Raw genomic sequence first — 277993 nt, 5'->3', positions numbered from 1 at the left:
AGCCTGGGCAACAGAACAAGACTCTGTCTCAAAAAAAAAAAAAAAAGCAAGGCGTGGTGGCACACACCTGTGGTCCCAACTACTAGGGAGGCTGAGGTGGGAGGGTCAGTTGAGCCCGTGAGGTTGAGGCGGCAGTGAGCTGTGATCACACCATTGCACTCCAGCATGGGTGACAGAGTGAAACCCTGTCTCAAAACAAAGCAAAACACTTACGAGTAGCAGTAGCATTAGTAAAACATGGTCTTAATATATTTTGAAGCATTTTTGCAAGAGTTTTTTTTAGCCTCACTATTGTATTTTAGTACCAGATAATAGTATGAATACTTTTAATGGTGTTATTTCTCCAAAGCCTCTATAAAGAATTCTCTTTCTTCTGTTTCCTTGCTTAAAAATGCGTCTAACTGGGCACAGTGATACATGCCTTTAACCCCAGCTACTCTGGAGGCTGGGGTGGAATGACTTGAGCCCAGGAGTTTTCAACTAGCCTGGGCAACATTGCAAGACCCCATTTTATTTTTAAAAAATTTTTTGTCTCATGTCATAATGCAACATATTGATCCAAATTTTGTAACAGTTCTGTGACCTTAACTGAACTTTTTTTTCCATTATTTACAAGAAAAATGTGGCACTAAGTATATACAATAGAGGCAGTCCTCATTAACATTAAACATTTAAAAATGTTTCATTCCCCCCGAATTTTGAATGAAACCTATTTTAAAAGGTCATTTGTAAGTCAATTGTTAGGTACTCTACACCTAGTTTTTCATCCAAATAAATAAATAACAGATGGTAGTAAGGGCCCAGGTTATGTAAATGTTTAATACTACAGTCACCAAAGTAAAATTCTCATATGTACTTTTTCTCGTATGTAGTTTACCTGCTAAAATGGGTCCCAGATTTCAACTAGCAATTTAGAAAGAACACTTCCTCTCCTCTCTCCTCTTCTGTACTACTCAGCCTCTCTCTGCTTTCTTCTTTCTCACTCTACCCCCTCCTCTGCATAAATGAATCTGCCTCTTTCCTACACGTGGTACAGATATTAGGAAGGATTTTTTTCATCTTTCTACCTCCCCCTTCATGTTCAAACTAGCAGTGTCATAAGGAAACATACTAGTTCAGGTCAGGTGCAGTGGCTCATGCCTGTAATCCCAGCATTTTGGGAGGCCAAGGCGGGTAGATCACTGGAAGTCAGGAGTTCGAGACCAGCCTGGCCAACATGGTGAAACCCAGTCTCTACTAAAAACACAAAAAAATTAGCCAGGCGTAGCAGCAGGCACCTGTAATCCCAGCAACTTGGGAGGCAGAGGCAGGAGAATCGCTTGAACCCAGGAGGCAGAGGCTGCAGAGAGCCAAGATCGGGCCACTACACTCCAGCCTGAGCGACAGCACGAGACTCCATCTAAAAAAACAGAAACATATTGGTTCAAGTTTTGTACCAGGCCACAAATGGAGACAAGCAACTTGACATGGGCTGGAGGAAGTTGGGGTATGAGAATCAGGAAGTGGGGAGAAGGGCCCTGATGGTTGGTTTCTAGAGATTAGAGGCTGACGTATTTCAGGGAGGCTGAGGTGGGGATATTTATGATAGGGGCTCTGGAACGTGCCACGCTTGTTCCTATTACAGAGCTTTCCCTGTTCTGTTTACCTTTGACCGCTGCTTTCACTCTAGCCTCTTTCTCTACTTTGTTTTCATAGTGGCACTTACCACTACCTGAAATTATGTGTATTATGTATTTGCCTATTTTGTTGTTGTTGTTGTTGTTAAATTGTCTTTCCTATGAGAATGTAACTTCCCATAAATTCGGGAACTTGATCTACTCATTCATCACCTGTAACAGTACCTGGCACATAACAATCACTCACTCAATTTTTATTGAATGACAGAATGAATTAATGGGGACAGCATCATGGCTGGAAAGTGGCAGGATGGGTGGAAGCTAATGAAAAGGTAGCCTGTGAGCCAGGATGAAGGAGCTATCTAGACCTGAGCTTTGGGATTGTAGGGCTAGGGCATGCCCTCTATAACAGTATTAGTCAATGGATTATTTCTCCAGATATGTGTAGTAGTCTGGGATTACCTTTGCTATAACCAAATTAGAAAAGAAATAGATACCTATTTTGTTTGGGGATTTTTTTTGTTGTTATTAGAGACAGGATCTCGCTGTGTTGCCCAGACGGGTCTTGAACTTCTGGACTCAAGTGATCCTCCCACTTCAGCCTCCCAAAGTACTGGGATTACAGGTGTGAGCCACCATGGCTGGCCTATTTGCCTATTTTAAGATAAAAATTTTAATGTATTTTAGAGCTACTATTTACATATGGACTGTGTAATGTTATTTAAATAAATGCTGTAATTAAAGTACAAATAATTTTTATTGTTATAGGAGAACATTTCACTAATGATGGGTTAACCTAATTTTATTTTATTTTTATTTTTTATTTTTTTATTTTTTTTGAGACGGAGTCTCGTCGCCCAGGCTGGAGTGCAGTGGCTGGATCTCCGCTCACTGCAAGCTCCGCCTCCCGGGTTTGCGCCATTCTCCTGCCTCAGCCTCCCGAGTAGCTGGGACTACAGGCGCCCGCCACCTCTCCCGGCTATTTTTTTGTATTTTTTAGTAGAGATGGGGTTTCACTGTGTTAGCCAGGATGGTCTCGATCTCCTGACCTCGTGATCCACCTGTCTCGGCCTCCCAAAGTGCTGGGATTACAGGCTTGAGCCACCGCACCTGGCCTAACCTAATTTTAAATATAATACATACATGAAAGCAGAAAATAAGATTTTAAGAGTGCTAAAAAAATTTCAAGAATTTATAATTCAGAGGCCTTCTACCACCCACCCTTTCCATTCATCTACGATCCTCTCCCTCTACTCATTGGTCAAAAATACGGAGATGTTTTTCTTTCTATGTTGAAATGCTGGCTAGAAAAAATTATATTAAATATTTGAAAATACCTGTTTTGTGTAAAGACACCAGTTACTTTTATTGGATCTGGTTAGTAAGAAACTTAAGAAGCTTCTACATGGAGAAGATGCACATGCCATATCAGGTATGGATTCCAGCTTGTTCCTCCTTTATCATTAAGTGACTGTTGTGGCCAAATGAGTTGGGAAGGCATCAAAGATGAGTATGTAATAAATGTATGTAAAATGTTGTAAAAAGTGGTTATAGTAAGGTTATTTTTTAGTATCTCCTGGGCAAGTTCTTCTCTAGTCCTTTTTTGAAGCCCTTTATTTACCTTTTCTACTAACAAGGCAAGAACTTTCTGTCTCTCACGGCTGCTCCAAGTTCTCACCTCCCCTTCAATTATCACCCACGTGCCTGCTTCTTTGCTCCTGTGCTCTCTGTTGTGTCTTTTTCTGACTCTCTCAGATTCTTTTTCTTGTTTTTCATCCTCTCTCCCTTGCTCCCTTCTTTTCTAGGGGAAGGATCAAATTTTATAGAGGAGTAACCTGACTCCCAGTTGAATAGAGTCCATGATTTCATTCAGTGTCTTTAGGCTATTGGTCTTATTTTTTTTTTTTTTTTGAGACGGAGTTTTGCTCTGGTTGCCCAGGCTGGAGTGCAGTGGCGCAATCTCAGCTCACTGCAACCTCCGCATTCCGGTTTCAAGCGATTCTCCTGCCTCAGCCTCCCAAGTAGCTGGGATTACAGGCTTCTGCCACCACGCCCAGCTACTTTTTGTATTTTTAGTAGAGACAGGGTTTCACCATGTTGGTCAGGCTGCTCTTGAACTGCTGACTTTGTGATCCACCTGCCTCGGCCTCCCAAAGTGCTGGGATTATGGGCGTGAGCCACCGCGCTTGGCCGTAATTGGTCTGATTCTTTAACTTATAATTGTTTAAAACTATAACATATTTTTAATCCAAGTTTATTAAGATTGTCATGCAGGAAACAAAATAGCTTAATAGATATATCTGTGAGTGCCCACACCAAATTGTCTGGGCACCTTTTTGCCTCAGTTTCCTCAACTACCAAATGGGAATGATAATAGCTATTTCATTGTGCAGTTAAATATTTAATATTTATGCTATTAATGGGATATTAAATGTTTATTAATATATAATGCTGGTTGTAATTATGATTAATATATATGAATTAATGTGACATTAGCTGACACATATACTGAGCCCTACTATGTGTCAGAAACTGTGTTGAAGATTAACATAGACTTATGGAATTATTTAATCTTCACAATAATCTACTATGTAGGCATATTAATATTATTACTATTATTTGATTTTATAGGGGAGGTAACAAGCTTAGAGAGGTTATGTAACTTGGTGAACTAGAAAGATAGGTGACTTTTTTTCTTTAAAAAAATGTTTCAAGGGTTGTGGCAGGGGAAAAAATGATTCAAAGGCATTATTAATTGTTGGAAAGAACATTTACAGAGGAGGGCATAAGTGTACTTGCTTGAATTACTTGGAATTTCTTAGGTAATAGATGCCATTTTATCTCATTCCCTTCTTTAAATACAGAGTATATGGCAACAAGTATGTTGCCACATGAATCCTATTTGATGTAAGTAAACATCGATACTAATGAAGTATTCTGAAACTAGTACTTAGAATCTTTTGGATTAATTTAATCTTCTCTGGCTAATTTCAAAACAAACATTAATTGGCTGCCATTACTGCATTATCTTTTCACATTCAACTTTTCATTACTTTTGAGGAAAATAGAAGAATTGTCAACATTTTACTCTTTATTTCTATTCAACAATATATGCTAGGCTGGGCGCAGCAGCTTCTGCCTGTAATCCCAGCACTTTGCGAGACTGAGGCGGGCAGATCACCTGAGGTTAGGACTTCGAGACCAGTCTGGCCAACATAGTAAAACCCCGTCTCTACTAAAACTATAAAAAGTAGCCAGGTGTGGTGGTGCGTACCTGTAATCCATACTTCTTGGGAGGCTGAGGCAAAAGAATCACTTGAACCCGGGAGGCGGAGTTTGCAGTGAGCCAAGATCATGCCACTGCACTCCAGCCTAGGCGACAGAGCAAGACTCTGTCTCAAAAACAAAAACAAAAACAAAAATGAATACACTAAGGGGGGATTATATAAGTGTTTTGCACAATGCCATGTACTACAAGTACTTGGAAAGTGAAGAGTTTTCTGATAATATTTTTCCCTAAATAACTTGCCTATTTTATCTCTTCTTGAAGCTTATCTCTTACTCAGTAAAACTGTCAGAGTATATCAGTAAACAACTTTAAATTTTTAAATTGCCTCCATGCTTTGTATTGTATGCTTTTTTCTCCGTAGATGGCTTGAAATTTATTTTCTTTTGTTTTCTTTTTTTTGAGACAGAGTCTCGCTCTGTCACGCAGGCTGGAGTGCAATGGTACATCTCTGCTCACTGTAACCTCTGCCTCCTGGGTTCAGGTAATTCTCCTGACTCAGCCTCCCAAGTAGTGGGAATACAGGTAAGTGCCACCACGCCCAGCTAATTTTTGTATTTTTAGGTAGAGGCAGGGTTTCCTCATGTTGGCCAGACTGGTCTCGAACTCTCAACTTCAAGTGATCCGCCCACCTCGGCCTTCCAAAGTGCTGGGATTACAGGTGTGAGCCACCGTGCCTGGCCTGAGTACTTGAAATTCATGAGTATTGATTTAAAATGCTTCTGACAGCCAGGATTTGTCTATCTATTCATTCAGTTATTCACTTAACATTTTTTGAATATCTACAGTTGTGCCAGAACTTGTATAAGCACCACAAAACACAAAGATGTGTAAGATAATGCCACTGCTTGCAATAAGCTCACATTCTAACATTCAAAATAACTAGCACATAGTAGATGTTCAGTAAACATTTGTTGACTAAATTCAGTGAAAGAGTTGATGAATGAGAGACAGCCATATCAATGAATCATAAAAATCTGACAGGGATATGTTCAAGCCAGAGGAGATTATGGAAGCTTGGAGGAGGATTACCTGACCACCTAGTCTGAGGGAATCAAAGTTCGTAGAAGAGATAATGCATAACAGGAGTCTTGATGAATAGGAGCTTAAAGAATTAGAACAGTGTGAGCAAAAATAGGTAAGCACTAGAAACAGCAGTCAGGCATAAGGCAAAACAAAATGAAACAAAAATGACAAAAAAAAAAAAAAAGCCAGGCCTGGTGGCATATGCCTGTGGTCCTAGCTGCTTGGGAGGCAGATGTGGGAGGATTGCTTGAGCTCAGTAGGTCAAGGCTGCAGTGAGCGTTGATCATGCCATTGCACTCCAGCCTGGGTGACAGAGTGAGATTCTGTCTCAGAAAACCAAAAAATTTAAAAATAAAAATAACTAAATAAAAAGAAACTGCTGCCAGGGAGACAGCAGAAATTGAAACTAGAGAGATTGATAGGTATCATCTTATGAAGGGCCATGTCATCATCTTATGAACATGTTCATCATCTTATGAACATGTCTCTAACTTACTGGCCATGTCACTTAAATTTTTTATGTATTTCTCTTGAAACTGGGATACTAGTTTCTTGCTTCTCTTGCTTCTAGTTATTTTGGAGATGAAATAATGTGTGTAAAATAACATCATGTATGTTTTGCTAAAGTAAAAGCACTTTTGAAAGAAACTGGAATGAAGAAAGCCTAGGTATAGGTAATGTACCATAAGACCAGTTTGGGTAAGTACAGTTTAGTTGGTTTTTTAACTTGCTTTTCCAGTGGTACTTTTTCTTTTTTTTTTTTTTTTTCAGGCTTTACATTTTGCCAACCCTTGATGTACAAGGAGTTTGAAAAGTGAAAGGGAAGGACAATTCAATATCTACATCAGTTGGCTCTTGAGATTAATAGTAACCCCAGCATCTCTCTGAAACAAAAAAAGAAATTAATTAAGGAATTTCAAAAACACCATCCAGAAGCTTTGAATTAACATTTCTGGTACAAGAAACTACAATTTGTAAATATAAACATTTCTCTGGTGGTTTTCTCAAATTGCCATACTTATACTTCAAAGAAAGCATAACCTCAAAAGATTTTAAGTGTTTTATTTTTTATTTTTATTTTGTAGAGACAGGGGTCCCACTATGTTGCCCAAGCTGGTCTCAAATTCCTGGCATCAAGTCATCCTCCTGCCTTGGCCTCTTAAAGTGCTGGGATTATAGGCATCAGTCACTGTACTTGGCCATTATTTTATTTTTATAAAATATTAATTTTAATTTAATCATGCTTAAAATATGTTAAGGAAGTTTTTAACTTCAAGAAGGAATACAAGTTAGCCTTCATGTTTGCTGATTCACTTAACTATTATGCTGCTAAAATCACTTAATAAATGTGCTGCTATTATTAGGGAACTAGTACAGTTAATTTCCTTTTTTTCCCACAGGAAAGGAACTTTTCATACATGAGCTCCCTGAAGAAAGCATGCACTTTCCTTAGTATATGATTATTTTCAAGCAACCCCCTTAAGCTGCTGTAACTTAAATGACTATGAATCATTGAAATAGGGAAAGATGCATGAAGTAGTATTTTTTCTTTTTGAGGTGGAGTCGTGCTCTGTCCCAGGCTGGAATGCAGTGACACCATCTTCTCAGCTCACTGCAACCTCTGCCTCCCCGGTTCAAGCAATTCTCCCTGTCTCAGCCTCCCGAGTAGCTGGGATTACAGGTGCCTGCCACTAGGCCCGGCTAATTTTTGTAGTTTTAGTAGAGATGGGGTTTCACCATGTTGGCCAGGCTGGTCTTGAACTCCTGACCTCAGGTGATCTGCCCGCCTCAGCCTCCAAAGGTGCTGGGATTACAGGCATGAGCCACCACACCCGGCCGCATGAAGTAGATTTGAAAGGCCACAAATTAAAAATTCGTAAACATCGAAACTGTGATTTCTGTCTCTAATTATTCTTCAGTCCATATTTTATGGTTATCGTCTTTCCTTCTCATTCTTTCTCTGCTCCTTCCTTTTCTTTCCTCTTTCTCTCTCTCTTTCCAGCTTTTTCACTTTTTTCTTGCCTGCTTCTCTCTGTCTCTTTGTTTTAAATTGGTTAGTTCACTCTATGGCATCATTCCTTAATGTAGCAGGGATTCAATACCTATGGAAAGTTTTACACAGAAAAATTCTTTTGGGGCCGGGCGCGGTGGCTCAAGCCTGTAATCCCAGCACTTTGGGAGGCCGAGACGGGCGGATCACGAGGTCAGGAGATCGAGACCATCCTGGCTAACACGGTGAAACCCCGTCTCTACTAAAAAATACAAAAAACTAGCCGGGCGAGGTGGCGGGCGCCTGTAGTCCCAGCTACTCGGGAGGCTGAGGCAGGAGAATGGCGTAAACCCGGGAGGCGGAGCTTGCAGTGAGCTGAGATCCGGCCACTGCACTCCAACCTGGGTGACAGAGCGAGACTCCGTCTCAAAAAAAAAAAAAAAAAAAAAAAAAAGAAAAGAAAAATTATTTTGGGCCAAGCATAGTGGCCCATGCCTGTAGTCCCAGAACTTTGAGAGGCCAAGGAGGGGGGATTGCTTAAGGCCAGGAGTTCAAGACCAGCCTGAGTAATAGTGAAACCCTGCCCCTATCTCTACAAAAATTACAAAAAAAATTTAGCCAGGTGTGGCAGCTCACACCTATAGTCCCAGCCACTCAGGAGGCTGAGGTGGGAGGGTCTCTTGAGCCCAGGAGTTTTAGGCTGCAGTGAGCTGTGATTGCACCACTGTACTACAGCCTGGGCAATAAAGCAAGACCCTGTCTCAAAAAAAAAAAAAAAAAGAAGAAGGGAAAAAGTATTTTGTGGTAATCTTAATTTATATCATTGATCACAGGGAAAGAGAAGCATGATTAATTAAGTTCTTGAAAAAAAAACTGTATTAGACAGATGTCATCAGTTTTATCTTTTTGTATAAAACCTGTATCAGTCATCTTGAATTAGAACACTTAGTTTCTAAGTTCTCAACCAAGAAGCCAGACATGGTGGCATGTACCTATAGTCCCAACTATTTGAGAGGCTGAAGCGGGAGGATCCCTTGAGCCCAGGATGTTTAGTTTGTTTGTATGTTTGTTTTTGTAGAGATGGGGTCTCACTGTATAGCCCCGGCTGGTCTCAAACTCCTGGCCTCAAGTGATCCTCCTGCCTCTGCCTCCCAAAGTGCTGGAATTACAGTTGTGAGCCACTGTGTCTGGCTGACCACAGGAGTTAGAGGCCAGCCTGGGCAGCATAGCAAGACCCTGTCTCAGGGGGAAAAAAATTCTCAGCTAAGGCTTGGCCTGGTGGCTCACACCTGTAATTCCAGCACATTGGGATGCCAATGCAGGAGGATTGCTTGAGACTGGGAGTTCAAGGCCAGCCTGGGCAATGTAGTTTGACCCTGTCTTTACAAAAAATATAAAAACTTTAATTGCTGGGCAGACTGTGGTGTACCTTGTAGTTCTGACTACTCAGGAGACTGAAGTGGGAGGATCACGTGAGCCAGAGTTTGAGGTTTCAATGAGCCATGAGTGTACCACTGCACTCCAGCCTGGGCAACAGAGCAAAACACTGTCTCAAAAAAAAAAAAAAAGAAAGAAAAAAAAATTATTGGCCAGGTGTGGTGGCTCACACCTGTAATCCTAGCACTTTGGGAGGCCAAGACAGGTGGATAACTTGAGGTCAGGAGTTCGAGAGCAGCCTGTCCAACATGGTGAAACCCCATCCCTACCAAAAATACAAAAATTAGCCATGTGTGGTGGTGGGCGCCTGTAATCCCAGCTACTTGAGAGGCTGAGGCAGGAGAATCGCTTGAACCCAGGAGGTGGAGGTTGCAGTGAACTGAGATCACGCCACTGCACTCCAGCCTCAGCAACAGGGAGAGACTCTGTCTCAAAACAAACAAACAAAAATTCTCAACTAAGAGTTTGTGAAAAGGTTTCAAAGGGCCAAAGTACAAGACACTTTATGAAACTATAGGCAGTTTTTTGTCTATCTGTGCTTATGGCATGTTTCTAGGAAGACAATCCATGGCTATCAGCAAATTTTCACGAGGACTGTGGTGCAAGCACAGTAAGAACCACTGGGTTCAAGAATCTAAAAGTCCTTCTTGATGTATATTTATATATTTCCCAAATTTTGCTTTTACCTTATGGATAAACTATTAAATATCCCAATGTTATATTAACATAAGAGCATTGGCCGGATGTGGTGGCTCATGCCTATAATCCCAGCACTTTGGCAGGCTGAAGTGGGTAGATTGCTTGAGCCAAGGAGTTCCAAGACCAGTCTGCACGACATGGCGAAACCCCATCTCTACTAAAAATGCAAAAATTAGCCAGGCAAAATGGTGGGTACCTATAGTCTCAGCTGCTCAGGAGGCTGAGGTGGGAGGATCACTTGAGCCCAGGAGCAGAGGTTGCTGTGAGCTGAGATTATGCCACTGCATGCCAGCCTGGGCAAAAAAAAAAAAAAAAAAGGCACTAAGCTAGATGACTTCTAAGTTCTTCCTACTTAAAAAAAAAAAAAAAAGAAAGAAAGAAAGGCTGGGCGTGGTGGCTCACACCTGTAATCCCAGCACTTTGGGAGGCCAAGGCAGGTGGATCACCTGAGATCAGGAGTTCGAGACTAGCCTGGCCAACATGGTGAAACCCTGTCTCTACTAAAAATACAAAAAAATTAGCTGGGAGTGGTGGTGCATGCCTGTAATCCCATCTACTTGGGAGGCTGGGGCAGGAGAATTGCTTGAACCCAGGAGGCAGAGGTTGCCGAGATGGCGCCATTGCACTCCAGCCTGAGTGACAGAGCAAGACTCTGTCAAAAAAAAAAAAAAAAATAGCAACCCAATTATATGACACTAGAAGATAAAACTGCCCTAATCTGCGTATGGCTTTTTTAAAGTTGGGGAGGAAGTTAATATACTTCCAGTGGAAGACCTGAGAGGGTACCTGAAGAGACACCAGGAAAATACTGGAAACATGCCACCAAGCCCTCTTCAATAGAAGAGTCTCCTTATTCGGAAAATTGCCATTTTAATGTTCGGTGTGAATCAGGTAGGGATTTGCTAGTCATCACTATGAATGGTGGATACTTTGACAAATGCTTTAAGGTTATTACTATGTCCTTGCATCTGCTGTTCAGAAAATTATAACCTTACATCTTTGCACTGAGCCTCAGTTTTTTAAAAATCTCTAAAATAAAAATACACATGCACAGATTTATATTTTTAAGATTGAGATATTCCTTTAATAGTTTAAGATTGAAACAAAGAAATAAAAAATGAAATAAATTTTTAAAAAAATTTTTAAGAATCCACCAGATAATACCAAAGGTACCTTCCAACTCTTTGATGGATAACAGTCATCTCTCCATCTGTAAATAGTGGGTTTGTGAGGGAGAATGTGTGGTAACAAGAATATGGGCTCTGCAGTCTACAATTCAATGCAGTTTCCATCAAAATACTACCATCATTCTTTACAGAACTAGAAAAAAAAAAATCCTAGGCCAGGCACAGTGGCTCACACCTGTAATCCCAGCACTTTGGGAGGCCAAGGGCAGGTGGATCACCTGAGGTCAGCAGTTCGAGTCCAGCCTGGCCAACATGGTGAAAACCCATCTCTACTAAAAATACAAAAATTAGCTGGGTGTGGTGGCACATGCCTGTAGTCCCAGCTACTCAGGAGGCTGAGGCAGGAGAATCGCTTGAACTCGGGAGGTGGAGGTTGTGGTGAGCCAAAATCATGCCACTGCACTCCAGCCTGGCTGGTGACAGAGCAAGACTCCATTTCAAAAAAAAAAAGAAAATCCTAAAATTCATATGGAAACAAAAAAGAGCCTGCATAGCCAAGGCAAGACTAAGCAGAAAGAACAAATCTGGAGCCATCACATTACCTGATTTTAAACTATACTATAAGGCCATAGTCACCAAAACAGCATGGCACTAGTATAAAAATAGGCACATAGACCAATGGAACAGAATAGAGAACCCAGAAATAAACCCAAACATGTATAGCCAACTGATCTTCGACAAAGCAAACAAAAACAAAGTGGGGAAAGGACACCCTCTTCAACAAATGGTGCTGGAGTAATTGGGAAGCCACATATAGCCACCTTACTCCCACAGAATGGCCATAATTAAAAAATCAAAAAATAATAGATGTTGGCATGGATGTGGTGAACAAGGAACACTTCTACATTGGTGGTGGGAATGTGAACTAGTACAGCCACTATGGAAAACGGTGTGGAGATTCCTTAAAGAACTATAAGTAGAACTATCATTTGATTCAGCAATCCCACTACTGGGTATCTACCCAGAGGAAAGGAAGTCATTATACAAAAAAGATACTTGCACAAACATGTTTATAGTACCACAATTCACAATTGCAAAAATATGAATGAATGAAACTGGATCCTCATCTCTCACCTTATACAAAAATCAGCTCAAGATGGATCAAGGACTTAAATCTAAGAACTGAAACTATGAAAATCCTAGAAGATAACATGGGGAAAACTCTTCTAGACATTGGCTTAGGCAAAAATTTCATGACCAAGAACCCAAAAGCAAATACAACAGAAACAAAGATAAACAGGTGGGACTTAAACGAAAGTGCTTTTGCACAGCAAAAGGAACAGTATGCACAGTAAACAGAGAACCCACAAAGTGGAAGAAAATCTTTATATATCCAACAAAGAACTAATATCCAGAATCTACAAGGAACCCAAATCAGTAAGAAAAAAACAATCCCATCAAAAAGTGGGCTAAGGACATGGATAGACAGTCCTCAAAAGAAGATATACAAATAACCAACAAACATATGAAAAAATGCTCAGCATCACTAGTGATTAGGGAAATGCAAATCAAAACCACAGTGCGATACCACCTTACTCCCATAGAATGGCCATAATTTAAAAATCAAAAAATAATAGATGTTGGCATGGATGTGGTGAACAAGGAATATTTCTGCATTGCTGGTGGGAATGTAAACTGGTACAGCCACTATGGAAAATGGTGTGGAGATTCCTTAAAGAACTAAAAGTAGAACTATCATTTGATTCAGCAATCCCACTACTGGGTATCTACCGAGAGGAAAAGAAGTCATTATACGAAAAAGATACTTGCACACACATGTTTAAAGCACCACAATTCACAATTGCAAAAATATGAAACCAGCCCAAATGCCCATCAATCAACAAGTGGATAAAGAAAATGTGGTATATATATATACAATGGAATACTATGCAGCCATAAAAAGGAATGAATTAATGGCATTTGCAGCAACCTGGGTGGGATTGGAGACTATTAGTCTATGTGAAGTAACTGAGAAATGGAAAACCAAACATTGTATGTTCTCCCTCAGAAGTGGGAGCTAAGCTATGAGAATGCAAAGGCCTTTGATACAGTGGGCCGGGCATGGTGTCTCACGCCTGTAATCCCAACACTCTGGGAGGCTGAGGCCGGTGGATCACCTAAGGTCAGGAGTTCAAGACCAGCCTGGCCAACATGGTGAAACCTGTCTCTACTAAAAATACAAAAATAAGCCGGGCGCGGTGGCGGGCACCTGTAATCCCGGCTACTTGGGAGGCTGAGATAGGAGAATTGCCTGAACCCAGGAGACGGAGGCTGCAGTGAGCCAAAATCATGCCACTGCATTCCAGCCTGGGTGACAGAGCAAGACTCCATCTTGAGGGGGGGAAGAATGACACAGTGGAGTTTGGGGACTTCGGGGTGAAAGGGTGGGAAGGGGGTAAGGGATAAAAGGCTACAAATTGGATTCAGTGTATACTGCTGGGGGGATGGGTACACAAAGATCTCACAAATCACCAGTAAAAAGCTTATTAATGTAACCAAATACCACCTGTTCCCCAAAAACCTATGGAAATAAAGAACTTTAAAAAATAAAATATGAGAATAAAAAAAAAAACTTAAATAAAAAGAACATGGGCTCTGGAATCATAGACCTGGATTTATGATTTGACCTGTTTGTGTTAAAAGGTAAAATACCATCGCATGAGTATTCTAGATTAGGATAAAATATAGTTTAGAAATAGAATTACCAGAAGTCAGAGTTGTTAAGCATACTTTAAATGTCTTATTTTGTTATTATTTAAATTGAGTATTTCCTACCACATTCGCTAATGGAGCTTATTTTTATCAACACATGCATACCTTTACTCCATGAAACTTGTAAACAATGAAACTTGTTTACAAAGAAACATTGACATCTACTCAACAGTTTTTGGAGGTTCTGAGGCATTAATTTCTAAAGAGAAATTTCTAACTGAGCATTGTCATGCCACCTAGTGACAGCTTCATAAAGCACAGTTATTAGGCTTAAAAAGAATTAAGTTCCCAAGGGTATCGTCATTCAATGTTAGGCTAAGCATTTTGGGGGGATTTATGTGTAAAGCACTTTTTTCTCTGTATAAATAAATACAGCTTCAATTACTGGAAAACTTTCCTCCTGATAGAATATTCAGTAAATTTTCATGACCATTAACGGTCTGATTCATAACACTTAAGACTGTTTAAACTTCTTAGATTATTCAGTCTCTACGAGATGACAAAGATTGTTTGCTTGACCAAACTTTAGTCAGGTTCCTGAATCTTCCTCTAGTCCCATCTGTGCTTTTCCTCGTAAAATCCTATTTTAGAAAAGAACCCTGCTGTGTCAGTTTAGGAAGAAGCCCCCACCGTCAATATCTGATCATACTCAATATCCAATCAGGTTCCTCATCCTTCATTATCCCCCAGAGGTTATGTGTCATCATCCTGGCCAGTCTTCAGCTAGTATCTCGTTAGGTCAGTTAGCCAGAATCTCCCTTACCCTTGAGGTTTTTCTCTCAGTAATTTTCCATTCATTGACCCCTGACCTGCTTCTTGGCTATAAATTCCGACTACTTGGCCATGCAGTACTCAGATTTGAGGCTAGTATCTCTCCCTGACCGCAGGATCCCATAGCAGTGGTCCCTATACCTATTTTGATGGTCCTGAATAAAATCATCTTTTAACAAGTTTCATTGAATAATTTTTTGTTGACAGGTACTATCCACATAAATAAAAGTTTGGTTGGTTGGTTTGTTTGTTTCTGGAGACAGGGTCTAACTCTGCTACCCAGGCTGAAGTGCAGTGGTGTGATCATGGCTCACCACAGCCTCAACCTCCTGGGTTCAAGCGATTCTCCCACCTCAGCCTCCTAAGTAGCTGGGACTACAGGCACATGCCACCAAGCCCAGCTAGTTTTTTTTTTAGAGACAGGGTTTCACTATGTAGCCCAAGCTAATAAAAGATTTTCTAACTCCAAAAAAAATTTTTTTTGAGACAAAACGTTTTTCTTCTTATGTAACTTTTATACATAAAGAATTCAAGACTGAAGTCTGTTATTGAGATCTTTTTCCTGGAAATCTTTCCTTCCTGTACACTCTACAAGTAGATTGGAAGTGCTTCTATTTGCTAATTCCTTGCATGCTAAAAAGATTTTTGGAGCACAAAAACCAAAAAAGTTGGGGTTGAAGCCTTATCTCTGATGCTTAGCAACCCTATAAGCAATGATGCTACCTAATCATTCATTCATGGGTATAATCATTCAACTTTTCATCTGTGCCAGGTGTGATGTAGGAGACGTAAAGTGGATGTCCGTCCCACCCTTGGAAAAGTAACTCTAATACAAGGAACATGAGTATGACATTAACAATGTAGTAAACGTATAGAGGTATGAATACAGAACTCTATACAACTAATTTATTATGGTATCTGAAAGGCTTCAGGGAGAAGCAGTATTTAAACTCGGTCGTGAAATCTGAATGGGAGTTAAAATTTGTGACAGCATCTCTGGAAGAGGGACGAGGACGTTCAAAGGGACTGGGTTGCCAAGAACATTTTATACATATTTCCGTCTTTCAGGGGGGTGCATGCATATGCATACATGAAAGTTATATATATGTATGTATATAAGAATGGCAGATTGGGTTGGAAAGATTAGGAGTTGAGAGTAAATTTAACTTTGATATGTTTAGGGTGAGGTACTTGTGAACATCTAAATTGAAGGTGTGGTAAAGCATAAACTTCAAAATTAGACCCACCTGTATTTGACTCACAAGTCCACTACCTAATGTGACCTTGAACAGTTTACTCATTCTTTTGAACCTAGGTTTTCTCATTTGCAAAATGGAGCTAGTATACAATTGTTGCAGGTAGGATTAAATTATATAAATTATAATATATATAATATATATAATTTATATTATTATATATAAAATTTATATTATATAAATGTGTGTGTATATATATACATACACACACACACACATTGCCTGTCACAGGTTAGGCTATTTTAATAAGTGCTATCCTCTCACCCTCTAGGCCTGTGTTTCTCTTTTTGTGTTTGTTTTTTTTTTTGTTTTTCTTTGAGACGGAGTTTCGCTCTTATTGCCCAGGCTGGAGTGCAATGGCGCGATCTTGGCTCACCGCAACTTCCTGCCTCCCGGGTTCAAGAGATTCTTCTGCTTCAGACTCTCAAGTAGCTGGGATTACAGGCATGCGCCACCACGCCTGGCTAATTTTGTATTTTCAGTAGAGACGGGGTTTCTCCAAGTTGGTCAGGCTGGTCTCTAACTCCCGACCTCAGGTGATCCTCCCGCCTCAGCCTCCCAAAGTGCTGGGATTACAGGCATGAGCTACCGTGCCCAGCCTTAGGCCAGTGTTTCTCAGAGTGGCTACGTGCACCAGAATTACCTGGAGTGCTTGTTACACAATGACGCCTTTCCATACCTAAATTAATTTACTGAGATGGAGCTTGAAACTATGAAATTTAACCATCATGTTGGAGTTGTGAGGCATATAAATTATGTTAATTAACGTGTATACAAAGACTTTTTTTTTTTTTTTGAAACGGAGTCTCGCTCTGTCGCCCAGGCTGGAGTGCAGTGGTGCGATCTTGGCTCACTGCAACCTCCACCTCCCAAGTTCAAGTGATTCTCCAGTCTCAGCCTCCCGAGTAGCTGGGATGACAGGTAACTGCCACCACACCTGGCTAATTTTTGTGATTTCAAGCGATTCTCCCGCTCAGCCTCCTGAGTAGCTGGTACTACAGGCGTGAGCCACCACACCCGCCTAATTTTTGTATTTTTAGTAGAGATGGAGTTTCACGGTGTTGGCCAGGCTGGTCTCAAACTCCTGACCTCAGGTGATCTGCCCGCCTCGGCCTCCCAGAGTGCTGGGATTACAGGCGTGAGCAACTGCACCTGGCAAAGACTTCTAATTACACAACTGTTTACTGACTGAAGTTTCTATTAGCATTTTCCCTTAGGCTAAAAATATGAAACCACTTACCTTTTTTCAGAAAGAATATGATACTTCGAAAGTATCGATGGATATATGAGACACTTTCCTAATTCTGTTTTTCTTTTTCTGAGGCAGGATCTCTGTCTGTCACCGAGGCTGGAGTGCAGTTGTGTGATCTTGGCTGACTGCAACCTCTGCCTCTCAGGTTCAAGCGATTCTCCCGCCTCAGCGTCCTGAGTAGCTGGTACTACAGGCATGAGCCACCACACCTGCCTAATTTTTGTATTTTTAGTAGAGACAGGGTTTCACCATTTTCCTAATTCTTAAAGTCCAAGTTGAGAGTAAAACTAGGTGCTTTAAATATGGCTCAAGGATGCTAAATATTAACCATTAAATTAGCAACAAAAAGTTAATAAAATGCTAAAATTGACAAAGATATTTTGATAAGGTTATTCCTTTTTTTTTCTTTTTTGAGACGGAGTCTCGCTCTGTCGCCCAGGCTGGAGTGCAGTGGCCTGATCTCAGCTCGCTGCAAGCTCCGCCTCCCGGATTTACGCCATTCTCCTGTCTCAGCCTCCTGAGTAGCTGAGACTACAGGCGCCCGCCACCTCGCCCAGCTAGTTTTTTGTATTTTTTAGTAGAGACGGGGTTTCACTGTGTTAGCCAGGATGGTCTCGATCTCCTGACCTCGTGATCCGCCCGCCTCGGCCTCCCAAAGTGCTGAGATTACAGGCTTGAGCCACCGTGCCCGGCCTATTTCTTTGTTTTATTTGTTGTGTGTTTTATTGTAAGATTGTCACTAGGAGGCCACACTTGGTGGCTCATGCCTGTAATACCAGCACTTTGGGAGTCTGAGGCAGGCAAATTGCTCGAGCCCACGAGTTGGAGACCAGCCTGGGCAACATGGCAAAAACCCATCTCTACAAAAAATTAGCCAGGCGTGGTGGTGGACACCTGTAATCCCAGCTACCCAGAAGGCTAAGGTGGGAGGATCACTTGCTGTGAGGAGTGATCAAGCCACTGCACTCTAGCCTGGATGACAGAATGTGACCCTGTTGCACACACACACACACACACACACACAAAATTAAAAATTTGCCGGGCACGGTGGCTCACACCTGTAATGGCAGCACTTTGGGAGGCCAAGGTGGGTGGATCACTTGAGGTCAGGAATTCAAGACCAGCCTGGCTAACATGGTGAAACCCTGACTCTTCCAAAAATACAAAAAAATTAGCCAGGCATGGTGGCAGGCACCTGTAATCCCAGCTACTGGGGAGGCTGAGGCAGGCAGGCAGAATTGCTTGAACCCGGGAGGCAGAGGTTCCAGTGAGCGGAGATTGCATTACTGCACTCCACTCTGGGCAACAGAGCAAGACTCAGTCTCCAAAAAAAAAAAAAAAAGATTGTCACTAGAAACTATCTTAAGTTAGTTTAGGGCTTATACTTCAGAATAAAAGGGGCATAATTAGCAATTCAACTGTTCACAAAAAATCGAAGGCCGGGTGCCGTGGCTCACACCTGTAATCCCAGCACTTTGGGAAGCCGAGGTGGGCAGATCACCTGAGGTTGGGAGTTCGAGACCAGCCAGACCAACATGGTGAAAACCTGTCTCTACTAAAAATACAAAAATTAGCCGGGCGTGGTGGCGCGTGCCTGTGATCTCAGTTACTCAGGAGGCTGAGGCAAGAGAATCACTTGAACCCAGGAGGCGGAGGTTGCAGTGAGCCAAGTTCATGCCATTGCCCTCCAGCCTGGGCAGCAAGAGCGAAACTCCATCTCAAAAAAAAAAAAAATTGAATAAATATATATTTAAATATATATATTGAAAATGTGAGTGAACACAATTTGAAAAATATTTTGTGTTAATAAGACATACAAATTATAAAATTACACAATTCAGTATTTCAACTGCTAACTCTTTAGTGCTTCTATAATTATTCAAATTAATTTTCCTGATTTATTTTTTCCCTACTGTGTGTTTTTGTTTGTTTGTTTTTTAGAGACAAGCTCTTGTTCTGTCACACACACTGGAGTGCAGTGGTACGATCATAGCTCACTACAGCCTCTAACTCCTGGGCTCAAGTGCTCCTCCTGCCTCTGCCTCCCAAAGTGGTGGGATCACAGGCGAGAGCCATCTTGCTGGGCCCCTACTGTTTTCTTGAATCCTTACCCTCCTTTCTTAGATTCATTGTCATCTTACTACAGTACTGTATCGTTAGGCAGTTCTTTCAGAAATGGTCTCAAGAATGGTACTTTGAGACCTTGTTTATCCAAAAGTTTGTATTTTGCCCCCAGGCTTTGAATACTGGTTTGACCAGGGACTGCGGCTCCTGTTACTCAGTATTTAGTCTAACTTCCTTATAGCGTGTCTTCCTAAACTTTGGAGAGTAGAAAGCTAAAAACCTCATTTTCCAGCTCCTTTGTAGCCAGTGTTCTGAATATGATTTACATAAAACTTTTTGTTTTTTAAATTATTACTATTTTTTGAGACAGGGTTTCTCTCTTGTCACCCAGGCTGGAGTGCAATGGTGCAATCTTGGCTCACTTTGTCTCTAAACAACAGACAAACAAAAACATACAGTAGGGAAAAAATAAATCGGGAAAATTAATTTGAATAATTATAGAAGCACTAAAGAGTTAGCAATTGAAATACTGAATTGTGTAATTTTATAATTTGTATATCTTATTTGTATATCCCCCTCTGCCGGGATTACAAGCATGTGCCACCACACCTGGCTAATTTTTTGTGTTTTTAGTAGAGATGGGGTTTCACCCTGTGGGCCAGGCTGGTCTCGAACTCCTGGCCTCAAGTGATCCACCTGCCTCAGCCTCCCAAAGTGCTGGGATTACAGGCATGAGCCACCGTGCCCAGCCTACATAAAACTGTTTATATGGCTTTGTATGAAACTTACTTGGAGGTAAATTCAGTGAACAGAGAGAGAGAGAGAGAGAGACCCATTTTACTGATGTGGATTATAGTATTGGCTTCCTGCTGTAGTCAGTGGTTGCGTGGTAGCAGCAGCTTCCTGTTTTGACCAGCAACTTTGTCTTGTTAGCAGAGGTCGTCTAGTTCCAGAGCCAGTAGCTACAGAAGTGGCCTATAAATTCATCAAGCACCAGACCTGATCATGCAGGACCTCCTTGGAGAGCTGGTCCTGCAGGGAAATGGTTCCTGGAAGCTCAAGTCTATGGTCTGCCTTTTGGCCAGTTCAGTAATTCTTTAATCCATTTAATTTTTGTACCAGCTTTAGTAAGTAGCCTATTCTCTGCAACAGAATTCTAGTTTTAGATTGTCCCTTGTTATTGCTAAGAATGAAATGCTTTCTGAAGGTAAGGCTATGGCAGCCTTAGTGGCTGCCATGATAAATCATTTTGGCAAAAGTGAAGAATAACAAAAGGATTGTGTAGTAGCCTGCCTCCAAGATGGTCCTCAATGATCCCTGCTGCACACTGTTTTGTAGCTCCCCTAACCCCCACACCATATTGTACCAGAGTTAATTTGTTATGGAAGAAGCAATGGCATGTCACTTCTAAGATGAGGATATAAAAGCGTGCAGCTTCCATCTTGCATGTGTGCTTGGGCACACACACATACTCTTTCTCTCTCTCCCTCTGCTTTTCCCTGCCCCAACCTGTCAGATCCACTTTAGGGGAAATCGTGTCTTAAACAGTCCTATGGAGGACTTACATGATGAGGAACTGCAGAATCCTCTTGCCAGCAGCCATGCGAATGAGTTTGAAGTGAATCCTCCAACCCAAGTCAAGTCTTCAGAGGTTGCATTCTCAGCTGTCACGTTGATTGCAAGCTCATAGGAGATTCTGAGTTTACCCAGTAAAGCTACTCTTGGATTTCTGACCCTCATAAATTATATGAGATGATAATTAAAAATAAAAAATTTAAGAGACGGTATCTCACTCTGTTGCCCAGGTTGGAGTACAGTGGTGTGATCTTAGCTCACTGCAGCCTCGAACTTCTGGGCTCAAGCAATCCTCCTGCATCAGCCTCCTGAGAAGCTGGGAGTAGCTCATAAAATTGACTCATGTCCTTAAGACCAGTCTGAATCCAGTCTTGTATGTGCCACTTCCACTTGATGGCAGCACATGCTGCTGAGCACACCTAACCTCCAGTGGGGAGGAGAAATTATCTCAGGGAGAAATCAGAGCAATATTTCTGGTGGTTCAACTTACATGAAGACATGGGTGGAGATGACAGTTAATGGTTTGACCAGAGGGTCAGAGATTTGACAACTACAAGATAAGAAACCTAGGCCAGGAACAGTGGCTTAGGCCCACAATCTCGACACTTTGGGAGGCCAAGGCAGGAGGATTGCTTGAGGCTAGGAGTCCAAGGCCAGCATGGGCAACATAGTGAGATTCCCTCTCTCTAAAAATAAAAATAAAAAAATTAGCCAGGCGTGGTGGTGCAAGCTTGTAGTCCCAGCTACTCTGGAGGCTGAGGTGAGAAGACCACTTGAGCCCAGGAGTTCTAGGCTGCAGTGAACTAGGATCATGCCAGTGCACTCCAGCCTAAGCAAAAGAGCAAGACCCCATCTCAAAAAGAAATAAAAATAAATTTTAAAGAAGAAAGAAAAAAGAAACTTGGAAAGTAGAAGCTTTGGGGAAGTATGTGGACAAACACAGAATAGGCCCCAAATGAGAGGATATTTGTTTCCTGTGTGAAAGCTTATCAAAAGCTTTCTTATCAAAAGCCGTCTTCTGTAGGTAAGGCTCTTAATATTTAGATGGACAGCGTAGCCTACACTGTGGACATCGGTTAGCCTCTTTCCCCAGCCATCCCAGTGCTTGCTCAGTTATGCTACATTCTGGGAAAATTCCCTCAGCTTCTTTCCAACTCAGATTTTCAGTCTTTTTTCTTTTTCTTTCTTTTTTTTTTTTTTCAGACAGAGTCTCTCTCTGTCACCCAGGCTGGAGTACAGTGGTGTGATCTTGGCTCACTGCAACTTCCACCTCCTGGGTTTAAGCAATTCTTGTGCCTCAGCCTCCCGAGTAGCTGGGACTGCAGGCGTGCACTGCCCTGCCCAGCTAATTTTTGTATTTTTAGTAAGGATGGGGTTTTACCATGTTGCCCAGGCTGGTCTTGAACTCCTGGGCTCAAGCCATCCACCAGCCTCAGTCTCCCAAAGTGCTGGGATTACATGGGTGAGCCTCTGCACGCAGTGTCCATTCTGCTGTTCAATCCATCTATTAAGCAAAAGTTTTTTGTCTTTTTTTTTTTTTTTTTTTGGACACAGGGTCTCACTCTGTTACCCAGGCTGGAGTGCAGTGGCACAATCTCAGCTCCCTGCCACCTCTGCTTCCTGGGTTGAAGCAATCCTCCTGTCTCAGCCTCCCAAGTAGCAGGGATTACAGGTGTGCACCACCACACCCAGCTAGTTTTTGTATTTTTAGTAGAGATGGGGTTTCACCATGTTGGCCAGGCTGGTCTCGAACTCCTGATGTCAGGTGATCCACCCACCTCGGCCTCCCAAAGTGCTAGGATTACAGGTGTGAGCCACCACGCCTGGCCAATGCAAGTTCTAATTTGGTGTTTTGTCTCTCGTTGTTGTGGAGGGGGGGTGAGAGGGAAACAGGAGGGAGATGTGCTTAGTTCCCTAGGGCCCTGCCCTGTCAGCATTCTTTCTAATGAGGTCCAAGCTCTTGGCTTTAATCAGAGTTCAGTGACACAACCCACCGCCCCGTTAAAATTTTCTTCTTACTTTGATGCCCTTAGGGGATATGAAATTTCAGGTTCTAGTGTTTCCTTTCCAACCTTTACACTTTAACCCCTTTTCCTGCTCAGCCTCAATAACAAGACAGGAAGTAGGGCACAGCTGTAGGTTTCAATCTTTTAATGGCTAACCCATGATCTCCTTCTACTCTTTTTTTTTTTTTTTTTAAGACAAGATCTCACTATGTTGCCCAGGCTGAAATATAGGGGCTATTCACAGGTGCAGCTGTAGCACACTGCAGCCTCAAACTCCTAGGCTCAAGCAATCCTCCTACGTCAGCCTCTTGAGTAGCTGGGACTGCTGACACATGCCACCATGCCCAGACTTCTCCTACTCTCTGTATTTGTCCTAAGATTAAAATATCTCTGGAATTGTTCTTACGTATTTGGTAGTTTTCTCCTGCCCTGATTTGGGATATGGCTTTTCTTGTTTCTCTAACAATCTAATCGTATTTGTTTTCCATATGTTGGACACTTCTCCACATCAGTTGTACTCTTTTTGTTTACTAGAATTACAGATTTAATCTTACAAAGGATAACAGAATTTTGTCATGCACATAATAATATGGACTCTAATAAAATGAATACCCAGTGCTCAATATCTAGCTTGAGAAACGCTGTATCACAAATAGCATTGAAATGTACCCTGTGTATTTCTCCCTCATGTACTTCCCTCCCCTCCCCAGCAGACGTTTAATGGGATTTGGAACAGGTAGAGAAATAGGTGAACATGATCAGTTTGCTATGTTGAGGCAATCATCACTGAATTCAAAAATTCAAAAATGTTTTTCCACAACACAATCTTTAAAGTGTCACTCCAGATACTACTAGTTAGAGCAAATTTTATTTTATTTTATTTTATTTATTTATTTTAGATGGAGTCTTGCTCTGTCGCCCCGGCTGGAGTGCAGTGGCACCATCTCCACTCACTGCAAGCTCTGCCTCCTGGGCAGTTCAGCCATTCTCTTGCCTCAGCCTCCTGAGCAGCTGGGACTGTGGCCGGCTAATTTTTTATATTTTTAGTAGAGATGGAGTTTCACTGTGTTAGCCATGATGATCTCGATCTCCTGACCTTGTGATCCATCCACCTCGGCCTCCCAAAGTGCTGGGATTACAGGCGTGAGCCACCGCGCCTGGCCTAGAGCCATTTTTTATGACCAATACCGTCTCCAGATAGAGCTAATGTTAAAAGTGTTCTTTGAAATAAAATATGTTAAAACAACATCTATATTTAGCAATAAAGTTTCAAAATTAGATAGGTGTTGAAATGGATGAAAGCTTTGATCCTAGTGATAAAAGGATTAGGGTTTATGTTCTTTAATTTCAAAAATCAATTTGTAGGACTAGGTGCGGTGGCTCACGCCTGTCATCCCAGCACTTTTGGAGGCCGAGGCGAGTGTATCACGAGGTCAGGAGTTCGAGACCAGCCTGGCCAATATGGTGAAACTCCGTCTCTACTAAAAATACAAAAACTAGCCAGGCGTGGCGGCGGGCACCTGTAGTTCTAGCTACTCAAGAGGCTGAGGCAGGAGAGTTGCTTGAACCCAGGAGGCGTAGGTTGCAGTGAGCCAAGATCGCGCCACTGCACTCCAGCCTGAGCAATGGAGCGATACTCCATCTCAAAACAAAACAAAACAAAACACCAATTTGCAGTGGTTCAAAAATGAGCACTATGAGACCTAATTTATATAAAAATTAGTTTACTGTAATAAGCATGTGAAAACACACATACACACTATTCTCAGACAAATGTAAACATCAGGCTGGGGCATGTTTAGGAAAGGCAGCTTTGAGGAATAACCCAGTTTCTCAAAGGAAAAACACCTGGTTGGTGTTTCTGCTCTCCAGGATGAGGTCCAGACAGGTAATGCACTTTAAATGAGGACTTACCTTTTTACCTCCAGTGACATCACCTTGAACTTCTAGAACAGTTATATTGTTTGGTTGCAAGAATTTCTCTTGTACCACCAGCATCTTCTTGCTACACTCTCCACAGATTATACGCCAGTAACCATGTATCACATAAACATGGTCACTTTGTAACTCTGCAATGATAACCAGTCTAGGTCTAGGAAGGAATTCCAGGCCCTAAAGCAATATAATCTATGACTGTAACTGGACAGCTTTCACCCTGACCAGCATTCATCTTTTCACTTGTTTTCCTTTGGGAGACTACTTTCTTTCACTCTAGGCCATCAGAGTAGGATTGTCAATCAAAGCCCCTAGAGCCATAGGATAGGAACATAATCCTAGTTAGGGTGAAAAGAGTGCTAGAAATTTGATTCCTGAGTACAATGACATAAGATAGAAAATATAGGAGCTATTTTGATGGCAGAGCTCTAGGACTGTCCCTGTTTCTGTAACTTAAGATTTCTAAAGTTACCCTGGTTTTTATCTTTCTTAAGGCTGTGGACCCAGCTTTTCTTAGACTTTATATACTATCCTTTGTCCTGCTGATAAATTTTGTTTTGCTGAAGATATAGCCCAAATGAGTTTCTACTGCTTGCAATCAGAAAAGCCTACCTGATCTATTCATTGATGTCACTGTCAGCTGTTACCTAAAATTGGAAAGCTGGAATCTTGACCACTTTAATGTTTATTGTGGATCATTGTTTTGGTTTAAAGGAGTTTTAAAAACAAAATGCTAACATTTGTATCAAGAGTTCTTGAACAGGCCAGGCGCAGTGGCTCACGCCTGTAACCCCATCATCTCAGGAGGCTGAGGCGGGCAGATACTTGAGCTCAGGAGTTCAAGACCAGCCTGGCCAACATGGCGAAACCCTGTCTCTACTAAAAATACAAAAATTAGCCAGGTGTGGTGGTGGTGGCACACACCTGTAATCCCAGCTACTCGGGAGGCTGAGGTAGGAGAATCGCTTGAACCTGGGAAGCGGAGGTTGCAGTGAGCCAAGATTACGCCACTGCACTCCGGCCTGGGTGAGAGAGCAAGGCTCTGTCTCAAAATAAATAAATAAATAAATAAATAAATAAATAAATAAATAAAAGTTCTTGCACAACCCTGAGTTAACTTCAAATCTCTTTTCATACATCCTAAAAAAAATAGTACTTTTATGAGTGAAATAAGATATTCTGCCAACACAGTAGTGACCAAAAAAACTTTATTAGCTTAGTCTCCACCCTTTTAAATGTACTCTAGGTACAAAATAAACATTATACACATAAAGATCAGTCTTTCCAACTCTAGAATGTATAAATAAGAATGACAGTTTTTAAATAAAATACTTTAGTCACAGTCACACAAAACTACCTTCTAAGGAAAACTGTCCAGTGAAGCAGTTAAATTTGTGTTTTCACCTATGAAGAATTAAACTTAAAATGCTTCATTCTTTCTTCTTTTAATGAAAAATAACCTACCCTTGGAAACAGCATAAGCATTGTTATGGTAGTCTAGCTCCTAAATGAAAATGTGGACTGAGTTACAGTTTACTATAATAACCTACATAAAAAGCCTTTGAAAATTAGCAATCAATCAAAGTATTTATAAATTCAAGCCTTTTTCTTAGGATGAAAGGTAACACAGTTCCTTAACCTCTTTTAAAAGGAACTTTGAATTTAAACCTTACGGTCACAACTAGTCAAGACTTTCATTCAAAAATGTTGCTTAAATATCAAATTTCTCTTCACAGACACTATGTCCATTTTCTTCATAATCTTCTCTTGTTACCACCATATCTTCAAAATCATCGTTCTCTGATATCAATTTTCCACCTTCCCAGGCATAAGTAATAGGGCTGAAAATAAAGGTATAAATGAACCCAGATGATTTTACAGTAAAACTGAAATGCCTGAAACATAATTACTTATTAGGTTGGTGCAAAAGTAATTTGTGGGTTTTTTTTTTGCCATTAAAATGTGGCAAGCTCTACCCAACCTAACAGAAAATCATTTAAGGTACAGAAATAAGCATACATTTCATATGAGTAAAGCAACCCAAAAAGGAAAGGAACCTTGTTCACTGCTACAAAATAGTAAATGTTCCTTTTTCCCTATGTCCTGAATTTATGGACCCTCTAATTCTAAGGAAAAAACAAGAATATAAGCAAAAGATCAAAAGATGCCTAAAAAGAAAAACTGTCATACTGAGTCTAAATTCTGAATGTGGCAAAGATATGTCATCTCAGTAATTCTCATAGCAACCCATAAAATAGCTACTTTCTTTCTTTTTGAGATGGAGCCTCACTCCATCTCAACCTCACTGCCCAGGTTGGAGTGCAGTGGTGCAATCTCAGCTCACTGCAACCTCCACCCCCTAGGTTCAAGCAATTCTCCTGCTTTAGCCTCCCAAGTAGCTGGGACTACAGGCACATGCCACCACACATGGCTAATTTTTTTGTATTTTTAGTAGAGGTGGGGTTTTGCCATGTTGGCCAGGGTGGTCTCGAACTCCTGACCTCAGGTGATCCACACACCTCGGCCTCTCGAAGTGCTGGGATTATAGTCGTGAGCCCCCTTTATAGATTTGAAAAATGAGGCTCAGAGAAGTTAAGTCTGGAACTAGAATTTAGGCTGGAACTAGGATTTAACTGAGAACTGTTTTCACAGTCTGTGCTTTTGCTGCTACACTTTGTTGCCTCTAATAAACGAAACAGAAAACACAGTGTATGATAAACAATTATGTGGGAAGACACAGACAATAGGTAAAATTAGAGCAAGTAAAACATCTAGTTTGGTTTTGCTATCTACAACCAAGGTTATACTTTATGTTATGACTCAATTCTATTTCTACTCTTCTTTTTCCCCAGTTTAGAGTTTCAAATCTGAAAAAGGTAAAGAAAAAAGTTAAATCAATGTTTTCTAGTCAAGTGTAGTGGCATATACCTGTAGTCCTAGCTACTTAGGAGGCTGAGGCAGAAGGACTGCTTGGACCCAGGAGTTCAAGGTTGCAGTGAGCTGTGATCACACAAGTAACAGAGGGAGACTTTGTCTCTATTAAATAAACAAAGGTCGGTTATGGTGGCTCACACCTGTAATCCCAGCACTTTGGTAGGTTGAGGTGGGAGGACTGCTTGAGCCTAGGAGTTCAAGACCAGCCTGAGCAACACAGCGAGATCCCATCTCTACCAAAAATTTTAAAAATTAGCCAGGCATGGTGGCACATGCATGCAGTCCCAGCTACATGGAAGGCTGTGGTGAGAGGATCACCTGAGTCCAGAGGTCAAGGGTGCAGTGAGCCGTGATCACACCACTGCATTCCAGCCTGGTGACAGAGTGAGACTCTGTCTCAAAAAAAAAAAAAAAGAAAAAGAAACCCCAAAGCCAGGCGCAGTAGCTCATACCGGTAATCCCAGCACTTTGAGAGGCCAAGACAGGCGGATCACATGGTCAGGAGTTTGAGACAAGCGTGGCCAACATAGTGAAACCCCATCTCTACCAAAAGTACAAAAATTAGCCAAGTATGATGGCGTGTACCTGTAGTCCCAGCTATTCGGGAGGCTGAGGCAGAAGAATCACTTGAACCCGGGAAGCGGAGGTTGTGGTGAGCCGAGATTGCACCACTGCACTCCAGCCTGGGCAACAGAGTGAGACTCCATCTCAAAAAATAAAAAAAAAAGTAAAAAAACCCCAAAACCCAACTTGGCTGGGCTTAGGCAGAAGATTACTGAGCCCAGGAGTTGGAGGCAAGCTTGTGTGAAACAGTGAGACTGTCTCTGCAGAAAAAAAAAAAAAAGAAGGTTTTCTTTTCTTTCTTTTTTCCTTCTTTTTTTTCTTTTTGTTTTTTTTAGAGACATGGTCACACACTGTTGCCCAGGCTGCAGTGCACTGATGCAATCCTAACTCACTGTAACCTCCAACTCCTGGACTCAAGTGATCTCCCTACCTTGGCCACCCAAACTGGTACAATTACAGGTGTGAGCCACCAAACCTGGCCAATAAATGTTTTCTTTATTGTATTTATTATATTTGCATTAAGCTTTTATAAAAATGGATTTATATGTAAGTATACACATATATTTATACAAAAGCAGTGGATACACAATAAAAATTTATTTAATAAAATAATAAGACTTATTTCTGTGGATCCTTTGGCCTGTAACCTGTGCATACAAGATAAAAAGCCAATATGCTTTATACTCTTAAGAATATATGAACATGGCCGGGCGCGGTGGCTCAAGCCTGTAATCCCAGCACTTTGGGAGGCCGAGACGGGCGGATCACGAGGTCAGGAGATCGAGACCATCCTGGCTAACACGGTGAAACCCCGTCTCTACTAAAAAATACAAAAAAACTAGCCGGGTGAGGTGGCGGGCGCCTGTAGTCCCAGCTACTCAGGAGGCTGAGACAGGAGAATGGCGTGAACCCGGGAGGCGGAGCTTGCAGTGAGCTGAGATCCGGCCACAGCACTCCAGCCTGGGCGACAGAGCGAGACTCCGTCTCAAAAAAAAAAAAAAAAAAAAAAAGAATATATGAACATTAGTGGTGAGAAAAATCATTCCAATATTTTTAAATTGTTTATTCATTTATCTCATAGCTATAAAAGAAAGGGATACCAATGAGGGCCTTCTATGAACTTCTATTGATTTGGAAAATTCTACTTTAGCTTTAAAGCAAAACTCGAGAATTAAGAGTCAGGTATGTGGGGTCTTGTTTGCAACTCTGCCACTAACACTAGGGGTGAGTTTTTTAGACATATATTTTGGTAAGAAGTCCTCACTCAAGGTAAGAAAACTGGGTTTTAATCTGATCATTGCTATTAACTCACTATAAGGCATTTGCCAACTCATGAGCCCTTGTTTCTTTATTTACAAAATACGAATATTGAATAGGATGATATATAAGCCCTTAGAGCTGTAAAATTCTACCTTTGTTTTTTTTGTTTTTTTGCAGCGGGTCTAGGGGAGTTGTTAGTTTGTTTTTGAGACAGAGTCTCGCTCTGTCACCCAGGCTAGCATACAGTGGTGCAATCTTAGCTCACACCAACCTCCACCTCCTGGGCTCAAATGATCCTCCTTCCTCAGCCTCCTGACTAGCTTGGACTACAGGTGCACACCAGCACATCCGACTAATTTTTTATAGAGACGGGGCTTCACCATGTTGCCCAGGCTGTTCTCAAACTCCTGAGCTCAAGTGACCTGCCTGCCACAGCCTCCCAAAGTGCTGGGATTACAGGCGAGAGCCACTGCGCCTGGCCCTACCTTAGTTTATTTTAACCACTAAAGTGGAAGTGATGATATGCACTTTTTCTCATATAACAGGGTACAGGGTAGACATAAAACAGTTTTGAATTTTAAAAACCTCATTAGAAAAATCATTTAAAGGAGAATTTTTAAAATTCTAAAATAATTTATGAATTGATAAAACTTATCACAATGGTTCAATTATTCAATTTCTATTCCTGACAGAAACTGTCAAGAAATAATACATCTCAAATAAACCATATAGATAATAGCCTGATTGCTTTGCCTATAAAAATCTTTTAGGACCAAGGCTGATTTACTACATGGGAGTAATCACCCCATATACTTAATTGAGCACCCATTGTGTACGAAACATTATGGTTGGCACTTTACATACTTCCATTTAATTTAGTGAAATGTAAGATTTATCATTTCAATTTTTGAAAGAAGAGAAATTATTCAGCAGGTGAAATAAACCTGCCACCGTGGGACAGCCAGGCTTTAAACTCAAGTCAACAGACCACCTTTTCTATAGGCAGACTTCCATGTTTCATTTCTATATAAAACAACACTTACTTTTCAGGCAGCACAACAGAAACATCATAATCTGTTGGAGTAAGACATCGAACTTCTGAGTAAACCCGATCCCTAAATCCTGGGAAAAGGGAATTTCCTCCTGTCAAGACAATGTTCTTAAAAAAATGTGGCTGCATTTCTTTAAAAGAAAAAAGAGAAGGAAAGGAAAAAAGGCATTAGAAAATCTGTTTACTTTTCTGGAAAGATGTGGATGAGGGATCAGATAAGAAGCAATGAGGGATTAGAGTTACTGGTGGGAAATCAAATAAATTTTCAAGTCCATTCTAAGATTCGTAATGAGGTTACAGTTTATACAAATAAAGACATTAAAGAGTGAAATATGACCTCATAGATCTTTAAAAGAAAAACCTAAGGTGAGGGGGGTAAACTAATGGCTACTTACTGTACACTCATGTAAGCCATATAAAAATGAGTGACACTGTAGTTAAAAAAAAAAAGTTGATAATTATAATTATTATTCTCTAAAATGGGGGGGAGGGGTCTTGCTGTAGGCTGAGACTGTGAGCTATCATAAGGATGAAAAGGTCTTTCATGACATTTGAACTTACAAGCCCAAATCTCCACATTATCTCACTGAGGCAAACATATATGCTGTGCAATACTTACCTTTGATAGTTAAAAACACTCATAATCTATGTTTAAAGAGGGGATCTAAGTATGAACACGCATTAAAGTTACATGATAGCAAATGTTAAGTATTAAAAGCCTTCAAAACACCACTGGAAAATCCATCAGGAATTAAGAGGTACAGACTGTCCCACCTAATGTTTCTGTTCAGTAAAACAAGGGCAGAGTTTCCTTATATTGACCTTGAGTCTCACTCTGCCATGACATTAAAGCAGTGTAGTACAAAATGTTGTACACATCGTGACTGCAACCTTATATAAAATGGGAAATATGAAAATAGCTGTGAAATAATTATGTACAGATAGCATTATTATTATTATTATTATTATTTTATGAGAAGAAAGTACATGGCCTGTGCTAGATTTTCTCCAATGCCTACTTCTTGTGAACCAGGGAGATATTAAAGTATCCTAAAACTCTAGAACATTATTTACTTAAGGCATGTTTCAGGAGAATCCAGAAATCACTATGAAACACCATATTCCAATCCCTTTAAAATTAATCCTGTATGTTACTCTAAATATAACAGAAAGAATAAGTCAGTCCACCAATAGCTGAAAACCATTAAATTGTTAAGTTATAAATTTTTATTCTGTACAGACCTGGGTTAAATGAAAAATTTTCTAAAATGGATATGGCAATTTAATACTCATGGAGAGATACATTTCTTCAAGTTTAAATGGACCATAATGATTTCTCCTCTATCAAATTTATAATTACAAGAAAAGATAAAAAAAAAAAAAAAACTTAAGATGAATCAAGAATTATTTAAGTGCATTATGAGATCTAGAAATCTCTGCAAATAAAACAGACTCACCAATTTCCCTGAAATTATTTAGAAGAAACAGCGTTCATAGGGCTTATGATTGTTTTTAAACAATTATAATTCTTTAGTATTTTACTCTATTTATGTACCTTCAGGTAGATTCTGAATTGAATAGACAATAGCTTCTGGAATTCCCATTTCTTGAATGCCTATATCAGAAGGATTAAAGAGTATTTCTGGAACAGCAAATCTCTCATTGGCCAAACGAAGAATTTGTTCCCCAGATTTGTATTTTCCACTCAATACCATCTCTTCCCTTGGCTTAAAGAAAAAGAAGATTAAAAGTTTAAGTTACATTAATAATATGCAATACTAATATATTAACCATGTTCTTGGAAGTTTCAGGATTCTCAAAATTGAGAAAAATGTGGCTGCCTTTACTGTTGCCAAAATCATACAAAACACAACTAAATAATTACTGACGCCAATATGGCTGTTCCTTCAAAGATAATTTGGCAGCTTTATTCCACACACTTTAAAATACAAAGAGGGCCAGGTGCCCTGGCTCACGCCTGTAATCCCAGCACTTTAGGAGGTCAAGGCGGGTGGATCACTTGAGCCCAGGAGTTCAAGACAGCCTGGGAAACACAGCAAGACACCTGTCTCTTAAGAAAAATAAAATAAAATAAAATACAAAGGAAAAAAAGAGAACAGACAAGAGAGAACTTGATAATCTATCTCTAATGGTACAATGATTCTAGTTCCTAGGGAACAAAGAACACACTCTAAATAAAAAAAAATTTACTATGTCTTGTGTTTCTACTGTCTGCTTTCACTCCCCTAATTTAGGTGTTTACTGGATATGTGCCTCTATTCTACTAGGATTTCCCCATTCCCTTCTGGAAACAGCCTACATCTCTACATTTCTTTACTATGTATTCAATCTCTATTCTAAATTAGTTTACAAATGATTTAAGCAAGTCCATGGTCCTTATCCTTGAAATTACCTTATAATTATAAGGCCTATGTATAACAAACAACTTTAAACAACCATGACTCATATTTTCTTGTTATTTATTTTCTGCTACCCCACCCATTCTGTGAGCTGTAGTGCTGAGGGGGCTAGAAAAAATAATCTCCTCTCACAATATTCTAAATCATTAAAAATAATGGTCCCTCTCAATTTTACAACCATCAGCTTTCCTAGATTCAGGTAAAGACACTCATTTCATTTGACTTATTAATGCAGTTGTCCTCCCATGAAAGGATAGGTCCCAGTCCTTTATGTAAGTATAAAAATACTTAAAATATATTAAAATACTAGCAATTTATTAAAAAGTAACATATATAAATAACATTATAGATTCCTTAATATGATCAGCCATCTACTCTCTATTCAGATTTCAGCTTCCTGAGAGGTTTTTTTCTGCTTCCCAAATAAAAAGATCCTTCACTATTCTCTATCACCCTGTATTATCCTTCATAGCTTATATTGTTCACCATCACATATCCACGAACTAGCGTAAAAAAGTACCTGGCACACAGTACTCAATAAATTTTTGAATAACAGTATGCAAGACAACAGCATATCATTCATTAAACATATTACATACATTATCCCACTGAACTCTCATATAACCCTGTAACACGGGCATATTTTCCTTTTAAAGTAATGATGCAATTGGGCTCTGCAAGAGCATATTACTTGTTCAAGGTCGTTCATATCATAACCCAAAGCACATATAAAATGTTCCTTCCACGAAACTACCACTCATAACCTGGATATAAATGCTTAGATTTTGATCATTTGGGAATTCCATGCTCAAAACATTATTCTAGAATAAAAAAATAATAATAATATTCACAAATACTCCAGGAAGAACAGAAAACTATAAATCACTTTTAACCTAGAAAACTATAAATCACTTTTAACCCAAAATACAGTTCTATGTAACAAAGAGAAGAATATTATGCCTCACAGAAGTATTCTTCCTTCTCAAGCAGAATGGAAAATATTTTCTATGAATTTACACATTCATTAAATTCCAGCCATTCACTGACTTGAGTTTAAGGGATATAAGTCATTTTGTCAACATTCAAAATAACCTGAGATAGTTGCAGACTTAGAGAATTTCAGTTGATAAAACATTAGAGGTTATCTAGTTCATAGACCTGATTGACAGAAGAGGATCATGGGACTTATTCTGGATAAAATGACTAACTAGGGGAGAGAGCCAGTCTAGATATCCTTGTTAAATGTTAGCACTAAAGCCATTAACCATTAACATGTAATCTGGAGGCTGGGCACACTGGTTCACACCTATAATCCCAGCACTTTGGAGGCCAAAGTGGGAGGATCACTTGAGCCCAGGAGTTGAGGCTAGCCTGGGCAACACATATGAGCATGGTAGCTCGTCTCTACAAGTAACTTTTTAAAAACTTAGGCGTGGTGGCAAACATCTGTGGTTCCAGCTACTTGGGAGGCTAAGGTGGGAGGATCACTTGAGCCTGAGAGGCCAAAGCTGCAGTGAGCCGTGATTGCACTCCAGCCTGGGCTACAGAACAAGACCCCGTCTCAAAACAAACAAACAAAAAATGTAATCTGGTACTACAAGTAGTTTCTGTTTTATTACAGTATAATTACAAAAGAGTATCATTACAAAAAGACTTTTATTTTAGACATAGACAAATGAAATTTTTAAGTGTCACTGGGAGCTGCTACTTTAGGTCATGTGTCAATGTAGGTGGTCATGGTTACTACACAGCCCTCATAAAGTTAGTTCCAGTACAATTAAAGAAATGACCAGTGTAAGTTATGCTGGCTCTGCAGAAAGTGCTAATCAACGTTGAGGACGATTTTCTCAATTTAGGTCAGTCAAATTCATTATACATTAGCAGGCTTCCTCTTTCTGATAAGAAATAAAACTGGAATTTCTATTGGTTGTTATCTGTAAGGATATTACAGGCCTATTTTTATTGCTATTGTTACTACCGTTAGTGCTAGAAAATCAAGTATGTAACTTCCCCCAACTACTTAAAAATATTCTTGAAACTATCAAAGTTCAAGTGTTAACAAAATCCTAGGAATAAAGGCTCTCAAATGTTTATTTTAATCAAGTATTAAAATCAAAACAATATACAAAATCCCAATATGTAAAATATAACTGTTTCTAAATCTTTAAAAAATTAAGATGATTTAACACAGAATCTGAATAAGGTATACATTTTAACAAAATTGACAAAGATTAAACCATTCTTTCTATAATAAACATTTGCTGTAACACTGTATCATCTGCCAAAAGCCCGGTTCCAACTGACTGTGTCTACTCATCTGATATTAAAATATACATTAGATATGAGAATCAGCAACAGTGTATCCTGAGTCAATTAAGTGCAGTCTATAACCAGATTCTGTTCACAAGGTCAAAGGCCAATAAGAAACCTTATACGGCTTCTGCCTTTTCTAAACATGAGGAAACTAATGGTCAACTAGGAGAATAACCACACCTCTACTGGCTTATTGCATAAGGTACTCACTTGAGAAAACACGGCTTATGATTTGGCAAGGAAGAAGCCGGCAGAGTTTAGAAGAAAATGTCCAATAAACAAATAGGTTGTCATTTGCAGGGAAGGAGAGTTGTTCTAAAAAGAAAGATTTCCTAGTTGACTATCCAATCATCTGGAAGAGGTTTTAAGTTTTCAAACTTATGAAGTAAATAATTCTAGGAAGAGGAACTGAGAACATGGATACAGGTTTTGTTTTGAAGTGCCCCAAGACATTCCAGTGACCAGTCAGGTTTAAGACTAGAAGTCACTGAGACTTTATTCAGATCCATCCCTGTAGAAATCAGGATTACTTTACCCCTGTTAACCCTACAGAGTACCATAAATTTTCCACAAGGTATGAGCTATAAAATATGACGATGATCAAATATTCCTAGTTAGAAAGAGGTTTGGTATTTAAATGTTTGGGGCAGTTTTCCTCGTCTTGTAAAGAAGAAAAAAATCACACCTTCCGTATCCTAGCTAGGACTTGGGCTTCCAGTTTCTCTCCACCTGATGCATGCCCAGGCAACCTTTTCCCATCATGTATCTTAATTCCCATTTCTGAAAGCCAGCCTAGGTCCTTTCAAAAGGATCTGTTTCATTCTTTGTTTTTTGTTTCTTCTGTTTTTAAAGAGACAGGGTCTGGCTCTGTTGCCCAGTTCTGGAGTACAGTGAAATGATCATAGTTCACTGTAAAATCGAATTCATGGGCACAAGCAATCCTCCTACCTTGGCCTCCTGAGTAGCTAGAACTACAGGTGTGTGACACCATGCCCAGCTGATTTTAATTAATTAATTTATTTTTTCCGTAGAGACAAGGTCTCACTTTGTTGCTGAGACTGGTCTCAAACTCCTGGCCTCAAACAATCCTCCCACTTCAGCCTCCCAAAATGCTGGGATTATAGGTAGGTGTGTGCCACCACAACCAGTCACAAGGATCTGTTTCTAAGAACATAAAAGGATGACTTCAGTTTTTATAGGGCCCCAAGTGGTCTCTGAACTCTGATTCATATTTCACCTCAATAATCTGGCCAAACAAAATTCATTTTTGTTTTCAGGCATACTAAGTATAAATAACTACATAAAACCCACGTATTCACCAACCAGCTTAATGTAACTTTACAGATAAGCTGACACTCCCCTAATTTGGTGTTTTATCGTTCACACACATAGTGTTTTATACTTTTACTTCATATTTAAGTATACCTTAATAACATATTATTATTCTCACCAAAAAAAGAGAACATATATTATTCTGCATAGACTAAAAGTATACATAGCTTTCTAAATGTGCTTTCCTATGAAAATCAGATTTCTGAGATTTATTCATGCTGTTTATATAGGCTCTACTTGATTTCACTACTGCTTATTATTTTATTATATGAACATATTCAAAAATTATTCTCCTTCCATTAGTGGATATTTAGGCAGGACTCAATTTTTCACTATTTTAAAGTACACTGCAATGAATATTATAAATGTCTCCTTGTACAAATGTGCTTATGTTTCTAACCAAAGATTTTTAACTTCCCAACAGTCCTCATCAAGTTGGTAACCAGAAATGCAAACTTCACATTTACCTAAACACAGAAGTCATTTTATCTGAGCTGATCAAAGATAAATAGAAATTATTTTGACATCCATGATAAACTGCTTCTCAACACTTTGAAACTCCATTGGATTTTGCCCTTTTCTAATCTAATCATACCAGACCAAACAGAAGTAAAATTTGGCCCTGGGTCAACCATGTCAATAATTTTCACAATAGGAAAATAACCAATTTCTAACTCAATTTAAACTAGTAAACAAAAATGGGTTAGCCATAATATACATAATGATACTGTTTATCTCCAGATTTGCCCTATGTGCTATCTTTTGGCTGATAGTTCTTTTTCTAAATAAATTTACTAAGAAATTTATCAATCAAATTTCACTTTCGCCTGGTGAAATGGCCAGCAGGAAGGTAGTAATCAACAACTCTCTAAGGGCCAGGAGCTGTGGCTCATGCCTGTAATCCCAACACCTAGAAGCCAAGGCAGGAGGATCATTTGAGTCCAGGAGTTTGAGGTCAGCCTAGGCAACACTGTAGGACCCCGTCTCTACAAAAAATACAAATATGAGCCAGGCGTGGTGGCACATGCCTGCAGTCACAGCAACTCTGGAGGCTGAAACAGGAGGATCACTTGGGCCTGGGAGGTCAAGGTTATAGTGAGTGCTGTGATCGCACCATTGCACTCTAGCCTGGGTCACAGAGTGAGATGCTGTCTCAAAACAAAAAACAAAAAACAGACAGACAAAAGAAAAGCAACTCTCTAAGGCCCTGCCAATCCCAGCTGGATGTGAAATTATTATATTATTATTATTATTTTTGAGACAGAGTCTAGCTGTGTCACCTAGGCTGGAGCGCAGTGGTGTGATCTCAGCTCACTGCAACCTCCACCTCCTGGGTTCAAGTGATTCTCCTGCCTCAGCCTCCCAAGTAGCTGGAACTACAGGCACCCGCCACCACACCCAGCTAATTTTTTTAATATTTTTAGTAGAGACAGGGTTTCACTATGTTGGCCAGGCTGGTCTCGAACTCCAGACCTCGTGATCCACCTGACTCAGCCTCGCAAAGTGCTGGGATTACATGTGTGAGCCATTGCGCCTGGCCTAAATGAAATTCTTTTCAAATCTAACTGAGGTGATCACTTGAAATATCACTGATTTTTTTTTTTTTTTAATTTTATAATAAGAGACAGGGGCTTGCTTTGTTGCCCAGGCCAGTGTCTTAACTCCCATCTTGGCCTCCCCAAGTGTTGGGATTATAGACATGCATAGCAACCATCCATTGATGGTTTTTAAAAATTACCTTACAAAAGCCCTTTTTAATTGTACTGAAGTCAGGCAAGACATAGTCTATCATTACTGTATTTTCTTCTCCTTTCAACCTGGAAAACAAAATTGAGATTTATGAAATATCCTAATTATGTGTAACATCCCCCAACAATCTACTTTCCAATTCTTAGACTGTCATTATACATACTTTGCAATATCCATGTCTCTATAAAAATCCTGAGACACATAGCATACATCTTCTTTCACTTGATTAATCACATGTGTTTCATCCATAACATGTAGCTGCCTAACAGAAATAAAAGTTGTAAAATTTGACACAGAAACAAATATAATTTACAATTATCTGACATTTTTTCTGGAATTAAATTTTCAGGCAACTGATTTTTTGAAATTTGAAATTCTTGAATGTGTAAAATAATTTTAACTTTATGGAATACTGTCACTTCTATTAATTTCCATACTATTCCTCTGAGGGTAGATATTAGTCAGTTTATAGGTAAGGAAATGGAAAACAAAGATATTAAGCGGGGTTTATCTAACTAAAAAGCAAACATCCCCCCACAAACCGTTCTGAATAGAATCTGGCTACAATGCCTTAACTCCATGCACTTTCTCTTCTGATTATATTAAGCATTGTTGAGTCAGCACACAGTACCAAGCACATACAAGCTGTTTAATAATAAATATTTGACTGAGGGTGAAGCTTAAACATTGGCTTACTATAGAAATAAAGATGTTTAACAATAAACAAAAACTTTTCCACCTCCCAAAGTGCTGGGACTACAGATGTGAGCCACTGTACCTGGCCATAATTATTTTTAATGAAAAAATTGGAAAATGTATGGCATGACTGGGTGTGGCCATCCCAGTATTCATTCTCCCACCAGTATCTTTAAAATATATATGTGTATACTTTAAGTTGACATGTAATAATTGTACATATTTCTCAGGTACACAGTGATGGTTTGCTGGGAGCTGTGGCTACACCTGTAATCCCAGCACTTTGGAAGGCTGAGGCAGGAGGACAGCTTAAACCCACGAGTTTCAGACCAGCCTGGGCAACACAGTGAGAACCTGTTTACAAAAATTAGCCAGGTGTGGTAGCACATGCCTGTGGTCCCAGCTACTTGGGAGGCTGAGGCAGGATAATTTCTTGAGCCTAGGAGTTGAGGATGCAGTGAACCATGAACACACCACTGCACTCCAGCCTGGGTGACAAAGTAAGACCCTGTCTCAAAATAAAAAAGAAACTCACACAGTGCATCAGATCAGGATAACTAGAATATCCATCATCTTAAACACTTATCCATTTTTTTGTGTTGGTAACACTCAATATCCTCCTTCTAGTTATCTGAGACTGTAACATTCTTGCCAAGCTCAGGGGTGCGAAGTGCAGGTCAGTAATCCCAGCTACTAAGGGAGGCTGAGATGGGAGATCTCCTGAGCCCAGGAGTTTGAGACCAGCCTGGGCAACATTGTGAGAACTTGCCTCAAATAACAATAATAGTAATAATAAAATTATAAAAAGAAAACAAACAAAAAGCAACTAACATTCTTCAAATAATAAACATATAGCGATGGAAAGCCAATCAGTGCTTGCCAGGGGTCAGTGACACAGTGGGGGAGCAAATATAAAGGAGTAGGGCACTTAGGGGAGCAAAGGGATACTGATGGTATGATACCATCCAAAGTTAATGTAACAAGAAATTGAGATTTAAGAAATCTACTTACGTGTTAAACACAATAAAATTAAAAATAGCAGCATAAGTTAATGTACAACATTTACTATTTTTTTTTCCTTTTTTTTTTGGAGAGAGAGGGTCTCACTCTGTCACCCAGGCTGGAGTGAAGTGGTGCGATTTTGGCTCACTGCAACCTCCACCTCCTGGTTCAAGTGATTCTCATGCCCCAGCCTCCCAAGTAGCTGGGATTACAGGTGTGCACCACCACACCTGGCTAATTTTTGTATTTTTAGTAGAGGTGGGGTTTTGCCATGTTGCCCAGGCTGGTCTTGAACCCCTGGCCTCAAGTGATGCACCCACCTCGGCCTCCCAATGTGCTGGGATTACAGGCATGAGTCACCATGCCTGGCATTAAAAGTTAAGAATAATCTTAAATTACTTTAAGAAGTTCCTCCCCAGAGCCCCATCCTCCCAAAGAATCAAAGCTAAGCATCACCTGTAAGATATGATCTCCTTTAGATGATTGGTTAAGAGTTTTCCTCCCACATTTATCCTGAAAGAGGAGAACTCAAATTTAATTATTGCACATATCATTCTGTTTAATCTTTAGAAACAACATGAAAATTAAATGCAACTCACCGAATAATTGCTTCTTTTTTCTTTTTACTTCTACAATAAGGAACTATATGTGTAAAGGAATATCCGCTATCAACAATGATACAGCATAATTCGGAAGGATTATCTCGGAAATACCTATGTGCACTGAGAGCCCCAGCTATTTAAAAAAAAGATAAAGAAAAAAGTGAACAAAAATATAACACTACTTTAAAGCAATTAAAAAGGAAGAAAACGAAGACAAGCAGCAAGACAGAAATGTTCCCTTTAATTACAAGAAAAATGTTAATTTATAATACTATTCAGAACTGTCAAAAGATCTTTATAGTGTTTATACTTTAAAATACCACACTTACATGGTAAACATAATAAAAATCTGGTATCCATTTTTAAAGGTAAATATTCACTCCATAGTTTAAAATAATTACTACAACAGCAGCTCATTTTTACTGATCATTTATTACATGCCAGACTCTATTCTAAAATCTGTATAACGAGTGTGTGTGTTAATACTCAAAACAATTCCATTTTACAGATGAGGAACCTGAAGCTCAGAGAAGTTAAGTAATGTGCTCAAAGTCACACAGTTAGGAAGTACCAGAGCCAGGATTCAAACCTAGGCTGTGTGTCTGTACAGCAGGGTTCTCAACCTCAGAACTACTGACATTGGGGGTTGGATAACTCCTTGTTGTATAGGGCTTTCCTGTGTGTTGTAGGATCTTGGCCTCTACCCATGAGATGCCAGTAGCACCTTCCCAGTGATAACGATCATGGTTCAATGCAACCTCCACCTCCTGGGCTCAAGTGATCCTCTTGCCTCAGCCTCTCCAGTAGCTGGGACTATACACATGCACCACCAAGCCTGGTTAATTTTTTAATTTTTCTTTTGTAGAGATGGAGTCTCATTATGTTGACCAGGCTGATTTCAAACTCCTAGCCTAAAGTGGTCCTGCTACCTTGGCCTCCCAAAGTTCTGGGATTATAGGCATGAGCCACTGCACCTGGTTGAGATTGTGCCCTTAACCACTGCACATACTGCTGCTTATATGGACTTAAATTCTGAAAATTAAATATTTAAATACTTTCATTGTACCCAACCATGTCACATAATCTAAGCCTGTAATAAACTTGCTTCTAGATGATATTTACAGATTGTTCTCCCTCACACTGGCAGCCTGAGCTACTAACATAATTTCAAACAATAAGAATTGGGCCTGGAGCCATGGCTTACGCCTATAATCCCAGCACTCTGGGAGGCTGAGGCAGGAAGATCTCTTGAGCCCAGGAGTTCAAGACCAGCCTGGGCAAGAAAATGAGAACCTGTCTCTACAAAAAATAAATAAATCAGCCAGATGTGGCAGCACACACCAGTGGTGCCAGCTACTTGGGAAGCTAAGGCGGGAGGATACCTTGAGCCCAGGAGGTGGAGGCTGCAGTGAGCCATGTTCGTGCCAACACACTCTAGCCTGGGCAACAGAGCCAGACCCTGACTTAACAAAAACAAACAATAATAATTGCAAACACATAAATGACAGAAAAGATAACTACCTCAGAATCTTTCAGAAATGAGAAATATGTGGCTAATAACTTCTTCAGAAAGAAATATTAGTAAAAAGATAAAATGAGAGATGTCTGACTATATAATCTCTGAGGGTTCGTCTAGTTTTAAAATTCCAAGACTTGCCAGGTGCAATGCCTCATGCCTGTAATCCCAGCACTTTGGGAGGGCAAGGCAGGTGGATCACTTGAGATCAGGAGTTCAAGACCAGCCTGACCAACATGGTGAAACTCCATCTCTACTAAAAATACAAAATTAGCCAGGCATGGTGGTGCACGCCTGTAATCCCAGCTACTTGGGAGGCTGAGGCAGGAGAATTGCTTGAATCCAGGAGGCGGAGGGTGCAGTGAGCAGAGATCGCTCCATTGCACACCAGCCTGGGCAACAAGACCAAAACCCGGTCTCAAAAAAAAAAAAAAAAAGTCCAAATCTAAAAAATGCCACATAGTATTCTGGAACTTTAAGAGTTTATTTACTCGGTTCATATCCATATTCACATTTCACATAACTCAATTTCTTTTTTTTTGAGACAGGATCTCACTCTGTCACCCAGGCTGGCACGATCACAGCTCACTGCGGCTTCAACCTCCCGGGCTCAAATGATCCTCCTGTCTCAGCTTCCTAAGTAGCTGGGACTACAGGTGTGTGTCACTACGCCCAACTAACTTTTCTATTTTTTTGTAGAGACAGGGTTTCACCATGTTGCCCAGGCTGATCTCAAACTCCTAAACTCAAGTGATCTACCCACCTCAGCCTCCCCAAATGATGGGATTACAGGTGTTAGCCACTGCGCCAGCCAAGAATGCCACTTAATATTTTGGGACTTTATAAATATTACCCTATTCATATCCATAGTCATGTAACTCAATTCCAGTGAAAACTTGAACTCACCATTTACTCTTAATACTGCTTGGAACTGGTATTCTTCAAATAGAATTTCATTCATTGATTCTTGAATTGAAGTGAAGTTAAAGTACGGTTCAGTGATAATAATATTAGTATCTAAAAAATCAACCTATAGGAGAAAATATTCCAAAATGTTTTATAATTTGTAGTGATAATTAACACTTGTTTTACATATACAAATTTATTTAATCCTCACAATAATCATGATAAGTCTTATTACTATCCTCATTTAATAGATGAGCAAACTGAGGCACAGAAAAGTTAAATAAGTGACCAAGGTTCATAGAGCTATTTAATGACATAGGTAAGATTTGAATCCAGGGAGTCTACTTACAGAATCCATGTACTTAACTATTACGCAGTTTTACTTCTCTTGGAGGTAGCACTAATAAAATGTTACCAGCCTGGCATAGTGGCTCATACCTGTAATCCCAGAACTTTGGGAGGCTGATGTGGGAGGATTGCTTGAGGCTAGGAATTTATGAGACCAGCCTGGGCAACATAGCAAGACCCCATCTCTACTAAAAAATAATAATAATAAACAAAAATTAGCGAGGCAATAAAAATTAGTGCATGCCTGTAGACCCGGCTACTTAGAAGGATGAGGTAGGAAAATTGCTTCAGCCTGGGAAATTGAGGCTGCAGTGAGCCATGATTGTGCAACAGAGCAAGACTCTGCCTCTAAAAAATGAAAGAAAATAAAATGTTACTATAAAATTGTTTAAAGACAATTATGGAAACATTAATGAGTGATATAACAAATATTGGGGCTGTTGTTATGTTTCTAAATAAAACGAAAACAAGGTCAGGCAAGATGGCTCAGCTTATAATCCCAGCACTTTGGGAGGCCGAGGCAGGCAGATCACCTGAGGTAAGGAGTTCCAAACCAGTCTGGCCAACATGGTGAAACCCCATCTCTACTAAAAATACAAAAAAAAAAAAAGAGCCGGGTGTGGCGGTGCGTGCCTGTAGTCCCAGCCACTCAGGTGGCCAAGGCAGGAGAATCACTTGAAGCCAGGAGGCGGAGGTTGTAGTGAGCCGAGATTGTGCCACTGCACTCCAGTCTGGGTGACAGAGCAAGACTCTACCTCAAAAAAAAAAAAAAAAAAAAGGCCGGACAGGACAAGACAAAAACAAAACAAGAGAAAATTGGGCTGGGTGCGGTGGTTCACGCCTGGGCAGATTGGTTAAGCCCAGGAGTTTGAGATCAGCCTGGGCATCTCTATTAAAAAGAAAAGAAAATCATATTAAAAAAAATACTTGCAGATGTTTTATTTATGTATTTATTTATTTATTGAGACATAGTCTCACCCAGGCTGGAATGCAGTAGCGCAATCTCAGCTCACTGCAACCTCCACCTTCTGGGTTCAAGCAATTCTCCTGCCTCAGCCTCCCGAGTAGCTGGGACTACAGGTGTGTGCCACCATGCCTGGCTAATTTTTGTATTTTTAGTAGAGACGGGATTTCACCATGTTGGCCAGGCTCGTCTCAAACTCCCAACCTCAAGTGATCCACTCGCCTCACCCTCCCGAAGTACTGGGATTACAGGCGTGAGCCACCATGCTTGGCCTGTGGATGTTTGAAATAAAAAAATAAAAAAAAAAAAGCTTAAGATATTCAAGTTTATGTAATTCTCTCACACACATTCTTCAGAAGTATTAAAGCTTGAACATTTTCTCTGTATACCTATAATCACGTTACAGACGTTAAAAACAACAAAATCTTCCTATAATATTCACGTATTTAGATATGTAAGCAAAGACGTCTTATTGTGAAAATTAAGATGATACAGTGAATTGATCTAGTAATAGAAACCTGAAGTAAAATTTGGAGTTTCATACAGACTATCTTTACTCAACCTCTACTTCAACATGGAAATTTTATTCACTTGCATTTATTATTTATTTTAAAAGTGACTTAAATATGTACTGAGAATATATTCATAAGTTTATAAATCTTAAAATGTAAGTTATAATTTTTCATTACAATTAAACATGGAAATAGAATTTGAATACATACTCTAATTTGTTACCTGATACATTTCTTTTCCAAAAAGGTAATCCCAAACTTGTCTTTGAACATCCCAATTCACCAAGTAGCCCTAAAAAATATTTTTATAAATTTAAGTATCAAGACTATTTGAATAATTTTTAAAATCAGATTATAAATATTTGAATAATATTTAAAAATCAGATTCTAAATCACTGATTTCTATCTATGGTTATCATTTCCAGTGTAATGCTGTTTGAATTTCTTTTTTTTAATTAAAAAAAATTTTTTTTATTATACTTTAAGTTTTGGGATACATGTGCAGAACGTGCAGGTGTTTGCTACATGGGTATACTGCTGTATGAATTTCAAACCAATTATGTTAGTATGTTTTTCTCCTTTAAAAAGTTAAAAAAAAACCTCACAAATAAGCAATAACTAAAATGTCAGAGGTTCAAAAGACACACCAATATATATATACAGTCGCCTCCCTATACTTATTTTCTTACATTAATGTGTGCATACCACTTAAGAGTTAATTAAGTAAAAATCAATACTCACAATAAGTAACTAAATCATGGTCATTTATTTTTACCCAAACAATTAAATTTTAACTTGGGTTTAATTAGGTTGTAGTTAAAATTTAAGTTACACACAGCCTTCTACATACAATTAAAATTATCTTTAAATTTAGGTCTACAATGCTAGAAATGAAACATAATTAATTGGATTACCTTTTGAAAAGGAAGGATGTAAAACAGTCCAGAAGGGTCTTTTATTTCATCTATCTGGTTGGCAGTAAAAGTTTTAAGACGTGCTGTTTTTGACCGGAACTGACAATTAGGAATAACCCTAGAAACAAGGAAACAAATAATTATCCCCTAAATATTTAGCTCCTAAAAACATTTTTACTTAACCACTACTCTTGATGCCAAAAGACTAGTGTATCCTAAGATTGGTATATCCAGTGTTTCTCATTCTGTCTTAATACAAAAGGCTGGGAGTGGGGGGTCATGCCTATAATCCCAGCACTTTGGGAGCAAGATGATCACTTGAGACCAGGAGTTAAGACCAGCCTAGACAACACAGCCAGAACCTATCTCTACAAAAAATAAAACATAAGGCCGGGCGTGGTGGCTCATGTCTGTAATCCCAGCACTTTGGGAGGCAAAGGTGGGCAGATCACTTGAGGTCAGGAGTTCGGGACCAGCCTGGCCAAGAGGGTGAAACCCCGTCTCTACAAAAAAAAAATACAGAAATTAGCCAGGCATGGTGGCACATGCCTGTAGTACCAGCCACTAGGAAGGCTGAGGCATGAGAATCGCTTGAACCTGGGAGGCGGAGGTTGCAGTGGTCCGAGATTGCACCCCTGCACTCCAGCTTTGGCAATGGGGCAAGACTCAGTCTCAAAAATAATAATAAAATAAAATAAAAAAGAAAAATACAAATCAGGCAGGCATAGTGATGAGCATCTATATTCCTATCTTCTAGAGGAAAGCTAAGGCAGGAGGACTGCTTGAACGCAGGAGTTTGCAGCTGAAATGAACTGTGATCCCACTACTGCATTCCAGCCTGGGTGGACAGAGCAAGGCCCTGTCTCTATTTCACAATAATAATAACATTAAAATGCCCCCCTCCCCCATTTTTTTTTTAAGTTCAGTATGTAACAAGTTCTATACGGATCCTTTCTCTAATAATCCTCAAGAAAAAACCCTTACAGGTCAGTATTGCTTCTGCCACTGCAGAGATGAGAGCCAGTATTTTGGTAAAGGTCTTAGTCTTTCTGGCTTTAACACAGAAAGTCTTAATACTGTTTGGATTAAAGATTCACAAGTTAGGCCAGGCGTGGTGGCTCATGCCTGTAATCCCAGCTACTCGGAAGGCCGAGGTAGGAGAATGGCGTGAACCCAGGAGGCAGAGCTTGCAGTGAGCCAAGATCACACCACTGTACTCCAGCCTGGGCAACTGAGTGAGACTCTGTCTCCAAAAAAAAAAAAAAAAAAAAGAAAGAGATTCACAAGTTAAAAATTATGGCCATAAAAATTAAGGTTCTAGCTGGGCACGGTGGCTCACGAATGTGATCCCAGCACTTTGGAAGGCTGAGGCGGGCAGATCATGAGATCAGGAGTTCAAGACCAGCCTGGCCAACATGGTGAAACCCCATCTCTACTAAAAAATACAAAAATTAGCTGGGCATAGTGGTGCGTGCCTGTAATCCCAGTTACTGGGGAGGCTGAGGCAGGAGAACTGCTTGAACCCAGGAGGCGGAGATTGCAGTGAGCAGAGATCACGCCACTGCACTCCAGCCTGGGCAACAGAGCAAGACTGTTTCAAAAGAAAAAAAAAAAAAAAAAAAAGAAAAAGAAAAAATTAAGTTTCCATGAAGCCAAAGACCTTCAATCAGCAAGATGCTATAGGGCAGGGGTCCCCAGCTGCAGGGCTTGTGGTCCGTTACCTGTCTGTGGTCTGTTGGGAATCAAGCCTTCATAGCAAGAGGTGAGCACCAGGGTGGGGAAAGCGGGTGGGGCCATGAGCATTAACATCTAAATTGCATCTCCTGTCAGATCATCCATAGCGTTAGATTCTTACAGGAGGACGAACCCTATTTTGAACTGTGCATGCAAGGGATCTAGTTTGCACACTTTTCTTTGTGGGAATCTAATACCTGAGAACAGTTTCATTTCAAAACCGTCACCCAAACCCATACACCCAACCACATGTTAAAATTGTCTTCCATGAAACCAGTCCCTGGTGCAAAAAAGATTGGAGACTGCTGCTGCTACGGGGTACAGAAATAGCAACTACGTTTTTTTTTTTTTTTTTTTTTGAGACGTAGTCTCTCTCTGTCGCCCCAGGCTGGAGTGCAGTGGCCCAATCTCAGCTCACTACAAGCTCCGCCTTCTGGGCTCAGGCCATTCTCCTGCCTCGGCCTCCCAAGTAGCTGGGACTACAGGCGCCCGCCACCACACCTGGCTAATTTTTGTATTTTTAGTAGAGACAGGGTTTCATCGTGTTAGCCAGGATGGTCTCCATCTCCTGACCTCGTGATCCACCCCCCTCGGCCTCTTGCTGTTTGCCATGAGCTTACAATCTGGTTTGGAAGCCAAACTAGAGCCATTATCAATTATACACATACAACACGACACTGGGATAATACTGTAAAAAATGTTTTATACCTGCTTATTTCACTTATAATACTGTCAACATTTTCTCTACATGTTTAAATATTCTTTGAAGACATAATTTTAAGAAGCTGAATTTGTTAACAATCTCATGGTTGTATTTTGATGTATTTAGCCAATATGCTATTCCTGATTATTTAGCTTGCTTCCCATTTTTTGGCTGCCTGTATACGATGTCTATGAATAATACAAAGCACTTCTAATTAATTCTCTAAGTAATAATAGAATTACTGTGTCGTGGCCAGGCGTGGTGGCTCACGCCTGTAATCCCAGCACTTTAGGAGGCCGACACAGGCAGATCACGAGGTCAGGAATTCAGACCAGCCTGGTCAATATGGTGAAACCCCCATCTCTACTAAAAATACAAAACTTAGCTGGGCACGGTGGCGCGCGCCTGTAGTCCCAGCTACTTGGGAGGCTGAGGCATGAGAATGGCTTGAACCCGGGAGGCAGATGTTGCAGCAAGCCGAGATGGTGCCACTGCACTCCAGCCTGGACGACAGAGCGAGACTCCCTCTCCAAAATAAAAAAAAAAAAAAAAAAAAGAATTGCTGTGTCAGCTAGGTGTGGTGGCTCACACCCGTAATATCAGCACTTTGGGAGGCCAACGCAGGTAGATTGCTTGAGGCCAGGGACTGAACACCAGCCTGGCCAACACCGTGAAACCCCGTCTCTACTAAAAATACAAAAAATTTGCCGGGCGTGGTGGCGCACGCCTATAATCCCAGCTACTCCGGAGGCTGAGGCGGGAAGATCACTTGAATTCAGGCTGCAGTGAGCTGAGATCGCACCACTGCACTCCAGCCTCTGCGACAATGATAACGATACACATTGCCAAAACGTTTTCCAGAACGGCTGTAACAATTTACATTCCTACTCAGTTTGATTTCCCTCTTTTTCAAAATAAATGAAAAAGAAGGAAAGGAGGAAGGAAGATAAGAATTTTTTTTAATGCTCTGTTAATTTGATAAAGGGAAGGCGTGACTTTAAGTTTACTTATTTATTCAAACATATATTTTATGACTATACATGTTATGAATGCCATTGTATTAATAGTACTTCTGTTTAACTGACCTTACCAACTAGGTCGGCCAGTAGGCCAGTCTTCAAAGCCTCTAGATCCTAAAACCGTGATTTTTAGACTTTTAGGGGGTCATAGAACCCTTTGAGAATCTAATGAAACCTATAATCTTGTACCCAGGAAAATCCACATACACCCAAACACGCTGCCCAGTTTCCAAAGGCTGATGAATTTTACGGACCCTTCTGTTAGGAATGCATCTCTAAAAGTCTATTTTCCTTGGCTATTTCCTCTTAAGAAATAAAACAGACATCCCACTTCCGGGGCCTCGCAGCCCAAAACTAAAACCAAAATCAATTTCAATTCAAAGCATCACAACCACCCACCCAGCTCCAACCAGGGAATCCCTCTGGCTAAGTCAGGGCCGCGCGGGGGCGTCTGCAGTTCATTGATGTCCGGAGATGAAACGTAGCACATGAAACCACTAGGCATATATATCTTGTCCCTCGGAGAAAGAAAGCACTTACGACACATTTTCATGGCTGTAACCGATTTTGGCGTTGTAAGCTCCGTTATCCAGCACCAAGGTCGTCATTTCACCACCAACCACACCGCAGCCGCCGTTGTTTTCCCTTTCCGACCCCTCTGCTCGAGCCTTTTCCGGTACTCTATGGTTTGTTGGGCGGAGCATTAGGACGCGCCTCTGGTCACCCTAGCAACGGTGAACGCCGGAAGTCGGAGATGCTAAGCCCCACAAACTGTTAGGGAGTGTCCGCTGTGCTTCCAAACTTAACCTGTTTATGTGGTGGCGAGATTTGACTGCTAAGTGCTTTCTCGCTCATTTCGTATTTGTTTTTAACTGCGCAGATTGATTTGCGCAACTTTTTTCTAATCCTGTAGAGAACCGGCTGCGTGCTGTGTGTGTGTGCTTGTGTGTGTATATGTGTGTGTCTTCCGATAGCATTCTTCAGACGGTGACATTCTTTGAAGAAAAAAGTGCAAAACCATACGCAGTAAGAAGGTCTATCGACTGCCTTGCTCTTGGACTCACATTCATACCGTCCTCTTCCCCATTCCACTTGCTCTTCAGGACGCAGCTGAGTCTTTCTCATCCAAAAATGGCTTTTGGACCGGACGCGGTGGCTCACGCCTGTAATCCCAGCACTTTAGGAGACCGAGGCAAGCAGATCACTTGAGGTCAGGAGCTCGAGACCAGCCTGACCAACACGGCGAAACCCCGTCTCTATTAAAAATACAAAAAGTAGCCGGGAGAGGTGGCAGGTGCCTGTAATCCAAGTACTCGGGAGGCTGAGGCAGGAGAATTGCTTGAACCCGGGAGGCGGAGGTTGCAGTGAGCCGAGATGGCTCCACTACATTCCAGCCTGGGCGACAGAGCGAGACTCCTGCAGTGCGGGGACTTGGCAGGTGCGGGAGGCAGGACCTGGCCTCCGGGGCGCCGCGGGGGCAACGGCCAGCGGGCGGGGGCAACGGCCAGCGGGCGAGGACAACTGCCAGCGGGCTTGGAGGGGCCGGGAGGCGACTGCAAGTCCCAGGCCACTTTGAGCGCCTGCAGGAGGAGCGGGGCGGCGGGGAGGGGGCGCCTCGGGGGCAGGGAGCGCAGCAGTGGCAGCGCGAAGGCGCGGGGGCCCGGGCACCTATGGTTGGCGCGCAGGCAGCGATACCGGGGCCGGAGCCCGGCCAGAGGAGGTCAGCGACGGCAAGGGGGAGGCCGAAGAGCCCGGGGCGGGTCCCGCGCGGGAACCAGCGCGACTGCGCGGCTACCGCAGCCGCAGGTTCGTGTTGGACGCGCGCCGCTGCTGCCTCTGCTACTTCAAGAACCCCCACCACCCGCTGCCCCTCGGCCACCTGGACATAGCGGAAGCCTGCTTCAGCTACCAGGGCGCCGACGAGGCGGTGGAGCAGCCTGCGCACTTCCAGTTGCACAGCGCGGGAGTTGCCAAGGTGCTTGAGGTAGGACCGCGCGCCCTGCAACTGCCTGGGCGCTTCTGTCGGCGCCCCCTGCCTCGCCTGCGGGCCTGCCCCATCCACCCTCGTTTCTCCAAGGCCTCCTCGCACCCTGCCCACGTCGGCCTGCCTTTCCCCACTTCTCCACATCCCGTCCATGGTCCTATCTCCTCCCCTCTACCTGGGTTTAGGCCAGTGTGGCTGGGGCTACCCAGCCCTGTCTCCTTCTTCAGACACTTTGACCCATTTTCTCCCTCTGCGCCTTCCCTCTGGCCCCTCTCTAGTGTCCTCTCACCCCCAGCATCCCATGGATGTCCAGTGCAGCCCGCCCAAGCATTCATAACCGTAGGTTTCTGCCCCCGGGGCCTCCTTTAGAACTCTGCTAGGACCTTGATACATCAGTTAACCGCTCTGCGCTTCAGCCTCCTCTAAAATGGGGTAGCAGTAGTATCTATATCATGGGGTGTTGAGATTAAACTAATTATACTCTAAACTGCTCAGTAAATATTAGTACATTTATTTTATTTTTATTTATTTGTTCTTTTTGCGATAGGATCTCGCTCTGTTGCCCAGACTGGAGTGCAGTGGTGTGATCTCAGCTAACTGCAGCCTCGATGCCTGAGCTCAAGTGATCCTCCCACCTCAGCCTCCCAAGTAGTTGGGACCACAGGTGCGGGCCCATGCCTGGCTAATTAAAAAAAAAAATTTTGTGTGTGTGGAGATGGGGGGGGTCTTGCTATGTTGCTCAGGCTAGTTTCGAACTCCTGAACTCAAACCATCCTCCCCACCCAGCTTCCCAGGATTCCAGACGTGAGCCACAGTGCATTTAGCACTATAGACAAAAAGAGTCAGAAATGGCAGGGCCCTTAGAGATATTCCACTACATTTCCTCCCAGAGTGTGCAGGGCTGCTCCAGCTAAGGTCACACAGCCAGTAAGTGGCAGAGCCTTTTTTCTTGCTCCTTTTTTTGTCCAGAAGAGGTGGGAGGAGGTCACTTCAGCCAGTTAGGCCTTGCTCCTTTGAGGTTCTTTTAATCCTCCAGCGAAGAGACATAATGGGAAAAATAATGTAGAAGCGAGAGAGTAGAGTCAGGAGTCCTGGTGCTGAGAGGCCTCCCCTTTCCTTGGGAGTCCTTAGTGGGCCAGACTCTGTCACCTCCTAGGGGTCCACCTGCTTCGAGCACCTGGAGGGATCTGGGCCCAGGTCTGGAGCCCAGTATCCTTTCTCCAGGCTGTGCTCCCTGCCTGGTTCCGGTGAACCTCTATCTTCACTCTCACTCTTCTGCATGGCAGGCTCGGCTTTCTCTAGGGCAGCAGGTTTGGGCTGGGATGTGTGAAAGCACTCACTCTCAAAGCTGGCCATGTGGAGAGCAGAGTAGGCAGGCTCTTGGCCTTGTGAGCACAGGACTGTTCCTCCGACCTCCAGAGCTGCTAACAGCTGGAGCTGCCCCCGGAGATGTTCTCAGAGCTTTGTCGACTCAGCTTTTGCCAATTCAAGCAGGATCTGATTCCCATGTTCTCTCGGGCTCCTCTGTCCTGTCTGTAAGTGGGCGCAGACAGCCTATTTCCCTGAAGGAAGCCAACTAGGTTTGCAGTCCTACTCAGGCTTACTTTGCGCCTGTATAAACTTGGGAATGACCCCAGTGGAGGACCTTTGCCAAAGGTAGAGGCTCTTCCTCAGTGTATACATGGACTGTTCCCATGTCAGGTGAATTTCCTATGGGATGTTTGTTAACAAAGAAAATAGAGTGTCATGTTTCAGATTTTTCTCAGATGACTGTAGAGCCCTATATCAATTTTTTCTTTAAAAAGAAAATCTGAATCTACATAAATGGGGTTACAAGGCATATTGTCAAGAGGATGGCTTTAGACTTGGATGGACTTGAACTTGAAGCAGGAGTCCGCTGCTCACACGTATTGGACAAGTTTCACCACGTCCCAGTTCGTCTTTGGTCTAATGGGAATCTCACCTTCCTCATTAGTGGTAGTGAGGATTCTGGAGAATGTTATGGAAATGGCTGGCACATTTTCCATAGTGGTATGGAAAATAGTAGGCACTACATGGCATATAAAACATCAAGTGGTGTCTTTGGCCAAATATGTGGTATATTCATATAATGGAATATTCTGTGGTAGTAAACAGGAACTAGAGCTATAGGTGTCAATGTGGATTACTCTCACAAACATAAAATAGAGCAAGAAATAAGTTACAGACTGATTCTGTTCAGAATGATACCATTTATAGAGAGGTTAAGAAGATCATGTAAAATAGTGCTACAGATCATATTATATACTGTGTCAGGAGGGGAAGAGATGCAAGGGGGTGATGAGCTCTGCTTTCTAGGTGGTGGTTGCCTCTGATGGGAAGAGGAGGGATGTGATTGGGAATGGCTGCCTTGGGGCTGGTGCCTTGTGGCTTCCACTGTTGTTTTGCAGTGTTTTATTTCTTGGACTGGGTGGTAGGTGTATCAGTGTTGGTTGTATTATGCTATCCATCTTTTTTTTTTTTTTTTTTTTTTTTGAGACAGGGTTTTGCTCTTGCTGCCTAGACTGGAGTGTAATGGCATGATCTCGGCTCACTGCAACCTCCGCCTCCTGGGTTCAAATGATTCTCCTGCCTCAGCTTCCCAAGTAGCTGGGATTACAGGCGTGCGCCATCATGCCTGGCTAATGTATCTTTAGTAGACACAGGGTTTCACCATGGTGATCAGGCTGGTCTCAAACTGCTGACCTTTGGTGATCCACCCGCCTCGGCCTCCCAAAGTGCTCGGATTACAGGCATGAGCCACTGTGCCTGGCCGCTATCCATCTTTTTATAGGTTCAGAATGTTTCTTTTTTTTTAAGAAAAGGAAATGTTTTCCTTTGGGTTGCTGACAATGGAGGAATATTTGACATGTAAAATTAAATTGGTCACAGAATAAGATAGTACCTAAGGCCTCGAGTGTTGGCTATATACAACAGTGGAAATGGAAACACAGGCAAGGCTTTCCAAAAGAAGGGAGCAGGGCTTTAGAGTAGAGGTGTTTTTTGTTTGTTTGTTTGTTTTGAGACATTGTTTCGCTCTTGTTGCCCAGAGCTAGAGTGCAATGGTGTGATCTCAGTTCACCGCAACCTCCGTCTCCCAGGTTCAAGCAATTCTCCTGCCTCAGCCTCCCGAGTAGCTGGGATTACAGGTGTGCGCCACCATGCCCCGCTAATTTTTGTACATTTAGTAGAGATGGGGTTTCTCTATGTTGGTAAGGCTGGTCTCAAACTCCCAACCTCAGGTGATCTGCATGCCTTGGCCTCCCAAAGTGCTGGGATTACAGACATAAGCCATTGTGCCCGGCCAGGGGTCTGTTTTAAGAAAGATAAATTTCGTTGTACCATTACTTCTTTTGAGCTCTAGGAGTAAAAACTTCATGGTGGTAAATACCACCATAAAGTGGAAATTACTGATTTATCTTCCTTTTCATCTTTCAGATCCAAGAACAGATTCCCATAAGCCTTAATGTTTCACTTTAGGGCTGCCCAGCCATAGAGGAGACCCTGATTTCTAAGGATTTTTAAGTTAGGATTTTAAGTTAGGATTTAGCCCTGCTTAGACTTCAGCTGAGCTGAAGTCTTTTCAAATACCATTTGAATTTTTTTTACAAATACCATTTTTTTTTTTTTTTTTTGAGACGGAGTCTCGCTCTGTCACCCAGGCGGGAGTGCAGTGGCCGGATCTCAGCTCACTGCAAGCTCCGCCTCCCGGGTTCACGCCATTCTCTGGCCTCAGCCTCCCGAGTAGCTGGGACTACAGGCGCCCGCCACCTCGCCCGCCTAGTTTTTTGTATTTCTTAATAGAGACGGGGTTTCACCGTGTTAGCCAGGATGGTCTTGATCTCCTGACCTCGTGATCCACCCGTCTCGGCCTCCCAAAGTGCTGGGATTACAGGCTTGAGCCACCGCGCCCGGCCAGAAATACCGTTTTTACAAATACCATTTATTTTCACATAGGGTTAAAAAGTAAAGAAAAATCAGCAGTTTTCTTATTCTATTATTATACATTTTTCTCATTTTGAAGCATCTTTGAGCCTTCTCTGGAGAAGCTGTGGTTTTGTTGGGCTTTTCCAAAATGTTTTACTATGTGAGTCTTAATGAAAGCTGATACAAGAATTTCTTGGTAAACTCCTCTATTCTGAAACTTAGGGATCTGATCTGGTGTCTTCTTTTACAGATGAGGTAATAGAGGCTAGAAAGGGTATGTAATTTTGCTGATGTCATGAAGCTAGACTCACACCCTCCAGGAACAGTGAATGTCCAAATCATGGAGTATCTAGTTGTATTGTCTGGTCTGACAAATCTACTTTTTTTGACTTTGGATATTAATTGTCTTGGATCAGATAAGGTATAGTAGTCTTTCCTTTTACTGTGTTTGATAGCTGTCCGTTTTGGACAGTGAGTATCACCAGGAACATTTTACTGCCCAGTTCTTAACCAGCATGCATAGTACCTTTTACTGGATGTATCTGGAAACTGTTGTAAGGGCCTAGCAGAGACTGATGCTTCCTGTATGTGTCTCTCTCTCTGTGTAAGGGTACTGGAGGCTTCTCGTGGAGCTTTACTGGAATCTGAGGCACTTAGGGGAAGGACAACCAGCATGTGATTGACTGAGAGTGAAGCTTAAACAGCCTTGCTCTTCCAGATGTCTGCAGTCTTTGGAGCAAGAGAGTGTCATCAGTCAGCCAGCAAATGATTTCTTCCCTCTGCTCCCTTCTTGTAGGTGCTTGGTGCTCAAATGGACATGTGTGTTGGTTTCCGAGCCACATGTAACTGAATAGTTATGTACACCTATTCTTAACCCAATTTTGTGGGAATGCACATTCCCTGTTGTTGAAATTGCTGTTAATGACAAACATTTATTGGCTTGTTAATCAGAGTGTGTTCAGTACAAAATAGATGTGGTGAACCAGCCTTCTTTGCTGTATGGTTCTCTTAAGCTGTTCTACCCTGGGGCATCTGCTCAGTCTTGAAGCATTATTTAACTCTTTAAGTTATGGGGACTTAACTCTTCAAGGCTTTCCCATTAGGAAGTTCCTTCAAGGCAAGTCCAGTATTGTGCTTGTGATACCACAATGGCATTCCATCTTCCACTGCCTCTCACACAGTCCTCATTGCAGGGGAGTCCCCATCCTATTTCCTACCCGCCAGAGGGTGAGCTCCCTAAGGACTATTTGTATCCTCAGTTCATGCAACAGTATCTGGCACAAAGGAGGCTTGCTATAGACTAGTGTCTGTGTTTGTATTACTGAAAAAATGCATATGTTGAAGCTCCAACTCCCAATGTGATGATATTTAGAGGTGGGGCCTTTGGGAGGTAATTAGGTCATGAGGGTGGAGCCTTCATGAATGGTATTAGTGCCCTTACAAAAGTGACCCTGGAGAGATGATCTCCCTTCTCCACCTATGCGGATACAGCAAAAAGGCATTCCTTTGCAAACCAGGAAGAGGGCCCTTGCCAGGAACCAAATTGACCAGCACCTTGATTTTGGACATTCTAGTCTTCAGAACTGAGGAATAAATTTGTGTTTTTTAAGCCACTCAGTCTGTGGTGTTTTTGTTATAGTAGCCTAAACTGACTAAGGTATGGTGCCCAGGGAGACACTTGTCAAATGAATGAATAGAAAATGCTTACCCAGTAAGCACTGGTTTTGGTGACCCTTTAGAACTGATCAGCCAGAACTCCCAAATGTACAGATGTATTATATGCCATTCTTGCCTCATGTCATAGAGGTGGTGGCCATTCAGTAAATACCCACTGAATAGAACAGATATTAGGAATCCAAAAGGGGGTTATGACTCACCCTTCCCCAGAGGAGAGAGTTTACTTACAGTCAGTTCTGTATTTTCAGGTCTCTTGTATTTCATGCCCATAGTCAGGACTTCGAGGACACTGTTACAGCAGGAGCAAACTATTTATATAAATGGCCACATAGTATTTTGGTTTTGCACACTCTGCCATCTCTGTCACTATTCTGCTGTAGTAGTACAGAAACAACCATAGAATGAGTATATCTGCATTCTGATTTTTTAGTTATGTACCCTGAAATTTGGATCTCATATAATTTTCACATTTCACAAAACATTCTTTTAATTGTTTTCAGCCACTTGAAATTGTTAGCTGGGCACAGATCCTCACTCTTATAACCCCAGCACTTTGGGAGGCCAAAGTGGGAGGATCACTTGAGCCCAAGAGATCAAGACCAACCTGGGCAACAAAGTGAGACCCCATCTCTGCAAAAATGTAAAAACTGGCCAGATGTGGGAGCAAATGTCTGTAGTCCCAGCTACTTGGGAGGCTGAGGCAGGAGTTTTGCTTGATCCCAAGAGGTAGAGATTGCAGTGAGCTGTGTTCGTACCACTGTACTCCAGCCTGGGTGACAGGCTGTTTTTTGTTTGTTTTCTGTTTCAAAAAAACAAAATAGCAAAATAACAATGTTGAAACGATTCTTGGCTTGTAGATTATACAGAAATAGGCAGAGGCTGGAAATGACCCCAGGCTGTAGTTCATTGACTTGCGTTCTAGGAAGGCCTTGGGAGCTTCCCACTCACTCACTCACTCACTCACTGTGTGTGCTTAGGCACTGGGGACATGACTGGACAAGACAGTCCCTGTCCTTGTGGAACTGTCAGTATCCAGGGGACAGATATTAATAAAATATAGCAAACACCAACCAGTGCTAGGAAGTTTGAAAGGAAACAGATGCAGTGCATGTATAGTTCAGGATCTTGATCTGGTTTAGGGGTTGGGGAGGGCTAGGAAAAACTTTCCTGAAGAAGCAACATTCGAGCTGAGACACAAAGGATGAATTGGTGTTGACTGGGGGGCGTGGAGAGGGGGAGTAAAGTGTTCTAGGGAGAGGAAGTGGCATAAGCAGAGGCCTTTAGGTGGGGGTGCTGGTTGCATGTGGGACTCAAGGAATGCCTGGTGGCAGCTAGGGGTGAAGGGGACATAGCCTTTGGAAGAGGCAGGCCTTGGGCCAGGGCAGGATTTTGGTCTTTGCCCTAAGAGCTATAGAGTCAGTGAAGAGTTTTAAGCAGAGTTTGACAAATAGTTTTTTTTTCTTTCTTCTCCCAAATTGATCGTCTTTGTTTATTTGGGCTGCTGTGATAAAATACCATAGACAAGGTAGCTTATGAAAAACATAAATTTATTTCTCATAGTCCTGGAGGCTGGGAAGTCCAAGATGAAGGCACCAGCAGATTTGGTGTCTGATGGGGGCTCACTCTCTGTTTTAGAGATGATGCCTTCTAGTGGTGTTCTCATAGCAGAAGCGACAGACAAGTTCCCTCTGAGGCCTCCATCGATGTATATATGTATGTATGTATCTAGCTACCTAGCTAGCTAAGTGTATTTTTCTCCCGAAATCCCTTTTACCACTCTGGCCTCTTTTATAAGGACCCTGATCTCGTTCCAGAGGGCTCTGCCCTCATGACTTAATCACTTCCCACAAGGCTTCACTCTTAATACAGTTATCTTGGGGACTGGGTCTCAACATAGGAATTTTGCAGGGACACAGACATTCAGACGGTGGCACTGATGGTTTCGTCATGCCTAGTATTTTTATTTAACTAGGTGGGAGGATTATCTTGTTTGTGTATGAAGGGTTGAAGTATTTATATGTTATGTACTGGCAAACAGAATTAAAAGTAGACAAATGCAAAACTGAACCTATTTGGAGCTGTTGCTCCTTAATTATTTCTGAGTCGGGGGTGCTGTGATGGATGAAGCTCGCTTTGGCAGGTGTGTGTGGCTGGGGCCAGCCCCGCCCTGGTGGACTTCCTTTCCTGAAGCATTCCTAACGGCCCCAGCATTGACTTCTCTCCTGCTGCACTTGCTTTGCTCGTATGTACATTGCCAGTTTCCTTCCCCCATGGAGATAATGAATTCTTGAGAAATGGAAGGAGGGGTCAGATGCATTCGGGGTGGAGGTGTACCAGCTCCCACCTCACTGAGGCATCTGATGGGAGTAGACAGGTCTCCTTGGTCAGACGCTTTTACCTTTGAGTCTCTGGGGTGCAGACTTCCCACCTCCAGTCAGAACAAAATACAAATAGTAACACCCCCTTCCTCTAAAGAAAGAAAAGGACCCTGCCATTGTATCTCAGATTGGGAGAGGGAAAGGCATTTTCATTAGCAATTTTTGGTTCTGGTATTTATGTAGTGGGGTCTTAATGACATTTGATTGAGTGTATAGTATCAGGCCAGCCCTCAGGTGGGTTTCCTTTGCTTTCACAGAGTGAATGCATTGTGGAAATGGTAAAGTAAGTAGTCATGACTAGTTAGTGGCTTCTAACTAGTGTTCTGTGAAATACTCTGCCCGGAGTGCTCAGTTCAGTAAACATCCTGAGCACTTGGATGTGTGACACCATGTGAGGGGCAAGAAGCTGAGAGGATCTCTAGGGAGACTGTGGCTTTCATGATTGTCCAGTAGGCAGTAGCTCACCAGCCAGCACAGGAGGCCCTCAGTCAGCTAGAGATTCAGGATGGTTTTGCTCCCTGATCTAGTCTTTGAGCATCTGCTGTTGTGTCCTACTACAGCATCACTTCCCAGGAGGAGATTTTGTCAGTGTAGTTCACTACTGTGCCTTTCATGCTTAGAGGATGCCAGATGCTTGTTGCCTAATGCATGCTTGAAGCCCTCATATCCTCTTGGAGTGTGTGTGTCTGTGTGTCTGTGTGTGCGTGCATGTGTGTGTGTGTCTGTGTGTGTGTGCGTGTGTGTGTGTGTGTAAGTAAGCCTTTCTCCCTCTGGATTGGTGACAGTGTTGTTAAGGTTATAAATCAGAAATGCCTAGCACACTGCTTGACTCATTGTAAGTACTCAGTACATGGTGGCTACACAATCCAGGCCTGCTGGCATTGTTGCCACTGTCACCACTCTGACTCTTTTGAGCCAATAGGTGAAGTGGGTCTCCACTCCCTTGAGTCAGGTGGACAGGGTGCCTTTCTCAAGGACAGGTGCGAGGGCTGAGATGGCCGGGAAGGTGTGCTCGTCCTTCCAGGCCTGCCTCCCATAGGTCTTCTGTGGGCCCTGCAGTTGGCCTGCTCTGACTCTTAGTTTTTGCTTCCCTCTTGACCCATTCAGGCCTGGTAGAAAGAGTTATCTGTGAGCATGGCGGTGGGTCCCGATAATCTATTATGGTTTTAGTGTCTAGGACTGTCATGACAGTGACTCATCTCTTTAGCCCCCGTTTGCAGCGAGGGCCCAGCCCAGCCCAAAGCAGGCACCCAGATGTTTGGTGAATTGGGGCAAGTTTTTCCTGTCCAGGAGCCATAATGTACTATTTGTAGTTTTCCTCATTGGAAGGCATGGCTCTGTCTGCCAAGAAAGACAAGGCATGTAGTCACCATGCTGCTGCCTCACATTGATATTTATAAGCCAGGTCTTCTGGAGAAGGAAGCAGGAAGGAAGGCGACTTGCTTTTGGGCCCATAGAGTTTCAGTAGTTGTGGGAAGTTGGCTGGGCTGTGTGTGTGTTGCTGCACTGGTGCCTGGTCTTCTTTGATAGCTCTCAGGAGCATGAGGTTGTGCTTAGCAGTTATGTCCCATCAGTCCTCTTGGTCTCAATCAGTTCACATGCTCCCAGGGGCCCATGTATCAGAAGGGCTGCTGTTGCATGATGCTGTCCATGGAAATCACTGCGGTCATGAGAGGAGCAGTGGCTTAGGCCTGTAGACTCAGAGACCTTTCACTATGACTCAGCATGGGAAGCTGAAGCTCAGAGAACTTCAGCCTGTCTCATCCAGGGCCACCAAGGGAACAATTGGGCCATGTCTCCTGTTGTATTTAGAGTTGGAGGCTGAGGAGAGGTGCCTGGATGCCTTCTCTGCTGGTCCTGGGTCTACCTGTTGCAGGGACCCAGTTCTAAGGGACCTGAATCAATTCAATCTACTGCCTCAGCCTTTCAGAGGCTTCTCATTGCTTTAGGCCAAAGGCTGTGCTGCTGAACATGGCCTTCAGGGTCACATGGGGTCTGACCCCTGTCATTTCCTCTGTTGCAGGCCCACTTGACTTCTTTCACTTCTTCAGATATATCATCTTCCCATCAGGCCCTGCCTCAGTCCCTTTGCAGGGAAGGCTCTCTCTTCTCTGGTTACTTCTGTTCATTCTTCAGAGAAGCCTTCCCTGTACCTCCCACTCCTCACTGCCGTGCTTCTCCTTCACAGCCCTTACCGCTGCCTGTAGTTACTGTATTTCTTTGTGTACTCATCTGTGGTCCAGCTGCCTTGCAAGACTGGGAGCTCCATGGGGCAGGGACTCTGTCTGTCTTGTCTCTGGTTTACCCCAGCGCCTCATGCAGCCTGGCACATGGTGGGTGTCCAGCATCGACTTGAGGAAGAGTGATGAGAGAAGGCTCCAGACCCTTCCAGGAGCAGAGTTGCTCTACTGCTCCTGCTCCTGCTGCCTGGGGCTCATCGTCCTCTGCCCTGCACACCCGTGGCACGGGGGGTCTGCCCACACCCACCTGCCTTTGTGCCACACTCCCTTCCCTAGCAAGATGATGGTTCCTCTCAGCACTGTCTTTTTTGTTTGGCCTCCTGATGAGAGGTGAAGCCAGCTGGACTTCCTGGGTCAAGTGGGGACTTGGAGAACTTTTCTGTCTAGCTAGAGGATTGTAAATGCACCAATCAGTGCTCTGTGTCTAGCTACAGTATTGTAAATGCACCAATCAGCACTCTGTAAAAATGCACCAATCAGTGCTCTGTGTCTAGCTAAAGGATTGTAAAGGCACCAATCAGCACTCTGCAAAATGGATCAATCAGCACTCTGTAAAATGGACCAATCAGCAGGACGTGGGTGGGGACGAATAAGGGAATAAAAGCTGGCCACCCCAGCCAGCAGTGGCAACCTGCTCGGGTCCCCTTCCATGCTATGGAAGCTTTGTTCTTTCACTCTTCACAATAAATCTTGCTGTTGCTCACTGTTTGGGTCCGTGCCACCTTTAAGAGCTGTAACACGCACTGCAAAGGTTTGTGGCTTCCTTCTTGAAGTCAGCGAGACTAAGAACCCAGCGAAAGGAACCAATTCTGGACATACTGGGAAAGACGTTACCTTCGGACACAGTGTTGTTCACTTTTTTGACTGGGATCAGACAGCAGATAATACACATGTTTGTATGTAAATGTATACTGTCAGTGTGTACATAAAACCGAAAGAAAAATGTCACTACCACGTATAGTAAAGCTAAGTACTATTTTCTCTTTTAATACTAAAGAAAATGCTTGTCCCCTCAAAATTGATTTCATATCTTCTTAATTTGATATCCCTGGCTACCAGTGGGTTACCACTCAAGTTTAGAGAAGCCCATTCTGCAGGACTGCTTGGCTGTGCAGCTGGTGCTGCCTCCCTCCCTGCTGCATCTTCCTCTCCCTGCCACTGTGGGATGGGGCTGAGGTTGTTCCCTTGGGTAAGAGGCTGTCCCTCCCTGCCTTCAGCAGTTTGAAGGATTCTCAGGAAGACAGGCAGGCAAGGCCTGTGAGTCCTCTGCCTCAGGTGCCATAGGGTGCAGTTCAAGGCTGCACCCAGCATGTCACAGCCTCCCTGGGTGCACCAGGAAGAAATCACTTATTCTTTGTGGTGTGGGTTTTGGAAGAGGCTAGTGATGGTTTTGCTGTGAAGATGAGTTTTGACTTAAAGGGCTTGAGAGATGGAGAGGGACTGGCCAAAGGGAAATGCAAGTTCAAAGACACCCGTGCAGAGGCAAGGAAGTCAGAACAGGGTGTGTCTCACAAGTGGCGTGGGTTCTCCTGCTGGGTGCATAGGGTGCTTAAGGGGGTGAGGATAGAAGAGGAGCTGAGGAGGCCAGGGAGTCCAGGGTGAAGGGATAGGGGTGTCTGCCCTTTGGGCAGTAGGGAACCAGTGGAGCTGTACCTGTCTGAAAGTTCTACAACAAGAGTATTGTTTCTTAGATGTTTGGTTTATTTGAGGCCGTGCATGTTTTATTAGGTGTTTGCTCCAATGTGTTAGAATTGGAAGGATGATGTACTCATCTGTCCAGGTAAATGTCTAGAGTATTTTGGAAAGGATCTTTCTGATGACACCCTCCCAGATCCTCAGGATCAAAAGACATCATATCAGAAGTAAATATAATCTAACTTTGGACATTAATGCTCCAAACTTGAATGCCAACTGAAGCCTGGACCACAGCAGAAAGCAGCCTCTCAAAGTCCTTGGTTTGAAGGGCAATAGCGTATTAGAGAGTGGTTGTATTAATTTGCTCTGACTGCTGTAACAAGTTACCATAAACTTGATGGCTTAAAACAACACATATTTATTCTCTGATAGTTTGGGAGTCCAGAAGTTCAAAATCAGCTTCACTAGGCCTAAGTTCAAGTGTCGACAGGACTGGTTTCTTTGGAGGCTCCAAGGCAGAGTCGGTTCCCGGCCTCTTCCAGCTTCTGGTGGCTGCTGGCATTCCTTGGCCTATGGCTGGCTTGCTGTAATCTCTGCTTCCCTGGCCACATCGCTGTCTCCTCTTCTGCAGTTGAATCTAGGCCCACTCCTGAGATAACAGCGTTAATCTATTCATGAGGACTGAGCCTTCATGGGCTAATCACCTCTTAATGGTTCCACCTCTTAATACCGTCACAATGACAATTACATTTCAACATGAGCTTTGGAGGGGATGTTCAAACGTCCATAGCAAGTGACCTCTGGCTTGCAGGCCTGCCACCTGACAGGTTCCCTATTTGGCCTGCCTTCTTAGTTGTGTCTTTATATTTCATTGTAAAAGGCATGCATGTGTATAAAAAGAAAAATCAACCATTGCTGAGGGGTGCACAATTAAAAGTGAAAGTCCTTCTAAGTCCACTTCCCAGAAGTCACCACTAGAGCTGAAACTGGTTATGTATGTGCCCTGAAATTTGCTCAGTGTATATGTGATCTACACAGAGGGATCATACAGTATCCACTGTTTTAGTGTGTAGCTATTTCAGTGACTTAGAATTCCACTCACTCTTCCCTCAAACATGGTTTCTCTATATTTACCATGTCATGAGGCCCACTTGCACCAAAGCTGTGCTCTTACCTGCAGGTGAGTCAGGAGGGGTTAGCAATGGTGGGGAGTGTAGGGTTCCTTGCCATGCCCCTTTGAGCTGGGACATTTTATTAGGCACTGATCTGGAATGTCTTAACTTGTTAGTCTTTATTAGAGCTCTTGTTCTAACAGAGTTCAGTTATATGAATGTGCCCTAATTTAACCAGTTTCCTAGCCATGGACATCTGCTTGTTTCTACTTTTTTGTCATTTCAAATAGCATTTTTCTGGTATCCTTGTGTGTATATATATCTCTCTGCGTTCTTGTGAGAGTGTATTTGAGGAATTAATTTGTGGAGGAGGAAATACTGAGTCAACTTTATTGGGATGGCTACAGAGGAAACCCCCCCAACCACCTCCTCCCTGCACCCCCAACCTTTGTTTCCCTCAACAGGGCTTGTAGTCTGGAGGAAGGAAGGGAGCTGGCAGCAGTGGTAGCCTGCCTCCCTCCTATGCACAAAGTCCCGGCAAGTGCAAACCCTCTGCTTCGGCCGTGGCATCCCACTGCTGAAGAGGTTGTGGTGTTGCCTAAAACATGGCTGTGCACGCAGTTTGTGGAGGGGTTAACTCGGAAGAGATTTGATGGAACATTTCCCAACAATTCTGTCAACTCATAAATTCTAGCTGGTTAACAGAATTCAAACGCGTGTCAAAAAAATGCATGTCAAAAAAATGATAACTGTTTTAGTTAAGACATTTTTAAACTGTTCCAACTTCCATCTGAAATATGTAAGCTTAGAAAGTGGTTTTCTTTTTAGGCCGGGCGCGGTGGCTCAAGCCTGTAATCCCAGCACTTTGGGAGGCCGAGACAGGCGGATCACAAGGTCAGGAGATCGAGACCATCCTGGCTAACATGGTGAAACCCCGTCTCTACTAAAAATACAAAAAACTAGCCGGGCGAGGTGGCGGGCGCCTGTAGTCCCAGCTACTCGGGAGGCTGAGGCAGGAGAATGGTGTAAACCCGGGAGGCGGAGCTTGCAGTGAGCTGAGATCCGGCCACTGCACTCCAGCCTGGGCGACAGAGCGAGACTCCGTCTCAAAAAAAAAAAAAAAAAAAGAAAGTGGTTTTCTTAATGATGACACAGATCGCTGGTATTTGTTTAAAAAAAGCTCCGGCTGAACACAGCCTCTACCAAGGTGCTCTTTTGCTGGTTGGCGGCACTTTCCACTTCAGAGCAGCTGAGTGTTTATAGGTGGGCACCTGGCACAATGCCTGGGAGAACACAGAAGGCCTCTCAAAGATCTGTCAAATGAGATTGGGATCTTTCACCAGCAGGTACTGCCATAGAACAGACTCTAACACCAGCTTCAAAACACCCTCCATTTAAACCAGCTGTGAGCTCCTCAGTACAGTGCACAGGCAGGACACATGTTTACCACCGAGGCCTCTGTGGGCCAGAGCAGACAGGGGGAGTGTGTCTGAAAAGTCTGCCCCCTAATGACCTCCCTGTTGCACAGTCCCAGAATTGGGTTTCGCCACATAAGAGCAAAAACAGGAATTGGCTATATAGTGTTTCAGCTTTAGGAGGCTTTCACTTTGAGCCTGATTCCATTTCTCTGTTACCCAGGGCTTGGCAAGTGGCACCGCACCCCGAGCAAGGCTGTCCCTCAGCTGCAGGTTAGAGCACAGCTTTGTGTGAGTCGGCTTGTGACAGGCTGGAAACACAGAGCCATGGTGGGAGGAAGGAGTGTGTGTGGCAGTTCTAAGTCATTGAAATTGCTGTTCTTTCTCCACAGGCCATGTGGGGTGTCCCTGCTCTTACTCCTCTTTCCTGCATTCATCCTTTAGGAACCAGAGCTAAGGAGCACAGTTTGATGGCTAGGGCAAATGGCAAGGAGAATTGAATTCCTAAAATTGATGGTGGTAGTAGTGGCATACCACCTAAGAGAAGGCTGTTGTGAGATCCTTGCCATAGGCAGGGCCACTGAAACGTCATGGTACACTGAGTCCAGTGGTGTGTCAAAAAAAAACGAGGAAAAGTATAGCAAGCATTTGTGAGAGTTTTCTTCCTGAGCAGCTGTTTTGAAATAGCTTTCTCTAAACTTTTATAATTTTTAAATAATTTTTATAAAATCAGACTTTATACAGTATCTTGCTCATTGGGTTACATGGGAATTGACTAGAATCCTTTTATGCAGTTTTCTATGAAAATGTGTGGCACAATGCCAGGCTCTGGAAGAGACTTAGGAAATAAATAGCACGTGCAAGATGCTTTACGTTGTTGACCAGCTCCCTCTTGGTCCTAAGTAAATAAGCTATGAGAAAGTGAATATGAGTTCTAAACAGTGACTCTTTGTTAAAGCGGTTAGCAAAAGGTTATACATTCACATGTTGTAACAGTGTGATGAGAACATAAGTGTGTTACATAACTTCTCTGCATTCTTCTGAGTGTTTAAAGTACAAGTAAAAAGGAAAAACGATATGCTTTAAAAAACACATTGAGGGGTGCGGCGCAGTGGCTCATGCCTATAATCCCAGCACTTTGGGAGGCCAAGGCAGGAGGATCATGAGGTCAGGAGTTTGAGACCAGCCTGGCCAACATGGCGAAACCCTGTCTCTACTAGAAATACAAAAATTAGCTGGGCGTGGTGGCAGGCGCCTGTAATCCCAGCTACTGGGGAGGCTGAGGCTGGAGAATCACTTGAACCTAGGAGGTGGAGGTTGCAGTGAGCCAAGATCGCACCATTTCACTCCAACCTGGGCAACAAGCCTGAAACTCCATCTCAAAAAGAAAAAAAAAAATTGAGAAATTACTATTTTACATGAGAATATCATCTGCCTGATTCAAACTAGGGATGAAACTACCTTTTCCCTCCTTACCTTTAATCTTCCTCAGAAAACACCATATTATACATTTCTTCCTCTTCCATATTTATTTGCATGTTTATTTTAATAACTTCATTGAGGTATAATTTACCTCCAGTAAGTTCACTTATTTTAGGTGAATAGGTTGATGAATTTTAGAAATTATACAGAGTGATGTAAACACCTCCATAATCAAGATAAGTAGAACATTTCCATCACCTTTAAAAATGCCTTCACGCTCTTTTGCAGTTGATCCCTTCCCTTAATCCCCGGCCCTGGGCAACCTCTGATCTGCTTTCTGTCACTATAGCTTTGTGTCACTACAAAAAATTTTATATAAATGGAATCCTACTCTGTGTAGTCTCCTGTGTGTTTTCTTTCACTTAACCTTTTGGAGACTTCTTTATATTGTTTGGTGTTTTCGTATTTCATCTCTTTTATTGCTGAGTAGTATTCAATAAGTATGGCTCTATGAAGTAAGAGAATATAAGCATATGTGTATGTGTAGGTGGTTCATGTGAGCATGTTCTCTTCCTCACCACTCCACTTACTGACTGCTCAAATGAATTAATTTAAGATGACTCTTCATCTTTTGACAGTTTAACTTTTAAAATTTGACTATTCCTTTATTTCTTTTGCAAGTTAAGGTTATACTTACAACTTTAAATATTATTTATATTAAGCAATTTAGTTATCATGTGCCTTGATACCGTTTTCTTCATGATTCTTGTGCTTGAAGTTTGTTGAGCTTCTTTGATCTGTGAGTTTCTAGTTTTCATCAAATTTGGAAAATTTTTTGGTCATTATTTCTTCACATACTTTTATTCCATTTCCTCCCTTTCTCCTCTCCTTCAGTGACTGGCTCGTTGGTCCATCCTTCCTTCCTTCCTTCCCTTGTTTCTTTTGTCTTTTTTCTGTTTCATTTTAGGTCATTTCTATTGCAGGGTCATCAAATTCACTAGTCTTTCCTTCTACAATGTCTAGTCTGCTCTTATTCCCATTTAGCATATTTTTCACCACAGGCATTATAGTTTTATCTTTGGAAATTTGATTTAAATCTGTTGTTTAAAAAATATCTTCCATGTCTCTTAAGATGTTCATTCTTTATTTCTAGCTCCGAGAACATGAAGAATACAGTTAGAACTTTTAGAGTCCCTGTCTGCTAATGTTATCATTTGTTGTTTCTGGCCTGTTTCTGTTGACTGATTTTTCTCCTCATTATGTGATGTACTTCTCACTTCTCACATGCCTGGTCATTTTTAAAACTGGATACCAGCTATTGTGAATTTTACCTTTTTGTGTGCTGGATTTTTTGGTATTGCTATAAATATCCTTGAGCTTTGTTCTTGGATGTATTAAGTTACTCAGAAACAGTTTGATCCTTTTGAAGTTTGCTTTTAAGCTTTACTAGGTAAGATGAGAGCAGGCGTTAGGGATGCTGTCGGTAGCTTTTCTGAGTACTCTTTCTGATGCCTTGTGAATTATGAGGTTTTCCACTCTGACTGGTGAGATTAGGTACTATGTCCGGTCCTGTGTGAGGCTCTGGGATTGTTTCCTTTGCTTCTCTCATGGGGTTCTTTCCCTGTTCTCAGTTTTCTCACATGCAAGCCCTGATCCGTACTCAGTTGAAGATTTGGGGTACCATCTAAGATCTCTGCAACACTACCTCTGTGCAGCCCCTGTCTCTTTATTACCCTGCTCTGTGAGCTGCAACTGCCTTGAGACTCCTCAGTCTATCTTCTCAGCTCAAAGAGATGCTGGGCTCCTCCTGGGTGCCCCTTGCCTGCACCCTGGCCTGGAAACTGTCCCCGGACAGTAAGGTGGGCTTACCTCGTTGGCTTTCCCTCTCTCAGGATCACTGTCCTTTGCTGCCTGACGGCCAATGACCGAAAACCACAGTTTCTATACTTTTTTCAGTTCTTTTGTTTTCATGGCGGAAGGTAAATGTAGTTCCTGTTATTCCATCTTCACTGGAAACGGAAATCCCAACCTAGTTTTTAAAACTTTTAATGAAATATTTTTAGCACTCAGGCAAATGTATTGATTATGCAGATAGCCATGACTCATTTTTATAGTTTTGTCATTTTTCCACTGCATTTTTAAAAACAAAGTATTACAGATAAAATTAAAATCCTCTTTTTTTTTTTCCAGACAGAGTCTCACCCTGTTGCCCAGGCTGGAGTGCATTGGTGCAATCTCGGCTCACTGCAGTCTCCATCTCCCGGGTTCAAGCAATTCTCCCGTCTCAGCCTCCCTAGTAGCTGGGATTATAGGCATGTGCCACCACACATGGTTAATTTTTGTATTTTCAGTAGAGATGGGATTTCACCATGTTGGCCAGGCTGGTCTCAAATTCCTGATCTCAAGTGATCTTCCCACCTCAGCCTCCCAAAGTGATGGGATTACAGACGTGAGCCACCATGCCCAGCCAAATCCTCTCTTCTTAATCCTATTCTTCTTTCCCTTTACAGAGGTAGCCAATATTCTGTATTTGATTATTGTCATTCATGTGTGGATTTAAAAAAATAGTTTTACTACATATGTATGTATCTATAAATAGTCTCTATTAACAGTATTATCTGAAGACATAAAACAGTATTATGCTGTACCTATAATTCTTCCATTTTCTTTCACTTTTCATTCAGCATTTAAAAAATATTTATCCCTATGACACGGATAGCTTTAGCTGAAATGTACATTCCACAAGAATAAGAATCTTGCTGTGTTTTGTTCACTAGGATATTCCAAGCATCTAGATATTGTCTGGCGTATTATAGGGTCAATCAACATTTGTTGAATGAATGAGTGCTGTATCGTACTTGACTATATGAGTATGCCACAGTGTATTCTCCTGTTGATGAATGCTTAGGTTGTTGTACCATTTTTTTGTTTTTTTGTTTTTTTTGTAATATGAACAGTGCTACGGTGAATGTTCTGGTTTGTGTCTCCTTGTGCACGTATGTAAGGATTTCTTTTTGGAAATACTGGGTGTTAGGGGCAGGCACCTCTCCAACTTAGCAGTACTTTGCTGAGTTACCCTACATGGTAATATTATCAATTTATACTCCCACCAGCAGTGTATAAGAATCCCAGTTTCTCCATATTCTCACCAACATTTGATACTATCAGATATTTTGATTTTTGCCAATCCTATATACATAAGATTATGTTTTGTTTTACTTTTTGTTAATAACACATATCATTTTTCTTAATAGAAATTTGATGTATTCTTTCCGTCCTAGGAATGGACATAATGATAGTCGGAGGACTGTGTTTTATACCAATGAAGAGTGGGAATTTTTAGACCCAACCCCTAAGGACCTAGAGGAGTCCATAGTACAGGAAGAAAAGAAGAAGCCGACCCCTGAAGGAAACAAAGGTATCTATGCACTTCCTGTTGTCTGTCATTCTCTCTACTGCCATCTGTTAACCACCAGTGATGTGGGAGACACTTTATTAGCAGGTATTTCTGGAAGCAGAAGGCCTAATTGGGGCTTGCATTTTCTTTGTGGGACTTAAAACATAAAGGCTTGGCAAATTATTTAATAAATGTTACAAGAAGGGGGGAGGGAGGAGGGGGGAGGGATTGCATTGGGAGTTATACCTGATGTAAATGACGAGTTGATGGGTGCAGCACACCAACATGGCACAAGTATACATATGTAACAAACCTGCACGTTATGCACATGTACCCTACAACTTAAAGTAAATTTTAAAAAAAATAAAATAAATGTTACAAGAAATAAATGGCTGTCTAGTCCAATGGCTCAAAATTTTTTGGGAAATAGAACACTTAGAAGTCATGATCCTCTTTATGGAAATATTGATTTTTTTTTAAACTTTTTAGTTAATATAAATGATCAAAGCCAGGTGCAGTGGCTCATGCCTATAATACCAGCACTTTGGGAGGCCAAGGTGGGTGGATCACGAGGTCATGAGTTCGAGACCAGCCTGGCCAACATGGTGAGACCCTGTCTCTACTAAAAATACAAAACTTAGCCAGGCGGGAGAATTGCTTCAACCCAGGAGGCAGAGGTTGCAGTGAGCTGAGACTGCGCCACTGCACTCCAGCCTGGGCAACAGAGCGAGACTCTATCTCAAAAAAAAAAATTGTCTTTAGAAAACTCGTAAAATTAAGATTGATAATTCAGAATAACACTGGATTTTTGTTATTTGCATAATATTATATGACTGTGGCATTTTGGGAAAATCATTTATTTCATTCTTTCTGTATCAGGCAAATTTACAGTTTATGACCTGGTTCGGTGTGTAATCTTATTCTTCAGATTCCCAATGCAGTTTTTGCTTGTCTGTAGATGCTATTATTATTACGACGCACATAAAACTTGAGGGATAAATAGGTTGGGTCCATTGCAGTCACCGTAGCTATGAATTCAAATAGGATCTTTCCAGAAGCATTTATTATAGATAGTATTTGATATTGAATCTTTATTAAAAATTGTTTTAATGGTTAACAGATATTGTGAACTGTCACTGTATGTTCAGTTGGTTACCTTTTGCCCTCATTTATTCCACTCCAACAACCGACCTAGGTTCTGTTCTTCAAACCTACAAGGCATGCTCCTATCTCAGTAACCTTTACAATGGGTGTTCCTTCCATCTGGAATGCTTTCTCCACATATGTGCATAACTGATTTCCTATCTTCCTTCAGATATTTGTGCAAGTGTCATCTTAGGGAAATCTCTTCTGATTGCCCTAGTTATAATTGCAACTTAAATCTCCTACTTCTTGTCCCTCTTTTCTACTTAATTTTCTCCTTAGCAACTATCACTATCTGGCAGGCCCTCTATTTCACTGCCTCATTGTCTTTCTCCCCTTTCCTAGAATATTAGTTTCATGAGAGTAGGAACTGTATCCACCTAGTTGCCTACTGAATACATTATACCTAAAACAGTACCTGGGTAAAGCAGATACTAAACTATTTGAGTGAATGAAAAAACAAAAAACAGGAATGAGTGAGTGAGTGAATGAATAAAAATATAAATGGTTGGAAACATATATATGAATAAATATGTAGATGAAAAATACTCTAAGGCCAGATGCTTGGCTCACACCTGTAATCCCAGCACTTTAGGGGACCAAGGCAGGCAGATCAAGAGGTCAGGTGTTCGAGGCCAGCCTGGCCAATATGGTGAAACCCCGTCTCTACTAAAACTACAAAAATTAGCCAGGTGTGGTGGCATGTGCCTGTAGTCCCAGCTACTCAGGAGGCTGAGGCAGGAGAATTGCTTGAACTCAGGAGGTAGAGGTTGCAGTGAGCTGAGATTATGCCACTGCACTCCAGCCTGGACAACAAAGTGAGATTCTGTCTTAAAAAAAAAAAAAAAATACCGATAGTAACCTGTATTTTTGTGCAACAGAAATAAGATAACCCATTATAAAATTGAGTTTTTAGATATGGATAAATTTTTGCTTGTCTGCCTGGCAATATTTAAGTTGGTATCTAATGTTATTTAGCTACAGTAATGTTTAGAGTGCTATAAAATTTGTAATCAAACACATTTGTTACTTTTTTTAAAAGTTTATTATCTGTGAGAAAAGAATAGTTTTCAAGTTTTGATAGAGTTAAGCAGTACAGGGGACAGAATTTTTTTTTTTTTTTTAAAAGACAGAGCCTTGTTCTGTTGACCGTGCTGGATGGAGTGCAGTGATGCAATCATGGCTCACTACAGCCTCCTGGGCTCAAGCACTTTTCCCACCTCAGCCTCCTGAGTAGATGGGGGACCACAGGCACACCACCATACCTGGCTTATTTTTTAATTTTAATTTTAATTTTTTTGTGGAGACAGAGTCTCCCTTTGTTGCCCAGGATAGTCTCTAACTCCTGGGCTCAAATGAATCCCCCTGCCTTGGCCTCCCAAAGGCCTGTAAGTGCTGGGATTATAGTCGTGAGCCACCACACCTGGCTGAGAAATCGTAATTCTTTCTGATAATGTCAGGTATCCCTTTATCACCCCAATAATGTTTATGCAGTTTGGCTAGATTTATAGCAATGAGAGCTCTTTTTTTGCACATAAATCCTAGAGGTATATGAAGTCTGACTTTCAAATCAGTACAGTAACTAAAATATTTTAGAGCCACTTAAATAGATGACTACACTGGTAGGTGTGAGACTCATCAGTCCGTCAGAGCCATAGTAACTGTATATTGGAGAAATTGGAACTGCTTTATCTCTGGATGGCCCTGGGCTGCTGCTTACCTGCTAATTTTGAGTTTCAGTGCAGTTAATACATTGGGAGTTTGGAAGAAAGCTTAGCTTTCTTCATTGAAAACTTTAAAAGGCAGATGGTCTGACTCCTCCAAACCCCTCAACCCACACCAACATTACGTACAACCCTCCACCTACATACATATGTGCACAGCCTAGATAAAAAATTAGTTGTACGCTACAAGATACCGAACATAGTGAAGCCACTAGATTGTAACTTTCTGAGGGCCTGCTTGGTTCTGAGTTTTCTTCTCCTTTTCGAATAGTTTGGAGATTATGGTTTCATATTAGGGTAATTCATCTAACAATAACTGCTTTGCCAAAATCTGCTTTTATGCATTGGACAAGTGCTGCACTTACTTTATTCTATACTGTGTGCTGTATAGTTTATTCTATACTTTTATCTTTGTTTTCTTTGCATCTATAGCATGTTTGCTGGTGGTTTGTTTTCTCTTTGCTATTTTGACCAATGACACATTGGAGATTTTCTCATCTATAAGAAACTATTTTTAAAAGCTTATGTTCCATCCCCTTTTCTTTCCACCTTAATGCACTAAGCATCACTTTTTTGTTTCTTTTTGACTTTTTTTTTTCCCTTTTTGTGGAGAATGGGGTCTCTTGCTTCTAGGATTCTAACATATTTGCACCTTATGGTTTCCACTCTGATAAATTTTCAAGTTTGTATCAGAAGCCATAGCCTTTATGTTGTACTTACAGGCAAATATTACAATTCCTTATTTTTCAACAGTTTCACAAAGGCTGAAAAATTTGCCTCATACTTCCCTCAAAGCCAAACAGTTGCTTCAAACTTCATCTACAAATAGAGGTAAGTACTAAGTTTAAAGTTCAGCAGATGATCTAGTTCAATCTTAAGCCTTTTGACATACTGAGTGACCGGTGTCTGTAATATAATATAATATAATATAATATGTTTTAGTCTTTTTAAAAAAAATAACAATAGGCCGGGCGCGGTGGCTCATGCCTGTAATCCCAACACTTTGGGAGGCTGAGGTGGGTGGATCACGAGGTCAGGAGATCAAGACCATCCTCACTAACACAGTGAGACCCCGTCTCTACTAAAAGTAGAAAAAAATTAGCCAGGCATGGTGGCACGCACCTGTAATCCCATCTACTCAGGTGGCTGAGGTAGGAGAATTGCTTGAACCCCGGAGGCGGAGGTTTCATTGAGCCAAGATTGCGCCACTGCATTCCGGCCTGGGTGACAGAGTGAGACTTTGTCTCTAAATAAATAAGCAAATAAATAATTTTTAAAAAGCAATAAAATAATGAGAATTTATCATGTTATTTGGGTAAATCCAGAAGAAACATTTTCTACAGAGGTATGTATTGGGTTGTTTTGCTGAAAGGAGTAAGTGATATATAGAGAATTTATTTTTGTTACCAACTTAAAACTAAAAGTCATTGTTTCAACTTTATGCCAACTGAAATTCATAAGTGCTTTAAAATGAGCTTTATATATACATTTTAATGGACTCGGGAAAGCATTTCTAGACTGATTTCATAGAAGTAGAATTTCTGGAGGAAAATAATATAAAACAGTTTTAGGGATTTTAGTAGAAATTTTCAAATTATCCTGCAGGAAAATTGGTTCAGTTTATACTCCCACCAACAGCGACAGAGCTCCAGTTTCCTCCTTCCATTTGGCATCTTTGCTGGTCTTTAAGCAGAAAATATTGTTTTCATTACATTTCTTTGGTTTTAGTGCTTTTGAATCTTTTTTATGTGCTTACTGGCCGTTTTTATTTTTGTAGTAAGTGCCTGTTTCTCCATTGCCCACTTTATGTTAGAAATCATTTGGTTTTTTCTGAGTAATTTTATAAAATTATAAAATATTTTATCTTTTTTAAATCATTTGTCTTTTTCTGAGTAATTTAAAGATTTCTTTATAAGCTAAGGATACAAACCTTTTATCTGTCATCGAAGTTTCAAAAACTTTCTCCCAGTAAGTAATTTGTCATTTTGCTTTATTTTTTCTTTCTTTGTTTTTTGCTAGCCAAACTCCAAAGTCACATTTTACTTAATTTTTATCCTGCTGAATGAAAGCATTTGAACTTAGTGATATTAGTGTAAACAGGAGCAGGACAGAATGTAATTATCTAGGTCTTGCTCTGTCACCCAAACTGGAGTGTAGTGGCATGATCATAGCTACTGCAGCCTCAAACTCTGGGACTCAAGTGATTTTCCTGCCTCAGCCTCCCAAGTAGCTAGGACTACAGGTGTGTACCACCACGCCCTGCTGATTTTTAAAATTTTCTGTAGAGATACGAATTCGCTGTGCTGCCCAGGCTGGTCTTGAACTCCTGAGTTCAAGTAATCCTCCCACCTTGGCTTGCCAAAGTGCTGGGATTACAGGTGTGAACTACTGTTTCTGGTTGAGAGTTTACTTTTGTTTGCTAGTGGTGTTCTTGGTATCTTTTCACATTTGAGGCTTTGGTCCTAGTGCTGAAGTATTACACTTACCATCTGAGGTTTACAGGACTTGTGTTTTAATATTGAACAGATGGAACTGTTCTGCATCTTTGCAGGTATACAAAATGTGCCTACCAGGACTCCCTTTTGTATCCATTGAAAGCAAGAAGTAATAGAGTAAAATTTTGCCTGGCTAGAGGCTTTGAAAGAATGGAGTATTCTGGTTTAATTCTATTAACTTAGAATTATGAAGGTGAAAATTTTTCAAAACTTTAATTTCGTATTGAATGCAATTTGAAAATATAACCAATGATTCCATTTTTTTTCTCTAATAAGTTTAGACATTCAGATCTACGTGATCTTTTATTATAGAACTCCTAGTGTGCCTGAGACTTACATTGTGAAGATCCTTTTCTGAAACTTTAGATGTAAGAGGATGTAAATGGTATTGTGTGAGATCAGGCTGGATGAGAACTGTTACCTGTAAATATACTTTTTAGACTAAATCTCTGATTGCCACTTGTTTTCTAATTTAACTTATAAAAATAAAACACACTGGGCCAGGCTCGGTGGCTCAAGCCTGTAATCCCAGCACTTTGGGAGGCCGAGACGGGAAGATCACGAGGTCAGGAGATCGAGACCATCCTGGCTAACACGGTGAAACCCCGTCTCTACTAAAAAATACAAAAAACTAGCCGGGTGAGGTGGCAGGCGCCTGTAGTCCCAGCTACTCAGGAGGCTGAGGCAGGAGAATGGCATGAACCCGGGAGGCGGAGCTTGCAGTGAGCTGAGATCCGGCCACTGCACTCCAGCCTGGGCGACAGAGCAAGACTCCATCTCAAAAAATAAATAAATAAAATAAATAAAACACATTGGATGGAGGGTGGAAGTAGGAAGGAGATTTATTCCTTTTAATTGCATGTCATTGTTTCATATCAAGACAGAACATATAGCATCCCTGGCTTTGGACTTACAGAAGGAAACACATTTTTCTACCTGCTGTATGCCAGATGTTCTTGAGCACCTGGAGGGTTTATTGAAGCACAGATTGCTGGGCCCTACTCCAGAGTTTCTGATTCATCAGGTCTAGGGTGGGGTCTGATAATTAGAATTTGTAAAAAGTTCTTAGGTGCTACTGGTCCAGAGACTACATTTTTGAGAACCACTCTTGTATACTAATTATAAATTGTAGAACTCCAGAAAAAAGCTTAGTTTGGTCTGGGATAAGCAGCACACAGGTTATGGAGCAAATCATGAGAGATTCAACCATTGATCCCTGTCTAGTGTGGAATTTGGATAATAAGCAATACACAATGACATAACACAGTTCTTGGTTTTCATGATTGTAAGTCGTAGCCAAGTATTTTTTAGTGAGAAATTCAGATTCGTTTGCAAGGTTTAGAGATTCCAGGTGATTCTAGAAAAATAGGATTTAGTGATTAACCCCATGAGAGTAGGAGTTATTTATGTCCTTTTTCTCTCCCCCATCACTTAGCATTTAGCCTTACTTTAGAAGGGCCCTGTATTTGCTTTAGACTGGTAAAGAGCTTTGAGTGCTTATTAAATTGAAAGCTTTGTGTTTTCATTTATTTATTTATTTATTTATTTATTTATTCTTGTGAGATGGAGTCTTGCTCTGTCACCCAGGCTGAAGTGCAGTGGCGTGATCTCGGTTCACTGCAACCTCTGCCTCCTGGGTTCAAGCGATTCTCCTGCCTCAGCCTCCTGTGTAGCTGGAATTACAGGTGCCTATCACCACGCCTGGCTAGTTTTTGTATTTTTAGTAGAGACGGGGTTTCACCATGTCAGCCAGTCTGATCTCAAACTCCTGACCTCAGGTGATCCACCTGTCTCAGTGTCCCAAAGTACTGGGATTACAGGCATGAGCCACCATGCCCGGCCCAAAAGCTTTGTGTTTTTAAAGATATTAGACATGTTTCTTGTTTAAAAAAAATCTTAACAGTAATGTAGGAGAATAAGAGAAACTTTTTCCAAAAAAGAGAAATCATTATGATTATTTTTTTCATTGGAATGTTGGATAATGTAGTCTGCTTCATTAATCATCAAGTGTGCTATGGATTTTTCCATTTTTACAGGATTTGTACCTCAATTGATGGAATACTGGTAATTCTTCTATTCCATTTGAAGATGAAAAAGGCCAAAATCGTAGGCTTGGCATAGAAGTTGGATAATGAAGACAGCTCTGGAAGAACATATAGATACACACACATATAGACACACACATATATAAAATACACAGACATATTATTTTTAAAGTTTATTTTTTAAAGTTTTAAAGTTTTCAAAATGAAAACTGGCCCTGCCCCTCTCCCAGAGTGAGCGGAGAACAGTGGTTACATGAGCAGCTTTCCTTGTGAGGCCACAGGTCCCTCTGGACATGCTGCTGCCTGGCCATGGCTCCTTTCCCTTTCATCTTTCTCATAGACCAAGGGGCTTCGAGCATTAAGGCCACACCCCTATTATGCATTCTAGTGCGACCCTGGTTACACCTCCTCTGGCTCAGTCACACAGCTGTGTGGTAGGCTACTAGTAGTGTTTAGCAGTTGTCACTGGGATCACACTGATGTGGCCCCATCCCCGCCTCTCCCTGCCCAGTGATATCGGAAGAAACCTGACAGAGAAAATTGTCCACGGCCAAGAAAAAGGTAAAATGCACCAGGTTATGGCCCCCTGACCCAGGCCCAGTCCCCCTCCGATGGTAGGACTGCTGCCAGAGTCTGTGCCACTCCTGAGGCACACCAGGCTGGGCCCCACCCAATGCCTCTGGGCTCCCCCAACCAAAATCTTATAGCCAGCCCCTCCCCCTCAGCAGCCCAGCCTCTGCCCTCACCAGTTGCCCCAGGGTGACTTTGGGTGGGTGACTCCTGGGGCTCCCTGCTCCATACTCAGTCTTTACCTTCTGCTGCCCCAAGTGTAACCTCCCTTGGGTCTTTGGGCTGACATCTCCAAGGACCTGGGTCCTGGCCCTGCACCTCCTTCCCACATCTCAAAGTGGTGACTCAGGCGTCATGCTGATAGGCACCCCCACCCCAGGGAGGAGTGGAATATAGTGACATCATAGTTCCCCTAGGAACTGTCATTACTGCCACGAAACTGATCTTTGATCTTAGGACCCAGTCCACTAAGTGTTCTCACCCTGCTTCTGGTTCCTCTGGTCACAGCACAGGTTTCCAGCTGGAAGGGGAATGAGGACTATGGGACCTAGGAGTGAGAGGTTTCAGGCTGCCTTACTCCATTAGCAGAGACATTGACAATGTGAAAAGCCCACACTTTCCCCATGAGCTCAAAATGTTGACAGTGTCTCTGGGTGGCAATAGGAGAATGGGTTTGGTTTGATTTTCTCCCAGGCTTCTACTCTCCAGAGAGTTTAACATTTTTTTCTGAGTTTTCCACCTCATATTCAAATTCTCTGTGGTTCCGGGACCAGAATGCCCTTCAATCAGTGGTTTCTAAAGTAAGATCTGCTTATCTTCTGTGGAACAGATCTTGGGAAACTGAATTTGACAGCTTGAATCTTCCTCGTATCATCTCAACCTAGGGTACTTTGAGTGCCTGGGGTTGTTGCCTCTTGGGAAAGTGCTAGCCTGACTAGTTGTCAGAAGCCCTATATTTTTATCCTGACTGAGTCCCTAATTTGCTCTTTGATTCTGGACAAGCCACCTCTCCTCCTTGGGCTTGCATTTCCTGAGGAGGTAGAGTTAGAGAATATCAAAGGGCTCTGTTAGCTCTGAGAGTCCAAGGTTTAAAGGCTCACTAGAGCTGGGCATGGTGGCTCCTGCCTGTAATCCCAGCACTTTGGGAGACCGAGGTGGGTGGATCAGGAGGTCAGGAGTTCGAGACCAGCCTGACCAACATAGTGGAACCCCATCTCTACTAAAAATACAAAAATTAGCCAGGCATGGTGGCACACACCTGTAGTCCCAGCTATTCAACTCAAGAAGCTGAGGCAGGAGAATCGCTTGAACTTGGGAGGCAGAGGTTGCAGTGAGTCGAGATGGTGCCACTGCATTCAACGCTGGGCAACAGAGCAAGACTCCATCCCCCCGCAAAAAAAAAAGGCCCACTAGAATGAAAACCTCAGGGCCAAGGGCTCCTGTTTGTCTTTTTCTGCGTTATATCTCTGCTATTACTCCTGTTTGTCTTTTTCTGGCTTATATCCCTGTATTAAGAACCATACCTGAGGCCAGGTGCAGTGGCTCAAGCCTGTAATCCCAGCACTTTGGGAGGCCGAGACGGGCGGATCACGAGGTCAGGAGATCAAGACCATCCTGGCTAACATGGTGAAACCCCATTTCTACTAAAAAAAAAAAAAATACAAAAAACTAGCCGGGCAAGGTGGCAGGCGCCTGTAGTCCCAGCTACTCAGGAGGCTGAGGCAGGAGAGTGGCGTAAACCCGGGAGGCGGAGCTTGCAGTGAGCTGAGACCCGGCCACTACACTCCAGCCTGGGCGACAGAGCGAGACTCCGTCTCAAAAAAAAAAAAAAAAAAGAACCATACCTGGCCCATATGTGCTCAGTAAATGTTTGTTGAATGAATATACCTTTCTACATCACAAGCTGGCAGAACGGGGAGCTTTTCTCAAACTTCATCTCTAGAGGTTTATGTTACTATCCCTTTGAGAGAATTCGGATTCAGACTTTCAGTTCTATGACTGTGGGCCAAAACCAACAAAGATCCAAATCCTCTTTCCTTGGGAGCTTGAGGAGAGTTTACCAGTTCATGTTTCCGTTAAGTCTGAGAACTTTGCCTTTAAAATCTATTCCTGGCTGCTGCCTACCCCTTCCTGGTCTGGGGAATAGAGTCGAGGGGGCCATCCTTAGTCACCATCCTTTAACTGTCTCCACAGAAACAACAGAACCAAGAAATGGTGGATCAGTTGGAAGAAGTAACTGTTTGCTCACAACATGACTGCTGGATTTGGGGGGCACTCAGATGTAGAGGCTTCAGTCTCGTCTCACCCACTCCCAGCCTGGGGAAGGCTCACCCCCCAGATTCCACCCCATCCCCAAAAGGTCCCTGATAACTTGGTCCCATGGGTGGAACTGTCCTGGGGCATTGGTGCCATTCTGGGGGCATGTCCCTTGCTGTACCATCTCTGCTTCCCCCTAGTAAGAGCTCTGTATTCCTTTTCCTATAGGAAGAGAAAGAGTGCCACCAAAAGCAGGGAGCTCTAAGGGAGCAGTTACAGGTGAGTAGAGAGTGTGAAGTTCCCTCCTGTCCTCTGGAGAATGTTTCTTTCCTTCTCTTTCAGCTTTTGGCTTTTCTACCAAAGGTTCACATTCAGAATGTAGAAATCCTTGTATCAGAGAAAGCCGAGTTACAGACAGCCCTGGCTCACACTCAGCATGCTGCCAGGCAGAAAGAAAGTGGGAATCTGGGCACCCCATCATCCTTCAACTTGGCACTTTGACAGGCCATTGGGGGAGTCCTTTGGGCCCCATCTGAACCTCTCTCATTCCAGGAGAGTCCAAAGATCTGGCCAGCTGCCTGTAGTATTCCTGGCGGTGTATGGGAGAGTTGGAGCAGGCTCTTTGCTGTCTCCATACAGCAGAAGAAAGCAGACAGGGTGAGTCCAACCACCTGCCCCATCCCCTGGCAGCCTGGCTTCCCAGATGGCGGAGTGAGCCTAAAGGTCCCTTCTGCAGGATGGAATGTCCTGCCCAGAAAGCAGCATGGACTATTTCTCACTGCTTGTGTGTGTGGTTGTTAGAGGTAGCCTGGGGCTGAGTCAGCTGCTGTGGGTGAGTTAGGGGTCCTATGGAGAGCGAGCACTGGATGCAGAGTTCGGAGGCCAAGTCCTCGCCCTAGCCTTAACTGGCTTTGGCCTTTGCCAAGTGCTAGGTGGGGGATATGGTACTTGTACTGTGAAGGTACAGAAGAGTATCTTCAGTATGTTACCATTTGTGTAGAGAGAGGGAATATGTGTGTGTGTGTGTGTGTGTGTCTACATACATACTATGATCATATACATAAAATGTGTCTACAAGGATTCATCAACTCAGGAAGGGGTTAGGGGGAAAGGGGAAGGAGAGCATTAGGACAAACACCTAATGCATGTGGGGCATAAAATCTAGATGACGGGTTGATAGGTGCAGCAAACCACCGTGGCACACGTATACCTATGTAACAAACCTGCACATTCAGCACATGTGTCCCAGAACTTAAAGTAAAATAATAAATAAATAAAATAAAACACAAAAAACTCAGGAGAGAGGAACAGGGTGGCTGGGAGATATTTCCCTTCTGTACCTTCTGAGCTTTGGACTATGTGAATGGATCATCCTTTCAAAAAGTGAACAAGAGATTGATTTCCCCCTTCCTATCTGTGCCCCCACCCCCAGTGAACAAATGGGCTTAGAGAATCAGATACACCTGAGGGTTCAAATCCCAGCTCTGAGTGATCTTAGGCAAGCACTTAATCTCTAATACCCCATGTTTTTTATCGACACAATAGAGGTAATAATAGTAGTTGTCTCATATGGTGGTTGTGAGGATTAAATGGGATTGTTAGCATGGTGGCTAGTGAAGCACTCAATAAGGGTTCAAACAGTGGTAGTAATAACAGTAAAATAATAACAATATTGTTTTATCCCTCTGGGCCTCTGTTAGCCAGCTATAAATTCAATCTCTTTCCCTGTCCCTTCACCCTTACTAAGTTCTTTTAAAAACAAATGAGACTGACCAGGCGCTCAGACTCATGCTTGTAATCCCAGCACTTTGGGAGGCCTAGGCTGGCGGATCATGAGGTCAGGAGTTTGAGACCAGCCTGGCCAGCACAGTGAAACCCTGTCTCTACTAAAAATACAAAAATTAGCTGGGTGTGGTGGTCGGCACCTGTAAATTCCAGCTACTCAGGAGGCTGAGGCAGGAGAATTGCTTGAACCTGGGAAGCCGAGGTTGCAGTGAGCCGAGATAATGCCACTGCATTTCAGCCTAGGCAACAGAGCTAGACTCCGTCTCAAAAACAAAACAAAAAACAAACAAACAAACAAACAAAAAGCAAATGAGATCATGGACTTAGAAATGCCTTGAAAAAATGTCAGGTGTGATTCAGAGTGAGGAAGTGTTACTGTGGAATAGTTACTGAGCTGTTGGTACTGGTCGGCCAGCTGCTCCTCTGCCTGCTATATCCTGACTTAACCTTGGCCTGTATTTTCAGTACAACAAGGAGTTAACCAAAGAGAGAAACACCCTCAGGCTGGAGTTACACAAGAACAGGTAGCATGGGGGAAGGTGGGATGGGAGGTCTGGGGGCCCTTAGCATGGGTGATGTGCTGGGAGGTTGAGGGGGTACAGGTAAGCATGGTGAGGTGGTCATACAGGTTTGTACATGTGCACAGTTAAGCTGTAGTGCTGGTGACTCATGGTGTAGCCTTGAACAACTCACACCTTCTCTCAGGCCTGCCATCTGTAACTTTGGATTCCTGGGGTTCCTTCCAGTGCTACGGTTCTGTGGTTGTGAGGCAAGGGTGGAGGGTTGATCACCAAAGCAGTCCTTTCTGTTCTTAGTTCATTCCTTTCTCTACTGCCTCTGGCCATAACCGAATCAATGAGGACTGAAGCAGGAGAAATCAGAATTGGAAGAGAAGCTTTGAGTCCTAGTGACTGAGAAGGCTGGCATACTGCTTAACTTAGAAGAGCTGCAAAAGATATTACAAATGACTGAACTGCTTCAACAAGCTAAGGACTGCAGCCGCGGAGGTGGTTGGAGCCCCATCCAGCTGGGGCCATGGTCTAGGGATCATGCCAAGAGTTGGAAAATTTCGGTCCTTGTTCTGATGCTGCCATAGAATCCTCTAGAGAGTGCTAAAAAATCTACAAATTGGGGCCCTACCATAGACCTGGGGAATCAGAATCTCAGGGTTAGGGCTTAAAAAAAATGTTTTTAACACATCATAGATGAAAACCATTATTTGATAAATTACATTTATATGGCTAGCTAATGAGTCTGTTTATTTCCATCTGAGGTTCACGCCAACACTTCCACTATTCCATGGGTAATAATAGAGAGTAGAGGTTTTTTGTTTTTTGTTTGTTTGTTTGTTTGTTTGAGATGGGGTCTCTCTCTATCACCCAGGCTGGAGTGCAGTGGTGTGATCTTGGCTCACTGCAGCCTCTACCTCCCAGGCTCAAGCGATCCTCCTGCCTCAGCTTCTCAAGTAGCTGGGACTATAGGTGCACACCACCACACCTGGCTAATTTTTGTATTTGTAGAGATGGGGCTTTGCCATGTTGCCCAGGCTGGTTTTGAACTCCTGAGCTCAAGTGATCCGCCTCCCTCAGTCTCCCAAAGTGTTGGGATTCAGACATGAGCCACCATGCCCAGCCTGAGATCTTTTTAAAATTATTTAATTTTTTATTTCTAAAACAAAGAAACTTGACAGCAGAGTTGTATTGACTGAGTTGTACACTGAGCCTAGCCCTAGCCCTTTTAAGGGGCACTGTTGGAACGGCCCAGGCTCCCGGAATCTAAACTTCTCACTCTTCACTATCTGGTTTTCAAGGCACTGTGAAGGCCCTGATACTAAACAGCAGTTACTGCAGGCCATGGAGGAGCGGGCATAGCTGGAAGCACACCTGGGGCAGGTGAGGCTTTGCAGGGGAGGGATATGGAAGGAAGATGACCCCAGGTGGCCAGGAGCAGGTGAGGACCAGTGACAGCCCTTCGTAACTTCTGTCCCCATTCTTGAAGGTAATGGAGTCAGTTGGACAACTACAAACGGAGAGAGAGACGTATGCTGAAAATCTGAAAGGAGGGAGTGCCATGTGGCAGCAGAGGATGCAGTAGATGTCAGAGCAGGTGAGACCTGACCCTTCAGCCCCCCACCTTATATAGATCACTTGATCTTTCTAGGCATCTGTAAAATGGGAAGACTATAGCCAGAGGTGATCATGGGTCTAGGCTATGTGGAGGCAGGGTCAGAGATGGAGATGGTAGCCCATCCAGCCACCAGCCCCTCTCTTCAGGGCCCTTTCCTGCTGTATTTTGGGCAGGTGCGCACATTGAGAGAGGAGAAGGAGCATAGCATGAGTTGGGTATAAGAACTGGAAATGAGCTTGGCTGAACTGAGTAACCAAATGGGTAAGCTGGGACTGTGGTGACCTGGGAGCAGGACTGGTATCAGAGCGCTGTGGGGGTGGCTTAGAATGCCCCAGGGAGATGGGTGGATGGAGGGCTTTGGGGCAGAAGGAAAGAGGTCTGTGCCAGGAGTTGGCAAGTCTCATAATCTCCATGAGCCTCAGTGTTCCCATCAGCAAAGAGGGAAGTGTGCCCATTGTCAGCCATCCACAGTTGTCTCTATCAGAAAGTGGCGGGAAGACTGGCTAATATCCGGGTGCAAGGAATCATTAGCAGGGAGGCCAAGTTTGGGGAGCCTGAGAGGAGCTGTGGACCAAGAGGAGGGTTTTTTTTTTTTTTTTTGAGAATCCAGAGGCCCTTACTGTCGCTTCCTTTCTTACCTGAGCCGTGCCCCTGGAACTCCAAGCAGGGCCCTCCAGGTTGGAGCAGCAGCTACAAGCAGAGGCTGGCCACCTGCAGAAGGAACTGGAGAGCCTGGCAGCTCCAAGCCCAGGAGCAAGACACTGAGGGCTTCAGTCACCCGAACCAGGAGTGGGAGGAGAGGCTGCTGGAGCTGCAGCAGGTGGCCAAGCTCTTGGGGGAGCAGGCAGAGTCGCACAGACAAATCTTGGAGACCATGCAGAATGACTGCACCACCATCAACCGCGTGCTCACCCAGAACCACGAGCTCAAGGAGCAGCTGTCTGAGCTGCAGAATGGATTCATAAAGCTGGTGCGTGACCCCATCAGGAGAGCCTGCCCTCCTCCCTAGCCCTCCCGACCTTTGTTTTCCCGCCCATAAAATAAGGCAGTGTACCCCTAATGTGAGATGGTACTTCTGAAGGTACCTGTGAACCAGAGCCCTGCTCTGATGGCTGTGGGGAAGAGGGAATGATTTTTCTAACCTGCCTCCACCCTTCCTGGTGCCATGGGAGGCAGACACCAAGTTCTAGGGTCTCCAGCTGCAGTGGATGGCTGCCGATTGCTTCTCTCTGTCCAGACTAACGAGAACATGGAGATCACCAGTGCAATGCAGTTGGAATAGAACGTAAAGAGGGAGCTGGGAAAGAAGCTGGGCAAGCTAAAGGAGACGGTAACACTGCCCCATCCAAGAAGAGCTAGAAGGCGGGCACCAGCCTCTGGGGAGGGGAGGTGTGAGGCCAGAGGCAGCTCCAGCCTGGGGGACAGGTGACCCCAGCACCCTCCAGGGCAGTCCTGTGACTGTTTCTTGCTTCCTGCCCTCTGACTTTTAGTGGTGGGCTCCTCCCAGGTCTGAACATCATCATCCCGGCTAGAGTCATGGAGCCCCCCAAACATAGGGAAAGAGACGGTGGTATAAGAGGCTCCTCAGAGTCAAACTGGATTCTGGCCTTGGCTCCCCTCATCACCATTCAACTACTTTGCATCTCTAAGTCTCAGTTTCTTTACCTTAAAAGGGAAGTTAGCACCTTCCTCGCAGAGGTGCTGAGGATTAAATGAGATAATACGTGGAAAGCATTAGGCATGTGGCACAGTTAGCAGATGGAGGTTGGCTCCCTCTGCTTTTCCATCAGTCTGTGGCCTAGTTTAAATGGTGGGAGGAAGGGTGTGAGATTTAAGTCTGGGTGTAGGGGATCAGTCAGTGTGGTTGGAAAAATTGTAAGATGAAGTTATAGGATATAGACACAAACCTTCTTGGAAGGCCAGAAGGTCTGCATAGCTTCAGTAAAGGATTTGGCTGAAAGCAGCCTAATCCCCTTTACCTTGAGTTGATAGCAGTAGAGCAAATAACATGGGAATGTGGCGTAGTTTATCTGAATAGCTTGTTTACTCATGTGGTCCTAAGACCAACCTTTGATTATCCGCGAGTGCATGATTGCTCTCTACTCGGTGGTCGGCAAAGTTAATTACTCACAGGTGTGTTGACTCAAAGCCTTTGTCATTAAGTCTGTGCTGAATAAATGCCCTCAGGGCCAGCTAGTCAAGGCACACAACTCTTTTTGTGTGTGGCCTGGCCCCTTAGCTGCTCTGTCACTGAATATCGGTGTCTGAGTATGTTATTCATCCGCCATGCAGCTGGGGTCTGCAGGATAGACCCTTGCAAGTGGTGCCCTGCGGGAGGCACACTGTGAAGGATCACAACGGACCCCTCAACGAAGATGAAAAGAACTGTGCAAACAGTAAGTTAGTAAGTCATTGATGCCCACTCGGAATTTCCAAGTTTGGGGGGATTGTTCAGGCTAGGGTTTCATCATGGGACAACAGTTATCAGCTTAACAGAAACAGTATATAAAAGTATTGAAACAGCTGCTTAAAGCTAGTGGAGCCTTGGTTTCACAGGCTCAATTAAGGGACCTAATGCAAACTGTTGTCTCACAAAACTCATGGTTCCCAGAAAAAGGAACACTAGACGTAGAGCTCTGGGAACAAGTGGGGAGAGATCTTAATCAACATCATGCGCAAGGGCAACAGATCCCAGTATTATCTTTAATGCTATGGGCCTTAGGGTGACCCTGGCTCTGTTATACACAGAAGAACCTAAAAAGGGGAAGGAGGAGGAACCGTCACCTGCCTTACCACCTCCTTTTCACTCAGCCCTGATATCAGCAGACCAAAATAACAAAGAGGAAATGGAGGTTTTGCCTGAGCCCCCTCCTGCAATAAATAGGAAAAAAGACAAGAGCTACGCTACAGCTATGGGACCCTTTCTTAGGCAAGAGGCATTAAAAGGGGAGCTCTTAGCCTGCCTGGTAATGCAAGGTTGACAAGGCAATTGGGTATATAAACCTATTTCTTTTAACGTTTATAAAAAGTTAAGAAAAAGCATTAGAGGTTGAAGCCGTGTGGCCAAGCTGGTGGTAGGCAGAAGGAAATGCTTGGCAGCAAAGGAAGCTCGTACACCTGGAGCCAGCGAGTGCTTCCAGGAACTCGGCCTGCACAGAGGTAGCAGTGACAAGGAGCCAGGCCCAGCACACCAGAGCTTGTCTGCTAGGGAGAGGCAGGAGGCGTGCACGAAGGTCCACTCGGCTGGCAGCAGCTGCCCAGCGGCAGCAGGTTGAGGGAGCAGCACAGACAAAAGGCAGTGCAAGTGCAACATGGCCGCCGCCCTGGGACCCACCTGCTAGACGCCCAGCTCCGCAGGTGGCCCACGGCAAAATTTCACGTGTTCCTTGTATACAAGTGACATCCCGGATTATAATTCTCTGCTAAAATTTAAGTACAATTTAAGAATTTAAAACACCTCTTTCTAATAATGGCCACTGTTGCTTTTACACTGTTTCCCTGGAAAAGCAAGACAGAGAAAAATTTGTGTTTACAATACCAGCTATCAATAATGAAAGGCCAGCTTTCCCGATTTAATTGGAAAGTGCTTCCTCAAGGAATGCTAAACAGTGCTGCCATGTGTCAGTATCATGTAAATCAAGCTTTGTTCCCCAGCAGAAAAGAATTTCCTGATTGCAAGGTTATTCATTTTATGGATGATATTCTACTAGCAGCCCCAACGGAGCCAATGCTTTTAAGTTTGTATACCTCTGTCACAAAGAATGCACAGCTGAGTGGTTTAATCATTGCACCTGAAAAAGCACAAATGTCCTCTCCTTGGAAATATCTTGGGTACATACTTACTTCCTGGTCAGTAAAACCTCAAAAGATTAAATACTAGCAACTTACACACCTTAAATGATTATCAGAAATTACTAGGCAATTTTAATTGGCTTCACCCCACCTTGGGCATTCCTACTTATAAGCTGCAAAACATGTTTTCTATCTTAAAGGGCAACACAGTCCTGGATTCTCTCAGATATTTAATCCCAGCAGCAAAAAAAAAAAAAAAAAAAAAAAAAAAAAAAAAAAAAAAAAAAAAGATGGAAGAAATAGAACAGGCTATTTCTCAAAGACAAGTAAATCTCATAGATCCAAAATATTCTGTTCAATTGTTTATTTTTCCCAGTAAACACTCCCCTACAGGGTTAATAGGACAAATGGCTCCAGAGCTATGTTTTTTAGCGTGGGTTTTTTTGCTCACATACCGAGACTAAAACACTATCTCCCTATATCCAGTTAATCAGTAAAGTCATATATTCAGGCTGCAGATGATGCAGTCACTTGCTAGGTTGTGATCCTGATATCATCAGGATTTCTTTAAATAAAAAGCAATTCAAAGCAGTATTGCCCTTATCGATGGACTTCCAAATAGCACTCTCTGATTACACAGGTCAAATAGAGCATGTCATTCCTGCTAACTCCTTCAGTTTATCATACTCCTATGATTTTCCCTACAAAAAGAGTTCACTTCCCCATAAATGCTTTAACACTGTTTACTGATGGTTCTAGTAAACATGGAAAAGCAGCAGTCTGGTAGAGACCACATAATTCCATCACTCGATCTGGATTTACTAGCACTCAGAGAGCTGAGTTTGGGGTCTTGATATTGGCTTTGGAAACTTTTTCCACTCAGCCCCTCAATATTGTTAATGACTCTGCTTACTCTGTTTTTTTACTGCAGAACCTTGAGACAGCCGTAATTAAGTCCACTCTGGAGTCCACCCTGTGTGCTCTTTGACTTCAGCAATTGCTAGATCAGTGTACACATCCTATTTTTATTACACGCATTCAGGGCCACAGCTCACTGCCTGGCCCATTGATTTATGGCAATGATCAAGCATACCTTCAGGTTGTAACATCACTGCTTGACCAAGCCACCCAATCACATCAATTTTTCCGGCAAAACTAGAGAAACTTGTCTAAACAATTTCAATTTACCCAGAGGCTGGCTAAATAAATTATCCTGCAATGCTGAGATTGCCAGCTCACAGGCATGTCCCCTCCTTCAACAAGTGTTAACCCTAGAGGATTGGCACTTTATCAGTTATGGCAAACAGATGTTACACACATCCCTGAATTTGGAAAACTTAGATATGTACATGTCTCCATTGATACCAATTCTCATTTAATTAGTGTACACGCCCTTCCTGGAGAGTCTACTCGATATGTCATTAAACATCTTCTTTTAACTTTTGCATTTATGGGGCAACCCATAAAAATTAAAACTAATAATGGTCTAGCTTGCGCCAGCTCACAATTTCAACAATTTTGTCACACGTGGAACATCCAACATTCCACAGGCATCCCATATAATCCCCACGGACAGGCCATAATAGAACGTGCCCACTCCACCCTTAAAAATATGCTCAAAAAACAAAACAGGGGAGTATGGATAAGGACCTTGCAACACTATTGGCACAAGCCTTATTTACCCTTAATTTTTTAAATTTAGATGATAAATTTCAATCCACTGTAGAAAAGCACTTTGCTAAAACCTCTCAAGACATAAAACTGCAGTTTTATGGAAAGATGTAAACAGTAATGTATGGTGTAATCCAAGTGAATTGTTAACTTGGGGAAGAAGGTATGCTTGTGTTCACACCCCCTCAGGTCCTCTTTGGATTCCAGCACAATGCATCAAACCATACCATTACGTGGCTAGGACCCAACCTGGTACCAGAAATGAAGGAAGTGACCCTACAGGACTCGCTGCCCTGGATGATGCGGCTTCCTCGGACGACACAAGCCCTGGACATTACCTGGGGGATGCTGAAGAAGGCAACTCAGGAGGCGGAATGAATCCTGCTCTGGACACAGACACCATTCACTCCAGATAATCTGTTCCTTGCTATGCTCTCTGTTGTACGTTGCAACTCATATAGGGTATTGATCCTTCATATGCTCTTGCTTTGTCTGCAACCTATACCTGCTACACTCTATTGGGCTCATATCTTAGATCCACCTTTCTTTCACCCTGTCACCTGGGCAGACACCTCCTTCTCAGCCTTTAATAACGTAACTGCTTGGCTAGGAGGGATAGATTTACCCCCAGTGGGGTCCATCATTAATGGCACACATTAGACTAAGGTGCCAGGTATCACTACATATCATCCCACTATCCTCCCACTGTGTGTAAGTTATAAAGGGTCTAACCCTTACTACGTACCTGCCCAAACACACTTATGGCTACATCATGACAAAGGAAATGTCTTAACATTCCTAGCTGCAGGTAGCCTCAAACCGGGCGATGCAATCAATGCCACTTTCCCAAACATTCCTTCCTGTGCTAAAGAACAAAGCTGGGAAAGTAATGGATTCCACTTTAGCTGGGAGGTCTGTCATGGGGAACAAGCCTATACCCTCCAGTTAGGCAATTGTAACATCTTAGACTGGAGGTCCCACAGCCATTTGCAGGGAAGCCTTACTGATGTCCTCATCCATCATGGCATCAATCACAGTTTTGTAGCCACATCCCATTCCCCTATGATTTGGGCCGATGTGGGGGTGGATATTTCCGACCCCAAGTAAAATCCATGCCACCCCAAGACACTCTGTGGTGCCTGGGACATCTTAGCACCTCCTTTGACACCTGGCATGGGACATACCATAATTCCAGTCACAACTATACTATAACCTTTATTCATAATCACACTGATCAGTGCCTGATTTGCACTACCCATCCATATGTTTTCTTTATAGGAACTAATATTTCTGTTATACCCCGAAACTCCACGTTTGTGACCCAGGTGCAGGGACAGACTTGGTTTGCCTCATGTATTACTAATTACAATATATAATTTAAATATTACTAGAGTCATGGTATTAAGGAGACAATCTGAGGCATTCCCACCAGTCAATTTGACATGCGATTGGCAAGGTTCCTCTGCCCTTGCCACCTTAGAACGTGCCCTGTCCCAGATCAGACCCAAAAGATTCATAGGCACATGTGTAGCCTTTATAGTCTCAGTCATAGTCATCCTAGTAACTGCTAGTGTGGCTGTAGCATCTATTACTGAATCAGGAAAAACAGCTGCTTTTGTAGATAATTTGGCCAGAAATGTTTCTAATGTACTTCTCTTACAGCAAGGTATAGATCAAAAGATTCTTGCACATCTGCAAGCCCTTGAGGCTGCCCTTGGAATATGTGGGGGAGCGACAAGATGCACTGGCATTCCAACAGCAGTTAAACTGTGACTGGGAGCATAAACATATCTGTGTCACTTCTCTACCGTGGAATCAATCAATACATAGTTGGGATGAGGTGAAACAACACCTCTGGGGAACCTTTCATGACAATTTAACAGCAGACATAAGGCAACTTAAAAATACAATTTTAGAATCCCTTCATACTGTAGATCTATCTACACACCCAACAAACAGCTATATGGAAGGGTGTGCAAGATCGTCTCTCCTGGATAGACCACTGCTCCTGGGCATCACTCCTTGAGTGGAAAAGAATGTTGCTAATTATATTCATGTTTGTCTTATGTTATTTACTAATTTTAGGATGCAAAGCCGGAATAAGAGCAATGACCACCATTGCTGACAGACCAGTTGTTGCACACACATGTACTCTCCAGCTAACAAGACTGAATGCAAAAAACAGAAAAGGGGGAGCTATAGGGGATCAGTCAGTGTGGTTGGAAAAATTGTAAGATGAAGTTATAGGATATAGACACAAACCTTCCTGGAAGGCCAGAAGGTCTGCACAGCTTCAGTAAAGGATTTTCTGAAATCCTTTTTACCCCTAATCCCCTTTACCTTGAGTTGATAACAATAGAGCAGATAACATGGGAATGTGGGGGAGTTTATCTGAATACCTTGTTTACTCATGTGGTTCTAAGACCAACCTTTGATTATCCGCAGGTGCATGATTGCGCTCTACTTGGGGGCGGGTCGGCAAAGTTAATTACCCACAGGTGTGTGGACTCAAAGCCTTTGTCATTAAGCCTGTGCTGAATAAATGCTGTCAGGGCCAGCTAGTCAAGGCCTGCAGTTGTCACAACTCTTTCTGTGCATGGCCTGGCCCCTTAGCTGCTCTGTTACTGAATATCAGTGTGAGTATGTTATTCATCCGCCATGCAGCTGGGGTCTGCAGGACAGATCCCTGCAGCTGGGGAAGGAGGCATGGGACTCTGAGAAAGGGAGGCAGCCACTTAGGCCTGGAACCAAGGGGCCAGGGGCCTGGGAAAGCAACAGAGCCACACAGTGACCTTGCTACCCCATTTATGGGCCAGCCACCACCTGCCCTCACGCCCAGGGTCTTTCTGCAGATGGAGCTGAAGAGCCAGAAGGCTCGGTCTGCAGCAGCAGCAAGACCAGTACCTGAGTCACCTGCAGCAGTATGTGGCCACCTATCAGCAGCTGACCTCTGAGAAGGAGGGGCTGCGCAACCAGTTACTGCTGTAGACCCAGTTCGTGGACCAGCTGCAGCAGCAGGAAGCTCAAAGCAAAGCAGTGGTCAAGATGGCCTGCCAAGAGTTGCGGGAGACCCAGGTGAGGGAGTTGCTCAGGGCAGGGCCCTGAGGGGAATGACCTGGCAACCTCTGTGCCTTCTCACTCTCTTTCTTGGCCCCTTAGGAGTGCCTGGAAGCTTTCAGCCAGCAGAATCAGCAGCCTCAGGCCCAGTTGAGCCTCATGGCTCTACCTGGGGAAGGTAGCGGAGACTGCTCACAGAAAGAGAGCCCCAGGAGGAAGGGATAACTGTTAGCAGCATAGGATTGAGGAGTTGAACAGACTTTTAGAACAGCTGGTCATTATGCCAACCAGGTGTCCACACTAAGTTAGGCACCACTATGGTGACCTCCTGGGAGCAGGGGACCACCAGGTTGCCTAAGGATGGTGAACTGGTCCAGCTCAGAAATGCAGCAGGTCAGAACTCCCGTGCCTATTGGTAGTGGGACTGCACCTGGGCAACACGGCAAGATCTTGGCTCTTTAAAAAATAATGAGGCCGGGCACGGTGGCTCATGCCTGCAATCCCAGCACTTTGGGAGGCTGAGGCGGGTGGATCACGAGGTCAGGAGTTAAATCAAGACCAACCTGGCCAAGATGGTGAAACCCCGTCTCTACTAAAAATACAAAAATTAGCCGAGTGTGGTGGCAGGTGCCTGTAATCCCAGCCACTTGGGAGGCTGAGGCAGAGAATTGCTTGAACCCAGGAGGTGGAAGTTGCAGTGAACGGAGATTGCGCCACTGCACTCCAGCCTGGACAACAGAACGAGACTCCATTTCAAAATAAAGAGCTGCTCATTCCCCGCTAGGGAGGGACTGGCCCAGGGTTACACAGTGAGAGTGGGGGCAGAGGTGGGCCCACTCTACCCTTGTTGGGTTGTCTGAGGACCTCTCTGGCCACCCCCAATAGGAGATGGACTGGACAGTGAGGAGGAGGTGGAGGTGCCTCAGCCCATGCCGAGCATCCTGGAGGACCTAGAGAGCCAGAAGGCCATGGTGAGCCTGACTCCCCCTGCCCCACCTTTGCTGCCTCCCTCCGTGGTCCCTCCCACACCCCCTTCTGCTCTTGGGTTCCTGGCCTTCTGATTTCTCTGGACCCTCACCCCTTCCCTGGGAGCCAGTGGTCAGACACCATTTCACCTGTGACTAACAGGTGCGCCGTCTGAGGCCCCCCAAGGCAAAGACTGCTCTCCACCTCCCTGCCCTGTTTGTCCTGTGTGTCCCCCTATAAGAATGCGTACCTCTTGCCTGCAGGGGGCATTTTTCAACTCAGCTGTAGCTAGTGCCCAGGAGGAGCAGGCACGGCTACGTGGGCAGCTGAAGGAGTGCACTGCCAGCGCATGGTTCATCTGCTGGCCTCGGCCCAGAAGGAACCTGAGGTGGCAGCCCCAGCCCCAGGAACTGGGGGCAATTCCATGTGTGGGGAGACCCACTGGGCCCTGCAGGCGGCCATGGAGAGGCTGTAGGTGAGTCCAGGCATGGGCCAAAAAGGGTTGGGGGCAGGCAGGTCGCTGCCTTAATGTGACCCCATTATTTTGGCTCCAGAGCCGCTTTATGGAGCTCATGCAGGAGAAGGTGGACTTGAAGGAGATGGTGGAGGAACTGGAACATCGCTTCATCTAGCTGTCTGGAGAGACAGACATCATCGGGGAGTGGGAAGCCAGGGCACAGCAAGGAGAGCTGCACATCGGTCAGAGGGGCCCCAGCGTCTGAGCCCTGTCCTCCTGTAGGAGAGTACATCGCAGTGTACCAGAACCAGAGGGCAGTGCTGAAGGAGCAGCACCAGGAGAAGGAGTGCATCAGCAGGCTGGCCCAGGACAAGGGAAGAGATGAAGGTAGGGCGTGGAACATCTCTGCAGGGGTGGGGGTGGGGATGGGCTCAGGCACAGGCAGAGCAGCTGAGTACCCCTCCCTCCAGGTGAAGCTGCTAGAGCTTTTTGCGGCTTGTGAGCGACTGCAACGAGTAGCATGGAAGATCCCTGGCAGCTGCCCAGAACCCTGCTGATGAGCCCACTCCAGAGGTCCCAGCCCCCCAGCAGCTTGGGGCTGCTGACAAGCAGGGTAGTGAGTAGGGCCCTCAGGCAGGGTGGGCACACAGGAGGGCTCGCACAGCGCCCTGCCTCCCTCTCTCCAAAGATCTTTGCGAGGTGAGCCTTGCCAGCAGCAGGGAGCCTGTGCAAGGAGAGGCAGGGAAGGGTTCTCCCTGCGGTAACCCCACTGCGCAGCAGATCATACGCTGCTTTATGGAGATGCAGAACCTCCAGGAGCACCCAAGCTTGGGCAGCAGCCCTTGCATTCCTTTTTTGTACCAGACTGCCGAGAACGATGAGGTGAAGATCACCATCATCTAAAAGCCGGCCACTGTCAGCAAAATCTGGAGAAGTGGGGCTGGAGGCTCTGCCTCTACTGTGTCCCTACCACCCCTTCCCAGTCAACCCTTTACCCTTACAGTAGCAAGCATAAGACCCCTGTCTAATGTGGAGAGACGGGTGGAGATGAGGTGAAGATCACCATAATCTAAAAGGCCACTAAATAAAATAAATTTTAAAAAGGTATGGGATTTTTAAAACATGTATGGGATTAAAGAAGTTATGGGATTTAAAATGTTATGGGATAAAAGTTATGAAAGTTATGAAAAGTTATGAAGCCGGACACGGTGGCTCATGCCTGTAATCCCAGCACTTTTGGAGGCTGAGATGGGCGGATCACTTGAGGTCGGGGAGTTCGAGACCAGTCTGACCAACATGGAGACACCCTGTCTCTACTAAAAATACAAAATTAGCCGGACGTGTTGGTGCATGCCTGTAATCCCAGCTACTGGGGAGGCTGAGGCAGGAGAATCGCTTGAACCAGGGAGGCGGAGGTTGCAGTGAGCCAAGATTGTGCTGTTGCACTCCAGCCTGGTCAACAAGAGTGAAACTCCATCTCAAAAAAAAAAAAAAGGTATGAAAAAGGGCATAAAAAAGGATAAAAATGTTTTAAAAAAAAAACAAAAAAAAACCAGGCCACTGTCAGCAAAGCCTGGAGAAGTATGGGGCCAGAGGCTCCGTCCCCATCATGTCCCAGCCACCCATTCCCAGTCACCCCTGTACCCTTACAGTAGCAAAGTAAGACCCGTGTCTAATCAAGGGGAGGCAAACATGCAGACCCTTTCCCTCCTTGGCCAGAGCAGACTCCTTAAATTTCTGGATGATTATTGTTTTCAGAGTCAGGCTCATAGAATTGGCTTGTTTGGAGGAGGCCTGATGGCCTCCTTAACTCTCACCAAAGGAAATTTTTCCTTAGGGGGGCTCCCATCTTCTTACTCAGAAAGGCAGCTGAGGCAGGACAATGGGGCTTAATGAAGACCAGGTGAGGGCACAGGCTCTGGGGTGGCCCCCCTTCCTCAGTGTACATACTGTAGCTGTGTAACATTTTGTATATTCCAGTGATAGGGCCACCTCCTGTATCATACATAGCAGAGGTTGGGGCTAGCATATGGGGAGGAGGTTCTAATAGTTATTTGGGGCTGGAAAACTTATTTATTGATAGCATAGGGGAAGGAGACAGATGGGGTTGCGGCACCGTGGTGATGTGACTCCTGTTTATTTTGCTTTTTATTTTGGAATGTATTTAGCCACATACTGCTTGACCTGGTGTATTCCTGTTTCCCTCACTGGGTCATGAAATTTGTGCCACAGAACGGGGAGCCCCAAAGTGTCTGAGCATGTCCAGCTGGGGTACTGGGGACTTTCCAGGCCTGTTACCTGTATGCTGCCTGGTAACACCTGGGGAATTCCACAGGGACTGCCATAGTATGGGGGACCGTGGGGCCCTGACGGCCAACAGCCTCAGAAGCCTGATTTAGCAGTGGCAGGGAAGGCAGGTGCCAGCATCCAAGGGCACTGACTTCCATCTAGCCCAGGTGTCTTCCATTTTGTTCCCCTGGCTCCCTCGCCTGTCTGTGCCTGGATGACCCGTAGTGTCTCTCCAGGTTGCCAGCTGCCCTGCAGGCGCCCTCCAATCTGAGTTCATGGCTCTGCCCCCTAGTGGCCAGAGCCGGCTTCACAGGATGAGAGCCTGCTAAGCTCCAGAGGCTTTCCAGGACATGTGTCCCTTGGAAAGGATGTGGTCTTTTCACCGCTCCCAATAGCACCCTCGTAGTGGGTTGGCCCTTCCCTCCCCTGAGCTCCACAGAGAACACAACCAACAGAGGACACATTCTCCGTCACCTAGCAATGGGTTTTATTCCCAGCCAAGGGACAGCAGGACTGGTAGAGACTGTCAGGCCACACAGCTGTCTGCACAGCACCCCCATGCTTGTCGGGGGGCAGGAGGGATGGTGGGGGCTGGCTGTCCACAGGCCAGGCATGACAGGGAGGCTCACTGGAGGTGGTGGACTTTGGATGGTGATTGTTGGGGGACAGTGTTCTCTTGTAGTTGGACCACAAGACTCCACAAGGACAGTACAGTGACTGATTCCCAGCGCTAGAGGCGAGGCAGTCAGCCACGTGTAGGGGTGTATACATATATATGAGTATTCAGAGAACAGGGCAGGGGCATATGACAGAGGGGGCACAAGTTTTCCCCAACAGTCATGCCTGGATGTGTCAACTCACCACTACAGATGAAGGGGGCTGGTTTTGGGGCTAGGGGAGCCACTGTCAAGTCACAGATCAGTCGTCCAGGCAGTCTTGGAAAGGAAGGTCTCAGAGAAGAGGAGGGATCTGTTTAGAGGTGGAAGAGGGCCCTGGGGCTCTCAGGGTGGGATGGACTTACCTGACCCCATTGGCTGGCAGTTGGAGAGAGAGAGTAAACGGAAGAGAGAAAAGCGAGGTGAGAGCTGGTAAGGCAAGCGCAGCGTGCTGCAGCAGTGGTGGGAGGGCCAGGGAGGGGAGGACACAAGTGCTGATGTGGCAAGATTCCTGGAAAAGAGGGGCTAGAAGGGAAAGGGGAGGAAGATAGAGGGAGGAGCCGCAGCTTCACAGGTAATGCTTGGCGGCTGCGGCAGCCCTCCCCACCCACACATGCTGGCCTCTCACACGGCACCTAGGCTAATGCACCCACAGTTCAAACTGATACTCAGCCCCCTCAGGCTTCCCACTTGTCACCCTGTCTTTCAACCCACTGGCCCAGGGCCACTCCTGGCTTTGGGGAGCCCTACACAACAGCCAGCAGGCCTGACAAAGAACATTGCTTGAACCAGGAGGATGAAGCTAAAAGGGATGCATGGCTGGAGGGAGTGCCCGAGTCCCCTCTAGGCGGTCAGAAAGCCCAGGACCCTGTGAAGGGACCCTGGGGGAAGTGGGGAGGGCAGGCAGCCGGATGCCAGTGGCCATAGATTTACAAGTCTAAGAGGGGAGCCTCAGCTGGTTGGGGGGCTACAAGTCGCATAGGTGAGGCTGGGCCCTTCCTGCTGGAAAAAGAAGAGCGAGAGCAGCAGGGGAAGCCTGGCTAGAGCTCAGCCAGACCAGTAGGCACTGTCGTCCCCTTGGCTAAATAGCATAGGCGACCCCTAAGAGCAACAGGCCAAGGTGCCTGAGCCCACTGGCTGGCTATGGTCCTTCAGCTGGGGCCAGGGACACTGCCGTCAGTCACACGCTAGGAGGTATGAAGGTACCTGGGAGGGAGGCAAGACCCTACACTAGCAGGTATGACGGTACCCAGGAGGGAGGCAAGAGAAGAAAAAAGACCCGGCTCGGTGGCTCACGCCTGCAATCCCAACACTTCGGGAGGCTTAGGCGGGTGGATCACCTGAGGTCAGGAGTTCAAGACCAGCCTGGGCAACATGGTGAAACTCCGTCTCTACTAAAAACACAAAAATTAGCTGGGCACGGTGGCACATGCCTGTAATCCCAGCTACTTGGGAAGCTGAGGCAGGATAATCACTTGAACCTGGGAGGCAGAGGTTGCAGTGAGCCGAGATCGTGCCATTGCACTCCAGCCTGGGCGACAAGGGTGAAACTCTGTCTCAAAATAAAAAATTAATAAATCTTAAAAAATTAGCCAGGTGTGGTGGTGCACACCTGGGGTTCCAGCTATTTAGAAGGCTGAGGTGGGAGGATTGCTTGAGCCCAGGAGGTTGAGGCTGCAGTGAGCCATGATTGTGCCACTGCGCTCCAGCCTGGGCAACAGAGCAAGAGCCTGCCTAAAAATAAATTTAAAAATTTTTTTAAAATGAGAAAGATGGGAGGAGGGCGATTGCATTTGATTTTTTCTAAACTTTAATTGAAATTTAGCTTTTCCTTCCATGGTGAATGTTGCTAGGAACAAACCCCATTAGTGTTAGCAGCACCTGTTACTTTGTTACCAACAGAAATCACAGATATTCTCATATTACACTGCAGCTGTTGCAGACATCTTGAGATAGCATTTTTGCTCATCATTACCTCAAAATTATAGTAATTAGACCCAACTTTGGATCTTGTTCTTTAATGTGCCAATAAAGCATATCATGTAATATCACAAATATTTTCATAAACTTTATTTTGATATAATTTATTTCCATTGCTCTCTGTATTTTGTACACTTAAAAAAAAAATCTATTCCGAGCAGTCCATAGGCTTCCTCAGATACCAAAGAAGTTCATGGCACAAAAAGGCTAATGATGCTGGGGTCTAACCCAGAGTAGGTTTGCTGCCAAAGTGAGGTCCTGGAAGCATTCAAATGCAAAGAAATGTGTTTCTGTGATTTTCCATGAGACACTCACTCTCCACCTCCCTTTCGGGTAGGATACTTTTATGGGCAGAACCTGGTCATTTTCCTAAGAAGATGAAGGCTTTGTGTACAAAAGGGGGTAGAGCCCAGGATGGCTATGGCCCAGAGGTGAAGATTCCAAAGTCAGACAAATAAAGGGGGTATCTCTTTATACTCAGTAGAAATGTGGGGCTGAGGAGGGGCAAGGCCCAGGTGAGCTCCATGAAGAAGGGTTGGGGTAGGAAGGTAGAGGGACAACTCTGGGAATTGGAGGTTGCAATGAGAAGAGATCGTGCCACAAAACTCCAGCCTGGGTGACAGAGCGAGACCCTGTCTCAAACAAACAAACAAACAAAGAGGCTTCCCGAGAGTCGTTCTGTTATTTACAACATTTTACAAAACAATGTAGGTAAAGAATAAGGCTAATCTATATCAGAGAAACAAAGGCTACAGCTGCCTAGGTTGTAACTGCCTGTTTTTTGTTTTGTTTTGTTTTGTTTTTGATTCAGGTGCTACAATCACATTCCTTTAAGGCTGAGAATATTTTAAAGTTCCAACAATTCATATTTGGAGTTATTTTCTTTTTCTTTTTTAAAAAATTGAGACAGGGTCTTTCTCTGATGCCCAGGCTGAACTGCAGTGGCATGATCTCAACTCACTGAGGCCTGTGAGATCAAGTGATCCTCCTGCCTCAGCCTCCCCAGTCATTGGGACCTCAGGTGTGAGCCACCACACCTAACTAATTTTTTTTATTGTTTGTAGAGACTAGGTTTCACCATGTTGCCCAGGCTGGTCTTCAACTCCTGAGCTCAAGCAATCCTCCCACCTCAGCCTCTCAAAGAGGTGGGATTACAGGCATGAGCCACCATGTACAGCCAGAGTTAATTATTTTCACAGTGGAAAGTTTCTTTGAGCCAAGTTTGAGAATTGCAACCCTGAAGACATAGATTTAAGTTTCCTTGAATATATGCTCCAACTAGCAGCAGTTACAGTTGGTTTGTTTTGTTGGTTTTTGGGGTTTTTATTGAGACAGTGTCTTGCTGTCGCCCAAGCTGGAGTGCAGTGGCATGATCATTGCTCACTGCAGCCTTGACCTGCTAGGCTCAAGCAATCCTCCCTCCTCAGCCTCCTAAATAGCTGGGGCTACAGGCTCAAACCACCACTCCTGGCTAATTTTTATATTTTTTTTGTAGAGTCAGGCAGGGTTTTACCATATTGCCCAAGCTGGTCTTGAACCCCTGGGCTCAAGAAATCCACCCACCTCAGCCTCCCAAAGGGCTGGGATTACAGGGAGGAGCCAACAAACCTGGCCTGGCCACAAGTAGGTTTTTAAAGGAAAAGAGGGCCGGGCATGGTGGCTCACACCTGTAATTCCAGCACTTTGGGAGGCCGAGGCGGATGGATCACTTGAGGTCAAGAGTTCGAGACCAGCCTGGTCAACACAGTGAAACACCCTCTCTACTAAAAATACAAAAAAAGTTTTAGCTAGACGTGGTGGGGGGCGCCTGTAATCCCTGCTACTCAGGAGGCTGAGGCAGGAGAATTGCTGGAACCCAGAAGGCAGAGGTTGCGGTGAGCCAAGATCGCACCATTGCACTCCAGCCTGGGCAACAAGAGTGAAACTCCATCTCACAAAAGTTCTTAAATTGCTTACCAAGACTTTAAATTGGTTCATTAAAATAACATAAGCTATTTATTGGCTATATGTTGTTCTTTGTAACAGAAAATCCAGGAACATGAAGATAGTGAATGAGGGTATACTGTGCAACTTGTGGTAACATTTTAAGTCATTTGGGCTAGGCTGGGTGGCTCACACCTGTAATCCCAGCACTTGGGGAGGCTGAGGCGGGTGGATCACTTGAGATCAAGAGTTCGAGACCAGCCTGGGCAACATGGTGAAACTCCGCCTCTACTAAAAATACAAAAATTAGCCAGGTGTGGTGGCATGTGCCTGTAGTCTCATCTACTTGGGAGGCTGAGGCAGGAGAATCACTTGAACCTGGGAAACGGAGGTTGCAGTGAGCCGAAATCACGCCATTGCATTCCAGCCTGGGCATCACAGCAAGACTCTGTCTCAAAACAACAAAAAAAACCAAAACAAAAATAAACATTTTAAGTAATTTGTTAGCTAGTCTGGAAACTACAGGGTAAGAGATAAAAAACCAAAATGCCTTTAAACAACCCTAGACATGGGTGGGAGAATGTGACTTATGTCTTATTCTCATGTCTCTCTGGGTCTAATACATTTTATATACCTCACATTTTCCAGACTACTCTGAGCTACTTTTCTTTCTCATAGTCATTCTGTTTTCTCCAGTTAAGTTATAAAATCTAAAAACCCTTCCCAAAACAAAACAAAAGTTATAAGATCTCTTACGCCAATCAAGTAAAGAATATTTTATAAATCTTACATCATAGAGCAGCCATCGTTTCTATTTATCTTTCATCCTTTAAAATATGCTATTTTCAGACCAGGCATGCTGGCTCACGCCTGTAATCCCAGCACTTTGGGAGGCCAAGGCAGACGGATCACCTGAGGTCAGGAGTTTGACACCAGCCTAGCCAACATAGTGAGACCCTGTCTCTACTAAAAATACAAAAAATTAGCTGGGCGTGGTGGGACTCTCTTGTTGTCCCAGCTACTCAGGAGGCTGAGGCAGGAGAATTGCCCAGGAGGCAGAGGTTGCTGTGAGCCTAGATTGCGCCACTGCACTCCAGCCTGGGCAACAGAGCCAGACTCCATCTCAAAAAAAAAAAAAAAAAAGATTTAAGTTTCTTTTTCCTTTCCTCATGACTTACATACCCTTTGATCAAGATTATTCTTGTTCTTGGCTTCAGCTACCATTATTTGTAAACCGGAATTTCCACCCAAAACTATAACTTTACAAAATTTCCACTGAGAAATCCTCAGAAAGCCTTAACAGCAAGAAATTCAGCAGGATCTTATCTCCAAAACTGCCTGTCCAACTATATTACTTAACTAGTAGTGTGCCCCAAGCAAAAACCTCAATTACCCTCAGTGTTTATCCTTGATTTAATCTCTAGCATATGTCCTTTACCTTCTTTCACCTCTGATGATACTGTCTTACCTCTCACCTGAAATAATGCCACCACCTTCTCAATGCCCTTTCTGCCTCCATTCTATTCTCCATCCTCTGAACTGACAGCATAATTGTCTGTAAATATTTTTCTAACTCAGAAATATGAACATCTTCCCCAATTTACCCATCATAGAGGTCTTCAGGACTCACTATTTCCTATAAAATGATGTCTATGTATTTACATTTACAAACTCATCTCCCTCCAACCCTTTTTTGTTTTTTTTTTTTGAGATGGCGTTCTGCTCTTGTTGCCCAGGCTAGAGTGTAGTGGCGCAATCTTGGCTCACTACAACCTCCACCTCCTGGGTTCAAGCAATTCTTCTGACTCGGCCTCCCAAGTAGCTGGGATTACAGGCACCCGCCACCATGCCCAGCTAATTTTTGTATTTTTAGTAGAGACGGAGTTTCACCATGTTGGCCAAACTGGTCTCTAACTCCTGACCTCAAGTGATCCACCTGCCTGGGCCTCCCAAAGTGTTGGGATTATAGGCCTGAGCCACTGTGCCTGGCCGAAACTCATAGTCTTGTCTGGTGAATGTTTAACAACTAGATCTCTAGGAGAAAAAGCCCTGCTTTCTGTGTTGTAAATACTGTCATCATGGCTAATTTCAAACTACCCTTGTGGACAAAAAGAATCAAAGTCTATAAACTATCTGAAGATATTTATTCTGAGTGAAATATGAGTGACCATGGCCCATGACACACAGCTCAGGAGGTCGTGAGAACATGTGCCCAAGGTGGTAGGAGTGCAGCTTGGTTTTATACATTTTAGGGAGGCACAGATATCAATCAAATACATTTAAGAAATACATTGGTTTGGCTGGGCGTGGTGGCTGACGCCTATAATCCCAGCACTTTGGAGGCTGAGGCAGGTGGATCATGAGGTCAGGAGTTCAAGACCAGCCTGGCCAATATGGTGAAACCCAGTCTCCACTAAAAATACAAAAAATTAGCTGGGTGTGGTGGCATGCACCTGTAGTCCCAGCTACTTGGGAGGCTGAGGCAGAAGAATTGCTTGAACCCAGGAGGCAGAGGTTGCAGTGAGCCAAGATTGCACTACTATACTCTAGCCTGGGTGACAGAGTGAGACTCTATCTCAAAGAAAAAAAAAAAAAAAAAACATTGGTTTGGCCAGGCGCGGTGGCTCACGCCTGTAATCCCAGCACTTTGGGAGGCTGAGGAGGGCAGATCATGAGGTCAGGAGATTGAGACCATCCTGGCCAACATGATGAAACCCTGTCTCTACTGAAAATACAAAAATTAGCTGGGTGTAGTGGTGTGCGCCTGTAGTCCCAGCTACCTAGGAGGCTGAGGCAGGAGAATCGGTTGAAGCCGGGAGGCAGGGGTTGCAGTGAGCTGGGATCGCGCCACTACACTCCAGTCTGGCAACAGAGCGAGACTCCATCTCAAAAAGAAAAAAAAAGAAAAAAAGAAATACATTGGTTTGTTCCAGAAAGATGAGACAAGTCAAAGGAGGGGATCTTCCAGGCTATAGGTAAATTTAAACATTTTCTGGTTGACAATTGGTTGAGTTTGTCTAAAGACCTTGATGTTCTTTCTGGTTAAAAGATTGTGGAGACCAAGGTTCTTTTGAAGTCTTAATGTGGCTGCCCTTAGAGACAATAGATGACAAATGTTTCCTATTTGGACCTTTAAAAGGTGCTAGATTCTTAGTTAATCTCTTTAGGATTGAGAGGGGCTGTAAGAAAAAGACCTAGCTATGTTAATAGAGATTCTTTATAGAGGCAAATTTTCCCCCACAAAGATGGCTTTGGGCCATTTCAAAATATGGCAAAGGAATACGTTTTGGGGTAAAATATTTTGACTTTTTTCTTTGTCACTGATAAAACAGGATGAGGTAAAGAAGCTGGCCAAATCCCATCAAAACCAAAATGGTCATGAAAGTGACCTCTGGTCATCCTCACTGCTCACTAAACACTAATTATATTGTATTTGCATACTAAAGAAACTCCCATCAGGGCCATGACAGTTTACAAATGCCATGGTAACATGGAGAAATGACCCTATATAATCTGAAAGGGGGAGGAACTTTGAGTTCCAGGAACTCCCTGCACCCTTATTAGAAAACTCATGAATAATGTACCTTTTGTTTAGCATATAATCAAGAAATAACCATAAGTATAGTTGGGCAGCCCATGCTGCTACTCTGCTTATGGGGTAGCTATCCTTTTATTTCTTTACTTTCTTAATAAACTTGGTTTCACTTTACTCTGTCAGCTTGGTCTTGAATTCTTTTCTGCAGAAGGCAGGAACCCCAATTTGGGAGTCACCCCACCACAACCAACATAGCTACAAATATCTGCAGAGTTAGGTTTTGATATGGACAGGAGACGGAAATACTGGGTAGAAGAAGGTAGTTCCCTGGCAAACGACCTACTCTCAAGCCTGGAAACCCGCAACCCTAAATGGGAACAGGCATTTCTGTTTTTGTGCTCAAAAGTTGCGTTTTGGCCTGCCACACCCCCCATATCTTGTATTCATAGAAACCCCAAACCCCAGGCTTCACAATCAGACAAGCAGACAAGGAGATGAACAGAAGAGCAGAGAGAAGTAGTGACTGAACTCCAAGAGGAGTTCCTCTCGGGGGCGGTCAGAGGAGATTGGCCACTGGGTGGCCAAACTCCAGGGGAAGATCATCTTCCCACTCTATCCTCTTTCTTGCTTCCCATCCATCCTGTTGAGAGCCACCTCCACCACTCAATAAAACCCCCACATTCACCATCCTTCAAGTCCGTGTGTGACCAGATTCTTTCTGGATGCCTGGCAAGGACCTGGATACTAAGAGGGCACTGAGCTGGTTAACACTTAAGCCACCTGTGGACAACAAACCTAAAAGAGTGCAGTGTAACACATGCCCACTTGGGCTTCAGGAGTTGCAGGTACCCACCCCTAGACGCTACCATGGGGCCAGAGTCCAAAAGTGCTTGCCCCAGCTTCTGCACTTGCCCATCTGTGTGCTCCTCCTCCTGTAAGGGGTTTGTGTGTGCTCGGTGGCCGAACAGATGAGTCACAACCCTGTGTACTTCGTGCATTGCTGTTAGTCCTGTGAGTGAAGTCAGGGAAACCTGCTTCAGTTTTAAATTCAAGCCTTTGATTTCAGGGTCCATTCTTTTAAAAAAATTAAATGGATTTATTCACATCTTTGAAATAATACCTGCACTATAAGTCTGTCGCCAAATGAATTACTCCTTCCTCTGTGTTCTTATAACACTTTGCTTGTTTTTGGTAAAGTTATTAATATCTAGCTTTATTGAGCTTGGTATATATTAGGGAATTTGTTAAACAGTAGGTACTGATAATATTATCTCTTAATACATGAGATCACTGAAACTGAGAAACATTAATTAGATGAAGTTTACACAGTCACAAAGTGGCCAGCATTTGAACCAGAGTCTACTAACAGAAATGAAAGTCTAAGTAACATGAATCTGCCTTCCAAGCCAGGTCGTTAACTCTGATGGCAGGAACAGAGTTTTTTTGTTTTTATTAAGGCAACCCCAGGATACTTGAACAGTGCCTGGTTTATAATCTATGATAAATGTTGAGTGTAGTTGGCCGGGTGTGGTGGCTGACGCCTGTAATCCCAACACTTTGGGAGGCTGAGGTGGGCCGATCACATGAGGTCAGGAGTTCGAGACTACCCTGGCCAACATGGTGAAACCCCGTCTCTACTAAAAATACAAAAATTAGTCTGATAATCCCAGCTAATCGGGAGGCTGAGGCAGGAGCATTGTTTGAACCTGGGAGGCAGAGGTTGCAGTGAGCCGAGATCATGATGCTGCACTCCAGCCTGAGTAACAGAGTGAGACTCTGCCTCAAAAATAAAATAAAATGTTGAGTGTAGTCAATCTACACATCTTTCCAGTCTTCAAAAAGGGCCAGCTTATTGGACTACATGTAAACTACCTCCCACCTAATCCCCAAGATGTACAACCACACATCTTGCTAATACATCCCTCAGGGGTGGTACAATTTCTTTTCCTGTTGTAGATGTCACTAATGTTAAAAGAAAAACTTCAGCCAAATTAAAGGAGTTTAATTTAACAATGAACGATTCGTGAGTCCGGCAGCCCCCATAATCACAGCAGATTCAGAGAGATTCCAGCACAGCCACATGCTGGAAAAAGATTTCTGGACAATAAAAGGAAAGTGAGGTCCAGAAAATGGAAGTGAGGTACAGAAACAACTGGATTGGTTACAGCTCAGCGTTTGCCTTATTTGAATACAATCTGAACAATTGGCTACATTTGGCCAAAAACTCAGTGATTGGCACAGGTGTGGGCTATGGTTGGTTAATACCTCTGCTTATTTTCGTAAGTTTATGATGTACAGAAAAACCTTTAGGCCAAAGTCAATTATGTAAGGAGGTAGCTTTAGGCTAAACTTAACACTGAGTGATTTTTTTTTTTTTTTTTTTTTTGAGACAGTCGAGCTCTGCCGCCCAGGCTGGAGTGCAGTGGCTTGATCTCGGCTTACTGCAACCTTTGCCTCCCAGGTTCAAGCAATTCTCCTGCCTCGGCATCCTGAGTAGCTGGGATTACAGGCGCCCGCCACCACGCCCAGCTAATTTTTGTATTTTTTGTAGAGACAGCGTTTCACCATGTTGGTCAGGCCAGTCTTGAACTCCTGACCTCAAGTGATCTGCCTGCCTCGGCCTCCCGAAGTGCTGGGATGACAGGAGTAGTCATTTTAATCCCTGAAAATGTTAGCTCTGTTTGGGGCTGGGTAGGGCAGAGCTGTAGAATTGTAGTAGTTTTCCCTATTTTAACAATTTCCTTCCTTCCTTACAGAAATTTTCACATGATATTTACATCTTTAGGTACAACCTAGTGAAGTGGGTAAGGCTGCTGATTAACCTATTTCACAGATGACTAAAATGAAACTAAAAGTAAAGAAATTATTTTCCCCCGGATAACAGCTAGAAAATACCAGAGCCAGGAGTTGAATTATAGGCCTTCTAATTCCTAGGTCCTAGACTATTAGGAACCATTGTCAACCTTTACTTCCTTTAGGATAGCAATAACCAAGGGAAACATTAAATTGCCACATTCAGGTAAGGGAAAGGCTGAATATCTTAGAAAAAGAAAAAAACAAACAAACAAACAAACAAAAAAGAAAGAAAAACCGAAGGAAGAATATGAAGAAAGGCGAGTAGGTCAAGAGAGCAAAGCAAGCAGAGGAGTTAATGGCCGATACTTAAACCATTCTGAGGAGGCCGGGTGCAGTGGCTCACGCCTGTAATCTCATCACTTTGGGAGGCGAGGCGGGTGGATCAGGAGGTCAGGAGTTCGAGACCTACTGGCCAATATGGTGAAACCTCGTCTCTAATAAAAATACAAAAATTTGCCGGCAGTGGTGGTGCGCACCTGTAATCCCAGCTACTCAGGAGGCTGAAGCAGGAGAATCGCTTGAACCCTGGAGGCGGAGGTTGCAATGAGCCGAGATCGCACCACTGGACTCCAGCCTGGGCGACAGAGCGAGACTCCTCTCAAAAAAAAAAAAAAACAAAAGCAAAAAAAAAAAAAAAGTCTGAGGAAATGAAAAAGGGAAGTAGGACGTAGATAAATCAGCCACGGATCAGCGATGGAGACAGGAACAACATCAGCGGAGGAAGGAGGGAGGAGGGAGCATTAAGGCCAAGACGGTTGGTGGATTGGGAGTCAAGGCCCTTGTGTCGCGATGTCTAAAAGGGACACTGGCGCCAGGGCCGCAAACCTCCCGCCCCCGCCCAGAGCCCGCCCAGAGCCGGCGTTGGCCCCGCCCGGCCTCGTGCCGGCCCCGCCTGGAGCCGCCCCGCCCCCGCCCTCCCCCGAGTCTCTTAGGTGATGCTGCAGCCAAGATGGCGCCCGCGGCGGCTGTGGCGGCCTGAGCGCGATGCTCCGGGTTCTCGGCGGCGGCTGTGGCCTTGGCCGGGGCCTCGCGTCTCTCCCGGTCGTGAGCGATCAGCGCCTCTCCTGTGGCCGGGCTAGCCGGGACAGAAAGGAGACGACCACGAAGAGAGGAGGCAGTGAGCAACAGGACGAGAGCGCGTCGACTCCAACCTCGGCACCATGGCCGGGATCATCAAGAAACAAATCCTTAAGCACCTCTCCAGGTCAGTGAGCGCCTTGGACGTCGGCGCCAGTCGGCCTCCGCCCCAGCCGGCACTGGAGTCAGCCTGCGGCTTCGGGGGCGGCGGCGCATGGCGGCTGTGCGGGAGGCGACCTTCGGACTTCCCCGCTCTGGCCGGGGCAGAGGTCGCGGCCCCGGATCTCGTCGCCCCCGGCGCCGGGGGCTGGCCTCACGAGTCGGTCCCTGACGCGTCCTGCCCCCGGGCGGGGGCGCGGAGGAGCGCGGAGCGTGGCTGGCTGGGATCGCTCCCGGCGCGGCGTCTGGGGGCGTCCGGGGTCCGCTCTGTGTGGTACTGCGCGGAGGCTGGGGGTGGCATGGTGTCACCCAGGTGCCTGGTTAATGTGCGGGGCTGCAACTCGAGCTCGGTGCTCGTTCCCCTTGGAGCAGAGCGGTTCCGTTAACCGAGGGCTTCTGGCGCAATGTGGACTCTTAGTGGAGGCTGTGTTCTCAGTAAAACGTTAACCTTGTGATTGTTCTTCTGAATTCCTCCCACCTTGGCGTTCCCGCTCTGAGGCATCAGAGGGTGTGCCTGTTTGCACAGTTAGGATTTGTTTTAGGTAAATAAGCAGAGTTCGCAGCTTTGGCGAGTTCTTTCTGGAGTCATAAGACCCACATCATTCTTACTGAACTTTTTTTTTTTTTTTTGGTTTTTGCTCTTTTTCCTCTGCAACTCTAAAATTCAGGGAGTTAACATCTGTGGTGATTAAACCCAAGACATGTCATTCTCTCCATTTCATAACGCGATTTTAGTCAGAAACATGACTCAGTAAAGCTGGCAGTTTGTTACTGCTCTTGGCTTCTCCATGTTTGTCTCAAGGCAGGCTAAATGTAAGATCTTGTTCTAAGTTGTTACCAGCGAACTCAAAGCGCTTGGTTAGGATACCTTTCTGTTCTATTTGTAAGTTAATTTTAACTGATTTTGGGAAGACACTTGGTATGATGATAGACTCGTATAGTAAACATAATTCTTGATTCCCCAGATTGTCTTATACCACAGGTTATATATTGGGAACAGAATTACTACTTGTGTGATTCAGCAAATATTTTCCTCACTTATAATATTGAATAAGATATAGCACTTTTTAAAAAAAGTAGCAAAGTATAGCAGCGTGTGTGTGTGTGTGTGTGTGTGTGTATGTATGTGTATATATATATATATAGTATTTTTTAATAGTAGAGACGGGGGTTTCACCATGTTGGCCAGGCTGGTCTCAAACGCCCAACCTCAGGTGATCCGCCCTCCCGGCCTCCCAAAGTGCTGGGATTACAGGTGTGAGCCACCACGCCCTGCGTGAATGTATATTTCTTAATGTTACCACTCATTGGAAAGTTTCTTTTAAAATTATATATATGGTCCAATTCTGAACTATCTTATTTTGGAAGGTTTTATCTATTTTTAATTTATGTCCTCCAGCCTTTCTCATACCCAGCTCCACAAGAAAATTCAGATCTGCAGAAAATGATTTGAATGCCTATTTTCTCACTCGTCCAAGGATGATGCTGCATAGCTAGTACCACTCTAGATGCTTAGAAGAACAGTAAATTAAATCAACAAATAGTGCATTGGAGTTTAATTCTTTTATAGAACTCCATTTGAGAGAGGCTCTTAAAAATTAATAGCATGTATACCAAAGTATAATAACAAAATTAAGAACAAAGATGTAATGGCTTACTGCATGAGATAGAAAACACCCAAATATTGAAAATTGAGTCCTTAGGACTAATTTTTATTTTATTATTTATTTACATCTTTTTTGAGATGGAGTTTGGTTCTTGTTACCCAGACTGGAGTGCAATGGTGCAATCTTGGCTCACTGCAGTCTCCGCCTCCTGGGTTCAATCAATTCTCCTGCCTTAGCTTCCCAAGTAGCTGGGATTACAGGCATGCGCCACCACGCCTGGCTAATTTTTTACTTTTAGTAGGGACAGGGTTTCTCCATGGTGGTCAGGCTGGTCTCGAACTCCCACTCTCAGGTGATTCACCTGCCTTGGCCTCCCAAAAAGGGCCTCACCGAGCCCGGCCCTTAGGGTTAGTTTCTAAATCTTTATGATTTCTAATAGCTGTGTGATAAGTAATGTGATGAGGATTTTTTTGTTTTTTCAGAGATGAATTTTTGGGACGCTTGAATTTTCAGTTATTTCATATTTCAAAACATCCTTAACTCAGGTGACTAAAGAGTATCAAATTCTTATTTTTGGTTAATAAGTTAATCTTAATGCTAATTGCTGTCATCTCCTAAGAGAAATAGTTATTCAGAAATCTAAAGGCAGCTCATAATTGACAAAAGAAGGCAAGTGTTGTGATAAAGTGCAGTTACTCAGGTAGGAATGAACTTTTGAAATTACCTGGTTCAAGTTTAATTTTGTGGAGTATCCAGTAATGAAGATGTCACTACATTGACCTAGTGGTCTGGGATCCAGTAGAATACAGTTTACCAGGAAATAAACATACTACTTTCTAATACTAGACATCACATGAGGCCTGTGTATGCAACCCATTGCACCTTCTCAAAGGAGACCTTTCCTGACCAGAGTTTAAAATTGTGAGCCCCCATACTGCCAGTCCTCTTGCTTGTGTTATTTTTCTCCATAGCACTCATGCTTGTCTGTCATACATATTTATTTCTTTATGTATTTATTTGTCTTTCTCCACTTGAATGTAAACTCTATGAGAGCAGGCATTTTTTTCTTGAGGCTGGCATAAAGTGGATACTCAACAACTATTTGTTGCTTGAATGTGGATACATAACATGAATGAGCTTACTTTCTCTTACATTGCTCTTTTTTTACTGAGGCAAGACTACTGCCAACTTTCTTACAGATTTGGTAATGACCAGTTTCCCTGTGGCTTTAGAAGGCAGTGAGTAATTGAATCATTAAATAAATGTGGTGCCTTTGGAGTCCTGGAAAATGACCTAGTTTTTATAGGGGTTTATGTGAGGGGTCTTCCAGTAAAGAAATGACCTAGTTATTGTATGGGGGGAGGGGTTCTGCCAGTAAGGAGGAAGACTATGAACCAACATGAGAAAGAGCACTCACTTTTAGCCTTGAGGTTGAAATCTAGTGCAGTTGCAAGATTAAAACCATCTTTGCCTGTATGAAGGGACTTGAGAAGCTGGTATATTGGGAAAGTATGAAAGAGGAATTGTTCTTAAGAGATTAACAAATGCTTTAAGTCAATGCTGAAGTATTTGAGAACTGTACATCTATATACTTGTTTCTTGCCTAATACTTTGTATTCCAAGCGTCTCTTGAGTTGTTAATAAAAAGTTTATCTACTTGAAGAATCTGAAATGAGGACAAGGAGTGTGATGAGGGGGCAGGGGGAGGTTAGAGTAGTGACATTTTTCCAACGTGAAGCAGGAAAAGCTTTTGAAGGAGAAACTGCCCCGATTTTTCAAACTGTAATAGGACTGAATATATTTTGGGAAGATTTTCTAGGAGAGTAGTTTTTCACACGGGAACGGAAACTTCTAAAGAAAAGTCGTAGCAAATGTGAGAAAGGAAATAAAAGCAGAAGCTACCTTTCAGCTCAAGACCTTAGTGTGTGTATGTATGTATGTGTATACACAGGTACACATGTGTGAACAGGCGCTTGCAAATTGGCAAAGTGGACGTATATTTAATTAAGCCAGGACCTGAAAAGAGGTACAGACGCTGTCCTCTCCTTCACTCCCTTAGGCTGAGGGCATACTCTGCTCTCCACAAGAGTTGGGAGAGAGTTGACTGGGCAGACATACACCTCACCTGGAGTCATTATATAGTTTAAAGCAGCAGTTGTCAACCAGGGTCAATTTGCCTCCTAGGGGACATTTAGCAGTGTCTCGAGATGTTTTTAATTGTCAAGACTTGGAGGGGAGGATAGTACTACTGCCATCTAGTGAATAGAGTCCAGGGATGCTGCTAGACATTCTACATTGCACAGCATATTCCCCCACAACAAAGAATTATTTGCCCAAATGTTAGTAGTTCCGAGATTGAGAAACCAGTTTAAAGTGTACAGGTGTGTGTCATATGATTGAGCTAGGGTTCTGTGCTGGTAAAGTTGTTTTGCCTGCAAACATCAGAAACCCAGTCTATTTAAGTAAAAAGGGAAATGTAACAGAAAGCAGAAGAATATCTGAACAACCAAATTAAGGAAAGAACAGGAACCGGCCAGCTCCTGGAATCTCTTTGGAAGAGTTCTTGGACCTTCCTCTTAAAGTAGCAGTAGGTTTTTTTTTTTTTTTTTTTTTTTTTTTTTGAAACGGAGTCTTGCTCTGTCGTCCGGGCTGGAGTGCAGTGGCCTGATCTCAGCTCACTGCAAGCTCCGCCTCCCGGGTTTACGCCATTCTCCTGCCTCAGCCTCCCGAGTAGCTGGGACTACAGGCGCCCGCCACCTTGCCCGGCTAGTTTTTTTTTTTTTTTGTATTTTTTAGTAGAGACGGGGTTTCGCCGTGTTAGCCAGGATGGTCTCGATCTCCTGACCTCGTGATCTGCCCGTCTCGGCCTCCCAAAGTGCTAGGATTACAGGCTTGAGCCACCGCGCCCGGCCATCAGTAGGGTTTTTTAATCTTGGCACCATTGACATTTTGAACTAGATAGTTCTTTGTTGTGAAGGTTGTTCTGTGCTGTGTAGGATGTTTAATGTCTCCAGACATTGCCAAATGTCCCATGGGAGGCAAAATTACTCCTGGTTGGGAGCTACAGCTTTAGAGTGCTGGCCTATCTTCCATAATTCCCAGTCTCTGATCTCTCCTGTCAGGTTTCAGAATCCCGAGGGAGAGCCTTTGTAACCCAATTTTGTCTATCCATGGTTCAATTAGCAATGGCAAAGGGTTGTACAGCAAAAATATGGTAATGGAGAGAGCTATTTTGAGTTAGGCTTGTTGCTCCATTTGTCATCTGTAATAGGCACTGCACTAAATTAGATTTCCAAAGGCCTCATTTGCTACGTTAAGGAAATTGAACTTCATCCTGGGGGTGAGGAGTGACTACTAATAAAGGTAAGAGGGATATGCTCATAAAAGCAGTTTCATTTTTGAAGTCTAGGGTTTAGGAGCAATATCTGGGGTGGAAATACGGAGTCTACAAATGGACTTTGAGTAACTTAAGTAGAAAATGGGGCCAGGTGTGGTGGCTCATGCCTTGTAATCCAATCACTTTGGGAGGCCAAGTCAGGCGTATCACTTGAGCCCAGCAGTTTGAGATCAGTCTGGGAAACATGATGAAACTCTGTCTCTACCCAAAATACAAAAATTAGCCAGTCTCATAACCCAGTCTCAAAAAAAAAAAAAGAAAAAGAAAAAAAAAATTCATTATGGACAGTCGGAAGGGTTAAACACGTACAGGATTTTGTGTCTGAATGGCAAAGTGATGAGAAGGATTAGAGTGCCTCACTTTATATTGATGGGATAGGCTACTAGATTGAGGCTATATGAGGAAGGGGAGGACAGGGCAGCAGCTGATAGCCTGGAGAGAAAAGGAAAGAACTATCAAAGGACTGGGAATGCTATCTAGGTGGAAGAGTAATGGAGTAAAATAATGAGATAATTGGAAGGATTGGAGATTTTGTCTGAAACTGCCACATTGAAGTTTAAGATTTTAGAAGTGAAGTAGATCTGGTTTAGGAAAAGCTATCAGAGGCTGGGCGCCGTGGCTTACACCTATAATCCCACCACTTTGGGAGGCCAAGGCTGACGGATCACCTGAGGTCGCGAGTTCAAGACCAGTCTGACCAACACGGTGAAACCCTGTCTCTACTAAAAATACAAAATTAGCCGGGCGTGGTGGCACATGCCTGTAATCCCAGCTATTCGGGAGGCTGAGGCAGGAGAATTGCTTGAACCCGGGAGGCAGAGGTTGTGGTGAGCCAAGATCATTCCACTGCACTCCAGTCTGGGCAACAAGAGCGAAACTCATCTCAAAAAAAAAGAAAAGAAAAGAAAAGCCATCTGATACGGCCATAGAAGTGAGTTGCTGAAGAAAAGTTAAGGTGCATATAATTGGAGATCAATACTACTAGGTCTAAATTCTTTCCAGTATTGACCGTTCCTAAAAGGAAATGCAGTGTAGCTTAGTCTGCCAGACATTATTTTTTCAAATGCTAACTTCACATCATTATTGATAGGCTATTTGTATCATATACTTTTATGGTAAAGCTCAGTAAATAATTTTTGAGAATTTATGTATTTCATTTGAGCACATATATGTGTGCTCAACATATATATTATATGTGTGCACATATATATATTTATGCCCACACAGTGGGCATTAGAGATACAAAGATGAGTAAGACATGGCTTCAGTTTGTGGGAAGCTTCAGTGATTCCTATTCTAATATAAGAAGCATGAGTAGGATCACTAACTGTAACCTGTTTCTAAATTGGACTACTTGTCTGGCATTGCGGGTGATGTGAAAAAGGAAGAAAAAAATAAAAAATAAACTGTTGCCGTATGAAATTTGTGAGATTTTGCAACTGGGAAAAAAAACTGATTTAAATATTGTTTTTTGGATTATCAGTTTACTTGGGTAGGTTTGAAGTGTTGTTTTTGTTTGTTTGTTTTGTTTTTTTGAGACAGAGTCTCGCTATTCCCCAGGCTGGAGTGCAATAGAGCAATCTCAGCTCACTGCAACCTCCACTTCCTAGATTCAAGCAATACTCCTGCCTCAGCCTCCTGAGTAACTGGGATTACAGGCAGGCACGACCACACCCAGCTAATTTTTGTATTTTTAATAGAGATGGGGTTTCACGATGTTGGCCAGGCTGGCCTCAAACTCCTGACCTTGTGATCCACCCACCTTGGCCTCCCAAAGTGCTGGGATTACAGGCATGAGCCACCGTGCCCAGCTGACAGTATTCATTTTTAAGTAATCTCTAATAATGTGGATTTTGACACTGTATATACTAGTTGCTTATTTAAAATAATTTAAAGAGTGCCTGCCTTGTACCCGCTATTGTACCATACTGCTGGGGATGTAGCACTTCACACACTAGGCAAAGATTCCTGCCCTTGTGGAGTTTACATTTTAATCAGAAACAGATAGTAAGTACATAAGTAGGTGAAATACATAGTACAGTATATCAGTGTGTTAATGAGAAGTACAATAAATTGGGCATGGAGTTTGCAATTTTAAATCCAGTGATTGGGAAGACTTAATTAACAAACTAATATTTGAGGCCGGGTGTGGTGGCTCACACCTGTAATCCCAGCACTTTGGGAGGCTGAGGTGGGCAGATCACTTCAGGCTAGGAGTTTGAGACCAGCCTGGCCAACATGGCGAAATCCTGTCTCTACTAAAAAAAACCCGAAATTAGCCGAGCGTGATGGTGCGCACATGTAGTCTCAGCTACTAAAGAGGCTGAGATAGGAGGATTGCTTGAGCCCAGGAGGCAGAGGTTGCAGTGAACTGTGATAACACCACTACACTCCAGCCTGCAGAGTGAGACCCTGTCTTAAAAAAAAAAAGAAAGCAATATTTGAAAAGAGACCTGAGAGAGATGGTGGGAACAAATGCAAAGGGTCCAGAGCTGGGAACTTGTTTGATATTTTAAAAACATATGGAGGCCACCAATATAGGTGGAGAGAGTAAAGTGAGAAGAGGAAGATGCGATCAAAGAGAAAACACGAGCCAAATCATGTGGGACCTCATAGTGACTTTGACTTTTACTCTGAGATTGGAAGCCACTGGAATGCCTTGAGCCAAGGATCACTCTGGCAGCCATGTGGGAATTAAATAATAGGAGCACAAGGGCAGAAGCAGGAACTCAATTAAGAGACGTTAACTATTCAGGTGAGAGAGAAATTGGATTGAATGAAGGCAGATGCAGTGGAGTTGTTAAGATAGTCAGGTTCTAGATGTATTTTGAAGATAGAGGCAGGATTGACTGACAGATAAGATGTGGATTGATAGAGAAGAGAGCAGTAATGGGTGACCATCCAGAGTTTTTGACATAAGCAACATAAGCAACGGAAAAGGTGGAATTGCTATTAACTAAATTGGAAAATTGGAAAAGACTGCAGGAGGAGCAGGTTTTGTGGGCGAAGATCAGGGGTTTGTTTTGGATATGTTAATTTGGATGAAAGTTAGTTTTTTTTTTTTTTTTGGTTTTTTTTTTTTTGAGACAGAGTCTTGTTCTGTCACCCAGGCTGGAGTGCAGTGGCGCAATCTCAGCGCACTGCAAACCCTGCCTCCCTGGTTCAAGTGATTCTCCTGCCTCAGCCTCCTGAGTGGCTGGGATTATAGGCACCCGTCACCATGTCTGGCTAATTTTTTGTTTTGTTTTGTATTTTTAGTAGAGATGGGGTTTTACCATGTTGGCCAGGCTAGTCTCAAACTCCTGACCTCAAGTGATCCACCTGCCTCAGCTTCCCAAAGTGCTGGGATTACAGACCTGAGCCACTGTGCCTGCCCAAATGTTAGATATTTAATTGGAGATGTCTTCCTTTTTATTTGTGATCTAATTTAGACTACATATGTTTTAGTCTGACAACAATGGAAGTATGTTTGTGGCTATCCTTTGGCTTATGCAATAAATAATTACTGAGAAGTGAATTGTGTGTTGAATTTTCAGGGGTGGATTTTTTGGTATTGGGGTTTTTTTTTTTCCTTTTAAGTGCATGTACTACAGTAGTCCTCCTCCATGGGCAACACATTTCAAGACCCCCAGTGGATGCCTGAAACTGCAGATAGTACTGAACTATATGTATATTGTGTTTTTTTCTTTATGTACATCCCTCTGGTAAAGTTTAACTTATAAATTAGTCACGGTAAGAGATTAACAAAAACTAATATGGAACAATTATAACAATGTCTGTATATTATAATAAAAGTTATGTGAATGTGATCTCTCTTCCTCAAACTATCGTACTGTACCACAAGTAACTGAGACCATGGAAAGGAAAATGTTAGGTAAGGGAGGACTGCTGTATACAGCAGGTGTCTTTCTCTTCATATTAATTTCTAACTAAAACTGGATACTGATTCTTCTTGGGTGCTTGGTCTAGGAGATGTTGCAATATTAGCATGCAAGAATCCTGGAATCAGAAGGTATTTGTTCCTATCTCAGAGAAGGAAATTATTAAAACATTGACATTTGTGACTTGTCCAAGGTCTCACAGATAGTGTTGAATGGTAAAGTCACTGATCCAGTACCCTTTTCATTTGATTTTTCTATGCTACCTATTAGGGTATTTCCTACTCACCCCCACCCCACCTTAACTACTTTATTGCTTTTGTTTTTACCCAGCTCTCCACACCACTCTTGTTTTACCATTCTGCTGCAGTATCCCTTAGGAGATTCTTTTATGACTTGAGAATCATTTGACTCTGCAGTCCTTTGAAGTTAGAGGAACATAACATTTTGACTCAGCATTTCTTGAAAGTTGGGGGATGTCTCAGGCCATTCTGTGTTGCTATGAAAGATTACCTGAGGCTGGGTAATTTATTTTAAAAGAGAGGTTTTATTTTTTTTTTTGAGACAGAGTCTCGCTCTGTCGCCCGGGCTGGAGTGCAGTGGCATGATCTCGGCTCACTGCAAGCTCCGCCTCCTGGGTTCATGCCATTCTCCTGCCTCAGCCTCCCGAGTAGCTGGGACTACACGCACCCACCACCACGCCTGGCTAAAGTTTTGTATTTTTAGTAGAGACAGGGTTTCACCGTGTTAGCCAGGATGGTCTCGATCTCCTGACCTTGTGATCCGCCAGCCTCAGCCTCCCAAAGTGTTGGGATTACAGGCGTGAGCCACTGCGCCCGACCTATTTATTTATTTTTGGGACAGTCTTTGTTGCTAAGGCTGGAGAACAGTGGCACAGTCTCAGCTCACTGTAACCTCCACCTTTCAGGCTTAAGCAATTCTTATGCCTCAGCCTCCTGAGTAGCTGGGATTACAGTAATGTGCCGCCATGCCTGACTAATTTTTGTATTTTTAGTAGAGATGGGGTTTCACCATGTTGGCTAGGCTGGTCTCAAACTCTTGGCCTCAAGTGATCCACCCGCGTTGGCCTCCCAAAGTCCTGGGATTACAGGCGTGAGTCACTACGCCCGGCCAAAAAAGTTTATGTATAAAGACAAGAGGTTTATTTAGCTCATGGTTCTACTGGCTGAGAAGTTCAAGAGCATGGGGCTGGCTTCCAGATAGGGCTTTTATGCTGCATGACAACATAGTGGAGAAGGTAAGGGGAAGCAGACACTTAAAGAGGGGAGAACCTGAGGGATGTCCTGGCTTTATAACAACCTACTCACGTGGGAACTACTTTATTTGCTGTGAGAGCTTATTACTGCAAGAACAATACCAAGCCATTTATGAAGAATCTGCCCCCATGACCCAAGCACTTCCCACTAGGCGCCACCTCCCAACACTGTCACATTGGGGATCAGATTTCAACATGAATTTTGGTGGGGACAAATAAACCATATTCAGACACTTGCAGGGAAACATAATTTTTCTTTTTTTTGAATAATCTTCCTTTTTTGCAATATTACACTTTGCCTTAGTATTGCAGTTTAAACACTTTTTAAATAAGTCGATCTGTTATTTAATATGTGTTTTAAATTCTGCATATTGTATGCTTAGGATGAATAATTTGTTAAAATTAAATATTGGTATTTAACAGTGGGTATGGCTGGGCGCGGTGGTTCACGCCTGTAATCCCAGCACTTTGGGAGGCCAAGGCGGGCAGATCACCTGAGGTCAGGAGTTCGAGACCAGCCTGGCCAATATGGTGAAGCCCTGTCTCTACTTAAAAATACAAAAAATTAGCCGGGCATGGTGGCGCATGCCTGTAGTCCCAGCTACTCAAGAGGCTGAGGAAGGAGAATCGCTTGAGCCCAGGAGGTGGAGGTTGCAGTGAGCCGAGATTGTGCCACTGGACTCCAGTCTGGGCAACAGAGTGAGACTCCACCTCAAAAAAAAAACAAAGCAGTGGGTATTAGTGGCTGGAGTTTAGTTTGAATGTAAGTTACAAGTAAAAGGCTTTTGGTTATTTTCATAAGTGAAAATCGAGTAGTTATATTAAAATCAAGTTGTTCAAATAAAATTGAAGCCAGTATGATTCAGGATATAATTTGTTTGGTTTTTCCGACATTATATTCACTAGTAGTTTGATTGACAGTTGATTGACTTATTTTAAGATTATTCCCAGCCAAGATGAATGTTGTGTATAAACTTTGAATTTCCATATTAGTCATCAACTAGGTTGAATTTGAACTTTATGCATATTTACTCTTTTTCTTTTTTTTTTTTTTTGAGACAGAGTCTCGCTCTGTTGCCCAGGCTGGAGTGCAGTGGCCGGATCTCAGCTCACTGCAAGCTCCACCTCCCGGGTTTACTCCATTCTCTTGCCTCAGCCTCCCGAGTAACTGGGACTACAGGCGCCCGCCATCTCGCCCGGCTAGTTTTTTTGTATTTTTTAGTAGAGATGGTGTTTCACCGTGTTAGCCAGGATGGTCTCGATCTCCTGACCTCGTGATCCACCCGTCTCGGCCTCCCAAAGTGCTGGGATTAAAGGCTTGAGCCACCGTGCCCGGCCGTATTTACTCTTTTTCTACCCAGAAATACTACTAAGAAAGAGGTCTGGCTTCTTTTTACCACTGCCAGTATAGCATCAAATGTTGTTTTCCTTTACTGTTGTCTATTTGTAAATCTTAAAAAAAAAATTTTAATAAATTTAAAAAATACATTTTTTAAAAGTTTAAATTATTTATTTATTTATTTATGTATTTTTTGAGACAGGGTCTTGCTCTGTCACCCAGACTGGAGTGCAGTGGCGTGATTATAGCTCACTGCAGCCTCGACTTCCCATGCTCTAGCAATCCTCCCACTTCAGCCTCTTGAGTAGTGGGGACCACAGGTGGGCACCACCATGCCTGGTGAATTATTGTACTTTTGATAGAGATGTAATTTTGCCATGTTGCCCAGGCTAGTCTCAAACTCTTGAGCTCAAACAATCCACCCATTTTGGCCTCCCAAAGTGCTGGGATTACAGGCATGAGCCACTATTTGTAAATCTTTTGTGTGTACTTTTGTTGTTAGGGATGAGTATTTGGAAATAAACTTCACGATACCAGAAAATTCAGTGATTTTAAGGTTTGGCAAAAACTATATATATATGTATGTATGTATTTTTTTAAGATGGAGTTTCTTTCTTGTCGCCCAGGCTGGAGTGCAATGGCACGATCTCAGCTCACTGCAGCCTCCACCTCCTGGGTTCAAGTGATTCTCCTGCCTCAGCCTCCCAGGTAGCTGGGATTACAGGTGCCTGCCACCGTGCCCAGCTGATTTTTGTTTGTTTTTAGTAGAGACGGTTTCACCATGTTGGCTAGGTTGGTCTCGAACTCCTGACCTCAAGTGATCCGCCTGCCTTGGCCTCCCAAAGTGCTGGGATTACAGGCGTGAGCCACTGCGCCCAGCCCAACTTGTTACTTTTGCTGTGCTGCAACTTTATATATAACTAAAATGCACTATAAAGAGGGGCACCCATAAAATGTAAGATTTATCTTATTTTTTTATTATTCCTGTTGGTAGATTATTCATTTCTACCAGTACTTAAGGAAGGTTCTGTAAAATATACAAATAAAATTAAGATGTAGGAATGTCTTCTGGAAACAGTCTTGTAGATGGCTGAATAAATAGAATTCAGAATAGATAATGAGTCTTATGAGAGTCACAAGCAAAACGCTATGCAACCTTAACAGAAAGAGACACAGTGAAACAGAGGTGGTCTGAATGTCAGAAAAGCTTGTAAAGAAGTGAAATAAGGCCAGGTGCGGTGGTTCACACCTGTAATCCTAGCACTTTGGGAGGCCGAGGCGGGCGCATCACTTGAGGTCAGGAGTTCAAGACCAGCCTGGCCAACATGGTGAAACCCCGTCTCTGCTAAAAACACAAAACAATTAGCTGGGTGTGGTGGCGCATGCCTGTAATCCCAGATACTCAGGAGGCTGAGGCAGGAGAGTCACTTGAACAGTGGAGGCCTCAGTGAACTGAGATCATGCCACACTGCACTCCAGCCTGCGCAACAGAGTTAGACTCTGTCTCAAGAAAAAAAAAAAAAAAGAAAAAGGACATAAATGACAGCTTGAGAGTAATAAAATAGTTATTAAATCTGTTTTCCTGAACTAGGGCATGTATACAAAGGAAATATTTAAGGCAAATATCCAGAGAAGTTAAGGGTAATGTTTTAGGTCCTCCAAATTTGGCTGTAATTTTATTTTCCAATATTCCAATTTTCTCCTTTTTTTCTACCCATCTTTTGTTGTCTTATTCCTGCAACCAAACTGTCTGCATCTCTTCATAATAGGCCTTCATCCCTCAGCTTTATTTTAGTAGTACGTTCTCCATGGGCAGCTTTAATGAGGCTAATCATTGGCCTCCTCCATTTTAAAACTCCTTTAGGTCTTAAAGCATATCCTGTTTGTTTTATTAAAACAAATGCTTTGTTTTTTGTTAATTGTGTGGATAGTCATCTCTTGAAGGGCAGAATCGCCCTGATAATGTTTTAGAAGCCAGGGACTTTGCTTGTCTTGTTCACCATTGTATCTTTAGCATCTGCCACAGGACTGCAGTACATAGTAGTTGTTCCAAAACATTTTTAACTGACCGGAGAAATAAATTTGTACTACTTTGGCCTCCATAGAATACATAGAACATAAATTGGTTGCCCTGAACACATTTTTGGCAGGTTTAACTAGTTGACTCTTATCCAAAAAATTTAGATTAAAAGCTTTTTTCCCCCCACGAATACTATAATTTTCCAATTTATTTTTGAGTATATAGATATGGCCTATTGCTGGATATCTCTTTGGTTTGTGGATTGTTTTTTATGGGTAGCTTTATGCCTCAGTATTCTCAGTGAAATGAGAATTACAATTAAAAGTGGGGCTTTTGGTACTTAAACCAATTTGATAATCTGTATGTGTAGATTGCTTGCTTTGTAGATTGCTTGTCTTAATTCATTTCATATAATGTAAATTATACAGTTCAGCCTTTGTATAACTTCTGCGACATAGTATCTCATTTTTGTTAATTGACAGTTTAATATAAAATTAAAAAGATAATATGAATGTAATTGGGTAGTAGTAATAACAGTGATAGAGAAAATGAAGAAAATCCTGAATGGTTAATTCATCTTAGAATTTAGGCAGTGTGCCTTTAGTTAATCCAGTGTGAAATGCAACTGTATTTTTTTTCCAAAGTGCACCACAGCTAAATTTTTTTTTTATCATCATTCCTTTCCTCTTCCTTCCCTTAAACTTGCTCCCTTCTGTGTCCCCTGTGTACCCATTCCCTGCAGCGTTCCCTGCTGGCTGTGGTGGAGATTGGTGTGCTGTGAATTGCATAATCACCCAAATGAGTACCAGAGGAGTCTAAGAAACCCTGGCAACTGACTGCTTGCTTTCACCAGGAATAGGGACCTTTTTCTGAATTTCCTGCCCTCAGGTAATACTTCTATTCCCCATCCTTTTTTTTTTTTTTCCATTCTATAAATGCAAGCACTTAATATGCCCGGCATAAAGATACTTTGAGAATATTTTCTTACTGTTTTAGTCAGATAGCTATTTCATTTTCTTTACTGTGTAGCTAGAGGCTCATGTAATTCCTCTCTGAGTGTCTTCTTTCTTTTTTTTTGAGACAGAGTCTCACCCTGTAGTCAATGTCTTTTCTAACAGATAAGGTTTGGCAACATACTTAAAGTTATAACCATCTCTTCCTGATGTTGCAAGAGAGTTTTGTAACTTCCTGCCAGCTATTTGGAAATAGTAGTTAGCATTTGATCTACTTTTAAATGAATGGGTAAGGCTTCTTAGTCTAATGTAATTAGTGAGGTACAAGGTTCTTTTGATAAAGAGGCTGTTTTGAATAATTCTCTCATTCATCATTGAGGGATTTAAGAATTTATTTTGTGTATTTAATGTTAGTTATAATCTTTATCAAAGAGATTGAAATAAGTCTCACAAACAGCAGTGCAAATTGGATTCTTTTTTTTTTTTTTTCTTTTTTGAAGCGATTGGAGTGGTGGGGGGATAAGGTGTTGCTCTGTTGCCCAGGCTAGGGTGCAGTAGTGCAGTCACTGTTCATTGTAACCTCAAACTCCGGGGCCCCAGTGATCCTCCTGCCTCAGCCACCAGAGTAGCTGGGACTATCGGCACGCACCCCATGCCTGGCTGAGTTTTTAAGTTTTTATAGAAATGAAGTCTCACTATGTTGCCCAGGCTGGTCTCAGAACTCCTGGGCTCAAGCAGTCCTCCCACCTAGGCCTCCCAAAGTGCCAGGATTACAGGTATGCACCAGCATGCTCTGCCAGGATTCATTTTTGAAGAGTTTAAGGGTTTTACCCCATTCTCTTCTACCCTCTCCTCTCCTTTTAAAAATTTCATTATCAGGGATAGCAGTTACATTATAAAACCAAGTTCTTGGAAATGGTGCTGAATTTCTTTCAATTTAGGACTCGGTGAAAAACCTAGAAACTCATATCTCTGAATACTTCTAATTCTTGGGAAATTTATCCACATAAATACTTTGAACTTCCAAAAGTCTTGTGATGAATTGTTAATTAAATGCCACAAGTAGAATTGTGCAACTTATTACACACTTACCTAAGAGTAATGGACAATTGATAAACTTGTTGGATGTGTTGGATGTATGCTAACTAGCAATTGTATAGGCCTAGTGACCTAAATATTGTTTTACATTCTTGTCTGCATTGATTCCATGCTTTCCTTTTGGAATCTGGATCTCAAACAGAATTGCCAAGGGAAAGGCGCCAAGCTTTAACTTCAGGTAGAAACCTTTGAGATTCACTTTAATATATTAATAGTTAAAGTCTTTTACTGTTTAAAATGGCTTTCAAGGATGGTTCTGATTTTGTGTATACCTCTAGCAAATCCTCTGAGACACTTGCTCATGAAGTATAATCACAACTGTAGCCCTTTGTTTTTTCTAGATTATACCTCCTTAAAACATATCTTTTTTTTTTTTTAACCTGGTTTATGCTTAACTTATTCAAGGTGAAGTGTATTCCAAGTTTTAACCACAGCTATCCATGTGTTGAATTATTCTAGTCATCTACCAAGATTAATTCCTTTTTCTTCTTTACCTTCCTATTTTAATCAGTCACGATTATATTGAAATAACTATTGAACTTACCTCTTTATCCTGAACCTAGGACATAGCAAGTTGCTTGGATAAAGTAGATGTCAGTAAGATTTGAATATCTTTCATCACCAGATTTTATTAATTGTTTATTGCATCAGTTGTTGCAACTAAACACTAAGTATTTTCATGTCCTTTGGGTCTCATACTTCTGTATTCCATCCTTGGCGCTGATAAGAGAAAGATGTTTCCAAAATGCTAATCTTAACATTTAATTTCTTGCTAAAAATCTTTTAATGGCTCCTGTTTAAGCTTTTTTTTTTTTTAATAAAAATTTGTGTTTGTAACAGTAGAATTTTTGTGCCCAAAGAGATTTTAAAATAGAACTTTACTACGTAAAGTAGACAAAAGTAGAGCTCCTCTAGTTGAATCAGTAATTGGACGGTGGGTGGTGGTAGTTCCTCTGGCATATTCTTTTTTTTCTTGTCTCACCTGGGTTGAACTGTGAGCAGTCTTCTTAGGGGCACTGTGGGAACAACATTGATGTATAGGTTAAAACCCATATTTCTTGGCGTGGAAAACAACAGTCCTTCATGATCTGGCTTCAGTTGGCTTCTCAAGGAATATTGTTTCTTTCCAAACTACCTGATGCCTTATCTTATGTCTGTGCCTACTGTGTGTGACCCTATAATCTTGAACATGCTGCTGCTGCCTCTGCCTGAAATGTCCTTCTCTCTGCCTTACTCACTTGGCAAAAACTTACTGTTAAAAACATAGCTTGAGTGCTGCCTACTTTTATGAAGCCTTCCCAAAGTCTTCTTTACTATTTTCTTTATTTTAATAGATAGAGTGCCTTACTCCTTTGCCCTGGCTGTTCTCGAACTCCTGGGCTCAAGTGATCCTCTCACCTCAGCCTCCCAAAGTGTTGGGATTACAGGCATGAGCCACTGCACCTGGACACCTACTTTACTATTAACAGAATTGATCATCACCCTTTTCCTTGTGACTCCATTTTATCCTGTTGCCATTTTTATTGTATGATCTATCACATAGTACCTAGCACATAGTAAGATCATAACATATTGCAATGATTTATGTATACACTTGCTTCTAATAATAAAATGTGAAGTTCTTGAAAACAGTAACTATTTCTTTTTTTTTTTTTTTTTTAACTATTTATTATTTGTTTAAATTTCCCAAGAGCCTAATGAGTGACTGGCAAATAGTAGGCACTCAGTTTTTGCTATGAAGGATATATGTCTAGTTGTGTCAGATCTTCTGGTATTTCAATAAAATCTAGATGCCCAGATTTTCTGCCCTGCCCCCCTCACTCTATTACCACTCACTCTGTTGCCCATGCTGGAGTGCTATGGCGTGATCACAACTCACTGCAGCCTTGACCTCCCAGGTGTAAGTGATCCTCCTGCCTTATCCTCCCGAGTAGTTGAGACCACAGGTACGCCACCATGCTCAGCTAATGTTTTATTTTTTCTAGAGATGGGGGTCTCCCTTTGTTTCCCAGAGTGGTCTCGAACTCTTGCCTTCAGCTAATCCTGCCTTGGGCCTCCCAAAGTGTTGGGATTGTAGGCGTTAGCCACCATACCCAGCCTGATGCCCAGATTTTCTTTTTTTTTTTGAGATGGAGTCTCACTCTGTCACCCACGCTGGAGTGCAGTGGTGCAATCTTGGCTCACTGCGGCCTCTGCTTCCCACGTTCTAGCGATTCTCCTTCCTCAGCCTCCCTAAGTAGCTGGGATTACAGGCGTGCACCACCATGTCTGGCTAATTTTTTGTATTTTTAGTAGAGACGGGGTTTCACCATATTGGCCAGGCTTATCTCGAACTCCTGACCTCAGGTGATCCGCCCATCTTGGCCTCCCAAAGTGCTGGGATTACAGGAGTGAGCCACTGTGCCCAGCCTCAATGCCCAGATTTTAATGTAAGGTCTACTCATGTATATATATGGACCTTTATGTGTGTATATGTGTGTGTGTGTGTATATATATATATATATTTAGGCAGGGTCTCACTCTGTCACGCAGGTGGGAGTATAGTGGTGTGATCATAACTCATTTCAACTTTTAACTCCTGGGATCAAACAATCCTTCTGCCTCAGCCTTCCAAGTGGCTAGGACTACAGGTATGGGCCACCATGCCCAGCTAATTTTTATTATTATTTTTTGAGACGGAGTCTCACTCTGTTTCCCAGGCTGGAGTACAGTGGAGTGATCTCGGCTCACTGCAACCTCTGCCTCCTGGGTTCAAGTGATTCTCCTGCCTCAGCCTCCTTGAGTAGCTGGGATTACAGGCGCGTTCCACCATGCCCAGCTAATTTTTTTTTTTTTATTTTTAGTAGAGACGGGGTTTCACCATGTTGGTCAGGCTGGTCTCGAACTCCTGACCTCGTGATCCATCCTCAGCCTCCCAGAGTGCTGCGATTACAGGTGTGAGCCACCATGCCCAGCTAATTTTTTTATTTTTTTTTTAATATTTTGTAGAGACAGGATCTCTGTGTTGCCCAGGCTGGTCTCAAACTCCTGGTGTCAAGCAGTCCTCCTTGCCTCAGCCTCCCTCAGTGCTGGGATTACAGGCATGAGCCACTGTGCCCTGCCTAGGTCTACCCATTTTTAATGGTTTTTATTTCTTTCTTTATTTGAGAGAAAAGGTCTCTCTCTCTCTCCCAGACTGGAGTGTAGGGCGTGATCATAGTGCACACTTAAATGCAGCCTCAAACTTCTTGGCTTAAGTGATCCTCCTGCCTCAGCCTCCCAAGTAGCTAAGTCTACAAGCATGCACCACCATGCCTGGCTAATTAAAAAAAAAAAAATTCTTGTAGAGATGGGGTCTTGCTATGATTCCCAGGCTGATCTTGAACTCCTGGCTTCAAGCAGTCTTTCTGTCTTCTGCCTTCCAAAGTGTTGGGGGTACAGGCATGAGCTACAATGCCTATCCTATTTTAAAGGTTAACAACAAATTAAGATTTTTAAAAACACTGTGTGGGCCAAATAGTGTCTGTGGGCAGATAGCTCACAGGCTGCCCGTCTGCATTCTTTTATTTTTTAAATGTTTATTTGGAAAAACCGGTTATATGAGATTGATTTTTTTTCATTACACGCATAATTACAAAAATAACCAAGTCAAACAAACTCTGTGTAAATTGAGAATGCATTAAAAAAAAAAAAAACAACCCTTTTTTTTAACCATTTAAACTATTGGGAGCATACTTTGATTCTTGTTCCATTAATATTGTAGGTTTTATTTTAAAAAAATTTATGCCTTGACATTAATCAAACTCAAAGAGCCTGTCCGTCAGAAGTTCTGGAGGCCCAGACTTGCAACAGGTTTAGTGGGTGAGGACTGGGGTGGCGGTGGGCAGTCTTGGGACTGAGCCCTCAACGTGTGCGATGTGGGATCTGATACCATCTCCAGATAGACAGTGTCTGAACTGAATTACAGGGCACGCAGCTGGTGTCCACTGTTTGGTGTGTGGGGGAGAAAATTCCGCACACATGATCACGGAATTTTTCTGTGTTGATGATTATTGTTGTGTGAGCAGAGGAAAAACATGGTTAGAGAGTTTCCCTATACATCACAACATCAGTTCCTTCTAAAATACCATATATATATTTTTTTTAATTTATTGTTTTTGGCTCTGTCTGCCCTGACTGTAGTAAGCCCTGCAGTGCAAAGATCTTTGTCTGTCTGTTCTCTCATACATCCCAAGCACCCAGATTGGTGTCTGCCACATAGTAGGTCCTCAGTAAATATTTGTTGAATGTACAACACCTTTAATCTCTCAGACACTCTGCTAGGGACTGAGGACAAGATCCCTGCTCTCCTGGAGTTGATCTTCTAGTTGGGAAGAAGCAAACGTGTAAGAAGGCAAGTAATTGCAAATTCTGATAGACCAGGAAGATCAAAGTGGATGAAGCGAGCAGAGCATGAGAGGGGAGGAGAGAGGGGAGAAGCTGCTCTGAAGGGGTGATGAGTTAGGGTAAACCTAGGAGATGAGAAGGATGAGAGGGTGAAAAGCATGCCAGGCACAGGGAGCTTCTTGTCCAACTGTTCTCAGGGGAGAAAAGTTTGACCTTCTCTAGGAACAGACAGAGAGAAGGCAAGGGATCCTAAGGGAGATGGTGCAAGGGCTTTTGGGCTTTGGGGGAGTTTGGGGTTTATCTAAAATGTAGTAGAGAAAAGGGTTCTTGAAGAGTTTTCAGCAGGGGTGGGGCATGTGGGATTTGTGTAAAGCAGGGAGCAAACTACAACTCAAGGGCCTGCTTTGGCTCACTGCCTATTTTGGGAAACAAAGTTTTGTTGGATCACAGACACACCATTAGTTTGAGCTACAAAGGCAGAATTTATGAAAAAGAAAATGTTTATACCTGGAATATATGCTAAGTCTTACAAATTTATACTGAAAGCTCCTTGAGGGTAAGAGTTGCCATATATTGCTACAATGCCTAGTAAATGCTCAGTTTTTAAATATGGTTGAATTGAAAATTTATCAGTATGATAATGGAATGGTAACTGATCCTAAAATACCTCTTAAATTAAAATTGTACAGGTTTAGTTATAGTCTGGGCTGTACTTTAATGAGACCTTCAGCATTTGACTTACCCTCTCTAGGCTTGACATTCTCTGCTATAAAATGAGGAGGTTGGATTAAATTATTTGATATTCTTTGTAGTATGAGGACTGCCTATGTCTCTACTTTTTTTTTTTTAAGCTTAGAATTGCTTCTAGTATCTTCATTGGATGGCAGATGCAATGGGGTGGTTTTCAAAAGGCTATGGTTCTAATACCTTATATGTTTTTATTCCCTTAGATTTTATTAATAGTTAACAAGTTCATTTATTTTATTTTATTATTTGAGATGGTGTCTCACTATGTTGCTCAGGCTGGTCTGGAATTCCTGGGCTTAGGTGATCCCACCTTAGCCTCCTGAGTATCTGGGATTACAAGCAGGCACCACCATGCCTGGCTAAATTCATTATTTTTTTAACATTGTTTAACACAACAAAAAATGCACAAATCATAGGAGAAAAAAATAGTCCATCAAAATTAAAACGTGTGTCCTTCGAAAGACACTGTAACTACAGAGCAAACCATAGACTGGGAGAAAACAAATATAAGGAAATCTCAAACTCCCGACCTCACGTGATCCGCCCCCCGCCTCGGCCTCCCAAAGTGGTGGGATTACAGGCGTGAGCCACTGTGCGAGGCCTAGTTTGCATTTTCTAGAATTTTATATAAATGTGTATTTTTTTTCCTGGCTTCTTTCACTCAGCATAATTATCTTGCAATTAATGTATTTTGTTATATGCATACCTTCTTATTGCTGAGTATTCAGTTGTGAATATGCCACAATTTATCCATTTACCTATTGATAAATATTTGGGTTGTGTCCATTTGTCAGCTATTAGAAATGAATCTATTATGAACATTCATGTATAAATCTTCATGAGGACATAGGACTTTCTCTCTCTCTCTCTCTCTCTCTCTCTCTCTTCCTCTCTCTTTTACATAATTGTATGTGCTATGCTTTCATACGCAGGACCTAAGATTTTCATTCCTTTTAAGTAAATTCCTAGTAGTAGAATGGTTAGGTATATGCTAGGTATATGTATCACTTAAAAAAAATTCCAAACAGCTTTCCAAAGTAGTTTCAACTTGTTTATTTTACATTCTCACAAATACGTATATGAGAGTTCCAGTTGCTCCATATCTTCACCAATACTCAGTATGGTTAGCCTTTTTAATTTTAGCTATTTTAATGGATAAGTAGTGGTATCTTACTATGGTTTTTAATTTGCATTTTTCTGATGACTAATGTTGGGCATCTTTTCAAGTGCCTGTCTGCCATCTGTGTCTTCTTTGGTTCCAGAGGCCCTTTAAATCTTTTGCCTATTTTATTTTTTATTTTTTTCTTTTTTGAGATGGAATCTTGCTCTGTCACCCAGGTTGGAGTGCAGTGGTGCAATCTTGGCTCACTGAAACCTCCACCTCCTAGGTTCAAGGAATTCTTCTGCCTCAGCCTCCTGAGTAGCTGGGATTAGAGGCGCCTGCCACCACACTCAGCTAATTTTTGTATTTTTAGTAGAGATGAGGTTTTGCCATTTTGGCCATGCTGGTCTCAAACTCCTTATCTCAGATGATCCGTCCGCCTAGGCCTCCCAAAGTGCTGGGGTTACAGGCGTGAGCCACCGCGCCTGGGCCTTTTGCCTATTTTATTAGTGAATTGTCTTATTTTCAAGTTGTAAGAATTAAAAAAAAAAATTGTAGGTACAAGTCGTTTTTCAAAGCTTTGGAAATATTTTCTCCCAGTCTGTGGTTTGCCCTAGATACAGTGTCTTTCGAAGGGCAGAGGTTTTAATTTTGATGGACTATTTTTTCTCCTATGATTTGTGCTTTTTTTGTTGTGTTAAATGTGCCAAACTCAAGGTCACCAATATTTTCTTCTATATATTCCTTCTTTCCTCCCTCCCTCCCTCCCTCCTTTCCTCCCTGCCGTCCTCCCTTCCCTCCTCCCTTCCTCCCTTCCTTCCTCCCTTCCTCCCTTCCCCCCTTCCCTCCTCCCTTCCCCTCCCCCTTCCCTCCCTCCCTCCACCCCATACCTCCTTCCCTCCCTCCCTCCCTTCCTTCCTTCCTTCTTCCCTCCCTCCCTTCCTTCCTTCCTCCTTTTCTGAGATGGAGTGTTGCTCTATCGCCCAGGCTGGAGGGCAATGGCGCAATCTTGGCTCACTGCAAACTCCGCCTCCCGGGTTCACGCCATTCTTCTGCCTCAGCCTCCCGTGTAACTGGGACTACAGGTGCCCGCCACCACTCCCGGCTAATTTTTTTGTATTTTTAGTAGAAACGAGGTTTCACCATGTTAGCCAGGATGGTCGGGATCTCCTGACCTTGTGATCCGCCTGCCTCAGCCTCCCAAAATGCTGGGATTACAGTTGTGAGCCACCGCGCCCGGCCATTTTCTTCCATATTTTAAGAAGTTTTAAAGTTGTAGTTCTTAGATTTAGGTCTGTGATAATTTAGAGTTAATTTTTGTTTATGAGGTGAGGTAACTGTCAAGGTTTTTTTGTTTTGTTTTGTTTTGTTTGTTTGCCTACGGCTATAACAGCATTCTGGTACCGTTGGTTAAAAATATTTTCATTGACTTGTTTTTGCATCTTTGTTGGAAATTAGCTAACCGTAAATTTGGGTCTGTTTCTGGACTCTGTATTTTGTTGCATTTATTATTTATTTACACCCATGATTATTAGACTGCCTTGATTACTGTAGCTTTTAGATAAGTCTTGAAATTGGCAGTATAATGTTTCCAACTTTGTTCATCTTTTTCAGAGTTTTTTTTGGATATTCTAGGTCTTCTGCATTTTCATAAAAATTTTAGAATCAGTATGTCATTTCTCTCAAAAAAGAAACCTGCTTGGGTTTTGCTTAGGGTTGCCTTGAATCTCTAAGTCTTTTTGAGAGACTTGATGACATTTGAACAGTATTGAGTTTAACCCACTAATATGTTTTATTTCTTCATTTATTTAGATCTTCAATTTCTTGAAACAGTATTTTGTAGTTTTCAGTTTCTAAGTCTTGCACACCTTTTGACAAATTTATCCCTAAAAATTTCATATTTCTTATGCTAATGTTAATGGTACTTTAAAATGTTCAGTTTCTGATTGTTGCTACATATAGAAACATAATTGATTTTTTTTTTTAATTCTATTTTTGAGACGGAGTCTTGCTGTGTTGCCCAGGCTGGAGTGCAGTGGCATGATTTTGGCTCACTGCAACCTCTGCCTCCTGAGTTCAAGCCGTTCTCCTGCCTCAGCCTCCCGAGTAGCTGGGACTACAGGTGCGCGCCACTATGCCCGGCTAATTTTTGTATTTTTCGTAAAGACAGGGTTTCACCATGTTGGCCAGGCTGGTCTTGAACTCTTGACCTTGTGATTTGCCCGCCTTGGCCTCCCACAGTGCTGGGGTTATATGCATGAGCCACCACGACCAGCTGATTTCTTTATTATAATTTTTGTTGAGTGAAATTTACATACCATAAAATGGATAAACTTTCCATAATCAGTCTGATTTTTAAAAAATAAGCGTTTAATCTTAGAATAGTTATAGATTTATAGAAAGGTTGTGAAGATAATACAGAATTCTCATACTCAACATGCAGTCTCTCTTATTAGCATTTTACATTTGTATGGTTTGTCACAATTAACTAATGTTGATAATTATTAGATATTATTAGCCATACTGTGTTCAGATTTCCTTAGTATTTCTTTTACCCAATGTCCTTTTTCTGTTCCATGGTCCCATTCCAAATATATTACATTTAGTTGTCATGTCTTTTTAGGCTCCTCTTGGTTGTGCCCATTTCTCAGACATTCCTTGTTTTTGATGACCTTGAGAGTTATTTTGTTTTGTTTTGAGATGGTCTCACTCAGTCTTCCAGACTGGAGTGCAGTAGTGTGATTATGACTCAATGAGACTCGACCTCCTGGGCTTAAGCAGTCCTCCCGCCTCAGCCTCCTGAGCAGCTGGGACTACAGGCATGTGCCACTACGCCTGGCTAATTTTTTACTTTTTGTAGAGAACATAAGCCACCGTGCCCAGCCAACCTTGAAAGTTTTGAGGAGACCTGGCCAGGTGTTTTGTATAGTTTTCTTTCAATTGGGGTTTGTCTGCTGTTTTCCTTTAAAAAAAAATTCAAAAATTTGTATAAAATTACTAATTTTTTCTAGGACCAAGAGAAATGCAAATTTCAACTGTGTCAAACTATCTTTGGTTGCTCTTTAAAATCAATACACATACAGTCCAGGATTGATAACAGTAGTATAAAAAAGGCATTCTTTGTATCTCCTCCATGATAAATCTATGATTTTAAATCTGATGCATACAAATGAGTCCCCCAGATAACTTCCTAAAATGGAGAAATGGAGATTTCTAGACCCTGCTCCATATCAAGAGCACCAGAATCTCTGGGAATGGGCTTGAAATGGAGTAGTTTTAAAAAGCACCCCAAAGGCCAGGTGTGGTGGCTCACGCCTGTAATCCCAGCACTTTGGGAGGCCACAGCAGGAGGATTGCTTGAGCCCAGGAGTTTGAGACCAGCCTGGGCAACATGGCAAGACCCCATCTCTATAAAAAAAAATAAAAATGAACTGGGCATGGTGGTGCTGGGCATGTTGAGGAGGTCGAGGTTGAGGGAGGAGAGGTTGAGGCCTGGGAGGATCACTTGAGCCCAGGAGTTCAAGGCTGCAGTGAGCTGTGATCACACCCAACTGCACTCCAGCCGGGGCGACAGAACGAGACTGCCTCAAAATAAAAAGTTCTGCGGGTAATTCTGAAGTCACTAATGTATGTCTACTCTTTTTCTTAGGATTAGATTGGTGTTAGGGGTTTTTGGCAAGAAGACCACAGAGGTTAGTTAAGAGCTGTTTCATGTCAAATCAAGGGTACATATTATCAACGTGTCTTATTATTGTTGATGCTGACTTTGATAACCTGGCTGATGTAGCATTAGCCAGGTTCTCCACTGTAAAGTTACTCGTTTCCCCTTTTCCATACTGAACATTTTGGAAGGAAGTATGTGCAGCCCTCACTAAAAGAATGAGGAGTTATGCTCCATCTCCCTGAGGCTAGAATATCTATGTAAATTTTTTGGAACTTTTCTGCCAGGGAGATTTCTCTATTTTTTCCAAGTTATTTATTTATTTAATTATGTGTTTGTATTAGTGTAGACTTCTGTATTTTTATTTTATAGTTTGTGTTATTATCCAGTACTGTTTTATTTATTTCGTTGCTCAGGTTCTTTCAGCTTTCGCTATTGGTAATTCTTTCATATGGCTCCTCTGTCCCTTCAACTGATTTATTTTTATATTGGCCTTATATCCTACAACATTGCTATACTCATTTTTTAGTTCTGGCAATGTCTTTAGTAATTCTGTATGATTTTCTACACAGGTGATCATGTCGTCTGGGAAAAATAATTTTACTACTTTTCAAAACCAGATGCCTTTTATATTTTTTTCTTACCTTATTGTGTTGGCTAGAACCTTCAATACATTGTTGGAAATAAGTGATGAGAGCAAACACCCTTGCCTTGTCCCTGTCATAGGGGAAAAGCAGTTTTAGTCTTTTCTCATTACGTGTAAGTTTAGCTGTAGAGTTTTTGTAGATGTCCTTTAGAGTTTTGGGGAAGTTCTCTTCTGTTCCTGTTTTGTTGAGAGTTATTTTTTCATGAATGGGTGTTGACTTTTGTAAAATGCTTTTTTGGGCTCTATTGAGAACATGATATAATTTTACCTTTTTTTTTTTTTTTTTTTGGAGACAGGATCTTGCTCTGTTGCCCAGGCTGGAGTATGGTGGTGTTATCTAGGCACCAGCTCCAGCTCCTGGGCTCAGATGATCCCTCTTACCTCAGCCTTCTGAGTAACTTGGACTACAGGCCCCTGCTACTATGCTTAGCTAACTTAATTTTTTGTACAGATGAGGTCTCACTATTTCTGGGCTCAAGCGATCCTCCCATGCCAGCTTCCCAAAGTGTTGGGATTACAGGCATGAGCCACTGTGTCTGGCTAGATTTTACTTATTTTTTTTTTATTTTTTATTTTTTTTGAGACAGAGTCTCATTCTGTCACCCAGGCTGGAGTACAGTGGCACAATCTTGGCTCACTGCAACCTCCACCTCCTGGGTTCAAGCGATTCTCCTGCCTCATCCTCCTGAGTAGCTGGGATTACAGGTGTGCACCACCACATCCAGCTACTTTTTTTTTTTTTTTGTATTTTTAGTAGAGATGGGGTTTCACCATGTTGGCCAGGCTGGTCTCAAACTCCTGACCTCAGGTGATCTGCTCACATTGGCCTCTCAAAGTGCTGGGATTACAGGTGTGAGCCACCTCGCCCAACCTGGATTTTACTTTTAATGTGGTGAATTGCATTAGTTGGTTTGTGGTTGTTAAGCCAACCCTCATTTCTAAAATAAACACTTGGTGAAGATGTATTATACTTCTGTTTTTTTTTTTTTCTCAGACAGGATCTCACTTTCTCACCAAGGCTGGAGTGCAGTGGCAGGATCACAGCTCTGCAGCCTCAATCTCCCCGGCTTAAGCGATCTTCCTACCTCAGCCTCCCAAGTAGCTACAGGCGTGTGCCACCATGCCTAGCTAACTTAAGAATTTTTTATAGAGACGAGGTCTCACTATGTTGCCCAGGCTTGCCTGGAACTCCTGAGCTCAAGTGATCCACCTGGCTTTTTGGCCGCCCAAATTGCTGGGATTGCAGGTGTGAGCCACGATGCCCGGCCTATACTTATTTATTGTTTTAAACTTTAGTTCATACCTTGGTTTGTGAAATCATTTTAGTTATGATCACTATTTTATTTTTTGAGACAGAGTTTCACCCTTTCGCCTAGGCTGGAGTGTGGTGGCGTGATCTCAGCTGACTGCAACCTCCGCTTCCCAAGCTCAAGTGATTCTCCTGCCTCAGCCTCCCAAGTAGCTGGGATTACAGGCGCCTGCCACCACATCTGGCTAATTTTTGGTATTTTTAGTGGAGACGAGGTTTTACCGTGTTGGACAGGCTGGTCTTGAACTGCCAACCTCAGGTGATCCACCTACCTCAGCCTTCCAAAGTGCTGAGACTACAGGCGTGAGCTACTGCTCCTGGCCAATCACTGTTTTAAAAGACTGAAATAGAACATATCAGACTATTAAAATACTGCTTCATGAAATTTTGGGCCTTTTTTTTTGTTTGTGTACTTACTAAGTTGTTATGTATAGTGTATTTCTTGCCTTAGGTTATGTCAAAAAATTGGAAAATCCCTTAACTAATTCACATTGTGAGCCTGGAGATAATGGAGTACTTCAGATAATGAAGTGTTGTATTAAAAGAGGTACACCCAGGCCGGGCGCGGTGGCTCAAGCCTGTAATCCCAGCACTTTGGGAGGCCGAGACGGGCGGATCACGAGGTCAGGAGATCGAGACCATCCTGGCTAACACAATGAAACCCCGTCTCTACTAAAAATACAAAAAAATTAGCCGGGCGAGGTGGCGGGCGCCTGTAGTCCCAGCTACTCGGGAGGCTGAGGCAGGAGAATGGCGTAAACCCGGGAGGCGGAGCTTGCAGTGAGCCGAGATAGCGCCACTGCACTCCAGCCTGGGCGACAGAGCGAGACTCTGTCTCAAAAAAAAAAAAAAAAAAAAAAGAGGTACACCTGGAGTGTAGGTGATTAAAGGAGAAAATGAAGAAATAGGAGTTTCTGTAGAAAAGCCTTGATCTCGTGTCATGGTGTTTATCTCTGTCAGTTCATTTATGGCCTTCTCTGCATTGATTATTCTAGTTATCCATTCTTCCATTCTTTTTTCAGGATTTTTAGTTTCTTTGTGCTGGGTACGTAGTTCCTCCTTTAGCTCTGAGAAGTTTGATTGACTGAAGCCTTCTCCTCTCATCTCGTCAAAGTCATTCTCCGTCCAGCTTTGATCCGTTGCTGGTGATGAGCTGCATTCCTTTGGAGGGGGAGATGTGCTCTGATTTTTTGAATTTCCAGCTTTTCTGCCCTTTTTCCCCATCTTTCTGGTTTTATCTGCCTTTGGTCTTCGATGCTGGTGACGTACTGATGGGGTTTTGGTGTGGGTGTCCTTTCTGGTTGTTAGTTGTCCTTCTAACATTCAGGACCCTCAGCTGTAGGTCTGTTGGAGATTGCTTGAGGTCCACTCCAGACCCTGTTTGCCTGGGTATCAGCAGCAGAGGCTGCAGAAGATAGAATATTGCTGAACAGCGAGTGCTGCTGTCTGATTCTTGCTCTGGAAGCTTCGTCTCAGGGGGTACCCCGCTGTGTGAGGTGTGAGGTGTCAGTCTGCACCTAGTTGGGGGATGTCTCCCAGTTAGGCTACTCGGGTCAGAGACCCACTTAAGCAGGCAGTCTGTCCATTCTCAGATCTCAACCTCCGTGCTGGGAGATCCACTGCTCTCTTCAAAGCTGTCAGACTGTACCCAGAGGTGGAGTCTACAGGAACAGGCAGGCCTCCTTGAGCTGCGGTGGGCTCCACCCAGTTCCAGCTTCCCGGTGGCTTTGTTTACCTACTTAAACCTCAGCAATGGCGGGCGCCCCTCCCCCAGCCTCACTGAGGCCTTGCAGTTAGATCTCAGAATGCTGTGCTAGCAATGAGGGAGGCTCTGTGGCATGGGACCCAGAATCTCTGGGACACATTTAAAGCAGTTTGTAGAGGGAAATTTATAGCACTAAATGCCCACAAGTGAAAGCTGGAAAGATCTAAAAGTGACCCCCTACCATCACAATTAAAAGAAGTAGAGAAGCAAGAGCAAACACATTCAAAAGCTTGCAGAAGGCAAGAAATAACTAAGATCAGAGCAGAACTGAAGGAGATAGAGACACAAAAAACCCTCCAAAAAATCAGTGAATCCCGGAGCTGGTTTTTTGAAAAGATCAACAAAATTGATAGACCGCTAGCAAGACTAATAAAGAAGAAAAGAGAAGAATCAAATAGACGCAATAAAAAATGATAAAGGGGATATCACCACGGACCCCACAGAAATACAAACTACCATCAGAGAATACTATAAACACCTCTACGCAAATAAATTAGAAAACCTAGAAGAAATGGATAATTTCCTGGACACTTACACTCTCCCAAGACTAAACCAGGAAGAAGTTGAATCCCTCAATAGACCAATAGCAGGCTCTGAAATTGAGGCAATAATTAATAGCCTACCAACCAAAAAAAGTCCAGGACCAGATGGATTCACAGCTGAATTCTACCGGAGGTACAAGGAGGAGCTGGTACCATTCCTTCTGAAACTATTCCAATCAATAGAAAAAGAGGGAATCCTCCCTAACTCATTTTATGAGGCCAACATCATCCTGATACCAAAGCCTGGCAGAGATACAACAAAAAAGAATTTTAGACCAATATCCCTGATGAACATCGATGCAAAAATCCTCAATAAAATACTGGCAAACCAGATCCAGCAGCACATCAAAAAGCTTATCCACCATGATCAAGTGGGCTTCATCCCTGGGATGCAAGGCTGGTTCAACATACGCAAATCAATAAACATAATCCAGCATATAAACAGAACCAAAGACAAAAACCACATGATTATCTCAATAGATACAGAAAAGGCCTTTGACAAAATTCAACAGCCCTTCATGCTAAAAACTCTCAATAAATTTGGTATTGATGGAACATATCTCAAAATAATAAGAGCTATTTATGACAGACCCACAGCCAATATCATACTGAATGAGCAAAAACTGGAAGCATTCCCTTTGAAAACTGGCACAAGACAGGGACGCCCTCTCTCACCACTGCTATTCAACATAGTGTTGGAAGTTCTGGCGATGGCAATCAGGAAGAGAAAGAAATAGAGGGTATTCAGTCAGGAAAAGAAGAAGTCAAATTGTCTCTGTTTGCAGGTGACATGATTATATATTTAGAAAACCCCATCATCTCAGCCCAAAATCTCCTTAAGCTGATAAGCAACTTCAGCAAAGTCTCAGGATACAAAATTAATGTGCAAAAATCACAGGCATTCTTATACACCAGTAACAGACAAACAGAGAGCCAAATCATGAATGAACTTCCATTCACAATTGCTTCAAAGAGAATAAAATACCTAGGAATCCAACTTACAAGGGATGTAAAGGACCTCTTCAAGGAGAACTACAAACCACTGCCCAGTGAAATAAAAGAGGACACAAACAAATGGAAGAACACACCATGTGGATGGATAGAAAGACTCAATATCGTGAAAATGGCCATACTGCCCAAGGTAATTTATAGATTCAATGCCACTCCCATCAAGCTACCAATGACTTTCTTCACAGAATTGGAAAAAACTGCTTTAAAGTTCATGTGGAACCAAAAAGAGCCTGCATTGCCAAGACATTCCTAAGCCAAAAGAACAAAGCTGGAGGCATCACGCTACCTGACTTCAAACTATACTACAAGGCTACAGTAACCAAAACAGCATGGTACTGGTACCAAAACAGAGATATAGACCAATGGAACAGAACAGAGCCCTCAGAAATAATACCACACATCTACAGCCATCTGATCTTTTGACAAACCTGACAAAAACAAGAAATGGGGAAAGGATTCCCTATTTAATAAATGGTGCTGGGAAAATTGGCTAGCCATAAGTAGAAAGCTGAAACTGGATCCTTTCCTTACTCCTTATACGAAAATTAATTCAAGATGGATTAGAGACTTAAATGTTAGACCTAAAACCATAAAAACCCTAGAAGAAAACCTAGGTAGTACCCTTCAGGACATAGGCATGGGCAAGGACTTCATGTCTAAAACACCAAAAGCAATGGCAACAAAAGCCAAAATTGACAAATGGGATCTAATTAAACTAAAGAGCTTCTGCACAGCAAAAGAAACTACCATCAGAGTGAACAGGCAACCTACAGAATGGGAGAAACTTTTTGCAATCTACTTATCTGACAAAGGGCTAATATCCAGAACCTACAAAGAACTCAAACAAATTTACAAGAAAAAAACAAACAACGCCATCAAAAAGTGGGCAAAGGATATGAACAGACATTTCTCAAAAGAAGACATGCATACAGCCAACAGATACATGAAAAAATGCTTGTCATCACTGGCCATCAGAGAAATGCAAATCAAAACCACAATGAGATACCATCTCACACCAGTTAGAATGGCAATCATTAAAAAGTCAGGAAACAACAGGTGCTGGAGAGGATGTGGAGAAATAGAAACACTTTTACCCTGTTGGTGGGATTGTAAACTGGTTCAACTATTGTGGAAAACAGTATGGCGATTCCTCAAGGATCTAGAACTAGAAGTACCATATGATCCAGCCATCCCATTACTGGGTATATACCCAAAGGATTATAAATCATGCTGCTATAAAGACACACGTACACGTATGTTTATTGCGGCACTATTCACAATAGCAAAGACTTGGAATCAACCCAAATGTCCATCAGTGACAGACTGGATTAAGAAAATGTGGCACATATACACCATGGAATACTATGAAGCCATAAAAAAGGATGTGTTCTTGTCCTCTGTAGGGACATGGATACAGCTGGAAACCATCATTCTCAGCAAACTATCGCAAGAACAGAAAACCAAACACCACATGTTCTCACTCCTAGGTGGGAATTGATCAATGAGATCACTTGGACTCTGGAAGGGGAACATCACACACCGGGGCCTATTATGGGGAGGGGGTAGTGGGGAGGGATACCAGTGGGAGTTATACCTGATATAAATGACGAGTTGACGGGTGCTGACGAGTTGATGGGTGCAGCACACCAACATGGCACAAGTATACATATATAACAAACCTGCACGTTGTGCCCATGTACCCTAGAACTTAAAGTATAATAATAAAATAATAATAATAATAATAATAATAAACAAGAAAAACCTTGATCTGTTTCTTAGTTTTGATTGAAGGGATCTTTATGGTTGCATGATGAGGTCCATGGGCTCTGAATGGATTTAATTAGTTACAGATAATAACTTTGTGATCCTAGCCAAAGTACTTGGCAGTCTGTCAGATTTGGGGAAGTTTTTCTGAAAACATCTTCTCTTGTATGACTTTAAAATGTGGTTTTAAGGTATTTTCCCATCTGAAAGTATTGTTTTGAATAAAATCAAACAGAAGCTGTTAAATTAATTTGCTTGCTTAAAGATATTGGTTCTTATAAAAACTCTTCATATGATAATGAGAATTTCATCCTTGTAGGGACACATAGTCTTGAGATACTAGCTAGTGATTTCAATTACTGGTTCATATTAAGGATGTGAGTTGGGCTCAGTTGTCGAGAATGGAAAATAATGGAGAAGAATCTTTTCAGTACCTTTCAGTTCTAAAACATTGTGGCTATGTGTTTCTCAGTCACTGTTCGTTATTAAGTTATAAGTTTGATCCCAAAGTGGTCTATTTGTTTCAAATTTCTGGAGGAAAGAATATGATTGAATAGCCTAGATGCCATGTCAACCTGTAAATAAATCGCTATAACCAAGGAAGTATGTTAAAAAATATCTTAGATGTGCATCTTTCCTCTGTGTATACAGTTTTTCCCAGAAGAATGAATTACTGTTAGCTGGGTAGCCACTCCAAGAGGTATTTATTAATAACAAGCTAAATAATTGAATTATAACCATTAAATATTGAATTATAGTGTTGAAATAATTTATTTTCTAGGTGACTAAAATTAATCATTTTCTTTAAGGCAGTGGTTCTTAGCGTATTTTGTATCCAAAACCCCCTTTGAAAGTCTGATAAAATACTGTAGACTCCTTGAAGCCTATCTAATACCTGCAGATTAAGAGTATCTACTTTTTAAATTTATTAATTAAACAATCTAACGTGCATTGCTAAATTCCGTGTAACATCTAGTTTTTCATGTTATACCATGAAATATTGAATAATGGGAATTGTTTTTTTCTTTTTTTTTTCTGAGACATGGTGTCGCTATGTTGCCCAGACTAGTGTCAAACTCTGGCCTCAAGTTATCTTCCTACCTTGGCCTCCCAAAGTGCTGGGATTAGAAGCCTGAGCCAAACTGCCTGGCCTGTATCTTAGTCTTAATAATTGTGAACACTTACTGAGTTATTACTCATATTGGGGATCATAACTAGCATTTTACATGTTTTGGGTTAATCCTTAAAACAACTCTTTGAGGCAGGTACTATTATCCCCATGTTACAGATGAGGAATCTGAGATATAGTTTAAATAGTAAGCAGTAGGTAGCATTTTACCTCTTGTTGAGATGATACTTTTTTATTTTTTTATTTTTTGAGACAGAGTCTCTCTCTCTCCCAGGCTGGAGTGCAGTGGTGCAATCTCAGCTCACTGCAACCTCTGCCCTCTGGGTTCAAGCGATTCTCCTGTCTCAGCCTCCAGAGTAGCTGGGATCCACACCCGGCTAATTTTTCTGTATTTTTAGTAGAGACAGGTTTCACCATGTTGGCCAAGCTGGTCTCGAACTCCTGACCTCAAGTGATCCAACCACTTCGGCCTCCCAAAGTCCTGGTATTACAGGCGTGAGCCACCGCGCCCGGCAGTGAGATGAGATTCTTTTTGTGTGTGTGACAGGGTCTTACTCTGTCATCCAGGCTGGAATGCAGTGGCACTATCGTGGTTCACTGCAGGCTTGACCTCCTGGGCTCAGGTGATCCTCCCACCCCAGCCTCATGGGTAGCTGGGACTACAGAAGTGTGTCACCATGGCTGGCTAAGTTTTGTATTTTTAGTAAAGATGGGGTTTTGTCATGTTACCCAGGCTGGTCTTGAACTCCTGGGCTCAAGCAATCCACTTGCCTCAGCCTCCCAAAGTTCTGGGGATTACAGGCATGAGCTCATGTGTGCCTAGCAAGCTGAGATTCTTTTTTTTTTTCTTTCCGAGATGGAGTCTTGCTCTGTCACCAAGCTGGAGTGCAGTGGTGCAATGTCAGCTCACTGCAACCTCCGCCTCCCGGGTCCAGGCAATTCTCCTTCCTCAGTCTCCTGAGATTCTTGACTTTTTGTGCATTTATTCTCTCTTCCCTTAACCAAATTATAAATCTTTGATTATATGGACCTTTTGTTTTGTTTTGTTTTGCCCTTAAATGTTTACTTAGTACAGTGCACATAATTTAGACCCAGATGATGGTGTATTGACTGTAAAATGTATAATCTAAATCAAGTCTATTTTTTTCATTTGCTTGGAAATTTTATTGAGTTGTTAGCTATTATTTTTGTTTTTTGTTTTGTCTTTGAGACAAAGGCTTTGTCACTCAGGCCTGGAGTGCAGTGGCACAGTTATGGATCACTGCAGCCTTGACCTGCCAGGCTCAAGCGATCCTCCAAGCTCAGTCCCCTGAGTAACGGGGGCTACAGGAGTGTTCCACTATGCCTGACTAATTCTTTTTAAAATTTTTTGTAGACACAGGGTCTCACTAATATAGTGGCTCACTAATATACAGACCAGCCCAGGCTGGTCTCAAACTCTTGGGCTCAAGTGATCCTCTCGCCTTGGCCTCTCAAACTGCTGAGATTTCAGGCATGAGCCTCTGCTCCTGGCTAAATTACATATATTTTAATCCTCCTCATTTTTCACTTTTGCTATTGGCAGGCCAGTCTTTTTTGGTTTCTCTTGAACTTTTGTCTTTATAAAAGTGATACACGCTTGTTATAGAATACTTATACAGAAAAGTATAAATAAGGAGAAGTAAATCTAGGCTGGGTGTGGTGGTTCACACCTGTAATCCCAGCACTTTGGGAGGCTGAGGCAGGAGGTATCGCTTGAGCCCAGGGATTCGATATCAGCCTGAGCAACATAGTGAGTCCCTGTCTTTAAAAAATAACTAGCTGGGGCTGGGCACGGTGGCTCACGCCTGTAATCCCAGCACTTTGGGAGGCCAAGGTGGATGGACCACGAGGTCAGGAGTTAGAGACCAGCCTGACCAACATGGTGAAACCCTGTCTCTACTAAAAATACAAAAATTAGTCAGGCATGGTAGTATGTGCCTGTCGTCCCAGCTTCTCAGGAGGTTGAGGCAGGAGAATCGCTTGAATCCAGAAGGCAGAGGTTGCAGTGAGCCGAGATCGTGCCACTGCACTCCAGCCTGGGTGGCAGAGCAAGACTGTCTCACAAAAAAAAAAAAAAAAAAAAAAAGAACTAGCTGAGTGTGGTGGCATGTGCCCATGGTCCCAACTGCTTCAAAGGTGGAGGTTGCAGTGAGCCAAAATCAAACCACTGCACTCTAGCCTGGGCAACAGGGTGAGACCCTGTCTCAAAATAAATAAAATAAATAAACAGATTAGCTGGGTGTGGTGGTCCCAACTACTTGGAAAGCTGCGGTGGGAGTATCACCTGAGTCCAGGAGGTTGTGGCTGCAATGAGCCATGATCACACCACTGCACTCCACCCTGGACAACAGAGAGAGACCCTGTCTCAAACACAAAAACAAAAAAATCTAAAACTCCACCAGCCATAGGTAGTCATGGGATTTTATGATGCATTTTTTACATACTAGAAATTATAGCACATAATTTTGTGACTTGAATTTTCACCAAACATTATAAGCATTTCTTTATATGATTGGCAACATATATTACTTGATAAGTATGTATTAATAATATGGAGTATTATGATTAGATGGGTTATCCTTCTTGGGACATTTAGATTGTTTTCACTTTTTTTTTCTTGTAAGTATCCTTGAAATGAACATTCTTGTACATACCCAATCAAGGTATTGCCTGATTTCTTCGCTAACCATGTTTCACCTCCATGCCCATATTCCTCCATGCCCAAGACTAAGGATATATAGTCAGATGTTAGAATATATAGTCAAATGTTCTATTTTTAAGTTATTCAAATTAGTCTGTTGTCCATCCTTCCTTCCCTATAAGTATTATAGATTACAGTATTTCTGATATATTTTTCAATTCCGCTTTATATCATGTTCCCTCCCGTCTTAGAACCTTTATGCATTTTATTCCTCTGCTTGGAATACTTTCTTTCCCTACCCCGTTTTCGTCCTTGCCTAGTTAACAACTTCTCTTCCTTTAAAAGTTCCTGTTTCAGAGAAGCTCTGGATTAGAACCCCTGCTATATTCTGTCTTAGTTGTGCCATTTGATCTGTCTCACCAACTAAACTGAAAACTCCACAAGGGTAGGGACCTCAAGTGTACTGCTTCCCAGTATGTGTGTCTGCATAATGAATTCTCAATACATACTTACTGAGTGTTGTCTTCTGGCTCTAATATTCTGCCTCAGGGAAGTGGCAGGGTTTTTGTTTGCTTGTTATCTATGGCTAGGAGTGGCAGCCTATGAGAAAGTGTCATGGTATTGAATCAGGCATGATCAGAAGCAAGTGTAATACAGCTCAGCATCATTGGTCAAACACATGTGTTAAATGATTGTTGTATTTCTCAGTTGACATCCTCTGAGAAGATATGAATTCACATAGAATCTGGCTCAAAAATTCTGGTTTGGAGTCACTGGAGAAACATGAGTTTATTGATTGGTATTCTTGTTGACAAGTAGGGCATGTAAATAACCCAGTACATACTATTGCTGTATATTTAATTTCCAAAAAAAGTAAAGACTAACTCTTGTTAGCCAGTAGTTTAGTTTTTTCAGCAATTTCACTTTTGAAAACGTATTTGTTGGACATAGTAATTTTTTATTTTTCAGGGTTGTTTGGAAGATAAAGTAATGTATATGAATGTATTTCAAAGTAGATGTGTAATTTATTATCATTGTTAGTTGTGATATTAGGCAAGTAAGTTCAAGTTTCTCCTTATGTTTACTCATTCAAAAATTAGGGTAAAATTAGTATAGATCCTAATAGGTTATCATGGGAACTAAATGAAGTAGTTGTGTATATATGCCAAGAGCTTGGAACACAGTAAACCCTTGGAAAATGCTCACTGTTATGTTAATTATTTCCAATCTTTTTTTTCTTTTTTTCCTGAGACAGGGTCTTGCTGTGTCACCCAGGCTGGAGTGCAGTGGCACAGTCTCAGCTCACTGCATCCTCCACCTCCTGGACTGAAGCGAAACTCCCACCTCAGCCTCCCGAGTAGCTGGGACTACAGGCATGCGCCAACACGTCCAGCTAATTTTTTTGTATTTTTAGTAGAGACCAGGTTTCACCATGTTGGCCAGGCTGGTCTTGAACTCCTGCCCTCAAGTGATCCGCCCTCCTCACCCTCCCAAAATGCTGGGATTATAGGTGTGAGCCACCGTGTCTGGCTGCCTTTGTCATTTCTTTGTGTTACAAACATTCCAGTTATAGAGTTAATTACTTTAAAATGTACAATAAATTATTGTTGACTGTAGTCACTTTTTTTGCTGTTGAATACTATATCTGTCTTAGTCCGTTTTCACACTGCTATGAAGACATTCCTTGAGACAGTAATTTATGAAGAAAGGTTTAATTGACTCACAGTTCTGCATGGCTGGGGAGGCCTCAGGAAACTTACAATCATGGTGGAAGGTGATGGTGAAGCAAAGCACGTCTTACATGGTGGCAGAGAGAGAGAGAGAGACAGAAACTGCCAAACACTTTTAAATCATGAGATCTTGTGAGAACCCACTCCCTAACTATCATGAGAATGGCATAGGAGAAACTGCCCCCATGATCCAATCACCTCCCACCAGATCCTTCCCCTGACGTGTGGGGATTACAATTAGAGATGAGATTTGGGTGGGGACACAGAGCCAAACCATATCAGTATCGTATTCATTCTACCTAATTGTGTTTTTGTATCCACTACCCATTCCCACCCCCACTCCCCCCAACTACCCTTTCCAGCCTCTGGTAACCATCATTTCTACTCTAGATCTCCATGAGTTCAATTGTTTTAATGTTTAGCTGCCACAAATGAGGAAGAGTGTGTAAAGTTTGTCTTTCTGTGCCTGGTTTGTTTCACTTAACTGTAATGTTCTCCAGTTCCATCCATGTTGTTGCAAATGACAGGATCTCATTCTTTTTTATGGCTGAATAATACTCCATCGTGTATATGTACCACATTTTCTTTAACCGTTTGTCATTGATGGACATTAGGTTGCATGCACTGCTATTTTTAGTGCTCTGTATATTTGAAAAAATGACTCTGGAGTGTACTAACTGACACATAAATAAATGTCAATGTATATTCTCTTTCAGATTTACCAAAAATTTATCTCCTGACAAGATAAATCTAAGTACCCTTAAAGGAGAAGGTGAACTGAAGAATTTGGAGTTAGATGAAGAAGTGCTCCAGAATATGTTGGATTTGCCGACATGGCTTGCTATCAACAAAGTTTTTTGTAATAAAGCGTCCATCAGGGTGAGACTTTGATATCTGTGGCTTGATATTTGTAGAAGGACTTTTATGTTTTCTTTCTATATTTTGGCTCTTTTTTTTTTTTTTTAATTTATTTATTATTATTATACTTTAAGTTGTAGGGTACATGTGCATAACGTGCAGGTTTGTTACATATGTATACTTGTGCCATGTTGGTGTGCTGCACCCATCAACTTGTCATTTACATCAGGTATAACTCCCAATGCAATCCCTCCCCCCTCCCCCCTCCCCATGATAGGCCCCGGTGTGTGATGTTCCCCTTCCTGAGTCCAAGTGATCTCATTGTTCAGTTCCCACCTATGAGTGAGAACATGCGGTGTTTGGTTTTCTGTTCTTGTGATAGTTTGCTAAGAATGATGGTTTCCAGCTGCATCCATGTCCCTACAAAGGACACAAACTCATCCTTTTTGATGGCTGCATAGTATTCCATGGTGTATATGTGCCACATTTTCTTAATCCAATCTGTCACTGATGGACATTTGGGTTGATTCCAAGTCTTTGCTATTGTGAATAGTGCTGCAATAAACATACGTGTGCATGTGTCTTTATAGCAGCATGATTTATAATCCTTTGGGTATATACCCAGTAATGGGATGGCTGGATCATATGGTACATCTAGTTCTAGATCCTTGAGGAATCGCCATACTGTTTTCCATAATGGTTGAACTAGTTTACAATCCCACCAACAGTGTAAAAGCGTTCTTAATTTTAGATAATTCTGTAAAAACATTTTTATTAATATAATTTCAAAAGAAAGATACCTTTGCATAAAGTTGTGCCTTATATTTAAAGGCATATATTAACTACTTTATAGGTCTTAATTTTTGTTTAAATGTGATTCCATTAATATTTTTAAATTATTAATTTGTTAATAATTACATCCATTTGGTACATGTTCAAAGATAGTTTTTTCTTAAGTTTTATTGTCAAATGGGACAATCTAAACTTGTAGTGAGTTGCTGGGCGTGGTGGCTCACACTTGTAATCCCAGCACTTTGAAAGGCTGAGGTAGGCAAATTGCTTGAGCCCAGGAGTTTGAGACTAACCTGGGTAACATAATGAGACTGCATCTCTACTGGAAAAAAAAAAAATAGCCCAACATAGTAGCACATGCGTCTGTAGTCCCAGCTACTTGGGAAGCTGAAGCAGGATGATCAGTTGAGTCTAGAAGGGTGAGGCTGCAGTGAGTCATGATTGTGCCACTGCACTCCAGCTTGGGTGATGGAGTGAGACCCTGTCTCAAAAAAATTTTTAAAAAGTAGTGAGTAAATACTTTTTCAAATGAAGACATGAGAACTAATAAATTTGCAGTTTTATCTCTTTTCTTCATTAGTTTCTTTTTCATTTTGAGATTTTTTTTTTTTTTTTTTTTGAGACAGAATCTTTCTCTGTCACCAGGCTGGACTGCAGTGGCGTGATCTCAGCTCACTGCAACCTCTGCCTCCCAGGTTCAGGCGATTCCCCTGCCTCAGCCTCCCAAGTAGCTGGGATTACAGGCACCTGCCACCATGTCTGGCTAATTTTTTTGTATTTTAGTAGAGATGGGATTTCACCATGTTGGCCAAGATGATCCTCAATCTCCTGATCTCGTGATCCACCCACCTCGGCCTCCCAGAGTGCTGGGATTACAGGTGTGAGCTACCGTGCCTGGCCCATTTTGAGAATTTTAAGGGTTTCTATTTATTGTTAGTATCATTCCTATTATTATTATTATAACTTGTTATTCTACTTACCCTTTTTTTTTTTTTTTTTTTTTGAGATGGAGTCTTGCTCTTGTTGCCCAGGCTGGAGTGCAGTGGCACTCTCTTGGCCCACTGCAACCTCTACCTCCCAGATTCATGCGATTCTCCTGCCTCAGCCTCCCAAGTAGCTGGAATTATAGGCACATGCCACCACACCTGGCTAATTTTCATATTTTTAGTAGAGATGGGGTTTCATCCTGTTGGCCACGCTGGTCTCAAACTCCTGACCTCAGGTGATCCACCACTTGCCTCTGCCTCCCAGCATGCTGGGATTACAGCATGAGCCACCATGCCTGACTGACTTCTACTTATCTTTAATCGTATGTCAATTTGTGTCACTTATTGGTTATTGGTCTTAAAGATGAGGCTTTATTTGAGAGTTGTCTGCTTAGTTGAAATACTGCATGCTGATTGTTCCATAAAACTAAAATTTGGGCTCCTAAGAAAAGATTATAGAAAAGTTCCTATATCCTTTGATGGTCACTTTTAATTTTTGTTCTACCCTTTGGAAACCTAAATATCTACAAAGACTTGACACTTTTCTTTTAGTAATTTTTTTCTATTTCGATAGCTTTAGAGATACAAGTGGTTTTTGTTTACATGAGTGAATTGTATAGTGGCGAAGTCTGGGATTTTAGTGCACCTGTCAGCTGAGTAGTGTACGTTGTACTCAGGAAGTAGTAGTTTCATCCCTCACCCCTCTCCTACCTTACCCACCTTCTGAGTCTCCAAAGTCCATTATGCTACTCTGTATGCCTTTGCATACCCATAGCTCACCTCCCACTTAAAAGAACATGTGGTATTTGGTTTTTCAATTCCTGTTACTTCACTTAATGGCCTCCAGTTCTTTTCAAGTTACTACAAAAGACATTATTTTGTTCTTTTTTTTTTTTATGGCTGAGTAGTATTCAATGGTATTTACCACATTTTCTGATCCACTCGTAGGTTGATGGGCACTTAGATTGATTCCATATCTTTGCAGTTGTGCATAGCGTTGCATTAGACGTGTGTGTCTAGGTATCTTTCTTTTTTTTTTTTTTTAATAGGATCATGTTTGGAATGAGGACCAGAGTCTTTTTGATATAGTGACTTCTCTTCCTTTGGATAGATACCCACTCAGTAGTGGGATTGCTGGATCAAATGGTAGATCTACTTTTAGTTCTTTGAGAAATTTCTATATTGTTTTCTATTGAGGTTGTACTAACTTACATTCCTACCAGCAATGTATAAGCATTCCTTTCTCATCACTTCCGTGACAACAGCTATTGTTTTTCAACTTTTTAGTAATGGCCATTCTGACTGGGAAAAGGTGGTGTCTCAATGTGGTTTTAGTTTGCATTTCCCTTATGATTACTGATTTTCAGTATTTTTTCATGTGGTTGGCCATTTGTATATCTTCTTTTGCAAAATGTCTGTTCATGTCCTTGCCCACTTTTTAATAGGCTTATTTGTTTTCTTCTTGCTGATTTGTTTGAGTTCCTTGTAGATTTTGAATGTTAGTCCTTTGTCAGATGCATAATTTGTGAATATTTTCTTTGTCAGATGCATAGTTTGTGAATATTGACAATCTGTAGGTTGTCAGTTTACTCTCATGATTATTTTTTTGTTGTGTAGAAGTGTTTTAGTTTAATTAGGTGTCATTTATTTTTGTTGCATTTGCTTTTGGGGTCTCGGTCATAAATTCTTTGCCTAGGCCAATGTTCCGAAGAGTTTTTCCTAGGTTTTCTTCTAGAATTTTTATGGTTTCAGATCTTAGATTTAAAGCTTTCATTTATCTTGAGTTAATTTTTGTGTACAGTAAGAGATAGGGATCCAATTTCATTCTTCTACATGTGGCTATCCAATTTTTCCAGCACCATTTATTGAATATGGTGTCCTTTCTCCAGTTTGTGTTTTTGTATGCTTTGTCAAAGATCAGTTGATGGATAGTATTTGGCTTTATTTCTTGCTTCTCTATTCTGTTCCATTAGCCTATGTATTTAGTTTTCCATTGGCCTGTGTATTCTGTTCAATGGAACAGAATACTTTGCTCTGTTTTGTCCCATTGGTCCATGTGCCTATTTTTATACCTGTTCCATGCTGTTTTGGTTAGTATAGACTTGCATAATTTGAAGTTGGGTAATGTGATGCCTCCAGGTTTGTTCTTTTTGCTTAGGATTGCTTTGGCTATTTGGGTTCTTTTTTGGTTCCATATGAAGTTTAGGGTTGTTTTTTCTAATTCTGTGAAAAATGATGTTGGTACTTTGAGAAGATTTGCATTGAATTTGTAGATTGCTTTGGGCAGTATGGTCATTTTCACAGTATAGATTCTTCCAGTCCACGAGCATGGAATGTATTTCCATTTGTTTATGTCATCTATGATTTCTTTCCACAGTGTTTTTAGTTCTCCATGTGGAGATCTTTCAACTCCTTGGTTAAGTATATTCCTACGTCTTTTTTTTTTTGTAGTAGTAGTAGTTATTGTAAAAGGGATTAAGTTCCTGATTTGATTATCAGCGTGGTTTTTGTTGGTTTGTAGCAGTGCTAGTGATTTGTGTACGTTGATTTTGTAACCTAAACCTTACTGAATTTATTTATTAGATCTAAGAGTCTTTTGGAGGCAAAACTTGACATTTTTAGTACAGGGTATATTTCAACATTATATATTTGATGTTTCCTACATTTTATATTAATGGCCTAACTTTTGTATTTATCTTGAATATTTACAAAATGATTGCTCAGAATTCTAGGATTAAACAGGTTGTTAAATGGACAGAACACTGATTATGTTTTGCTGGGAACTCTTCGTTTAAATTATGATATTAAGATTTGTTTTAAGGATTGTTAAAAAAAAAGATATTTAAAATAACCTGAAATTGGCCAGGCGTGGTGGTGCACGCCTATAATCCCAGCACCTTAAGAGGCTGAGTTGGGTGGATCATTTGAGGCCAGGAGTTAGAGACCAGCCTAGCCACCATATCAAAAACACTGTCTATACTAAAAATACAAAAATTAGCCGGGTGTGGTGGCACTTGCTTGTAATTTCAACTACTGGGAGGCTGAGGCAGGAGAATTGCCTGAACCCAGGAGGTGGAGGTTGCAGTGAGCTGAGATCACGCCACCTCACTCCAGTCTGGGCAACAGAAAGAGACTGTCTCAAAAAAAAAAAAAAAAGAAAAGAAAAAGAAAAAAGAACTTACAATTTCTAATCAAAAGATGACAGAAGATACAGCTAGTAATAATTTCTTATATAAAATGGGTACATCTGATTTCAAAAGTATGAGTGAGTTGCTCAGTTTATTTTGTAATTTAAGAAAAGTGATTTTGTATAATTTGTTGTGTCTGTCCTATATGAATATAACACCTGTATTGATTACTGTTTACATTATTTTCTTCTTAGCGATACATCTTAAACATTTTTCATTTGTAGATCCCATGGACAAAACTGAAAACACATCCCATCTGTTTGGTGAGTTCTGAAGCCTCTTTAGAAATAAACATTTTTATATATACATTATCTAGCTACTCTGTTCATAGTAAACTTTTGTTTCATGGACATATAGTCTGGATTTTTCACCAGTTAGCTTTCATTTTATTTTGATAGGACTCAGGTTTTTCATCCTTTAAATGAGAAGTTTTAACGTTAAAGTAGGAGCATCTTTAAAGTGTTTCAGGTCTAGAATACTATGTTCTAAATTGGCATAGTATTTTATTGCATCATTTAACTCTTTGTTGATGTACTGTGGGATTATTCTTTCAATAACATTTGATCCAGACTGTCTTTGTTTCTCCTTTTACTGATCTAGTAAATTATGAAATATGTTCTTTAATATACTTTGCTTTTTAAGGAAAGTTGAAGAAAATCAATCATTTGTTCGTTCATTCATTTAAAAAATATAATGATCAAGAACATGAATAAAACAAGACAGTTTCAAATAATAATAAATGCTATATGTGAAATAGAGAATGAAGAATGACTGGAGTTGTGTTAGTGATGACTATTAAGGACATTAGATCTTTCTTCAAGGAAAAAAGTATCACCCTGAGAAAGAACTTTTTCCATTATGGGGGTGTTTATTTTTTTCACATTTCCTGCTTATTTTATATTTCCCATAGTTTTGTGTCTCATAGCTCAGATCTTAGATTGTAATAAGCTTTTGGGGGTAGTTCAATCCTATTTATTAAAATATAATTTTATCAATGAATATATCTGGGAGTAGAAATTCTGTTTTCATGAAATCTGATGATTTCAGTAGTTAATGGCTATGTCTTGATTCCTCCCCACTCCATACATCTGTAATACACACAGTTTTTCCACTAGATAATAAATGCCTTGAGAACGGAGTGAGTGCTTTGTGTTTTTTTGGCATTTGTCTTTTTAGACCTGTAAAGAGACACTTAAATGACTCTGCTCACTTACTGTTTACTTTCTTCCTAAGGAAAAATGAAAGAGAAAATAATCTTACATAATACTTTAATAATATACATAAAATAAAGAATCTAATTGTTTACATTTTAACGTTTTTATTAGTCCCTGGATAAAGTAATAATGGAAATGAGTACATGTGAAGAACCAAGAAGCCCTAATGGCCCATCGCCAATTGCAACTGCTTCAGGACAAAGGTAAGCTACTTCTGTTCATCTGCATGACTGCCAAAGGGAGTTATTTTCTATAGTCAACTCCGTTATTGACAGTAACAGTACATTTAAAAAAAAAAAAAAAAGCCTTAACCTCAAATTGCCTCTATTTCAGTCAGCTCTCCCATCAAACATTTTGCAGTTTTAGTTATATACATTGCAAAGTTGCAGATTTGACTTTTAACTTCCTTTATTCATCTTGTTTTCCTTGCTATTATTAAATAATAGTGATTAATGGCAGAGCAGCAGCAGAAAATGGAAGCAGAAGAATTTAGGCATTCTATAAATAAGAGAGCCTCTGATCAGTTTCTCTGCATATCATTTTGTGTGCATCAGTGGAACTTTTATGACTCTTAAGAATTAAGTTGGGAGGCCAGGAGTGGTGACTCATGCCTGTAATCCTATCACTTTGGGAGGCCGAGGTGGGTGGATTGCCTGAGCTGAGGAGGTTGAGACCAGCCTGGGCAAAACGATGAAACCCTGTCTCTACTAAAATACAAAAAACTTTATGGGCATGGCGCTGTGCACCTATAATCCCAGTTACTTGGGAGGCTGAGACAGGAGAATTGCTTGAACCTGAGAGGCAGAGGTAGTAGTGAGCCAAGATTGTGCCATTGCACTAGAGCCTTGGCGTGCAATGGCAAGACTCTCTCGAAGGAAAAAAAAAAAAGAATTTAGTTGGGCTTGGTGCAGTGGTCCACGCCTGTAATCCCAGCACTTTGGGAGGCTGAGGTGGGCGGATCACCTGAGGTCAGGAGTTTGCAACAAGCTTGACCAACATGGTGAAACCCCGTCTCTGCGAAAAATACAAAAATTAGCTGGGCGCGGTGGTATCCGCCTGTATTCCCAGCTACTGGGGAGGCCAAGGCAGGAGAATTGCTTGAACCTGGGAGGTCAAAGCTGCAGTGAGCTGAGCTTATGCCACTGCACTCCAGCCTGTGTGATGGAGAGAGCCTCTGTCTCAAAAAAAAAAAAAAGAGTTAAGTTGATGCCTTAAATTATAGACCTTTTGGGTGACTCTAAAATTCATTAAGTTTAAGATGTTTTGCTTTCCACAGGTTATATTTTGATAGATGAAAATCGGATACTAATAAAGCAGAAGTATGGGGACCATTTCATAAAGCTTTTTTGAAATGTTAGAAGCTATTAAAAATTTTTAAAAAATATATTGTCTGCTTTTTTGCACTCAGTTAAATTTCGATCTAGTACTATACATGATTTTCCTGCAACAGGATTTCTGCATTATTTTTGCATTCACATCAGTTGTTCACATAGATTTTTAATGTGATTGATGCCTCTTTGTGTTGCGTCAAATGGCAGCTCTGAACATGTGTAGTATTCTAGGTGTTATGTAAAACCGTTGATAAAACTTTTCTTGAGGGTGAATACATTCATGTGTGTACACAGACACACACTCACTCACTGCTCTTTTACAAAGGTTGAGCCACCTTTATGTTAGTGCATGCCATGAGAATACCTACAGTGCATGCCATGGGAATCTAATGGTGATTCATTCCACCATTAGATTTATCAGATGTGCAGGTTTATCATATGTGCAGTTTATATTTGGACTACAGATATTAGTGACTGGGAAAAGAGCTTTCATGTTAACTTCTTTGTAATGTAGCATCATCCAGCAACTTCAGATTTTACAGGTTCAATTATGATTCCAGGTTTCATAGAATAGTTGTTGGCCTTTAGGTTGGCTAGAGTCAGAAAGAACTAAAATGAATCATTTTGTCCTTGTGTGCTTAGTATAGTCGATAGTGTCCTAATTCTTGTTTTTATAGTATCATAAGCTTTATAATTTTGACTTTGTAATCATGTGATGATTTGAACTATTTAAATCATCCTCATATTTTGATACATGGCAGAGTGGTTCATCTGTTTCAACATTTTTCATACTTGCCTGATTGTAACAGTCATTTAGAGTGCTTATTAAATCTACAAAGTCTCTGAAGTTCCTTTTCTTGAATTTCTGATTTAGTAGGTCTGGAATGGATATCAAGAGAATGAATACATTCATTGAGTGGTGTTCAGAGTAAAAAAAAAAATGGAATATGAATATGTATTTTTGGGTCTCACTCCGTTGCCCAGGCTGGAATGCAGTGGCACGATCTTGGCTCACTGCAGCCTTGACCTCCCAAGCTCAATCGATCCTCCCAACTCAGCCTCCCAAGTAGTTGGGACTACAGGTGCGAGCCACCATACCTGGCTTGTTTTTTGTATTTTTTGTAGAGATGGGGGTCTCCCTCTGTTGCCCAGGCTGATTTTAACTCCTGGGCTCAAGCAGTCCTCCTCCCTTTGCCTCTCAAAGTACTTGGATTATAGATGTGAGCTACTGTGCCCAGCCAAAAAGTCTTTTACATTTTTAAGAAGGGTATTTAAAAAAAAAATTGTGCAGCTCTGAGAACCAGAAAAGGTTTAGAGTGAGAAGAGTGTTTTTTTTTTTTTAATTATTTTTTATTTTATTTTTTTAGACAAGGTCTCACTCTGTTGCCCAGGCTGGAGTGCAGTGGTGCCATCTCAGCTCACTGCAACCTCCACCTCCCATACTGAAGTGATCCTCTCAGCTCAGCCTCCGAAGTAGCTGGGACTACAGGCACGTGCCACCATGCCCAGTTAACTTTTTTGTGTTTTTAGTAGAGACGGGATTTCTCCTTGTTGGTCAGGCTGGTCTCCAACTCCTGGGCTAAAGTGATCCACCTACCTTGGCCTCCCACAGTGCTAGGATTACAGGTGAGAGCCACCATGCCTGGCTGAGAATAGCATTTTTTTTTTTTTATGACTTATGTCTAACTAGACTAGATTATTGTGTTTGAGGTTTGTTTTCCTTTTTTTTTTTTTTTGAGATGGAATCTCTGTCACCCAGGCTAGACTGCAGTGGCACAATCACAGCTCACTGCAGCCTCAACCTCCTAGCCTCAAGTGATCCTCCCACTTCAGCTTCCCAAGTAACTGGGACCACAGACATGCACCATCATGTCCAGCTAATAAATTAATCAATTAGTTAATTAATTTTGAAACAACGTCTCACTCTGTTGCCGAGGTTAGGGTACAGTGGTTCCATCTCAGCTCACTGCAACCTCTGCCTCCTGGGCTCAAGAGATCCTCCCACTGCAGCCTTGTGAGTATCTGGGACCATAGGCGAGTGTTACCATGCTCAGCTAATTTTTAAATTTTCTACAGAGATTAGGTCTCTCTGTGTTGCCCAGGCTGGTCTTGAACTCCTAGATTCAAGTGGCCTCCCAAAGTGCTGGGATTACAGGCATGAGCTACCATGTGTGGCCTTTTAAAATATTTTGTGGAGACAGGGATCTTGCTATATTGCCCAGGCTGGTTTTGAACTCCAGGTTCAAGAGATCCTCCTCCCTTGGCCTCCCAAAATGCTGAGATTACAGGCGTGAGCCACCATGCCCAGCTTAGATTATTGTTTTAATAAAAAACATTTATTTTTTTCAATATAAAAATGAATGATAAGCTGGGCCTGGTGGCTCACGCCTGTAATCCCATCACTGTGGGAGGCCAAGGTGGGCAGATCACCTGAGGGCCAGTATGGTGAAACCCCATCTCTACTAAAAATCCACAAAATTAGCCAGGTATGGTGGTGTGTGCCTGTAATTCCAGCTACTCTGGAGGCTGAGGCACAAGAATTGCTTGAACCTGGGAGGTAGAGGTTGCAGTGAGCTGAGATCATGCCACTGCACTCCAGTCTAGGTGACAGAGTTGAGACTCTGTCTCAGAAAAATAATAATAATAATAATAATAATAATAATAATAATAATAATAATATGGTGTTGTGCATATTATCTGTCTGTCTGTCTATCTATCTATCTATCTATCTATCTATATTTTTAGAAAGAGTCTTTCTCTGTCACCCAGGCTGGAATGCAGTGTTGTGATCTCAGCTTACCGCAACCTCCACCTCCTGTGTTCAGGTGATTCTCGTGCCTCAGTCTCCCAAGTAGCTGAGATTACAGGCATATGCCACTGTGCCCAGCTAATTTTGTGTGTGTGTGTGTTTTTTTTTTTTAGTAGAGATGGGGTTTCACTGTGTTGGCCAGCCTGGTCTTGAACTCCTGGCCTCAAGTAATCTGCCTGCCTCAGCCTCCCAAAGTGCTAGGATTACAGGTGTGAGCCACCATCCCCGACCAGCAATGTGCAAATATTAATAGAACTTTTAAAAATTAGTTTTGTCATTAATGTATTTTATTTTACTTTCTTTTTCCAGTGAATACAGCTTTGCTGAAAAAGTAGTTGAGGGAATTACTGTTTCTGTAAATTCTATAGTCATCAGAATTGGAGCAAAAGCCTTCAATGCTTCATTTGAACTTTCTCAGCTTCGGATCTATAGTGTAAATGCACACTGGGAACATGGAGATTTAAGATTTACTCGTATTCAGGATCCACAGAGAGGAGAGGTAATATTTTTTTTCTTTCTTTTTCAAATGTTTCATGTAGTGACAAGTAAAAGAGAACGATTAAAGAAATCACATCTCATGGTTGCCTTTTACCTTTGCATTTCTCTATATTACTTTTTTTGGGGAGGGTGCGGGGGAGACAGGGTTTCACTCTGTAGCCCAGGCTGGAGTGCAGTGGCGCAGTCACGGCTCACTGCAGCCTTGACCTCCCTGGGCTCAGGTGATCCTCCCACCTCAGCATCTTGAGTAGCTGGGACTAAAGGCATGTACTACTGCACCTGCCTAATTTTTGTATTTTTGGTAGAGACAGGGTTTTGCTATGTTGCCCAGTCTGGTCTTATACTCCTGGGCTCAAGCTGTCCACCTGCCTTGGCCTCCCATAGTGCTGGGATTACAGGCCTGAACCATTGCACCCAGCTCTCTGTATTACATTTAATCATTCAGTTACAAAATGTGCACATTTTAATGCTTTTACTGTAGTAAATCTTTCCATTTAAAGCCCTATTTTAACTTCTCAGCTACTCAGAATTGAATTTTTTAATTCCCCAAACTAAAATATGTTGTTTAGTTCTTTCTTGGTAACATGATTTAATGCATTTGGGCCTTACATTAACTGAATTGCTTAGAATAAAAGTATTAACAGCTTTACATATGATGAATATGAATATGAAGATGTGTAATTGACTTTGATGGAATAATACAATTTACAAAAATAAAAACGTGAATATATCTAAAATGTCATTTGAAAATTAATTGAGAATATACATTTGCTTTGTTTTTAAACTACATTTTTCTCATTCTGTTTTGTATGAGTAAGTGAAGTTAAATCTCTGTGTTCTCCTTAGGTTTTGACTTTTAAAGAAATAAATTGGCAGATGATAAGAATAGAGGCAGATGCCACCCAAAGTTCACATCTTGAAATTATGTGTGCTCCTGTTCGATTAATAACCAACCAATCAAAAATCAGAGTCACACTTAAAAGAAGGGTGAGTCAACAAGATTACATTTTGGATTCATGTGTTAACTCTTGGATTTGACTTTTCGATTTGCGTGTTAACTATTAGTTAACTATAGGAAATTTTAAATAATGTCTTAGGTGAAATATTGGCATACTACCAGTGGCATATTAAAATAATGCAAAATAAAAGGAGGTATGGTTACTCAGATAATATTTATAGAAAACTGGTATAATGTTCTTCAGTCTTAGGTTTAATAGATTTTTCGAAGGTTTTTTGTTGTTGTTTTTATTTTTATCTTATTTTGTGTTTTTTTGAGGTGAGCTCTCACTGTATTGCCTGGTCTTGATTGCGGTGTCATGATCAAGGTTCACTGAAGCCTTGACTTCCCAGGCTTAAGTGATTGTCCCACTTCAGCTTCCCAAGTAGCTGGGATTACAGGCATGCACCACCATACCTGAATAATTTTTTAAGTTATTTGTAGAGATGAGATCTCATTGTATTGCCCAGACTGGTCTTGAGCTCCTGGACTTACGTGATTCTCCTGCCTCTGCCTTATTTTTATTTTTATTTTTGGAGATGGGGTCTTGCTGTGTTGCCCAGGCTGGAGTGCAGTGGCACAGTCCTAGCTCACTGCAGCCTCAAACTCCTGGGCTCAAGGGATCCTCCTGCTTTAGCCTCCCAAGTAGCTGAGACTACAGGCATGCACCACCATGCCTAGCTAATCTGTAATTTTTTTTGTAGAGACAGGGTCTCACTATGTTGTCCAGGCTGGTCATGAATTCCTGGCTTCAAGCAGTCCTTCTGTCTTGACCTCCCAAAGTGCTGGTATTATGGGTGTGAGCCACGATGCCTGGCCTAAACATTTTTATTTTTGGTAAATTGAATATATTTCTCAGTTGCCAAATATTTGTTGAACATTTACTGTCTTATAATTTCATTTCTTCTATTGAGTCTTTGAATACAAGTAATTATATAATTTATCAGCTATAAATGCAAAATTAAGTTATATAAGTGCTATATAATTTGTACAAGGATTTGTCTGTCTTTTGTTACCACTGCTTCTCTAGTAGTAGGAGATATTCCTTTCATATTATAGGAACTCAGTAAATACTACCTTTTTTTTTTTTCTTTGGAGACAGAGTTTCCCTCTGTCACCCAGGCTGGAGTGCAATGGCATTGTCTCCACTCACTGTAACCTCTGCCTCCTGGGCTCAAGCAATTCTGCCTCCACCTCCCAAGTAGCTGGGATTACACAGGTGTCCACCACCACACCTGGCTGATTTTTGTATTTTTAGTAGCGACAGGTTTCCACCATGTTGGCCAGGCTGGTCTCGACCTCCTGACCTCAGGTGATCCACCTGCCTTGGCCTCCCAAAGTGCTGAGATTACAGGCATGAGCCACCATGCCCGGCCAGTAAATACTTCTTGTATGAAGGAAGAATCCATATTTAATTCTATTCAAAAAGGTTTTGAAAACATTTTTTGAATACAAATGTATTACAAGGTTTATATCTTGGCTTAATTTTATAAAACATTTTTTCCCCCCTACAGTTAAAGGACTGCAATGTCATAGCAACGAAGTTAGTTCTAATATTGGATGACTTATTATGGGTTTTAACTGATTCCCAGTTGAAAGCTATGGTACAATATGCAAAGTCTCTTAGTGAAGCAATAGAAAAATCAACAGAACAAAGGAAGAGTATGGCTCCTGAACCTACACAGGTATGCTGTAAAATTAACAGGAAAAATACTTACTTTACATGAAAGTAGTTTAAAAATTAGAAGGATTTGTTGGTATTTTCTTTAAGAAACAGATTGTGAGGCTTTGAGTACAAGAATCTTCTTTATCTAGATATCTTCTATGTAATTTTATATAAGTAGTAGCTATATGAAAACATATTAAATGTATTTGTATCTGTTAGTGATTATTTTGTTTAGAGCTCTGTATTAGGCACTAAAGTTAATGATGACATAAAAGTATTTGATGTTTTAATACCTCTGTTTAGGAAGTTAAAAGAATACAGTTTTAGAACTACTAAAGTAAAAGCAAATGAGGAAAATCCTGGGTAATTATAGGCAAGAGAGGACATGTGAGAGTTAATTGTGCAGAGAATCAAAGCTGTAAGGAATTGCTAAAATTGAACACAAAACTTCTGTTGGAGTTGTCTGGCTGGGGCAAGAACAGGGACAAGCATAATGAGCTATTTATCACCTTCTTAAAAGTGATTATTAGTTTGTATGGAGCATTATTAGTTGGTATGGAGAGGAAAAGTTTTTCTAGTCTTTCCCAGTAGTAAGTTCTGAGTACCAGTACATCAAGGTCTTCATAGAAGAGACAATGATGATTATAATGGATAATATTTTTAATAATTTTAGGCAAAGTATAAATGAATTTTTATATCTACCTCTAGTAAAAACTTAACTAGATATTATAAAATTATACACCTATGAAGCTCTTTCCTTGGAAACAGTATTATATATCTCAGATATATAGCTTGTTGGTGATCCAGCTTTGTACATGGGAATGGCATACATTTAGGCTTTCTTTGTTTTTTTGAGACAGAGTCTCTCTTTAGCTCAGCCGGGAGTTCAGTGGCACAATCTCAGCTCACTGCAACCTCCGCCTCTCAGGTTCAAGTGATTTTTGTGCCTCAGCCCCCCACATAGCTGGGACTACGGGTCAAGTGCCACCTCTCCCAGCTAATTTGTTCTGTAATTTTGTTAGAGACGGGCTTTCATTGTGTTGACTATGCTGGTCCCGAACTCCTGGTCTCAAGTGATCTGCCCATCTCGACCTCCCAAAGTGCTGGGATTACAGGTGTGAGCCACCACACCCGGCCTAGGCTTTCAATGAATATCACATTGGCATTATCTATTACCTGCCTACTATGTCCTGAGGTGCAGGGGTAGACACTATGATGTAAAAATGAATATCATCTGACCCTGGCCTGAAGGACCTAGAGTAGAAGAGTGAGTTAAATATGAAACAGATCTTTGTAGGTGGGAGACAGGGGCTCATGTCTGTAATCCCAGCACTTTGGGAGGCTGAGGCAGGAGGTTTACTTGAGACCAGTAATTCAAGACCAGCCTGGGCAATATATTGAGTCCCATCTCTACAAAAATTTAAAAATCACCCAAGTGTGGTGGTGGTACCTACAGTCCTTAGCTACTTGGGAGACTGAGGCAGGAGGATTATTTGAACCCAAGAGGTCAAGCCATTGCAACACTGCACTTCAGCCTGCGTAACAGAGTGAGATCTGTTTCCAAAAAAAAAAAAAAACAAACAAACAAATCCCCAAATCATTGTGTTCAACATAAATGTTAGCATGAAGAAGTAAGGGAAAGGGTTCTGTGCAGGGACTACAGAAACACAGAGAGGTTTTAATTTATTGCTTGCAGGGTGTGGAAAGGTTTCACAAAGAGGTTAATGAATTATGTCTTAGAAATGAGTAGCAGTTCACAGGCAGACATGGGGAAAAGGTATTTCAGAAGACACAATAGAATCTGCAGAAATATCGTACTTTTAAAGAACATGATATTTTCTGATAAAGATAAGAAATCTGGTGTTACTAGAGTAGTGTTTTTAGGAGTGAGGTTCAAATGCCTCAGGATATATTACAGTTTTCCAAGTTTTATATTTTAAAGAAATTGAGTTCCACACATTCCACCTTGATGTATATTCTTTCTTAAACTTGATCTGCCAGAGAATATGGTTGCATTAAGATGTCAGACTGGTTTTCCCTTTCCATAATGACTCTAATCCTACTTTATAAATGAAAGACATTATTATTCATCCTCAGTCTTACTAGGATTTGAACAGAAAGGGTTTGTAAAAACCCCTCTGGGAAACAAGATAGAGTGGCAATTTGAAATATTGCTATTCATGTTGGAAATTAATGGCTGTAATGACAAAGGAACAAACCAGGTGATTTTTAGTTGTTTTCAACACATGTGTAGGAAGATCAAATAATTGTCAGCCATTAGAGATTATTAAAATAATTTTTTATAGTAGATCACTTTGTGAATCCTGGCAGGTAACTCAAAGGCATTGAAAGAATCAAGTCACATGGCTAAAACAAAACTGCTTTCCTTCCAATCTATCTATGTGAACGAGGTTTTCTAGAGCCTGTAGTCATAAAAACAAATAAACAGATATAGAAGTGAAGGTGAACTCTGTATTATTCTACCAATAAATTATCCATGAGGTATCTGCAGAATTCTCTGGGGGACCTGATTTTAAACATTTGGCAAACCACTGGGCTCCAATAGTTTTCTTGGACTGGTAGCCTGAGTTGAAACAAAAGTTTGCAGTGAATGAAACATGTTGTATAATGTATTGAAGAATTTGGACATTTTCCTGTGGGCATTTGGGAGCCAGTGAAAGTTTTTAAGTAAGTTGAGGATAAGGAAGAGAGAAAAGTTGAGAACTTTAGAATGATAGTTGGTAGTACCATTAGCCAATAAGTAAAGGCAGAAGAAGGAAGTAGGTTTGATTAAGGGAGGTGAGGGTAAGAAAAGTCATTTTGAATCTGAAAAAGTATGAGGAAAGAAGTATAGGAGAGTATTTTACAATATTACCATCATAGACATAAATACTATTCTGTTAAGGCTTGCAAGGAAGATTTTGGTAGCTTAGGTTGTGATTAACAGAGATGGTGGTCGTAGTTAAAGACTGATAGATTGAATGTTGATATTACTATCTAGCTCTTATATGTGGATATGTTTATATAAAATGGAATATGGATTGGAAAACTAGATACATGGACAAAATTCTGTAATCTCACTATGCTAATAAAACCTGTGCTACCATTTTGAGGTATTTTCTTACAGCTTTTTGCCCCAGCATATGTACTTTTTCCTAGTTGTAGTTAGTGGGCATATGCGAGTTTCTTCCATATCTTTAGTCTTTGAAGCTATTATGTTTTGTTGCTCCATAGTATTTTATAGTGGATATACTTAACCGTTACCATAGAATTGCTTTCTTGGGTAGTAGTTATCATGTCACTACTTCAGATATCACACAGAATGTCCTAATCTGATTATTTCAGGTCCCAAGACAGCGTGTCAGAAAGTGAGTTAGTTAAACAGTGTTTCTTTGCTCATCTTTACAACTAGGCAGTTGTTTTCTATTATAAGTATTTGCTTAGCTTCATTTTATTCTTCTCTAGAAGAGAAAGAAGACTATTTTGAAAATTAAGAGTTGTTAACATTATTAATAGGGGCTAGGTGCAGTGTAATCCCAGCCCTTTGGGAGACTGAGGCGGGCGGATCTTTTGAGGTCAGAAATTTAGGACCAGCCTGGCCAACATGGTAAAACCCCGCCTGTACTAAAAATACAAAAATTAGCCAGGCATGTTGGTGGGATCCCAGCTACTCAGGAGGCTGAGGCAGGATAATCGCTTGAACCTGGGAGGCGGAGGTTGTTGCAGTGAGCTGAGATTGCGCGACTGCACTCTGTCCTGGGGAGTCTTGACTCCATCTGAAAAAAAAAAAAAACAAGATTTGGCCGGGCGCTGTGGCTCACGCCTGTAATCCCTGCACTTTGGGAGGCCGAGGCGGGTGGATCACCTGAGGTCAGATCAAGACCATCCTGGCTATCACGGTGAAACCCTGTCTCTAACTAAAAACAAAAAAATTAGCTGGGCGTGGTAGTGGGTGCCTATACTCCCAGCTACTTGGCAGGCTGAGGCAGGAGAAAGGTGTGAACGCGGGAGGCGGAGCTTGCAGCGAGCCCAGATTGCACCAGTGCACTCCAGTCTGGGTGACAGAGCGAGACTCCATCTCAAAAAAAAAAACAACAACAACAAAAAACGAAATACAAAATTAGGGGCCAGGAACTGTGGCTCACGCCTGTAATCCCAGCACTTTGGGAAGCCAAGGTGGGCGGATCTGAAGGTCAGGAGTTCGAGACCAGCCTGGCCAACGTGGTGAAACCCCGTCTCTACTAAAAAAATACAAAAATTAGCCAGGCGTGGTAGCAGGCGTCTGTAGTCCCAGCTACTTGAGAGGCCGAGGCAGGAGAATCTCTTGAACTGGGACGCAGAGGTTGCAGTGAGCCACGATCGTGCCACTACACTCCAGCCTGGGCGACAGAGTAAGATTCTGTCTCAAAAAAAAAAAAAAGCAGGGCGTGATGGTGCACGCTTGTAATCCCAGCTACTTGGGAGGCTGAGACAGGAGAATCGCTTGAACCCGGCAGGCAGACGTTGCATTGAGCCGAGATCATGCCATTATACTCCAGCCTGGGTAATAGAGTGAGACTTTGCCTCAAAAAAAAAAGGATTATTCATGAGGCAGAGAGCTTATAGTGGCTATTTTTTTTTCTTCCAGAAATAACACCTGAAAACCTGACTTTTACCATAGTATTAAGAAAAAGGTTTGTAGGGAGATTAATGTTTATATTTTTATTTTTGTCAGTATTTATCTTGATGAAGAGAGAAAACATAATGAAAGAAGTACTAGAGAGTATTTTAAATAGCACCATCATAGACATAAATACAGTCTTGTTATAGCTTTGAAAATGGGAATAGCAGTTTAACAATTAATTCAGTTTGACATCAGTTTAACAATTAATTCATAAAAAGTTTTCTGGAGTCTATAGTATTTAACGTTTTACAGCTATATTTCACCTTTCTGTTTACTTACTGTGGGCTGCAATCATTTGCATGAAGAGATTCTCATTTACTAAGTATACTTTGCAGTTCTTTTACAGTATGATCATAGTTCTTCATAGATGTAATATATGTAAATATATATACATACAAAATACGTATACTTTGATTTTCTTTAACTATCTTCCATTAATAACTTGTTCTAAATTTGAACATTGTTAATTTTTAAAGTGGACAATTTGGTCTCCTTTATCATAATTATAAAAATTCATGTACAGTTTTGTGGCTCATATGTCAGATAATCTTACATTATAGTTATGTATACAAAATCATTTTAGGCTATTAGAGGTTCATATATATTTTTATATGTCAACAGTGTTCTATAGTATTTTTCTTTAGGGAGAAAAATATTTGAACTCACAGCCTATTTATAAATCCTGTCTCCTTTCTGGCTTCTTTAGTTATTCAAGTTGAAAGGACATACCACATTATTTTAGGAGAGGCACCAGAGCACTTAGAGTACTAAATAATATCACATGGACTTCTACAAAGATGTGCTACGGGCTATCCAATTAGTCTCTTTTCAGACTGCTGATAAAGACATAACTGAGACAGGGCAATTTACAAAAGAAAGAGGTTTAATTGGACTTGCAGTTCCATGTGGCTAGGGCAGCCTCATAATCATGGTGAAAGACAAGGAGGATCAAGTCCCATTTTACAGGGATGGCAGCAATCAAAGAAAGAATGAGGAAGCTGCAAAAGCGGAAACTCCTGATAAAACCTTCAGATCTCGTGAGACTGACTTACTACTACGAGAACAGTATGGGAGAAACTGCCCCCGTGATTGAATTATCTCCCACAACATGTGGGAATTGTGGGACTACCATTCAAGATGAGATTTGGGTGGGGACACAGAACCAAACCATATCAGATATATAGCAGTGTATACAGGGCCCACATTTGTTTTCTTTTTAATATATATAACTAGTAATACTCAAACTGCCTTTAAGAGTTAACTACATTTTCTAAACGGCTATAAATATGTTAAATATAACTTCAGATATTTACTGAGACATATTGGATTCGTATTTGATTTGTGTATAGTTTTACAGTTTTTTTTTTTTTTTTTTTGGAGATGGAGTCTCGCCCTGTTGCCCAGGCTGGAGTGCAGTGGCGCAATCTCGGCTCACTGCAACCACCGCCTCCTGGGTTCAAGCGATTATCCTGCCTCAGCCTCCCAAGTAGGTGGGATTACAGGCATGTGGCACCATGCCCGGCTAATTTTTTGTATTTTTAGTAGAAATAGGGTTTCAGCATGTTAGCGAGGCTGGTCTCGAATTCCTGACCTCAGATGATTTGCCCGCCTCGGCCTCGCAAAGTGTTGTGATTACGGGCGTGAGCCTAGTTTTACAGTTTTTAAATTTTAGTTTTATTTTTAGGTTATTCAGAAAATATTTTAGGGAAAATATATTATTGATGAAAAATGTATTATGGTTATTTTTCATGACTTTTCAACTGAAAATATTTAGATTTTTTTGTGTGTGAAATTTATAGTATTTAAATTGGCAGTGATAAGGCAGTTTCGAATCTTTTTAGAGCTCTACAGTAGTCGCATCTGCCCAGCAAGTGAAGACAACACAAACTTCAAATGCTCCTGATGTAAATGATGCAATTGTAAAACTATTCAATGACTTTGATGTTAAAGAAACCTCCCATCATTTAGTGATTTCTCATCTAGATCTACACATATGTGATGACATTCATGCTAAAGAAAAAGGTAAAATAATTTGCTTATTCCAAACTATTTTGGTTTTTCTAGAATTGACTACAAAACTGAATTGTTTATTAAATCTCTTGTGTAGGATGTCCTGTAAGATAATTTGTCACAATTGTGTTCATATGAATATATAGATGAAAGGCACAATTAGAAGCATATATTGGTATGAAATTTTATTTTGCTTAGTACTTAAGCTTAATTATTTGTTAGCTATCAATGCTAACAATAAAATTAGCTTTAAAAAAATCAAAGACTGAATAGATGATCCTCTAGGAGGATAATGAAATATTAGACTTGCCTTTGAATTAACTTTTTCATAATGTTGATATTGTCTCCAAATTAAATTTTAGTCCATACTTAATTCATAATTATTTTTAGATGTGTTTCAGCATTGTAGTTTTTCTGCCTATTTTGAATAGAAGCACAACTGTGCGGCTGTTTGACATATTTTATGACCACCTCTCCTCCCATCCTTCCATAATGTGATTAGGAAGCAAAATTCCAGTTAGGAATTTTCTTTTAGTTTTTGTCCCTGTTATTTTTCCTTATTTAGTAGACATAACAGGGTAATCAGGAAGCTGCCCGTTGCCACTCTGAAAATACGTAGTTTTGTAATCTAGGTGCTGGGCATTTTTGTTTCTCTGCTGGAGAGTATCCCTAGCCCAGAAGCATGGGGGTGAGTTCAACAGACCTACCTTATAGGCCTACCTAAGGACTATAATTCTCAAACTTTTGTGAGCATTACAATCAAGCTGAAGACCTTTAAACAATAGAGTTATCTGATCTCTGCGCCTCAGATCTGAATCAGGATCTATATCTATGAAAACTGTTGCCATGTGTTTTTAAGCTGAGAAAGTGAATATTGAGACCCTGGATACTTAGCAGTAGAAGTTACCCTGCCTTCATTAGACAAGGTAGCCTAAAAGGTTCCAACCTAAAAGGTTGGAGGGGCAAAGGTGAGGAAGATTTGGGGTTTGTGGAGGGATTTGTTATCTTTTCTTCTGACCACCATTGTGTCATTTGACTTGTAGTTGGCATCTTTTACTTTAGAGATTTGAAAGGAAAATCCAGAAAAGTTAGAACAAACCAAACTAAGAAAATGAGGTGGTCTAGATTAAGTAATAATAATGAGAATGGAGAAAGTGTTTTCTAAGGCCTTATATTCCTCACTATTCCCTCATAGAATAAATTGAATGATTTTATTTAGGAGGAAAACCTTTCCACCAAAATATCTCCTTAATAGTACAGGTCTGTAATCACTACTATTCTGAAATCCAAAAGGCTCTGAAATGTTATGTTTGTGAAAAACTAATTTGGTGGCAAAACCTGACTTACACCAATATATTGTTTTTTTATTCTTTGCCTACTTCTTATAAATATTTATGTTTTGCTGTTTTTATTAGTGCTGCCTCAGAACCTGCTGCAGGTGTTGCATGGTATATCCTGTATATACCATATCATATTAGTGTCATGAAATTTGAATTATGAAACATTTGGCTTTCCAAAGGTTTTACATAAGGGATTGTAGACCTGTGCTGGAAATTCTACTAGTTGAGATAAAATGGATTTTATAAATTAATATAGGGAGTGTATACATAGCTATGTTTCAGTTTGTATTTTTCTTTCTTCTGATTGATTTGCCCATTTTGTTTTAAAATTTGATATTTATGTTCACGTTACACCGATTTGTAATCTACTTTTGATCTGACTGTAGCTGCGTGACTTTGGACAACTTACCTAACCTAACAGACTTTTTAATTTCCTTTTCTTTCTCTTTTTTTTTGAGATGGGGTCTCACTCTGTTGCCCAGACTGGAGTGCAGTGGCTCGATCTCAACTCACTGCAACCTCTGCCTCCCGGGTTCAAGCGATTCTCCTGCCTCAGTCTCCCAAGTAGCTGGGACTACAGGGGCGTGCCACCATGCCCGGCTGATTTTTGTATTTTTAGTAGAGATGGGGGTTTCACTATGTTGGCCAGGCTGGTCTCGAACCTGTGATTCACCCGCCTTGGCCTCCCAAAGTGCTGGGATTACAGGCGTGAGCCACCACGCCCGGCCTTAATTTCCTTTTCAATAAGAGATAGGATGATATGGTATAGTGTTTAACATTTCCTGGGTTTAAATCCAAGCTTTGCACTTAACTAGCTGTATGTCCTTGGCCTCTTTGTGCCTCAGTTTCCTTATCTGGAAGATGGGGATAATAATGATTGTACCTATCAAATGGGGTTGTTATGAAAACCAAATGAGTAAGTATACCTAAAGTATTTAAAACAATGCCTGACATAAGGGGAGGCCTCGTCAATACAAAAGTTCTGCTAGTATCATCTCTGAACTCTACCAGGGCAGGGATTTTGCTATTATATTCTTACCTTTTATCCTAGTGCCTTATGAATTAGGGGGATTCAGTAAATACTCATCGGATTGAATTATATTTCCTAAAATCCTTAATGTGCTGTCATAAAAGAGAGATAGTTATTACTACTTGGACTCCAAGTACGCTAAAATTTTTTTGTGGTAAATTAAATCTTTCTGATAATTTACTTAATATTTTTTTTCCTCTTTTTTATCCCAGAGTCAAACAGACGTATTACTGGAGGGGCAATGCAACTCTCTTTTACACAGCTAACTATAGATTATTATCCTTATCATAAAGCAGGTGTGTATAATAGCTTCTTTAAAAGATATGTGTTGCTTTCAAATTATATAGGTCATTTATTTAGTTTAGTTTTGTTTTTATTTGTTAACAAGAAATGAGATGAAGAGATTGGTATTTTTCTCCTGGCAGTATTTTACTAAGAAAGTAGAATTGCCAGAGAATATAGTCATACAGTGTATATTGAGATTTATGTAGATTTTTAGAAATCATAATTTTTAGAAATTGACAGTTTTCCAAATAACCAATTTAAAACTTAAAAAATCGGGGTACAGAGGACATGTATTTGTGCTATTTTGTTAGTTGTGACAAAAACAAGTTATTAATGTTTTAAATTTTTAAATGATTTATATATTTAAAAATTAGAAAAGAGTATGACGCTAAGAATGAAAAGAGTATGAAGCTAAGAATAAGAGTACGTTTAGCTAAATTATAAGATTCCAGATTTCATAGGCTCTTAACGGTCTAGTATTGGTAGATTCTGTCTCCCAAATAATGAAAAGAAAAAAAATATGATTATTGTGACCAAATTAATTTGACCTTATACCCATTTTTGCCTTTTGTTAGTATTTAGCATTCACACAAGTGAGAAAAACCAAACTAGAGATCATAGTTTTCTAGGACATTTAAAAAATGGTTAAGTTTTTCTGTTCACACATTTCTGTTTACACATTTTTTACCAATGTTTGTCATTTCTATGTTGGTACCTGATTAAATTTAAAGGTTTACAATTTTTTTTTTCATTTTAAGTTTTCATTGCCAACATTCAATATAATAATTATCTTTTGAAGGATTTTTGTCTTATATACTATCCTCTTGACTCATAAATTAACTTACAAATTCATAAAATTTTTAACTAGATATTTATTTTGAAGAGATATAAAACATTCATAGAGTAGATTTTCTTGTTTTTTTTGATCCAAGGCCTCATGAGTGCAGTGGTGTGATCACTGCTCACTACAGCCTCTACCTCCCACCTCGGCCTCGCAAAGTGCTGGGATTACAGGTGTGAGCCACTGCACCTGGCCTGATTTTATTGTCTTAATCCTTTGATGTGCATTTTTCTTAATTGCTACAGAGAAACCTGATAATTCTGATTTTATATTTTTCTTCCAAAAACTAACTATGGCTGAGTACATCTTGAGAAGTTTTATTGGTTTCTTAAATGTTTTAATCATTATCATCCTATTATTTTTGTGGTTTAGGTTTTTGTTAGTTAACTTTATAACAAATCTTTGATGAAAGGATTTTATTTCTTTGATAATACTTTCTGGGATTAGTTTAATGGAGGTTTACCAGGTAATTCAGCATCCAGTGAAGGGTGATGAGTCCTATGGCTTTAAATTGAATCTTAGTGATTTTCTACTAGGAATGGGTACTAGATAGAGACTCCTCCAGATGATTTGCTTTTGATATTCTTTCCCTCTGTTTCAAATGTTTTACTCATATTTCAGAATAACATGTAGGTGAAGGCTGTACATTTTTCAGATATCAAAGTCTTTCTTGAATAAATGACTATATCTCATTGGAAGCATTACTATAGTGTAATAGATGAAAATTGTACATTTTTCAATGAAATACCTGTTATTCATTTTACAGGAGATAGCTGTAATCATTGGATGTATTTTAGTGATGCAACCAAAACAAAAAATGGATGGGCCAACGAGTTACTGCATGAATTTGAGTGCAACGTTGAAATGCTTAAACAGGCTGTGAAGGATCATAATGTAGGTTCACCTCCTAAATCCCCAACACATGCCTCTCCCCAGCACACACAAACAGGTATTTTACCTATAATAACATATGGCATTCCCCTAATATTAAGGGTGTTTGTGCTTGTGTGTGTGTGTGTGAGAGAGAGATCATAATATTTCCTGTAAACAAGTTTTATTTTTTTTGTTTTTCTTTTTAATGTAGAGATGGGGTCTTGCTATGTTGCCTAGGGTAGTCTCAAACTCCTGGCCTCAAGCGATCCTCCCACCTTGGCCCTCCCCAAAGTGCTGGGATTACAAGTGTCAGCCACCATGCCCAGCCAAGTATTTTTTTTTTTTTTTTTTTTTTTGTCTCTGAGACAGGGTTTCACTTTGTCTCCCAGGCTGAAGTGCAGTGGTGCGATCTCGGCTCACTGCAACCTCCGCCTCCTGGGTTCAAGCGATTGTCCTGCCTCAGCCTCCCAAGTATCTGGGATTACAGGCACATGCCACCATACCCAGCTAATTTTTGGATTTTTAGTAGAGCCAGGGTTTCACTGTGTTAGCCAGAGTGGTCTCAAACTCCTGACCTCAAGTAATCCACCCGCCTCAGCCTCCCAAAGTGCTGGGATTACAGGCATGAGCCACTGTGCCTGTCCTAAGCCAAGTATTTTTAATTAATTCTAAACCCCTGCATCTTTCGCTCAGACCAACATAGGCTTGTGGACCAAAGCACTTTTAAAATTAATACAGCCAATAATAGTCACACCCAGGTAGAATTTTTCTAGAAGATTTCTCTCTTTTTTTTTTTAGTCAACACATAATTGTATGTATTTATGAGGTACAGTGTGATACTACTACTTTTTTTTTTTTTTTTTTCTGGCCCAGTAAGGATTGAAGTGTGATATTTTGATACATGTATACAAATGTGTAACACTAAAAGCAGAGTAATTAGCATATTCATCACGTCAGACATTATTTCTTTATGTTGGGAACATTCGAAATCTGCTCTTACTAGCTATTTGAAAAAATACATTATTATTAATTATAGTCACCCTATAAATGCTAGAATTTACTTCTCCTATCTAGGTGTACCTTTGTATTCACTAATTACCCGTTGTCTGTCCCTGCCCTCCCCTCCCCCATCCCCTCCCCTTTCTCCTTCTATATAAATGTCTCATTTTTAACAAGAATCCCATTCCAAAGTTTCTGTAGAAGAGTAACTTAAATGTGACATGTGTGATTCTTCTTAAAAGAATAATAATCACAATAACTTATATCTTGTATTACTTTGTAATTTATAAAGTATGTCCACAAATATTATCTTGTTTGAGAAGTTAGTATTCACATGAATTTCTAGTACCTGCCTTAATAATAAAAGAGTGACTTTTAAAAATAATTTTGCAACAAATTGAATGGTGTTTTTGTTTCCAACAGAGAAGGACTACCCTCTGAAAGGGACATGCAGAACACCTTCAGTATTATCTCAACAATCAAAAGCTAAGCTAATGTCTAGTTCTGTTGTGGTTAGACTTGCAGATTTCAATATATACCAGGTATGTTTTCTTTTACAGTTAAATCTTCTCATAAACACTTTAGTATCTCATCTTAGCAACTCAAATAAATTCTATCATTTTATTTAAAGCATCTTTACAAGGTTTATGAAATGGCCATATTAGATGGCATAGAAAATATCAGTTTATTAATTTCTGATCATATGGTTACTCAGAGTTAGCCAAACTAACTTTATAGGCACAGCCCTTAAGTTTGCCTAAATGCTTCCAACACAAAACAGCATGTTCTCATACAAAAACACATGGATGCATAGACCAATGGAACAGATTAGAGAACCTAGAAATAAAGTTGCACACCTACAAGCATCTGGTCTTCGACAAAGTCGACAATAACAAGCAGTGGGGAAATGATTTCCTATTTAATAATGTTGCTGGGATAACTGGCTGGCCATATGCAGAAGACTGAAATTAGACCCTGTCCTTTCACCACGCACAAAAATTAACTCAAGATGAAATGAAAGACTTAAATGTAAAGCCCAGCACTACAGAAACCCTAGAAGACAACTGAGGAAGTAGAATTCTAGACATTGGCCTCGGCCAAGATCTCATGAGGAAGACTTCAAAAGTAATTACAACAAAAACAAAAACAAAAACAGACAAGTGAGACCTCATTAAAGAGTTTCTATACAGCAAAATAAACTATCAACAGAGTCAACAGACATCCTACAGAATGGGAGAAAATATTCACAAATTTTTCATCTGACAAAAGTCTAATATCCAGAACCTATGAGGAAATTGAATCGACAAGCAAAAACCAAACATCATTAAAAAGTGGGCAAAGGACATGAACACACACTTCTGAAAAGAAGACATATGTGTAGCCAACAAGCATATGAAACAATGCTCAACATCACTAATCAGCTGAGAAATGCAAATCAAAGCCACAGTGAGATACCATCTCACACCACTCAGAATGACTTTTTAATAACTTAAAAAGTCACAAAAAATAGATGTTGGTGAGGTTGTGGAGAAAAGGGAATGCTTATTCACTATTGGTGGGAAGGTAAAATAGTTCAGCTATTGTGGAAAGCAGTTTGGAGTTTTCTCAAAGAATTTAAAAAAGAACTACCAGTTGACCCAGCAATCACATTACTGGGTATATACCCAGAGGAATATAAATTTTTCTACCAAAGATACGTGCAGTTATATGTTCATGGCAGCACTATTCACAATAGCAAAGACATAGAATCAACCTAGATGCCCATCCTCAGTGCAGTGGGTAAAGAAACTGTGGTACATATACACTGCAGAATACTATGCAGCCATGAAAAAATGCAGTCACGTTCTTTGTAGCAACATGGATGCAGCTGGAGGCCATTATCCCAAGTGGATTAATGCAGGAAAAGAAAACCAAATATTGCATATCCCCACTTTTAAGTGGGAGCTACACATTGAGTGTACATGGACACAAAGAGGGAAACAGTAGACATGGGGTCTTGAGGGTGGAGGGTCAGGGGAGGGTGAGGATTGAAAAACTACTTAACGGGTACTATGCTGACTACTTGGGTTGTGAAATTATGTATACACCAAACCCCAATGACACAGAGTTTATCCGTATAACAAATCTGCACATGTACCCCAAGAACCTAAAGCAAAAATTGGAAGAACAAAAACAAAGGCTGCAGACACCAACTACAACTTTGGGAGTTTCCAAAAACTACCCTCTGGTTCAATAATTCACTAGAAAGACTCACAGAACCACTGAAATATATTAAAGTCATATCCATTGTAGTCACATTTTACAAATTAGAACCAGCCATAGGAAGAGAAGCGTAAGGCAGAGTCTTTTTTTCTCCTCTGTATTAGTCCGTTTTCATGCTTCTGATAAAGACATACCCAAGACTGGGCAATTTACAAAAGAAAGAGGTTTACTGGACATACAGTTCCACATGGCTGGGGAAGCCTCACAATCATGGCAGCAGGCAAGGAGGAGCAAATCACATCTTACATGGATGGCAGCAGGCAAAGAGAGAGCTTGTGCAGGGAAACTCCCATTTTTAAAACCATCAGATCTTGTGAGACTCATTCACTACCACAAGAACAGCGCAGGAAAGACCTACCCCCATAATTCAATCGCCTGCCACCTGCTTCATCTTACAACATGTTGGAATAGTGGGAGTTACAATTCAAGGTGAAATTTGAGTGGGGACACAGCCAAACCATATCATTCTACCCTGGCCCCTCCCAAATCTTATGTCCTCACATTTCTAAACCAATCATGCATTCTTAACTGTCCCCCAGAGTTTTAACTCATTTCACCATTAACTCAGAAGTCCACAGTCCAGTGTCCCATCTGAGACAAGACAAGTCCCTTCTGCCTATGAGCCTATAAAATCAAAGCAATTTAGTTACTTCCTAGATACGATAGGGGTACAAGGCATTGGGTAAATACAACCATTCCAAATGAGAGAAGTTGGCCAAGCAGAGGGGCTACAGGATCCATGCAAGTCCAAAATCCAGCAGGACAGTCAAATCTGAAAGCTCCAAAATGATTTCCTTTGACTCCATGTCTCACATGCATGTCATGCTGATTTTAAGAGGTGGGTTCCATGGTCTTGGGCAGTTCTGCCCCTGTGACTTTGCAGGGTACAGCCTTCCTCTTGGCTGCTTTCACGGGCTGGTATTGAGTGTCTGTTGGCACCTTTTCCAGGCACACGGTGCAGGCTGTCAGTGGATCTACCCTTCTGGGGTCAGGAGGATGATGGCCCTCTTCTCACAGCTCCACTAGGTGGTAGGTACCCCAGTGGGGACTTGGGCTTTGACCCCACATTTCCCTTCCACACTGCCCTTGCAGAGGTTCTCCATGAGGGCCCTACCCTTGCAGCACACTTCTGCCTGGGCATCCAGGCATTTCCATACATCCACTGAAATCTAGGTGGAGGTTCCCAAACCCCAATTCTTGACTTCTGTGCACCAGCAGGCTCAGCACCATGTGGAAGCTGCCAACGCTTGGGACTTGTACCCTCTGAAGCAACGGCCCAAGCTTTGTTTTGGCCCCTTTCAGCCATGGCTGGAGCAGCTGGGATGCAGGGCACCAAATCCCTAGGCTGCACACAGCACAGGGAGCCTGGGCCTGGCCCACAAAACCACTTTTTCCTTCTAGGCCTCTGGGTCTGTAATGGAAGGGGCTGCCATGAAGACCTCTGACATGCCCTGGAGACATTTTCCCCATTGTCTTGGGGTTGACATTAGGCTCTTATGCAAATTTCTATAGCTGGCTTGAATTCTTCCTCAGAAAATGGGGTTTTCTATACCATTGTCAGGCTGCAAATTTTTTGAACTTTTATACTCTCCTTCCCTTATAAAACTAAATGCCTTTAAGAGCACCCAAGTCACCCTAGAATGCGTTGCTGCTTAGAAATTTCTTCCACCAGATATCCTAAATCATCTCTCTCAAGTTCAGAGTTCCACAAATCTCTAGGGCAGGGGCAAAATGCTGCCAGTCTCTTTGCTAAAACATAACAAGAGTCACCTTTCTTCCAGTTCCGAACAAGTTCCTCATCTCCATCTGAGACCACCTCAGCCTGGACCTTACTGTTCATATCACTTTCAGCATTTTTGTCAAAGCCATTCAACAAGTCTCTAGGAAGTTCCAAACTTTCCCATATTGTCTTGTCATCTGACCCCTCCAAACTGTTCCACCCTCTGCCTGTTATCCAGTTCCAAAGTCACTTCCACATTCAGGTATCTTTTCAGCAGTGCCTCACTCTACTAGTACCAATTTGCTGTATTAGTCCGTTTTCGCACTGCTGATAAAGACATACCCAAGACTGGGCAATTTATACAGGAAAAAAGTTTAATAGACTTACAGTTCCACATGGCTGGGGAAGTCTCACAACCATGGTGACGGAAAGCAAGGAGGAGCAAGTCATGTCTTATGTGGATGGCAGCAGGCAAAGAGAGAGCTTGTGCAGGGAAACTCCCATTTTTAAAACCATCAGATCTTGTGAGACTCATTCACTACCACAAGAACAGTGCAGGAAAGACTCGCCCCCATAATTGAGTCACCTCCCACCAGGTTCCTCACACAACATGTGGGAACTGTGGGAGTTACAATCATGAGATTTGGGTGGGGACACAGCCAAACCGTATCACCTCCACAGTACACTGATGTAATAATAATAAGACAGAGTCTTGGAGCACTTGAAATGTGAAACTTTTCCTCAGGACTTGTTAGCTTTCTAAGAATGTGGAACCCTATGCATAGATGTGTAAATATGTGGATGGATGGATATTTAACAATATGCATGAAGTATTGCTCATGAGGTTTTACTCAATCTCTAGGTGAATTAGTAATCAGATTACCCAAAGCTCCCACCCTGTAAATGCAACTAGGCTATCAAGTATGGCCAGCTCCACCCTGCATCGTTTTATTATAAACTATCAGCTGTGGTGTCAGGGGCTGTGTTAGGCTGTTCTTGTGTTGTTATAAAGAAGTACCTGAGACTGGATAATTTATAAAGAAAAGAAGCTTAATTGACTTATGGTTCTGCAGGCTGTATTGGAAGCATGATGTGGGCATCTGCTCAGCTTCTGGGGAGGAGGCCTCAGGGAACTTTTACACCTGGTGGAAGGTAAAGCAGGAGCAGGCACGTCACATGTCAAGAGCAGGAGCAAGACAGAGAGAGAGTGGCACTGAGAGGTGCCACATATTTTTAATCAACTAGACTTCATGCTAACTCACTATTGTGAGCACATCACCACGCCATGAGGTATCTGCCCCCATGACTCAAACACCTCCCACCAGGCTCTACCTCTAGTACTGGGGATTACAATTGAACATGAGATTTAGAGGGGACAGTATCCAAACTATCAGGGGCCCGCCATAGGTAGGAAATTCCAGTTCCTAGTTGCTTCCCAGGAGCAGGATCAGAGGGATACCAATTTCGTTATTATACAATAGTCTCTGCGGAAGGATCTAAAATGCCTTTTTTGCTTTACAGAACTACAGTATACTGTATATACTGTGTTGGCTATACTGTGAATATAATTCTATAGCTAAGAACTCTGTCCTGGCCGGGCGCGGTGGCTCAAGCCTGTAATCCCAGCACTTTGGGAGGCCGAGACGGGCGGATCACGAGGTCAGGAGATCGAGACCATCCTGGCTAACACGGCGAAACCCCGTCTCTACTAAAAACACAAAAAATTAGCCGGGCGAGGTGGCGGCGCCTGTGGTCCCAGCTACTCGGGAGGCTGAGGCAGGAGAATGGCGTGAACCCGGGAGGCGGAGCTTGCAGTGAGCTGAGATCTGGCCACTGCACTCCAGCCTGGGCGACAGAGCGAGACTCCGTCTCAAAAAAAAAAAAAAAAAAAAAAAAAAGAACTCTGTCCTATTTATACTAACAATCTTACTCAGCTTATAATCACCTAACATGGTCTAATTGAGATGTTTGAGACCAACACGATAAGAATATATGACCTATTCTTAAAAAATAAAAGATTTCTAGATTTGTTTTATCATTTATAAATTGTTCTGGTTAATTTTGATACGTCTATGGCTTTGAGACTTAGTTTTATGTGAAAAGATTTTATTTAACTCAATGATTCCCCTCTGGCATTTGGCAATATCTGAAGATAGTTTTGTTTGTCACAACTGGACATGCTGCTGACCTCTAGTGAATAAAGACCAGTGATGCTGCCAAATATCCTACAATGTGCTGATCAGTTCCCCACAATGAAGAATTATCTAACTTAAAATGTCAGAAGTGCCAATGTTTAGAAACTCTGATTTAACAGTTATTTTCTCATTGTGCAGTTACTATTTTCTTTACATTTGATATACAATCATGTGTTGCTTAACATCATAAACTGTGCTTAGATGGTATGTAGCCTACTTACACTCCTAGGCTATATAGTATATCCTATTCCTCCTAGGCTGTATATCATGTTACTGTATTGAATACTGTAGCAGTTATAACACAATGGTATTTGTATATTTAAACCTTACCAAACATAGAAAATATACAGTAAAGGCCAGGTGCGGTGGCTCACGCCTGTAATCCGAACACTTTGGGAGGCCTAGGCGGGCGGATCATGAGGTCGGGAGATCGAGACCATCCTGGCTAATACGGTGGTGAAACCCCATGTCTACTAAAAATACAAAAAATTAGCCGGGCGTGGTGGTGGGCACCTGTAGTCCCAGCTACTCGGGAGGCTGAGGCAAGAGAATGGCGTGAACCCGGGAGGTGGAGCTTGCAGTGAGCCGAGACCGCACCATTGCACTCCAGCCTGGGTGACAGTGGGAGACTCCATCTCAAAAAAAAAAAAAAATAATATACAGTAAAAATGCAGTATAAAAGTTCTGTTATAATCTTATGGGATCCGCATCTTATAAGTGGCCTGTCATTGGCAGAAATGTCATTATATGGTGCATGACCATATACTTCAGCTTTTTAAAAGACTGTAAATTTTAGGATTTAAATAAATTTATGTGGAAATGAGAAAGAGGAATCACTTATAATCCCACATGGTTGCAAGTGAAATACAGTAAGAAACCCCACATATGTATATACACAACCACACTAAACACAAAATAAAAATAAGTAGAAGAACATAAGATAGTATGTTTGTCCCAATTTGAATAGGTTTTTAACTACTAAAGGAAAAAAGAAGCTGTTGTTAAAATAAGTTGACACTTTGAATTGAAAAGAATTTGTTTCCATATATGCAGAGAAAAGCTTTTTAATTAGATACTATAAGGAACTGACTTGAATTTGTAAAGACTATACAAATTAAAATGATTGATTAATCAATTTGGGCGCGTTGGCTCATGCCTGTAATCCCAGCCATTTGGGAGGCCAAAGCGGGCAGAGTTGGAGACCAGCCTGGCCGACATAGCAAAACCCCCTCTCTAGTAAAAATACAAAAATTAGCTGGGAGTGATGGTACACGCCTGTAGTCCCAGCTACTCAGGAGGCTGAGGCACGAGAATTGCTTCAATCCAGGAGGCAGAAGTTGCGGTGGGCCGAGATTGTGTCACTGCACTCCAGTCTGGATGACAGAGTGAGATTGTATCTCAAAAAAAAAAAAAGATTGGTTAGGCAGTTTATATAAGTAAACCATTGAAAAATTATTCTACTTCATGTGAGACATATATACATCTATTAAATGATGAATGGAAAAAAGAACATACATCCCTGGGTCTACTAAATTAATACAAATAAACTGATAAAACTTTATTGGTTGAACTTTGTGAATATTAATATAAAAATTTTTGATGTAATTAGCTGGTTTTGGGGGGTGAAAAAAATGTAACTAGAGCCTTAAAACTAATAGTTTTAAAAAAAAATTTCAACTTTTATTGTAAACTCAGGGTACACGTGCAGGTTTGTTATATTTTTATATTGCGTGATGCTGAAGTTCAGGGTGTGATTGATCCCATCATCCAGGTGGTCAGCATAGTACCCAACAGGTAGGTTTTCAGCCCTTATTCCCCTTCCTCCCTTCCTCCTTTTGGTGTCCACTGTCTGTTGTTTCCTTTTTTGTCTCCATGTGTACCCAACATTTAGCTCTCACTTATAAGTCAGAACATGCAGTACTGCAGCCTCACCAGCATCTGTATTTTGACTTTTTAATAATAGGTATTCTGGCTGATGTATCTGAGATGGTATCTCACTGTGGTTTTGATTTACATTTGTCTGATGATTAGTGATGATTGGTATGTTGAGCATTGTTTCGTATGCTTGTTGATTGTACATACGTCTTTTCAGAAGTGTGTGTTCATGTCCTTTGCCCACTTTTTAATGGTGTTTGGTTTTTGCTTGTTGACTTTTGTTCAAGTTCCTTATAGATTCTGGATATTAGACCTTAGTCAGATGAATAATTTGTGAATATTTTCTCCCATTCTGTAGGATGTCTGTTGACTCTGTTGATAGTTTATTTTGCTGTATAGAAGCTCTCTAATGAGGTCTCACTTGACTATTTTTGTTTTTGTTGTGATCGCCATTGAGGTCTTAGCCATAAATTCTTTGCTAAAGCCTGTGTCCAGAATGGTATTTCCTAGCTTTTCTTCTAGGACTTTTATAGTTTGACCTCTTATATTTAAATATTTGATCTCTCTTGAGTTAATTTTTGTATATAGTAGAAGGTGTAGGGGTCCAGTTTCATTCTTCTAAATATGAGTAGCCAGTCATCCTAGCACCATTCATTGAATAGGGTGTCCTTTCCCCATTGCTTATTATTGTCCAATTTGTCAAAGATCAGATAGTTATAGGTGTGCAGTTTTATTTCTGGGTTCTCTATTCTGTTCCATTGATCTGTGTCTCTGTTTTTGTATCAGTACCATGCCATTTTGGTTCCTTATAGTATAGTTAATGTAATGTCTCCAGGTTTGTTCTTTTTTCTTAGAGTTGCTTTGGCTGTTCAGGCTCTTTTTTGGCTTCCATATGAATTTTTAAATATTTTAAATTTTTTTTCTAATTTTGTACAAAATGATGTTTGTAGTTTGATAGGAATGACATTGAATCTGTAGATTGTTTTCAGCAGTATGGTCTTTTTTTTTTTTTTTTTTTTTTTTTTTTGAAGCAGAGTCTTCTTCTGTTGCCTAGGCTGGAATACAGTGGTGCGATCTCAGCTCACTACAACCTCCGTCTCCCGAGTTCAAGTGATTTTTATGCCTCAGCCTCCCTACTAGCCGGCATTACAGGCGTGTGCCACCATGCCCAGCTGATTTTAGTATTTTGGGTAGGGATGGGGTTTCGCCATGTTGGCAAGGCTGGTCTTGAACTCCTGGCCTCAAGTAATCTGCCAGTCTCAGCCTCTTACAGTGCTGGGATTACAGGTGTGAGTCATCATGCCTGGCCAGTTCTTGTAGAGATCTTTTACCTTTTGGTTAGATATATTCCTAGGATTTTTGTTGTTGTTGTTGTTGTTTGGCTTTCAGCTTGAATGTTATTGGTATGTGTAAATACTTACATTGATTTTGTGTCCTGAAGCTTTATTGAAGTTGCTTATCAGTCCTGGGAGTCTTCATGGAGTTTAGCATTTTCTAGGTACAGAATCATATTGTCAGTAAAGAGAGATAATTTGACTTCTCTTTGTATTTGGATGCCTTTTCTTTCTTTCTCTTGCCTGATTGCTCTAGCTAGAACTTCCAGTACTATTTTGAATAGGGGTGGTGAGAGGGGGCATCCTTGTCTTGTTCCATTCCTTAAGGGAAATGCTTTCAGCTTTTGCCCCTTCAGAATGATGTTAGCTGTGAGTTTGTCATAGATTACTCTTACTGTTTTGAGATATGTTTCTTTGATTCGTAGTTTGTTGAGGGTTTTTATTGTGAAGGACGTTGGATTTTATCAAAAGCATTTTCTTTGCCTGTTGAGATAATCGTATGGTTTTTGTTTTTAGTTCTGTATGTGGTGAATCACATTTATTGATTTGTGTATAAAACATAGTCTTTTTGGAAAATGAATTTGAGCGATCAAACTATTTGACAGAAGTGTTTATAGCTATTATTTTTAAATTAATTTTTTATTGTGGTAAGGTATAACTGAATTTACAATAATAATTTTATACACACACACACACACACATATTTAGGTATTTGCCATTGAAAGTAATGGCAAAACTGCAATTACTTTTGCACCAACCTAATGATATTGGCCAGGTGCAGTGGCTCACTGCTGTAATCCCAGCACTTTGGGAGACTGAGGTGGGTGGATTGCTTGAGGTCAGGAGTTTGAGACCAGCCTGGCCAACATGGTGAAACCCCATCTTTACACACACACACAAAAAAGGCTATGTCTATATCTATATGTTTTATAATAATTGGCGTTAAGTACATTCACATTGTGTAACCAGTACCATTATTCGTCCCCATAATTTTTATTATCTCAAGCTGAAACTATATATAACTCTATTATTTTTCATGGTAATGGAGAAATTATGGTAAAGAATTATTTTAAACAGCGTACAGGGAAGCATTCTGGATTTGAGGACTTGGATCTATGTCCTGACTGCCATTTACTTATCTATATTATCTGATAGAATATCATTATCATTATTTTTCTATCTGTTGTTTTAAGGCTCACAATAATAAGTTTATAAGGAATATTGTACAATGTTGATTTTGTGATTGATAAGGATCCAAAAAGATTATAGAGTTTTCTGAATAGTTGATGGGTGTTTAAAAATAATTCCATGTGAAGTTAAATATATAATAAAGTTTACACTGGAAATTAACCGTTAGCAAAGTTTTGTAAGTAGTTTTAAAAGTACTGTCTGGGTTGCTTGCATAAATTATTTGGAAAGGTTTTTATTCAGTGTGATTTCAGTAAACTTATTTATCTTTTCAGGTCTCTACAGCGGAACAATGTCGTTCTTCCCCCAAAAGCATGATTTGCTGCAATAAAAAATCCCTATATCTTCCACAAGAAATGTCAGCTGTCTATATAGAATTCACAGAATATTACTATCCAGATGGAAAGGATTTTCCAAGTAAGAGAGTTTTTTATTATTATTTGTCCATTATTTGAGAAGATGTTTTTTTCTTGTTAATATTTTTGAGTTTTATAAATATGAAAAATAAAACTGTTATTGTTCCTTATTTATTATATTATTCCTTTTTTGAGAGAGAGCATCTCACTATGTTACCCAGGCTGGTCTCAAACTCCTGGGCTCAAGCCATACTCCTGCCTTGGCCTCCCAAAGTATTGGGATTACAGGTGTGAGCCACTATGCCCAGCCCCTATTGTTCTTTATTCTTATTGTGTATCGTACATAAGTCTAGTCTAACAGTTTTAGATGTTGTTATTGTTTGTTCATGTATCCTTTTCCCTCCCTAGCTTGTAGAATCCTTGATGGCAGGAATCATGAGGTTTTTTCATTTTTTTTTTCCCCGATATGGAGTCTTGCTCTGTCGCTCAAGCTGGAGTGCAGTGGCACAATCTTGGCTCACTACAGCCTTGGCCTCCCGGGTTCAAGCAATTCTCGTGCCTCAGCCTCCTGAGTAGCTGGGATTACAGGCATGCAGCACCAGGCCCAGCTAATTTTTTCTGTGTTTTTACTAGAGACAGAGTTTCACCATGTTGGCCAGGCTGGTCTTGAACTCCTGACCTCAAGTAATCTGTCCACTTTGGACTCCCAAAGTGCTGGAATTACAGGCGTGAGCCACCATGTCCAGCACATCTGGTATTTATGATTCATTTTATTCCAGATATTCAACTTACTTTGTGCTTAATAGCTATTTGTTAAATTAAAGAATCAGTGAAAGTTAGGTTATTTGTAGAATAAAGTCATTTGTAAAACTCCATTTATATTTCAGCTATATAACTTCATTTATATATTATTGAAGAAGTAACTGAAGTCCTTTTAGCTGTAGAGATTTTTTTTTTTTTTTTTTTTGACTGTTTTAAAATGCCCACATGTATACTTTGGACTTTGGGCAACTTTTGGCATTTACAGTTTTCAGAAATATTGAATTACATGAGTTTTTATTTTTAGAAGCTTCTTTGGCTTTCTAACATTAAAATGATTGTATATTTGTATTCTTTGAATATTAAAACTCTCTGCTATCGTCTCAGTTCATCTAGGAATTCTTTTTTTTTTTGGAGACAGCGTCTTGCTCTGTTGCCCAGGCTGGAGTGCAGTGGCATGATCTCGGGTCACTGGAACCTCTGCCCTCCCGGGCCCAAATGGTCCTTGTGCCTCAGGCTTCCAAGTAGCTGGGACTACACATGCGTGCCAGCACTCCCAGCTAATTTTTGTGTTTTTGGTAGAGATAGGGTTTTGTCATGTTGGCCAGGCTGGTCTCTAACTCCTGGCCTCAAGTGGTCTGCCCACATCAGCCTCCCAAAGTGCTGGGATTACAGATGTGAGCCCCTGCACCTGGCCCATCTCGGAATTCTTAAACTAAATGTTGCCCTCTTTTATGTGATAACTTTTTCATCATGTTAGGTGAAAATCATAGTTGAAAGTATTTAGGTGAAATAGGTTTTGTTATCAGAGACGTAACAAGTTTTATGTCCTTTCTTTAAAAGTAGAACTCCCAAAATACTTAGACCTACTTGCCCATTTGTTTAATATTGATTTATTTATATATATATTTTTTTTTTCTGAGACAGATTCTTGCTCTGTTGCCCATGCTGGAGTGCAGTGGTGCGATCTCAGCTCACTGCAACCTCCACATACCAGGTTCAAGCAATTCTCCTGCCTCAGCCTCCTGAGTAGCTGGGACTACAGGCATGCACTACCACATCTGGCTGATTTTTGTAATTTTTTTTTTAGTAGAGGCGAGATTTCTTTTCTCCTTGTTGGCCAAGCTTATCTTGAGCTCTAGACCTCAAGTGATCTGACCTCCTTGGCTTCCAAAAGTACTGGGATTACAGGCATGAGCCACTGCACCTACCCTATTAATGTATATTTTTAGTTTCAAAAGGAACTTCTGATCCTCATACCATAGATTTTGCCTTTGTTGCTAAATTAAAAGATGGCATCCTGGGAATTACAAAGATATCTATCTATTTTATTGCTTTATTCCTAGTTTGGGTGAAAATTCTGGCATTGGCCAGGTGCAGTGGCTCATGCCTGTAATCCCAGCACTTTGGGAGGCTGAGGCAGGTGGATCACCTGAGGTCAGGAGTTCAAGATCAGCATGACCAATCTGGTGAAACCCCATCTACTAAAAATACCAAGTTAGCCGGGTATGGTGGCACATGCCTGTAATCTCAGCTACTTGGGAGGCTGAGGCAGGAAAATCGCTTGAACCAGGGAGGTGGAGGATGCGGTGAGCTGGGATCACGCCATTATACTCCAGGCTGGGCAACAAAAGCGAAACTCTGTCTCAAATAAATAAATTTTAAAAAATTAAAAAGCTTTCTGGCATCTAATCCTATCTTCATGTTTCAAGAATCTTTTGTGGATTTTTGTTTATCTGTGTGTATTTCTCATTTGTTTCTCTCAGCTGCCTTCCTAAACAGATGAGAAAACTCAGATAGGTGAAGGAAGACATCTGCTCAGCATCTTATAGGGAATAAAATGGCACAGTTGAAACTCAGGCATTGTCTTGTAAATCTGAATTCATTGTTTTTTCCCCACTGTATTACACTGCTCCCCTTTGCCCCTGTATTCACCACGGCCATTGTCTGTTATTGCATAATCATAGTATTCCAGCCATGCCCCCATAATTGTTTTTCTTAAATAAAATATGTCATTGAACAAGTAATTTTTAAAAATTTTATTCTATATTATTTTTATTAAAAAAATTTTTTGGCCGGGCGCGGTGGCTCAAGCCTGTAATCCCAGCACTTTGGGAGGCCGAGACGGGCGGATGACGAGGTCAGGAGATCGAGACTATCCTGGCTAACCCGGTGAAACCCCGTCTCTACTAAAAAATACAAAAAACTAGCTGGGCGCGGTGGCAGGCGCCTGTAGTCCCAACTACTTGGGAGGCTGAGGCAGGAGAATGGCGTGAACCCGGGAGGCGGAGCTTGCAGTGAGCTGAGATCCGGCCGCTGCACTCCAGCCTGGGCGGCAGAGCAAGACTCCGTCTCAAAAAAAAAAAAAAAAAAATTTTTATTTCCATAAGTTATTGGGGAACAGGTGGTGTTTTGTTACATGAATAAGTTGTTTAGTGGTGATTTGTAAGATTTTGCTGCACCCATCACCAGAGCAGTATACCTTGTTTGTAGTCTTTTATCCCTCACCCCCTTCCCACCCCTTCCCCCAGGTCCTCAAAGTCCATTGTATCATTCTTATGTTTTTGCATCCTCATAGCTTAGCTTCCAGTTATGAGGAAGAACATATGATGTTTGGCTTTTCATTCCTGAGTTACTCATTCCTGAGTAACTACTAAAAGTAGTTACTATTACTACTTAGGCTAATAGTCTCCAGTCTCATCCAGGTTGATGCAAATGCCATTAATTCATTCCTTTTTATGGCTGAGTAGTATTCTGTTATATATATACACACACCCCCACCCCCCACAGTTTCTTTATCCACTCATTGATTGCTGGGCATTTGGGTTGGTTCCACGTTTTGTAATTGTGAATTTTGCTGCTATAAACGTGTGTGCAAGTATCTTTTTCATACAATGACTTCTTTTCCTCTGGGCAGATACCCAGTAGTGGGATTGCTGGATCAAATGGTAGTCTTACTTTCAGTGCCTTTTTTTTTTTTTTTTTTTTTTTGAGATGGAGTCTTATTCTGTCACCCAGGCTGGAGTGCAGCGGCGTGATCTGGGCTCACTGCAACCTCTACTTCCCGGGTTCAAGCAATTTTCCCTCAGCCTCCTGAGTAGCGCCACTGCACCCAGCTAATTTTTGTATTTTTAGAGATGGGGTTTCACCGTGTTGGCCAGGCTGGTTTTGAACTCCTGATCTTGTGATCCGCCTGCCTCGGCCTCCTAAAGTGCTGAGATGACAGACATGAGCCACCACGCTCTGCCTACTTTTAGCTCTTTAAGGAATCTCCACACTGTTTTCCATAGTGGTTGTACTAGTTTATATTCCCACCAGCAGTGTAGAAGTATTCTCTGTTCACCACATCAGTGCCAACATCTACTATTTTTTGATTATGGCTTTTCTTGCAGTGAGAATGGTATCACATCGTGGTTTTGATTTGAATTTCCCTGATCATTAGTGATGTTGAGCATTTTTTTTTTCTGTTTGTTGGCCACTTATATATGTTCTTTTGAGAACTATATACTCATTGTCTCAGCCATCAATCCCTTTTTGGTGGGATTGTTTGTTTTTTTCTTGTTGATTTGAGTTCATTGTAGCTTCTGGTTATTAGTCCATTGTCAGATGTATATAGATCATGTAGAGTTTTTCCCACTTTGTGGGTTGTCTGTTTACTCTACTAACTGTTCCTTTTGCTGTGCAGAGCTCTTTAATTAAGTCTCAGCAATTTATCTTTGTTTTTTTATTACATTTCCTTTTAGGTTCTTGGTCATGAAATCCTTGTGTAAGCCAATGTGTAGAAGAGTGTTTCCAATGTTGTCTTCTAGAATTTTTATAGTTTCAGGGCTTAGATTTAAGTCCTTAATCCATCTTGAGTTGATTTTTGTATAAAGTGAGAGATGAAGATCCAGTTTCATTCTCCCACATATGGCTAACCAATTATCCCAGCACCATTTGTTGAAAAGTGTGGCCTTTCCCCACTTTATGTTTTTATTTGCCTTGTTGAAGAACAGTTAGCTGTAAGTATTTGGGTTTACTTCTGGATTCTCTATTCTGTTCCATTGTTCTATGTGCCTATTTTTATACCAGTACCATGCTGTTCTGGTGACTATGGCCTTATAGTATAGTTTGAAATCAGGTAATATGATGCCTCCAGTTTTGTTCTTTTTTCTTAGTCTTGCTTTGGCCATGTGGGCTCTTTTTTGGCCCCATATGAATTTTTGAATTGTTTTTTCCAGTTCTGTGAAGAATGATGGTGGTATTTGGATGGGAATTCCATTGAATTTGTAGATTGCTTTTGGCAGTATGGCCATTTTCCCAATATTGATTCCACCCATCCATGAGCATGGGATGTGTTTCCATGTGTTTGTGTCATCTATGATTTCTTTCAGCAGTGTTTTGCAGTTTTCCTTGTAGAGGTCTTTCACCTCCTTGGTTAGGTATATTCCTAACTATTTTTTAATTTTATTATTATTATTATTTTCGCTGTTGTAAAGGGGTTGAGTTCTTGATTTGATTCTCAGCTTAATCATTGTTGGTGTATAGAAGAGCTACTGATTTGTGTACATTAATTTTGTATCTGGAAACTTTGCTGAATTCTTTTATCAGTTCTAGGAACTTTCTGGAGGAGTCTTTAGTAGGGTTTTTTAGGTAAATAATCATATCATCAGCAAACAGTGACAGTTTGACTTCCTCTTTACCTATTTGGATGCCCTTTATTTCTTTCTCTTGTCTGATTGGTCTGCCCAGGACTTCTAGTACTGTGTTGAAGAGGAGTGGTGAGAGTTGGCATCCTTGTCTTGTTCCAGTTCTCAGAGGGAATGCTTTCAACTTTTCCCCATTTAGTATTACGTTGGCTGTGCGTTTGTCAGAGATGGCTTTTATTATGTTGAGGTATGTCCCATGTATGCTGTTTTTACTGAGAGTTTTAATCATAAAGCATTGCTGGATTTTGTCGAATGCTTTTTCTGCATCTATAGAAATGATCATGTGATTTTTGTTTTTAATACTGTTTCTTTGGTGTATCACATTTATTGACTTGTGTATGTTAAACCATCTCTGGTATGCATCCCTGGTATGAAACCCACTTGATCATGGTGGATTATCTTTTTGATATATTGTTGGATTCGGTAAGCTAGTATTTTGTTAAGGATTTTAGCATCAATGTTCATCAGGCATATTGGTCTGCTTTCTTTTTTGGTTATGCCCTTTCCTGGTTTTGGTATTAGGGCAATACTGGCTTCATAGAATGATTTAGGGAGGGTTCCCTCTTTCTCTATCTTTGTGGAATAGTGTCAGTAGGATTGGTACCAATTCTTTGAATGTCTGGTAGAATTCTACTGTGAATCCATCTGGTCCTGGACTTTTTTTTGTTGGTAATTTTTAAATTATTTCAGTTTGGCTGCTTGTTATTGGTCTGTTCAGACTATCTAATTCTCCCTGATATAAGCTAGGAGGGTTGTATTTTTCCAGGAATTCTTCCATCTCTTCTAGGTTTCCTAGTATGTGCACGTAAAGGTGTTCATAGTTGCGTTGAATGACCTTTTGTATTTCTGTGGTGTCAGTTGTAATATCTCCCATTTTGTTTCTTACTGAGCTTATTTGGATTTTCTCTCTTCTTGGTTAATCTTGCCAGTGGTCTATCAATTTTATTTATCTTTTCAAAGAACCAGCTTTTTGTTTAATTTGTCTTTTGTATTGTTTTTGTTTGCTTCAATTTCATTTAGTTCTGCTCTGATCTTGGTCATTGCCTTTCTTCTGCTGGGTTTGGGTTTGGTTTGTTCTTGTTTCTCTAGTTCCTTAAGGTGTGACCTTAGATTATCTGTTTGTGCTGTTTCAGACTTTTTAATGTAGGCATTTAGAACTATAAACTTTCCTCTCAGCGCCACCTTTGCTGTGTCCCAAAGGTTTTGATAGGTTGTGTCACTACTGTTCAATTCGAAGAATTTTTTAATTTTCATCTTGATTTCATTTTTGACCCAGTGATCATTCAGGATCAGGTTATTTAATTTCCAGGTATTTGCATGGGTTTGAAGGTTCCTTTGAAGTAGATTTCCACTTTTATTCCATTGTGATCTGAGAGAGTGCTTGATATAATTTCAACTTTCTTAAATTTATTGAGGCTCTTTTTGTGGCCTATCATATGGCCTATCTCTTGGCGAAAGTCTGTTGAATAGAATGTATATTCTGCAGTTGTTGGATGGAATGTTCTGTAAATATTGTTAAGTCCATTTGTTCCAGAGTATAGTTTAGTTTAGTTTTGTTTTGTTTTGTTTTGTTTTTGAGATGGAGTCTTGCTTTGTTGCCCAGGCTGGAGTGCAGTGGCATGATCTCGGCTCACTGCAAACTCTGCCTCCTGAGTTCACGCCATTCTCCTGCCTCAGCCTCCAGAGTAGCTGGGACTACAGGCACTCGCCACTATGCCTGGCTAAGTTTTTGTATTTTTTTTTTTAAGTAGAGATGGGGTTTCACTGTGTTAGCCAGGATGGTCTTGATTTCCTGACCTCATGATCCGCCTGCCTCAGCCTCCCAAAGTGCTGGGATTACAGGCATGAGCCACCGTGCCCGGTCAGAGTATAGTTGAAATCCATTGTTTCTTTGTTGACTTTCTGTCTTGATGATCTGTCTAGTGCTGTCAGTTGAGTATTGAAATCCCCCACTATTATTGTGTTGCCATCTATCTCATTTCTTAGGCCTATTAGTAATTGTTTTGTAAATTTGGGAATTCCAGTGTTAGATGCATATATGTTAGGATTGTGATAGTGTCCTGTTGGACAAGGCCTTTTATCATTGTATAATGTCCCTCTTTGTCTTTTTTAACTGCTGTTGCTTTAAGGTTTGTCTGTTATAAGAATAGCTACTCCTGCTTGCTTTTGATGTCCATTTGCATGAAATGTCTTTTTCCACCCCTTTACCTTAAGTTTGTGTGAGTCCTTATTTGTTAGGTGAGTCTCTTGAAGGCAGCAGATGGTTGGTGAATATCGGGGGAATCCACCCCCAAAATTTCAATGTATGTTCTTTCTATTTTCCCTAAGTGTTGGCCGATCTGAGAAATAAAGAGAAAGAGTACAAAGAGAGGAATTTTACAGCTGGACTGCCAGGGTGACGTCACATAGCAGTAGGACCGTGATGCCCACCTGAGCCACAAAACCAGCAGGTTTTTATTAAGGACTTCAAAAGGGGAGGGGGTGTACGAACAGGGAGTAGGTTACAAAGATCACATGCTTCAAAAGGCAGAAAGGAGAACAAAGATCACATGCTTCTGAGGCCAATAAAGATCACAAGGCAAAGAGCAAAGCAAAGATCACAAGGCAAAGGTCAAAATAAAAAACTCCTGATAAGGGTCTATGTTCAGCTGTGCACGCATTGTCTTGATAAACATCTTAAACAACAGAAAACAGGGTTCAAGAGCAGAGAACTGATCTGACCTCAAATTTACCAGGGAGCAGTTTTTTCCCCACCCTAATAAGCCTGAGGGTACTGCAGGAGACCAGGGTGTGTTTCAGTTGTTATCTCAACTGCATAAGACAGACACTCCCAGGGCAGCCGTTTATAGACCTTCGCCCAGGAATGCAATTCCTTTCCCAGGGTCTTAATTATTAATATTCCTTGCTAGGAGAAGAATTTAGTGATATCTTCCCTACTTGCACGTCTGTTTATAGGCTCTCTGCAAGAAGAAAAATATAGCTGTATTCTGCCCAACCCTGCAGGCAGTCAGACCTTATGGTTGTCTTCCCTTTTTCCTTGAAAATCACTGTTATTCTGTTTTTTTTCAAGGTGCACTGATTTCGTATTGTTCAAACACACATTTTACAATCAATTTATACAGTTAATGCATTCATCACAGTGGACCTGAGGTGACATATATCCTCAGCTTACTATGAAGATAACAGGATTAAGAGATTAAAGTAAGACAGGCTATAAGAGTGTTATTAGGGAAGTGATAAATGTCCATGAAATCTTCACAATTTATGTTCCTCTGCTGTGGCTCCAGCCGGTCCCTCCGTTCGGGGTCCCTGACTTCCCACAACAGGTGAATTCTTATCTATTGCAGTTCTGTATCTTTTAAGTGGAACATTTAGGCCATTTACATTTAGTGTTAGTATTGAGACATGAGGTACCATTCCATTCATCATGCTGTTTGTTGCCTGTATGCCTTTTTTTTTTAAATTGTATTTTTGTTTTATAGATCCTCTGAGATTTATGCTTTAAAGAGATTCTGTTGTGTTTCCAGGATTTGTTTCAAGATTTGGAGCTCCTTTGAGCAGTTCTTAGTTCTGGTAGTGGTGACTTGCTAGTGGCAAATTCTCTCAGCATTTGTTTGTCTGAAAAACACTGTATTTTTACTTCGTATGTGAAGCTTAGTTTCACTAGATATAAAATTCTTGACTGATAATTGTTTTGTTTGAGGAAGCTGAAGATAGGGCCAGAATCCCTTCTAGCTTCTAGATTTTCTGCTGAGAAATCTGCTGTTAATCTGATAGATTTTCCTTTATAGGTTACCTGGTGCTTCTGTCCCACAGCTCTTAAGATTCTTTCCTTTGTCTTAACTTTAGATAACCTGATGACAGTGAGCCTAGGCAATCATCTTTTGCGATGAATTTCCCAGGTGTTCTTTGTGCTTCTTGTATTTGGATGTCTAAGTCTGTAGCAAGGTCAGGGAAGTTTTCCTCAATTATTCCCCCAAGTATGTTTTCCAAACTTTTAGATTTCTCTTCCTACTTAGGAACACCAATTATTCTTAGGTTTGGTCATTTAACATAATCCCAGACATCTTGGAAACTTTGTTAATATTTTCTTATTCTTTTTTTCTTTGTCTTTGTTGGACTGGGTTAATTCAAAGACCTTGTCTTTGAGCTCTGAATTTCTTTCTTCTACTTATTCAGTTCTATTGCTGAGACTTTCTAGAGCATTTTGCATTTCTGTGAGTGTGTCTGTTTATTCCTGAAGTTTTGATTGATTTTTATTTATGCTATCTATTTCCTTGAATATTTCTTTCACTTCTTGTATCATTTTTTGGATTTCCTTACACTGGGCTTCGCCTTTCTCTGGTGCCTCCCTGATTAGCCTAGAATTCTTTCTCAGGTAAATCAGGGATTTCTTCTTGGTTTGGGTCCATTGCTGGTGAGCTAGTGTGATTTTTTTGGATAAGATTTTTTTTGGATAAGAGAAGGTTAAAGAACCTTCTCTTATCATATTAACAGAGTTGTTTTTCTGGTTCTTTCTTATTTGGGTAGGCTCTCTCAGAGGTAGTGTCTGGGACTGAAGGCTGTTGTTCAGACTCTTTTGTCCCATGACATGTTCCCTTGAAGTGGCATTATCCCTTTTTTTTTTTTTTTTGAGACAGAGTTTCACTCTTGTTGCCCAGGCTGCAGTGCAATGGCATGACCTAGGCTCACCGCAATCTTCGCCTCCTGGGCTCAAGTGATTCTCCCGCCTTAGCCTCCCGAGTAGCTGGGATCACAGGCGTGCGTCACCACACCCGGCTAATTTTGTATTTTTAGTAGAGACGGGGTTTCTCTATGTTGATCAGGCTGGTCTTGAACTCCTGACCTCAGGTGATCTGCCCGCCTTGGCCTCCCAAAGTACTGGGATTACAGGCGTGAGCCACTGCACCTGGCCGGTATTCTCCCTTTTTTCCTATGGGTGTGGATTCTGAGAGCCGAGCTATAGTGATTGTTATCTCTCTTCTAGATCCAGACACCCAGCAAGTCTACCAGGCTGTGGGCTGGTACTGGGGGTTGTCTGCAGAGTCCTGTGATGTGAACCATCTGTGGCTCAGCAATGAGTACCAGTCCAATATTTGGGTTGTCTCTCGGGTCCTGCGGAGCAATCTGTGTCCTTCAGAGGGTGTATGGGTCCTCTCAGTTTTCCTGATTTATTCCTGTAGTCGTTCTGGAGCAAAACTTCACTATGTGAGCCTCCACACACTGCTATGTCCGTACAAGTTGGAGCTGCAAACTAGTCCTGCCTCCTGCCTGCCACCTTGTCCCTAAACAAGTAATTTTTCTTCCGAGTTAAGAGTAGTTTCCAGTATTTATGACTTCCAAGCTGTTTGGTTTTTTTTTTTTTTTTTAGATATTCTTTTCTTTTTTTTTGAGACAGCCTCACTCTGTGCCTAGGCTGGAGTACTGTGTCACAATGATGGTTCACTGCTGCCTCAAACTCCTGGACTCGAGTGATCTTCCCATCTTAGCCTCGCTAATAGCTAGGATTATAGGCATGAGCCATCATGTCCAGCTAATTTAAAATTTTTTATAGGTACAAGATCTCACTCTGTTGCCTGGGCTAGTCTCAAACTCGTGGGCTCAAGCCATCCTCCCGCTTTGGCCTCCCAAAGCACTGGGATTACAGACATGAGCCAACACTCCCAGCCGTCTAGGCTTGTTTATACAAGTTTTGTTAGGTACCAAAGGAATTATAATTTCATTCTATAATCTGTACTTTTTTTTTTCTGAAAAAAATTAACAAAATTCCTTCCTTGCGTGTTAAACTTGACCCCCGTAGATACCTGGTAGTGGAATTTCTAGATTATGTTTAACTATTTTTTAATTTAATTTTTTCTTAGAGAAATTTTCAAAAATAAACAAAAGTAGAGAATATAGTATGTTGAACCCTCATATAGATGAGTTAATTTTCATTCCTCATTATCTCTATTTTGAACAGTACTAAATGTTCCAACTTTTATAATCTCTTAACTTTCCTTTTACCATTGTGAAAGTAACATATGCATTATATTTTAACAATAAAGAAGAAAAAGCCAAAAAAACAATGCTTGTAAGCTTGCGGTTTGGAGACATCTGCTCAAATGTAAGTATATTCATTTGTTAGGGCTGCTATAACAAACACCACAGACTAGGTGACTTAACAGAAATTTATTGTCTCACAGTTCTGAGGCTAGAGGTCCAAGATGAAGACTTCAGCAGGATTGTTTCTTCTGAGACTGCTCTCCTTATAGATGGTCATCTTCCGCCTATGTTTTCACATGGTCTTCCCTCTGTGTATGTGTGTTTGTCCCTCCTGTTCTGCTCTTATAAGGATATGAGTCACAATGGACTAGGGCCCACCCAGTGAACTCATTTTACCATAATTGTCTCTTTAAAGGCTTTAGCTCCAAATAGATTCTGAGCTACAGGGAGATAGAACTTCAGTAAATGCATTTTGGAGGGACACAGTTCAACCCATAGCAATAAATATAGCGTTGTTAGTCTTGTTTTTTAATGCATGTATTTCTTTTACATATTTAATTTGCACCCTGCTTCTTTTCCTTAGTGATATCAGAATATTCAATGTTTCTACAAGCTGCTTTTAAGTATTATTAACTACATAGTAATCTATTTTATAAGTAGACTTCTGTTGGAAACCACATATAGATCTTTCTAGTGCTTAGTGTCCTGGGTTCCTTTTTCAGTCCCACATCTGCTCTCAGGCTTCTTTCTGTGCTCTAGCTCTTGGGCAGCATTTGCTTCCTAGTCTACTCTGTGGCTGCCATCATCAGTCAATCTACGTTGAGATATTCCCTCTCCTTCCTTTCCTTTCAGAGTGTGATGCAGTCTCTGCAGCACTCACTTTATTTCTATTCCCAAAGGCAAGCACCTACACTTCACAATTGCATGTCTCTGATAGACTTAAATTGTAATTTTTCTCTGTTTGTATCTGTCTCATGTAATAAACTATGACCTTTTAAGGAAAAAGGACCATGCCCTATTTCTTTTGGTGTTCTTTGTGCTTAGGGTAAGACAGACAATGCGGTTGACATTTAGTGGATCTTAAAGGAAAGTGAATGAATAAATGAATAACATAAGCAAATAAACCATATTCAGGACATTGTTACAGTGTTCCCTCTCCACTGGTGTCTCACACCTTAGATTTATTTTTCTTAAATTTAGTCTAAATGCTCTAGATATGCATAACTTTAGCTTTGGTAGGAATAAATATGTCTGAATTTTTAGAATCAAAGATCTTCATCAAGGTGCTCTGAAAACAAAATGACTGGTATGGTAGAAAAATATGTGTATTTCAGGAAGCGATGTACCCTCTAATTGTAAATATTAGTTTATTTTGGGAGAGCTATGAAAAAGAGTGAATTCATTTTATTGTTGAGGAGATACTTGGTTTTCACATTGCTCCAAGCACTATTACAGGCCTTGATTAAAAGTGGGAAATAAATTTATGCGTGGTCCCTCCTTTCAAGGAGAACCTGCTAGCATAGCACTTGCATAAAAAATTGGTCATTAGACTTAGCTCTCTCATTTTAGAGGATTTAGATTAAGATTCAGGTTGTAAAGTCTACAGAAATACATGATCGAGGACCACTTTGATGTGATACTTCATCAAGAAGGTAATGTTTTTACAAGTTCTTGGTGAATACAACCTTAGGAAAGAAATTGAAACAGTGCTTCCTGTTTTATGCAGTTAGTTTTAGATTAATTTATATATTCAAAATATTCATGTGTTTTGTATATTTATATGTTATAGATATTTTAAAATATTAAAACTTTTTTTCAGTTAGGCATGGGAAATTTTTTTTGTCTATCTAAATGTGTTTGTTATTCACATGTATCACTTTGATTTTGTAAATAACACCTCAAATTTGTTTTAAGAAAGAATAAAACTGACTAAACATGTATTTTTTGTTCTCAGGGAAGATTTAGAAACATACAATTAAAATTTTTTTTAAAAAATCTTTTCTCCACAGTTCCATCTCCCAACCTCTATAGCCAGCTGAATGCACTACAGTTTACTGTGGATGAAAGAAGCATTCTATGGTTAAATCAATTTCTGTTGGATTTAAAACAGAGTCTTAATCAGTTCATGGCTGTGTACAAGTTGAATGACAACTCAAAATCTGACGAGCATGTTGATGTTCGAGTTGATGGCTTAATGTTAAAGGTATCGTACAAACAAGTAGTAGTAATGATTTAATTCAATTTTGTTCTTTTTATTTTGCAATTTATTTTGTGCATATATATATGTTACATTCATTATTAATTCATGTTATTGTTTTTTAAAAGATTCTCTTCTTAGTGGTCATGTAAGTCCCCTTTACTCAATTTAATAAGATTTGAGGGGAAGAGTTAGTGTTTTATGTCTTAATAGGAAAGTAGTATTTTGGGGGGAAATGTCAAGAAAAAGAATTTCTGAGCTAAGTCATGTTCTTTTATCTTTAAGATGTATGGATTTGACAGTTGGATGAGATTAATTTTTCTTCTCTTCTAGTTTGTCATTCCTTCTGAAATGAAATCTGAATGTCATCAAGATCAGCCACATGCAATTTCTATTCAGAGTTCTGAAATGATTGCCACAAATACAAGGCACTGTCCAAACTGTCGACATTCTGACCTAGAAGCTTTGTTTCAAGACTTTAAAGATTGTGATTTTTTTAGTAAAACATATACCAGCTTCCCCAAATCTTGTGACAATTTTAATCTTCTACATCCAATTTTCCAGAGGCATGCTCATGAACAAGATACGAAAATGCATGAAATTTATAAAGGAAATATTACTCCCCAATTGAATAAAAACACTCTTAAAACTTCTGCTGCCATGGATGTTTGGGCTGTGTACTTTTCTCAATTTTGGATAGATTATGAAGGGATGAAAAGTGGAAAAGGACGGCCAATAAGTTTTGTAGACTCATTCCCTCTTTCCATTTGGATTTGTCAACCAACAAAATATGCAGAGTCACAAAAAGAGCCGCAGAGTTGTAATCAAGTATCTCTAAACACATCACAAAGTGAATCTAGTGATCTGGCTGGCCGATTGAAGCGGAAGAAACTGTTGAAGGAGTATTATAGTACAGAGTCTGAGCTCTTGGCAAATGGTGGTCAGAAGCCTTCTTCATCAGATACATTTTTTAGATTTTCCTCTTCCTCGTCAGAAGCAGATATTCATGTCCTAGTTCATGTTCATAAACATGTCAGTATGCAGATTAATCACTACCAGTATCTGCTCCTGCTTTTGCTGCATGAGTCACTTATTCTTCTTTCAGAGAACTTAAGGAAAGATGTAGAAGCTGTAACTGGCAGTCCTGCTAGTCAGACATCCATTTGTATTGGAATTTTACTTAGAAGTGCAGAACTGGCTCTTTTGCTCCATCCAGTGGATCAAGCAAATACTCTTAAGTCTCCTGTTTCTGAAAGTGTGAGCCCAGTGGTACCTGATTATTTGCCTACAGAAAATGGGGATTTTTTGTCTTCAAAAAGAAAACAAATTAGTAGGGATATAAATAGAATTAGAAGTGTAACTGTTAATCATATGTCAGACAACAGATCTATGAGTGTTGACCTTAGCCATGTCCCTTTAAAAGATCCTTTGCTTTTTAAATCAGCTAGTGATACAAATCTGCAAAAAGGCATTTCTTTTATGGACTATTTATCAGATAAACATTTAGGGAAAATAAGTGAAGATGAAAGTAGTGGACTTGTTTACAAAAGTGGCTCAGGAGAAATTGGATCAGAAACAAGTGACAAAAAGGATTCATTTTATACAGATTCAAGTAGTATCTTAAACTACAGAGAAGATTCAAATATGCTATCATTTGATAGTGATGGTAATCAAAACATACTTTCAAGTAGTTTAACTAGTAAAGGAAATGAAACCATAGAGTCCATCTTTAAAGCCGAAGATTTGCTTCCGGAAGCAGCTTCACTCTCTGAAAACCTGGATATCAGTAAAGAAGAGACCCCCACAGTTAGAACACTTAAATCACAGTCATCTTTAAGGTAACAACATTTTATTGGCCTTTTTAAAAATTAATTTATTTTGTGGAGTGTGTGTGCCTGTGAGTGTATTTTGTTTTGAGGCAGGAAAGCTCATGACAAAATAAGGCATTGTTAACATGTGAAAGAGTAGGTGTTTCAAAATATGAAAACACTTTGAGCTTATATATTTAAGTATAATTTCAGCTATGGATGCTATATACGTATCTTAATTTTCTTAGACGTATTTTTTAGATAGAATTCTTTTCTCTATATCTACTAACTTTCTAATTATTTTGTTAACAGTGGAAAGCCTAAGGAACGTTGCCCACCCAACCTGGCTCCTCTCTGTGTTTCTTATAAGAATATGAAAAGAAGCTCTTCACAAATGTCATTGGATACCATTTCACTTGACAGCATGATATTGGAAGAACAGTTGTTAGAAAGTGATGGAAGTGACAGCCATATGTTTTTGGAAAAAGGTAAAGTTATGATATGATTTAAGAATTCATATTACATACATACACCTTAGGAGAAAAGGGATGCTTTTAGTTATATTCAATAATTGTTAACTGTACCCATGCTTTTTAAAGTTGTTGAGCATAACTAAAAACAAATGAATATTTTTAGTTATATTCAGTAATTGTTAATTATTAATAATACTTAGTTATTTTTAGATATATTCTAATTGTTCATTATAGCCCCCCAAAAAAGACTTATTTATACATACATGGACTATGCAAGAGTACCTAACTTTCCTCTAATGGTTGTTCCATTGTTTCTTTTAACCAGATACTCCTGCCTCTCTATGGCTGAGATCCAGCAATTATATGTATGCAGTCACTTAGACCATAAAGCAGCCAATATTAAGGCTACCAGCCTGTATTACAGAGACTCCTATATTTGGAAATTTGATTAGATGGGCTTAATTTGTATGGTGAATTCTACTGATTTACAAAATTAGGATTCTTTCACGTATATGATAGTATATGGTGGAACTACGTGATTTTCCCATTTTATTGAGAGACAACCAATGCCCTAGTAAAGATTGCTAGAAATGAATTAGAAGGTGTTTGTTGCATCTCCTTCATTAAGGCATTGAGTTTGTAAACAGGAATTAGAAGTATGGGCCATAGTCAGAAAGTAGTTGCTGCAGACACAAAAACATAGGAGACCAGAGGCAAATATGAATTACTTTGTTTTTTCTTTTCTTTTCTTTTTTTTTTTTGAGATGGAGCTTCACTCTGTCGCCCAGGCTGGAGTGCAGTATTGTGATGTCAGCTTACTGCATTCTTCGCCTTCGGGTTCAAGCAGTTCTCCTGCCTCAGCCTCCCGTGTAGTTGGGATTGCAGGCATGCACCACCATGCTCGGCTAATTTTTATACTTTTTCTAGGGATGGGGTTTCGTCATGTTGGCCAGGCTGGTCTCAAACTCCTGACCTCGAATGATCCATGCACCTCAGCGTCCCAAAATACTGGGATTACAGGCATGAGCTGCCATGCCTGGCCTAAATTACTTTCTGTTTGAAAGGAAATAAGCCCATTGATTTAGTTGAAAAGCTTAGATTAGATAATTAGTAACATAAATATAACAAGTATGTAATAAGTAATAATATAATATGTATTACTAATGTGCCATAATAGTAGCTACCATTTGTTGCCAAGCAATGTCTGTTTTGTTCCGCTATCACAGAATACCACAGACTGGGTAATTTATAAAGAACAGAAATTTATTTCTCACGTGTTCTGGAGACTGGGAAGTCCAAGATCAAACCTCATCAAATTGTAAGGGTTGTAATTTGCAGTCCTCTGTAGGTCAAGAGAAGCTACCTGAAGCCTGTTTTGTAAGGGCCTTAATCCCTTTCATGTAGGGGCAAGCTCTCATGGGCTGATCACCCGTTAAAGGCCCTACCTCTTAGTACTATCACTTTGCCAACACATGAATTTCAAAGGGACACATTCATACCGTTGCAGGTGCTTAAATAGTTTACTTCTTTTAATTTGAATTACAACTCTGTAATAATAGAAGCTAACATTTATTGAGCATTTGCTCTGTGTTGGTACCATTCTATATGCTTTGTATATATTTTAATGAATTTAAACCTCACAACAATTCTATCAATAGTATACTGTTATCTTCAGAGAGAGGTTAAATAACGAATCCAAAGTAACACAGCTAGTTAGTGGTTTAAATTCAGGTATTTTGGCTCTAGAGCCTATTGTCTACTATGTACCAAATTGCCTCAGCCCTATGAGGTATAAGTGCTTATTCTTATCCTTTTACAGATACGGAAACTGAGGCTCCTGAAGTTTAAGTAGTGTTCCCATAGTCACATTATTGTACGCAGAGCTGGGATTGTCTTTCTTGTTATTCTTGCTATTCTTTTTTTTTTTTTGAGATGTTTTTTTCTTGTTGCCCAGGCTGGAGTGCAATGTAATGATACTGGCTCCCTGCAACCTCTGCCTCCTGGGTTCAAGTGATTCTCCTGCCTCAGCCTCTCAAGTAGCTGGGACTATAGGCATCCACCACCACGCCTAGCTAACTTTTGTGATTTAGTGGAGACAGGGTTTCACCATGCTGGCCAGGCAGGTCTCGAATTCCTGGCCTCAGCCATCTCAGCCTCCCAAAGTACTGGGTTTATAGGTGTGAGCTACCATCCCCAGCCTCTTGTTTGTTATTCTAAGCTAATATTTACTAGGGACTTACTATACCAGTTACTATCGTAAGCATCTTACATGTATTTAATCTTCAAATAAATTGAGGTAGGAACTGTTATCTTCATTTTAAAGGTGAAGCAAACAAAGCCTAGGGAGGTAAGCAGCTTGCCCAAGGTTATGCAACTAGTAAGTGGTAGAGTTTAGCATTTGAACCCAGTTAGTCAGACTTCAAAGTCTGAACTCTTCTATCTGACGCAAACATGTCTTCTTAAAAAATTTTACCCTTTACACAAGTCAGAGAAAAATCTCTCTACTAGATTCCAGTTTACTTTATCTTGGTGGGAGACACTAGTCAGTTTACCTTACATGATAGATGATATTTAATAACAACAATAGCAAACATTTATTGAACCACCCCTAGTCATACCGCCAAGTGCTGTAAAACACATTATTTAATCCTTAAGACCATCATATGAGGTGGTTATTATTATTGATCACTTTTCTATAGATTTAGAAACTAAAGCTTAAAGAAATAAGATATCTTGTTCAAAAGTTGTAGCCAGCAAGTAGTAAGAGGCAGATTTGTCAGCTATTCTGACTGATGAGCCCAAGTTTTTAACCAATCATTAAGCTATTCTAGCTCCCCAGACTTGGGGAATGTGTACCATACATAAACAAAAATTCTCAGTCTAAGTCTGATAATTCATAGCAATCTTCTTTCCAGCATATCACTTAAATGTAGAAGAGGTACTGATATGTGTCATGAAAATCTATTCAAGATTCACAGATAGCTGTAGTTCCCCTGTGCCCCCTTTATTGTTTAAAATCCTACCTTATCAGAGGATTTTTTTGTCCTTTGATCAAAATATACTTCAAAAACAATGTTCTTGTGGCAGATCACCCTACTTAATCTGAAAGCATCAGTGGTTTTATTATTTCTAATAAATAATAGTAAGGAAAAGTGACTACCACTCAATGTGGAAAACTTGGAAAATACAACCATAATTTGGAGAGTAAAATCACCAAAAAGTCTCTCTCACATTCACAATATATCAACTGTTATTTATTTTATGAATTTGTATATGTAAACTCCTTTGAAAATATTTTTAAGCCTGTATAAAATTATCATAAGAATGTACCATAGCCTTTTAAAGATTTCCCTGATGTTGGATGTTTAGATTGTTTATAATTTATCAGTTATAAAAGTGCTATAATTATATTGTTGTTCACAAATTTTTGTCTGCATTTTTGATGACTATCTTAGAATAGATTCCAACAGTAGACTAGGATCTTAAAAAGTGTGGACTTTGTGTAGAACATTTTAATGATATACATTCCTGGTTCTTTTGAACAGTGACTTATTTTTATGTCAGGGTCATTAATTTTTATTGGAAGGAGACTCTTGGTATTTTGTTTTAATTTTACAAGAAATATATGAATATTTTCTCATTTTAAAAGGAGAATAAGGGTGATACTAAGGTGATAACTTCAATTTTTACTCTAGGCATTTCCTTAAACCAGATAATATGGTCTCCTTGATATCATTCCCCATTGCAGAAGTAACTACCATCAACTTTTGGTATATATGCTTCCAGGCCTTTATCTATGTATTTTTTTATATGTGTGTGGGTGTGTCAGATACATACAAAAGTATGTGTATACAAAAAGATATGTATGTGTATGCGTGCATGTATACATATTTGTGAATGTATGTACATATTTATGAACACATAAACAACATAGCTACCTCTGGTCCCTAACTAGTCTTTCCACATCTCTTCTTATCCATTTGCAGTTCATACGTTATTCTATAGCCAAAATATATATGTATTTTTTTATACCAAGTCTCTATCGCCCAGGTTGGAGTGTGGTGGTGTGATTTCGGCTCACTGCAACCTCTGCCTCGTGGGTTCAAGTGATTCTTCTGCCTCCTCAGCCTCCCGAATAGCTGGGATTACAGGTGTGTGCGACCACACCCAGCTAATTTTTGTATTTTTAGTCAAGACTGGGTTTTACCATGTTGGCCAGGCTGGTCTCGAACTCCTGACTTCAGGTGATCCACCCCCTGCGGCCTCCCAAAGTGCTGGGATTTCAGGCGTGAGCCACTGTTCCTGGCCAGGCAAAATACTCTTTTAAAAAACACAAATTTGGCCGAGCATGGTGGTTCACACCTATAATCCCAGCATTTTGGGAGGCCGAAGTGGGCGGATCACAAAGTCAGGAGATGGAGACCATCCTGGCTAACATGGTGAGAACCGGTGTCTACTAAAACTACAAAAAATTAGCCAGACAAAGTGGCACATACCTGTAGTCCCAGCTACTTAGGAGGCTGAGGCAGGAGAATCGCTTGAACCCTGGAGGCAGAGGCTGCAGTGAACTGAGATCGCACCACTGAACTCCAGCTGAGGCGACAGAGCAAGACTGCCTTTTAAAAAAAAAAAAAAAAAAAAAAAAAGGAGGGAAAAAAAACCCCACAGATTTGATCATGTCATTTTCCACTGTACTGCTGATAACTTGTAATTGCTTTAAGGCTATTAAGTTAAAATCCTTAACATGACTGACAATCCTCTGTGTGATGTGGCCCCAGCTTACCTTTTCTGATGTTTTCCCATGTGCTCATTATACTTCAGATGGATCATAGTTTATTTCAGTCTTTCTCTCACTTTCCTTACTGTGACAAACTTTTCCATCTTAGTCTGTTGTAGCTGTTTCTGGAATGCTCTTTTTCATTCTGTTTATTTTATTATTTTTACTTTTAATTAGAGTTGTTAAGGATAACTCTTGGCTTTATTTTTCCCACTCATTATTTTATCCACTCAGTGTTTTTCGGAGTGTCTTTTTGCTCTCCTTGCAATTATTCTTTTCCATGTAAATTAAAAAAAAAATTTTTTTAAAGGGGGCCAGGCAGTGGCACACGCCTGTAATCCCAGCACTGTGGGAGGCCAAGGCAGGCAGATCACTTGAGGTCAGGAGTTCAAGACCACCCTGGCTAACATAGTGAAACCCCATCTTTACTAAAAATACAAAAATTAGCCAGGCATGGTGGCGCGTTCCTGTAATGCCAGATACTTGGGAGGCTGAGGCAGGTGGAGGTTGCAGTGAGCTGAGATCGTGCCACTACACTCCAGTCTGGCCAACAGACTGAGACACTGTCTCAAAAAAAAAAAAATTTAAGGGAATCTTTTTTTTTTTTTTTTTTTTGAGATGGGGTCTCACTCTGTCATCCAGGCTAGAGTTCAGTACAGTGGTATGATCTTGGCTCACCTCAATCTCTACCTCCCGGGCTCACGTGGTCCTCTGCCTTAGCCTCCTGAGTAGCTGGGACCACAGGCAAGTGCCGCTACGTCTGGCTAATTTTTTGTATTTTTGGTAGAGATGGGGTTTTGCTGTGTTGCCCAGGCTGGTCTTGAACTCCTGGGCTCAAGTGATCCTCTCACCAAAGTGCTGGGATTACAGGCATGAGCCACTGCACCCAGGCTCGTTCACTTTAGCAGAAGTACTATTTTATCACAGATGTTCTCTTAACCCCTGATGATGTTAGGAACCCCTTATGAAATGCCTTTATTAGCCCCTCATACCACAACAGTATTCACAGGTATCTTCCCTGGGCCATTTATTTAATAATTTGTTGAGCACCTACCACATTGCCAAGCACTACGTTAGAAGCTGATTACAGAGTAGTAAATATAATAATAAATTGAGACTTATGTTTTGTATGTCTTTAGGTTTTCTTACCTAATTTTTTTATTCATTTTTATGGTATTTTTTAAAAGTATTGATCTGTAATGGCTACTGAATTTTTTTTTAAATTGTCTTTTACCACAGATAGTTGGAGAAATATTGAATTATAGCACATTCATTGTTTGATAACTAATTACAATCTAATTTTTCTTGGTCCATTTTTTAAAGGAGGCAATGCTTGAGAAAGAGTTGAAGGGGCCGGGCGTGGTGGCTCACACCTGTAATCCCAGCACTTTGGGAGGCCAAGGTGGGTGGATCACGAGGTCAGGAGATCGAGACCATCCTGGCAAACACGGTGAAACCCCGTCTCTATTAAAAATACAAAAAATTAGCCGGGGGTGGTGGCGGGCGCCTGTAGTCCCAGCTACTCGGGAGGCTGAGGCAGGAGAATGGCGTGAACGCGGGAGGCGGAGCTTGCAGTGAGCCGAGATGGTGCCACTGCACTCTAGCCTGGGCGACAGACTACGTCTCAAAAAAAAAAAAAGGAAACAGTTGAAGGGATAGTTCTTTTTTGTTAAATAAACATACAGTGTTAGAGGATGTGTAAAACTGATTTTAATTTATTAATTTACTTTTGTATTATTTCAGGAAATAAAAAGAACTCAACTACAAATTACAGGGGCACAGCAGAAAGTGTGAATACTGGTGCAAACCTACAAAATTATGGTGAAACTTCTCCAGATGCCATCAGTACAAATTCAGAGGGTGTTCAGGAAAATCATGATGACCTGGTAATAAATATTTCAGATAATTTCAGAGAGATTCTATGAAGATAAATGCCACCAGTTTTATTTCATATTTGACATGTATATATTTTGAGACACTCATATATAACATGAATTCTTAGATGGTGGGCAATTCATTTTGCAGCTTTTGTTCTTGAAAATGCTTCCCCCCAATCAATTGTTTTTCCTTTGATTTTACTTTTCTAAATTTGTTTTATCATATTGAGGAGTGAAGGCTCTTTCTTTTTTCTGTCTTGCCTTTTATGTTTTTTATTTTAATTTTTTTAAAGACAGGATCTCACTCTGTTGCCCAGGCTGGAGTACAGAGATGTGTCCATAGCCCACTGCAGCCTTGAGTTCCTGGGCTTAAGTGATCTTCCTGCCCCAGCCTCCCTAGTAGCTGGGACCAGGTGCACACCATCACACCTGGCTGTTTTAAATTTTTTTGTAGATATGGGGTCTCACTGTGTTGCCCCAGCTAATGGTTTCTTTTAAGCCCTCCTGATGTAGTGAAAGACTTGAAAAATATATTTTGTCTAGCTTTTAATGAAAATCATTTTACAATCCTTGTGACCTAATTTAATAATAAATGAAAGGTTTTCACTATAATGTAACAACCGTTTTCTGTAGATCACAAGTATATTTTTGGTCTGGTAGGTCATAATTGTATTTTTAGAGGGTAACAGTAGTTTCCTATATTATTTCTTAAATTTTGTTTTGAACTGCTTGGCATACTAATATTATTTATGCAATCATTAATAGATGTCCGTTGTGGTATTTAAAATTACTGGTGTTAATGGGGAAATTGACATCCGAGGGGAAGATACAGAAATCTGTCTTCAAGTGAACCAGGTGACACCAGACCAGTTAGGCAATATCAGCCTTCGGCATTACCTTTGTAATCGTCCAGTTGGTAAGGGTTTTTTTTTTTTATTAATTACTTTTCATATACAATGGTTTAATATGTTTTAACTTTTATATATGTCTCACCAGCAATCCTATCTTGGCTATAATTGAATTCAAGGAAAATTGCATTTACTTATTATAATAATTATTATTTATAGTTTTTTCTACAGTGTGTGGAGCTTCAATAGGAAGACATAGTGTAATAGTTCCATGGCATAAAAGGTAGCAGGGAGGAGTGACTTTGACAAAGAAAATTTTTGTTTTGTTTTATTTCATCTCCAAAAAACTCATTTTGTTTGAAATTATTCCTGGCTTTACTCCATGGAATGAGAATGTGTATGTGTGTAGATCTAGACAGATAAAAAGGCAAAATAAAATCACATTAATCAAGTTGTTTGTTGGCAAGTTCTCTTGTTCAGCAAGCTCACTCTTGTTTTTCTTGCTATGGGAAAGAACACTAACCATTACCAATTTATGGCTGTTTCTTTTACCTTCTATTTTAAAAAATAAAAATATTTGAATTTTGAAATATTTTAATCTTTGGAGTTACATTTGAACTCTTGCATTATTTTCTGGAGTGTTAATAAGTAGTAATAACACTAATTAAGTATAATTCTGTACCTGGAATACAAGCTTCAAGAGCAACTCTCTACCTGGAATTGTGAATGGAGACCTATCCTTGGTGTAAATAAATACACACATCTTTAATTTCTTGCAAATCTCCCCCTTTCACAAATATGCATACATTTGACCTGTTTAAGACTAGTCACACTCATGCTGAAGAAAAATAAAATACCTTCTCATTATGAATTTTTGAAAATCCATCATGAATTGATATAGCAGTCTTCTTATGAGGACCCATGGGATAAATAACTTTCATACCTCAGAAACTGAAACAGCTTTGCCTTTCCAGAATGAGTTTGTTTTTATCTTAAAGGTTATATGAGTTGTGAAACTATCATATTTTTATCTTTTTTGCTAGGGAGCTCATTTTTGGTCCACCTTTTGGTGTAGGAATTTAAATAATGCATTTTGGGTTATTAATCTTAACAACTACCTTTCCCTTTTCCCTTCCATCCTTCCTTTTTTCCTTGTCTCCTCATTTTTTATCAGATTATACCATGTGCATATTGCCTCTTACTCATTTTGGAACCAAGTAACATAAAATAAATAAGCAAAATAGTTACCCTGAGTGTGAGTTTACAAGTAATTTACTTCAGTGGTTTCACTAGGAACTTATAGGTATTTTATTATTGGAATTTTAAACTTTGTTTTTAAACTATGTGTTTATACCTGTCTATGCAATCTATAAATTTTTGGGGGGGATAGGGTCCAGGCATAAGTAAATGTAATTTTACACACACACACTCACACATACACACACTGTCTCTCTCTCTTCCCTTAATTTCAGTTTTTGGTTTGCCTTCTAATAGAAACAGTTTAATGAGGTCTTCTCTGTTTACTTTTCTGTTATTTAAAGACTCAGTTTAATGAGGAAGGTGCAAAACCTCAGGCTTTGTTACTTCTTAAGAAATGGCTTAAGAGTCACTTTAAATGTCTGACTTATTTCTGGTTCACAGCCAACATTTGAATGTATACTTAGGTATACAGTCAAACACACACTAAGTATCTGAGGCATGTATCACACCTGAGTTCTATCATACATATTTTTCTTGTTATCAAAAAAACAGAAAATATAGAAAAATCAACATTATTGTAGTAGAAAGTTGCCTTAAAATATTGAAATTAGTGTGTGTACGTATATTGTATATGTACTATAGAATATCACTTAAACTAGGGGTGAATAGTAAAACTAGTATTATTTTAATGTACCACATGGCACATAATTGTAATATTATTGAATAATGCTACAAACATTTTTGTATGTTCATTTTCCTTAGGTTCCGATCAGAAAGCTGTAATTCATTCCAAATCCTCTCCTGAGATTTCTCTGAGGTTTGAAAGTGGTCCTGGTGCTGTAATACACTCTTTACTTGCAGAAAAAAATGGATTTCTGCAGTGCCACATAGAAAACTTCAGCACTGAGTTTCTTACATCTTCTCTTATGAATATTCAACATTTTTTGGAAGATGAAACTGTTGCAACAGTAATGCCAATGAAGATACAAGTTTCTAACACAAAAATAAATTTAAAAGTATGTTAATAAATAATTTTATATTTTCATGTTCCTTTTGCCTATCTGAACTTTCATTCATGTCTAAGAATGTGCCTTTTCTATAATATAAGTTCTATCAGCATTTATTAAAATGATTTTGTCTTTTTTGGTAAATGATGTAGAGATCTGTTTTGGAATTAGGAAATGTCAAAATGTAACAGGTAGTTTTCTCACTGTATCAGCTGAAACATATAAAGATACATGTGTTATCTTTAACTCATTAAAAATATGACCAACTGAAGTAACATGGCAATGTTATTTTTCTTTCCTGTAGGATGATAGTCCCCGGAGTAGTACAGTATCCCTTGAACCAGCTCCTGTAACTGTACATATTGATCATCTTGTGGTAGAGAGAAGTGACGATGGCTCTTTTCATATCAGAGGTATATATGAAAAACTTTATTTATTTGTGATACGGAGTTTCGCTCTTGTCGCCCAGGCTGAAGTGCAATGGCGGGATCTTGGCCTACTGCAACCTCTGCCTCCCTGGTTCAAGTGATTCTCCTGCCTAAGCCTCCCAAGTAGCTGGGATTACAGGTGCCTGTCACCATGCCCAGCTAATTTTTATATTTTTAGTATAAGAAAAAATTTTAGTAGAGATGGAGTTTTGCATGTTGTCCAGGCTGGTCTCAAACTCCTGACCTCAAGTGATCCACCTGCCTCAGCCTCCCAAAGTTCTGGGATGACAGGCCAGCCCCTGCGCCCAGCCGATGAAAACCCATTTAAATAAATACTCAAATTTCGAAGTTAAATTATTTACATACTGATTGTTTCTTTTCACTTATATTTCTTTTATATATATACATACATAGTAGTGGAAGATTGACAGACACCTTCAGTACATCGTAATGAAGTATCATCTATACATGTACCAGCCTCTACCCTGGAAAAAACTTCATATATAGTTGGTTTAGTACCTGTTGTACAAATGTGTTTTGAATATTGTTGAAAGTGAGAGAGGCCTTCAGGGTCTTACATATCTCTTGATCTTACTCGTGTCTTTCAGTTGATCTCTTTCTTAGCTTTATTTCCTACTTATACTTCTTATAATGGAACTTACCTTGCACTTCTCTGCACTTTGCACATCTCTGCGTTCTTACTTGCCTTGTTATTTCTCATTGGAATTGCTCATCACTACGTGGATTTCATTCATCCTTCCATTGTTCTCTCAACTTTCTTCTTTATACTGATACTTTCTTTTTATTAATATTATTATACTTTAAGTTCTAGGGTACATGTACCCAGCGTGCAGGTTTGTTACATAGGTATAATGTGCCATGTTGGTTTGCTGCACCCATCAACTCGTCATTTACATTAGGTATTTCTCCTAACGCTATCCCTTCCCCAGCCCCCACCCCACACCCCCCAACAGGCCCCAGTGTGTGATGTTCCCCGCCTCATGTCCAAGTGATCTCATTGTTCAGTTCCCACCTATAAGTGAGAACATGCAGTGTTTGGTTTTCTGTCCTTGTGATAGTTGGCTTAGAATGATGGTTTCTAGCATCATCCATGTCCCTGCAAAGGACATGAACTCATCCTTTTTTACAGCTGCATAGTATTCTGTGGTGTATATGTGCCACATTTTCTTAATCCAGTCTATCATTGATGGACATTTGGGTTGGTTCCAAGTCTTTGCTATTGTGAATAGTGCTGCAATAAGCATACATGTGCATGTGTCTTTATAGTAGCATGATTTATAATCCTTTGGGTATATACCCAGTAATGGGATCACTGGGTCAAATGGTAATTCTAGTTCTAGATCCTTGAGGAATCACCACACTGTCTTCCACAACGGTTGAACTAACTTACACTCCCACAAACAGTGTAAAAGCGTTCCTATTTCTCCACATCCTCTCCAGCATGTTGTTTCCTGACTTTTTAGTGATAGCCATTCTAACTGGCATGAAATGGTATCTCATTGTGGTTTTGATTTGCATTTCTCTGATGACCAGTGATGATGAACAGTTTTTCATATGTCTGTTGGCTGCATAAACATCTTCTTTTGAGAAGTGTCTGTTCCTATCCTTTGCCCACTTTTTGATGGTGGTGTTTGTTTTTTTCTTGTAAATTTGTTTAAGTTCTTTGTAGTTTCTGAATATTAGCCCTTTGTCAGATGGATACATTGCAAAAATTATCTCCCATTCTGTAGGTTGCCTGTTCACTCTGATGGTAGTTTCTTTTGCTGTGCAGAAGCTCTTCAGTTTAATTAGATCCCATTTGTCAATTTTGGCTTTTGTTGCCATTGCTTTTGGTGTTTTAGTCATGAAGTCTTTGCCCATGCCTATGTCCTGAATGTTATTGCCTAGGTTTTCTAATTGGGTTTTTATGATTTTAGGTCTTACATTTAAGTCTTTAATCCATCTTCAGTTAATTTTTGTGTAAGGGGTATCCAGTTTCAGCTCTCTACATATGGCTAGCCAGTTTTCCCAGCACCATTTATTAAATAGGGAATCCTTTCCCCATTTCTTGTTTTTGTCAGGTTTGTCAAAGATCAGATGGTTGTGGATGTGTGGTGTTATTTCTCAGGCCTCTGTTCTGTTCCACTGATCTGTGTATCTGTTTTGGTACCAGTAGCATGCTGTTTTGGTTACTGTAGCCTTGTAGTATAGTTTGAAGTCAGGTAGCATGATGCCTCCAGCTTTGTTCTTTTGGCTTAGGATTGTCTTGGCTCTGTGGGTTCTTTTTTGGTTCCATATGAAATTTAAAGTAGTTTTTTCCAATTCTGTGAAGAAAGTCAGTGGTAGCTTGATGGGGATAGCATTGAATCTATAAATTAACTTGGGCAGTATCGCCATTTTTATGATATTGATTCTTACTATCCATGAGCATGAAATATTCTTCCATTTGTTTATGTCCTCTTTTTTTTTTTTTTTTTTTTTTTTTTGAGACAGAGTCTCACTCTAGCTGGGACTACAGGTGCCCCCACCTCACCCGGCTAATTTTTTGTATATTTAGTAGAGATGGGGTTTTACCGTGTTAGCCAGGTCTTGATCTCCCGACCTCATGATCCGCCCTCCTCGGCCTCTGAATGTGTCCTCTTTTATTTCATTAAGCAGTGGTTTTTAGTTCTCCTTGAAGAAGTCCTTCACATCCCTTTAAGTTGTATTTCTAGGTATTTTATTCTCTTTTTAGTAATTGTGAGTGGGAGTTCACTCATGATTTGGCTCTCTGTCTGTTAATGGTATATAGAAATGCTTGTGATTTTTGCACATTGATTTTGTATCCTGAGGCTGTGCTGAAGTTGTTAATCAGCTTAAGGAGATTTTGGTTTGAGACGATACAGTTTTCTAAATATACAGTCATGTCATCTGCAAACAGAGACAATTTGACTTCCTCTTTTCCTACTTGAATACCCTTTATTTCTTTCTCCTGCCTGATTGCCCTGGCCAGAGCTTCCAATACTGTGTTGAATAGGAGTGATGAGAGAGGGCATCCTTGTATAGTGACACTTTCTTTATAATCTGATGTGAGTTCTTCCACTTCTTTTGGCACTTTTTATACCGTTAGTTACTTGCGGTATATTGTCTATGTACTTAGTTCACCTTTAATGTGAGTTTCCCCACTCTAACAAAATTTTTAAGGTCGCTAATGTAAGGTCTGTGTCTTTTAAGGTAGTGAGTAGTGGAAAGAGCATGAATCAGTAGATCTATGTGTTCTGGGCTTCACTATTTTAGTAGCTAGTTGAAAGAATGACATGTACATCTGTTTCATCTCCTATCAAAAACCTCATGAAATGACAGAAAACATGTCAACTAAAGAATAAAGTTATTAACAATGCTACAGAAGAAAGGAGAGAACAGTTGCAGATGTAGGAACAGTTTGTGGGAGACTCTTAAAGAGTCCTGTCCTCTGTAGTTTGGGAACAAGTGGAGACAGACATAGGAGAAAGGCCAACGAAGATCAAAATGGTAGCTCTATTATGCTTAGGTCTGTGAGAAGACTCTGCCTGACTCTCTCCCAAATCTTTTAGCTCCCAAAAATTCAGGTCTGTCTTGTGAAAGAAAAAAAGAAAAGATTGCACCCTCTTGGCAGGAGGTACAGCATATACCAGAGCAAGAGACTGAACTACATATATATAGTTCTTTTAAAAAAAAACAAAAACAAAAAAACCATCAATCAGATAAATCATACCTTCTTCCCTGGGAAGCAGTGGGAAACAGGACCAAAAGAATCCAAGAGGACTACACGACTGAAGTTCCTCCTCAAAAATAGGAGGAATCTCCCCAACAAGATACTGAGGTTAGAATGAGCCCCTGAGGCAATAGCATGAATAATATGGGCATTCCTTTTTGGAATCCTCTCCTGTGCCCGTGCCCAGTAGTAGGCCTCAGTAGGGTTTGCATATAGACTAAAATATTGAGGGTAGATTATGCAGCTGCTAAGCCCCCAGGAAGGGAATGATTCCCTATCCAGTTAACATACTTGGTGTATCTCACCCAGTAGAGCAGCCTTTCCTTTCCCATAGTCACTAGAGGTTGGCTATGGTAAATAGAAACAGCATTCATAGGCAAGAAAATGGGATAAACATAAACAAGAAAATAGGAAAATACAAGATATTCAACAATTCTGAAACATTTGAAATCAGTAATCTCTGAAACATTTGAAAATAGCAGTATGAATCAGCTTTTATAAGTATAAACTAGAAATGCTCTCTAGCTGATTGAGTAGAAAAGGAGCTTGGTGAAAGATAATTGGAATGAGTTGAATTGAGAGTCCAGAGATAAACTCTTACATTAATTGATCTTTGGCAAGTCTGGCAAAACAATTCAATGAGGGAAAGAACAGCCTTTTCACAAGTGGTGATGGAATGACTAGATAGCCACATGAAGGAAGCTGAACTTCTTCCTTATACAGGCATACTTTAAATATATTGCAGATTGGGTTCCAGACCGCCACAATAAAGTGAGTATCACAATAAAGCAAGTCATACAAATTTTTCGGTTTACCAGTGCATATGAAAGTCATGTTTACACTATTATGTCTAAAAAATGTACATAGCTTAATTTAAAAATACTTGATTTCTATCTGGGCACGGTGGCTCATGCCTGTAATCTCAGCCTTTGGGAGGCTGAGGCAGATAGATCACCTAAGGTCGAGAGTTCAAGACCAGCCTGGCCAACATGGGAAACCCCTGTCTGCTAAAAATACAAAAATTAGCTGGGTGTGTTGGCGCACATCTGTAGTCCCAGCTACTCAGGAGGCTGAGGCAGGAGAATCGCTTGAAGCCAGGAGGAGGAGGAGGTTACAGTGAGCGAAGATCGTGCCACTCTACTCCAGCCTGGACAACAGAGCAAGAATCCATCTCAATAAACAAACAAACAAACTTGATTGCTAAAAAATGCTAATGATCATCTAAACCTTCAGTGAGTCATAATCTTTTTGCTCGTGCCTCAAGGTTGATGGCTGCTGACTGATGACAGCCATGGTTGCTGAAGGTTGGGGTGGCTGTGGCAATTTCTCAAGACAACAGTGTTCAATTGTTCTGTTTTCTTTTTTTGCCTGTGCTTTGGATGTCCTGTATAAGAATCCATGGCCAAATCTGAGGTCGTTATGATTTTCTCATGTTTTCTTCTAAGAATTTTATGGAATTATCCATTAAATTTAGCTCTTTAACTCAAATGTATCAATTTGAGTATGGGTAAGGATTAAAGACACATAGGTTTGTTTCTGGATTCTCAATTCTATTCCACTTGTCTGTATGTCTGTCTTTGAGACTACTGTACTGTCTTGATTACCAGCTTCCTTTAAAGTAAGTTTTAAAATTGAAACATGTGAGTCGTCCAACTTTATTGTACCTTTTCAAGATTTTTTTTGACTCTTTGGGTCCCTTGCAATTCCATATGAATTTTAAAGTCAGCTTGATAATTTCTACAAAGAAGCCAGCTCACCTTCTGATAGGGATTGTGTTAAAGCTGTAGATAAATTTGGGGAGCATTTCCATTAAATCTTCCAATCCATGAAGAGTGGGGATTTTTCCATCTATTTAGATCTATTTATTTCTTTCAACAATGTTTTATAGTTTTCAGAGTATAGTAAGTTTTTTGCTTCTTTTGTTAAGTTTATTTGTATTCTTTTTGACAGTATTTTAAATGGAATTGTTTTCTTTCATCTGTGGATTCTTTATTACACATTATAGAAATGTAGTTTATTTTTATGTATTGATTTTGTATCCTGCAACCTCACTGAACTTGATTAGTTCCAGTAGTTTTTTAGTTGTTTCCTTAGTTTTTTTCTATACCCAAGATCATATCTAATAGAGATAATTTTACTTCTTCCTTTCCAATCTGAGTGTCTTCTATTGTTTTTCTTGCCCAGTTGCCCTGGTTAGAACCTCTAAGACAATGTTGAATAGAAGTGACAATAGCAGGCCGGGCACGGTGGCTCACACCTGTAATCCCAGCACTTTGGGAAGCCGAGGCTGGCAGATCACCAGATCAAGAAATTGAGACCATCCTGGCCAACATGGTGAAACCCCATCTCTGCTGAAAATACAAAAATTAGCTGGATACACCAGCTACTTAGGAGGCTGAGGCAGGAGAATCACTTGAACCTGGGAGATGGAGGTTGCAGTGAGCCGAGATTGTGCCACTGGCAATTGTGTCACCGCTCCAGATTGTGCCACCGCTCCAGTCTGGCAACAGAGCGAGACTCCATCTCAAAAAAAAAAAAAAAAAAAAAAAAAAAAGAAAAGTAACAATAGCAGACAACCTTGTCTGGTTTCTGATTTTGGCCAACAGGAAAAGAGTCTAGTCTTTCACCATTAAGTATCATATTAGATGTGGGATGTTTATACATGATGACCTTTTATTAGATTGAGGAAGTTCCCTTCTATTCCTAATTTGGTGAGTGTTTTTATCATGAAAAGGTATTGGATTTTGTCAGATGCTTTTACAGCATCTATTGAGATGAACATGTGGCTTTTGCCTTTTATTCTGTTGATGTATTACATTAGTTACTTTTTGGATGATAGATATATTTGCATTCCTGGGATAAATCCCAGTTGACCATGCTTTATAGTTATGTTTGTATGTTGCTGGGTTCAGTTTACTAACATTTTGTTGATGATTATGTCCATATTCATCAGCATATTGGTCTTAGTGTTCTTGTGTGTTTTTTGTTTGTTTGTTTATTTGTTTTTGTCTAGATTTGATATCAGGGTAATACTGCCTTCATAGAAAGTTTGGGAATGCTCCTTCTGTTTTTTGGAAGAGTTTTTAAAGATTTGATATTATTCTTTAAATGTTTGATAGAATTCTCCAGTGAAGCCACCTGGGCCTGGGCTTTTCTTTTTGGGTAGTTTTATGATTACTGATTGTCTCTCTCAGCTATAGGTCTATTGACATTGTCTTCTTGAGTATTTGGGTAGTTACTGTCTTTCTAAGAATTTGTCTATTTCATCTAAGTTACATAGTTGTTTTTGTTGTTATTTTTGAGATGGACTCTGCATGATCTCAGCTCACAGCAACCTCCACCTCCCGGGTTCAAGCAATTCTTCTGCCTCAGCCTCCTGAGTAGCTGGGACTACAGGTGCGCACCACCATGCCCAGCTCGTTTTTGTATTTTTAGTAGAGACGGGGTTTCACCATGTTGGCCAGGCTGGTCTCGAACTCCTGACCTCAGGTGATCCACCCGTCTTGGCCTCCCAAAGTGCTGGGATTACAGGTGTGAGCCACTGTTCCTGCCCTAAGTTATCTAATTATTGACATACTGTTGTTTATAGTATTCCTTTATAGTGTTTTATTTCTGTAAAGTGGGTAGTAATGTCACTTCTTTTGTTTCAGATTCTAGTAATTTCTTTTCCTTGGTCAATCTAACTAAAAGTTTATTAGTTAATCTAATAATAAGCCTTTAAATTAAATCTATTAAGTCAACCTTTAGTATAAAAACATAATTATGTAATTAACTTAGTTGAAGTTGACAAATTCTTAGGAAGAATTCTTTGGAAGAAATGTTTATTTAGTTGATCTTTTCAGAGAATAAGCTTTTGGTTTTATTGGTGGTTCTATCTCATACTGCTATCCTCATACTAATATATATAGATACTTAGCTTTAAATTAGATTTTCACAATTGAACTTTTAAAGATTTATCAAGTATTTGGAAATGTTATCTGAGCATGTTATTTGTTTGATCAGATTCTCACATGCTTAACACTGGAAATGATTTGAAAGAAAATGTCAAAAGTGATTCAGTGCTGCTGACCAGTGGAAAGTATGATCTGAAGAAACAACGCAGTGTCACTCAAGCCACTCAGACAAGCCCAGAGGTTCCTTGGCCTTCTCAGTCAGCTAACTTTCCTGAGTTCTCCTTTGACTTCACTAGGGAACAGGTAATGGGAAACCTAATTCAGATTCAGCTTCAGCAATTAAATAAGTATTAAGATACTAATAGTTAAAACATTGTTTACTTATTTTATTACAATGTACCAAGTGCTTGTTATTGTGCCCAGGTGCTTTGCTAGGTGCTATGGTTAGAGTGTTGAGCAAAATAAAGAAAAAATTAATACCTTCTGCCTTCCTCCAGTGCTCTCAGTATTTTTGTGATTTTTCCTTGTAGATTCTTTTTTATTTGAAAAAAAATTATATTCAAGTATACATGCTATATAATTTTACTTGTTTAACAAAATTTTTTCATATTGCTGTATTTGCTTAATTTTTTTTAATGGCTGAGTAATATGGTTTTGGGTGTGCTATCATTTCTGAAACTTCCTATAAACATTTATTAACATTCAAGTTGCTTCTGATTTTTTTTTTTTTTTTTGCCATTATAAAGAAACAAAATGTTCAGCAGAGTTTTAATCTGTATGGTGGAACCATAGAATGAGTTAATGCATCTGTTCAGTGAGGATTTATTCAATGCCAGCTCTGAGCTAGGGATATAGAATTGAGCAGTGGATGATCCCTGACTGTTGAAGAACTCAAAGTCTAGTGGGACGAGAGTGTTCAGTTGGTAGTCACAACATACTGTGTCAGATGCTATACTACAGTTGAAGAGAAGTATAGGAAACTACCTCACTTGGTCTATAAGGCAAGAATTCTTAAGCTAGATCTAGAAGAAGTTTGAGAACTATTTGAAATTAACTGCATATATTTTAATGTATCTATGTAATGCAGAAAGTTCTTAGTTTTATCATATCCCCATACTTAGGAATGGCTATATTTGCTCCAATATATTTGCTCTAATATAGCCATTCCTAATTTTGAGGGAATGGCTCTAAGAGGATAAAATACTTGAACTAAGTCTTAAAAGGGTGGTGGGGGAAACGTATTGGCCATCTAGATGAAAATGTCTGGCCAGGTGCGGTTACTCACGCCTGTAATTCTAGCACTTTGGGAGGCCAAGGCGGGCAGATCACCTGAGGTTGAGAGTTCGAGACCAGCTTGACCAACATGGAGAAACTCTGTCTCTACTAAAAATACGAATATTAGCCGGGCATGGTGGCGCATGCCTGTAATCCCAGCTACTCAGGAAGCTGAGGCAGGAGAATCACTTGAACCCAGGAGGCAGAGGCTGCAGTGAGCTGAGGTTGCGCCATTGTACTCCAGCCTGAGCAACAAGAGTGAAACTCTACCTCAAAAAAAAAAAAAAAAAAGAAAATGTCTGATGACACATTCAGAATTTGAGTCTGGAGCTCAGGAGAGAAGTTTGTGCTAGGTGAGTCTGTTTATGATAGGTGGAGCCATGAGAGATAAGATCATCCAAGAAAGTGACTCAGGACAAGAGAAGACAACTGAGCAATGGAACTAACAGAATGTCAAATTTTAAGACTTCTTAAAAGGTAGAAGAAAAGATGAAAAGGGCATACATAGGTTGAAGGGGATATATGAAATAGTTGTGGCATAAAAGCCAAAAAAGGAGAGAGGCTGAGAAAGTAGGGTTCTAAATGTCTGAATGTCTAGAGCCATAGTGAGGTCCAGGAAAATTCATATGAAATGAAGTCGAAATTAGGAGTTAGTGTTTTGTATTGCTGGGTCAAAACATGGGAACATTTTTTAAGTGCTTGATGTATATTTCCAAATATTGTCTCAAAGCAATTTTCAGCTTAAGTGCACTCTTACCAGCATTGGGCATTTTTACCATCCCAAGTGTCACGCCTTTGGATACTATATAAATAGTCTGTATTTCCTGAAATGATTAAATTATCTTATTCCCCCCCTCCCCGCCATTTATCATTTCAGCTCATGGAAGAGAATGAATCTCTTAAACAGGAACTGGCTAAAGCTAAAATGGCTCTTGCAGAGGCTCACTTGGAAAAAGATGCTCTTCTTCATCATATAAAGAAGATGACAGTTGAATAGCAGAAGTGGCAGTCAAAACTGAAATTATAGCTCTGGAGTAGGAAGGTTATATTTATAATGTGGATGTTACCAGTTAGGGGAAGAGTTTTATTTTCATGAAAAGACAATAAAGCAAAATGGAATGTGATGAAGTGATGACTATTTCAAAGCCAGTTTAGAAAGTATTAGGTACGGGCATTACAATCTTTTGGTTGTTTTGTGTTTTGGGGCTTAGCCCTCTTTTAAACTGTTGTGATCTAGGGAAGTCAACACATAGTGTAAAATAATTACATGTCTATTGAAAAGAAGATGTCATTTCCTAATTTTGATATCTCATTGTAGGCATTTTTTTTTAATGAAAAAGGAAAACCTCTTGTGTTCACACAGATTGCTGAATTGGTTTCTCAATATTTGTTAATAATTTACTATTATTTACAAAGATTCAAATGCTTTTATGACTAATGTAAAATGAAAAGAGGCTTACATTTTAAATGTTATTAAAATTATGTACTTATATCTATAATTTAATTACTGTAAAAAGTCCAATCAGATTAATAAATTATATAATTAATAGGTTTGGAAAATCATCAGCCTACTGAACTTATAAAATATCTTGAAAATGTGGAAAAAATCATTTTAAATAATGGGTACATTGTGTAAGTGGAATAATTTTCAACAAAAAGATGGTACAAATGTAAAAGTAAAAAGCACAAACTGTACAAAAGCAAAATGTTAGAGTATATGACCAAGTGATTTAAAAAGCATTACTTGTACATTCCTTTAAACATTTGTTGTTAGAAGTAAAATAGTAATTTATCCTGCTAAATTTGGCACCATTTGTAACTATAAAAATTTTGATTAATACTATTTATATTAATTTCTTTACCTTCATTTTTCTCTTTAAGAAGTTGATTGTTTTTGGAAAATTTTTTTTCCTTGCACATAAGACAATTTCATACCATTCTTACAGTATCATATTAGGTGGGTGTTTGCACATACTGAATTTATAAAGCTAGTTTTGATTAAAGCTCTATGTGAGATATATATATATACATACACAATCTTCTATAATAAGAGTCATTGGTGAATTTTGAATTCTATTTTGTTAGGAATTAAGGTTGAAATCAACATGAAAGAAAATCATGCATTATAAAATAAAAGTACATGAGTGTTAAGAAACAGAGACTTTTAAAGATTTAAAATATATTTCTGATAGAATTAAGCTAAGTGGTGTCTATTTTAAAATTCACATTCTTAAACAAATCTCTCCAAGATAAAAAATGAAATAGCTGGACTACTCTTTCTTTAAGATACTTGAAAATTTTAAACCACGTTCCGACACTTTATGGTGCTTTGCGTATTTGGCATGACATACATAGTGGTCCTTGTATGTAAGTGCTTGGGGGAAAATACATATTTCATTTACATTAAATTTTGGAGTGATTTAGGGCTTTATTGAAAACAATACCGGCCTTTCCTCCCCCCACCCCAAACATCCATTTTCATTTACATTATTTAAAATATACAGGCACTGTTTTGGGTACTAAGGATACAGCCAAGAACAAATTGATAATAGTTTACCTCAGAGTATTAAAAAAATCATAATAAGTCATGTTAATCTAAAACTGATAGCCTTAGATTAAATGTGCAGAGGTCTAATTAAAGATTTAAAATGTATAGCGTTATGTCCTTAGAAGAAAACATTTGATTTTTAAGTATACGTTTGGCAAAAACAGTCTGTTATGGAAAAGAAGGATTGATGGGACATAAACTTGTTCAGAGCTAACATTGTTTCTCTAGATTCATCTATATAAATTTAAATTTTTCTATGTTTTTCTTTTTTTGTGTGTGATGAAATTTCGCTCTCGTTGCCCAGGCTGGAGTATAATGGCACGATCTCAGCTCACCGCAACCTCCGCCTTGTGGGTTCAAATGATTCTCCTGTCTCAACCTCCTGAGTAACTGGGATTACAGGCGCCTGCCACTACGCCCAGCTAATTTTTGGTATTTTTAGTAGAGACGGGGTTTCACCACATTGGCCAGGCTGGTCTTGAACTCCTAATCCCCGGTGATCCGCCCACCTGGGCCTCCCAAAGTGCTGGGATTACAGGTGTGAGCCACTGTACCTGGCCTCTATCATATAATTGCTTATTGTTATTGAAGCTGAATGTTTTACTTACTACTTTTAAATTTATTTGATCTTCCCAAGGAAATCATACAAACAGTAGATATTATGATAATCTGAGCATTCTATGTGCTTAGTTTGATTTTTTTACTTATAAAGAATACTATTTTTATAGATGTTTAAAATTCATAAAACACTGTATTCTGAGAGGTAGGTATTATTCAAATGTTAGAAGTTTTTTTAAAAAAATACCCTAAGGCTTAGAAAGTACAAATGACTGAAATCACAATTAGTAATCTGGTCTTTGGACTTAAAGCCTAGTTATATGCTTTTATTATGGCGTAGTCATTAATTCACACATTTTCCCTTACCTTTTTTATCTTTTAAAGATGACCATAAAACTTTAAATTGTATGTGTACGTCTATGTATGAGGTATATGTTACCGTGTTTGTGTCATTAAAACTACCTAAAAGATAAGATGATTTTTGTTTAAGTGAACCCCAAACTATTTAGCAGTGTGAGAAATACAGGAAGACCTGACAATTGACTTACCAGGGTTGCCCTTTTTTTAAGTTACCATAATTTAGATACAAAGTTGTCATGTCCTGAAATTTAAAAAAGAAATCTCTAGCTGAGAGATGTTAGTAGTCATGAGATGAAAATGGTAATTGTGTTTTGCTTTTTATTTTTATTTTTTGTTTACTTTTGAGTTTTTTGGAGTTTTTTCCTATATTTTTAATTGAGGAGTAAAATGTATATATTTATGGTGTACAACATGATGTCGCGATACATGTATACATTATGGAATGGCTAAATCAAGCTGTGTAACATGTTACCTCAAACTTTTTTTGAAGCGAGAACACTTAAAATTTTGTAACAATTTTCAAGTATACAACATATTGTTATTAACTATAATCAAGTGATGTACAGTAGATCTCCTGAACTTATATTCACTAAATGCAATTTCGTGTTCTTTTACAAACATATCCCCATTTCCGCATCCCGCAGCCTCTGATAACCAGAATTTTACTCTCCACCCCACGCAGTTGACTTCTTGCACTCCATAAGTGAGATCAGGTAGCATTTGGCATGTCTTTCTGTGCCTGGCTTGTTTCACTTAACACAGTGGTCCCCCGTGTAGCTGGGACCACAGGTGTGTGCCACTACACCCAGGTTTATCCATGTTGTCAGAAATGACAGGATTTCCTTTTTTATTTTTTTTAAGTTGAATGGTATGCTCTTGTGTATATTTTCCACATTTGCTTTATCCATTCATCCATTGATGGACAATTAACTTGATTCTGTATCTTGGCTGTTGAGTAACGCTGCAGTGAACGTGGGATTGCAGATGTCTCTTCCACATACTGATTTCATTTCCTTTGAACATATAGGAAATAGTGGGATTGGTGGCTCATATGGTAGTTACATGTTTTAAATGTTTTGAGGACCCTCCACACGGTTTTCCATAATGGCTATAATTACATTGCCACCAACAGTGTACAGAGCTTTTATTTCCTTTTCTCTGCATCCTCTCCAACACTTCTCTTTTGTCTTTTTGATAATAGTCACTCTAACAAGTATGATTACAGTAGCTTTGTAGTAGGTTTTCTGTGCTGTGCTTTTAAATTTCATGTATGTAAAAAAAAAAATTGGGTATTTTGAATGTTTTTCTTTTCTTACCTTATCCTAGAACTTGAGGCTGGGCACGGTGGCTCATCCCTGTAATTTCAGCACTTTGGGAGGCCAAGTTGGGCAGATCACTTGAGGTCAGGAGTTTGAGACCAGCCTGGCCAACATGGTGAAACCCCGTTTCTACTAAAAATACAAAAATTAGCCAGATGCCGTAGCGCACGCCTGTAGTCCCAGCCAATCAGTAGGCTGAGGCACGAGAATTGCTTGAACCCAGGAGGCCGAGGCTGCCGTGAGCCAAGATCGTGCCACTGCCCTCTAACCTGGGCAACACAAAAAAAAGAACTTGGACATGCCCCCATATATACTAGTTGTGGTGAAGCATTATTTCGAGTTAAGTCGTATAAGAATGACTGTATGACCAAAGGCAAATATATGTGGAAGAAACTCACCAGGAATTCTTCTGTGGGTTTTTATTCAATACATGTCAGTAGGGGAGTTATACCCCCTTTTAACAAGTTTGTGTTAACCTACAGTCTAATCGAGGCATCTTATCCCAGGGAATGCCACCACCATTCCCCCTGTTCCCAAACTGGTAACACGGAAATCATCTTAAGACATCTTCCTCTCCCTATCACTTCTTCAAGTCCTGTCATTTTTACCTTGTAAACATCTCTCAAATGTGTCTACTTCACTTCTCACCACTCCCTAATCTAAGCTACCATCAGCACCTTTTGTATGCATAACTGCTGTTGTCTCCTAACTCTTCTTCCTGCAGCGACTCTGGCCCTCCCTGTATTTACTCTGCTGCAGGCAGAATTCTTCTTTTTATTCAAAGTTGAATTTTAATCCAGACAACCCACCTACCTACCCCCACTTGCACCCCTAGCTTAAAACACTTGAGTGGCTTTTTATTGTCCTTAATGATGGAAATATTTTATGTGACCAAATATATTTGACATATGAGGTCAGATATATTAGGGCCACTATCTAAAGCATAGTTCCAAGCATTAAAATAGTTACTGTCTCAGAATAAAACAGTGGCTGGCACATCACCTAAAAAACAATAGAGGTTACCTATTCTTGTTGCCACTTAGCCTCATATGTACCATGTTTTACTCAATACCTTCATTGTCCTTTAAGTATTTGGAATGAGAATTACAGTGCTTCATCCAGCATAAGACTTTTGTTGATGCTGTTTCTTTGGCCTGAAATATCTATCCCTTCCCATTGCCTAATTAATTCCTATTTGTCTTTCAGATCTTAGTTCATCACTTCCTCAGGGAAACATTCCCTAATTTCTGTCACAGAGTAAGACCCGCTGTTATACATCTCACCTGACCACATACCTCTACTTAGCATTTAACACGTGTAATTTTGTATGTATTGGTTTAATGTCAGAACCACTAGATTGTAAACTCCATGAGGACAGGAATTTTGTTTCTGTCATTGTCATTGTTCAATTTTGTATTCTTTATGCCTCATACAGTGCCTGGCACATAGTAGGTGCTCAATAACTTTATTGAAAGAATAAAATGGATGAGGTGTCAAGGATGTTTTTCAGATATCAAATTCTTCCTTTCAGTTTGATTGAAGGGAGATGGAACACAGAAAACTAGTTGCTGTTAATTATTAAAAGGGGGACCAACTTCTTGAATCCAAAGGAAAAAAAAGATGGGAGGGTGGAGTGGGAATATTTGCCATACTGTGGGCTTCTGGATTTTGAATATGTCAACTTATAATTGATTTATCACAAAACAAAATTAGCCTATCACTTCATGGTACTACAATGTCAGAATGTCATCTGGCTTTGTAACATATGATGTTGTGGCTGTTGAGATCTGCCAATATTCTCAGCTAAACAGATGGAAATAAGTCCAAAAGAGTAGTGGGTGAAGCAGTTTCTCCTTGAGAAATTGACTAATACTCAGAATTAATTTCAGTTGTGCCTAATTCCTTGAGGTGTAAACAATCTCCTTTTAGTCTGTACTTTGAAGTGCTATAGAAAGTAAATTTTGAGCTATGTTTCAATTTTCGTTTTAGAATATATAAAATACCAAAAGGTAGAGATACACAGTATATAGAAACAATAAAGCAGTAGTGTTTTTAAAATGCAAATTTCATTAAATTATAATACTTGATTTTTTTTGGGGGGGTGGGAGACAGGATCTTGCCCTGTCACCCAGGCTGGAGTGTAGTGGCACAGTTATAACTCACTGTAGCTTCCAGCTTCTAGCTCAAGCAATCCGCCCCTGTCAGCCTCCCATGTAGCTGGGACTACAGGTGTGTGCCACCACACCAAGCTAATTTTTTTTTTTTTTTTTTTTGTAGAGATGGTGTCTGCCTCTGTTGCCCAAGCTGGTCTTGAACCCCTGCCTCCCAAAATGTTGGGATTTCAGGCATGAGCCACTATGCCCAGCCAATACTTGATGCCTTTTTTTTTTTTTTTAGGTGGAGTTTTGCTCTGTCACTGAGGCTGGAGTACAATGGCACAATCTCGACTAACTGCAACCTTCACCTCCCAGGTTCAAGCAATTCTCCTGCCTCAGCCTCCCGAGTAGTTGGGACTACAGGTGCACGCCACCATACCCGGCTGTTTTTTTTTTTTTTTTTTTCTGTATTTTTAGGAGAGACAGGGTTTCACCATGTTGGCCAGGCTGGTTTTGAACTCCTGACCTCAGGTGATCTGCCTGCCTCAGCCTCCCAAAGTACTAGGATTACAGGCATGAGCCACCACTCCCAACCACTTAATACATTTTTAATTTTTGGGTTCTTAAGGTGGCCTTTTTTGAGGTGTAAAAAATGAAAGTAGCATGAAACAATGTAAGCATGATGATTTTTTATAAACCATTAGATATTAGATAATTGTAAGATTTAAAGACATTCATGTGAATGTTAAAATACTGAAATTTAGCATACATGTTGTCAACAGTATTGTTACGACCTTAGCAGGTTTGAGAATTTGAAACCTTTTAGGGAAGCATATTAAAAAATACAAACTCAATGTTTTTCCTGCTCTATATATAGTATTATAAATTATGTGCAATAAATTTTTGGTCCCAGAAAAAACACATCACTTAATAAAGAGTAATCTGGATTTTTTTTTAAATTCCGAAATCATTTAGATGGAAAGGTAATATTATATAACTTATAAGTTAGTTTTTATTTTCAACATGCTGTCATTAACAAAAAAAATTATTTACAAACTATACTATTTGAATGGTAAGTGAAATTTCTTGTGTTATTTAAAAATTTATTGGTTAATTTATTGACCCAGTTGACTGACTTGCATTTCTCATATTCTTAATTCTTCATTGTGTTTAGGAATACTTGAGCATTATGAAAGATAGGAAAGTATATAGCAAAGTGATTATGCAACCATTCAGCAGAAGCATTTTGATTTATGTGACAAGAACTCAAATACTAACTCAAAATGTTATCAAGAATGATACTTTTTTTGAAGAAAAATAGACACGTGAATAAATGTTTAAGAAAAAGATGGCCAGGCACGGTGGTTCACACCTGTAATCCCAGTATTTTGGGCGGCTGAGGCGGGTGGATCACTTGAGGTCAGGAGTTTGTGACCATCCTGGCCAACATGGTGAAACCCCGCCTGTACTAAAAATACAAAAATTAGCCGGTCATGGTGGTGCGCACCTGTAGCCCCAGCTACTTGGGAGGTTGAGGCAGGAGAATTGCTTGAACCCGGGAGGCAGAGGCTGCAGTGAGCCAAGGTCGCACCACTGCACTCCAGTCTGGGCGACCGAGCAAGACTCCACCTTAAAAAAAAAAAAAGAAAAGGAAAAAAATCAGAAGTATCTAGGCCAGCATGGTGGCTCACACCTGTAATCCCAGCGCTTTGGGAGGTCGAATGGGTGGACCATTTGAGGTGAGGAGTTCGAGACCAGTCTGGCCAACATGGTGAAACCCTGTCTCTATTAAAAATACAAAAAAATGAGCTGGGCGTGGTGGCACGCACCTGTAATCCCAGCTACTTGGGGGGCTGAGGCATGAGAATCGCTTGAACCTGGGGGGCAGAAGTTGCAGTGAACCTAGATCATGTCACTGCACTCTAGCCTAGGTGACTGAGACCTTGTCTCAAAAAAAAAAAAAAAAAATCACTGAAGAATATGGGTAAAATAAATGTATAGGGATATGATGAAAGTCCATCCTTCACAATATTTAAAATCACTCCAAGGCCGGGCTCGGTGGCTCACGCCTGTAATCCCAGCACTTTGGGAGGCTTAGGCGGGCGGATCACCTGAGGTCAGGAGTTTGAGACCTACCTGGTCAACATGGTGAAACCCTGTCTCTACTAAAAATACAAAAATTAGCTGAATGTGGTGGTGAGGGACCTGTAATCCCAGCTACTCAGGAGGCTGAGGCAGGAGAATTAGTTGAACCTGGGAGGTGGAGGTTGCAGTGAGCCAAGATCACGCCGTTGCACTCCAGCCTGGGTGACAGCAGGATTCCATCTCAAAAAACAGAAACACTCCAACTAAAATAGATACACAGTATAACCAGAGCAGGGGATTTTGAAAATTATATTGAACAAGTCAAGTATAAGGAAATATGTTGAACAAAATTCCAATAATTAAGCACTTGTGAAAGATCTATAATAATTCACTTGGCATGTGTGTCATTTGAATTAAAACCTAAAGCATGTTGGTTGTGGTGGCTCACACCCAATATTCCAGCACTTTGGGAGGCTGAGACAGGAAGATTGCTTGAGCCCAGGAGTTTGCACCCAGCCTGGGCAACATAGACCTTGTCTTTACCAAAAATTTTAAAAATTAGCTGGGCATGGTGGCACAGGCCTGCAGTCCTAGCTACTCAGGAGGCTGAGGCAGAAGGATCGCTTGAGCCCAGGTGTTCAAGGCTGCACTGAGCTATGATTGTACCACTGCACACCAGCCTAGGCAACAGTGAGACCCTGTCTCTGGAAAACAACAACAACAACAACAACAAAACCCTAAAGCAAATAAATTGGCACATACAGAAATTCTTCAATTTAATGTAAAATAAATGGCACAAGCAATCCAATTTTTCATTAAGTGATATACCCACAAGGGTATGTCTATTGGAATCTTATGGTTCCAATTTGACATGAAAAGTGAGTCTGGACTCTCACTGCTATCATTATACCAATAATGTTGGGGCAATTTAGTGTTTATTTGAATTCAGTATAGTTGCTTTATAATTTATTATCATAATTGGCATAGCTATGATAGCCATATTTGTTGCTTTTTTCCACTAGTTTATTTTTACTCCATTTCTTGCAGTTGAACAACAGATTTTTCAATCAAAACTTTGGAACTGTGAAGATGGAAGAGTTTTTAAGAGGGATATAGAAGGAGTAAATTAAACAACTTTTTAATATTCTATTTCTATAAATTTCCAGAATTTAAAAATTCCTGATTATAATATCTAAAAACATGCTAAGGCTAAGTATATCTTTATTTTAAATGTTAAGTTTTTCCTAGCACAGATATTTGAGAATTATTATATTCATATATGTAATCCTTTTCTATAAATCTTATTGGGGGCCCAGTTAGTATTTGCAATTTTTATGTGTATCAATAATTCTATGCCCTCTTTTTTTTTTTTTTTTTTTTTTTTTTGCCTTCAGGAACAATTGAGTTTCTTGTTAGTACTCTTTACTGAGTATCCTTCAATTTTGATTTTCTGGGGTAGTTCCATAAATATGTGCAGAGGCTATTATAGTGCCACCAATTTTGGAGATTGAAGCATGAATAATATATACACGGGTGATTTTATACTTACAATCATCCCTCCATGTCTATGGGAGATTTGTTCTGGGGTCCCCTTGGATACCAAAATCCAAGCATCTTCAAGTCAGGGAGTTGGTTCTTTGGATCACCAGATTTCATATCCTCGTTTGGTTGTGGATATGGAACTCATGGATATGCAGGACTGACTGTATTAATTGAAAAAAAAATTGCGTATGAGTGGACTTGTGCAGTTCGAGCCAATGTTGTGCAAGGGTGAACTGTACTCTTCCTCCCTGCTTGAACAATTATTGCAGTACATGTCATGAAGTCAAATGAAATTATGGCATCTTAAGGGTTGGAAGGAAACAGAAGTTCTGTAGCTCAGCCTCACAACAAAGCAAATCCAGAATGTTCACAACAGGGAGTCACCAGATTACAGATGAAGTTCTTAACAAGAAAACATACTACCCCATAAACCTTTCTGTTTTAAGTAGTTCTAGTTTGACCTTTTTTCTCCTATTAGTGAATTAATGTAGCTCCCTATTACCACACATTGGTCCTAGGTTTTTGATTCACATTACAAAACAGCTGTTATATCTCATGCCATATCTTTTTTCTAGACTTTACATCCATAATTCTTTATTCCTCAAAAGACATGGCTTCCAAAGCCTTCACCATTATTTGCCATTTAGATGTGCCCCAATTTGCAAAAGTTCCTCTTAAAATGTGGTCACTTGCATAAGTTAGCATGCTTCTGTCTACAAGTAAAGGAAAAGCCAACTAAGCCTTAACCTATTCACATAGGGAAACATCTGGCGATGGGGTGGTTCTAGATGCTTACTGATGATGATGGACCGTAGCTCTTTCTGTCTTCCATCTCTGCTATCCTCAATGCAGGGGATTTTTATCCTCATGTTCATGGTTGCACGCAGCTTCGAGCAAAACCTCTTTAAACACAGGCACATCCAAAGGCCAGAAAAAACTCATTTTCCTTACACTTTTCCTTTTAAGTAAATCTCCTTTCTAGTAATGGCTCAGTTGACTTCCCTTTACATGTCACTGTACCTAAATGCATCACATTCCCTCCTGAACCATCTGGTTAAGATAAATCACCCTGGGCCGGGTGCGGTGGCTCACACCTGTAATCCCAACAATTTGGGAGGCCAAGGCAGGTGGATCACCTGAAGTCAGGAGTTCGAGATCAGCCTGACCAACATGGAGAAACCCCGTTTCTACTAAAAATACAAAATTAGCTGGTTGTGGTGGCGCTTGCTTGTAATCATAGCTACTTGGGAGGCTGAGGTAGAAGAATTGCTTGAACCTGGGAGGCGGATTTTGCAGTGAGCCTAGGTCGCCCCATTGTTCTCCAGCCTGGGCAACAAGAGCGAAACTCCATCTCAAAAAAAAAAAAAAAAAGTAAATCACCCTAAGGACTGGAGTACTGATTCTTCCTGAGTACGTGGCCACAGAGGAGAGAACCCAGTTAAAACTAGGGATCTGCCTACCAGAGGGTAGGGAAGGGGATAGATTTGAGCAGGGAATTCAGTCTGCCAATTACCAAAACTGAAAACAGGTCCTGCATAATAACATTTTGGCCAACAACAGACTCATTATAGAAAGGTGGTCCCATAAGATTATAATGGAACTGAAAAATTCCTATCACATAGTGACATCCTAGCTATCTTAACATCATAGCACAACACATTACTCATGTGTTTATGTTGATGCTGGTGTTAACCTATTGTGCTGCCAGTGGTATAAAAGTATAGCATGTCCTGCTTAGATTTCTTCCAAGCATACTTTCCTTTCTTTCCTGTTCTAAAGCCTTTTTAAATAAAATTCCATTCCTGCTCTGGAGGAAAAAAAGTATAGCACAATTATGTACATAGTACTTGATAAACAACTACGTTACTGGCTTATGTATTTATTATGCTACTGTTATTTTAGAGTGTACTACTTATTAAACTTTTTTTTTTTTTTTTGAGACAGGGGCTCACCCTGTTTGCCCCAGACCAGAGTGAAGTTGCCATGATCATGGCTCACTGTGACCTTGACTTCCTGGGCTCAAGTGATCCTCCCATGTCAGCCACCCAAGTAGCTGGGACTACAGGTATGTGCCACTACGCCCAGCTAATTTTTGTATTTTTTGAAGAGACAGGTTTTCACCATGTTGCCCAGGCAGGTCTTGAACTCCTGGGCTCAAGCAATCTACCTGCCTCAGCCTCCCCAAAGTGCCGGGATTACAGATGTGAGCTACTGTGCCTGGCCTAAACAAAAAATTCAACTGTAAGCAGCCTCAGGCAGGTCCTTCAGGAGGTATTCCTCAAGAAGGCATTGTTGTCACTGGAGCTGACAGCTCCATGATACCTTCCAGCAGGACAAGATGTGGAAGTGGAAGACAGTGATGTTGATGATCCTGACTTTGTGTATGCCAAGGCTAATACATGTGTCAGTGTCTTTGTTTCAAAAGTTTACAATTTAAACAATTTTTAAAAATAGAAAAAAAGTCTAGAAAAAGGACCTAAGGAAAGAAAATATCCTTGTATATTTGTATAATATGTGTGTTCTAAACCAAGTGCTATTACAAGAGTCAAAAAGGTATAGAGTTAAGTTTATAAAGTAAAAAGTTACAGTAAGCTAAGTAAAGAAGTTATAGTAAGCTGAGGTTAATTTATTATTGAAGAAAGAAATATTTTTTATAAATTTGGTGTAGCTTAAGTGTATGTTTATGAAGTCTACAGTGGTATGCAGTAATGTCCGAGGCCTTCACATTCACCCACCACTCACTGACTCACCCAGAGCAACTTCCAGTTCTGCAAGCTCCGTCCATGGTAAGTGCCTTATACAGGATACTAATTTTTAAAATCTTTTATACTGTATTTTGACTATACTTATTCCATGTTTAGATACACAAATACTTACCATTGTCTTGCAATGACTACAGTATTCACCAGAGTAACATGCTGCACAGGTTTGTAACCTAGGAGCAACAGGACTATACCATATAGCCCAGGTGTGTAGTAGGCTACACCATCTAGGTTTGTGTAAATACACTCTATGATGTTCACACAATGACAAAATCACCTAAAAACACATTTCTCAGAATGTATCCCCATTGTTAAGTGACACACGACTATACTTCTACTATGCAGTCTAACTGATAAGGAATATAATGGGACTGTGGCATTCATTTAATGAACATGTTAAAAAACTGTTATGTGGCAGGCACTGGGCCTGGTATTGGAATACCAGCTACCTATCCCTGCTTACATGGATTCATCTAGTGGAGCAGATGGACAAATAAAAAAGTAATTTCAATACGATATGTTAAATGCCATTATAAAGTAAGTAAGTACATGTAACCCAGTTTTGGGGAATCAAAGAAGGCTTTTCAGAGGAAATGATATCTAAGCTAAAGTCTGACAGATAAGTGTAAATTAACCACTGGTTAGAAGGTGCTAGAGAGAGAACCGTTTGGAGACAAGAGTATATATTGAAGAATGGTTCATACGGGAGAACTGCAACTACTGGTCCAGATATTGTGTCTTTTAGGGTAGTCTAAGAGTATGTTTTCTTGTTTTTTAAGCACTTTTTCCTTACTTATATAATTTGTGCTGATTTGTAACCATCAAGATTTTTTCATTCAAGCACATTTCTTGCTGAGTCAGTTCTCTCCTATCCTGTATATTTGAAGGTAATTTTTTTTCCACCTTAATATAATTCTTTCTGTTTACTTCATTGTGTTTAGGTTCAATATATATTGGACCAGGAGTCAGCAAATTTTTTTTCTGTATAAAGGACAAAGTTAAGTATTTTGTAAATCATATGGTCTCTGTTGCAGTTCCTTACCTCTGCTGTCATAGAATGAAGTCAGCCACAGACAATATGTAAATGAATGGGCATGGCTATATTCTATAAACTTTATTTACAAAAATAGGCAGTGGGCCATTGTCAGCCAACTCTGATCTAAACCTAGACTGCCAGTATTATTCCAGTCCCAGGGTAACTTACCCCCAGCACAAGGAAAGTGGACTTCCATCTCTTCTCAGCCCATCTTCTGTGTAGAGAGCCTGACCCAGGAAAGAAGTGATCTGTGGATCTGTAATTAAATGATTTTATTAACTGTATTGACTTAACCGGAGTTAGCAGGCAAAGCTACACCCTACATACCTAAGCCCACAGGTTGGTTCTTCCTTTATTATTATTTTATTTCAATAGGTTTTTGGGGAACAGGTAGTATTTGGTTACATGGATAAGTTCTTTCATGGATTTATGAGATTTTGCGCACCCATTACCTGAGCAGTGTATACTGTACCTAATGTGTCATCTTTTATCCTTCACCCCGCTACCACCCATTCCTCCCAAGTTCCCAAAGTCCATTCTTTCATGTGTGTATGTGTGAGACAGAGTTTCGCTCTTGTTGCCCAGGCTGGAGTGCAATGGCACAATCTCGGCTCACTACAACCTCCACCTCCCAGATTTAAGCGATTCTCCTGCCTCAGCCTCCCGAGTAGCTTGGGTTACGATGCCTGGTTAATTTTGTATTTTTAGTAGAGATGGGCTTTCTCCATGTCGGTCAGGCTGGTCTCAAACTCCCAACCTCAGGTGATCTGCCGGCCTTGGCCTCCCAAAGTACTGGGATTACAGGCGTGAGCCACCATGCCTGGCTGCAAGTATCTTTTTCATGTAATGACATCTTTTCCTCTAGGTAGATAGATACCCAGTAGTGGGATCACTGGATCAAACAGTAGATCTACTTTTAGTTCTTTTAGAAATCACACTGTTTTCCATAGTGGTTGTACTAGTTTACATTCCCACCAGCAGTGTAAAAGTGTCCCTTCTCACCACATCCACACCAACATCTATTATTTTTTGATTTTTTGATTATGGCCATTCTTATGGGAGTAAGGTGGTATCATATTGTGGTTTTGATTTGCATTTCCCTGATCATTAATGATGTTGAGCATTTTCTCATATGTTTTTTGCCTTGTATATCTTGTTGCATTTGCTTTTGGGTTCTTGGTCATGAAGTCTTTGCCTAAGCCAATGTCTAGAAGGGTTTTTCCAATGTTACCATCTAGAATTTGTATGGTTTCAGGTCTTAGATTTAAGTCTTTGATCCATCTTGAGTTGATTTTTGTATAAGGTCAGAGAGATGAGGATCAGTTTTATTCTTCTACATGTGGCTTGCCAATTATCCCAGCACCATTTGTTGAATAGGGTGTCCTTTCTCCACTTTATGTTTTTGTTTGCCTTGTCGAAGATCAATTGGCTATATCTATTTGGCTTTATTTTTGGGCTCTTTCTTCTGTTCTATCAATCTGTGTGCCTCTTTTTATACCACTACCATACTCTTTTGGTAACTATAGCCTTGTAGTATAGTTTGAAGTTGGGTAATGTGATGCCTCTATATTTGTTCTTTTTGCTTAGTTTTGCTTTGGCTATGTGGGCTCTTTTTCCATGTATTTGGTCCCCTATATTTCGCTCAGCTCTCTAAATTCGTCTCAGCTCCAGGTAAGGTCAAATCCTCCTGTGATCTGGACCTTCAGGTTCCCCAGTGAGGATGTGTGTTTCAGGGGCGATGGTTCCCCTCTCACACTATGAGCACTCACAGTTTTTCAGCTGTCTCACGGAGCCTGCAGTGGCAAGCCACTTCCTTCAAAGAGTCTGGATTCTCTCTGCTTTCCCGGCATGTTTCTGCATTAGCAAAAGGCCGTGATGTGGGTCTCCATACACTGCTCTGTCTGTTCAAGAGGGAGCTGCTAGTTTGTCCTGCCTCCTATCCACCATTTTATCAACAATCATTATCCTTTATATATAATCACCCATTTCTTAGTTACCTCTCTTAATTCCCCCTAGCTTCCCAAGCGGACCTTCTTGGATAGCCATACAGTTTCTTTGATTATCATATCATTATATAACAGAGAGTGGTTGGCACCCTTGACAATATTATTTTGTCCTTTTCCAGCCCTTCTTGGTGATAGCTCTAATACTACTAAGTGTTCTTCTAGGGTATGCATATGATGTCTCTATGATCAAATCTCTGTGAAAGCTAGATATTCCTTTCCACTTATAGATCACAGAAGCATCTGTTGTTAAATTGACCTTCTAATTTTTGCCCTCTGTATTTTCTATTTTTATAAAACATTTAAATAATAATTTTTTTTTGAGATGGAGTCTCGCTCTGTCACCCAGGCTGGAGTGCAGTGGTGCAATCTCGGCTCACTGCAAGCTCCGCCCCCGGGGTTCACACCATTCTCCTGCCTCAGCCTCCCAAGTAGCTGGGACTCCAGCTGCCCGCCACCATGCCCGGCTAATTTTTTGTATTTTTTAGTAGAGACAGGAGTTTCACTGTGTTAGCCAGGATGGTCTCGATCTCCTGACCTTGTGATTCGCCTGCCTCAGCCTCCCCAAGTGTTGGGATTACAGGCGTGAGCCACTGCGCCCGGCCTAAATGATTTTTAAATAAATGATTTAGTTGCTTATTTTAGAGACAGGTCTTGTGTCCCCAGGCTGGAGTGCCGTGGTGCAATAATGGCTCACTGCAGCCTCGAATGCCTGGGCCCAGTCACTCCTTCTGCTTCAGCCTCTGGTGGGGTGTAGCTGAGACTACAAGCCTGCACCACCTCGCCCAGCTCTCTGTACTAGTTTTCTATTGCTGCCATAATAAATTACCACTTCATTATTTCATAGTTCGAGTTGTAGGTCCTGGTATAGCAAGGCCCAGCTGGGTCTACTTCTTAGTCACACAAGGCTGAAATCAAGGTGTCAGCAGGGCTGCACTCCTTTCTGGAGGCCCTAGGGTGGCTCTGCTTCCAAACTCATTCGGATTTCAGACCCAGATTAGTTTCTTGCAGTTTTAGACCAGAGGTTCCATGTCCTTGCTAGCCATGGTTCTCAGCTGGAAGGGAGTCATTCTCAGCTCCAGAGGCTATCACATTCCTTAGCTCTGAACTCCCGTCCTCCATTTTCAGAGTCAGAAATAATGAGTCTAGTCCTTTTCACCTTTCAAATTCTTCTGACCTCCCCATTCTATCTCATCTCTTCTGCTGCCACCTGGAGAATGTCCTCTGCTTTTAAGGGCTCCTATGATTAGCCCTTGGGTAATTAGCCCTTGGGATCACTTGGATGATCCAAGATAATCTCCCTCTCATAAAGTCTGCAGCCTTAATTGTGTGTTGCAAAATTTCCCTTTTGCCATGTAGCAGAACATGCAAGGGTTTTGGGGAGGAAGATAAACGTCTTTGGGACCATTATTTTGCCTAATACAACCTCCTTGTACTTTTGGTTCTATTTTGGGTTCAGGGTGTTTTTTAGTGCAATCACTTTGATTGTCTACTTAGTTCTAAAATAGCTTTTAAATATTTTTTATCGGTTTTTTTTGGTTAATGTTACTCATCATTCTTTTATTTGCTAATTATACAAATTGCTTGGCCTTTATATTTATGTAATCACGAAATACTTTTTCTCCTTAATAATATATCATGAACGTTTCCCCTTGTTCTTATGAGTTCTTTATAAATATAATTTTAATTATGGCATAATATTTCATTGAATAGATACACTAATATTTATTATCAGTTGCTGTATTTTTCATCATTTGGGTTTTTCCCAATGTTTCTCTATTGGAAATAACTCTGTAGTGAACATCTTTGTGCCAAAAGATTGTCTACATGTTGGATTATTTTTGTAGGATAGATTCCCAAAACTAGATTAACTGCATTCCCAAAAGTAGATACGAAGGACATTAATTTCCTAAGGTAAAAATTGCTTTTCTCAGTGTTGACAAAATTTATATTCTCAGAAGCACACTTACCAGTGGTGAATATCATAATTAATACAAAGCAAACAAATACTTTTTTATGGTAAAATTGATAAATAACTCTATATCTTGCTTTCTTAATTTACTTATCATAATTACCAGGGAGGATAAAGATTATATTTAATTGAGTGTGCTATAGTTTATATATTATTTGTCTTTGGTCTTTGCCAATTTATGTATTGGGACCTTGGTATGATGCCTCTCAATTGTATGGGGTTGTGAAAGGAAAATAAAAACTCAGGACCTCAATTCACTATACTAAAAAGAAAAAATAAGCTGAAAACTGAGTCGTGCAAGAAGCTGCCTTTCCTTCCGTTCCTAAGCAGACAGCTACAGATAAAAAGTTAAATTATCTCCACAGGTAGCTACTCTGTGTTCACCTTATCTTATTAAAATCCTGATTTACTGAGCCTGAGATGAATACATAATTGACTATTTCCCTACCTGCCCCTTTTCTCTTGCTACATGTGGATTCAGTAGTGTAACCATACCCTCCCTCCTTCCCCTCCAGCCTGCTTTTCCCCTTTAAATATTGAAGCCCTCAAAATCATCTTTTGAGACATACATAGACCTGTCTCCTGAGTGCACGTCCTTAACCTTGGCAAAATAAACTTCTAAATTGATTGAAACCTGTCTCGGATACTTTTTGGTTTATAAGCTCTTTATATATACAGTATTATAGCTACTAACTATATCACATTTACTAAAAATATGACCCAATACACTTCACTTCATACACATTTAACACTTCTAAATTTCACTGAAAAAGAAGAGCCCAAGAGAAACCTGTATAATAATTTTAGACTTAAGCATTTTTGTTATTTTTTAACTTTCTCATCTCCTTTTACTATTATTCAATTATATTTTTAAAGTAAAATTTTTTTCTTTTCTTTTCTTTCTTTCTTTCTTTTTTTTGAGACAGAGTCTTTCTCTGTTGCCCAGACTGGAGTGCAGTGGTGCAATCTCGGCTCACTGCAACCTCTGTCTCCCAAGTTCAAGCAATTATCTTGCCTCAGCCTCCTGAGTAGCTGGGATTACAGGTGTGTGCCACCACACCCGGCTAATTTCTGTATTTTTAGTAGAGATGGGGGTTCACCATGTTAGCCAGGCTAGTCTTGAACTTCTGACCTCACGTGATCTGCCCACCTTGGCCTCCCAAAGTGCTGGTATTACAGGCATGAGTCACCACACTCGGCCAGTAAAATTGTTTTGTAATATTATTTTTTAAATCTTGTAGAAAACTTGAAAATTACTGTGCTAGTTGTTGTTTTCAAATATTCTTTCTCCCCTTCTTCCATAATAGAATCTCCCATGATTATCTGATTGCCCAGGGGAAAAATATGTTTATTTTTATACACATATCACATATATAGGTATGTGTGTGTATATATATACATATATACATCACATATATAGGTATGTGTATATATATTACATATATGTATATATAAATACAATTTATATATAACACATATATGTGTGTATAAATAAACTTGTTTTTTAAAAAAATATATATATAAAATGCAATTCCAAGACTCTTTTGCAGCTAAGGGTGGCCATATGACCAAGCAGAAGAGGTATGTGCTACTTCTAGGGAGTTTCCTTAAAGGGAGGGACCCATCTTTACTTATTATTTCTTTCCTCCTACCAGCTAGAGCAAAAATACGGTTTCTCTGAGTAACAAAAGGAAAATCAGGAGAGTATGGTGCCTTTAAAACCAAGCAAATAAATTATTTAAAGAAGGAAGGAATGATTGGCTATGTCAAATGATATTAAAAGATCAAAAAGATGAATGAGAATTGACAATTAGATTTAACAATGTGGACATGGTTGATGACCTTGAAAGCAGCAGTTTCAGTGGAGTATTGGGGCAAGACTTGTTTGCAGTGGGGCTCAAGAGAGAAAACAAGGCGAGAAATGGGAGAGAATGAGTTCTACATTAAAAGATAAGCTAACCGTCTATTTACAATCCAAACTAAAACACATTTGAAAAGGCCACCATTAATAATTGAATCATGATTTAATTAATTAATAATGAAGCATAAACTGGAACTGTCATACCAAATGAGTTAATGTCATTTTGGGAAAGAAAGGAAAGAGATATGGTTGTGACAGAAAGTGGGATGAAAAGAATGTTGGTTTGTTATTTTATTTTACTTTTTGTTATTGAGGAAGAAATAGTAGCTAATGAGAATGATCTAATAGAGAGTGATAATTTTATGATGGAGGGGAAAAGAGACATTTTTGGAGCAATGTCCTTGAGTAGGCAAGAGGGGATAGTATATAGTCCAAAAGTGGAAGGGCTGGTTGGCAGAGAGCATGGGAACAAATGCAGATAGGTAGGCTTATGTGGTCATGGGAGCCTGTGTAAATATTTTTACAAAGTTTTGTGTTTTCTCGTTGAAATAGGTAGTGACGTCATTAGCTAGGATTGAAGATTAAGAAAGAGGTATTGGAGGTTTTCAGAGAGAGAAGATATGAAATAGTTTTGGCCAGGTGTGGTGGCTCATGCCCATAATCTGAGCACTTTGGGCAGCTGAGGTGGTGAATCACTTGAGCCTAGGAGTTTGAGACCAGCCTGGGCAACATGGTGAAACCCTGTCTTTACTAAAAATACAAAAAATTTAGCCACATGTGGTGGTATGTGCCTGTAATCCTAGCTACTCGGGAGGCTGAGGGAAGACAATTGCTTAAACCCAGGAGACAGAGGTTGCAGTGATCTGAGATTGCACCATTGCATTCCAACCAGGGTGACAGGGCAAGACTCTGTCTCAAAAAAAAAAAAAAAAAAGGAAAAAAAAATCATGTGTTGTAAGTGACACCAATCAACATAGTTTTGTATTTTATTCCACACAGGTTTCACTGTGCAAGTATAGTCATGGAGAGGTCTGAAAATTGAATTTAATGAGGTGTTTTTTTTTTTTTTAAATGATACTTTAAGTTCTAGGGTACATGTGCGCAACGTGCAGGTTTGTTACATATGTATACATGTGCCATGTTGGTGTGCTGCACCCATTAACTCATAATTTACATTGAGTATATCTCCTAATGCTATCCCTCCCCTGTCCTCCCACCCCACGACAGGCCCTCGTGTGTGACGTTCCCTATCCTGTGTCCAAGTGTTCTGATTGTTCAATTCCTACCTATGAGTGAGAACATGTGGTGTTTGGTTTTCTGTCCTTGTGATAGTTTGCTCAGAATGATGGTTTCCAGCTTCATCCATGTCCCTGCAAAGGACATGAACTCATTCTTTTTAATGGCTGCATAGTATTCCATGATGCATATGTGCCATATTTTCTTAATCCAGTCTATCATTGATGGACATTTGGGTTGGTTCCAAGTCTTTGCTATTGTGAATAGTGCCACTATAAACATATGTGTGCATGTGTCTTTATAGCAGCATGATTTATAATCCTTTGTATATACCCAGTATTGGGATCGCTGGGTCAAATGGTATTTCTAGTTCTAGATCCTTGAGGAATCGCCACACTGTCTTCCACAATGGTTGAACTAGTTTACAGTCCCACCAACAGTGTAAAAGTGTTCCTATTTCTCTACATCCTCTCCAGCACCTGTTGTTTCCTGACTTTTTAATGATAGCCATTCTAACTGGTGTGAAATGTTATCTCATTGTGGTTTTGATTTGCATTTCTCTGATGGTGAGTGATGAGCATTTTTTTATGTGTCTGTTGGCTGCATAAGTGTCTTCTTTTGAGAAGTGTCTGTTCATATCCTTTGCCCACTTTTTAATGGGGTTGTTTGATTTTTTCTTGTAAATTTGTTTAAGTTCTTTGTAGATTCTGTATATTAGCCGTTTGTCAAATGGGTAGATTGTAAAAATTTTCTCCAATTCTGTAGGTTGCCTGTTCACTCTGATGGTAGTCTCTTTTGCTGTGCAGAAGCTCTTTAGTATAATTAGATCCCATTTGTCAATTTTGGCTTTTGTTACCATTGCTTTTTGTCTTTTAGTCATGAAATCCTTCCCCATGCCTATGTCCTGAATGGTATTGCCTATCTTTTCTTCTAGGGTTTTTGTAGTTTTAGGTCTAACATTTAAGTCTTTAATCCATCTTGAATTAAGTTTTACGTAAGGGGTAAGGAAGGGATCCAGTTTCAGCTTTCTACCTATGGCTAGCCAATTTTCCCAGCACCATTTATTAAATAGGGAATCCTTTTCCCATTTCTTGTTTTTGTCAGGTTTGTCAAAGATCAGATGGTTGTAGATGTGTGGTATTATTTCTGAGGGCTTTGTTCTGTTTCATTGGTCTATATCTCTGTTTTGGTATCAGTACCATGCTGTTTTGGTTACTGTAGCCTTGTAGTATAGTTTGAAGTCAGGTAGGATGATGCCTCCAGCTTTGTTCTTTTGGCTTAGTATTGTCTTGGCAATGCAGGCTCTTTTTCAGCTCCATATGAACTTTAAAGTAGTTTTTTTCCAATTCTGTGAAGAAAGTCGTTAGTAACTTGATGGGGATGGCATTGAATCTATAAATTATCTTGTGCAGTATGGCCATACTTTTTTTTTCACGATATTGATTTTTCCTATCCATGACCATGGAATGTTCTTCCATTTGTTTGTGTCCTCTTTTATTTTGTTGAGCAGTGGTTTATAGTTCTCCTTGAAGAGGTCCTTCACATCTATTATAAGTTGGATTCCTAGGTATTTTATTCTCTTTGAAGCAATCGTGAATGGGAGTTCACTCGTGATTCGGCTCTCTCTTTGTCTGTTAATGGTATATAGGAATGCTTATGATTTTTGCACATTGATGATTTTGTATCCTGAGACTTTGCTGAAGTTGCTTATCAGCTTAAGGAGATTTTGGGCTGAGACAATGGGGTTTTCTAAATATACAATCATGTCATCTGCAAACAGGGACAATTTGACTTCCTCTTTTCCTAACTGAATACCCTTTATTTCTTTCTCTTGCCTGATTGGCCTAACCAGAACTTCCAACACTATCTTGAATAGGAGTGGTGAGAGAGGGCATCCCTGTCTTATGCCAGTTTTCAAAGGGGATGCTTACAGTTTTTGCCCATTCAGTATGATATTGGCTGTGGGTTTATCATAAATAGCTCTTATTATTTTGAGATACATCCCATCAGTACCTAGTTTATTGAGAGTTTTTAGCATGAAGGACTGTTGAATATTGTTGAAGGCCTTTTCTGCATCTATTGAGATAATCATGTGGTTTTTGATTTGGTTCTGTTTATATGCTGGATTACGTTTATTGATTTGCATATGTTGAACCAGCCTTGCATCCCAGGTATGAAGCCAACTTGATTGTGGTGGATAAGCTTTTTGATGTGCTACTGGATTTGGTTTGCCAGTATTTTATTGAAGATTTTTGCATCGATGTTCATCAGGGATATTGGTCTAAAATTCTCTTTGTTTTGTTGTGTCTCTGCCAGGCTTTGGTATCAGGGTGATGCTGGCCTCATAAAATGAGTTAGGGAGGATTCCCTCTTTTTCTATTGATTGGAATAGTTTCAGAAGGAATGGTACCAGCTCCTCCTTGGACCTCTGGTAGAATTCAGCTGTGAATCCATCTGGTCCTGGACTTTTTTTGGTTGGTAGGCTATTAATTATTGCCTGAATTTCAGAGCCTGTTATTGGTCTATTCAGGGATTCAACTTCTTCCTGGTTTAGTCTTGGAAGAGTGTAAGTGTCCAGGAAATTATCCATTTCTTCTAGATTTTCCAGTTTATTTGTGGAGAGGGGTTTATAGTATTCTCTGATGGTAGTTTGTGTTTCTGTGGGATCGGTGGTGATATCCCCTTTATCATTTTTTATTGCATCTATTTGATTCTTCTCTCTTCTTTATTAGTCTTGCTAGTAGTCTATCAATTTTGTTGATCTTTTCAAAAAACCAGCTCCCGGATTCATTGATTTTTTGAAAGGTTTTTTCGTGTCTCTATCTCCTTCAGATCTGCTTTGATTTTAGTTATTTCTTGCCTTCTGCTAGCTGTTGAATGTGTTTGCTCTTGCTTCTCTAGTTCTTTTAATTGTGATGTTAGGGTATCAATTTTGGATCTTTCCTGCTTCTCTTGTGGGCATTTAGTGCTATAAATTTCCCTCTACACACTGCTTTAAATGTGTCCCAGATATTCTGGTATGCTGTCTGTTTGTTCTCATTGGTTTCAAAGAACATCTTTATTTCTGCCTTCATTTTGTTATGTACCCAGTAGTCATTCAGGAGCAGGTTGTTCAGTTTCCATGTAGTTGTGCGGTTTTGAGTGAGTTTCTTAGTCCTGAGTTCTAGTTTGATTGCACTGTGGTCTGAGAGGCAGTTTGTTATCATTTCTGTTCTTTTACATTTGTTGAGGAGTGCTTTACTTCCAACTATGTGGTCAATTTTGGAATAAGTGCAATGTGGTGCTGAGAAGAATGTATATTCTGTTGATTTGGGGTGGAGAGTTCTGTAGATGTCTATTAGGTCAGCTTGGTGCAGAGTTGAGTTCAATTCCTGGATATCCTTGTTAACTTTCTGTCTCGTTGATCTGTCTAATGTTGACAGAGGGGTGTTAAAGTCTCCCATTATTATTGTGTGGATGTCTAATTCTCTTTGTAGGTCTCTGAGGACTTGCTTTATGAATCTGGGTGCTCCTGTATTGGGTGCATATATATTTAGGATAGTTAGCTCTTCTTGTTGAATTGATCTCTTTACCATTATGTAATGGCCTTCTTTGTCTCTTTTGATCTTTGTTGGTTTAAAGTCTGTTTTATCAGAGACTAGGATTGCAACCCCTACTTTTTTTTGTTTTCCATTTGCTTGGTAGTTCTTCCTCCATCCCTTTATTTTGAGCTTATGTGTGTCTCTGCACGTGAGATGGGTCTCCTGCATACAGCACACTGATGGGTCTTGATTCTTTATCCAATTTGCCAGTCTGTGTCTTTTAATTGGAGCATTTAGCCCATTTACATTTAAGGTTAATATTGTTATGTGTGAATTTGATCCTGTCATTATGATGTTAGCTGGTTATTTTGCTCATTAGTTGATGCAGTTTCTTCCTAGCCTCAATGGTCTTTACAATTTGGCATGTTTTTGCAATGGCTGGTACCAGTTGTTTCCTTCCATGTTTAGTGTTTCCTTCAGGAGCTCTTGTAAGGCAAGCCTGGTGGTGACAAAATCTCTCCGCATTTGCTTGTCTGTAAAGGATTTTATTTCTCCTTCACTTATGAAGCTTAGTTTGGTTGGATATGAAATTCTGGGTTGAAAATTCTTTTATTTAAGAATGTTGAATATTGGCCCCCACTCTCTTCTGGCTTGTAGAATTTCTGCTGAGAGATCTGCTGTTAGTCTGATTGGTTTCCCGTTGTGGGTAACCCGACCTTTCTCTCTGGCTGCCCTTAACATTTTTTCCTTCATTTCAACTTTGGTGAATCTGACAATTATGTGTCTTGGAGTTGCTCTTCTTGAGGAGTATCTTTGTGGCATTCTCTATATTTCCTGAACTTGAATGTTGGCCTGCCTTGCTAGCTTGAGGAAGTTCTCCTGAATAATATCCTGAAGAGTGTTTTCCAACTCAGTTCCATTCTCCCCATCACTTTCAGGTACACCAATCAGACATAGATTTGGTCTTTTCACATAATCCCATATTTCTTGGAGGCTTTGTTCATTTCTTTTTACTCCTTCTTCTCAGAACTTCTCTTCTCACTTCATTTCATTCATTTGATCTTCAGTCACTGATACCCTTTCTTCCACTTGATTGAATCAGCTACTGAAGCTTGTGTATGCATCACGTAGTTCTCATGCTGTGGTTTTCAGCTCCATCAGGTCATTTAAGGTCTTCTCTATGCTGTTTATTCTAGTTAGCCATTTGTCTAATCTTTTTCCAAGGTTTTTAGCTTCTTTGTGATGGGTTCAAACATCCTCCTTTAGCTCAGAGAAGTTTATTACTACCGATAGTCTGAAGCCGTCTTATCTCAACTTGTCAAAGTCATTCTCCATCCCGCTTTGTTCCATTGGTGGTGAGGAGCTGCATTCCTTTGGAGGAGAAGAGGCACTCTGGTTTTTAGAATTTTCAGCTTTTCTGCTCTGGTTTCTCCCCATCTTTGTGGTTTTATCTACCTTTGATCTTTGATGATGGTGATGTACAGAAGGGGTTTTGGTGTGGTGTCCTTTCTGTTCATTAGTTTTCCTTCTAACAGTCAGGACCCTCAGTTGCAGGTCTGTTGGAGTTTGCTGGATGACCACTCCAGACCCTGTTTGCCTGGGTATCACCAGTGGAGGTTGTAGAACAGCAAATATTGCAGAACAGTACATGTTAGTGCCTGATCCTTCCTCTGGAAGCTTCATCTCAGAGGGGCACCTGGCTGTATGAGGTGTCAGTCAGCCCCTACTGGGAGGTGTCTCCCAGTTAGGCTACTCGGGGGTCAGAGACCCACTTGAGGAGGCAGTCTGTCCATTCTCAGATCTCAAACTCCGTTCTGGGAGAACCACTACGCTCTTCAAATCTGTCAGACAGGAACGTTTAAATGTACAGAAGTTTCTGCTGCCTTTTGTTCTGCTATGCCCTGCCCCGAGAGGTGGAGTCTACAGAGGCAGGCAGGCCTCCTTGAGCTGCGGTGGCCTCCACCCAATTCAAGCTTCCGGCTGCTTTGTTTACCTACTCAAGCCTCAGCAATGGCGGAAGCCCCTCCCCTAGCCTCACTGCTGCTTTGCAGTTCAATCTCAGACTGCTGTGCTAGCAATGAGTGAGTCTCCGTGGGCATGGGACCCTCTGAGCGAGGCACGAGATATAATCTCCTGGTGTGCTATTTGCTAAGGCCATTGGAAAAGCACAGTATTAGGGTGGGAGTGTCCCGATTTTCCAGGTACCGCCTGTCACAGCTTCCCTTGGCTAGGAAAGGGAATTCCCCAACCCCTTGCCCTTCCCGGATGAGGCGATGCCCCACCCTGCTTCGGCTGACACTCTGTGGGCTGCACCCGCTGTCTGACAAGCCCCAGTGAGATGAACCCGTTACCTCAGTTGGAAATGCAGAAATCACCCGTCTTCTGCGTCGCTCATGCTGGGAGCTGTAGACTGGAGCTGTTCCTATTTGGCCATCTTGGAATGAGGTTTTATTTTTTATCCAAGATAAAGGCGAGATAATTCAGGATATTTGCAAGGAAATGGCTTTTATCATTTGGTCATATAATACATTTATCATAATTTTATAATTTGACTATGTGTAATTTAACCTGATGTGTTAGTTCCTAGGGTTTCTGTAACAAAGTACCATAAACTGGGTAGCTTAAAACAAGAGAAATGGCTTGCCTCAGTATTCTGGATGCTAGAAGTCTGAAATCAAGATGTTGGCTGGGCTATACTCTCTCTGAAGTTTCTAGCAGAAGATCTTTCCTTAACACCTTCAGGTTCTGGTAGCCCCAGGCCTTCCATAGTTTGTGGTAACCCAATTCTGATCTCTACCTCTGTCTTCACATGGCTGTCTCTCTCTCTCTCTCTCTCTGTATATGTGTGTGTGTGTATGTGTGTGTGTGCACTCATGCAGGTGTGTCTGTCTGTCTGTCTATCTGGGTCCAGACTTCCCTTTCATAGGGACATGAGTCGTACTGGATTGGGGTCCAACCTAATGACCTCATCTTAACTTAGACTAACTCAAATTAGAGTTATTGGTGCCCTTCTCCCATCTCCTTTCCCCGGCTGCAACCTGTTAATCTTTTGGTCCTTACCTTTTTAGTAAGTGGTACTACCATCCACACAGCCAAAAGCTTGGCTCCTTTTGATTCTACCGTTTCCCTCAACTCATCCTCATACATCTGCAATCCTTCATCTTGTCATATTGCATATCTCTATATGTATTTCCATTTGATCAATATCTCTTCATTTTCACACTCCTGCCCAGTATGAACAACATAATTTCTCACCTTCAGTAGCTTCCTAACTTCACCCTTGCCTTGCTCCCATCTGTCTTTTTAAAGAGAAACCAAATTTCTACCCACACTGGAAGATGGAGGTCCTCTTTCCTTGCTTAACACAGCCATGACTTATGGTCCCAAGAAGCATCTGAAGTGGGTAGCAGCTCCAAAGCATTGGATGCTGGATAAATTGACCAGTGTGTTTGCTCCTCGTCCATCCACTGTTCTCACAAGTTGAGAGAGTGTCTTTCCCTCATCATTTTCCTAAGGAACAGACTTAAGTATGCCCTGACAGGAGATGAAGTAAAGAGGATTTGCATTCAGCAGTTCATTAAGATCAATGGAAAGGTCCGAACTGATATAACCTACCCTGCTGGATTCATGGATGTTATCAGCATTGACAAGACGGGAGAGAATTTCCATCTGATCTATGACACCAAGGGTCGCTTTGCCGTACATCATATTACACCTAAGAGGCCAAGTACAAGTTGTGAAAAGTGAGAAAAATCTTTGTGGGCACAAAAGGATCCCTCATCTTGTGACTCATGATGCTCACACCATCCACTACCCTAATCCCCTCATCAAGGTGAATGATATCATTCAGATTGATTTGGAGACTGGCAAGATTACTGACTTCATCAAGTTTGACGCTGGTAACCTGTGTGTGGTGACTGGAAGTGCTAATCTGGGAAGAATTGGTGTGATCACCACAGAGAGAAGCCCCCTGGATCTTTTGACGTGGTTCACATGAAAGATGCCAATGGCAGCAGGTTTGCCGCTTATCTTTCCGACATTTTTGTTATTGGCAAGGGCAACAAACCATGAATTTCTCTTTCCCAAGGAAAGGGTATCCGCCTCACCATTGCTGAAGAGAGAGACAAAAGACTGGCGGCCAAACACAGCAGTGGGTGAAATGGTCCCTGGGTGACATGTTAGATCTTTGCATGTAATTTAAAATAATGTGGCATGATTTAAAAAAAAAAAAAAAAGAAACCAGTATGATCTTCCTAAAATAGAATGAGATATGTGACTACTATACTTAAAACACTAGCAATGTTCAGTATGCTTAAAATAAAATTCCAAATCCCTAACATGGCACACAGGCTGAGTGTGATCTGACACCTTCCTAATCTGTGTTATGCTTATTTCCGCTCCAGCCTTAAGGAAATGCTCACATCATTCCTTCTGTCTGGCATGCTCTTCTCTCAACTCTTTACCTGTCTAAATACTTTTTAGTTTTCAGATCCTAGCTTAAATGTCATTTAAGTATTTAGTTTTTAATGTAATTTGCAGGTATACTTCTTAAAAACAATTAAAACAATCAGATTTAACTTTGTGCTATTGGATTCGTTGATCACTATCAGTTTTTCATAACATGACTTCTTTTTGAGTTGTCTTATTCTTCTCTCAGTTATCTATAATATTTTCAAGAAAAATTTTGAAGAAAGATATATGGGTGGTATATTTTCTAAGTGTGTTTGTTTCTGAGGATGTGTCCTCAATAAAAAAATGATAGTTTTGCTGGATTTTTAAATTTACAAGTTACAATATGTTCTTCTTCTCATAGAAGTACTGTTGATTGCCTACCCAGCAGCCATTTCTCCTTTTTTCTTATTAAGAAAACTCTGGGCCGGGCGCGGTGGCTCAAGCCTGTAATCCCAGCACTTTGGGAGGCCGAGACGGGCGGATCACGAGGCCAGGAGATCGAGAGACGATCCCGGCTAACACGGTGAAACCCCGTCTCTACTAAAAAATACAAAAAAACTAGCCGGGCGAGGTGGCGGGCGCCTGTAGTCCCAGCTACTCGGGAGGCTGAGGCAGGAGAATGGAGTGAACCCGGGAGGCGGAGCTTGCAGTGAGCTGAGATCCGGCCACTGCACTCCAGCCTGGGTGACAGAGCAAGACTCCGTCTCAAAAAAAAAAAAAAAAAGAAAACTCTGATTTTGTTTGGGCAGTCCACCCTTCTCTACCCAGACATGTGCTTTAAATCAATGGCTTTCCCTTTAATAGTGACTGGCTTTGGAATGGGCATGTGACACAACTCTAGCCAGTGAGATCTTCTTTCTTATTCTGCTCGATATTTTCATGTCTGCCTCTAATGCCTGGAACTGTAGGACCAACTCATGAACAAGGGGATGAGTAACTCAGAATAAGCTGATCTCCTGAGCCTGGCAAAGCAGAAAAATGGAAGAAACCTAGGTCTTTGAGCCACTAAATTAACCAATCTCAGAGCCAAATTAGAAACTCTTTTGTGAAATAGTAAATCTGCCTTATTGTTTATACTAGTTATATTGGGTTTTCTATTTCTTAGGGCTAAGAATCTTTTGATGCACAACTTTTGTATGTTTTATGTTTTATATTTTTAAAATATGTTTTGTTGCTTCTTTAGTAATATACGAGACCAACATGATTCTTGCCTCCTTACATGTAGTCTGTTTTTGTTGACTAATTGCTAGCAATATTTTAAAAACCAAGTTTTCTTCAATTATTTCTATAATTCTTTCTTCTTTTGCCGATCTTTCTTCTGCTGATATTGCTTTAAATTTAAACACTACTAAATAAATTATCAGGGCTGCCTAATAATCTCTCTATATTCACTCTTGCAGTCTTCAACTGCTTCATGTTTTCTCCTCTTGCTGGAAACCTCCAAACAGTCTTTCTCCCCTCATCTCATTCAAGCTGATGACTTTGCTTATTACTTCACCGCTGATACAGTTTGGAAGTGTATCCCTGTCCAAATGTCATGCTGAAATGTAGTCCCCAAAATAGGAGGCAGGGCCTGGTGGGAGGTGATTAGAGTATGGAGATGGTTTTCTCATTAATGGTTTAGCACCATCCACTTGGTGCTGTCCTTGCATTAGTGTATGTGTTCTTGTGAGATCTGATTGTTTAAAAGTATGTGGCACACCACCTCACCCCTTGCTCCTGCTTTCACCATATGGTATGCCTGCTTCCTGTTCACCTTCTGTCTTGATTGTAAGCTTCCTGAAGTCTCCTTAGAAGCAGACATTACTATGCTTCCTGTACAGCCTGCAGAACCAGGAACCAATTAAACATCTTTTCTTTATAAATTACCTAATCTCGGTATTTCTTTTTTTTTCTTTGCTTTTTTTTTTTTTTTTTTTTTTTTGAGAGGGAGTCTCGCTCTGTCACCCATGCTGGAGTGCAGTGGCGCGATCTCCCGTGTTCAACCAATTCTCCTACCTCAGCCTCCCTAGTAGCTGGGACTATAGGCACGCACCACCACGCTTGGCTAATGTTTTTGTTTTGGTTTTGTATTTTTAGTAGTGATGGGATTTAACATGTTGACCAGGGTGGTCTGGAACTCCTGGGCTCAAGTGATCTGCCTGCCTCAGCCTCCCAAAGTGCAGGGATTACAGGCATAAGCCACCACACCCAGGTCAAGATCTTCTATTTTTAGAACATGATATTTAAATGATATTTAAAACATAATTTTGTGTAGTTTTCTCTGTTTTTGATTTCATTTTCTTTCTTTGTTATAGAATTTGCCAGAGACAGGTTTGAGGTTGTTTTTTTTTTTTTTTTTTTTTTCTAAAAGATATTTACTGGATCCTTACAATAATTCAGCATTTTGTTAGCCATTTTCAGGTATATAATTTAAGTAATTTAGTTTGATGAAGAAACAATTTTATCTTCTACTGATGACTTGAAAAGATGTTGATAAACTATATGCTTCATCTGTTCTATAATTTTGCCAGCTTTCAATATCATGCTTATTAGCATTTAGTTTCTGGAATTCATTTTTTATGTTTTGAAAATGGAAACATCTGTGCATCTTCAGTCTTCTGGCAACTCTTGTGTTCTCTATTTCTCAAAATTACTGATTATAGTTCTATGGCGTATTAGTTCGTTTTCTGTTGCTTATAACAGAATACATGAAACTGGGTAATTTATAAAGAAAAAGAATATAGTTCTTATGGTTATGGAGGCTAAGTTCAAGGTCAAGGGGATGCATCTGGTGAGAGCCTTCTTGTTGGTGGGGACTCTGCAGAGTCCTGAGATGGTGCAGGGAATCACATGGTGAGGGGCTGTGTGTGCAAGCTCAGGTCTGTCTTCTTGTTCATATAAAGCCACCAGTTTCTCTCCCATGGTAACCCATTAATCCATTAATCCATGAATGGAATAATCCGTTCATTAGGGTAGAGCCCTCATGATCCAATCACCTGTTATAGGGCCCACTTCTCAATACTATCAGGTGGGGATTCCATGTGAGTTTTGGAGGGGACTTTCAAACCATGCATATAGTTACATCATAGTATTATGTTTTATACCCAAGAATGTAATTCACTGGTGGCTGAAAGACCTGAAGCAGTTTAAAGAAACTAGGTGTGTTCTTGCTATGCTTTCATTGTCTCATAATAATTTTTATATACCTCTTAAATTTGCAAATTATTCTTCTTGATGAATACAGTCAATGCAGCAGTTATTAGCAGTGGTTTGTTTCTTTAAACAATAGGACTTTCTTTTCTAGTTTTTTCTAGATTCAGTAAAATATCCAAAATGATTTAATTACCATTTTGTTTTAAACTGTGTGGCAAGAATACATTTTAAAGAACCAGTAATTGTCCTTGTTTGCCTATTATCATATTTAAATTTTGATAAATTGTAAGTTCAGTGGACAGCATTGAACATATATATTTTTCTCTAAATATTACCCTCTTCCAAAGGATTAAAAATGAAAGGATTCATAAAGGTAGACATATAGATGAATGGAACAGAATTGAGACTCCAGAAATAAATTCTTCACACTTATGTGGTCAATTGATTTTTGGTAAAGGGGCCAGATAATCAAATGGGAAAAGAACAATCTTTTCCAGAAATAGTGTTGGAATAACTGGATATCCACATGGAAAGGAAATAAACTTTGAATCTTTCTTCACATTATACACCAAAATTAATTCAAAATGGATCATTGTCCTAAATGTAAGGGTAAAAACATGTGTATATTCCAGAAAATGCATAGGAGAAAAACCTTTGTGACTTTGGGATAAGTCACAAAAAACATAAGCCATACATGAGATAATTAATAAATGAACTTCAGAAAAATTAAAATCGTTTGCTTGTTTAAATCACTGAGAAAATGAAAAGGCAAGCTCCAGCCTGGGAGAAAATATGGGCAAAATATTTATCTGACAAAGCACTTGTATCCAGATCTAATTAAGAACTTCTATAACTCAGCAATAATATAAACAGCTCATTTTTTTAAAACAGGCAAAAGATTTGTATAGGCACTTAACAAAAAGACGCTCAACCTCATTGGTCATTAGGGGAATGCAAATTAAAACCACAATGAGATACTACTACACATCTTCTAGACTACCTTAAGAGGACTGAAATGCCAAGTGTTGGTGAAGCTATGGTATAACTGGACCTCTCATACATAGCTGGTGGAAATGCAAAGTGATGTACTGGTAAACAGTTTGCCAGCGTCTTAAACACAAAAACATGTATCTACCACGTGACCCAGCAATTACACACTCTTACATGCTTACTTCAGAGAAATGAAAATAAAATGTCCACCCAAAGCATTGTACACAAATGTTCTTAGCAGCATTATTTATAATAACCAAACAATAGAAACAACTCAAATAGCCATCAACTGGTGAATGTATAAACAAAATGTGGCATGTAACGTTCAGTAGAATACAGGTCAGCAAATAAAGCAGAAACTACTGATATTCAGAACAATGTGAATGAATATCAAAAACATCACGATAAGTAAAATAAATCAGACACAAAAGACATATAAAATATGAATCTGAATTCTGGAAAAGGCAAAAGTATAACAACAGAGAGGAGGTAAGTGCTTGCCTTGCAGCTGGGAGTGGGAGATGACTGGAAAGGGGCATAAGGGAATTTTGGGGGTCATTAAAGTGTTCTAAAACTCGATTCTGGTGGTAGTTGCAGAACTGTGTACATTTACTAAAACTCATACAATTTATACTTAAAATGAGTAAATTTTAGGGTATATAAATTATGCTTTGATAATGGTTTTAAGGGTGTATACATTAAACCCCAAGGTGGTTTCTCTTAAAGCAAAAATGATTGCTATTCAGCAAGTAAATTGTCCCTAATGAGCATCAGTTTAAAATGCCTAACAATCCATTTTCTAGGAAACATGATTCTTTGTTCAGTACAGTTACATGATGTCTTTGTTCAGTACAGTTATAATATTTCAAAATACATAATCATATTGTGAATGATAGCTATCCTGATGTGAGTAATAGACCAGGAATTGTGGGATTATGAATTTAACATAACAGTAAAGTTTCCAGTAAAACTCCATTCATTTTAATTGTCTCTTAACCTCATGCCTGTAAGAAATTCAGGAACATGTGAGTAATCAAAAAGTATACAGCTGATTTTGAGAGCACATTGTCTATACAACAAAAGTATAACCATAACCTTCAGGTAAGTCCTGGACAAGTCACTCTGAATAATATGGCACATTATTTGCCAAAATGAACAGTTTATACAGGAGATAAAAATGTTTCAATAAAATAAATCTGTAGGAGGTATTATTTTCATCATCATTGCCACCACTATCATTATCATCATCATCATCATCCACTATTACAAAAAAGATAAATTTTTATGTCTGATTCTGAGCCAAAACTTGTAATCATGTGACTTTAGGAGCAGTTTAAAAGAATGGCACTTCTGGCTGGGTGTGGTGGCTCATGCCTGTAATCCCAGCACTTTGAGAGGCTGAGGTGGGTCAATCACTTGAGGTCAGGAGTTTGAGACCAGCCTGGCCAACATGGTGAAACCCTGTCTCCACCAAAAAATAAAAAAATTAGTCAGCTGTGGTGGTGAATGCCTGTAGTTCCAGCCACTTGGGAGCCTGAGGTGGGAGCATCGTTTGAACCCAGAAGGCAGAGGTTGCAGTGAGCTGAGAATGCACCACTGCATTTGAGAGTGAGACTCTGTCTCAAAAAACAAACAAACAAAACACACACACACAATAAAATAAAAAGAAAAAAGAAAGACATTTCTGTTGACAAGGAAATGAGCACATTGCTAACAATAATGTATTTCACAAATGGTTTTCTGGAATAATAGTCTATTGCAGTAGCAGCCATTTAAGAAGAAATGTAACAGTCATTTAAGATTTAAAATAATTGTCAGAGCTGTATATAAAAATGCCTTTTCCCCTTTTAACTAAATATAACATAGATTAATTTGTAGTTAAAACTGCCTTTGTTTTGTTTGTTTGTTTGTTTTTCACTGCAGCCTTGACCTTCCAGGCTCAGGCGATCCTCCTGATTCCTCCTGAGTAGCTGGGACCACAGATGCACACCGCCACACCCAGCTAATTTTTAAACATTATTTGTAGAGATGGGGCCTCCCTATGTTGCTCAGGTGGTCTTGAACTCCTGGGCTCAAGCAATCCTCCTGCCTGGGCCTCCCAAACTGCTGGGATTACAGGTTTGAACTACTGCACCTGCTCCAAACCTGGCCTTTGAATTACCATTTATTCTACAAAGACTGTTTTGAAAGAAGTCAACTTTGCGTCTTAGATCAAAATATAAAGTAAGCTTAAAGAAATACTGAAAATGCAATAAATCTCTTTGTTCCTATATCACGACTCCTCTGCTAGGTTTTTATCCCAAAACAGTGCTGTGAACTGAATTGTGTCTCCTTCAAAATCCATATGTTGAAGCCCTAACCCCCAAAGTAATGTATTTTAAAATGGGGCCTATATGGAAGTAATGAAGGTGAGATGAGGTCATAAGGGTTGGGCCCTAATTCAATAGGATTAGTGTCCTTATAAGAAGAGACACCAGACAGCTTGCTGTCTTGCTCTCTTTCCCCACATGCATCCAGGAAAGGCAATGCGAGGACATAGCAAGAAGGCAGCCGTCTGCAAGCCAGGAATAGAGACCTCACCAGAAACTCAATTTGTTGGCACCTGAATCTTGGACTTCCAGCCTCTGGAACAGTGAGATAATACGTTTCTGTTGTTTAAACCACGCAGTTTATAGTATTTTGTTATTGCAGTCTGAGCTAATACAATTAGTGAATATAGCTTAATTTACTAAACTATAAATTTAATCCTTCAGAATATTGCCCTGGTTATATTTTGGTTTAATTAGTATTAGTTTTCTTCCTGTAAACTACTACCTAGTTCAAAAATATGCTAGTTAATAGTTCAACTTTTCTGGTCTCAATGAGAGTATGCAGTGAAAGCAGGCGATTCTTACCACTAATATTTACTCTAAAACCATTAATGTCTACTCTAAATTAGTACCTATGAGTTTAATTGATAGCACAACGGTATTCCAAAAACATTATCTGAAGAATAAATAATTTCCATAACATAAATCCTAGTTTTGAAATAATCTTAAGGGATTAATATGAATCTTAGGGCATAAATTCAGGTATGAAAAACACATAACTATTTTTTGTCTTTTTATCACTCAGCTTAATTTCAATTTTGAGATTTTTTTTCTTCTGCCAGGAAGGTAGAAATCTATCCCACTCCATTAAGAACTTTACAACCCTCTCTACACTTCACAGACATGCACCTTGCTCTCCATTTGTGGCTACGTTCCGGGAGATTTACACAGAAGGACCATCTGACCCCTGATATTTCCTGTTCCCAGCGGCATCTGTGAAATATGTGTCACCCCTTCTGGTCCTTAAGCCTTAATTGTCTGTGTGTGGTGATGTTCCCATTTGAATGCCCCTTCTTTGTGCAGTGCTCATGAAAAAGAGAGTCATTCTGTTGCATTCACTTCACTTGATAGGTGAGGAGGGGCAGGTAATATTATGAGTAGGCTAAGACTCTCTTTGCCTAGCCTTACACAAATGATAACAATGATTTCTTCTGAATGGTCTTGCTTTTTAAAATACGGATTCTGCCTCATCAATTTAATGCTCAACATCAGCATTTAAAAAAATAGTATAGAATGGAAATATCAGAGTGCTTTGCCTATAGAAAGAGCAAATATTGTTTTCTGGCTTCCTAAAATTTTGTTTGTTATATACATGGAGACACATACACAGGGACTGGGGGTCTAGTAGATTGCAATGTAAAATGTACTTCTTAACTGTGGGTCATAGTCACAAAAGTTAGAAAGCTATTACTCTATATGTTGTAGATTGCCAGCTCCCAAAAAAGGGCCACCCAAATAAGTGTTGATCAAGCAAAACTGAATTTATTGAATGATGAACTTTCTGTAAAGTTGGAGAAAGGTTGCAGTGAACTTGTCCCTCAGGCTGGAGTGCTGTGACGTGATTATAGCTCACTCTACCTCAAACTTCTGGGCTCAAGCGATTCTCCTGAGCTGCTGGAATTATAGACTATTATTTAACTCATTATTAATGAGGGAGCAAGGCAGATGTCGAATGGCTCAAAGGAAAATTTAAAGAATGGACACAACATATCAGAAATACTGAAATGAATGTGTAAGTGGAGGCAAAATGGGCTTTTTCTATAATGAAGAAGGAAAGTCAATTGAACCTTCATACATACACATTTGCACACATTTTGGATTTCTGAGTCAAGCAATCAAACTTAAAAAGTTTGACTCTAGGCCAGGAGTGGTGGCTCACACCTGTAATCCCAGCACTTTGGGAGGCCGAGGTGGGCAGATGATCACTTGAGGCCAGGAGTTTGAGACCAGCCTGACCAACATGGCAAAACTCCATCTCTACTAAAAATTAAAAAAAAAAAACAAATAACAAAAAAATTAGCCAGGCTTGGTGCTGCACACCTGTAATCCCAGCTACTCAGGAGGCTAAGGCACAAGAATTGCTTGAATCCAGGAGGCAGAGGTTGCAGTGAGCCAAGATTGCACCACTGCACTCCAGCCTGGGTAACAGAGCAAGCCACTGTCTCAAAACAAAAACAAAAACAAAGTTTGACTCTAGTTGAGAATAAAACCTTGAATACACCAACTCCGTTACTGGAACGTTTGAAATACTCAGAATTCCCAAAAAGAAAATTTGTATGAGCCTAGTGAACAGTATGATCACATAGATATTTCTCCTTGATTACTGCTGGATCTCAAAAGCAGCAAAAGAAGTAACTCAAGCTTTTGGAATTACTTTATTACAAGATCGTTGTTGTGTATTCCTTTGGAAAGTACAAATTTCTTGTTCAGTTTAGTTTACCTTCAACACTAAATTTCCTATGATTCAGGAGTAGAGATATGAAAAGCATTAGAAACAATGGATACTTCAAAAATTACATATTTGTTTAGATTTTTTTTTTTTTGAGACGGAGACTCACTTTGTCACCTAGGCTGGAGTGCAGTGGAGTGATCTCAGCTCACTGCAACCTCTGCCTCCTGGGTTCAAGCATTTCTTATGCCTCAGCCCCCTGAGTAGCTGGGACTACAAGTGCACGCCAGTATACCTTGCTAATTTTTGTATTTTTAATAGAGATGGGTTTTGAATGGGTGGTTGCAAACTGCTGGTCTCAAGTGATCCACTCACTTTAGCCTCCCAAAGTGCTAACATTACAGGTATGAGCCACCACGCCCGGCCTTTTTTAGGTTTAACTAGCATTTATTAAATATCAACTACAAGGCTGGGTGTGGTGGCTCACGCCTGTAATCCCAGCACTTTGGGAGGCCAAGGCAGGCTGATCATGAGGTCAGGAGTTCGAGGAGACCAGCCTGGCAAACATAGTGAAACTCTGTCTCTACTAAAAATACAAAAAAAAAAAAAAAAAAAAAAAAATTAGCCGGGTGTGGTGGTGGGTGCCTGTAATCCCAACTACTTGGTAGGCTGAGGCAGCAGAATTGCCTGAACCCTTGAGGCAGAGGTTGCATTGAGCAGAGTTCGCGCTGTTGCACTACAGCCCCGGCCATAGCGCGAGACTCTGTCTCAAAAACAACAACAACAAGCATCAACTAAAGTCAAGTGCCTTCATTTCTTCAGTATCATTTAAACTGATCCTTAAATGAAACTGCTTTTGCAACAATTATTAAAAGTAAGAGAAATCTGACCTAACTGTCTTGCTTCTAACCTCACAGGCTAACTGCCTTTATTAACTTTAAAACAAAGATAGTAACAGTCCCTTCCTGAAACTAGCCCCCTCCTTGCATGTAGTCCAAAACTACCTCTATAAGACTAATGAAAGGCCAGAAAGTGAGGATTATGGGACGGGCCTGAATTCTGCTAAGATGTAGGTTTAGTTAAACGATAACTAGCCGTTGTTCCCTAGCTTGCTTTTCTATAATCACTTACTACTCAACAAATTTGTAACTTCCCCAATTGCTGCTATAGATAACAACACTATTTTCAAAACCGAAAAATGGTTTTTAAGATATTTTTCAGACTTTTGCATTCTGGCAACCAAGTAACTCCACCCGACCTGTGACTTATACCAAGGAATGAACTCAACCAGTCCTGTTACCTGCACCCAGAAACTGACCCAAAGACTGTTTTAAACACTCATAATTTCATTCCTAACCAATCAGCAGACCTGTTGTCTAGCCCCCTGCCTGCCAAATGATTCTTAAAAATCCCAGCCTTTGAGCTTTCAGGGAAGTGGATTTGATAAATGTCTTTTGCTTGGCTGGCCCTGCAATTATTAAACTCTTTCTTTGCTGTAAAACCTACTGTTCTCAGTGCATTGGCTTTTCTAGGCAGCAGACAAGAAGAACCCATTGGACTGTTACAAAACTATCAATCCATCCTTGTGTTATGGGCTAAATTGTATCCCTCCACAATTCATGTGGTGAAGTCTCATCACCCAATACTTCAGAATGTAATTGTATTTGCAGAGAGGGTATTTAAAGAGGTAATTAAGTTAAAATGAGGTCATTGAGGTGGGTCCTAATCCAATCCGACTGGTGTCCTTATAAAAAGAGGAAATTAAGACAAAGACACACATAGAGGGACAATTATCTCTAAGCTAAGGAGAGCGGCCTCAGAAGAAACTAACCCTGCTAGCCCCTTGATCTTAGACTTCTAGTCTCCAAAACTGTGAGGAAATAAATTTCTATTGTTTAAGACACCTGGCATGTGGTACTTTGTTATGGCAGTCCTATCAAGCAATACACCTGCAGAAGTGTGTATTACATTCCTCCCTTGGGCACTTACCTACAGCTCTTCAAGTTTTAAGTTCCCCAGGACTGAAACCCAGATTTTCTGGGATTTAAATCTAGGTCCTTTCTGAGGGTGGGGGCGGGGGCGGGGAGACAGGATCTTGCTCTGTCACCTAGTCTAGAATGCGGTGGTGAGGCCATAGCTCATTTTAACCTCAAACTCCTGGAACCAACTGACCCTCCCACCTCTACCTCCCAAGTATCTAGGACTATAGACATGTGCCACAAGCCTGGCTGATTTTTTAAAATTTATTTTTTGTAGAGATGGGGCCTCTCTATATTGTCCAGGCTGGTTTTGAACTCCTGGCATCAAGTGATCCTCCTGTTTTGGCCTCTTAAAGTACTGGAATTATAGGCATGAGCCACCATACCTGGCCCAAACCCAGGTTTTATGACCACAATTCTAGTGTTTTTTTCTATTATAAAATCATAGTTTGCAATATAATGACAGGAGTGCCATGGATAGCATTTAGGTACCAATGTAGAAGAAGACACATACATTTAGTCAGATGTTAGCTACAGAGCCCTTAAAAATCTCATAATTCCTCCCCTTCTGTTCTTGGCCGCGAATCAAGTCCAGCTTGGTCCCCATATTGGCAGGCTTGGGCCTCAGCTGGGTAACAGGAAGAATCCAGCCCATGAATATGGTAGGTGGGAGGACTTTGGATTGTGTCAAACAAGTAATTAGTTGCACATGTTTCTTTGTTAGTATAAAAAATTAAAAAAGCATATGTATGTTGGATAATTATAGTTAGAATTAACTATTCATTTTTTCATATTTAGCTTTGCTTTGTTTTCAGGCAAATTGTTTTATGAACATATTCCCATTCCTATTCATTGATCCATAAAGTATATGTAGACATTTTAAAAGTATGAACCACAGTCTACTTATTTTGGGTTTCTTCAAATGAAGAATGAAAAAATTCTTTGAAGTGGGCAAACATCAGTTAAAATAGAAATCAGACACCTGATACAAGTGAAAAGGCAACTTTATTTCTTAAAAAAAGCATTTTATAATACTTTATATAACTTTAAAATTAAGAATATTCTGTAACAGTAATAAACTTAAATTCAAAACAAGGTAGAAGCAGAGATTAAGAAGGAGATGGTAAATGGGGGATTTGGATCTGAGAGGATAATTCTCAATTGCCCTCTGAAGAGAAAGTGGAGTGTTTCCCAGTCTGCACAGAACACTCTTTCTCTACCTCCTACCTCCCTTTGCCACTTATCTCTTAGTTCCCTGTTTAAATATCTCTTCTGGAGACAGGACTTCCATGTATCCCAGACTTGTTCAATGTCCCTGTCATTCTTCCCCATAGTTCTTATGGAATCTTTGTAATGTCACATTTGATCTTCTTTGTTCCTTGTCTCTTTTCCTGAAGGCGATGTGAGCTCCACGACAGCTGTGATACTTGCCTTGTTCACTGCTGAATCACCAGCATCTAGTAAACTTCTTGGTACAGAGTAGGCACTTAATAAATGTCAAACGAATAAACAAATTAAAAAATGTGTACCTCCTTTGTAGGCATAAGGCCAAGTAGCTTGCCTTTTTCCATTTTTTTTTTCCCCCAAAGCCAAGGCCTTACTCTGTTGCCCAAGCTGTAGTGCTGTAGTGTGATTACAGTTTATTGCAGCCTCACACTTCTGGCCTCAAGTGATCCTCTCACTTCAGCCTCCCAAAGCAATAGGATTATATGGAATTTGTTTCTTAAAGTACTTGTTGAAAGAGAAACTAAGCCTTTTTCTGATTCTTGGCATTTTTACCACTTTTGATTGATGGTCCATGAGAGCAGAGAGTGTTTTTACTCTTCATTCTATGATCTGGAGCCTTATGTGGCATACAGCAAGTTCAATGATACATATACACAAATACCTCTTATAACAAAGACACATCAAATTAAATATGTAAAATAAAGAGTAAAGATCAGGATGTAAACAGATTACAGATACACCAAACCTTAATTTCAGTATTTCCTGGGAGTTAAAGTGAAGAGAAAAATAGTCAATTAGTAAGATATTATTATCATAAAATAAAAAGTTATTAGGAGAGTTTTGCTACCTTCGAGGTATCTCCTAATACATTTTCTTTATAAATGTGGAGTTAATGTAGAATTCATTAAATGAGTAGTAGACAAAGTTTCCAGGAACATTCCTACATCCCATATGATAACATGTTGAATGGCCACTGATGAAAGCAAAGGACTTGGCATTACAATGCAAATTCAGTGAAAGCTATTCTGCAAGGGGCAGAATGGGTCAAATATGTGACCTATTTGTTGCCCAAGGTTAGATAGAATCCATAAAGTAAAGTTTCTAAAGTACACGGGGGGCAGATGCTTTTTAAAAATGCATATGGTCGGGCTTGGTGGCTCATGCCTATAATCCCAGCACTTTAAGAGGCCGAGGCGGGCGGATCAGCTGAGATCAGGGGTTTGAGACTAACCTGGCCAACATGGTGAAACCGCATCTCTACTAAAAATACAAAAATTAGCTGAGTGTGGTGATGCATGGCTATAATCCTAGCTACTCGGGAGGCCGAGACAGGAGAATCGCTTGAACATGGGAGGCAGAGGTTGCAGTGAGCCAAGATCGTACCACTGCACTCCAACCTGGGTGACAGAGTAAGACACTGTCTAAAAAAGCATATGCCTCAAGAGCTTGTGGGGATTAAATGAAATGATCCATGTGAAATATCTGGAACAAACAAAGCTTTCAGATAAGCTGTGGCTGTTATTCCCTGTGGACTGATCACATAAAGAGGGTTTGTTGTTGTTGTTGTTATTGCTTTTATTATTATTATTATTATACTTTAGGTTCTAGGGTACATGTGCACAACGTGCAGGTTTGTTATATAGGTATACATGTGCCATGTTGATTTGCTCCACCCATTAACTCATCATTTACATTAGATATTTCTCCTAATACTATCCCTCCCCTACACCCCAACCCCACCAACAGGCCCTGGTGTGTGGTGTTCCCTGCCCTGTGTCCATGTGTTCTCATTGTTCAACTCCTGCCTGTGAGTGAGAACATGAGGTGTTTGGTTTTCTGTCCTTGTGATAGTTTGCTCAGAATGATGGTTTCCAGCTTCATCCATGTCCCTGCAAAGGACATGAACTCATTCTTTTTAATGGCTGCATAGTATTCCATGATGTATATGTGCCATATTTTCTTAATCCAGTCTATCATTGATGGACATTTGGGTTGGTTCCAAGTCTTTGCTATTGTGAATAGTGCCACAATAAACATACAAGTGTATGCGTCTTTATAGTACCATGATTTATAATCCTTTGCATATATATTCAGTAATGGGATCACTGGGTCAAACGGTATTTCTAGTTCTAGATCCTTGAGGAATCGCCATGCTGTCTTCCACAATGGTTGAACTAGTTTACAGTCCCACCAACAGTGTAAAAGCATTCCTATTTCTCCACATCCTCTCCAGCATCTGTTGTTTCCTGAATATTTATTGATCGCCATTCTAACTGGTGTGAAATGGCATCTCATTGTGGTTTTGATTTGCATTTTGCTGATGACCAGTGATGATGAGCATTTTTTCATGTGGCTGTTGGCTGCATAAATGTCTTCTTTTGAGAAGTGTCTGTTCATATCCTTTGCCCACTTTTCGATGGGGTTGTTTGTTTTTTTTCTTGTAAATTTGTTTAAGTTCTTTGTAGATTCTGGAGATTAGCCCTTTGTCAGATGGGTAGATTGCAAAGACTTTCTCCCATTCTGTAGGTTGCCTGTTCACTCTGATGGTAGTTTCTTTTGCTGTGTAGAAGCTCTTTAGTTTAATTAGATCCCATTTGTCTATTTTGGTTTTTATTGCCATTGCTTTTGGTGTTTTAGTCATGAAGTCTTTGCCCATGCCTATGTCCTTAATGGTATTGCCTAGGTTTTCTTCTAGGGTTTTTATGCTGTTAGGCCTTACATTTAAGTCTTTAATCCTTCTTGAGTTAATTTTTGTATACGGTGTAAGGAAGGGATCCAGTTTCAACTTTCTACATATGGTTATCCAGTTTTCCCAGCACCATTTATTAAATAGGGAATCCTTTCCCCATTTCTTGTTTTTGTCAGGTTTGTCAAAGATCAATGGTTGTAGATGTGTGGTGTTATTTCTGAGGCTTCTGTTCTGTTCCATTGGTCTATATAACTGTTTTGGTACCAGTACCATGCTGTTTTGGTTACTGTAGCCTTGTAGTATAGTTTGAAGTCAGGTAGCGTGAGGCCTCCAGCTTTGTTCTTTTTGCTTAGGATTGTCTTGGCAATGTGGACTCTTTTTTGGTTCCATATGAACTTTAAAGTAGTTTTTTCCAATTCTGTGAAGAAGGTCAGTGGTAGCTTGATGGGGATAGCATTTAATCTATAAATTACCTTGGGCAGTATGGCCACTTTCATGATATTAATTCTTCCTATCCATGAGCATGGAATGTTCTTCCATTTGTTTGTGTTCTCTTTTATTTTGTTGAGCACTGGTTTGTAGTTCTCTTTGAAGAGTCCTTCACATCCCTTGTAAGCTGTATTTCTAGATATTTTACTCTCTTTGTAGCAATTGTGAATGGGAGTTCACTCATGATTTGGCTCTCTGTTTGTCTATTATTGGTGTATAGGAATGCCTGTGATTTTTGTACATTGATTTTGTATCCTGAGACTTTGCTGAAGTTGCTTATCAGCTTAAGGAGATTTTGGGCTGATATAATGGGGTTTTCTAAATATACAATCATGTCATCTGCAAACAGGGACAATTTGACTTCCTCTTTTCCTAATTGAATATCCTTTATTTCTTTCTCTTGCCTGATTGCCCTAGCCAGAACTTCCAACACTATGTTAAATAGGAGTGGTGAGAGAGAGCATCCTTGTCTTGTGCTGGTTTTCAAAAGGAATGCTTCCAGTTTTTGCCCATTCAGCATGATATTGGCTGTGGGTTTGTCATAAATAGCTCTTGCTATTTTGAGATACATTCCATCAATACCTAGTTTATTGAGAGTTTTTAGCATGAAGGGCTGTTGAATATTGTTGAAGGCCTTTTCTGCATCTATTGAGATAATCATGTGGTTTTTGTCATTGGTTATGTTTATGTGTATGAGGATCATCCTGATACCAAAGCCTGGTAGAGACACAATTAAAAAAAAAGAGAATCTTAGGCCAATATCCCTCATGAATTTTGATGCAAAAATCCTCAATAAAATACTGGCAAACCAAATCCAGCAGCACATCAAAAGGTTATCCACCACAATCAAGTCAGCTTCATCCCTGGGATGCAAGGCTGGTTCAACATATGCAAATCAATAAATGTTATTGTTGTTATTGTCGTTGTTGTTTTACCAAAACCCTCCACATCATTGTACCTTAGTTTCCCAACTGTATCTAAGGAACAAAAACCCAAATTAGGAACAACTCTACAATCTACTTTTTCCGCTTCTTCATTTGGGTACTGGTAAAAGAATGGCTGATAGTACAAGTTTGTATTTTCCAAAACTATTTGGGATCTTAACATCCTTTGACCATTAACTTGCTTGCTCATGATTTACCTCTTCACTGAATATCAAAAGTCCTTTCCCCAAGCTCTCTATCTAACCCTTACCTTTTTCTGTTCAAACAGAAAATTTACCTGTATGTCATGGAGAAAATTTAATCCATGTTAAATGGAAGTAAATACTGTGGCTATTCATTTGCCTTTGTTACATAACACAATACTCCAAAACTTAGTGACTCAAAACAACAGTCATTCATTAGCTTGTGAGTTGGTGGATCATCATTGAGCTAGGATCAGCTGGGTAGATCTGCTGATCTTACCTGGGTTCATTTAAGCAGCTATAGTCAGTTGGTGGCTCAACTGGGCCTAGATAGTCTGGCACAGACTCATTCATTGGATGGTTGACTGGCTGTTGGCTGGGGTGCTCTGGTTCTCTCCCATATGGTTTCTCCAACAGACTAGTTCAAGTATCAGGCTTCACAGCAATGAGAGTAGGCAAGTTCTGAAATGCCAGTACTTTAAAAAAATCTGTTTTATCAGTTTTCTAATACCCCATTTGTTGAAGAAAACCATATGGCCAAGCCTAGTTTCAAAGTGTAGAGAAATGGGAGATGTGGCAAATTCACACAAAGGTGTGTGCCTATAGGGGTGGGAAGAATTCATCATCATATTGCAATCTTCCACACTCTTGCAACTGAAAAAATAAACTGCTTGCATGTATATTAATATAAATAGGATATATACACAAATTTATATCACATACAAAAGTGTTTTCTAAAATTCAGTGAAGAGCTGGCACAAAATTAAGAAATATGGAAAGTTTTAAAATGGAATGAAATGTGGAACATAGGCGTGCCAAAGCAAGCCTTCACTCTGCAAATCCTGGATACCTTGAAATTTCACTGCCTGTTCTGTTCGGTAGATAAAGCTTGCTACTTATTTACGATGCAAGATGTAATTGAAAACACCTGCATAATACTTGGACCCCGATGTGTTATATCCATAGTTAATTGTGAATTTAAAAAACAAAACAAAACAAACAAACTCTGCATTGCAGAAAGGCCAATAAGAAAATTCATCTTTGCCCTGGTTCCCTGGTTCCTGTTTGGAGAAATCCATTTTTTTTTTTTTTTTAGATGAAATTTCACTCTTGTTGCCTAGGCTTGGAGTGCAATGGTGTGATCTCAGCTCATTGCAACTTCCACCTCCCAGTTTCAAGTGATTCTCCTGCCTCAGCCTCTGGAGTAACTGGGTTTACAGGCATGCGCCACCATGCCTGGCTAATTTTTGTATTTTTAGTAGAGATGGAGTTTCACTATGTTGGTCAGGCTGGTCTCGAACTCCTGACCTCATGTGATCCACCCACCTCAGTCTCCCAAAGTGCTAGGATTACAGGCATGAGCCACTGCACCCAGCCGGGGAATGCTGTTTTGAAACCAAAATCTGGGAGTTAGATGTGTGCCAATAAAAACGTAGAGGAAGTGAATAACATCTAGAGATATACAACTTCTTCAAACTGAAGTTATGACATGTAAAGGAGTTAGAAGTCATTGCTTCCATCCTTAAACACAAAAAGCTGAAGAAACTGAAAAATCAGTGATTATTCTTAGACCTACCAGAGAATTGAGGTTGCAGGCCAAGCTGCCACTTCTTAATCTAGAAAGACAGGTAAATACAGAGAAACAGAGCCAAGATCAATTCACTTGGAGCAGAAGTTGCTGGAGCCATAAACTTGTAGGAACACTAAGTGGTAATTTTGATAAATTGCTGGAGGCTGAGTGTGAGAATGAGAAACTCTTAGGGGCGGCTGTCTTAAAAGTCTACTATACTTTTGTGGATTTTAACTCTAGAAACCTCACACCAAGTTTTCATGGTTAAAAGATGAGAAAAAATTCATATCTCTGGTGGTGGGGGAGGGAAAAGTAACCATTTTGAAATAAGTCCAGAACATTCTCTATAATAAAAGCTTACTTTTTGAGAGAAAAGAATTTACCAGAGCATTTCCCACTTAGGGGGAAAGCCATTTTCTAAACTCCAGATACTTTGAGCTTTTCTGTCTCACATAAGAGAAGAGGAAGAAGCTAAGAAACACTTGTGAAGGTCATAGCCCACTAAAAGACTAATTACAATACTATGGAATGATCACCTTCCCCTACTACTTACAATATACCAACAGGGCTGCAGTATAATATCAGTGGGTTATAACTGAGAGAGCTTTAATGCACCTACTATGTGTAAGACCTTAAAGATCTTAGGGAAATCCTAAATAATGGAAGAAAAAAATGATGACACACAGGAATAGGAGGCCTGTGGCACCTATAGCTCCAGTAAACATTAAACACAGCACAATTCCTCGTCAGATTAGCATGAAACCTCACCTCAGCCTATATACCTCAGTTTCTACTCCCTAACAATGATGTATGGCCCTTGGCAATGACAACAACAACAAAATATAAGGCAAGGTAATAGGCAAGAAGAAATAGTATGAAGAGGTTAAACAGTCTAACCATATTCGGATATGACACAGATTTTAGAATGATCAGAAAAGGAATTAAAAATAATTGCACTTAATATATAAAGGGCTCTAATACAAGAAGCAGACAGCTTGCAAAAACAGATGGGTAGTGGTAGCAAAGAGATACAAAGTCTAGGAAAGATTTTTAAAAAAGAAAGATGCTAGAAATCAAAAACACTGCAACAGAAATGAAGAATGCCTTTAATGGGCTTATCAGTAGTCTCAACACAGCTGAGAAAAGAATCAGTGAACTTGAAATACCACAATAGAAATTTCCCAAACAAAAATGCAGAAAGAAAAAAAAGATAATAAAAAAGAATAGAACATCCAAGATCGGTGGGACAAGTTTTAAATGTGTAACGTGCATGAATTTGGATCACCAAAATGATAATAGAGAACAGGGAGTGATGTCAGCAAGATGAAGGACTAAGAAGCTCCAAGCCCTTGTTCCCTTATGGAAACAATAAATAAACAACTAGAAACTCGATAAAATAACTCTATGGGTAACCTGGAAATCTGGCAAAGATCTGCAGCAACCAAGTGAATGCCTAATCAAGAAAAAGTCACATTTCAAAAGATAGAAAATGTCATGGCTTTTCACTTGCCTTTGCCTTACCCTATTCCTGGCTTGACATGGCCCAGGAAACAGTGATAAGAACCACTGTTAGGGGGAAACAGTGCAGTTAGGGAGAAACAGTGGTATGAACCCCCGGTTCTCTTCTGTGAACCTAAGATAGTAGAGTAGATCTTATTAGCTATGTTCTAATCTGTCTTGGGGCTGCCTAATGGGTTTCTGTACTACCTAACTCAGAGATCAGATGGCAGAAAGTGGCACAGCTTAGATCCCAGGTTAGGGAAGCCACATGAAGCAGCAGGAATGGCTCATGGAAACCACAAGGGGTTACAGAGCTGCAAATGCCTAGGGCAAGAGATTACTGATTTTGATGGGTGCTCACGAGTTGATGGGTACAGCACACCAACATGGCACAAGTATACATATGTAACAAACCTGCACGTTAGGCACATGTACCCTAGAACTTAAAGTAGAATAATAATAATAATAAAAAAAAACAAAAAAAAGAAAAAAAAAGAAATATAATAGAATACAAAGAAAGAAATAAAAAAGAAAGAAAGAAAGGAAAGGAAAGGAAGGAAAGGAAAGAAAGGAAAGAGAAGGAAAGAGAAGGAAAGAGAAAGGAAAGGAAAATGAAAGAAAAAAAGAGCGGGAGAGGGGCGCGGAGAGGGAGGGAAGGGAAGGGAAGAGAAGGAAAGAGAAGAAAGAAAAAGAAAAAAAAGAAATACAATAGAATGGCTAAGGCCTAATGGAGAAGCAGGGATAAGACTCTTAGGGAAATTAAGACATTTAAAAGCAGACACTTATGCTAGGGAATCAGGAAAAAGCACGCGTGTACACACACACACACACACACACACACACACACACAAGCAGCATGCCAAGAAAAAGCCCGAGAAGTCCTTAAGTGAGGGCTTCCCTGTACTGAGCCAGTTTGTAAAGACTAGGAGAGGTGACTCTTCTTTTCTTTCTTTCTTTCTTTCTTTCTTTCTTTCTTTCTTTCTTTCTTTCTTTCTTTCTTTCTTTCTTTCTTTCTTTCTTTCTTTCCTTCCTTCTTTTTTCTTTTCTTTGTTTTCTTTCTTTCTTTCCTTTCCTTCCTTTTTTCTTTCTTTTCTTTCTTTTTTTTTGAGCTGGAGTCTCCCTCTTTTGCCCAGGCTGGAGCACAGTGGTGCGATCTCAGCTCACCACAACCTCTGCCTCCCAGGTTTAAGTGATTCTCCTGCCTCAGCCTCCCGAGTAGCTGGGATTACAGATGCCTGCTACCATACCTGGCTAATTGTTGTATTTTTTAGTAGAGATGGGGTTTCACCATGTTGGCCAGACTGTACTTGAACTCCTGACCCCAAGTGATCCACCCGTCTCAGCCTCCCAAAGTGCTGGGATTACAGGCATGAGCCACTGCACCTGGCCAACTCTTTTTTCAAATGCTCAGTTTTTGACAAAAGATCATAAGGCATACAATTAAATAAGAAAACATGGTCTAGTCAAAGAAAGAAATTAATCCCTAGAAACTGTCCCCAAAGAAACATAAATATTAAATTTACTAAACAAAGACTTTGAAACAACTGTCTTAAATATACACGAAAACTCTGATAAATAACTAAAGGAAATCAGAAAAATGATACATGATCAAAATGCAAATATCAACAAAGGGATAAATTATATGAAAAGCAAACAAATTCTGGTGCTGAAAAATAATATAGCTGAATTGAAAAACTCACTTGAGGGGTTCAACAGTAGACTTGAACAGGCACAAGAAAGAATCAGCTAACTGGAAGACAGTTTGTTTGAAATTACCAACTCTGAGGAGCAAAAAGAAAAAAGAATGAAGAAATGTGAATAGAGCCTAAGGAACGTATGGGACATGATCAAGCAAACCAAAATACACATTATGGTAGCACAAGAAGGGGAAGAGAGAGAGAGAAAGGAAGTAGATTATTTGAAGAAAGAATAGCTGACCTCATCCATCAATACATATAAAGAAGATACACACCACGTTTGAAGGTCTGAAGTCGTAGGTCGTCAAGGCTGGGAGCTGGGAAGAAAAGCTGGACATGGGTGGGAGACAATAAGACAAATTGGAAGTCATGAGGATAAACTGGAACCTGCTGCCTCTATTTCTCCCTGCTCTAACCTTGACATCATGGTGACCTGCAGAAGGGGCTGCTTCCTTAAGTCATGGAACTGCACATGATTCTGGTGCAACAGAGAAGCACAAGGAGGAGATATTACCAGAGAAGGAGGCTCTGCAGGCTTGGCTGCTGCCCCATACCCAGGTAAGCCACCAGATTAGTAACAATGTGCACAAGCTGCAACAGTATCTGACACCTTCAATGCTTGCAGATGGTCATGGCTGCAGCTTCATTTCTGCCTTCTAAATCTTGTGCAAATGTTTCTTGTGGCCAATCTTAACTTGGGATCATATAAGCAAGGGAACTCTGGGAAACAATGTTCCAGCTTAGATAACTTTTTAATTTAAAAACTTTTAATTGAAAATGTGCATTTTTTATTACCAGAAAAGTTTATAAATCAATGAAAAAATTTGAGGTGATTATAGCAATACCAATTCAACCATATTATGTACAGTATTCTTTTTATTAAAAAAAAAATCCCAGAACACAGTCCTCATACAAATCTTCTCCCTTTGTGTTAGAGCTATTCAGATGTAATTGGCAAGAGGTTTAGCATTTAATGTTAAAAACCTAATAAACTATTAGTATTATACCAATTATATTTAGTATCTCTTAATGAGGATAAATATATGTTATTTAAGTTCTTAACAACATTCCCTAACATTATTTAATTTATTTACTTAATTCTGCTACTATATTCCCATGGTTTTCTGAATCTCTGATTTTTTCCTTCAGTGTAAGCAACAGAATGACAATCTACATGACCATGATTTGATTTTTCAATAAAAAGTCCACTGGCGAAAACAGACTTTACATATCCCAGCCACCATCTAGTCTCTCCTTGCTCTCAACACACAAACGCGCGCACACACACACACACACACACGCACACACCCCTGAAGAAGAGTTGAGAAAAACAGCATCATAGAGTTAACATATAAACTATTAGGAATTAACGAACATTAAATCCAGTGTGTCTATCCTGCCTTTTCTCTTGTAATTTCCCTTTTGGATTCAATTATAAGATGACTTTACAGCTCACAAACTGAGTGGGAAAAAAAAAAGGCGACTTGCCCTTATATCAAACATCAGAAAAGTGGGAGAAAATTGCACTCTAACTTAAAAGAGAAGCATCTAATGAAATAGTGATTCCTTTTATGTGGAAAAGTAGAAACTGCATCTAAATATCATTAATTAATGTAAAAATTCTGTTTCAACAATATATCCTCTGTGCATTTCATTTTACCAGCCACCTGATAAAAATGAGGTTCTGCAATGGTTTTCTACTTGTGTCATTTGGAGAAAAAGTATGTTGAAGGACTTTCTGATGTTTTTTTCTATAACATAGTAGAGATTACACAGAATAGGTATGACTCTAACATAATAAGATTAAAAATGGCATTTGACTGGCAATCTCTGACCCTGGCTTCTTTTGATTTCCTACCATTTTTCACCATGCTTACATGGGCACTGTACAATTAATTTCCATTTACTATCCATACACACTACTTTTTTTTTTTTATTATCCTTTAAGTTCTAGGGTACATGTATGTGCACAACGTGCAGGTTTGATACATAGGTATATATGTGCCATGTTGGTTTGCTGCACCCATCAACTCATCATTTACATCATTTACATTAAGTATTTCTCCTAATGCTCTCCCTCTCCCAGCCCCCCACCCCCTGACAGGCCACAGTGTGTGATGTTCCCCGCCCTGTGTCCAAGTGATCTCATTGTTCAATTCCCACCTACAAGTGAGAACATGTGGTGATGCACCCAGGGAGGGAGGTCATGGAAGTGCCTTTCCCCTTCCCTCTTACCTCACCCTATGCATCTCTTCATCTGTATCCTTTGTGGTATGTTTTATAATAAACTGGAAAATGGAGTTGTTTCTTTGAGTTCTGTGAGCCACTCCAGCCAATTAATTGACCTGCTCTACCAAATTAGTTGAACCCAAGGCGGGGTGGTATCCCTGATATGTAGTCAGTAGGTTGGGCAGAAACACAGACAAAACAACCGGGACCTTGTGACTGGCATTGGAAGAGGGGAGCAGTCTTGGGGACAGAGCCCTCAACCTGTGAGATCTGACACTATCTCTAGGTAGATGGTGTCAGAATTGAATTGAATTAGAGGACACCCAGTTCGTGTCTGCTCCAGAACTGATTGTTTGCTTATTTGTGGAGGGAAATCACCACACATTTGGTCACAGATGTCTTTGGTGTTGTTGATTGCTGTGGCGTGAGAGCAGAGGCGAAACAGTTTGAGTTTTTCCTATTCAGTGTGTCACTCTTCAGATTTTTAGAAAATGATCGGGTTTTTCATGGAACCAAGTACTGGATAGAATTCTCTACTGGGCCAGAGCAGAAGACAGAATCCAAGAGGTTCATGAGTTGTAGGAGTGGAGACAGAAGACCAGGAGCCTTAGAAGTGAAGATAGGAAATCAAGAATTCTCAGAAGTTGTGAGTAAAACACTGGTTGTGAAGTTTAGTGATGATGGTAGCAAGAAGTGAAGCTGGTTTAACCTGATTTTAAAGGGGGCATTATGCCTTTTATTGCACTGCTGTCTCTTAACTTCAAGCCCATTCTCATACACTGTTTTGTAATAATCTGCAAACCATATTACTGCTTTGCCACCTTGTCCTCTGTGAGGATCTACCAATAAAAGATGTGAGAGGGAGACTGCACTTCCTCAGCCTGGCAGTGGCAGTTTGTTCTAGAAGCAGTGGTTGAATCCAGTTTGCAGTTTTTCTAATACGCAGAACCAGCCTTGTTGCTTTGCCTCAGAGACACTAGTACCAAGCAGCTGGTGATTCCTTCTAAGAGGTCTGGGTCTTAGTCCTGTGGGGCCCCTTGTCTGATGTCAGGAATCATCATCATCCCTCTCTTCATAGGTTGAGTTTCAGCTCAGCGGGGGCCCCTTCTCCAATCTGTTCACGGTAAAGAAGGGCACGCCAATATAATACAAAAATCTCAGTAAAGTGACCATGATAGAGACCCCAAAAAGGTATTTGTTGTTGTTGTTGTTTTGTTTTGGGATGGAGTCTTGCTCTGTCACCCAGGCTGGAGTGCAGGAGTGCAGGAGTGCAGTGCCGTGATCTTGGTTCACTGCAACCTCTGCCTCCCGGGTTCAAGTGATTTTCCTGCCTTGGCCTCCCAAGTAGCTGGGACTCCAGGTGCATGCCAACATGCCTAGCTAATTTTTGTATTTTTAGTAGAGATGGGGTTTCACTGTGTTGGCCAGGCTGGTCTCAAACTCCTGACCTCAGGTGATCTGCCTGCCTTGGTCTTCCAGAGTGCTAGGATTACAGGCGTGAGCCACTGCGCCTGGCCTAAGGGTCTTTCTTGAGATGTAGAAGAGTTAGAGAGGATTTGCTAATGGGGAGGTTCTCTGTCTGCTGAGGCTGGGGTAGAAGAGATGCCTTAAAGGGGACAATTTGATTCTGCCCCCTGCCCCCATGTCTAAACAATCAGACCAAGGGAGAAAGCAGTATCCCCAAAGTGGCTTTGGAATATGTCACTCTTCAATCTGTAGGCTTATGGCTCATGGGTCAAATCCCACCCACAGTCTGTATGGCCAGTGAACTAAGAATAGATTTTGCTTTCTAAAAATTGTTGGAAAGTAAGTCAAAAGAAGAATATTTTGTAACCTATGAAAATTTTGCAAATTCAAATTTCAATATCCATAAATGACATTTTATTGGATCACAGCCACACTAATTTGTTTCAGTATTGTCTACGGCTACTTTTACGCTACAATGGCAGAATTTAGTAGTACAACAGAGATGGTGTGCCCACAAAGATGAAAATATTTAATCTCTGGCCTTTTACGAAAAAAGTCTGTGTATCACTGTGCAGAAGAAGGAAAGGATGGAGTGTAAGAAGTAGGTAGATTGGGATTAACCCTTCAGGGAGATCAGTTAAGATGCCAAAGTGGATAATGTGTTTTTGTGTCTTCTTAGCGGCCCCTCTGAGAGATTGTGTAATAGGTTTGTTAGGATGCTAGGTATTTTCCTCAGTGGGAAATAGAAGAAAATGGTCAAAAATCATTTATCTGAAATTTGGGTAGATTCTCTTGGTGGGAAAAATAGTTTGAAGTGAATACAAGACAATATTTTTCAGTTGGCCAGGTGCAGGGTCACCTGTGGGGCACATAGACTTTCAAAGGTAGTAGCACATAGGCAGGGTGGCTCAGAGAGAGTTAATGGTAGAATCAGCAGGATGGTGATGGAATGTTGTGTAGTGTGACAGTCCTGGGGGAACTCTTATTCCTCGTCACTGACTTTCCCTAGAGGAGAGGAGGCTTCTGCTCCTCTTTCCAAGACAGTGAACACTTCTGGTTTCTTTCCCTACTTCTCTCCACTGGGACCACTTTACCAGTGGGTGGGGCTACCTTGCTTTCAAAACAAGATACAGGCTCAGCTCTGGTTTTCTTTCTCTCTTGCCTGTCTCATGGATCACTAAGAAGGGCAGTGGGCTTTTTTTTGCTTGCTGCCCCAAGACGGTGACATTCTGGGGTAAGAATCTGTTTCAGCATGCTTTCCTAAGGCAGCCCTGGAAATCGATCATTCTCTCCATTCCTCTGACTTTATTTGTGAGATAGGCGTTAGTCTGGCTGGGTATATACAGTTAGATTTGCAGATCTACCTCTCCCCACAGGTAGGTCCCAAGGTGCACATTCACAGAGAGGTAGGCCCTAGTCTCATTTTTAGTGTAGTTTTAGCAGGGATTTTGTGGGATATTAGACCCTTACGTGACTCATAATAAAGATGATATGCTAATGAGATACGCGTTTGATTCCTTGTGTCTGTTTTCAGTTAATTATAACTTGGAGGAGATGGGTGATTGGTGTTCTGTGGCCTTCAACATTCATGGCCATGAATCTTCAGAAAAATTTTAAATATAATACACTTGGTGTTTGGGTTCCCTCAGGAAGATGATGAGGGACAGAGTTTGTGCCAAGTGGCCATGTGGAGAACTTTAATGTCATGCAGGAAGCAAGAACCTGCTCTTCTATCCAGATGTCTGGTATCTTCATATTCTGTAACATGAAGCTGTTGACTTCATAGTCCTAGTGATGCAGAGTAACTTCAGAACTTGAGATGGAGAAAGTAAATATCTTCTAAATCTACTTCATAAATCACAGGTTTATCTTCTTATTTCAGCTCTGTTGATAACTTCATGTTATAAGACATTATCTTTTCCTCTTCTTCACTGAAAACAGACCTCCGTATGTAATTCTAAGATTGATCTGGATTTATGGTCCTTCAATTTCTTTTATGTTTCCAAAGACTTTTTTTTGTGTGTGCAAACACTTCTATACAAAAACTAGTCTTTGCTTTACTTCCCCCTTCTAATCTCAACCCCTAGTCTCTTCTATTAATCAACCTTAGAAGAGTGACTTGCAATATGTGTATATTAGAACAATAATTCTTGTCAAAATGAATCCAGAAGTAGATTTATATCAGAATTTGAAATATAAGGGATTCAGACATTCTACGGGACTTATAATACCTTATAGTGTTATATCAAAATTAAATAAAATGAGAGAAAGTAAAGAATCTAGTATCATTCCTGGCACAAAATACACATTTACTACTATTATTTTATTTATTTTATTTTATTTATTTATTTATTTTTGAGACGGCGTCTCGCTCTGTTGCCCAGGCTGGAGCACAGTGGCACGATCTTGGTTCACTGCAAGCTCCGCCTCTCCGGTTCATGCCATTCTCCTGCCTCAGCCTCCCAAGTAGCTGGGACTACAGGCACCCGCCACCACGCCTGGCTAATTTTCTGTATTTTTAGTAGAGATGGGGTTTCACCCTGTTAGCCAGGATGATCTTGATCTCCTGACCTTGTGATCCACCCGCATCAGCCTCCCAAAGTGCTGGTATTACAGGCATGAGCCACCACGCCCGGCCTTACTTTAGTTTTTTTTGAGACGGTGTCTTGCTCTGTCGCCCAGGCTGGACTGCAGTGGCATGATCTCCGCTCACTGCAAGCTCTGCCTCCTGGGTTCACGCCATTCTCCTGCCTCAGCCTCCCGAGTAGCTGGGACTACAGGCACCCGCCACCACGCCTGGCTAATTTTCTGTTTTTTTAGTAGAGACAGGGTTTCACCGTGTTAGCCAGGATGGTCTTGATCTCCTGACCTTGTGATCCGCCTGCATTAGCCTCCTAAAGTGCTGGTCTTATAGGTGTGAGTCACCGCGCCCGGCCTACATTTGCTATTATTAATACTGTCCTTTGAGAATAGCAAAGATAGATTTAAAAACCTGAAAAAATATATATTTATTTTATAATTAAAAACAAAATAGAGGGTGGCTGAGGCGGGTGGATCACTTGAGGTCAGGAGTTTGAGACCAGCCTGGCCAACATGGTGAAATCCTGTCTCTACTAAAAATACAAAAATTAGCCGGGCATGGTGGTGGGTGCCTGTAATCCCAGCTACTCGGGAGGCTGAGACTCGAGAATCACTTGAACCCAGGAGCAGTGAGCCAAGATCATGCCACTGCATTCCAGCCTGGGCATCAGAGTCAGACTCTGTCTCCTCTGTCTCAAAAAATCAAATCAAATAAAAACAGAATTGAAATCTCAAATCTATCTCCATACTTAATTTCTAGCTTCAGTGATGCAAATGCCTTAATGGACTAAGACTACGTTTCATCATAGGCATAGAATATTACAGCTGGCAAGGCCAGCGGAAGGCATCCGACGTAACTTCTTCATTTTACTTATGAACACACTGAGGTAGTGATTGTCTAATTTGTTCCCAAGATTCTATCGCTCTTTTCATTATTCACAGATGCTAAACATCTTGATTAAATCTGGATGTTTAAAAGATCTGGGTATTTTGGCCTCTGTAGATTTTTAAAAGAGTGTTTTCACTTTTAATTTGCATGTTAGTCCCCATGTAGCCAAAGCCTTTATCCTCTTCAACAAAAAGCTATAAGGTGCAGTCACTGCAATGTCTAAAGAAAAAAAAGTTATGAAGTCACTGACACCAGAGTTTGAAGCTGAAAAACTGGATTTGATTATCATATGTCAGTAGAACGCCTGAACTATGGAATTGATTCTTAGAGTAAATCATTACTAATGGTTTTTCCATTGGGGGTGGTGGTTGCATGATTTCGATAAGACCACTCGGGGCCTGCAGTCACCAACTCATCCATGATTAAATGTTGCTTGTGAAAACTGTGGGTGATTTTCAGCTCTGACCAATTGAATACTTACAGTATATTCTGGGAAAGGTGTGTTTTGCTTAGGGGGCAACATTAGGAAAAAGGAAGAAGGATTTCCCTATGCCATTTTCAAAATGAATGTGATGGCTCCTTATCTCTTGTTTCTTTCATTGGTCTGCTAGTTCCATTATGTCAGGGATCATATTATTATAACATAGATTATCTTATAAAAAAGATTCTAACACAGAAAACAAAACCAAAATGAATTAAAAATCGACACTAGCCAAAATCTACATACTTCAGGAAACCTCCAGTAAATAGCCATAATTTACCTAATACTTTGAATCATTCAAATGAAATCTTAGAACACAATGAATTCCATAAAAATGTTTTAATATACTCTTGTTATTTATCTCTAAATTTTTAAGTTTCCCCCAGTTATTTATTTAAAATCTTTGCCTACAGCAGACAGTGCCGGATTTGAGCCTTGGCTCAGTTACTTTCTATCCCTAT

At 40.7% G+C, this 277993-nt stretch overlaps 2 protein-coding genes and 3 pseudogenes across 6 annotated transcripts; 3 read left to right on the top strand and 2 right to left on the bottom strand.

The window, feature by feature from the left end:
* Window positions 1-26003: 26003 nt before the first annotated feature.
* On the bottom strand, window positions 26004-49994 carry ACTR6 (actin related protein 6). 2 transcript variants are annotated; one of them, XM_015152557.3, is made up of 11 exons: window positions 49892-49994; window positions 45896-46013; window positions 45205-45273; window positions 43158-43281; window positions 40733-40868; window positions 40590-40646; window positions 38599-38697; window positions 38425-38503; window positions 32177-32348; window positions 30614-30752; window positions 26004-26653 (listed from the first exon to the last, which is right to left on the bottom strand). In XM_015152557.3, the coding sequence occupies exons 1-11, from the start codon at window positions 49957-49959 to the stop codon at window positions 26524-26526; spliced, it is 1191 nt and encodes a 396-aa protein (XP_015008043.2). In that variant the 5' UTR covers window positions 49960-49994; the 3' UTR covers window positions 26004-26523. The 2 variants fall into 2 exon arrangements, with proteins under 2 accessions (XP_015008043.2, XP_077810916.1); XM_077954790.1 differs by having other exon boundaries at window positions 30614-30692.
* A 980-nt stretch (window positions 49995-50974) lies between these two features.
* Window positions 50975-94953, top strand: LOC694113 (golgin subfamily A member 2-like; annotated as a pseudogene). Its single transcript, XR_013400639.1, has 20 exons — window positions 50975-51335; window positions 51883-51999; window positions 70414-70577; window positions 74177-74254; window positions 77955-78524; window positions 80727-80892; window positions 81018-81068; window positions 81342-81446; window positions 83040-83098; window positions 84385-84466; window positions 84573-84680; window positions 84875-84962; window positions 85345-85671; window positions 85939-86126; window positions 86994-87097; window positions 90372-90521; window positions 93117-93239; window positions 94107-94192; window positions 94451-94662; window positions 94742-94953. The product of XR_013400639.1 is annotated as a golgin subfamily A member 2-like (transcript).
* Window positions 81453-84564, bottom strand: LOC144332667 (uncharacterized; annotated as a pseudogene).
* Window positions 94954-108804: 13851 nt separating the features above from the next.
* On the top strand, window positions 108805-221569 carry BLTP3B (bridge-like lipid transfer protein family member 3B). 3 transcript variants are annotated; one of them, XM_015152555.3, is made up of 22 exons: window positions 108805-109087; window positions 123379-123524; window positions 147837-147999; window positions 153169-153207; window positions 154270-154361; window positions 158608-158797; window positions 159643-159783; window positions 161308-161478; window positions 167964-168144; window positions 170715-170798; window positions 172395-172577; window positions 173924-174042; window positions 184350-184491; window positions 197869-198062; window positions 198390-199894; window positions 200177-200352; window positions 206858-207000; window positions 207757-207907; window positions 209802-210055; window positions 210351-210459; window positions 218210-218403; window positions 220253-221569. In XM_015152555.3, exons 3-22 carry the CDS (start codon window positions 147937-147939, stop codon window positions 220370-220372), a joined length of 4251 nt encoding a protein of 1416 aa, XP_015008041.2. In that variant the 5' UTR covers window positions 108805-109087; window positions 123379-123524; window positions 147837-147936; the 3' UTR covers window positions 220373-221569. The 3 variants fall into 3 exon arrangements, 2 of the variants coding, with proteins under 2 accessions (XP_015008041.2, XP_001088354.2); XM_001088354.5 differs by lacking the exon at window positions 123379-123524; XR_013401280.1 differs by lacking the exons at window positions 123379-123524; window positions 207757-207907; window positions 209802-210055; ... (1 more) ...; window positions 218210-218403; window positions 220253-221569 and adding an exon at window positions 206438-206516 and having other exon boundaries at window positions 206858-206959.
* Window positions 221570-244851: 23282 nt separating this feature from the next.
* Window positions 244852-248883, top strand: LOC693988 (small ribosomal subunit protein eS4, X isoform-like; annotated as a pseudogene).
* Window positions 248884-277993: the final 29110 nt, after the last annotated feature.

This window comes from Macaca mulatta, chromosome 11, assembly GCF_049350105.2.
Source record: "Macaca mulatta isolate MMU2019108-1 chromosome 11, T2T-MMU8v2.0, whole genome shotgun sequence".
NCBI lineage: Eukaryota > Metazoa > Chordata > Mammalia > Primates > Cercopithecidae > Macaca > Macaca mulatta.
This window is presented reverse-complemented; position numbering and strand designations above follow the sequence as displayed.

Bases quoted from the DNA above. Each gene is read 5' to 3' on its own strand.
- ACTR6 (XM_015152557.3), bottom strand. From the start codon at position 49,959: ATGACGACCTTGGTGCTGGATAACGGAGCTTACAACGCCAAAATCGGT. The intron at 43,282-45,204 runs GTAACAAATTAG...TTTCTCCTATAG, and splicing joins TTGGAAAAGAAATGTATCAG to GTTGATTTTTTAGATACTAA. The intron at 26,654-30,613 runs GTAAGTGTTGTT...CTTTATTTTCAG, and splicing joins TCTGTTGTGCTGCCTGAAAA to CCCTATTACTTATGCCTGGG.
- BLTP3B (XM_001088354.5), top strand. From the start codon at position 109,044: ATGGCCGGGATCATCAAGAAACAAATCCTTAAGCACCTCTCCAG. The intron at 158,798-159,642 runs GTAATATTTTTT...TGTTCTCCTTAG, and splicing joins AGGATCCACAGAGAGGAGAG to GTTTTGACTTTTAAAGAAAT. The intron at 159,784-161,307 runs GTGAGTCAACAA...TCCCCCCTACAG, and splicing joins GAGTCACACTTAAAAGAAGG to TTAAAGGACTGCAATGTCAT.